This window comes from Centropristis striata, chromosome 5 (assembly GCF_030273125.1).
Source record: "Centropristis striata isolate RG_2023a ecotype Rhode Island chromosome 5, C.striata_1.0, whole genome shotgun sequence".
Taxonomy (NCBI): domain Eukaryota; kingdom Metazoa; phylum Chordata; class Actinopteri; order Perciformes; family Serranidae; genus Centropristis; species Centropristis striata.
In genome coordinates this window covers 20770488-21058845 of record NC_081521.1, presented here as the reverse complement: position 1 = coordinate 21058845, position 288358 = coordinate 20770488, and the positions used below count along the sequence as shown (strand labels likewise).

At 38.9% G+C, this 288358-nt stretch overlaps 5 protein-coding genes across 5 annotated transcripts; 2 read left to right on the top strand and 3 right to left on the bottom strand.

Annotated features, from left to right (window-relative positions):
- Positions 1 to 14921: 14921 nt before the first annotated feature.
- On the top strand, positions 14922 to 40037 carry LOC131972069 (neuronal acetylcholine receptor subunit alpha-2-like). The gene is made up of 6 exons (XM_059333822.1): positions 14922 to 15130; positions 23517 to 23668; positions 29019 to 29063; positions 29149 to 29258; positions 32018 to 33461; positions 37193 to 40037. The coding sequence occupies exons 1-6, from the start codon at positions 15079 to 15081 to the stop codon at positions 37316 to 37318; spliced, it is 1929 nt and encodes a 642-aa protein (XP_059189805.1). The 5' UTR covers positions 14922 to 15078; the 3' UTR covers positions 37319 to 40037.
- Positions 40038 to 50910: 10873 nt separating this feature from the next.
- On the bottom strand, positions 50911 to 60124 carry zgpat (zinc finger, CCCH-type with G patch domain). Its single transcript, XM_059332304.1, has 7 exons — positions 59979 to 60124; positions 58065 to 58711; positions 57044 to 57177; positions 56724 to 56888; positions 56392 to 56514; positions 54263 to 54677; positions 50911 to 51352 (listed from the first exon to the last, which is right to left on the bottom strand). Exons 2-7 carry the CDS (start codon positions 58670 to 58672, stop codon positions 51214 to 51216), a joined length of 1584 nt encoding a protein of 527 aa, XP_059188287.1. The 5' UTR covers positions 58673 to 58711; positions 59979 to 60124; the 3' UTR covers positions 50911 to 51213.
- A 1525-nt stretch (positions 60125 to 61649) lies between these two features.
- tti1 (TELO2 interacting protein 1) lies at positions 61650 to 94688 on the top strand. The gene is made up of 14 exons (XM_059334079.1): positions 61650 to 61790; positions 64098 to 64837; positions 66005 to 66342; positions 66444 to 66702; positions 67884 to 68058; positions 68215 to 68507; positions 72406 to 72828; positions 74351 to 74510; positions 75147 to 75314; positions 75444 to 75595; positions 78636 to 78776; positions 80031 to 80235; positions 90464 to 90551; positions 93942 to 94688. Exons 2-14 carry the CDS (start codon positions 64112 to 64114, stop codon positions 94168 to 94170), a joined length of 3357 nt encoding a protein of 1118 aa, XP_059190062.1. The 5' UTR covers positions 61650 to 61790; positions 64098 to 64111; the 3' UTR covers positions 94171 to 94688.
- Positions 94689 to 98843: 4155 nt separating this feature from the next.
- LOC131971881 (V-set and transmembrane domain-containing protein 2-like protein) lies at positions 98844 to 165510 on the bottom strand. The gene is made up of 4 exons (XM_059333540.1): positions 165172 to 165510; positions 105756 to 105925; positions 104439 to 104483; positions 98844 to 100665 (listed from the first exon to the last, which is right to left on the bottom strand). Exons 1-4 carry the CDS (start codon positions 165287 to 165289, stop codon positions 100213 to 100215), a joined length of 786 nt encoding a protein of 261 aa, XP_059189523.1. The 5' UTR covers positions 165290 to 165510; the 3' UTR covers positions 98844 to 100212.
- Positions 165511 to 173110: 7600 nt separating this feature from the next.
- ctnnbl1 (catenin, beta like 1) lies at positions 173111 to 262242 on the bottom strand. The gene is made up of 16 exons (XM_059333269.1): positions 262086 to 262242; positions 260681 to 260920; positions 257767 to 257873; positions 257483 to 257622; positions 255776 to 255873; positions 244415 to 244508; positions 237925 to 238016; positions 236636 to 236708; positions 234010 to 234068; positions 230221 to 230369; positions 223609 to 223790; positions 211804 to 211901; positions 206362 to 206442; positions 188583 to 188720; positions 186990 to 187062; positions 173111 to 174119 (listed from the first exon to the last, which is right to left on the bottom strand). The coding sequence occupies exons 1-16, from the start codon at positions 262113 to 262115 to the stop codon at positions 174031 to 174033; spliced, it is 1743 nt and encodes a 580-aa protein (XP_059189252.1). The 5' UTR covers positions 262116 to 262242; the 3' UTR covers positions 173111 to 174030.
- Between the last annotated feature and the right edge of the window lie 26116 nt (positions 262243 to 288358).

The following is a 288358-nucleotide window of genomic DNA, read 5'->3' as shown; positions in this document are numbered from 1 at the left end:
ATTAAAAAAGTCCCAGAGGTCTCTCCCCCCCTCGTTGGAAGATAGTCTGTCCTTTAAGGAGGACATCTTGTTTGTAGTAGAAGGTGGGAGGATGTTGGAAAATGCTCCTGAGGATGTCCTAATTAGGCACAGTGATCCGCTGAGTCTGTTTGCTGAAAGGTGATGAAACCAACACTAGAAGTGTGTTCTCTCTGTTCGTTTTTTGCACAAGGTGATGACGTTCTGTGGCAGCATTATTTGTCCGAGCTGTAGAGATGGTGGTCTTTGAAATTGACCATATGGGATGATATTTTCCAACATGCTCGGAATATGGATTTTTACCCTTTTTAATTATTCAAATGCATTTCCACTGTAGATTGCATACATAAACCAAATACAGTCAAATGAAAAAATAATAATAATGGAATTTCCACCTCAGAAATAAGGTGAATTTGTGCCCCTACAGTTTCCCAGAGGAGCCTCCTCAGCTGTTTCTACTGATATGTTGCTGACACACTAGGGACTTCACACCATACTCCCCCACATACAACACTATCCTCTAAACACATCCTCCAGATATATCACATTCTGCTGCCATATCATTGAGATGATGCATGGTGCAAATATGTATCATTGCTATTTACTGCGTTTGAATCATTGGAAGTTGATTTATGGCCATATTGTAATGCTAGTAGGTATTGCATTATAGAAGAAAGATGAGGAACATGTATGTATGTGGAACATAGTATTCTTCTCTTACGCTGGTAAATTATAGTTACAGCTCATGTTTTTTGCCTTTTTATAGAAGAAAAATTGTGTTGTTATGTAGGTTTAGCCCATTTTTAAATTTCCACAGACAAAGCTTTGAAAAGGGTGGACTGGTGTAAACTGCCTTGCACCATTATTATTATTATTATTATTGTACTTTTTCTGTGTGAGTATACTTCTCCTATGGTATTAAACAGAAGGAGGACCAGCAGTCGCTATGACTGAAAGCCTTGCAGAGGTTAGATCACAGTAGGTTGAATGCACGGTAATGGTCTGTTCATGCCAAAGTGAATTTTAGCCACATGTATTTTCGTGACTATATTGGGATCCTTTGTGTTACTTGCATGAGATACACTGATGTAAACAATGCTACCATTTCTTTACGTCATCAACCATGGCTGAAGTAACCACTATTCCTGCTTTGTACCTGTTGATGATAGAGATGGAAAACCAAAGGCCATTGTGTCTGGGTTTATGACTTAATCAGGAGGTGTACTCCTGCAATGGTATAAACTATAAATAAACAGATTTTTCTGTCATTTAATTAGAATTAATAGATAAAAGTATGCTGAAATAAGTACATTATGATGCTGATGTGTAAAAACTCTGAATTATGTGTTGACAAGTCTGTCTGCAAGTCAGCAAGCCAACAACTTTTTAAATGCTTGTTTTCTCAATGGAACAATTACTTTTCAGATGGGCTTTTATTCTGAAATTTAAAATAATCTAGTTGGCAGTAATTTTTGTTTTAGACTGTTTATAAATATGTATGTATGTATGTATGTATGTAGTCACTGTGATGTCAACCATTGGTTTGTGGACTGCTTGTTTGAAGCATCGAGTTCACTGTTACGTATGTCTCAATTTTTGTTTTTTTAAACCGAGAGAGAGCATATTTGGACTGGGGAGGCTTGAGTACAACTGAACACTGAAGAAAACATTTTTACGGGAAAAAAAGTTTAAAAAAAACTTAAGGTTTTGAAGGTAATCCAGTCAGCAGCAGAATTTGTGGCTCGAGCTTTGACCCATGAGGCATTTCTTTCTCTGATTTTAAGAGCCAATTCTTCAGAGAACCATAGATTATTTCTCCCCTTGATCCTAAATTTCTTTAGCGGGGCATGTTTATTGCAAATAGCTGTAAAAGCATTATTAAAATAGTCCCAGGCATTTTCAATGTCAGGTATCAGGCAAACATTTTCAAAACTGCATGCATATAAATCACGGTGGAAAGCCTGCATATCAAAATGTTTAAAACATCTTTTAAAAACATACCGAGGTTTGTGTTTTGGTAATTTTGTGTCTCTTATACAAGCTATAGCACAATGATCACTGATATTGCAAAATACAGCTGTTGATGAGTATTTATGAGCCGTATTTGTAAGAATAATGTCCAATAGTGTAGATGTACTATGATCTCTCATGTTAATTCTTGTTGGAGCATCAATAAGTTGCGTGAAATTTAGAGAATTACATAGATCTTTAAAATGAAAGGGTCAAAGTTCTGAGACGAAAACACGACAAACAAGTTCAATGCTGTTTAAAGTCCATGTTGCCATGGATACACATTTTTTAGCTTCACTTCTCTCCTGATTGACAGCTTGCCATGTTGGCGTCCTGTCAATCAAAGGTAGCCACGCCCCAAATTATACGCTTCTCTATCATCTATCTTCTTCTAAATGGGACCATTATTTACACAATTAACATCATATTGTATTGAAGAAGACTTAAACGTTAAGTTTAATGATTGAGACCATATTGTTGCCATGACAATTTTTTTTCTGAGGTAATACATCAAGGGAGAAGAAAGACATCATATTGTATTGAAGAAGACTTGAAACTAGCGATTGAGTCCATATTGTTGCCATGACAATTTTTTCTTAGGTAATAAAGCAAGTAAGAAGATAGATAGGACCGGAGTTTTTTGCAACCACCGTTGGCGCCCCCTGTTGGAGATTTGAAAGAATGCAGGTCTATGGCACTTGCAGGTTTGCTTCACTGCTCAGAGCGGGAGGTTGCCCCTCTGGTACAGACAGCACACTGCACACAGATACAGAGGAAGTTTACTGGTTTACTGAGTGATCCAGCTTGATGGCTCCATCACTCAAAGAGTTAAAGGGAAATCAACATTGTAGTTGGTGGCCCCATACCAAGGCGGATGAACATGTGCCTTTGGGATGTCAACAATAGTGGCACACTTACAGTTGCATATTATTTCCCATTTGCAATTATGCCATGCCCCAGGCGTGCGCATACTTTCTATGATGCAAACGGGTGTCATATAAAGCAATATTGCATTATTGACAGATTATCCCCCCTACAGGAACACGGAGATACCTGGGACCTCAGAGAGCGAGAGCAAGTAGATGGATATGAAACACATTTGACAACACAAGAAAAAAGCTAACCAACAGTGTCCCTGTAATCTCCAAATATCAACATTCTCTTTCACACATGGTGTCACTCTGTGTGTAGTTCAATAGCAATTAATAGCACATACATGCCCTTGCACAAAAAACCCTAAGTCAGCAGTGGCAGTAGAGGATTGTAGGGCTCAAATCATTTGTGTATAGTAATTAAACTGGAATTGAATTTTGCTGTGCCCACTGTGTACCAACAGATTTTACTGTATTAGCTTAAACCTCAGGTGGCTGTTGAGTTAATCAAGTCCAATATGGATATTGCATTCTTAAAAAAAACACCAAAAGCCTAATCCCAATTACAATGCTATCAGGAAACACAACAACTTTGTCAACAATTATGCTTATCATGATTTTGCTCCATTGGGCCTACACCATAAGCCTTCAGTAGATGTGCTCCACTGATTATTAGCTACAACACAGTGTAACTGCTATTATTAATTTTTTTTTACCTTGTATGTGTGTTTTTGTGTGGCCTTGGATTACTCATGTTGTGGGGACTTGCATCCGTTTACACAGTCATATTGTGGGGACTCGCCTTTTCTTATGAGGAAAAAATACCCCATAATGTAATAATAATGTAATTTCATGAAATGTGCAAATAAACAGGAAAGGTCTCTAGAAAATGAATGTAAGTCTATGTGATGTCCTCTAAAGTGATGGAAACAGGCTGTGGTCAGGTTTTGTCAATGCAATAGCGTCACAACCATGCAAGATTCAGTCACAAATATTTACAAGTGTATTTTAGGTCATAATGAAGCAGAAGGATGGAAAGTGGCTGTGATGTCATGTTTTTAATAACAATTAAGTTGTTTATACTTTAATATATAAAGGATCCATGCTTTTATTAGGGGTGTGAATCACCAGAGGACCCACGATACAATTTTATAAAATTTAATTCAATCAAGAATTGAAGAAATCAATTTTTTCCCCCTGCCTCTAATGCTTACATTGTGCTCAAGATTTGAAGTACTTTTCAGTTTTTCTTTTATTAATGGCACTTTATATTCTAACATCTTAAACACATTGAATTAATGCAGCAACATAAAAAAGGCTTCTTTCTCAGTCCGAACAAGTATACTTGAGACAGTTTGATTCTGAAGATGAATCATCGAATATTTGTGCAGTGAAACAGTTTCAAGGAAAACTTTTAAAGCACTATTGGAGAGGACATGTTATGCAAATGTTGAGGTGCATAACTGTATTTTGGCTTTCATAGAGAACATGCAGTAGTGGAAGAAGTAATCAGATCTCTTATTTTAGTAAAAGTACTAATACCCCACTGTAAAATTACTCTACAACAAGTAGTGCAGAAGTCCTGCATTCAAAACTAACTGAAGTAAAAGTACAAACGTATCAGCATCAAAATGTACTTAAAGTATCAAAAGTAAAAGTATTCATTATGCATAATGTTATCTTATATGTTGTAAATATATTATTAGATTATTATTATTTTTGATGCATTTATGTAAGCAGCGTTTTACTCCTGTCAATGTACTGGTTCATTTTAACGGCTTAATATACTTTTATGTTGTTTAATTTATAAACATGCATAGTCACTTTAAATTGATCATGTTTTTATGTTAAATCTCAACTTGAAAAGTAACTGAAGCTGTCAGCTAAATGTAGTGGAGTAAAAAGTACAATATTTGCCTCAAACATGTAGTGGAGTAGAAGTATAAAGTTACAAATGTGGAAATACTCAAGTAAAGTAAAAGTACTGCAAAACTGTACTTAAGTACAGTACTTCAGTAAATATACTTTGTTACATTTCACCACTGATAACATGGTTAAATGTTAAAAACAACAACAACATTTTTTTTTCTCATATGGTCCTTCCAAATATACCTGTATTCACCCTCTGTCTCCATTTTAGCACCTGTCCCTTTAAGCTTAAGCTCTTAAAGCTCTTTAAGCTCTCCTTGTTGTTCCCCCTAAGGGGGAACAACAAGGAGACCTTCCTTTTATTCTGCATGTTTGAATACGTACATAGAGAATAACTAACTATGTGCTGAATGGAAGCGCAAGGCCATTTGCTCAAGAAGTATTGTACATTACTTGGATTTTATTTGTTGCCATAAAGAAAAAACAGAATGGTAAGAACCAAGCCATTTGACAATTGGGTCATAGAAACTCGGATAATAAAAATAAAATGTAAGATTTTATAAAGAACTGTTACAATAATCATTCAGAACCAACAATCTGGTTTTCATAATGAACATTTAATTATTGCAGGACAGCTGCCTTCATAAATGAAAAACATTGTGTCAGAATCTTTTATTTTTATTGGCCTCAACCATGTAAGCGAGGTAAAACATGCAGACCAGACTGTGTATGAAAAGAAGTAATTGGAAAAAATAACTAAACATTTTTGCAAAAATGTCAAACATCCAAGGCAAAGAAACAAAATTCTAAAGTGTCAACATCTCCCTTTAGCCTTGGCCATAACCAGCTTTTACATTACATTATTCAGGTGTATTTCTTTGTAAATGGTGAAAATGGTGAAGACGGCGTTAAAAAACAAATGCTGTGTCAAGGTGATTTTTTGTTTCTGGGTTTTCTTCACTGTGTCCGTCACTGTTCAGCAGCTGACGGAACTGTTTTTATGTTTGTTTATATGCATTCTTACCCCAGTAATAATTTCTAATGTGTTTTGCCCCACCATTGACATCACAATGTCCATATCATATCATTACTTTTACTAACTTATGACAACAGTGAACAACATTAAAAGGGTCATTCTAATAGGTCTGTAATCCCACATCTATGATCAATCTATCAGTGGCCAACTGTCAATAAACACATAATGTTAGGGTTACTATTGCCCCTGAATAGTACAATTTGGTTTAATGGTGTGTGTCCCTATTGATTTTCACCATAATCAACAAAATATTGATCTTGACAGCATTAGGCATTAGCCAGTGTGAATGGGCGCCATTGAATCCTTACATCGTCTTAATGGTAAAAGAAGTCCTTGATGTGTAAAAGAAATAAGGGAATTACATTAATGTTACCCCTTTCAAGGAAACCAACATGGTGACACTCTGTGGTTGTGTGTGTATGTGTCAAACAGATGGCATTCACCTCACAGATGCCGCAGGTGCCCCATCTTGGCTGGTAGCTGTTCACTGGCCATCTTGGCTTACCCCTAGGCTGCTGCAGGTGGGTTCACAGTTGGCATCCAACTATGTCAATATTTGCCTTTGCCCAAAGCGTTCAGGATGGTTTTAACATTCATCCACTGCTCCGGGGTACTGGTTCCATCCAAGTTGACTCCATCCTAAAAGCAAAGTTTAAAAAAATAAGACTACATGACAGCAGTGTGTGAAGTTCGCCCACATTTGTAGTGATTATAACGACCTCTTGTGGTAGCTGTCCCCCTGGTGTGTTATTTGGGGCGGATGCATTTACCGGCTGGATCTTCTTTTGTATGAATGCTGTTGTTTTGATTGGTGAAGCTGAGCTGGTGAGTTCAGATATATGTATACAAAGTAATTACAACTTGTGTTAAATACCTTAAATATGTTCATGTATGCGAATTGTAAAGAGAATGATATGTCCGTGTCATTAATGTCGTTGTTTACATTTGTGTTGTTTCAGTTGATTACCTGGCAAACGGCACGGTTGCTATTCAGGTGCTAATCAGCATAGCATGTGTAATTGTAGAATGCTTATGCAAAATAAACACGTAAAAGACGGTAATCGGCTGTCCGAGCTTGAGTGAGACGCTGTTTTCATCAGTAGAGAACACCCTTTAAGGTGGGAGTTATTAGATTAATGTAGTTAGTTTAATAAAACCGTACAAGCAACAAGAACACTTTTATTGTTGAAGCCTAAAATATCTACATTTCAATAAGTCCTCCAAACCATACTGCCACATGCTGCTTGTTCTGGTGCCCTCCCATTGCTCTTAGATTGGTCCAATAGTCCAAAGAAGTGATCTTTCCCACACCATAAAGCATCAATATTGTTTAGAAACGCATCAGCAGTCCCTGTACTCCAGCATGTATTTCTGGACTATTGGCAGTGTTTCCCTTAAGATGAAGTTGTAGCAGCGGCGGTGAAGTGGAAAATCTCTTTGCTTGCGTGCGGGAAACACTTTTTTGTACGCTTGCAAAGCACCAGAAAGGCTCTTGGGGCCTAAATATACATGCACAGTATTGAGCAGGGAAAATGTCTGCCTCGCTTACATATGAGGTGTCTCGAGATTTAGGAAAATACACTTTTATTTAACATAAGCCTGTTGCCAGTAAAATGGTCAAACTTTAGATATACAAATATTAGAAAACTAATATTCAATGACCAATGTCAAATTATTCCACTGTCACTATTCTGTAGGTCTACCCAAACTTTATTTGACACTTGAGTGTTGTTGAGTTTGAACACAGTTGTTTAAGAGAGAGAAAGCCTTTGCTTTTAATGTATCAAAGAGGTGATGTTTTAACTGAATCCCAAACTGGTGACCTCTCTGAAGATGAATGAATGATGGAACATTTAGGTGTTGGTAGTATGAAAGAATTTGCAATTCCCCAGGTTGTCCAGTAAGAACATGAACGATTACGATAGGTTAGTCCATGTCCACTGATTTGCCACTTTTTATTTCTGGTGGTCTAATATCCCTTAGGTTATGTTGTGTTGCTACAATAATGGAGTAAACAGAAATAGACATTAATGATATGCTACTATAATAAATAAAAGTATGCATGAATTACACAGTAAGAGTTATACTATAAAGTGATAAACAATGCAAAGTTGAATAAATGAGAATCCTGTTCTCAATTAAGAACAAGCTATTCTTCTTCTTCTCTCTTCCTCTCGTCTCTTCTGTTGGATTATATATATTCGTATGAGCAATGAGCAGTCCCCCTTTGTTCCTACCCTCTAATACGACCCACAGGAGCATGGTCGCAATTAGCACACCTAACAGTTTCAGGAGATCGATACTTCCTCATAATCAAATGTAACAGTTGCAGTTTGGTCAACAATGTGAAACTGTTCAATTGGCTCATATAGTCTTTTTGTTTTGGCTAGGTTTAGGCAACAAAACTGCTTGGTTACATTTCAGAAACTAAACTGCATAGTTAGGCTTAGGAAAAGATAGTTTGGTGTAAAATTATTACAGCCAGAGGGTAAGTAGTTACTTAGGTGATGTAAATGTGTGTGTTGTAGCAATGCATGGAAGTTACTTACATCCGTTACTTAAAATAACAGTATTGACTTTTGGTGTCACTGGGTCATCATCTTCTTATTTGTGCATCCTTACTTCTACACAGTGTTTGGAAGGCTCATTTTAAAATACATTCCACCACAGACTACTGAAAACATGCCCTTAAATGAAATTTGTAACTTTTTCCATTAGATTACTAAAATGAAATCACATGTTCTAAATACTTCGGATTACTTTTAGAATACTTTAAAATCAAATATATTGCTAATTCGAGAAATACAACAAACTTGAAGGGCCCACTGGAAATGCAGACCTGTGCCAAGGCCATGCCACATCTCAAAATGTTAACAAAAGTGAAAAATAATCAGCATATTCACCAAATGATTTGAATCCACTCCAAAATTGAATGTGCTCTTTCTTGGCCCGTGCTACACCCTTCCACCAAGTTTCATGAAAATGGGGTCAATAGTTTGTTGCTTCAAGTAAACTGTTTTTAAACTGAATAAATTGTATTTCAAATACCATCACTCGTATTCCCTGCTTCCACCTTTACACAAGCTAACCAGCCACTGAAGAACACCACCTCACAATGCAAATAAATAGATAAACATAAATAGGGGTCGTAAATAGCTGCTGTACAAAGGTTTTTTGGGGAAAGACAACCTCATATGTTCACATTCCTAGGAGAAACATCTTTATTTTGCAGAGATAATCCTGGAAAAGTTTTGTCTCTTCTTTAAAGAAACAGGAGCCATGATTGACAGGGGATCTTGGCAACCCTAGTAGGCTAGGTGTTTATGCATGCATGGGATGAATCCCTGTGTGTCTGTGTGGGTTTTTATGTGTGGATGCATGTCAGTGTGAGTGTAACAAAGAGTGTGAATCACGAAGGCAAAACATGCGCTGTTGGGCGCTCGCTGACCTGATGATCTCAGATCCCGGGGCTGTTCCAGAGAGCTCTCCTCAGAGAGGCCAGCTTCAGAGGGAACGCTGTCTGTGATCTGATCAATACTACAGATGCTTCACTGGCTTTTGGGAACCCATCAATAATGCGACTATTCTCACGTATGATTCAATCCCCTCACGGCTACCGACAGCTGTGTGATTAACATTAAATCAGTAAAGCGCACCCGCCCACTATTCTTGCTGCCATATGCAGGTATGTATCCCTGCTAACAGGGCTGTGTCGGTGTAGAACATCTATCTTGTTATCGTTGTTAATGACCACAATGCAGCGTATAGTGTACTGAAGCGTCAAGTGGCAAGTCAGGGTTATTTAAGCCTGATTCTGAAGTAAAAGTTACTGTGGCCCTGAAGGTCAAAACATAACAGCAAAAGAAAAAACACAACATTTGATGCACTGTTTAACTTAAAGAAACCTCATCAGTAAAGCTCAGGTTGGACCATAGACTGTATAAATAATGAATGTAGTCACTGTGATGTCATCCGTTGGGTTGTGGCCTGTTTGAGGCATCGAGTTCAGCGTTACATTCATCCCCAACTTGTGTCACCATCTTGTTTTCGGAAAGGGGGAGCAGACCATATTTGGACTGTGGAGGAGCAAGAGGGATCTGTCGAAACTGACTACACGCCTCTCTACACCTCAACCCGACTGAGAGAAGTCGCTGCTAATTCATGCTAGCATTAACTGGGATGTTAGTTTTGGCTAGCAAAAAACAAAAACAAAATGTATGTTACTTGAACCTGAATAAATGAACAGCGACTCCTTGGAGTGTCTATTAGTCCAACCAATGCTGAACAAGACATTTTTTTAAGATTATTTTTTTGGCATTTTACTGCTTTATTAGATAGTGACAGATAGAAAGGGGGAGACAGAGGGGAAGACATGCAGCAAAGGGACCTCAGGCCAGATTCGAACCTGGATCCGCTGCAGCAAGCACAAGGCCTTCATGGTAAGCGCTCTACCAGTGTGAGCCACCGGGACGCCCCTGAACAAGACATTGTAATGAACAAATCATTAAAATAAACTGTCATTAAGTGAAAATACAGTGAAAGGGTCATAGTTATGAGACCAAACCGTTAAACGTTTTAAAAAAACAAAAAACTTTATTGGCTTTTCTTCTCTCCTGATGACGGCTTGCCTTGCAAGCTTTTGTCCTTAAAAAAATATTTCCGAGGTAATATATCAAGTGAGAAGTTGACTCATTTTGTATTGAGATAGATAGGACCCAAATGCTTCTGCAACCTTCGTCAGTGCCGCCAGTTGTAATTTTCAGTAGAATGCAGCTTAAGGCACTTCCTGGTTTGCCTCCGTGCTCAGACCCAGAGGTTGCTGCTTGGGTTGGACAATGTCTCTGTCAAGTCTCAAGTCTTGGCATTGAAGTGATGTTCAAGTCCCAAAACTTGATTGTTGAGTCTTCAATTATGCAAACATCATTATTGTACTCTCCAACAAATGCAATGCCCCTTTTCATTTTTAACCATAGATTAATATTAATAATAATATTGATAAATTATTGATGATAATAAAATTGGTTGAGTAATTCATTTTCCCTTTGTCCAGGCAGCCCGGCACAGGATCCAAACAGCCAGGCAGACCCTGCTCCAACTGTCCCATAGTCCTTTATCAGATATAACATGACACGCACAGACAGACTGATGCAGCATCAGCATTATATTCTGGAGCATAGTATTTCTTGTGTGGGTACATTGTGTTTTTTTTCCCCTTCTTGTCTCTTCTTGCAGCTCTGCACTTTCTCCCTATGAGTGTAACACGCTTGTGAGGGAATGACAAGCAGAAGCATATTCTAATGAGTATTAATTTAAGTTTGTCAGGGTTCATTTCAAGCCCAAAGGCTGGAGGAGTTTTCAGTCGTCTGTTTGAGTTGAAGTAGAGTTCCATGCTTTTATTTGTTTTCTATTGGGCAAGTCAAAATTGACTCAAGTCTGAATAACCTCTGAGACTCAAAGCTGAAGTCTACAGTTATATTATAGCCAGAAAACTAAACATATAGCAAGTGGTAGCTATATGAGTGTGGAATACTAATGAGATTGCTACAGGCAAACACATTTAAAATCACTATAAGTACACTTTGAAAATGCCCAGGTGGTAGCACCAAACCGCAACCATGGCCGAGAACAAGCTGCTACTTTCAAACATTCAGCTGTGTCCGTTTTTGAACATATCGGGAACAGTGTATCTGTTTACATAGTTACATGGAAATTAGTCACACGAAAGGGTAAAATCATCAGAGACTGTAATCACCCAGCCCACCACCTGTTTGCCCTCCTGTCTTCAGGAAAACGCTACAGGTCACACAAATCACAGACAAACAGACTTAAGAACAGTTTCTTTCCCACAGCAACACACCCCCTAAATGGACAAAAACACATAATTTGCATCCAACTTTATCTTTTTACCCTTAAACTATTTATTATGTTTTAGACTATTTATTACATGTGCGTAATATCTAATGTCTTTTTTAAGCACCTTTGAGAAGCACACGCAAATTTCATTGCATATTTTTTAATACAATGCCAATAAAGGAAATCTTGAATCTTGAAAATGTTGAAAGGACTGCACTTGTATAGCGCTTTTCTAGACTTAGCGACTACTCAAATCGCTTTAATACTAGAGACAACGCTCATTCTCACATTCACACTGGTGACCGGGGCTAACGTACATGGTGCCACCTGCCACCATCAGGAATTAATTCACACACCGATGAATGCAGAATCCGAAGCACTTTGGGGTTCAGTATCCTGCCCAAGGATACTTGAACATGTAGGCTGCCATGGTCGAACCACCAACCTTCTGATCATTGGGCGACCACTCTACCAACTGAGCCACAGCCACCCCTAACTTCAGATAATAAAACCAACAGAGCTGGGCTTAAAAACAACTACTCCAAATAACAATGTTCACTCTTGGTTTCACATGGGAGTTAAACACCAGCTTCCTGTGCCATAGTCTGGGGTTTGTTCAACCCAACCACCACTCCCACCCACCCTAAACGGACTTTTGCGCTCTTTATATTAAGTTTGTTACTCTGACTGTCTGATATTGCTGCAGATGTGTTTACATCAAGTTAGTTGAAAGCTGATGCGTCCTAAACAGACACTAAAAGGTGACTTGTGTGTCAAGTTCTCCCACATAAACGGCAGAAGAGGTTGTGTGCCAGCACCTCAAATTACGGCACGTAGGTATGTATCGCAGCTTACGTTTTACGGCACATATGTACGTATTGCGGCCCCCGGTACAATGTCGCGTTTTAAAAATAGCACACATGTATGGTCCATGGTTGTAAAAAAGGCTGCAGTTTCTTTGGATTTATGTTGTAAAACCACTCTCCTAGGTTTAGGGCAAAATGTCCTGGTAGGGCATTATAAAAAGTAAAGTAGTTACAAGGGTCACATGACTACCGCAAGTTACGTTCAAAAAACGTGACTCGCGTAACTTACGTAATTAACGTTAACAATGTAACTTAAGTTAAAAATGGTTTACTTTTGTTTTCACACAGGATGCAAACCCAACTCTCCTGGGTTAAAGTCCGCCGCTTGTTTTACCCATCCACTACCCAAATCTCTAACCGAACGCGTGAATCCGCCCTTTTAAACTTTGCTTGGCTGTCAATCACTACTACGTCAGCAAGATGGCGGCGGACGCATTACAGCGGACGGTGAAATATGGAGACATAGCTTGTTTTTCGCTGCCTGTACATACAACTAGACTGAAGTTTTTTTGATGGGAGAACAGACTGGCCGGTATCAGGCACTGAGGGCCAACAGTGGGCATTTGACAGGTCTGACAGAAGACTGGACTGGGAGGACTGATGTTACCATTCCTAGGCTAAATCCTATGCCAATAGTAACTTTAAAAGTATTTTTTTGTAGTTTTCAGTATTTGTATTTGCCACATTTTTCCACTATGGAAACACAGGCATTTGTATTTGCAGCCAGCCACCTCAGCTACTTACAGACATGTCCACGAGGGTCAGCGGGTCTGTTTGGTTCGTGGCGATCTGAAGCAGAGGTCAAAGTGCTTGCTTGGGGATCACCAAATCCTTTCTGATATCAGGATAAGCTGAATTATTAAGGAGGCTGCTGCGAGAGGTGAATATTGCCACTCCTTCTACTCCCCTAGCATTGGATGAGCGCACAGATGGTCCCTCTCATCAGCCGCGGTAGCTGCAGAGGGAGCTTATATGTGTCTATATGTGGGTGTGAGATAAACTAATGTATGTGTCGGCCACAAGGCTGTAAGTGGCCTATTTGTGCACCCTGCCCTTTAGTGAGAGTGAAATCTTCTTCCAGTGGCCCCATGCTGCTGCGTCGCCCCACTTACAAATTCCTGCTGGACTCCTGTCAGCAATCCAACTAAATAATCGGCTATCAAATCTCTGATGGGAAGAACGTACATCTGCGCTGTGGCGGCACACCGGTGAAAGGAATCTCTTCATCTGTCAAGTCACTGTTAGTCATCACCGGATCAAGAGAGCCGTGTCTTTGATTAGAAAAAATCAATGTGTATACTGCGGAGGCTTTTCTCTGTGGGCTCATAGTGTTTTGAAAAGAAGCATATCTGACAAAGACATCTACAGCAGCAAAATATATCTCCGCCTGGACCTCTTTTGTTGCACCCTGTCATGTAACACAGTCAAAAGCCGTCTTCTTCCTTAGCCAAACATGACTCTCGAGTCAAGGTTTTATTTAAGTAGTCTGCTTTTTCCTTTCCGTCATCAAAACATGACATGTTGGCATTGCTGGGGGAAAGTAAAAAAAAAAAGGTGTACGACAACAGTAAACACACCTCCAAGCAAGTGGAAGTGTCTCAATAGATGGCCAGCCTTGGCACTGAGCTCTGCTGACGTATTAAAAGCTGTTAAGCAGACTGGCAGGGAAGCACGGAGAGAGGTTGTGGAGAAAGAGAAATCTCTGTCCGTGTGTAAGACATTACGTAGGGAAAAGAAATTGACAGCAGGTGAGGGTCAGGGGTGTTTAAAAAGAGAAAGGAGGGGGGTAAGACAAAGGGAGAGGTGGAGATTATATGCTCCTGGGAAACGGGGCAGGGAGGAGATTGAAGAGTATCCAGAGGTCTTATGACTCACAGGTACTTCAACCAGACTGGACTTTGACAGGAAGCTACACACACACACACACACACACACACACACACACACAGCACTGCTTGTGTATATAGTGTATATACTGATAAGAAAATCAACAGTCTCTGTTTCCGTTAAGCACACAAAGACAAAAGTTTACTGTTTTTCCATGAGAAAAGTGAAGGAGAGGCTGAAAACTGGAACAGGGAGAAAAGCAAATAAGTGGGAGGGAAAGAGAGGATGCAAAGAGAGAAATGAGGTGTGTGTGAGTGAGAGAGAGAGAGAGAGGGAGAGAGAGATAGAGAGAGGGAGATGAGGTGAGGAGGCGGAGAGATGAGAGGCGAGGGAGGGAGTAATGTAGACAGGGAGGGTGGAGAAGAGGGATAAGCCACACTTGGATGAAGGATTCCAGTGGAGCGAGGAGGGACTTTTAAGTGTTGTGGATCAGGGAGACAGAACTGCAGGTCTGTGGTCCTTTCTTAGTGACACCGAGACTGGAAAGAGGAGCGTGTGAAGAGATGGACAGATGGAAGCAGGAGGAACATCAGGCCCGAGGCTGACACACACTGACATGACCTCTCCATCTGGCTGTTTAACCTAATGTGAACCTCCTGACGGCTGAGCCAGGACGGATGACCGACCGTCGGGACTGAGATCCAGCAGAAGTTGGAGGGAGTTCGCGATGGATATATACAAATGTTTGAGCGTACTTTTCTTCACTCTTCCTCCACAAGGTAAATATTTTTCCCCTTTCTGTCAGTTGCTGTTGTTTCACTTCTCATATGAGGGACTGCATGAAAATTATTAGTGGGGGAGAAAGATGGGGTATCAGAAACGGGGAGGCATTTTGTATTTTAAATATTTTCTCAAGGGTGACTGGTCTATGTTTGGGAGCAAAGGAAGGTGTTAAAACTTCTACTAAACACAAAATATATGTTTGTTTTCTTACAAAGATGGACTCCATCATAACATTATGACATTATTTGAATGTAGCACTAGATTTGCATGAACCGGCACTGCCCCGACCCCTTATATGTTTCGTTTTGGTTGAATTTGGTGTTTCATAGTTATTTTCTGTTATTTATTATTTTAACATGTAAGAAGTATTAAAATGTGCAAAAGACAAGTCCTACTCCTTCATCTCAAGCCCCCCATACTTAGCCCTGACTCCATTGTTATTTATTTTTGTTGTTTATTTGGGTGAATTTTACATCTAATTTTTATTTTCAATTATTTAATAATTGTTTTTAATAAAGTAAATATACAGATTCTGACACATTGACTGAAAAAATAGGAAATAAGCATTGCAATAAAAAATTTATGCTTTTTTAAATTATTTAATTAATTAATTAAATTTAATTAATTAATTAATTAAATTATTTTATTTTAATTCAATTCAGCTTGTAGAGTCTTACACATTTCATAGTTTTTGTTGGTTGTACCACAAAACAAAACAAAAAAATAGATAAATAAAAAACAAACAAAGAATACAATGCACAAGAAAACATATATACCATAGATAAATATACCAAACATTACAATCTATGAAATATATGTATATATTTTCAAAATTGTGTGATGCTCAAAAAAAGTTGATGTCCGGCTCCAGATCTGCTATTACTCTGATCAGCATTATTCAAAAGTAGAGTGGCTGTATTTTTTCTACTGTGTCATAATTAGTTTTGTTCATGCCTCAAATATAATATGTTTAGATACTGAAGGGAGGGTAGTAGGGAACAGAGCCTTTGTATAGATGATGCAAATGATTTGTTATAGAAAATAAAATATGATTCAGCCCCCCTTTTACAACCCAGTCATTTCTGTATAGTCCCTAAAGAAGCTTCAGAAACAAACAATAAATAACTTTTAATTTAAAAAAGGAAAAATGTAAGTTGTTTATTTAACTCTATCTGAGTGAAAATTTTGAAGTTGATGCGTGGGCCTGGATCTATCATCAGCTCTTCATTCCACGTTTTTTCTATTTTATGTTTCATTTTGTTTGTCAATATTGTTATTAAGATATCTAAGGGGAGGTACTGCAGTTTTTTCTGAGTGAGGGGAATGATCCAGAGGAAGTATTTTGAAAAGGCAGAGAGCTTTAAAAAAAAAAAAAAGAACATAAAAAAGGGAAATTCAGCCCCCCTTCCCACCCCAATCATTTTTCTACAGTCCCTAATGAAGCTGCAGCCTATATTGCATTAGAAAAGGACAGTTTTTTCTTGTCTTATTATTTTTCTTCTGAAGGCCAGTCTTACAAAATGACAAATATAATCACTGACAGAAAAATGTAACCTTCAACACACATAAACTTAGTTGTTTTTTATCAGTTTTCATTGGACATGGAGATGGAAACTGCCTCCGTTGCTTAGTGACCTGGTAACAAGCTTTGTGTGCCTGGTTCAGCAGCTGGACTCTTGTGTATATCTCGAGTGATATTTGCTGCTCATGCATTATTGGCCCTTTAGAGTACATTGATCAAATGAAGACAGAACTGGGTCCAGTAGCTCTGATCCATCTACATGGAGATAACTGAGCAGGATGAAAGTGTTTGGCTTGTGCTCCGCAACACTGAAAATATTTGCAAATAATCATCACGAGACATTATATTTGCTTCTTCTGCTACCAGATTTTATTTACTTTTCTGGATGATTTACATTATTCATTTTGTTTGATTTTATTTGTCTGCATGAATAAATATAATAGTCAGGCGGCTTAGCAAAATAAAGGGGACATGCTGTACAAAAGCACCAAATTTTTTCCACATGCTCTCCATCACCATAAATACCAATTTTTGATAGGAGCTACTTCATCAAGATTGCGGATCGGATATGGCAGCCATATAAAATCTATGAGAACCAATATATCTTCCAAGCCACTAAGAAGGTCAATCTTGGTGTCAAAATAAACATTTTCTGGGTCAAGGAATCATTTAAAGCTATTGAGAATATCACTAGATGATTATTTGATCAAATAGATATGTTCATTTTGGCCATGTATTTATGTTATTTCTAACTCAGTTCCCTAAGTGGTCAGACATATATTAATATAAGTCATATACAGTGCATTTACTCTGAAAAATGGATTACATACATACATTTAATTGAACTTTATTAGCTTCACTTTTAATATTTATTAAGATCTGTGTGATTACGTAAATACTTGGCTTGGAAGATGTATTGGTTCTCATAGACTCTATATGGCATCTCTGATCCGCCATGTTGATGAAGTGGCTCCCTGAACATATCTATTTGAACAAATAATCATGAAGTGGTATTCCTAGACCCAGAAAATGTATATTTTGACACCAAGATTGACCTTCTAAGTGGCTTCGAAAATATATTGGTTCTCATAGATTTTATATGGCCATGTATAGAATCTCCGATCCACCAATTTGAAGTGGCTCCCATCAAATATTAAAACCTATGGTAATGGTGAGCATGTGGGGAAAAATTGGTGCTTTTGTCAGACGTGTCCCCATTCTTCTAAAATCTGGTCCTAAGCCGCCTGACTATAAGAACAGATGGCAACAATGCAAAGCATCCATGGGAATGTGATGGTTTAAAGGAGAAGGAATGAGATATTCGCACAAAATGTGACAGCCAACGCGAATGAAAAGGTTCATGTTCCGGTATCATCACAGTCTGTACTGGTGCTATTCATAGTGTCCTGTAAAGCACGTTGTACAGAAGTAAACTCATCCTACTTCCTCCTGCACACATTACTGCATCTGACCCACACATTGTCAAAGTCATGACACCGTGCGAGCTTCCCCATCTAAACCCATTAGTCGTTAAGGCTGCTTTAGAATCTAGTGGTGCGTCCCTTTTTATTTAATATCAGCTAATGTGATGAAACAAACGTACCCCATGTCGGTTTCTTTTATCTTTGAATCGCAGAGACATTTCAAGGTTGTCGAGCGGCTTGGACATGTCAACACACATTCAGGAAAGAAAAGGAAGTAAAGACGTGGGAGGAGGAGGAGAAAAAGAAGAACCTATATCCATTTAATAAGATATTGATCCGCAAGCCTTTAAAAACTGAGGATGCCAGTTTTCAGGCAACTGAAGGACAGCCCATCAGCTTTGATTGAGTGGGCAGGAAAACCTGAGAGGGAGGCCGGCAGCATGACAACAACACCTGTGTTGCTGTTTTAAGAAACACAAGTTAGGACAGTGGAGTGTGTTTGTCACAGACAGACAGACGGACGGACGGACGGACGGCTAGATAGATAGATAGATAGATAGATAGATAGATAGATAGATAGATAGTCCTTCTGTGAATTCAAAGTTATAATGAGGTAATAAAAAACACCCCCAAAGCTCCAGTATAATTAATATTTTGTACAATAAGCAACATATACAATAGAATGCTCCACTTACAACAAAGGCACTGAAATATGCCACAGTGCCAGGCATAATGAAATATCAATGAGGCCGTTGAAACAGAATCCCAGCCTATGATGAATCACTGTGCCATTGAATTACCTGCACAGAGGCACAGTGTCCAGAATGGAAAAATGCCTAATTGAATATAGAAAAAAAAGGATCAGAATACAAAGGACATTGTTCCGTGCCAGTCTTGGGACGATCCCCCGTCTCTTTAATTGTTCCCAGACCTTGTTAGGTCATCGTCAGCGCGGGCGGGGGGTGGGAGAGGAGAGTTGGAGGGTTGAGTTGCTCCATTTGAGCGGCCATGCCAGAGAAACGGAGATGGTGAGGTGGGAGGGAGGGGTGAGACGTCTCGACAGATCGCCCCATCAGCACGTCTGTTCAGAGACACGACGGATGTCCTCAGACTCAGATTCACGCTTCCGCTTTTCCCTTCTCTCATCTCCTCCCCCCTCCCTCCCCTCTCCCCCCTCGTCTCTCCGATACAGTCCTGTGTAACCATACGCCACCTGTATAATAGAGGTCACCCTCCTTTTAGATTACACTCTGTACAGTTCTTCATGGTGGCATGGATCAGCAATCTATTATAGATGAAATATTGTAGATGGTAGCAGGTATATTTGGTATTAATGTTTTGCCTTAGAAATAAAAAAAGTAGCAGATTTATGAGAAATAAAAATCTGAAAAATAGGCAAGTGTTTTGTTTTTCAAGGAACTACATCACCGCAGGAGCTGCCACATGTCTGCAGTGAGTGACTTCCTCAAATTATACTTAAGATTTAGCAATAAGGAAATACTTGTGGTTTTAGCCCAGAATCACCATATTATCACAAGTATCCAGACTTTGAAGAGACATTGCCATGAATTGCCTATTCAGAAGAAAAAACCAGACTAATTTGGAAGAGGTGATAACTTTTCTGCATCAGGAACTACAATGCAATGGACAGATGCAAGGACATCGCCGGTTACATCTATGCCACTTGTCTCTCGTATATCTATATGTATAAATTTGCAACTTTTTTCTTGTAGATTTGCCACTTTAATAAATTTGCAACTTCTTTCTCATAGATTTGCCACTTTAATCTTAGAATTCTGCTACTTTTTTCTCGTAGATTTGACACTTTTTTTTTTTTTCAACAATATATTTATTAGAGTTTTTACATAGATATACAAAATACATAGACAAACATATTCAAACGCTATACAAACATTGGGTACATTCTATAAGAGCACTTGAGTCCATGAGAGTTCTTACAGATGATATAAAGCAATCTTCAGGATGCAGCATATGATTGTGGTCCTGTACAGGGAAAAATTATGCTGTCCCTGTTTCACACAGTACATCAGATAAATCTTTGTTCTTAATATACTGGATGTAGCACCCCCATATTTTCTGAAATATTTCTTGTTTATCTTTTAGAGTATATGTAATTTTTTCTAATGGTAAACATAAAGACATTTCTTTGAACCAATGCATAATACTTGGTTTGCCAATATTTTTCCACGTTAGAGCTATCACTCTCTTTGCTTGTAGTATTCCCATATTTATGAAAATTTTTTCAGAGCCATTTATGTTATGTCCTACAGGATATAAGCCCAGTAGGAAAAATTTGGGTTCCCTCACTAGTCTAATTGATAAAATCTCCTGTATTATTACTCTAACCTCTTCCCAAAATTCCTTTATTTTTGGACATGACCATATACAGTGGAACAATGTGCCCTTATCTTCTCCACATCTATTACAGAGGTCAGAAATCTGCATATTAAATTTGTTACGTTTTTCTGGTGTAATGTACACTCTCATTAGCCAATTAAATTGCAGCATTTTTAGACGTGTGTTACCCGTCTGTGTTTGGGCTAACTTACACGCTTTACTCCATTGTTCCATTGTCAATTCCTCCTGCAGGTCAGATCTCCATGCATTAAGCTTAGCAGCAGAGGAATCAGGAGAAGATGTCATCAGCAGTTCATACAATTCAGATATCATACCTCTACCATAAGAGTTTTTAGTTAGGATTTTCTCTAATGTGGACACCGGGGAAAATTTGTGTAAACTCACTTTGATAAGACCTGATAAAACTCCTAAGCTGCAAGTATTTGAAAAAATGTTTTCGAGGGATATTAAATTTAGAGATTAGTTGTTCAAAACTTAAAAGTCTTCCATCCCCCCCAAAAGTATCTTTCACCAGTCCCAACCCCAAATCTGCCCATATTTTAAAACCACCGTCTGCTCTACCTGGAGCAAAATAATTGTTGCCCCAAATTGGGCTAAAAATGGAGAGGGGAGATTTTTCTTTCAAATGTCTTCGGGTGACATGTAAGATACAAATCATGTTTTTAACTATAGGATTAAGCGTGATCTTTTTGAGTTTATTATATTTATCAGAGTAGATATACGTGGGAAGTGGAAGCCTGAGGGAGAGTGACTCAATACTTCTCCATATGGGGGGCTTTTCTGCAGCATAATAGAACATTATAGTTCTTAATTGGGTTGCCCAATAATACAAAAGCATATTAGGTCATTGCAGCCCTCCTGCATCAAAGGGCAAATATAGAAGGGATAAGCGGAGCCTGGGACGCTTGTTATTCCACAAAAATTGGTTAAACAGTTTTTTTATTTTACAGAAAAAGTCTGATGGAGGTGGCAAGGGGATATTCTGAAACAAATACAGAACCTTGGGGAGAACGTTCATTTTAAGTATATTTATTCTACCAATCAGTGAGATTTGGAGACTCGACCATCTCTCCACTGATTTGGATATGTCAGTCATAATTGGACTATAATTATAGTTCACCACATCTTCCAGTTTTGGAACAATCTGAATTCCTAGATAAGTAAAATGGTTCACATTTCTAAAATGGCAAGTGTAATTAGGTGGATTCACCCTTTCTTCTGAATTCAAAAGCATTATGGAGGATTTTGATTTATTAACTTTATAACCAGAAATATAGCCAAATTTTTCAATTAGGTCTAAAATAGCCGGAATAGAATTTTCCAGATTTTTAAGAAAGAGGATCACATCGTCAGCATAAAGAGCTATTCGATGGTCGAGCCCTCCAATTTCTATACCCGTGATCATAGCGTGGTCCCTTATAGCAATAGCGAGTGGTTCAATTGCAATTATAAATAAAAGGGGGGATAGGGGGCAACCTTGTCTACATCCTCTTCCAATCTCTATTGGTTTTGAGATAACATTATTGGTAATTATTTCTGCATATGGATTATTATATAGGAGCTTGACCCAGTTACAGAATCCCTCTCCCAAACCAAAGCGACCAAGAAGCTCAAACAAATAGGGCCATTCTACCCTATCGAAAGCCTTCTCGGCATCTAATGCCAGGAAAGCTGTATCAGATGACCCCCTTTGTTCATGTAAAATATTTAAAACTCGCCTAACATTATGGAATCCCTGACGCCCAACCATAAACCCGTTTTGATCTTCCTTGATGATAAAAGGCGCTCCAGTCTCTTTGCTAGAATTTTACAAAGTATCTTTAAATCTGAATTTAAAAGGCTAATTGGCCGCAAGTTTTCGCACTTATCGTTCGCTTTTCCGGGTTTGGGAAGAAGTGTGATTAGGGCCCCTCTTAGAGTGGGTGGGAGTATCCCCTTTTGAACAGATTCAGAAAACATTTCCAAAAGGGGTGCCTTTAATTTGGATGCAAACTTTTTATAAATATCGATAGGCAGACCATCTGGCCCTGCAGCCTTTCCAGATTTCATACTCATTATTGCCTCTGAGATTTCTTCCAGGGTCAAGTTAGCCCCCAGTCTCAAGGATTCCTCTTCTTCTATTTTGGGAATATTTATATTGTTAAGCAGGGAGAAAAAGTTTGGGTCTGGTTCGCCTGGGTTTAATTCAGAACTGTATAACCTTTCATAGTAGACCTTAAAAGAGTAATTTATTGCAGCAGGGTCAGAGATCGTTTCCCCTCTATCATTTTTTAAGGCAGTGATTGATCTTTCCAATTGGAATTGTTTTATAAAAAATTTTACCTGATTTCTCCCCTTGATCAAAAACGGATTGTTTAAGTTTCAATAAGTTAGCTGTAGCCTTTGAAGCTGAGATTTCATTGTATTGAGCTCTTAATAGCAGCAAACTTTGGTGTAACTTGGGACAGGGACTCTTAAAGTATAAATCCTCAGTGGCTTTAATTTTTGATTCCAGTAGTTTCAGCTTTTGTTTGGCCTTCTTAGACTTTGAGCTTGTGAATCCGATTATTTGACCTCTGATGAAGGCGATTTGACACTTTTAATCTCATAAATTTCCAACATTTTTTTCTTGTAGATGTGCCACTTTAATCTTATAAATTTGCGACTTTTTCCTCATAGATTTGCCACTTTTTTCCCTCATAAATCTGCTACTTTTTTCTAGTTGATTTGTGACTTTAATCTCATAAATTTGCATCTTTTTTCTCGCAATATTATCCCCTCCCCCGAGTCCGTATCTTTTTTTTTCTTCATGCTTGGCCCTAATACGCCGTCGTATTTTTCTAAATACAAATATGCAAAAAAGACAAACAATTCAAAGTGTTTATAGGTCGAGAGAAAGCCACTGTCATACATGAGCACAAAGGAGTAGCAATATTGATGCATTTATATGTAGTGTTAAGCAAATGTGTTGTTTTAAAGTACTAAAAAAGACATCAAATGACACATGTGGGCTAATAAAGACCATGTCATTAGTCGAATGTATCCTTATGTGTCTCATCTGCTCTTCTCTCCCCTCAGTTTGTTCCCAGGTTGGCCCTCGTGCCCACGCTGAGGAGAAGCTGCTTCAGGATCTGTTTGCAAATTACAATAAGCTTTCCCGGCCTGTGGAAAACACTTCAGACACAGTGCTGGTCCACTTTGGACTGTCTATTGCCCAGCTTATTGATGTGGTGAGTAAAACCTTAGAGCACTGTCACCAGTAGCCAACAATACCATTAAGAAAGCCCAGCTGAAATTTAAATTGTTTTTGTGTTTTTATTGCTTCAGCATGCATATCTGCTCAGTGAATCACTTGTCCCATTGTCTCAGAAACAAGAAGGGGAGTTTTTGTAACATCACCATTAGAACAGCCAAACAGCAACCTGCTAAACAACCATAGAAAATTAATTCTAAGAGCAGACAGAACAAACAGAACAGACAAAAATGTAATACAGCATAGTGTCGTGATATTTTGCATAGCAATATTATATCTATTCATGGCCACAAAGTATCGATATTTAGTGCCGGCTTGCCATCAGTACTTTCGCTGTTGTATCATATAAAACTAGAAGATCTAATGAATCTATAGGCACCAGTTGCGTCAGAAAGTTGTAGAAATAATGCTGCAAAGTTAGGCTTTTTTTATTTATGTTTCATTTAAAAGAAATAAAGTTTAAAGCTCAAAAAAAGCTTAAAGCCTAAAGTTGAGGAAAGTCTGATAAAATGCTGCAGTTGTTGTCGTCCATACATGTTTGATATCAGTTCAGTTCAGTTTGACTGAATACTTTGTTGGTCAGTCTGTGGGTTTGACTCATTGTGGAGAAATAAAGACTGAAGTGAGATGAATACACTGAGAATTTTCTCTTATTTGACAAAACAATTCTTAATTGAATTTAAATGTGTGGACACAAAATGCAGTTAAACAGTTAAATCACAATATATTGTATCTCAATACTCACCATATCGCAAAATGCTTAAAATCGCAATGATATTGTATCGTGACTCAAGTATTGGGAAAAATCGTATCGTGGGACCTCTGCTGATTCACACCTCTAATAATTTGCATAAAGCTCAGTAGTGGTTGTGTTTGCTGACTGCCTGCCTGCTCATCAAGATGAGATGAAGAGATGCCTGTTTGTCTGGCAGATGTCATGGACTGTCATTACTTTGAGCCACTTTCAGGGGAATTAATTACAATAATATATTTCTCGTATTTTCCTGATGGTCTGAATAAGCAGCCAAGTTGGCAACACCGGTCCACTCTCTTCCTGATAAAATAGTATCCTAATGATGGGAAGCCATTAGTGGGCTGCCGCTGGCCACCAGCCTGCTGATGGGCCCAGTTCTGGTCACCAGTATAGCATGAGAGCATATTAAAGCATGTGGGAATTAGCTAACTTGCAGATGGCTGGCTAGTTAGCTAGATAGCAGATAGCTAGCTGGCCACTGGACTTATTTCTCCCGTCAGCAGCCATGACCACATGATTCATTACTTTATAACTTTATTTATAATAATTATCTGTGCAATACGGAATTTCTATAGACATCATGTGCAAAAATTAAATCTATATTTCTATATTTCCATATTTCTGTTTTATTCTATTGTACATATCTCTATGTATGAAAAATACGGTTAGCCTTAGGAAGCTCTCACCCGTCTGAACGGTCGGCTATGATAGCCTCACAGTTTTAATGCACGCACAGCACTCTGAGAAACTTCTAGCACTCCTAATGTCTGTGAAGGGCCGTCTGTGATCAGTGATCAGAGTGAGAAAAACGGCTGCAGCAGTGGGCGGGGCCAGACGGCTAGAAGTGCAACGTGACTGACAGCTACATCAACAAATAGAACTACTAACCAGAAAAAATAGAGATTAATTAAAGTAGACTGGCCTTTTTAACAATGTAATTCAAATGTATTCTATATTTCTATTTCTACATATATTTATTTACTTAAGACTTGCATTTGTATTTATATTGTTGTATATAAGTGTCACATGCTGTATTTTTTAACCTTTATTTTTGATTGATTGAGAATTTATTTGAACACAAAATAAAAGATGAACGATTAAAAACAAACGAACAACAATAGATACAAGACAACAACACAAAATGAAACAACAACAAGACTCAACACTTATGTGTTCAAAAGGAGTGGGAAGAAGCCAAAGCTTATTAAATCCCACCCCTTCTCTCTCTCCTTATTTTATTAACAGAATTACTTTTTATTATTTTCTCATACAGCATCAACTGTAACAAAGCAATTTCCCCCTGGGGGATCAATCAAGTATTTCTGATTCTGGTGACAGAAAATAGATTGAACAAAGTTTTCACTCTTCTGGTGATAGTAATGTGCTTTCTACACCTGTAACAAGAGAGTTGGGAGAAGCTTTAAGTTGTTAATCATTTAGTGGCTCTCCATGCTCCATTCTACTCCACGGCACGTTTGGCCATTACCTAACCTCACCTCACTGATGCTGCGTTCAAACTTCTAGCAACAATTATACAGTTATGTATGTTATGAAACAGCCAGGTGTGGCCATCTACATTGTCCTAAAGAGTATCACATTTCAATGATCCCATGTGCATTACAATACAAAGAAAGCTAGCATAGTGTCAGCTGAATTTAGGTCTAGCCACGGATGTATGTTCATATCGGGTTACGTTACTCCAGTAATAGCCGGTGAGACAAAAACACATGATTCACTGTGTTATTTTGGCACTGAGCCCAGATCAACTTTGATTCATATCGCATAATGCACATCAGTTTGTCACCTCATGTCTCCGTTGCAAAATTACTTGTAGCCTGTTGTCACTGATAGTGTGAACGCAGCATAAGTTTATATAGAAATTATGTTATAATTACATACATATACATAGAGATGGCTGCTGCTCTGACCATCCTGCTATCTTTATTTGAATGGGAATATCAGCTCTAGTCTCATTCTATTTCTACACAACTCAAAAGCAAAAGGACACTTAGATTAGTTTTCCTGCTAAAGTCGTCTTCTTATCTAAATTACAAACACGAACACACATCTTGTCCTGTGCCTCAGCTTCTTGCTTGAGACACCAAACAAACATTTACCAGGGGAAAGTGAACTTTTAATGCTAGTTTGCAGACTGAATAGCTAATAAGCTGGTCAGCTGCAGCATGTTTAATGTTTAACCCTTGTGTTGTCTTTACTTTATGTATATGCACCACTTGTTCTAAGGGTAAAAAAATGACTCACCTTCCCTAAACCCCTTAGATAAAGCAGCTTGATTGAATTTCAAACCCCAAATCTATTTTGCATGAAAAAACAACCTGTAATTCATCACAAACTTTGTGGAAATTGAGGTTTTCCCTCTTTACAGTGCAGACAAAATGGATTTAATCAGTGGAATCCACTCGTTTTTATTAACACATCTGTCATAATTGGTTTACTGTTTTACTAAAGTAGGGGTTAATTAAAACCATGCATGCATGCATGGTTTTTCTGTTTTGTGGCATGAAAATGATTTTAAAGTCGTTAAAAATGACCCCTAAGACAAAGGTAATGTTGGATTTTTTGTCATTTAGGGGTCCTTCTAGGAAAAAAAAATCAAATTTCAAGTTGAGAAGAGATCATTAAGGGGCATACTATGCTGTTAAACATAGTGAAGGGTCATTTTTGACCCCTAAGACAACACAAGGGTTAACTTACTGGCAAATCAGCATCACTTTCGCCAGATCAGATGCTGTTGTGGCCCATTGTTGATTTATCATCATGAATATTATGTTATGATGGTGTTGACACAGTGCAGTTGTGAAAATTATATATTTTCACATTGTACTCTTTCAGTTTCATGCGTTATATTTATTACAATCATGCTTGCAACCAGCTCGAAGTTACACGAGGAAAGAGAGATAAATCTATATACAGATCACTTATCAGCGGAAATGAAACCACAACAAGAGATTGAATTATTTTTCCAAATTAAATTCAGTTGTCAAGTGTGCTAACAGTAGCAGTAAATATTCAAATGCAGACACAGCCGGTCTCAACAAAATAACATCTTTATTCTCTCTTGCCTCTTGTCTTATCTCCACAAATTATGTTGCAGGCTTTCTGTTGACTAAGGTGTTTTATAACCCCTCTCACTGCCTTTTTGGAACCATGCAAAGTTGCCTGGTGCAGCTTCAAGACTGAATATGTGCAGCCTGCATTGCTTTAGGGATGATTCTCCAGGTTTTTGACACACAATTAGGTGACAGTGCTTGCTTCACATGCCTGGTAGTGAGAGTCAGCTCTTGGTGAAGTTGTCTTCTCCTACAGTGTGTTTTCACTGTCTGCCGTGTCTTAGATGTTGCTGGGAAAGAGCTGGAGGTAGCAGCTTGCCAACAATGGCAGCAAAGCAACAGACACAGTGCAGTGAGGGTGTTTTTTGCATGAGGCACTGCCTAATTTTTTTTCCCCTGGTGTTACACAACTAATCTGTGTTATAAATAAATAGATGGTGCATGTTGATTTTTTTTCTTCATGAAAATGAGATGTTCTAGGACATTCAACCTATGTGATAATGAGAAGTGATGTATAATTTATTTGAACCAGTGGTTGAAAAAGTATTCAGATCCCTTACTTCAGTAAAAGTACTAACACCACACTGTGTAATTACTCCACTACTAGTAAAAGTCCTGCATTCAAAACTTACTGAAGTAGAAGTGCAAAAGTATCAGCATCAAAATATACTTAAAGTATCAAAAGTAAAAATACTCGTTATGCAGAATGGATGCACTCAGTGTGTTATTTATATCTTCCAAATATAAATTGAATTATTATTTTTCATGCAAAAGCAGCATTTTACTGTCATCAAGATAGGGCTTATTTTAACTACTTAATATACTTTAAAGTGGTTTAATTTATAAGCATGCAGGTGCATCTCAAAGAATTAGAATATCATAGAAAAGTTTATTTGTGTCGGTCATTCAATTTTAAAAAGTGGAAATAACACAATATATAGATCCTTTACACACAGAATGAAACATTTCATGTCTTAATTTATTTAATTTCTTCTAATTATAATGATTATGGCTTACATTTAATGGAGACCTAAAATTCAGTGTCTCAAAAAAAATTGAATATTACAAAAGACCAATTTTAAAAAGTATGTTTAGAATGGAAATGTTGGCCTCTGAAAAGTATGTCCATCTATATGCATTCAATACTTGGTTGGGGCTATTTGACTTGAGCTACTGGAAAAGGACTTTTCCATCATATTCTAATGTATTGAGATGCACCTGTATAATAATTTTAAATTCTTTGTATTTCATATTAAATCTTGACCTGAAAAGTAACTAAAGCTTGCAGCTAAATGTAGTGGATTAAAAAGTACAATATTTGGCTCTAAAATGTAGTGAAATAGAAGTATAAAGTTGCATAAAATAGAAATACTCAAGTAAAATACAAATAATTCAAAATTGTAAATAAGTAGAGTACTTGAGTAAATGTTACATTCCACCACTGATTTGAACACAGTATTCATCCAATACCATATTTTTCTCTTCTGTTTACATGAAATAAGGACGAGAAGAACCAGATGATGACCACGAACGTCTGGGTCAAGCAAGTATGTAATAATGAGACAGTAATGCTGGAGATACAGTCCAGTATGAAGCAACAGTGTATTAAATGTGGTCAATGTTCTCCTGCAGGAATGGAACGATTACAAACTCCGCTGGAACCCGGAGGATTATGAAAACGTCACCTCCATCCGGATTCCCTCAGAGCTCATCTGGAGACCCGACATTGTCCTCTACAACAAGTAAGGGATATACTGTATGTCAACAACCGGTTGATTGAGGGATTCTGGGATCTTAAATGTTGCCACTTTCAAGGCAAGAATAATCACATAGCAGCTAATTTCAGCATTTTTAGTAATTTAATTCCACCAGATGGTGTGACTGGAGGGGGAAACATGGAGATTGTGTTGTTGTGCCAAACATCTTGTCCTGTGCCAATGTCATAAAGTAATTTAGCTAAAATAAATGTGAACAAGGTCAGCCTTAATGGATGTGGTCACAAACAAAACGGGGAACATCTGACGAAGCAATACATTAGGCCAGGAATTAGAAGATGAAATGTAATTGGATGTGTTGGAATTAGTAATTGGATGGGCCGCAGATATAATGCAGCCAGTGTGCGTGCCTCAGGTAGACCTGTCTTTATTTCACTCAACATCAGGGCAAATTAGCTTTTATGAAAAGCTATATCAGAAACTGTCATGACAGAATCGGTTAAATAAATCTGTCAAATTCACAGTATTATATAAACATTATTGTGAAATATCTGAGGCGTCACAAGCGCAAGATGGCAGCGGCTGGATCAGGAATATCATTTTATTTTCTTTATATGTAATAAGAATGGATGAAATTGTTATATTGCGAAAGAGTGGACAGATGAGGAGGTCAGATGATGAGCTGAGGCAGTGATGGGAGGGGCTCAGGTGTGTGATGGCAGGACAGGAAAGACAGGAGGACTTCAACAAAGACTTATTGACATTTTATTATCGAGGCAGGCGATGAGAGAGGCTAAGATGGGGGAGCTGTTGTCATGACAGTTTTCAGAGATTAGATTTCAGATTCAATTCTTCTTCTTCGGCACCAAATTTCCCTTTTGTTCCATTGTGACAGCACCAAACATCCAGTTTTTTTATTTATAAATGTGAGTGTCGTTGGTATAAATACACTAGTGTTTAAAAGTTTGGGGTCACCCAGAAAATGTCTGTGTTGTTTACCATGAAAACAAACTGTTTTATTCATGAATTGAGTTACAAAATGAATCGAGGGTAGAAATAATGATTCTAACCTGTACAAATCTCCAACTTTATCTCTAGATACTCAACCAGCCTGAGGAAGGATCATTTTATTGCTCCTTAAATCAGCACAAAACAGTTTTCAGAGAGTTTTACAGAGCTGGTTTTCTTGATAATGATTTAAAAAAACATGGAAAATGGCTAGATATCAGCTCTTATGAGACATTTTTTGTTGTTATAATTTTTGTTCAACAAATGTACCTTTAGTTGAACCAGGCTCTGTTGGTAGACCGTCCGTCCAGTGATCAGAAGGTTGGTGGTTCAATCCCTGACCATGGCAGCTACATGTCGAAGTATCCTTGAGCAAGATACTGAACCCCAAATTGCTCCCGATGCTGTGTTCATCGGTGTGTGAATGAATTCCCAATGGTGGCAGCTGGCACCAGTGTGCCCTGGTGGCCTCGGCCACCAGTATGAATGTGTGTGTGAACGGGTGAATGAGCGTAGTGTGTAGTGTAAAGCGCTTTGGATAAAATCGCTATATAAGTACACTCCATTTACCATTAAAATTAACAAGAAATTGAAGAAAACAATGGTCTAATATTTTTTCCATGATTGTGTATATATACTATTGCATTACCTTGTGCCTTGGGTCCGTTCACACATACATTAGAAGGCGTCTAATGCATGTGTGAACATGTGTCTTGAGGGACCACTTGTGATGGATCTCACCTCTCTGCTCAGTATGCAAATAAACACATAGTAAACATATGTCTAATGCAGCACATGCTTGCTTTGGTCACATGAGAAATTACAACAACAGCAGGCAGCGATGCACTTCGCGGCATGTCAGTAGCAGTACTTCAATAGGTCCCAGGACACACTCCTGAAAGACCACCTCCACATGTACCCTGACACCTGAACTTAGAGTCTGATCACCTAAGACAAGTTAATGCCAGGTTATGACTGGGCCACTTATCAAGGTTATTATAGTTAACGAAAACTAACAAAATTATGATAACTAGAATTGAAAAAACATTTTCATTAACTGAAATAAAATGAAAAAAAAAACTAAAAAAAAAACGATAACTAACTGAAACTGAATTGTGTGGTTACTAAAACTAACTACAATTACAGTGAAAATGTCCTTCATTTTCGTCTTTGTCAACTTTTTTCATACATAAGCCTTTTTGGTTGTTAATTTTTTAGCTCCGACCAAACAGCTGCTGGTTAGTCAACACGCAGGAATACATTGATAAATCTATTATTGAGCCTGGGATGTTACACGACTGTGAGTTGATCACCTCCAAGTACAGCACTTCACTAGAACCAAAATTCCAAACATCCAGAGCTGCAAGAGTTAATAACCTTATTTGGGCTGAGATGGATAAGGCGAAGGAAATAAAGGCACAATTTATTGTGACCTTTTTGAATCTCGCACCCAACAAATACCCCATCACAAAAAAACTAAAACACTTAAACTAATAAAAGCTAAACTCAAACTCAGCATTTTTAAAGCAATAAGAACGAGCAAACGCACTCTAAAAAACTAATTAAAACCAACTGAATTTGAAATCAAAAATTCAAAACTAAATTAAAACTAAAACTAATGAAAAATCCAAAACTTGAGTTAAGACTTTTGTCATCCAAACAGTGTTGCTTGAAGACCTTTGCCAGGATTTAAATCTTGTAATGCAACTTTTGATGAAGATGTGAAGTTCGTTTTGAAATTTCATCCTTTTCTCCCCTCTTTTGTTCTTTATTTGCAGCGCTGATGGCGACTTTGCTGTAACTCACCTCACGAAGGCACATCTGTTCCATGACGGCAGGATAAAGTGGATGCCGCCGGCCATTTACAAGTCTTCGTGCAGCATAGACGTCACCTTTTTCCCTTTTGACCAGCAGAGCTGCAAGATGAAGTTCGGCTCGTGGACGTACGACCGCGCCAAGATCGACCTGATCAGCATGGCGGGTGACGTTGACCAGATGGACTACTGGGAGAGCGGCGAGTGGGTCATTGTCAATGCAGTGGGCAAGTACAACACCAAGAAGTACGAGTGCTGCACGGAGATCTACGCGGACATTACGTACTACTTCATCATCCGGAGGCTTCCGTTGTTCTACACCATCAACCTCATCATCCCCTGTCTTCTCATCTCCTGTTTGACAGTGCTGGTGTTTTATTTACCATCACAGTGTGGAGAAAAGATCACCTTGTGTATATCGGTGTTACTGTCCTTAACTGTGTTCCTCCTACTGATCACAGAGATTATACCGTCTACATCTCTGGTGATTCCGCTGATCGGTGAATATCTGCTGTTCACCATGGTCTTTGTCACGCTTTCCATTATAATCACCGTCTTTGTGTTGAACGTACACCACCGATCGCCACAAACCCACGGCATGCCTCACTGGGTGCGGAGAGTGTTCTTGGACATGGTGCCTCGAGTCCTCTTCATGAAGCGTCCGCCAGGCACGGCCAAGCAGCACTGCAAGAAGCTCATTGAGATGATGCACCGGCCTCCCACCATATCGGCAACGGGCAACTCGCAGGCCTTTTGGTCAGGGCTAGAGACGGGGTTGAGACAGATGAGCCAGATGGAGAATCCCAAACAGCTCCCAAAGACTCCATCCGACAGTCCAAACATTCTCGTCTGCTCGCCTTCTCCGCCTTCTTCCCCTCACGAGAAACGAAATGAGAACGATCACCCGCTGAAGGCCAACATTTTCTGCCGGTCTCCATCCGGTCAGTATTCAGTCCTCTCAGAGAAACAACCGCTGCGTGGACACAACTCCGCAGCCTCGTCTTCTTCTCAATTGTCCTTGCCCCCGTCTTTGCCCCTGGGCCCACTCCGCAGCCTGTCCATAGAAGAACCGAACGCACTCGCCCCAAACGGCCGCTCCCTCAGTGTGGAGCAAATGTGTGACCAACAGAAGGAACTTCCTCTGAGACCTGGGCATCGCTGTCGCTCGCACAGCTTCCAGTACTGCTGTCTGCATGACGAAGGGCCCGGGCTCATGGCGATTGCAGGGTGGATGAAGAAACAAGCCGCTGCTGATCACCAAGCAGAACCCCTCACAGTGGACTCTACTAAAGATGCGAGTACTCAACAGGACATAGTGGTTCCAACTATTTCCCCAGCTATGCAACGAGCCATAGAGGGAGTTCAGTACGTCGCTGATCATCTCAGGGCAGAGGACGCAGATTTTTCAGTAAGTTTAATTTATTTTCATTCAAGTAACCAGTAAAACCATGATAATGACATAATAGTTCCCAAATGTTTATGTTTATGCTCACATTTAATCCTGACTGAGTTTCTTATACAGTAACTTAGGAGTGCTTGAAGTTTCGATCCGACTTGAAATCATGGGAGCCAGCATATGATCGAGTGATGCACAAAAAATATGCTGTTGTCCACCGAAATCACAGCCAGTTCTCCTCTCAAAAACATGAATATAGGTTGTGTGAACAAATAGCCAAATACAAGCTATATTTACATATTTCACTGTCAGCTGCAATGCAACCACAATCTGTTAAAGGTTGGGGTGAACAGTTGAGGTGAACAGGGTGAACAAACGACGGACTCTCACTCAGGAGAGAGGGGTTTGTGTCTTGTGTGAAAACAAAAGCGAAGTTATGTGAATCACATATGAATGTAACTTACGTTTTTTTTTTTACCTAACTAGTAGTGACCCTCATAACTACTTCACTTCCAGCATTTACGTACATTTATTTACTGTTTAAACTGTCTTTTATAACGCCCTGCCGGGAAGTTGTTTGCCCCAACTCTAGGTCAGTGGTTTTAATACAAATCCACAGAAACGGCAGCTTTTTAAAAAATGACTTGTGCTATTTTTAGAAGGCTCCGCTCTGTACCTCGAGCCGCGATACGTATATACGTGTCGTAATGGGTGGCACCCTTTTGTTGCCCTTCTGTAGTTTAGGTTGGAGAACTTTTTTTTTTTTAAAGATTATTTTTTAGGCATTTTTATGCTTTATTGAAAGGACAGAGTGAAAGGGGGTGACAAAGGGGAAGACATGCGGCAAAGGGAGCTCAGGCCGGAATCGAACCCGGCTCCGCCGCAGCAAGGCCTCAGCCTACATGGCAAGCGCTCTACCAGTGTGAGCCACCGGGACGCCCCGGTTGGAGAACTTGATAAGGGGGGCAGTTTGACGCAGAAGTCAAGTAGTATGTTAAATGTAAGCTATTGAAAGTGATGACTGAGAGTGAAGTCAAGGGAAAGATTAATATATATTGCATGGATTTTATGTCATGTAAAATTGTTGTTTTCAAGCACAACAGGCTATGCCCTGTAAAATGCCTAAAAGTATTCAACCCTCTTGGATGTTTCACCCTTTTGTTGCTTTTACACATTAAATTATGGTCATTAAACTTTGGCTTTTTTTGACGAGAATTTGCACAAAAAAAAACAACCCTCTTTAATGTAAAAGTGAAAACAGATTTTTACAAAATAATGTCAATCAATTAAAAATATATAAGGTAAAATAAACGATTGCATAAATATTAACCCCCTTTAAAGTAACTGACCTAATTCAGTATTTATGCAATCATTTATTTTACCTTATATATTTTTAATTGATTGACATTTTTGTAAAAATCTGTTTTCACTTTTATATTAAAGAGTTTTTTGTTTTTTTTTCAAATTCCTGACCAAAAAAAAAAAAAAAGCATTGTAGTGACCATGATTTCATGTGTAAAAGCAACAAAAGGGTCAAACATCCAAGGGGGGTCAATACTTTAAATGGGCATTGTAATCCAACTGTGGTTGTTCCTATAGTATCTATTGGCCGAATTGTAATAAAACTAATATAACTATAAATTGAAAGTTGTTCAGAGCAAATGATCATCAGACAAAAAACAATTTCGTTAAGCAATAAGCCACAAGAGGCTGGGGTTTACAGAGCTTTTAGAATGGCTAATGGACGTTTTTTAGGCACTATAGCTCTGTAAACCACAGCCTTCAGTGGTTTATTGCTTTTATCTAATGGTTTCTATACTTGTGTTTCATTAAATAAACAGCAACAAAAAAATAAATAATCTATTGATAACAAATAATCATTGTTCTGCTAAGCAACTTAGTTCTTCAGTAACATTTAGCAAAAAAGATGCACAGATTCGGGGGTAAGTCTGCAATCAGTGCAGTGCCAGAAGGAAAGACATTGCTCAAACAGGGATGATTCACATTTATGTCCCATCAGTGACATGATTTCTCTTGCCTCCAGGCCATGAGGTTTTGTACAGAGATGCTTCACAAGCGGCGTTTTGGTGTAGACTGTCTCAGATCAGATTGCCAGCTGCTTTAAAAATCTGTTGCATTGAGGAAGGAAGTTGACCATTCTGACAAATGATTTAGGCCTCAGTTGGCACTGACCCTCTTTAGTTCTGCGCCCCATATGCAGCTGCAATGTGACTAATTGGCTGAGTTATACTGATGTAATGTGGTCACAGCTGTGTATTTATAGAGTCTTTTACAGTGGCTGAGGACTGGAACTATCTGTCTGTTTTAAAATGGGACTTTACCTCATGTTGCCTGTTCATATGCGCAGGGGCTTAGGTTCTGAAGTTACATAACTCGACCTTATTGGGGTGTTCCCGGTGGCACACCTGGAAGAGCGTGTACCATATCGGCATTGTCCATGTAAGCGGGCGGCCTGGCTTCGAATCTGACTCTGAGCCCTTTCCCGCATGTCTTCCCCTCTGTCTCCCCCTTCGCTCTGTCTCTATCAATAAAGCCCACAAATGGCCCAAAAAAAATCTTTAAAAAAACCCAACTCAGCTTTTTCACTTTGAAATACAGGGTTTCCAAATCTCCTCCAAATATCCTTAATCAGATATGTTGTATGTACTTAGTGGTTATCGAAGTTTTTAATCACAATGTATGTATGTATTTCAGGTACCCTGCTGATGAGATAGGTAGTGGTAAATGAAACCCTATAATATATATACTCCTCAAGAGAAGGCACTATGTGTATCGTGGTTTACTGAAACGAAAAAATCTTTCTGTGGGGTTATGTTTAAGATATCGTGTATTGAACAAAGATCAATGATGCCACTGCGACCATTGATGAGGCTCTGCTGCAGCAAACATGGCAAGAAATCGAGCACCGCCTTGTTGAGCTTCGTGCAACTAATGGTGCCCATGTAGAGGAGTATTAAATGAGGCAAAAAAACTTAAGTATCTGCTCCTCAATTTGTAATACTTTCCACATATTTGTCTGTTCATTTGCTTTTGTAATACATTTTTTAAGTTGTAAAGAGACTTTATGGACACCCTGTATATCAGTGAAAATGCATTTTAACCTCCTGTGACCCTGCATCCTCATATGTGGATATTACATTTCAGGTCTGCTGGAACATATACTTTAATCTGCTTAACTATGACCTGTTTTCCTCAGTTGTACACACTCTTTTTTGCCACCTAGATGTAGAAAAAGCACAATATGTGTAAAATGTATTGTAAAAATCAGATGGCAGCATCTTTGTAAAGTCAATCAACGGCTGTCTAGGTTGAATAGGAAAAGTTTTCTACAGTTTTTTTTCTACAGTGTTTAATGCCAAAGCTGTCTCTGTGGATTCAAAAATATGTACAATTATTCAAAAATCTCAACAATTCTAAAGAAATGTTCTGGCAGTCATTGACACCAGTAATTGTCAACATTACAATGCACTTTTCTTTTCTCTCTCTAGCCAGATGAGGCCTGTCTTTGAAACAATGGGACCTCTGTAATTTGACCTTGAATTTTTCATAAGCGAGATGTGCAAGAATTGACTGACATTTAGGAGATAGCTGCCTCATAATGAAAAAATCAGCCATTCGAGAGAAATCAATCAAGGGTGAAAACTGACAGCTGGTAAAAAGAGAGGTGGTGTGGTGTGAAATTTGAAATGTCCCTCTCTTCTTTCTGTTCTCTTCTCCACCAGGTGAAGGAGGACTGGAAGTATGTGGCCATGGTCATTGACAGGATATTCCTCTGGATGTTTGTACTGGTGTGCATACTGGGATCTGTGGGACTCTTTCTTCCTCCTTGGCTGGCTGGAATGATCTAGAATCTCACCACTAAAGGACAGGAAGTCCATGAACACTGACAGGAAGACACACTGTCTTATCTTGGAGAAAAAAAAGAAAGAATAGTTTGTCATTTCTCTTTTGATTTTCCATTTTTCAAATAAACTACAAGTCACGCTGCTTGGTCTTGCCCCAGGTTATCGAAAGGTTATTTACGGAGAACTAGGATGAAATATCTCTCATTGATTCCAGCGGGCATATAAATTCTTTATGAGGGCAAAAGGCCAACAGCGAAAATATCCTTCAACACCACTCCATCCTGACATTGAGCTGGATAGCTCATTCTGTACCCTTCATGAAAAAACAGAAGAGTTTGACTCACTTACAAGTGCAGAAAACAACACAAACAAAACAAACAAGACTCAGGAAAAGATTTTTTTCCCCTGACAGGGTCAGATGTTTATAAGACTGTATAAGGTTTGGTTTGAATCTCAATTCCAACATTCCCAGTGCAATGTCACTGTTATAGCATCCTGGCAATGTTCATACAATATTCAAGTTTCAGTGGAACCGGATTTGTCAGAATTCAGAAGGATTTTTGGGAAGGAGTTGTTTATGTGTGCTCAGGTGTGATGTTTTTTCTTTTCTTTTTCGCAATGGTCACTGCTTAGGTAAGTATGACAGTGTATTAGGGACAAGTATGAAAAAAATAAAATTCCGACCCGGGAGAGGGGGGTCATATTTCGAGAAAAAAGTCACAAATTTATGAGATTAAAGTGGTATATCTACGAGAAAAAAGTAGCAGATTTATGAGATTTAAAAGTGGAATATCTACGAGAATAAAGGAGCAGATTTATGAGATTATAAGTGACAAATCTATGAGAAAAAAGTTTCAGATTTATGAGATTGAGAAATGGCAAATCTCAGAGAAAAAAATCGTAGAATATCAGATTAAAAGCGGCAAATTTACAAGAAAAAAGTAGCAGATTTATGAGATAAAAAGTGGCAAATCTCTGAAAAGAAAGTGGCACATTTTTTTGGATTAAAAGTGGTAAATTTACAAGAAAAGGTTGCAGATTTATTAGGTTAAAGTGGCAAATGTACAAGAAAAAAAGTTGCAAATGTATTAGATTAAAGTGGCAAATCTAGAAGAAAAAAGGAGCAGATACATGATAAAAAAGTGCCATATATGTAACCAGCGATATCCTGATATCGGTCCGTTGCGTTGTAGTTCCTGATGCAGAAAAAAACAACACCTCATCCAAATTAGTACGGTGTTTTCTTCTGAATAGGCCCAATTCACGGCAATGTCTCTTCAAAGACATTGCCACTTATGATAATATGGAGATTCTGGGCTAAAACCACGAGAACCTCCTTATTGCTTAAATCCGATTGCAAAGTATATTTTGATTAAGTCACTCACTGCAGACATATACACAGCATGCGGCAGCGTCTGTGGCGATGTACACTAGCCGTGTTTTTCCTCTTTTTCCTCATATATCTGATACTGTTTCTCCTAGATTTGCCATGTTAAACCTTATAAATCTGCTACTTTTTTCTCTTCGATTTGCCACTTTTAATCTCATAAAACTGCTACCTTTCTCTCCTAGATTTGCCACTTAAAATCTCATAAATTTGCTACTTTTTTCTTGAAGATTTGCCACTTTTGATCTCATAAATCTGCAAATTTTTTCTTGTAGATTTGCCACTTCTACCTTGAAATATTACACCCCCCCACAGGTCTGTATTTTTCTAAAATTTCATACTTGACCCTAATACGCCGTTGTAGGTAAGCATACATAGAGCTCCGTGATTTTCTAATCCAAGCAGTTAAATAACACATCTATTCAATTTTTTCTTTTGTTCCTACCACAGCACATTGGTGTTAACACGGAGCGATAACTTACTCTCTCCAGTCATGCGTAACTCTCCCTCCCCTCAACCCCCGCCACCTAAAAAGGCAAGGGCACATTTATTCCTTCTTTTTCTATTGCTTGATAAATAGGAGTGGAATGATTAGCCTGTTTTTCTTTCCTTTTCTTTTTTTAAGCATGTTTTTTAAGCTCATAATCATTTATTTTAGGCATTGGTATTAAAGTTAAACATCAATAAATAAATGCCCCATTATTTTTGAAGACATTTGTATTATTATCTTGAATAAAGAAAACCCGCCTCTGCTTTGCATTTGAGACTGTATGCTGTGCATTCAGATCTGACAGGAATTGGAATTGGCTTTTATAGCTGAAGAAAAGAAAGCTGTTTCTCGATGCATACAATGAGCTGAAGGTTTCCGGCAGCGGCAGAGTGGTAGGAGTAAAAGGCTGCTGACGACGTGACTTTTGAATACTTAAACAAAAGAGAAAAACATTTTTATTTAGTGCAACGCCAGCGAGGAAATGTTTGTGGAAATGTTAAGAGCAGCATTAACGTAAGACACCAATCACCAAGGTAACACATCTTTTCAAAATTGTGGCATATCTAAAGACATGTATGATTATTGTTATACATAGAAGACTTTATTATTGAATAGATTCATAATGTTGTTAATAACATAACATTCTGTTAACTTGCACGTTAATGTGATGCTTTAATTAATGTAAAATGTAAAATCCTTTCAGTATTTACAACAGCTTACAAAGAGTGTAATTTAAACTTCTGTAAACAACTGTTACTATTCAAACTATGAAGCATAGTTTTGCATAGTGTGAAATACTGTATATGAGTGAAAGTAACTAATTACATTTAGTCTTGTTACCGTAGTTTTTTTGTGTACTTGTAAAATGAGTAATTTTACTCGGCTTCACTTTTCAGGAGCTGTTATGAAGGGTCATATGGGCCATTATTCATTCTTCCCTCTCACATTTACAATTTCACCTCTCACATTCACAAAAATTGTGAATTGTGAGAGGTAAAAGGTAAAATTGTGAATGTGAGGTATTTTTTGTGTATGTGAGAGGGAAGAATGAATTATGGCCCATACGGCCCCTCATAAGCTGTCACGTCGTCCATCTTTATATACAGTCGGCCAATAATTCGGCCATAGTAATTGTTTACACGCAACACGAGCACACACCAGAAAAAAACTGTTCACACACTTGGATGGTAAATCATGTTATTTAAATGAAAATCTTTGAGATTACGACTTTAAGTACCTTTGATCACAAGTATTATACTTGTGCTACATCTGAATTCCCACCTGTTACAAATTAAAAACAAAAGTCACATGTAGAAGTTGTGATAGACTGTGAGAAAGGAACAGAAGAAAGATGTCAAATCAGCAGCCAGAGGAAGCTGGTGTGTGAGCGGCTGCAGGAGGGCAGAGCTTCAGCCAGCTGACATGCTGGAAGAAGTATGTGTTGTAAATGTTTAGGTTCACTCACTTCAGGCTTATTCAGCTCAAAAGTTTTTGAGTTTGAGGAGCGCAGTGGGACAGAGAAGCTCAGTGGACTGGTTGTAATATGCTTTGAGAACCTGGAGCAGACTGCAGGACTTCATGGTGTTCAAGACTCAGAGTGATGTTCAGACAGGTCAGTAAAACAAATTCACTGAACTCACAGTCACAATGAGAATAGCAAGAATCTATCTGTGTCTATCTAACCACGTAACACTGTGCATGCAACCCAAAGGTCTTTTTAGACAGTAAAAAGTAAACTCCACTTGCTTGGGACTGTACCACAACTAAACAGATTTTACTGTGACTTATGTAATTGCAATAAATGGATCAGTATGCCAAAATAACTACAACATGATGCCAATGTGTTAGAAGTCTGAATTCATGCTTTGTCAGGTCTGCCTGCAAGATGAAAAGCAAACAACTTTAAAAATACTTGTTTTCTGAACAGAGTTCGGGACGATGGGAGCTCTGCTTCCTGTCTGAAAAGACCTTTATGTGTGTTTGTGGCTGTGAAGTTTAAATTGTATGATCTACCATAGAACAAGTCCGCCAGAGCAGATCTTTTCATTTTTACATGCTGTAGTGTCGTTTTTGGTGCATTTTAATATGCTATACATTAATACAATCCTTACATCCCAAATTTTATTAAATTGCTAAAAAAGTGCAAAAAAATACACACAAAAATGAAAATCGTTTTTTGGTTTCATTCCTATTTTTCTAAATACTTCGGACACCCTGAAAGGCAAGGTGTTTTTTTGTTTTTGTTTTTTTTAAGTTTATCTTGTACGTATGAGATAACACTTAGGTTTTGGGCAAAAAAAAAAAAAAATCACCTTGCCTTTCAGGGCTTCATGTACATAAACTTAGGTTTTGGCCCTTTAATTAGGCAGATTTAAGGGGAAGTGTCTGAAGAAAAGTGAAAATTCAGCAAAATGCAGCATAAACAAAATGTTTTACCTTATTAGTAATCTACAAATGTCTGTACAACATAATGGGACTGTGCATAGGTGCCAACTTGGGTTAGACAGTGTAGATATAAGGTCTGATGGAATCATATTGTGAAGGGACTGCGTGTTCCACATGGCTACTTAGTATTCAAATCAGATGGGTGGCAGCGTAAACCTACCTAATGTGTATATGATGCGCCTGGATGCAAGAAATGCTATATGTAAAATAAATGTAACAACAAATAGCAAGTTAAGTACACACCTGGGTATTGTTTGTACATTACATGGGGTGAATAATGAACTGTATGTCCGCGTTGCTCCAGACTACAAAAAATCTAAACAGCTATTAAATGATTGCCAGTAAATGTTATATACTGTAGATATTCATGGTTCTCAGGAGATACATCCTAATGGCTTTAGTGATCCCCTGACTTTTCCTCTAACACCTAAAACGGGTTCACATTTGTGGTATTGAGTGACATATCTTGATAACTTTGGGATGTTGAAGACATTGATGTATATATTTTAGGTGCTTTCCTTTTGTGTATGAACTTTGTTGCAGTTCATTTACACTAGTTGGTTCTTTATTGAAAATTTTACTCTATGCTTTGTGTGTTTAATTTTAACCTTTGCTTGGCTCACTTTATTAGTGATTGATTAGTGCATAGAGGAGTGAACAATACAACCCTAACAATGCTGCACAGATCAGGCATCTAATAATTTGTAGCTTCTCTTAATTGTTTATGTACCAACCAAAAAACGAAGAAATATTGAATTACTGTTGAGAAAAAGCAAGTCATCAACTCTTTTGCACTTTAATCCTGTTCCCATCTATCAGCATCCTGCTGCTCAAGCTCAGTAAAAACGATTTGATTAGATTTAAAAGCATGTAACGTTACACCTGAACGCCCAAAGTGATGACCTAAATTTTGACCTCAGCCAACAAACTATTGTATTTCCACTGGCTCAGCAGTGACCAACCATTGATCATTATGTGAAAACACTGACAGGAGAAAATTGCAATTAAGCACAATATGGAAAGACAGCACTTTAAACAAGGTGAAATACCGGCAGTGCCATGTATTTATTCATTGATTCCAGCACATTGTTTGCAGAGAAAAGGCCAGATGAAATGCAAAGTAGCACTTGGTTGCAACTCCATATGAGATTAAAGCACCTTTATAAAAAAAAGATTATCTTAAATTAGTGTTTTTGTTTGTATGCAAAGATTCATATATGAACGGATATTAAGTTCCATTTGTGCTTCCAGTTTTCTCTGGAAACACAATACTGTGGTATATTAAGCATGGTCTTTATTAAACTACAAGCTAATTTTCATTAAATGATAAGATGTGCCTTTTCAGCAGGGATTTCATATGCATAATTTCAATATTAAATACTTGTACAAAGGCAAATTACAAATGTGTACATCAGATGGTAGAGCTCCATAAAGGTCCTCTGTATTGGCTGCATTGCAAAACACCACATGAGAAGGCAACATCAATTATAATTAAATGTCATGTTATTACATTTACCTTGATGAGAAATTGACCTTCAATGCAAATTTCAATTATGTGATTGTCTTTGCAGATACATATGCCAGGGCTCCGATAATTAATCTAGACAAGGAGACATGCTTTAATTGCTCCGTACATGATGAACCTGATGGTAATGCTGCTAGCTTCTTCCTGATAAACTGTTCGGAGATATCTGCCTGTATGTATTCGGACATGTATGGTAGTGTATGCGCACTAACTACTCCCCAGCTGACTTAAACATTTCCAGTGGATTTATTTAAAAAAGAGAATCCTGTAAAATTATTTTGAATATGTAGGTTAAGCTAAACCAGGCAAAAAGTCATCTTATTTATGTAAAACACATGCTGTGGTGGAAAAAGTATTCAGATCATTTACTTCTGTAAAAGTATTAATACCACACTGAAATGTACCACCACAAGTAAAAGTCCTGCATTCAAAACTTACTAAAAGTATAAAAGCATCAAAATGTACTTAAAGTATCAAAAGTAAAAGTACTTGTTATGCAGAATGGACTCACTCGCATTGTTTTATTTCAATTTCCTCAAGGTAGGGCTCATTTTAACTACTTAATATAGTGTTATGAGGAAAACAACAACAACATCTAATCACTTTAAATGTATCATGATTTCCATGTCAAAAGTTACTGAAGCTGTCAGCTAAATGTAGTGGAGTAAAAAGTAAAAAGTAAAATATTTACCTTAAAATGTAGTGAAGTAGAAGTATAAAGTTACATAACATGGAAATACTCTAGTAAAGTACAAGTACCTCAAAATTGTACTTAAGTACAGTACTTAGTTACATTCCACCACTGAACTCATGAAAATAAAGTGGTGACATTGCAGGGTAGGAATAGTTAATCCTATAGTACAGTACTTGGAATAAAATTTAAATGAAAATGTTAGTGTCTTCAACATAGCATCTCTCTTGAGGATCTCTTGATGTGATACAGCCTGATGTGCTGAAAGCCCCAGATAAAGCTAATGTGTGGATCTTGAGGAGAGATTGTCTTGTCAAACCATTTCAAGGTCGAAGAATAAACTTTTGAACTAAACTTTTGTACTGCAAACAGTGGGGCTTTGAGCTAAATGCTAATGTTAGCATGCTTGCAGTAACTGTACTAACGTACTGATGTGAAGCAGGTATAATATTTACCATGTTCAGTTTATCATGGTAGCGAAAACCAACAAAGATGAAAAACATGCCAACATTTGCCAATTAGCAATCACAGATTGTGTAAAAATAATGGATGTAGTCACCAAGATGTCCCCCGTTGGTTTTGAAGTCTTGAGTTTAGCATTTTGGCCGTCGCCATATTGGTTTCTTTTTGCAACCAGCACATGTGCAAAACAGAACAACATGCGCAATAAAAAGACGTCATTGCAGCTAACGCTAGTACTAGTTTGTTAGCTTGGTTAGCAACCGTTGTTCAGAATTAACAGAAGATTACTGTGTCTTTTAGTCCAACGGAACACTGAACAAGACATTTTTAAAGTGAACAGATTGTTACACTGATGAAGTGAAAACACACTGTGAAAGGGTAGAAGTCCAAGTTTAACGTAATAGTGTAGGGTAATTTTTCTATTGACTTTTTTTTAAACTGACTTCTTTTTGCAACCATTGCTTTTTTGTTGAGGGAACCAGGGTGATGCTAACTTCCAGGGTGGCCTATAAAAAAGTAATCCCTGTAGCACTCTTTTTCAGCATAATTGAACATTTTGACCTGCTGGTGATACTAATATAAAGTCAGTCAATCATCAAAGTCATTAGGCTTCACCTTGTGGGGAACATGAATTGCACTTACTTATTTGGCTGTGTTAGCAAAGTTGTTGACTAGCTCACAGCTGTTAATATTTCCCACAGCAGCGTAGAAGTGAATTGCAATCTGAAACTGTAGGGTGCTAAACATTTTGGCTCTGTTAATTCATATTGCATACATTTTGGTAACTTTTGGGATAATTGAAAATTTTGACCTGCTGGTGATACTAATGGAAAAGTCAGGGAATCATCAGTTTTTAGGCTTCATCTTCTGGGGAAAATGAATGTGTCTAAAATTTCATGGCAATGAATTCAATAGTTTTTGATATTTCAGTGTGGACAGAAGTCTACTGACATTGTCTTGCAGCTAGTGTGGATGAAAATGGATGAAATCATAACTGAGTTACTGAGGTTGCATGTCAACTTATTCATCGCCATGACAACTGAGCAACATCCAACTGCTCCATCCAATAAAGACTAGGGCTCTGCATTTTCACTGGTCTCACGATTCGATTCGATTACAAATTATTTAGTCCACGATTCGAATTGATTCCCCGATGCATCACAATGCGTTATATCCTAAAAAAAAAAAATTACAACACATGGTTACTTTTTCATCAATAAATACTACTGATCTGAAAAATGTTGGTTCACTTTTTATTATTTAAAGTCTTTACAAAATGTATGGCCGACTTTTGAAGTTGTCACTTCTAACAACTTCCTACTTCTCTAAGGACATTCCCGATAACCAAAATTTCTGTAAACCAAAATAAATAGTATAGGCCTAGCCTACTACCCACATTATCTGTCTGATCATCGATTATGGACCGTCACTGCATCAATGCAGAAAGACTGTAATACGCTTTAAAAGCTTGACAAAAAACTTGTCAAACAATTTCATTTTGTCTGCAACAGAGCAAAACATTTAACAAACAAAGAGGTTTACAACTATCTGAAACCACTGCATAGCATATGGCTGTCATGGTGGTTGTAAAACAGGTAAAAAATGTTGAATAGTACAAATATATGCAACTTTCTTAGAAATTGGAAAATGTGATCGATGTCAGACTGCAAATTTGTGCCACAGAGAGTACAACAACAGAGCTCAACCTACTCTACACATTCATAGGTCACCCCCTGCAGCCTGTCAGCCCTCAGCTGGACAGCTTAACGTGAATTCCTAAGTAAAACATCTGTCAAGGTGGCCATCCAATCAATTTTCCCATCACACCTCCTTAATCACATAATCCAGGCTCTGATAAGTGCCGATTAGCTGCTAAAACTCCCCTAATAGGCCAGTCTGAATCCATACACGAGACAGACGTCTGCAGGAGTGTTCGGTGCATACTGACGGTGAGGGATGAGGACAACACACCTAGACCTGAATACACACACACAGTTAATCTGCTTTCGGCTGGGCAGCGATACCCTCAGAGACCCGAGGCTCATAAATGGGGTAAAGCATGAAGCACGGACCCTCGAGGGATCCCATTAAATCAACACACATGCTGCATTTTGCCATTTTTCCCCACCGATCAGCAATTTCAGTGTGATCCCTCCAGTCACCAGCAATCTAAAAGTGCTGTCACTCAACAGATCAGAGTGCGAGCGGGTCTTCCCTCAGGATACCGAGTGAAGGGTTCATGAGTTCTGCATGTGCTGCTGCCCTCTGCTCCGCCGGAGTCCATCCAGAGACTTCAGGGAGGGCTTACAAAGTGCACTGTATCTCCCTGCTGATTGCCTTAACATGAGGTATTTACTATCTCCTTCCCCTTAGGGACAACCCATCACTGTGACTTGCTGATGGTCACCACTTTTAGAGCTGTCTTTCATGGACTCAGGGTCATACTAAACTTTCAGTTGGATACTTCAGTTGGCCTGACTCTTTTGGAAAGCATTTATTTAACCCTTGTGCCTCATTAGGAATGCTTTTTAAAGCCTAAAAGGAACTGTTTCAAATTAATTTTGATGCTACACTGACTCATAATGGGGAGAATGGTACCTCTCCTACTCTGCACCGTCAATGCCTGTTTTCACACTACATAAATTTGGTGAGCGGGTACAGACAAATACAACTGCATCATATTTTATAGAGAAAATATTTTCTGGTTTTCTTTCCAATGTCCTCTGGCTGCTCAGCCTTGATTCTTTGTTATTTACGGCATTTGCTGACTGAGAGAGGGCTTTACAGTAGTGTTCAAAATAATAGCAGTCCAATGTGACTAACCAGATTAATCCAGGTTTTTAGTGTATTTTTTTATTGCTACATGGAAAACAAGGTACCAGTAGGTGCAGTAGATTCTCAGAAAACCAACAAGACCCAGCATTCATGATATGCACGCTCTTAAGGCTGTGCAATTGGGCAATTAGTTGAAAGGGGTGTGTTCAAAAATATAGCAGTGTCTGCTGTTGACTTTACAAACTCAACTCTATTTTGTACAAACTTTTTTGTTTCTAGGATTTAGCAATCCTGTGAATCACTAAACTAATATTTAGTTGTATGACCACAGTTTTTTTTATAACTGCTTCACATCTGTGTGGCATGGAGTCAACCAATTTGTGGCACCTTTCAGCTGTTATTCCACTCCAAGATTCTCTAACAGCATTCCACAATTCATTTACATTTCTTGGTTTTGCTTCAGAAAGGAGCATTTTTGATGTCACCCCACAAATTCTCAATTGGATTAAGGTCCGGGGATTGGGCTGGCCACTCCATAACATCAATGTTGTTGGTTTGGAACCAAGATTTTGCTGGTTTACTAGTGTGTTTGGGGTCATTGTCTTGTTGAAACACCCATTTCAAGGGCATGTCCTCTTCAGCATAAGGCAACATGACCTCTTCAAGTATTTTGACATATGCAAACTGATCCATGATCCCTGGTATGTGATAAATAGGCCCAACACCATAGTAGGAGAAACATGCCCATATCATGATGCTTCATTGTCTTCACTGTGTACTGTGGCTTGAATTCACAGTTTGGGGCTTGTCTCACAAACTGTCTGCGGCCCTTGGACCCAAAAAGAACAATTTGACTCTCATCAGTCCACAAAATGTTCCTCCATTTCTCTTTAGGCCAGTTGATGTGTTCTTTGGCAGATTGTAACCTCTTCTGCACATGCCTTTTTTTTAACAGAGGGACTTTGTGGGGGATTCTTGTAAATAGATTAGCTTCACACAGACGTCTTCTAACTGTCAAAGCACTTACAGGTGACTCCAGACTGTCTTTGATCATCCTGGAGCTGATCATTGGCTGAGCCTTTGCCATTCTGCTTATTCTTCCATCCATTTTGATGCTTGTCTTCCGTTTTCTGTCACGTGTCTCTGGTTTTGCTCTGTTTGCACCTCTTTATAAATTTTCCCCTCTCCAATCAACTTTTTAATCTGAACAATGTCTTGAACGACCCATTTTCCTCAGGCTTTCAAAGAGAAATGCATGTTCAACAAGTGCTGGCTTCATCCTTAAATAGAGGCCACCTGATTCACACCTGTTTTTTCACAAAATCGATGACCTCACTGATTGAATGCCACACTGCTATTTTTTTTAACACACCCCTTTCAACTAATTGCCCAATTGCACAGCCTTAAGAGCTGCATATCACGAATGCTGGGTCTTGTTGGTTTTCTGAAAATCTACTGCACCTACTGGTACCTTGTCTGCCATGTAGCAATAAAAAATATACTAAAAACCTGGATTAATCTGGTTAATCACATTGAACTGCTATTATTTTGAACACTACTGTACTTGTTACCAGAGGTGGAAAGTAACTAAGTACATTTTCTCAAGTACTGTACTTAAGTACAATTTTGAGGTACTTGTACTTTCCTCAAGGATTTCCATTTTATTTAACTTTATACTTCTATCCACTGCATTTTCAGGTAAATATTCTACTTTTTACTCTTCTACATTTAGCTTTAGTTACATTTGACAGGAAAATCATGATAAATTTAAAGTGATTGGATGTTTTTTTTAATTAAACCTCATAACAGTATATTAAGTCGTTAAAATGACCCCTAAATTTGAGGATATTTAAATGCTGCTTACATAAATGCATCAATACAAATAATCTAATAATATATTTATATATTCTACTCTGCATAATGAGTACTTTTACTTTCGATACTTTAAGTACATTCTGATGCTGATACTTTTGTACTTTTACTTTAGTGAGTTTTGAATGCAGGACTTTTACTTGTAGTGGAGTAATTGTGCAGTGTGGTATTGGTACTTTTACTGAAGTAAAGGATCTCAATACTTATTGCACCATTGCTTGTTAATAAAGTAATGGGGAGTGTGTCTATGTTCCCAGGTCCGTTGTTCCCCTCTTTGTATGAGACTGGGGAACATAGGACCCTTTTTGCCTGCTTTTCCCAAAAAGGGTCCTACGTTCCCCGGTCTGTTACTTTTTCCACCATTACTGCCAAATTCCATGGCAAATAGGCCTAACCCTAACCCTAACCCTATTTAAAAAGCTAAACTGCAAAGTAACCAGAAAGTAGCTGCTGTGCAAATTTAAGTTTTGGGCTAAATGAGCTAAGGTAGACGGTGCGACGCTAGGCCTGCTGGCCATGCTGAGAGTCTACGGAAAGATTGATAGATTGCGGGGAGCATTCTCCCCGACATGTATTGCTACAGGGAAACATAGGACCCTTTTTGGAAAAATGGGGAACATAGGTCCCAGGGAACACAGGGATGACCCCAAAGTACTCCTAATTGCTGCCAACTGTAGCTGTGGTGACTTAGGTCAGTTAGCCGAGCTGTCAGGACTGGGAGCTCGTAGCGCCGGAGGAGTTTTGGTGCTTACACCGCTAGCAGGAGCTTCGGAACGCTGGGAGGAGGAGGAGGTGGTTTTTTTAATGCTATGTCTTGTGTTGTTGCGCTTTGGCTGTGTTAGCAAACTTGTTGACTTGTGTACAGCTGTTAATATTTCTGACAGCTGCATAGAAGTAAATTGCAATCTGAAACTGTAGGGTGCTAAATTGCAAAAAATAGAAATTCTATGTAATGTTGGTTTCCTTTTTCAAACATTTTGGCTGTGTTAATTCATATTGCATACATTTTGGTAACTTTTGGTTTCATAACAACAGCATTATGTAGACCAATTCACATTTAAAGAGTTATAATCTGAAAAAATAAATCAGAAATTATAATCAGGAATAATGTTGGTCAGTGAAAGTGCACGCACGCACATACACACACACTTACCTTTAAGGACATCAGAACAACTTTTTAGTAGCTCATAATGTGCCTCAATAGTTCTATTAAAATTAAATAGACACCTAAACACCTTTTGCATAAGCCACATCATCTCCATCCCCAGAGTCGTCCAGGTCAGAGTCGGAGGAGAGCGGGTCATCTCAAAGGCGGGATGATGCAGTTGGCCTCGACCGCAACATCTTTGAAGTTAGGCACAAGGGTTGGAAAAAAGTTAAAACATTTTTCATTTTATTTTTCCCTATTATGTTTTATGAGATTCAGATTAGAAATTGCAGTAAATAAGACCTCATCTGCAGCTTCTGAACATCATGACTTTTTCAAAACTTTTATTCGAGTCTGGAAGGAAGCGAGGTAGACACAGTCCCTACCTGACGCCTACAGACAATGTGTCCAATCTATGAGCAGACAGACAGATTCATTATTTAATGGAGGGGGTTATGGTCGTAGCTTCAAAGATGCTGTGCATGAGCCCGTAAGAGGCGTGGGCGACTGAAGGGGCTTCACTTCAAAAACTGTGTAAAGGTCTCCCAACTCCTGAGGATGTAATATAAAAATCAGTCAGAAATTCAAGCCAGGGTATACACTGCACTAACCATCAGAGCGGCCTCTGGCCAGAATTATTGAAACGTCTTCCAGAAAAGTGTAACAAAAAGAATGCATTAAATATTCTTCTTTACACTGGAGTTTAGCTGTGTAAAGGAGTATGGTTAAAAAAAGAAAGAAAAATGAAAAACAGCAGTTCTCAAAACAGGGTTGATGAAGAAAAACACAGAGGCAAAAATGATAATCACAAATAAAATTTAGTTTGTGACATTATTGTGAATTGTATAATTTGAAACCAAACAACCATTCAAACAAAATAAACTGTTCAGTCCTTGGAAATAAAATGAGAAGCAGAAACTCTGCAGCAAATTCTGCATTAAATGAGCACCACCGCCAGCTCCAATCCATGACGCCAGTAAGAAATGCAAAAAGAATGCCTTAAAAAAAACAGTGTAGCAAATAACTGACAACAGGCACAGGACAAAAGTTCATTCAGGCAGGCAGTGCTTCCCTTCATCATTCAAGTCTTTGAGAGAACTAAGCTTAAAACTCAGTCATCTTCTTGTGTGTGTCAGCCTTCCTGTGCTCTCTCTGGATGGACAGCTCCTGGGCTTTCTGCTGGCCCAGCAGCCGTCGGGCCGCTGACAGCTTCTCTTCCAGCTGCTTCACTATGGAGGCGTCCCTTCGCACACACAAATAACAAATAGATTAGGAAGTGGGAAGGGACGGAGGGAGACAAGTTGATTTTTGGCTGCACTTTCCAGAATAAGTTGGCCGGGGAAACAAGCGCCTAACCTCAAAAACTTTACACCTTATTTACATTTTTTACACAACTCCCACAAGCCATCTTGACAGGAGCTTCACAGCAACTAGTGTGCTCATATTTTACAAATAAATTCTAGTTGTGCATTTTTGTACTTTATTATTCATGCACTATGGGACTGTTTATGCGACAACGCTCTCGGGTGAAAACTAGGTCCGTCACTGTAACACATTTTTTATGACGATATATTTTTCCAGAAGCTATCACGATGAACGATAGTATCGTTGTAACAATGTTATTTTAGTTTTATAACGGTATTAGAGCATAATAAGTACATCCTTTTCTACAAGAAAAGGATGTACTAAAGAATTTTTATTTCTCGAGAATATTAAACATTGGAATTGAAATATGGAAAAGAAATATTAAAATATCCTATATAAATAAAAGATAAATAAATGAACTACAACCAAAACATATAAAGTAGACTTTCATGCTCTGTTAACAAAACATTGCAATTAGATAATCATTATGTATTATATCATTTAATTATTAAAATAACATATAAACAGCTGGAATGGCTGCTTCAGAAATATAGGGTTGTTTTTTTGGTACACAAAAAAGCACAAAGAGTCAATATATTGAGTCCAGAAAAAAACTACCGCGTCCATTTTAATATATCGAACTATAAGTCGATAAAGTAATTATCGTGTTAGGCCTAATGAAAACCACATATTATTTGTTATCAGATGTGCCTTTCGTTTAGACGGAGACGCCGTTTTTGGGGCTTAAAAATGAAAAAAAAATAAAATAAATTAAACCACCCTCCAGAGTGGAAATCTTAAAAACGCTCCACTGTTGCATGTAGTCCAGGCAAACGACAACAAACATGTCAGACTATTTCCATCAGTCAGACATTCAAGTTGCCCTAGCAGCTTTGATAACTATCCATCATTTCAGCAGAAAAAACAGAGAAGGTGCATTAATTACCTCGGGCAATTTTTTCGATTTCTTTTCGATTTTGCGCTACAAGGAAGAGAAGTAGGAGAGAAGAGAAGTGTCTACGTATGCGCAAGCTCTTGGTGTTGTTGTGTGGCAGTGCTTCACAGTACCACCTAGCCTCCTGGCGTGCATACTGCATCGAATTTCACAGACTTTTGCGTCACCGTATGCATGCAGACCTCCCCTTAAAGACGCTTGTTAAAACTGGGAATAAAAAGTGAGAACCCAATGCCACTTTTGCACTTCCTGTCCAGATCATCTCCATCTAAACAGGGCCTAAGTCTGTATATATATGGGAGTACTAATGTGTCCGTACTCTGCATGGAGAAGGTTTCATTGGTTCATTTAGAATTAAGGGTTCATTAACCCTTAGAATATCAAGTAGTTTCTTCAGCTACCTATCTTGTCCCCTTGCTTTGCTCTGCAGCTGAATATTTGTCACATGACTGTTTATCTCAGAGAAATCACTCATGGCTTCCCAGTTTTGCTGAGGAGCGCAGAATTTAATTTTCTGTTCAGTTTTTTTTTACAAGATCTGGTTTGTGCAGATGGTTTATTTTTGGCAACATTTTTAATTAGACTTGTATAATGAATTGATTTTGATGAAAAATCACAATTTCAAGCTTTCTTACTGAAGAGTTTGTCACAAACGATTTGTTCAAGTTGGAAATCTGACAATAATGTCTGTGTTTACAGTTTCTGTCGCTCATGAATGTCATTTTTGCCGTTTTAAAAAAAGATAAAGAAGAGATGCTTTTCAAATCCATTTCAGAGAGTTAATAATGTCTCGGCTCATTTTAAAGAAGTGAGGTTAAACATACAGAAATGTACTGTTATATTTGGATAATTATAGTATTGTGCAGAGTAACTTGTAACTTTCCACTTCGCTAATGATTTCATAATCTTTTTCCGACAGATTTACAAGGGCACATTTTGGGTTCTCAGCTGTCATGTTTAGGCTTGGTAACTCATAGATACGTGGCTCTAAAAACAACACACACACACTCACACATTGTGTATAACAAACATCGTGAACAGCTGTTGTTATTAGTAACTGGCCAATAGAACTATGTGTCGGTACGTCCATTTGTTGTACGGGGGCAGGCCTAGCCCAAGAAGAATTAAATGTAAACTTTTATAGTGTTTGTGGCTCACTCTAACTGTTTTCCTGTGAGAATGATGTTATTCTGAGACAAGATCTGCAAAACTTTACCTGTGACTTGAGCTGGGCGATATATCGATATAAAAAATATATCAATATATTTTTAAATGTTATATGGAATTAGACCATATCGCATATATAAATATAGTGCAATTTTTTTCTTTCTTTATATATAAATGCTGCCCTTACGAGGGTTTGTCACATTTAGTTCTTTTTATAATGTTCGTTATTCTTTTTATATTTATTTCAGGAAAAGATTGGCCTATTTTATTTTGTAGGCTACTTTTCTTTAAGATATTTTTTATTTAAATGTGCACTTTATGGAGCTTTGATTAAAAAAAAAAAAAAAAAAAAAGGTACTCCTGTTATACAGTGTGTATAACTACTTGTGACATGTAATATTTGGCTTTGACTTTGACTGAACATTTGCTCTCACTTTGCCATAGAAATATCAGGATATATATCGTATATCCATATTCAGCCTAAATATATCAGGATATGACTTTTGGTCCATATCTCCCAGCCCTACCTGTGACCAAAAAAAAGGCCCGTATTGAGACCTTACTTTATCTCCAGTGTGTGTGTTTGCTCTTGGGCTTCCAACCTACAAACCTGAGAGACCTTTACAGTACAATAAATGAACAACATAATCAGGAGTCAGTACTGACCTGCCTGTCTGTCGGCTTAGTGACTCAGTCAGTTTCTGGATCTCCTTCTCAGTCTGGGAGACCCTCTCAGCAGCCTGGAACAGCTTCACATTTAGAGTCCTCTTGGTGCTTTTGCCTCCCCTGTAAGCCTCCACCCCCGTCGCTGCAGAAGACGCAGCAGCAGCTCCCCCCTCAGCAGGATCGCTGCTCTTTCCTCCCAGCTTGTGGTTGAGAAAGTCAAAGACGTTGTGGCGCCCTCCAGTGGCAGCCCGAGGCTTCCTGCGTCTCTTCGGGCGCCGTGGTTGTGAGCCGTCTTTAGCAGCTTTGCTGTGGGTGCGTCTCTGGGTGAGCTCGGCACACTCGTCCAGAGACTTCCCTTTGGGGAGCACCACTGCCAGGACCGGCTCTATTCGACCCTCCTGTAGCTTTCCTAAGCCTGACAAAACAAAAGTGGCTGAGTGAGGAAGAGGAACACATGGCAACACAATACAGATTTAACCCTTAACAGGGCACTCATTGAAATACTTGCAAATTCCAAATTTCATCCCTAGAGAATATTGGAGGATATTACATACAGAATGTGTAAAAAAAACATACGGACCCGGGGGAGGGGGGTAATATTTAGAGAAAAAAGTTTATGAGATTAAAGTGGTGAATCTGCGAGAAAAAAGTTGCTTTTTCCCCCCACTTTTTTCTTGTAAATCTGCGACTTTTTTCGTGCAGATTTGCCACTTTAAATCTCTTAAATCTGCAACTTTTTTTCTTGTAGATTTGCCACTTTAATCTAGTAAATTTGCAACTTTTTTCTCGAAATATTATTTTATTTATTACTCAGTTATTACTCATTTTAGATACCTGCTGAAGTTACCAAATATAGTTCTTCGCCTGATAAAGGGTTAAACAGATATTTAAAAAAGTTAGGTTGTACTTTCTCAACCTTTGAGATGTTATATTGGCTTTTCTTAATGACTCTTGTGGACTTCTAGCGTCACATTTCTCAAACACATTCTAACTTAAATGAAATGACTGATACCTTCATCAAAACCCGACTGACACTGATTTCAGGGGGGAAAACTTCACAGATTACTGAGATGGAAGAGATATCCTACACTTTGGTGCTGAAATGAAAATAGACCTTATCTATATGGATTGGACACACATTTTATATCAAGATGACATGAAAAGTGATTGAGAAGGCTTATTTCTGAAACACATTTTTTTTATTAAAGAACTTTTAGCAATATTGTTAATCATTATACCAATTCTAGAAAGGAAAATAAAGAATAAATTACGTAAATAGCTAAATAAACATCAATACTGTATGTTCAGTCAGTTATTCAAGCATTATTTCTATAAATCATCACCCTTACCCTTACTTTTGTATCCATCCATCCATTATTTGCCTTGTTATAACGATATTTTGCCATATGGATGTGAAATATGTTTTTTTCCTATATAACCCTCATTTCCTTTTGGTTGGTATTCATTTGCCTTAGGCAGACTGATGTCAATACAACAAAAAGTTGCCGTGATTACAGTGTGCAGCTTTTTCTTCATGCAGTACATATCCCACTGAGGTTTTGTGGTTTTTCAACATTATTTGTCTCTGTATCTGTACTGTAGTTAGAAGACTGGAAGTGGGCATGGTTTAAACTAAAGGTCGCTTTAGATTAGTCACATTATGTTTTTGTTGCCTAATATTGATTGTCATTGCAATTGTTGTGTATTCACAGGATTAAATATTATATACATTCTACACATTCTAATACTGTACATTTAATTTTTCTCTCTCCCAAAATTTTGGTGCAGCAAGGGCAGTGGCAGAAGGATTTTGTGCATCTAGCATGCATGTGTTTGGTGTAGGAGGAAGCTCTGGGTTAACAGAATGCTCCCGAGTTGGCTCTGGTGAGGTTATAACCTTCTTGCTCTGAAACTGAGACACTAACTTGTTTTTAAGCTGGACAAAGGGTTTCAAACTGATGTTCTGTGTGTTTGTTTCTGCCTCGATGGAATCCAGATGAAACATTTCTGAGGAGTGTAGTGCAGTGAAAAAAACAATAAACTTAAACAAAAGGCACTAACTACTGATTTTATCGCAGTAGAACATTATAACTTTAGATACTTAATTGTGGTTAATTACGTGCACTTACCTTTCCCATATTCATAGCCCATTTTGAGCATGAGCTTGGACCCTATGCCTCTGGTATGAGCCTCCCAGCCACCAAAATTCTCCCTGTTAGACGTTTCTGTGGATTCTACAGCAGAGTCCATAACTGTTGGGGAACAAGTTGAAATCAAAGAGGAAACGGTCAGTCAGTTACTCTGCCCAAACAACTTCAAACAAATACACATTTTTCCTGGCACACAGAAAAGAATACAAGCCCATTAACTCAAGGCACATTTGATCTTTTGCAGGATTTTTCTAATGCTTGCTCAAGTTTTTTTGACTGATTGGGGAATGGCAATGCATATTCACAGACACCTTTTGCATAAGCCACATCATCTCCATCCCCAGAGTCGTCCAGGTCAGAGTCAGAGGAGAGCGGGTCGTCCTCTCTGAGAGGCGGGATGATGCAGTCGGCCTCGACCACAGCATCTTTCATCAGCACTGAGTCAAACTTCACAGTGTAGAAACCACTGTCAATTTCTACATTTAGAGAAAACATTACAGTCAGCAAAACATTCATTGCATGCATTAATCCATGGTGTTGGTTGTTTTAGTTGACTTGTGCAATTTTATTCACATTACTTGCTGAAGATTTTCAGGGAAATGTACCTAAACTGTCCCTGTCAACGGAATACCTTTGATTTTGGCCGGGTACCAGATGCCGTCTTCGTGTCGAACCAAGCAGGATGAGCCTTCTTCAAGATTACTAAGGTCACTCTCGAGGAACTCTCTCAGCTCTGACACGTACACCACTTCACCGTGGGAAAACCTGCAATAAAAAGGAAAAGGGAAACAGACAGAACTGAAATCTAAGTAGATATTACAGTAAATAATTAAAGGGATTCACCTCATATGGCATATTGAAGGGGGAAAAAACACCAGTGGTGGAATGTAACTATAGATTTACTCAAGTACTGTACTTAAGTTCAATTTTAAGGTACTTGTACTTTACTTGAGTATTTCCATTTTATGTGACTTTATACTTCTACTTCACTACATTTTGAGGGGAATATTGTACTTTTTTACTCCACTACATTTAGCTGACAGCTTTAGTTACTTTTCTGGTCGAGATTTAACATAAAAAACATGATCGATTTAAAGTAATTAAGCTTTTTTTAAATGTTTTATTTAACCTCATAACAGTATATTAAGTACTCAAAATGAGCCCTACCTTTACAACAGTAAAACACTACTTACATAAATGCATCAATAATAATAACAACCCAGTAATATTATTGGAACATTTTGCATAATGAGTACTTTTGATACTTTATGTACATTTTGATGCTGTTACTTTCGTAATTTTACTGAAGTAAGTTTTGAATGCAGGACTTTTACTTGTAGTGAAGTAATTCTTAAGTCAGAGATCTGAATGCTTCTTCTACTACTGAAAAACACATCCATAGCTATTCTTGTCAGAGAGAAAATCCTCAGTAGGGTGAAAATACAATTATTAGATAAAAGGTGAAAAGAAAGCAACATTTTACAGCATGTTTTGTACTGTTTTCTGTAGCTGTGGTCAGGAATAAACCTGGATTGTGGACAATGGGCGACACTCACTGGATGATATCTGCTATTACAGGAAGGCAGATATGGTTACACAATATTTTTTGCAAATGAAGTGTAAAGAAACAACACAAAACAGTCATACTTTACCTGCAATTATCCAGGAAGCGACATTTGTCCTCCAGGTAGAATGGACAGGGTTTCATAGACTTCTGAGTTGGGTAGATGTACAGCACTCTTACTTGTGCCTCGTCTCCGTCTGATGGTTCTCCCCCCACCACCATGGCATTGTGATACTCCAGTGTCCCCCATGTTGTCCGGTAGGGTGCTCTTACTTTGGTGCCACTCAGTGCATCTTCTTCCTCTTCCTCCTCCTCCTCTTCTTCACCATATTCCTCCCCACCTCCCTCCTCATTTTCCCGCTCTCTAGTCTCAGAGCTGCTACCTGAAGACTCCCCAAGTTCAGAGTAGAAAGCAGCAAACTCATTGTCCAAACCTCCTCCGTTTGTGTCAGCAGCTGCAGCCTCTGGGGTGTTCGCCTGCAACCCATTGCTGTCCTCGAGGCTGGCCAGGAGCCGACTCTTTTTGACAGACACCAGGCTGGACTCTGTGAGCTCTATCAGCTGACAAAGGTCTTCTTTCAGTTTAAGCAGGTCTGACTGCTGGGATGGGTCCAGACCAGCTGCCAGGGCTGTCTCCACCTGCTGCAACTGGGCTCCATAGGTGCTGATGGCTGCCTCAAGAGTTTCTTCATCCATGCTGACACTTGGCAAAGGGCAAGGACTGCATAAGGACACCTGAAGATAAAGGAGGGGGGAATAAAAGAAGGGATCTCAGCAGAATGAGTAGATGGACTGATTGAGCTTTTTCTACACACTAGAATATGATCGAGATAGATAGATAGATAGATAGATAGATAGATAGATAGATAGATAGATATACTTTATTTATCCCAAGCTGGGAAATTACAGTGTAGCAGCAGCATTACACACAGAGACAATAGCAACACAATTAAATAAAAGGACAACCTAGGCATACTTCAAGCAATAAAATATAAAAATACAATAAAAATAAAGTGTCTAAAGAAGGAGTATGTATTAAGGAGTAGAATTCCAGTGCAGAATAAATATGAATATGCAGTATAAAAATGTTGGTGCTGTGAAACAAATTAGGGGCAATGAACAGTGTGCATAAAAAAACACATAAAGTGCATAACGACTGTATGTAATGAACCAGACTATTATTTGTTATTGTACAGTGTGATGGCATGTGGCTGGAAAGATTTTTTATATCTGTCCCTTTCTACTGTGTGATGGAGAAGGTGTTGATCATTGTCCATGATGGACAGCAGTTTATTCAGTGTTCTCTTCTCCACCACGGTCTCAAAAGTCTCCAGCCTGAGACCAAGTACAGAGCCAGCCTTCTTGATAAGAAGATCTGTCCTTTACTGTGTCGTTTTTAAGGCGTATTTAAGAGGATATAAATCTATTTATAACAAGGACTCAGTAAATACAGTCATGGAATTTTTTTCATTAATATAAGAGCTAATATCTAGCCATTTTCCATAGTTTTCTTAGATAATGATTTTGGTTATTATATAAAAAACTATGGAAAATTGCTAGATATCAGCTCTTATATTAAACTCTTATGGGCTACGTTTGTTGTTATTATATTCGTCCAAACAAACTTACCTTTAGTTGTACAAGGCATTAAAATGAACAAGGAAATTAAGAAAACAAATGTGGTCTAATATTTTTTTCTATGACTGTATACAGACTGAGTTAGTAAGTATACAGTAAAATAGAAGATAACTGTGATAAAAGATTTAGGAAATAACACCGAACCAAAGCTATTTGTTTCACTGTAAAACTAACGTTAGCGTTGCCTTGTACACTAACGGTGTGTTATGGAAAGACCCGTCAGATTCATAAAGCTCCCTATCTAAAACAAGATTTAACATAGCAACGAATCGCTAACCCAGCTTCATAACAGCGCTAGTTTTAGCTAAATATTAGCCTTGTTTAAGCTGACTTTTACGGCTGTTAAGAATAAAACTGGCATTACCTTTGTGATTAGGCCAACTGTATGGTATCCACTGCATCGATGGAAAACGTGACAGCCATGAAAATACGAACTAAGCCAAGATATTGAGTAATTGAAGTAGCTACATTCATGCAGTGGAACAACCAGTAACAACACAAACCGGTCGAGCATCAAGCTAGCAGCAGAGAAGTAATGGTAGGCTTCCGTTGTGAATGGCATTGTCTTTCAAAATAAAACAAATGTCTTCAGTTGTTTGTAACAACTGACAATACAAAGTTATTAATCGTCACACTGTTAAAATAATAAGTCATTTTTGTCTTTTTTTTTTTTGTTGTTGCCTAAATCATCTCCTCATGACGCCGGCCACCTATGGTAAAATTGCCTCCATCCTCAGTTGATCAGATCATGTGATTTTACCCTTTTAAGACCATTACTTCTTTGACAATTTGCCACATTCATAGGCATCAGATAAGAACCCAGCAAAGAAGAGCTAGAGGGAGATTGTTTATTTATCAGTTTAGTTTATCAGTGTTTTATTGTCGACACTAATATTGGTAACACTTTACTCTAAGGTGTCTACATAAGAGTGACATGAGCGTGTCATAAACATGACATGGGATGTGTCATGAACATTAATGACACTTTGAAGTAACATTAATGCTCATGATACTTGTCATGTCATGTTTCTGACAGGCTTGTGTGACTCTTATGTAGACACCTTCAAAATAAAGTGTTACCGTATCTTGCTTAAGTCACAAAGGCATGTTCAAAAAATTGCCAGTCATTTATTCCTCTTAAGTTACATAATTTACACACAGTGTTATTACTATGCCAATAGCCATCCTTTGTTACATCCTTTTTGAGTGAAATGATCAATAAATGTCATGTATTACACTTTTGGTGAAGTTTTTTGTGTTTCCTGCAAAACTTGAAAAAATGAGTTAGGCGATTATTTTAACAGGGTGACGTAATTCAGCTTGCTTGTGTTATACGAGTGTCTTAAAGGCTTTGGTCTTAGTGTGTGACATGAAATTATTTTTTTCTAAGACTATCATTCATACAGTAGCTTTCAATCGTCACTTTATTAAATAAAACAATTTAAAGATTGCCATTTCTGTTAAGTAATTGAGTATTAATAACCATGTACTTAAACACTCACATAACATTCGACCATGCTTCACTGATATGGCAATATTCACACATTTCTACGATGGGAGCATTGTTTACTTTATACTCCACTACATTTAGCTGCCAGCTTTAGTTACTTTAAACCGCATAACAGTATATTAAGTAGTTAAAATGAGCCCTACCTTGAGAAATTAAAATGCTGCTTACACAAATGCATCAATACAAATAATATTATAATACATTAAGAGTATATATAACAATCTGAGTGGGTCCATTCTGCATAACGAGTACCTTTCTTTTGATTTTTTAATTTTAAATTTAAGTTAATTTTTCATTTTGATGCGGATACTTTTGTATTTTTACTTAAGTTTTGAATGCAGGACTTTTACTTGTAGTGGAGTTATTTTACAGTGTGGTGTTAGTACTTTTACTAAAGTTGGGGATCTGAATACTTTGTGCACCATTGTTTATTATACAGTCTTAAAGGTTGTTGATACATAGTAAAATATTATGTTGTTTTATTTTGAAGCTTAATAGCAAAAACCGGAAGTTTACGTCAAACATGTGCTGTCGTCGCATAATGATGACGTTTCCTTGGAGTTCAGTAACTTGTGTGATGTGATGTTTTTATCTATTTAAAATAAAACCTTTTCTATGGACTTATTGCTCCACGCAGTGGGTCGACTTACAGCTGCTAACGTGAAGGTAGGCTACCTGTGTGCTGACGGTGTTAGCGCAGTGCAGCTTCAGCAGCAGCTGGATGCTGTTAGCTCACTGTTGGATTAACGTTACAGTCATGCTGTATGAGATGCTCTGCTGGACATAATGCTGCTGTTTATCTGTTTCTTAACCCTCTGGAGTCCATATTTATTGAAAAAACACATGTTTATTTACAGTCATATTATATATGATATGTAGACAGGCTGAGAAAGCCAGTTGAAAGTGCATCATAGGAGCTTTCACAGTGTGTCATTTGTTTCTAGACCATTTTTAAAATGGGAATTTTCTTTCTACAATGAAAACTATTACCATTTTTAATTTACATGCAAATAGACTGTTTTGTAGTTTTATTATTTTTTCTTCTGTTCCATAGACACTTGTGTCTTTTGTTTGTGTTTTCGGTTCCTTGCAGCTTTATACTTTGTTAATTAAAATTAAAATTAAAATCTGACTGGTAGCCAAGTTTGTGTGGAGAAAAAGGAGCCGTGCATGTGATGTAAGGACAGACTGAAAGATGCTAAACAGAGACAGAAATGAATGCATAGTAAGTTGACAAATTTGAACCAAAATCTCCTGGACTTCAGAGGTTTAACTTAAATACGGTTTAAACTTTGACATATTGGGCCATTGGTTAAGTCATTTAGTCCTCAAACAATATTGCAGTGGCTAACTTAATACTGGTTGGTAGAACAAACCTAGTCAAATCAAATCAAATAGCCTTTATTGTTATTATATAGTCATTTAAAAATATGGTAGAACACTGAGCTAAAACAGGGACTAAAACGAGGACGTGTGATAGCATAAATAAATATAAAAATAGATACATTACCACTGAAAATACTACAAATTATATAGATGAGTTAATTGTATTGTATATCAGTTTTCTTGCACAAATGGGCATTTAGAATGCAGTTCTTCTATCCTGCTTTTTTACTATCCTATGTGGGTGGATGGGCCCAGGGAAAGAAGCTGTTTTTCATCTTGCTAGTTCTGTATCTCAAGCTTCTGTAGCTCCTCCCAGAGGGCAGCAGGCTGAGCAGGTGGTGACCTGAGTGGAGGTGGTCATGGGCAATCTTTCTCTCTCTGGAAAGACATCTTGAGCTGGCAATGTCGTCCAGGGAGAGCAAGGGGCAGCTTTCTTTTCTTTTTTTCAACATTCAGAGAAGATAGACATTTTTTTCTTGACTGTCCAACCCTTTTAAAAAATACAATTATTTTTTCAGTTTACAGAGAATTAATAAGTTACCAGTCAAGAATATTTTCAGTGCCAGTGTTAGAAAATTCTAATACTGCTGTATCAGAAAATGACTCATTCTATTAGAGCCTATTAACTAATGTTTCAAAAATATTGTGGGCACAAGTTAACTAACTTGCATGAACAAGATAATATTTTCTTCCCAAAAGCTTGTTTGCACAAGATTAAAAAACATCACCTTTTGGGACTTTGTCATTTTTGAATTAAATTTAAAATTGTTAAATTAACTTGTGAACAAAAAGAAAGCAGGTGTTCGCATAGGTTAAACTAACCTATGTGAACACCTGCACAAGATAATAACTTGTTCCCAAAAGATGTTTTAACATTTGCACACAAGATTGAAAAAATAATCACTTAATTTATAGTAAATTAGCTTGTGCGCACAAAATAATAATTTGGTCCCAAAACATAATTGTCTTGAGCACACACTGCAAAAGATAAAAAACTTTGTGGGCTCTGTAAAATCAGCCAGTGGTAAATAAAATATGCGATTTGAAAATCTCAAAAAGTTACTGGTTAGCATGGCATGTGGCCTTTACAGATTTAATCTTAAAGTCAAAATGTAAATAATTTTAGCTCTAAGACTATATACATTTTGATAATGCTTTATAATAAGGTCCTTAATAACCATTAATTAACAAGTAATGAGGCATTGTTCTCGCTTTAGATCCGGTAGTTGCAAAAAGCATAGTTAACTTATAGTTAACTTATGATAGATGAGCAATAAAGTATATTTTAATATCAATAAGCAAACAAAATAAGATTAATAAAGGCATGGCAAAGACATAATGGGTGGGTCATGGGTGTTTGTAATGCCATTATTAACACTTATATAACCTTATAAACACACAATTATGTTAATAAGCATCTTGTAAGGACTTACAAGGGCCTTATTACTTGTTAATTAATGGTTATTACAAGGACCTTAATATAAAGCGTTACCTACATTTTTGCTGCTTGTATGACCTTAAACATTAATCAGTTTAATTTATCTAATTCTCACATCTCCCATTTCTCCTTCCTGCCCATCATTAAAGTAACCTCTGCTGTCATGCGTCCAATCATGACTCAGATCAGCGATCCAAAGATCGCCTTTGCCTACCTGCGGCCGGCCTGCGTCCTCCTCACCAAAGCGCCCACTGTGACCAATGTGGAGACGCTGAGCGGCCAGTTAAAAGAAGTCAACGATGCCACATTGCAGCAGCTCCAAGAGTACGTCCTCTTCCCTCTCCGATTCGTCCTTAAAGTCCCCGGGCCCAAGAAGGACAAGCTGGTGCAGGCCGTGGCCGAGGCCATGAGCCACCTCCTGGAGAACACTTGTGTCCAGAGCTGGGAGACCCTCCGTGACCTCCTCTCAGAGCTCTGCCTCTGCCTGTGCTCTCCAACCGATCCTGGGAAACCTGCAGAAACCTCAGAGGAGCTGAAACTGGCTGTGCTGAGGTGCCTGGACGCACTGCTTCATGCCGCTTATGGCGATATAGTCTTTAAACTCTTTGAAGCAACGATGCTGCCCGGACTGGGAGCTGCCGTATCTCTGCTGCTGGCTCTAGCAGAGAAGGAGAAATCTAGAGATGTACAGGCAGCAGCCTTGAAGTGCCTCCAGGCTTTGACTCTACAGTGTGACTGCAGCCAGGTGCATGTGGTCCCGTCCTCAGAGGAGAGATGTGCTGTTGGCAGCACCATGGCTTCATTCCTACCGGGGATCACTGTGGCGGTAGCCAGGATCATTACAGGAGATCTGAGACAAGGCCATGCAGTCACAGTCAGAGCCATCAAGGTACCACATCTCTGAATTCATTCATATTTCCTGGTGTGATTATGCAGTTATACACTCTACAGATATGGCCTTTGTGCTACCAAAACTTTAATGTGGTACAACCTCAATTCCAATAAAGTTGGGATGCCATGTACAACGTAAATGAAAACAGAATGCATCAAAAGTGTATATATTACCAAAAACCGCAAAATTTCCAGGTTAAGCATTCTGTTTTTTAGAGGTGTGGGGAAAAGTCGATACAGCATAGTATCTTGACATTTTTGGTGGCAATTTGATATCGTTTTATAGCTGCTAAGTATCGATATTTAGTGTTCAAGACTGTCAGTATTTTTGCAGTTGTTTTTTTTTCGCGCGGGCCGTATCGGCCTCCCTTTTAGAAATATACTGGAGATACTGGTATCATATGAAACTAGGAGATCTAAGGAATCTATAGGCAGGATATCCTGTCGGGAAGGGTTATGAATAATGAAATAATGAAATGACACTGAAAAGTTAGTCTTTTATGTTTCATTAAAAAAAAATCAGAGCAGAGAAGTAAAGTTTGATAAAATGCTGCAGTTATTGTCGTCCATACGTGTTTGATATCTGTTCAGTTCAGTTTGACTGAATACTTTGTTGGTCAGTCTGTGGGTTTGGGTGCACATCACCTCTCTGTCGCAGATTGTTTGTAGCTCATAGAATTGTGCAGTGTAGTCTCAGCCCACCTATTTATTTATGGTCTGATTAGGGACTGAAGCTGCTTATATTTTTTGGACTTTTTGTGATTTTGTTTGCACAGTGCAGATTGAGTCGTCACATATTGGGCTCCTGTTTTAAGTTACATTTGAATTTAAGCAGCAGTCTGTAAGGTACATGTAGTTTTATTCAATTTGGGTTTAATTGCTGAACAGTTGCACTTTTCACATGTTCCCAGTGAACACAGGTTATGTTTACTTATTATGTCAATTGGGAAATTGGCCAAATTTGCCCTGATAGTGGGTATTAGTTGTGCGGGAAAAAAAATATCGGTATTGGTAATCGGCTAAATGAGTTGTAAAAATTGGCATATTGGATATCGGCAAAAAATCGTGCATCCCTAAGAGAGAGTGATTATATCCTTGTACAGATATAAAGCAGTGGTTTCTTTATGCCACACAACCATCTCTTTTCACCCTTATTGTCATTCAGGTTTGGTCCAGGACTGTGGGACTTGTCATGGAAGACTCCCAGCTTCAGGCCAGTGGGACCTGGAAGACTCCGTCACCAGAGTTGGGGAGAATCGCGCAGCTGATGGTCCGTCGGGCATCAGACTGGGTGGAGAGCACGGCAGAGAAACTGTGTGTCCTCCTGAAGAAGATCATCTCCTGCACCTCGGCTCACAAGCACTGGAGGGTCAGACTAGAGATGGTGGAGCTGGGTGACCACCTGCTGGCCAGGTGCAGCCAGTCACTGGGAGAGTGTGTGGGGCTGCTACTGGAAGCACTGGTGGGAGCAGTCAATGATGAGGAGCCCAGAGTCAGAAAGAGGTTTGATTTGATTTACTTTTTTTGTGAGGACAAAAAATGATAGCCCAGAATACTTGATAACATGATGTTTCATGTGAATTCTCTCTTGTCTTCGCCTCCAGGTGTGAAGTGGTTCTGCAGGAGGTATCACAGAGGAATCAGAGCAGCAGCAGCAGTGCTCAGACCTTCACTGACGTGCTTTCAGAGAATCTCCACTCTTTGGCCACCTCTCTACCCAGACTCATGAGGACCTCTGATGACCAGAAGAAGCTGTTTGTCCTCAACGTGTTTCTTGGGTATTTAAAAGTCCTGGGACCGCTCGTCTCTGTGATACTGAATTCTGCTGCTCATCTTGAGAGGATTTCCAAAGCCTTGATGCAGGTAATGTTAGCCACAGTTGTGTTAGATTAAAGTTCATATTCTGTTTGAATGGGAATCAGGGTAAAGTATGGCTTCATGATTGTTGTTAATCAAATTAAGTTAATTATCCAAAAACAAGCAAAAAGTTAAAAAAAAATCTCAAGTTGTCCTTGCACCAGTTGTTAGTCATAGACTACTCACCGGCCACTTTATTATGTAGCAAGGTGTACCTTATAAAGTGGCACCCGGTGTGGTCTTCTGCAGTTGCAACCCATCTGCTTCAAGGTTGGAAGTGTTGTGTGTTCAGAGAGTCTTCTGCAGACTTTCATTATAACGAGTGGTTATTTGAGTTACTGTTGAACCAGTCTGGCATCAACAAGCATCAAGACTCTGGATATTTTCTCTTTTTCCGACCGTTCTCTGTAAACCCTAGAGACAGTTGTTAGATCAGCAGTTTGTGAAATACTCAGACCAACAACCATGCCACGTTCAAAGTCACGTAAATCACCTTTCCTCTCAATTCTAATGCTTAGTTTGAACTTCAGCAGCTCGTCTTCACCATGCCTACATGCCTAAATGCATTGAGTTGCTGCCATGTGATTGGCTGATTAGATAATTGCATTAACATGCAGTTGAACAGGTGTACCTTATAAAGTGGCCAGTGAGTGTATATATTAAAACAGGGCAGCTTCCCAAAAGTGAAGCCAAAACACCTGCATTGCCCCTTGTGGCTGGCTGCAGTATAAGTCAAAATCCCACCTCCTCCAGGTAAACAAAAAGATAAAATGTAAATAAAAGTACACATCAAATACATTTAAACTTATTTTAATTATTTATTATTATTATATATTTTTTATGAAATATTTTGATGAAATTATTTTTTTAGCCAAATCCAGCACACTGGACCTGTGAATCAGACATTATTATTATTATTATTATTATTATTATTATTATTATTATTATTATATGAATGTTGAGTGAATAGGGGGGTAGGACTTTAAAAGTATATACTCCTTACTCCTTTTTGAACATGTACAATGAGTGGAATCACACTGAAAAGATATTGTTCTATTCTTTTCAATTGTTTTTTTATTTTGTCATTTTATTTTATTTCTATTTCTTTTTTTACATGTTCAACATAAAAAATTCAAATCAAATCAAAAATGAAATTGTAAAAAAACACAACAAACACTCCTCTACAGGTACTGGAGCTGGATGTGATGGATGTTCGCATCGTGGAGGAGAGGAGTTACCCTGTTGCCATGGAGACGACCTCAGGCTGTGATTCCCATGCTGCTCACATAAAGAGGAAGCATTTTCTCTACTTCACAGATGAGAAGATCTTCTCTGTGCTCATGGAGATCTGTCGAACATTAGGTACATCAGAATGATCTGCAGGACAATATAGTGCTTTACATCCTTGTCAAATGTATTTAAAAGAAATATGAAGAACTTATACATAGAAAAGTTAGACTAATGTTAGTGACATTTTGTTTGACAACTCTCCTCCCAAGTAACTTTTTCTATCTCTAGGTTACTTCGGTAACATTTACCTGCTGACGGATCACTTTCTGGACCTGTACCAGCAGTCTTCAGCGTACAGAAAGCAGGCTGCCATGGTGCTCAATGAGATTGTCAGGGGTGCAGCAGGCATCGCCGTGGCAACAGAGGGGCAGGGTTTGGAGAGCCAAGTCCGGGGACACTCTGCCACCCTGGAAGACCTGAAAGTGGCAGTGGTGTCCATCATGGAGGAGTACACCAGTCTGAACAACTGGCACTTGATTACTGTCAGTGAGGAGACTGATAGAGACCGACAGGACCAGCAGGTGAGGAGAGTTTCAGCCCTGCAGCTTTGGTATTTTTTCAGGATTTTGCTTGGTCACAGTTTCAAAAAACAAATCAAAATCTGCACACTGATATAGGCTTTAGATTGATCTATTCTCAAATGTAGATTACAGTGTTTCCTCTAGGATTTTTTTCAGCAGTGGGGGTAAAGGGTTATTTGGCCCCTGGATGGTGTGTGTATGTAAATATCATTCAGCATTGGTGTATGTGTAAATATAATTTATAAAGTCTAAAAAATGACACTTGCCTGCAAAACAAGCTTCAGAAGCAGTGTTTCCCACAAGATTTTATGAGATTATGATGGTGGGAGTCGAACAAAGTAGGGGGGTCCGGGGGCATGAGCCAATCCAATGTTTGCCCTGAAAGCCTAAGTTTGGTGCCTCTAAAACATTCTAATGCCACTATTCCGTCTTAATCATTGCATATTTTAATGAATTATTGTAAAGCAGAACAATGGTTCTTCTATGTTTTATTTAAGGCATCATATTTTGACAGTCTTCTTGTAAATTCTGTGGCGGACTCTGTTAACACATCCATGCTCTTATTTTGAAAGCTAGATGTGTTTACTTTTATTTTGAAGGCAGGTCTTACACGGTCTTACCTGGGCGGCGACACTAAATGAATATAGCAGGAACACCTGTAAAGAGGAACCATTTTGATCTCCAGGATCTTGTTCGGGCAAACGTGACAAAGAAAGAAAACATATTTTTTATAGGCAGCAATTAGCCTGAATTGACATCAATTGCCAGTAGGGATGTAAAGATGCATTGCGAGACAGTTAAAAATCCAAACAAATGTGTGATGATGTCGCGATACCAACAGCAGAAGGTGTAATCTACTTTGATTTCACTTGTTCAACAGCTTACATCACTGTCAGTTACAGAGACAGAGCGCATTCCAGCCCGGCTCCATGAATCCAAGGTGGATATTTTTACATTTATACAGAGCCAGGCTATCTGTTTCCTCCTATTTCCATTCTTTATGCTAAGCTAAGCTAACTTCCTGCTTGCTCGAGCTTCGTATTTAGCATAGAGACATCAAGAGAGTGCTAATCAATCTTCTCATCTAACTTTTCTCAAGAAAGCAAATAAGAGAAATGATCAAAATGCCACACTGCTCCTTTAATGTTCGTTAACCCTTGTGTTGTCTTAAGGCTCAAAAATGACCCTATGTTTAACAGCAGGCGAAACCCCCTTAATGATCTTTTCTCAGCTTGAAATTTAATGACTTTTCCTAGAATGAGCCCAACATGTGAAAAAGTAAAACATTGCCTTTGTTCATATTTCCATGAAGGCTGTACACCAACAGGGTACAGATTTTGATTTAGGGGTCGTTTTTGGACCCAGTAGCTATAAAATCATTTTCATACTGGAGGCTCAACTGGTTTGGGGTGTGCAGCAAACTAATGGAAATGTTTTACCACTCTATAATTGAATCTGACCTGACCTTTGCCATTGTTCCTGATTTGGCAGCCTCACATTAGGTAATAACAAAATGTTAGAATATATTGTTAAAGTTTAGGTAAAATTGTTGGCGTCACTTTACCCAATCTCTCTACAACCTTTTGTAGGAGGGTAAACTCAGTGTCCTGACCATCCTCTCCATGCCGAGTTCAGCTCCTACCCTCAGGCAGGAGATTTAGTGCCAATGGCCAAATCAAACCGAATAAAAAATAATTAATAACTCAACTTAATTTGAATTTTAACAGTAAGGATACATCCAATGTATACAATGTAATGATAGTCCTGCCTGTGATTGTGCTTTCTATGTCTTTATGCTGTGTTTTTTTTATTTTTCACCTGCCTGCAGAACAAATTTCCCTCAAGGGACAAAAAAGTTGAAGTTGAAGAAGAAATGCATGCATGCACATACACATGCATACTAAAAAAATATGTTTACACCTTTAGCAATAGAAATAATAAAAATAAACCCCAACTTAAGTAAAACAGTAAACTGGATATGACAGGTGTGCTGTAATAAAACGAGTGGATTCCACTAATTAAATCCAGTTTTTCTGAGCTGTAAAGAGAGAAAACCTCAATATTAACAAAGTTTGTGATGAATGACAGGTTGTTTCTTCATGCAAGATAGATTTGGGGTTTAAAATTCAATCAAGCTGCTTTATTTAAGAGGTTTAGTTTAGGTTGGTCATTTTTGACCTTTATGTGGTGCATACATAAAGTTAAGACAACACAAGGGTTAAGGTTTGATGTGGCAATGGATTTTCTTATAGGCTATGAATATTTCATCATCATCAGCTACATTTGCTGGTCAGAAAACTCTTTGGGAATGATCATCGTGTGTAATAGATGCTCCCACTCTTCACAGAGTGATATGCTGAATGAATACTTTGCCATTTGATTTCAATATGTTACATCTCATTTTGTATTCTGTGAACATTTTCTAATCAAGTGTGATATTAGACTCCCAGGCTCAGCCCATATTACACAACTCTTTCTGCATTTTAATTTGATTACGGTCAGATCACTTCGCTCCAAACAAAAGAAAGACACTCACACAGTCTGGCCTTGGACTGACCGCTGTGTGCTCTTATGTCTGAGCACACTGAGCAGAGGGTTACAGGGTTTCAAGTAACGGCTCTAAACCCTCACGGCTGGATTATTGAGCTGACAGGCAGAGACTATATTTCAGGGCCTCCAACCAACAGAAGCCTGAAAACATTGCCAGCACTGTGTTAGTTTGGAGATAAACTTGCAGTTTTTCTCTGTCAGCTGAAATGCTGAGACCCAGAGGCACAGCAGAAAGGATTCTAGGGATAGAAATCTGCAGTAGTTAGGGATGGTTTGGCCACTGTAGAGACTGTTAGAGGTCATCCTCCAGGGCATATATTCATAAAAGGAATATAGAATAGATATGAACATGGTAGAAACTACAGGCAGGCAGCTGTATATGCTGACATAAGTGTTGGCAGATAGTTTTATGGGAAATTTTACTCATAAAGCAGGGTGACAGCTACTTACATTCATTGTATACTGTACAGGAAATTCAAACAAATAGTGTTTGATGCATTGCTTGATATTGCTCTGATTTATCTTTTTGTAAATACTTCATATTCATATTCATTCATATTTCTTGGTGTGATGATGTAGTTATACAGATCTGTAAGTAAATTTGTACTGACCCCTTTATGCCACCAAAACTTTAACCTGGTACAACCCAAATTCCAATAAAGTTGGGATGTTGGGTAAATTAAAACAGAATGCATCAAAAATGTATATTTTACCAGAAATTTTTTTCCAGGTTGAGCATTCTGTTTTTTTATTATGTTGTTTATTATGTAAAGTCGAATAAAGAGAAAGTGATTATATCCTTTTTTGATAAAACTCTGATTTATCTTTTTGTAAATATTTATACTCTATAAAATTTTATGGAAGAGGATTAGGGCCAGGTAGGGGAAAAAACTAATGAGAGGAGGACTTTGTTATTTCATTAAGCAGTTTGAGAAAGAAGTTGAAATGTCAAGGATAAAGTCAACTTTTTGAATTTGGTAAAGTAGACTGCATGCTACAAGCTGATTTTCCTCAGTACGTCTAATACATGTCTTAAAATATATGCATAAATTACATGCAAGCAGATTTTTCTACTACCAAGAATATCTCTGAGCGGTAGTGTATCTAGATGTTTTACTACCACCAAGAATTGTCACGGTGCTGTCCTCCAGTGCGTGCAGGAGACCCTTAAAGACATTGCTCCACAGCACTACTAGTGGCCAAAAACTCCACAGGGTACCTTTCAGATCTTTGGAATAAATAAACTTGCGTTGACCTTTTTATCTCTATATCATACAATATTATTGAATTGTACAGGACAAACTGTGTGATGCATGATAATGACTGTCTGTCTTTTGTCTCTCTGCAGCTGCTCAGTCCGTCCAGACTTCTCTCAATATCCAACAATGATTTCAACAACACTCAAACAAACTCTCTCCAAGTGACCTGTCCTTCACTCGGCAGCCCGTCCTCCTCCTCCTCCTCATCCACCTCCACAATCCACCAGCTCAACAGCAACATCTGGCAGCTGTGCATCCAACTGGAGGGCATCGCCTGCTTTGCTCAGGCGCTGGGGCTTGACTTTCGGCCCTTTTTGATGACATCACTGTACCCTGTACTGGAAAAAGCTGGAGAGGAGACACTGTTGGTGAGCCAGGCAGCTCTGGGCTCCATGTGGGACATCAGTCAGGCCTGTGGCTACCTCTCGCTGAAGGAGCTGATCAATGAGAACTCCGACTATCTGCTCAATGACATATCACTCAACCTGCAGAGGCTCAGCCAGCACCCACAGGTAACAAACACTAGAGGTGTGAATCAGCAGAGGCCCCACGATACGATTTTATCTCGATACTTGAGTCACGATACCATATTATTGCAATTTTAAGCATTTTGCGATTATGGTGAGTGTTGCGAACCCAGAGAGCCTATTTCAGCATGACGTCAGAGGTCACATGACCGGTTTGAAAATCACCATGAAACATAAAGAAAGCCTAACTTTGCAGCGTTCTTTTGACAACTTCCTGACATGATATACATGATGCCCATAGATTCCTTACATCTTCTACATTAATATGATACCATAATATCCACTAAATTCCTAAAAGTGAGCTGCGGAACAGTAAAAATTAACGCTAAATATCGATACTTGGTGGCCATGAATTGATATAATATTGCCATTGTTTTGTCCGACCAAAATAAAATAGTATATTTTCAGAATAGAGAATATATTGAATTGCTTGATAAATCAGAATAAGAATTCTTTGCAGTTAATTTCATTTTTTTTTTAAATGATAGTAATAGCAGTTTCATATTCATCATTCATGGGGTACTGGGTCACAAGTAAGTCTCAAGTTTTGACAATATGGTCCAGAGTCAAGTCCCAAGTTAAGAACAACAAGTCCTAAATCAATCAAGTTCAAGTCATGTACTTTGTGTTTTAGTCCTAAACTTGTCATTACCCTTCACTAAATGTAAGCCACACCTACACACCCACAACCTACATACAACAAACGGCTGTCCAGCGTCCTGAAACAACAGCTCAGGATGCATCTTGGCCAGTAATTTTGTAGTTTTTGTTATTTTTCTATAGATGCATGAAACTTAAACAGTGGGGTTAATGAACCAAAAAAAAGAAACATGAAAGACAAGACTTGACCAATCAGATTTAACTATGTACACTACTGCTCAAAAGTTTAGGGTCACTTAGAAATATCCTTATTTTTGAAAGAAAAGCACAATTTCAACAGACATTCAGTCTAGACATAGTTAATGTGGTAAGTGATTATTAAAGCTGGAAACAGCTGATTTTCTTATGGAATATCTATTATACATTGTCCTGTGTTCCAGCTGCACATTGTGTTAATCCACGTTTATAGTGTTGAAAGGCTGATTGATCATTAAAACCCCTGAGCATTATGTTAGCACAGCTGAAAACTGTTTTGTGCTGATTTGAGAAGCAATAAAATGATAGAAGTAAAGTTGGAGATTTTTCCAAGATAAAATTATTGTTTCTACCCTTGTCAATGTCTTTACTATATTTCCGATTCATTTTGTAACTAATTTCATGAATAAAACAGTTTGCTGTCATGGAAATCAACACAGGCATTTTCTGGTCACATGTCATTGGTATTAAAGTTAATTCTGATTTTGCACAAATCAAACCTAAAATGATCATTCATGACTCCAGTTTGCCTCTAGTCTAAGTCATGAGTTCACCCCTCTTGTTTCTCGCCCCGGTGAATACTGTGAATGAGTGTAGATGGCTTTGCTGGGCCCTGAACATGTATTTCATCATTTCCCGTCTTGTTGGCCAGGCTCCACGGGTGCTGACAGTGATGTTGACTCACTCTGACTGCAGCCTGCTGCCTCTGGTCGGGGACATAGTTCAGGATGTGCTGATGGCTCTGGATCTCAGCTACGACCACACAGCTGCTCTCTTCTGCTCCGTGTTGCACGCACTCATGAAGGCACTGGGTAGGTGATGTCATCTCGTTTATCACGTGGTGTGAGGGAAAAGGGACAAACTGAGTATATTAGTTTGACTCTGCCATACCGACATCATAAATATTTAGTAAAACGCATCAGTCTTGTTCACTTCGAAAGCTAAATGTGAGTAAACACCTTATATAACACTTTTCACAGTTGAAGATACTGTAACATAGCATATTTATTTTTATCCCTCTGTGAGGTGTTTAATCACATTTAACAGGGCTTTCCACTAGGACATAGAATAGCCAGCCAGTGGGAAAAGTAGCTGGCTAGGGGGGTACGGGGGCATGCCCACCGAGAATTTTTTGCTGTGAAAGCCCAAATTTGGTGACCTCTCGCACATTCTAATGCAGCTATTCCATCATATACAGTGAGCTTAATAATTGCATATTTTAATTAATTATTGGACAGATTAGACTATGTCAGTCTAGGTAATTAATGCATATATTACATTACCATCCCACATTTTGCAGAAGCATTCAATTCAGATAGAGTCTAAATATTTAAGGATAATTATCCCAGGATCTTTAAAGAGAAGTGCAAGACGAGATAAAGGAAAAAGATCTTTTGAGTCACATATCTCAGTTAATCTAACCTGTTCTTGTTCTTTTTTTCCTTTAGCAAGGTGGTTTCCCTCCAGTTATGGTAGGACCAGTGAGTCTGCCAGACCCAAACAGACGTCTCCTCACAAAGAAATCCTCAACATCCGCCAGTTCCTGCTGGATCACCGCAAAGAGAAAGAGCTGGCGGAGGGCATTGGAATAGAGGAGGACGACACGGAAGACCTCGGTAATACAGCGTGATGTCTTTATGAGGATAAAACAGGACATTTTATTTCATTGTAGTATAAGTTTCATATGAATAACAAGAAAGTATGAAGTATAATAGCCAACATTGGGTGTTTGTCTGTCTCTCCAGAGGTCCCTCCTCCCATGGAGTGTGAGGATGCTGAGGATATCAGTGGTCCTGATGTGAAAGCACAGCTTCCCTCCCACCTCAGCATCACTAAAGACGTTATGGAGCGCTGCATTCACCTGCTGTCCGACCCCAGTCTCAGGCTCCGACTCAAGGTACTGTCTGTGGCATGATGTGAAGGGCAACACTGGTTTTGTGTTGTTACACTCTACATGTATGTACAAAAAAATATAAACAAGGGCTCAAAAGTTTGGGGTTAGCCAGAAAATGTCTGTGTTGTTTTCCATGAAAACAAACTATTTTATTCATGAAATTAGTTATAAAGTGAATAAAAAATACAGTAAAGACATTGAAAAGGGTAGAAATAATAATTTTAACCTGTACAAATCTCCAACTTTACCTCTAGATACTCAACCAGCCTGAGGAAGGATCATTTTATTGCTTCTCAAATCAGCACAGAACAGTTTTCAGCTGTGCTAACATAATGCTCAGGTGTTTTAATGATCAATGAGCCTTTCAACACTATAAACGTGGATTAACACAATGTGCTACTGGAACACAGGAGTGATGGTTGCTGACCATATATAATATTAATTTACCACATTAACAATGTCTAGACTGAATGACTATTTTAATTTTAACCAATCAATCAATCAGTCAGACTTTATTTGTATAGCACTTTTCATACAAAATAAATGTAACACAAAGTGCTTCACATAAAAAAGGAAAAAAATAAAATGAAAAATAAAAATAATAAAACACAGACACATGCAAACACCCTCCGCCCATGCCCAACCCTCCATCCCACCCATCCCATTAAAAACAGTAAGATTAGGTAAGATAAAAAAAAGGAAATAATAATGACAATTAAAAAAAAAGCTAGGTAAAAAATATGAAAATAAAAAAGAAATCATTAAAAAGTAGAGCATGATAAATTATAGGAAATGAATAAATAAATATAAGAGAAGATGTTTTAACACTAAGATGCATGAGCAGAAAAATATTTAAAAATGGTTCAAGTAAAAGCCAAATTAAAACGACAAAAGTTTGCTCTTAAAAATATGAAGCGTCTCTGATGCCCTCAGGTCTTCAGGGAGGCAGTTCAACAAACTTGGACCACAGTGAGAACACGACGCCTCACCATGGGTTTTTGTTCTAACTTTTGGTATTATTAAAAGGCCGCTCCCAGAAGACCTGAGGGTCCTCGACGTTCATAGGATAAAAGTAAATCAGATAAATAGGCTGGACTAAGAACATTAAGAGATTTATAAACCAGTAGAAGAATCTTAAAATCGATTCTGAAGTGCACAGGCAGCCAATGCAGACACTTTAAAATAGGTGTAATATTGAACTACAAAAGGTTTTTACACTCAGCCACATCCAAGCTAAGAAAGAAAACATTCTCTAACAGGAAGATACTTAACGTCGGGCTTACATGAAAGAAGTACACCTGCCATTCTACTGGGCAGAGGTCGGTCTGCTCATAGTTGCCGACATCCCAAAAGCCATTGAGCCATGTCAGGTTATAATAGTTGGTGAGGGGAGATATCCAGTCAAATCTGCACTGAGATATGTGATAAATGGACCTTGAAAAGGAAATGGCCTTAAGGCAGCCAGCGGTAAACTGCAGTGCTACACCACTAATCGTATATTTAAGTGGTGGTAATCTAAAAAGAACTGCATCACTAATTTCCTGGTGAAGAGAAAGAAGAAATGTCTCAAGAGGATTGCCAATTCACGCACCTAGTTACAAGGTCAGCAAAGTTGGTTGATGGACATCACTGCAGGAGCTTGCCTCTATTGTGGACACAACTACAGGCTTGCAATGCTGCGTCAAAAATACCGGATCCCTTGAGCCTCCTCAGCTGTCACAAAAATCCTTTCACAGAAGATTCCACAGGCCTGCAAGAAGACACATTATAACCTGATCAGCCACTTTTTAGCAAAGTGGGAAATTACTTCTTTGTACCTTTTTGAAGTCAAGCGTGGGAGGAGCCTTGTAAATCACTCTGGTATAAGGTCCACTTGTCTCATTTTAAGAGCCGTTCATGTTAAAATAGCCCACAGTCTGGACACTGAGTCATGCATTAATGTCATGTTTCAGTTCACATGCAGAAGAAGGCAAGTGGCAATTATGTGCTCAGCCAATGGAACAAATCTCAGAGCTGGAGGAAGAGAACGATGCAAGGCAGTGGAAAGCCTGAATCACACAAAAATACAGAACATCATACAACACAGCATCAGGTGGTTATTCGGGGCGGAATATAGGGAAGACAATAGAGGTGGGGGGAAAAATGGATACAGAATTGAATCACAATATTTTGCGTGGCAATATTATATCGATTCATGGACACCAAGTATTGATAATTTGGGGTTCCGATGGCTGTCAGTATTTTGGCAGTTTTTCTTTTGGAGGCCATAGCAGGTTCACTTTTAGGAATATACAGGATATACTGGTATGAAACTAGGAGATCTAAGGAATCTATAGGCACCATGTGCATCAGGATATCGTGTCGGGAAGTTGTCAAACTACCGTAACACTGCAAATTTAGGCTTTTTTATGAGGCTTAAAGTTGAGGAAAGTTTGATAAAATGCTGCAGTTGTTGTCGTCCATACATGTTTGATATCAGTTCAGTTCAGTTTGACTGGATACTTTGTTGGTCAGTCTGTGGGTTTGACTCTCATTGTGGAGAAATAAAAAGACTGAAGTGAGATGAACAGACTGATAATTTTCTCTTATTTGACAAATCAATTCTTGATTGCAAAATGCAGTTTAACAGTTCAATTGTAATATATTGTATCGCAATACTCACCATATCGCAATTTTTTTTAAATCGCAATAATATTGTATCGGGATAAAATTGTATTGTGGGGCCTCTGCTGATTCACACTTCTAGAAGACAAACTGTAAGAAAGGTTCTGAACTCAACAAAAACTCAAACAACTATCAGGTCTCCAAACTATCATGTGTGAAGTCAAAGCCATCAGTGACTCTTGCAACTGTATTTGTTCTGAGTAAACTTTTTCAGAGGAGTTACGGCCTCTGAAGATTAATTTTGTCTCAAGCTCACTGTCATTGCAAAGGCTGTAACAGTCTGATGCTGATGTGGGCTACTGGATGGAGACAAGATTGACGTATATTAATGGGTATATCCATATTTATTGATGGCTGTGCTTCATGTCTTTGTCCTCAGGTCTTGGACGTGCTGGAGCTGTGTGTGTGTGTGCTGAATGAGAAGGAAAATGAGCTGCTCCCGATGGCCCATCGCTGCTGGCCTGCCCTCCTGCAGAGACTAACAGCTGACGACCCTTTGGCGGTCCTCAGAGCCTTCAGGGTACGTACAGTACCCGTTCACTTAGCTGTAGTAGTATTAAAATCACTTTTTCCTGAAAATCCTTGTATTACTATTGTAACAAGAATAGATGATGTATGTCATTATGTGTAGCAACTGAACACATCTGTCTGTTTCTACTTCATTAAAATCTATGTGCATGTGTGTGTTTCTATGTGCGTGTGTGTGTGTGCATGTGTGTGTGTGTGTGTGTGTCTGTGTTTCTATGTGCATGTGTTTTTCTATGTTTCTATGTTTGTGTGTATGTATATCTATGTGCGTGTGTGTGTGTTTCTATGTGCATGTGTCTACGTGTGTGTGTTCCTACGTGCATGTGTGGGTCTATGTGCGTGTGTGTTTTTCTATGTGCATGTGAGTATCTTTGTGTGTGTGTGTGTGTGTGTGTGTGTGTGTGTGTTTTTCTATGTGCATGTGAGTGTCTATGTGTGTGTGTGTGTGTGTGTGAGTGTGTGTGTCTGTCTATGTATGTGTGTGTGTGTGTGTGTGTGTGTGTGTGTGTGTGTGTGTGTGTGTGTGTGTGTGTGTGTGTTCCTACGTGTATGTGTGTGTATCTATGTGTGTGTGTGTGTGTCCATGTGCATGCGTGTGTATCTATGTGATGACTTAAATTTAAGTCATATCTTAAAGACTTCAGCCTATGTACAATATAATGACATGTGTTTATACTGAATGAATGAAACGTTGCAGTTTTAGGCACAAGACTCGTCTCACTTCATTATGAAATTGCTAAAATTATTACTTTTGGCAGGCTGTTTACTTGCTCCTTATTTTGTGTAACATTCTTTTCAGAACATTTTAAACTAACAAGACAAGGAAATCATTAAACTGTTTGTGGATTGACTTCCCAGAGATAGCTTTTAAAGCTATTTCAGAAGATGAAAATGGCCCTCTTAACTTGTTCCCTGATGAAGAAGATCACACTTGTTTGTGATCATTTCTCAAAGTACAGGTGTCAATTGATTCTACTGTCACTGTCAATTAGTTTGCTTGTCTTTAGTTGGACTATTTTTGTATCATTTTCCCAGATGGATGGACAAATCAGACACAACTACGTTTGTAAATTGTCATTTAGTCTGTTGACTGCTGCTGTGGGCATCAGCAGTGTGGCAGCTTTTGGGTTGTGTCCAGGTTTTGTAAATACTACGGTTAATCCAGGGGATAATACTTGTCAAGAAATGTTATTACATTTTGGCAACTTTCTGCGTGCGTACTTTACATGCTGAGTGTCTCTGCCAGGTGCTGTGTACGCTGGGTGAAACATGTGGTGACTTTCTGAGGAGGAGGGTATCCAAAGAGGTTCTGCCCAAGCTGAGCTCCTCGCTGGTGCGGCAGGCTCCAATCAGCGCCAAGGCAGGACCCGTCTACGCACACACCCTGGCCTACAAACTGCAGCTGGCTGTGCTGCAGGGGCTGGGATCGCTGTGCCGGAGGCTGGACCTGGGTAAGAGAACAGAAGCACAAAAAAACACAGGATTCCCGGCAAAGCACACGATCCATTTTCATTCTTTGTGATCCAAGGTTATTATAGTTAACGAAAACTAGCGAAACAATGAAAACTAGAATCTGAAAAACATTTTCGTTAACTGAAGTAAAAATAAAAACTAGAGTTTTGTATTTTTTTTTGTATGTGATTACAAAACTAACTAAAATTATAGTGCAAATGTCCTTCGTCTTCATCTTGTCTACTTTTTTCTTACAGTTAGCATTAGTAAATATGTTTATTGAGACTGGGATTGTCTACACAACTGTGTGAGTCGATTGCCTTCAAAAAGTTCAACACTTCACTCGAACCAAAATTCAAAACACCTGGAGCTGCAAGAGTTACTAACCTTATCGGGGCTGAGATGGATAAGGCAAAAGATATAAAGGCAAAATTTATTGTGACCTTTTTGAATCTCGCTTTCAACAAATACCCCATTACAAAAAAACTGAAATTAATAAAAACTAGCAAACTCACTCTAAAAACTCATTAAAACAACAAAATTAAATCTAAAACTAATGAAAAATCCCAAACTATAACTATTGGTATGATCTGACCTGGTATAACGATAATCAGACAAAGTAGAAAGTGGACGAAGAACATTATGATGATCTTAGCTGTGATAAGAAGGGCTGTAGTCAACTGAAAAGTCAACTAAAATTATACCTACTCTTCAACCAATCGATTGGTCGATGTAAATAATCTGCATGTTATCCCTAGAGGAAAAACATCAGCCACATTGTCCTGGGCGCACTCTACCTGTTAGTGTTGTGTGTCCACCAAACTCTTTTTCCTGAGGCCGTCCCAATTTTTAATCCTTTGCAATGGGAGCACCACATGTTAACCCTATGCTACAAACAGCAGGGTTATAAACTGAGAGTCTATTCTGTGCTGAACTCAGCTGGGAAATAAAAACACTTTGATGGACACACAGCCTTATGAAAGTAACACCAGCGATTGTCCGAACCATGAGAAATTGGTCAGACAGGAACATATCGCCCAACCAATCAACGACAGGTTTCTATTAAAAGTTGATACAACTAGGGGTGTGCCGTATCGTATCGTTCAAGTTAATACCGATATATTTTTTAGATGATTTTAAAAAATGCATTTCGCGATATTGGCAAAATTTCTACTTCTTGACGTAGTGACGTCATTGCATTCAAAACTTACTTAAGTTAAAGTACAAAAGTACCTGCAACAAAATGTACTTAAATTAAGTAAAGTAAAAGCACTCGTTATGCAGAATGGACCCACTCAGATGTTTTATATATTCTATATATATTGTTGGATAATTATTTTTGATGCATTCATGTGAGCAACATTTTCTGCCTCTAAGGTAGGGCTAATTTTAACTTTAACTTCCTATTATTCTTTTATGTGGTTTAATTTATAAAAATGTTTAATCGCATTTTGTATGTCAAATCTTGATGGGAAAAGCAGCTAAATCTAGTGGAGTAAAAATACAAAATTGCCTGTAAAATGTAGCAACATTTTGAGGATAGATTAGCTCTGTTATACAGAGGCAGTCTATTCTCAATAGTATGTAATATGTAATATTTACAAGAGTGTGCTAATGAGAGTTTTGGTGACTAACCAGAATATTGTGCTCCAAGTCAAGCCATCAACAAAAAACAGACAAACAACCAGTAATCTACATGCAAATCTTCTAAAAGTTTTGTCTAATTTATACTCAGATGGGTGGCCATTAGAGCTTTTCTACATCTAGCCAATAGGACCAGCTCATTTTCAAGACTTCAAAAATGAAAAACACAGGACTCAGTGACTTGTTTTACCACCAGATGGTAGTCTTGTACAACAGTGAAAACCAGGCAGAGGTACCCTAGCAGGAGCTAATGTATCTCAATTGTCCTCCTCTGTTTTACTATGAAGACCTGAACACATGAGCCAGTGATGCATTTTAAGCATTAATGCAGTCCATCTTTCTATCAGTACCATTATATGACATTTATTTTCGCTCTGTCACTCTTGTATTTGTGACGAGGCCTTTTGGATTTCTCATTCACTTGTTAAATGTGTATTGTTTTATTGACCTTTCTTTGTTGAAAACACAGCCCACATCAATTATACATGCTGTTTCCACTCGTACATAAAATCCCACAATTCTCACTGGAATTTCATGACTACAAAAGGCCTTCAAGCTGTGGCACGGCTAGAATTAAAGATGATTTTGAACATACAGACCATATCCATCTGAGCCAACAGGATGCTGCAGAATCCTTAGTTGCACTCACATCAACTGCTGCAAGAAACTGCTCCATCTTCCTGTAGCTCCATTTCACCGCAATCAAGCAAGAATCACTGTTAAATCTGCACTGCAATCAGCAAATCAAGAAGTGACATGAAATGAGGACATTAATTAATTAACTCAAAATGTAATGTTTTTTTTAACAGTTGTGTATTTTGTGCTTGGCATAGCTTCAGTATCACATCTGAATATCCAAAGTGGCCCGGGGGCTCAGTGCCAGTGTGTAACCAATGATATAATTATGAGCTGCTTGTCTAACTTTTCATCAATCATTATGTTCATTAAGCAGTGACGGCCCTGTCACAGTCACACTGGGTTAAGGTTGCTCCAATATTCCAGTAAACACAGTACTTACATGGGAACGGAGAGCATCGTAATGCACTGCGGGACCTCTTTTCATCTCTATTTTGGTGTCTTTACTTAAGTGTGCAGGTTTGAGTGGATAAGTTGTTTTTCAGACTATATATGGAAAATAACATGCTCACCACTCATGGTCAAAAGTGGTGCAATCGAGGATAAAAAGCACAGGGAAAATGGTCTTTCATTATCGAAGTGGTAATCCTAATAATTTCTACTTCCCAATGACGGCATGTATGCAAAAAGGGGTTGGTAGGGTTGTAAACTAAAGCATAGAAGTTTATCACAACTCGTTCACAACTTTTTTGTTATTATTATTTTTGTTTATGAAGTAAAAAAATTGATATTTTTACTAGTTATTATTACTACTTGACTTGGCAAATACAGCCAAACATCATAGTCAGGCAGCTTAGCAAAATAAAGGGGACACACCGGACAAAAGCACCACATTTTTTCCACATGCTCTCAATTTTGGAGTTTCAAGTTTTGATGGGAGGCACTTCATCAAGATTGATGAAGGATCAGATATGGCAGCCATATAAAATCTATGAGAACCAGTATATCTTCCAAGCCACTTAGAAGGTCAATTTTGGTGTCAAAATATACATTTTCTGGATCAAGGAATCCATTAAAGCTATTGAGAATATCACGAGATGATTATTTGATCAAATAGATATGTTAATTTTGACCATATGTATTTACGTAATTTCCAACTCAGTTTCTAAGCGTTCGGACAAATGTTAATATAGGTTATATATATATTAATATAGGTCATATATACAGTACATGTATTCTGAAAAATGAATAACATGCATACATTTAATTGAACTTTATAAGCTTCACTCTTATTATTTATTACAAAGATCTGTGCAGTTACATAAATACTTAGCTTGAAAGATACATTTGTTCATAGACTTTATATGGCTGTCATCTTCGATCCTTCGAAACCTATGGTGATGGAGAGCATGTGGAAAAAATGTGGTGCTTTTGTCCGACGTGTCCGATTCTTCTCAAATCTGGTTCTAAGCCACCTGACTATCAAGTAAGTGCAACAACATAAGAGATAGTAAGCCAGCTAATATTACTTACTGGTCCAACGGCAAGAAGACCAGGTTGACTTTTGTCATGCAGCTTTTATTTGTTGAAGCTCTAGCATATGATTAAAAGCCAGCCTAAGGTTGCTAACTGTTGTCTGGTGGCCTCACGCTCTGGCCCTCCCTTCTTTTCCCTTCTCCCTTCTTCCTCTTGATGACCGTAGTGGCTGCTGAAACAGGCCTGAAAACCTCCTCCTGCCAGCAGTCTAAAGCTCACATCAAAACTCCCTCAGTGCTCCATGTAGTCCTGGCAGTATGGCTAACTGAGTTAAATAGCATAAGCTGGCCACAGTTACAGTTAGTGTTTAGGTGTACTTTAGCAACAAGTAAAGATTCCTGTCAATCAGCACACTCTGAAATCACAGAGGTGAGGCAGAGTAACCTGAGGATAACCAATGGAAACCAGAAAACCCATAAAATATGACCTGGTTTCACCAAAATCTATGATATAGCTGGTGGTGTGTGAGCTCTAAAAAGTTGCATAGTGCTAGAACAGGTGTTTGAGGCACAGAGTGGTAATGAAAGCTGCATCATTGTTAGTTATGTATTTTTGCTTTTAAAAAAATTACAGACTGACATAACGTTTCTGTCCACCATCAAAATCACCTGGGATTTGATTTCAAGTTGTGCTACCTCTAGTCTGGTGACCTGCAACAGCAGGGTAAGGGACTTGGTGATAGCTTGAACCTCACATCTTACACCCTCCTGCTGAAGCTGATAGATGAAAAGTTAGCGGCTTGTGACACCATATGTCTCAGTGTTAGCAGGGCTGTCTGCAGCTCTCCCCAGGCCAACAGTACAGTTAGTAATGACACTCAAGTGCATATGGTATTTCCATACTGGACAAGAATGGGGAAAATGTTTAGATGTATAGATTTTGAAATAAATGTAATGTATAAAATACAATTTACAGTGCAAACAACAGCATGTGGATGTATGCTCTGTCTACTTGCTGTTATGTGAAGCATTATTTGAACTGTTCACAACAAGAGGACCTTATTTACTGTAAATTATGGAATTTCAGGCAGATTTAGGCACTGTGCATTCAAGCATTGTCCCCAAAACCTTTAGTATTATTTTAGTACAGGTAGCAATGTTGGATTGTCCTTGTGATGTAAAGTATAATTGAGGGTCTGCGGTTTGGGTTGACCCAGCAGCTGTGAAAAGGAGATGGCATTTAGTGTTACACACTGGTATTGGCGGCACAGGACTGCTAGACTACTACAGATCTCTAGAATAAAAGCTAACCTGGGCAGGCAAAATTGACGGCAGTAAGCTTTTGCACTGCAACCACTCACCTCGCACTGCTCTTCAGTCTTTGTCAGTGCTTTCACTTCTTGAGTTTCTGAGTGAGGTGCAAAGAGAAGGTGAGAAGAGCCATCAAGTGCACCAGCAGAGAAGCCATCTGTACCCATCTCTGAAAATAGAGAAAATGTGACATATGTTCTTTGACTTCAGATGGAGGCAGCTCGAGTGGCACTTTGCTCTCGGGTACCAGTACCAAACAGAAACAAATAAGGTTAGTTATTTTAAGTAGTTCAAGTTCAACCACTTATCTCAAAAACTGTGTAACTATGGCAACATGCCAGGCTTGCGATAGGTGTTTCAATTTAAGATGTATTCTACCAGATCAAAACATTTAACAAAAAATAATGAGAAATGTGTCATTAGGAGCATTATAGCCTCCTTTCGGCCATTGTTTTGGTTTTCCGACTAAAATTAAGTCCTCAACAACCTTGTTTTCAGCTGCAGCAGAAAGCTTTTTTAGTGGGGAAAAAATCTCCAATAAAGGCAAAGTTTGCTTCTTGCCCTGCACCAGCATTTAGCAGCTAAAGAGCAACATATTTCCCCCAGGTGTTACTGGACACCAAAGCTAAAGCTTAAAGGAGAGTGAATATTGGATTTACATTCAGTCAAGTGGCCAAAAACAAGAAAGGAATGAGAATGTTGGTTTGTGTCTGCTGGATGTGTAAAAAGGCATGGATTTGGTAATATGCCAGATATTGGGTTTTAAATTCCCTCCCTGACTCCTGAACAAGACGCCTTGATACTTGAACTCTTAGACTTGGGACAGAAGTTTACCTCCAACCTGGTAGGAGTAATTCACCTTCCTCCAGCTTAGAACCATGGTCTCAGACTTGGCCTTATTGACTCCCATTCCAACCACTTCACACTTCGCTGCAAACCAACCCCATGCATCCCAGCTGAAGTAAGTTGAAGGTCACATGAAGTATTGAAGCAGAATAGAAGCAAATCATCTGCAAAGAGCACAGTTGCAATACCAAGGTTCCCAAACTGGACAGTTTCAAGATCACAAATGCAACTGGTGACAACACCAGACATGTTTGACTTGGTGCTTGTTTATCAAGTGACCCCTCACTCTGGGTATATAAGGACTGGATGGTTGCAGCAACAGCCCTGGTGGGACGGCTACAGTGTAGACAGAAGAGCGGTTGGATCTGATCCATTGATCAGAAGGTCGTTGGCTCCCTAGCCGTGGCAGTCGACATGTCAAAGTATTCTTGGGCAAAACCCTAAATTTCCCAAAATTTCCCAACCCTAAATTTCTCAAATTGGTGAATGTTATGTTGTAATGTAAAAGAACTTTAAGTGGTCACTAGCCCAGTTTCAATGACATGCATTAGTCCCACAAGTCACCCTGCACACTTACTTCCCTCTCAGATGGCGTGTCTCCACCTACAACAATTCCCTTGCTGCTTTTTGCTGGTTACGTAAACATCATCAATCATCAATCACTTAGCAACCATTTTGATTGTGACGACACTCCCACGACCGGGCTAACTCAGGCGCAAAATCCTAAACAAAAACAAGAAGGCTTCGACATAGAAGATCAGTTGGTTGCCGGTTTCCTGGTCGTTGTTTTTGTGAGCATGGTAATGCCGATTGTTAGAAGGAAGCAAGCGCCGGGAAGAGGAGTAAGAGTGCGAGGTAGAATGCTCTTCTGCTGTTGTTGACCAGAGTGCATCGAGTCCTACTGACGTCAAGCCCAAAAAATAACTGCAAAAAATAATCCAGTCAGCGTGATGGCAATTTCTGGACGTTCCAAAAGACCTCAGACCAGTACTAAAATATCCCAGATAAATCGTCCATAGGGGCAATTTATTCTGGGCTGTTCTCTCTCCGTAACCACACCGAATCAGACGAATTACCCGGGTAATGCATGAAATGGAGACGGGGCTACTGTGACCATGAGTCAAAAAGCACAAATGCAGTCCATCTACCCACTTAAGTCCATGACCCCCCCCATCAACTCATCAACCCTGCAAGAGCTGGTCCACTATTCCATGACTAGGACATAATCTCTATTGCCCCTCCTCCAATGGCTGCATCCTTTCCAACACACCCTCCAGCGTACCCCTTTTTAGAAATGCGAACCAACACTAATCCATTCTGCAATATGTATTTAAACTCACCTTATGCTTTTAATAAGGTGCCTCTGTATTGTTGTTTCATAATGATAATGTAAAAATGGCAAAGTGTTTCCACAAGTCCACGAGCAATGTTCTGTCAGCTCTGGGTGTTGGTGTTGATATGCTCTTTTTCTTCCAGGTCCCACAAGAGAGAAAAGAATAAACCTAGCATCACAGCCACAGCTACAACATTAGGGGTGTAATGAAACATTCAGCTCCCAGTTTGGTTTGATATGCCATACTGGGTTCTCGCTTTGATATTAACACAGTACTGCAAACAAAAGCAGAATAAAAACAATCATGCCTGAAAAAATATTTTCTATATTTCTGAGAGGCAAAATGTATTTCACTTTACTTTTTTACCATTGTAATTCACATGTAGTAAGCCATATTACAGCACAAACTGTAAAATGAACAAAAAAAACTTTATGTTTCACTTAAGCTGTTAGTTTTAAAACTGTAAGATGGTTTTGATCACCTGTAAGTTTCAACCAACACGGAAAAATGGAAATTGTATCTGTTAAATTGGTTAATTGGTTGTGTCGTTAAGTCACATTAGGACAAATTACCATTGCAAATTACCTGAAAATGGTATCAGTTTGTGTAACAGTCCACATTTAACTTACTAATTGGTTCTAGGACCTTTTGAGAAATCCCTCAGCATCTTTATATTATTTGGTGCATTCTCTGTTTTTTATACTAGAATTTGTCATGAAAAATTTACATATTTTCTAAATGAAGTACAACACCTGCCATATGTAATGTCACAAAAAGTTGTGATACAGCAATAACCCTTCTGCAATAATTCTTATCTTATAAATGTTTTATTTTCCTGTTCTATTTGGGTTCTATTTTTATTTAAAGCAAGTGTGATTTAAAGGAGTGAAAATTAAATGTGCACCAGCCAAGGTCAGGCTTGGTTTTGGTCCCCTTTAACAGCTGATGTCTGCAACTAGTATTCCATATGATGTAATGCATTTAACATAGCAGAGTACTCAGACGAACTAGCACTGCTTTCCTCTACTTTTTCTCCTACTGAATACTGCAGTGTATAGGGGACTATATGTGTTGGGATGATAAGGTTTGGTTATTACTTACTGGTAGTTTGGTTAATATATTGGTGTAACCATGAAGAAACAAAAACCATGAACTGCCTTCGAGTGGAAAAATATTTTCCTGTTTTGTTTTTTTCTGAATTAATAAGATCATTATCTCATAAATCTGAGAAATGTTTTAATGAAAAACGAGATTACTGAGATTATTTTCTTATTAACTCAGAAAAATATGGCCTTTTTTTTAACATAAAAACTACAAATGTTTTCTTCTTCTTCTTCTTCTTCTTCTTTGCATCAAAACTTCTCTCAGAATCCTAAGATAATTATCTCATTGATTCAGATTTTTTTAAAATATATTTCCAATAATTTTTCCAATAAAACTTTTCAGAGAATCTAAGATAATTACCTTATGAATATAAATAACCAGGACAACTTTTCTGAGAATTCTGACATAATGATTTCATTAATTCCGAAAAAAAAACATGGAAATGTTTTTTTCTCAAACAAATTCATTATACTTTCTTAAGAATAAGAAGAACATTTTCCATGAAAAACAAAATTACTGATGTTATTTTCTTATTAACTCTAAACTAAAAGCATCATTCTCCTGTAAGAATGTAACCAAGTTAAACAAATGTTTTTTTTGTTGCCACATTAAAGCAAAGAGTCTAGCTGATGCTTTTAAGATCCTTGTGCATGATTCTCCTTACTGGCTCCTGACGCTGTCGTCTTTCATACAAGAAGGGTAGAGATTTAGAGTTTGAGCTGGAGAGAATGTGAAAGAGCAGGAGAGAAACAGTCAGCGGCTGCAGCCTTACTCATGTGAATACCGATTTGGCTACAGCTTACCTCTGGGACGCCTGCTGCAAGCCAATTACCAAGCTTCAGTCACAGAGAGAGAAAGACAGAAACACAGATTGACTGAAGCAAATAATACGTTTCAGCCGCAGCTCTAGCTTTAACTCCAATTCATTTACCACAGAATCTAACAGCACCTGGCCCTCTCCTCTTTAGTGTTTCTTACTTCTCTGCTTCCCTGCGAGCACCTTGATTCCACAAAAGACTACGGGCTATGAGTGCAGCGGCAGAAAGGGAAGAAGAAAAGGGATAAAAGCAGTTGCTAAATAATCCCATTTAACTCTGAAATGTGCACTGCTGCTTTTATTCTTGACACACAGCAAGCAGGCCTGGTTCAAGCCAAGTGTGGGTTGAATTGGCAAATAGAGTAAGCAGAGAGGGAGAGAGACTTGTTTTGAAATGAGGTTTGAAAGGCAGCCCAGTTTGCAGCTTAGGGAATCACTAAATGTCTGCTGGGAAAGGATGGAGGGAGAGGGAGAGGGAGAGATAGGAAGAGGAGATGAAAGAGTGGGAACAAGTCAAGTGGATGGAGGGAGCAAGAGCTGGCAAGGTTATGAAAGGTACAGATAAAGAGAATGAAGGCAGGTGGGTCGGTGTACATGAAACTGCAGGAAGTGAAGAAAAAAAAAGATGAAGGGAAGGAGAGAGGAAAACGTGGCCATTTCCACACACATCCACTCCTCAAAGGGGGAAGAGTGGATGTGTGAAATCCAGAGATGTGGAAACAGCCTGCTGTGAAATTTTTCCTCAGCTATCTCAGCAGTTTCTCTCGGCTCATTAAGAGTTAGAAAAGGTAAAGTCCAGGCATGATCTATATTTTTTCCTCTTTCATCTTCCTCTTCCTCGTCCTCCCTTTCCAATGTACGCTGGGAACTTTGATCATGTGGATTTTAGGAAACAGTCTAAGTAGTAGTTGTTGTTTTTTGTTATTGGTTTGTATTCTGATATATTTATATTTTTCTCCTGGTGACTAAAATATATTGTGACAACATGTTAATGTTGTGTAAAATACAACAACTCTTGTGTCTGCCGAGGCAAATTAGTATGCATGTGTTTTCTAATTGGGCTCAAAAAGACGATACAGAGCCTGAAATGCAGTAAAGGTCCTGTGTTTGGTTTTCTCAGGTGAAGCAGATCTGGATTCTGTCTGTGAGGCCTGTCTGCCCTACCTGAGCTGCCGTCAACCAATCAGACTGCAGGAGGCCAGCATAAGGTGAGCCCCCCAGTTTTTACTATACCGTATACCAGGCATGGGCATTAGGGGGCCCGTGGCCACATCCAGCCCGCTGGCTGTCTCTGGCCCGCGGGAAGTTACGTAGTTGCTGAAATGGCATCTCACTGTAAAAAATAAAAGTTGACACATAACATGGACTTTTTAACAAGACATTTAAAGACATTTTAAGAATTCTAAGATAACTTATTTCAGTGTGAGATAATTTTTCATGAAATAACCAAATTACTGAGATTATTTTCTTATTATATATATATATATATATATATATAAATATATATATATATATATATATGAGCAAATGATTTTTTTTAACATGAAAACTTCTCTCAGAATTCTAAAATAAATATCTCAATCTAATCCTAATCTCTTATTTCCGAAAAAGTTAAAAATATATTTTTCCATTAAAACTTGTGTTGAAAAAATGTGAAAATATTTTTTTTCTCAAGGGAATACATTATGATTCTGTAACAATATGTCTGAGATCATTCTTCCATGAAATGATTGTGACGATGTGATTTATTCTTGACATGATACAGTGCATATATTCTCCAAACTTAATTAATCTCAAAAGATGAATCCACAATTAACCCAGGATTGTGTCTGAAAACAAAATTAATCCAACTTTATGGGCGACTGTGTACTTGTGTGTAAAGAAGAGAGAGTCCTCACTGACACTGTCAAGTCTGTAAGGGTGCCTTTTGCAACTGATTATTAGTGTTATTATTGAATATCAAATCGGTCTGTAAAATAAATAGTGAAACATCAGTTTCCTAAAGCCTGAGGGGACACCTTTAAATTGCTTGTTTTGACAGTCTAGAATTCAATGATATTCAATTTACTTTTGCACAAGATTAGGAGGCAGGGAGAGAGAATTTGTGGCATTTTTTGCTTGAAATATTATTAAATGATTATCAACATTGTTGTCAATTAATTTTCTGGTGATTGACTATTCAATTAATCAGCTTATGCTGTCAGCTCTGCTTCAGATACAGCTGAGTTTTTTTTTTAGATAAGAAAGTGCCATAATTCATGCCATAATGAGCTCCTAAACACTGGCTGTCCATGGTGCTGAATATTAGGCTCAATACACTTTAGAGTATGTCTGTAAGCCGTGCTATACATTAAGAATGCACACATCACAAAGCATGAAAACAAAGCTTTATGTTCAGCAAACAATCTGCTTGAGGCAGCTAATATTAAACCAGCAATGACGCAGTGGCTCTTCCTGCATGTTTCCAATCTTCTGCCATTCTGTTATCATTTCTGTATTAGAAAACAACAGACAAAAAGAGAAGTAGGTGGTCATTTCTGAGATTGTCCTTGGTTGCAATGCTTTTGGATGGATTTTAAGATCATCTTAGCCTTGAGATGCTTTTGGGAGATGGAGTACTAGTTGATAAACATGAGCCTATCGACATCTAAAAAACAGTATTAAAGGGCCGGTTTACTCCATCAGAACTGCTTGATGGATAGTCAAAAACTATGACCCTCTCCCCTAACAAATTTCCAACGTCAAATTAGGGAGGACTGTACAACTGCGTATAAGGGCCAAGTATGAAAAATCAATAAATACGGACCCGGGGAGGGGGGTATTATTTTGGGGAAAAAGTCGCAAATTTATAAGATTAAAAGTGGCAAATCTAGGAGAAAAAAAGTTTAATATTTTGGCCCTTATACGCTGCGTAGGACTGTGTCTGATCAGGCGGCAATCTCCGTGTCTGAGCATGGAGGCAAACCAGGAAGTGCCTTTAGCTGCATTCTACCGAAAATACCAGTATGTGGTGCTTGCATTTCAGTGCAAAATGAGAAAACTTCTCACTTGATTTATTACCTCAGAAATTTTTTTTAGGACAACACTCAATCGCTAGTAAAAAATCGTATTCAAGACAATTTGATGTTAAAAGTTCAAATAAGGGCCCCATTTAGAAGAAAATGGAAGATAAAGAATCGTATGATTTGGGGCATGGCTACCTTTGATTGACAGGTCACGAACAAGGCGAGCTGTCATCAGGAGAGAAGCAGAGCAATGGGTATCCAGGGTTTAAACTTCTCTCTCTAGATCTCTTTTCGTACATACACGATTTCCGTCACTTTTTGTGTTAGTGCTACATTCAGGCCTTAAAACCTGCCACCTTCCAGCTTTTGGCGAAAATTATTGTTTTGAATACAAAATTGGTCATTTGTGTAGATATAATAATGACTGGAGGATGATGTAAAGTTTGGGTTTGTTTGATAAAGCGTTTTTGATTTGACTGATTTGATTATTCTCATAGAGTCCTACCATCAGCTAGTGTACGTGTTATCCCAAATTCCACTTGTACACATACCATTTCTAATATTACTGTTTCACAGACAGTTAGACATAAGTTCAGCCAAGTTCAGCCAAATTGCCAACTATTTAACTAACATTTACGCTTTCCCCTTCATTTAATAAGATAATATTGTCATTATTCATACTGTTTTAACCACAATGTAATCAAACAACTTGCTTTGAATTAGTTTTGGAACAAAAGACATCAACCGTTCGGAACAACAATAATGACTTTTTAAAAACTTTTTGAAAATGTAAGTTTTAAAAAGTAAATAAAAAAATTCTGAAGTGGCCAGATAACAGAGGTATCAATAATTTAGTGTTCCAGCTGTCAGTATTTACACTGTTTTGCTAACTTTTAGGAATATACAGGAGATACTGGTATCATATGAAACTAGAATATCTAAGAAAGTCTAAAGGCACGTCAGGATATCGTGTCGGGAAGCTGTCAAAATAACCCTGCAAAGTAAGGCTTTTTTATTCATGTTACAATCCAAAAAAAAATCAGAGCAGTGAAGCTTAAAGTTCGGTTCAGTTTGACTGAACATTTTGTTGGTCAGTCTGTGGGTTTAACTCTCATTGTGGAGGAATAAAAAGACTGAAATGAGATGAATTGACTGGGAAATCTGTTATTTGACAAAACAATTCTTGATAGAATTTAATTTTGTCGACACAAAATGCAGTTAAACAGTTAAATCACAATATATTGTATCACAATTTCGCCATGCTCACCACATCGCAAAATGCCTAAAGTCGCAATAATATCGTATCGTGACTCAAGTATCCGGATAAAATTGTATCGTGGGGCCTCTGCTGATTCACACCTCAATCAGATAACACATTTCAACTATACATTGGCCTGCTTTCCATGTTGGAGTTAATAAAAACAACCTGAAGTTCTAGTCATATTGCAGGACAGCTGAAGCCAGAGAACATGCTTAGTCTGTCAATTTGGATTACAGGAAGCAGTTTTTTCCATACCATAGATATTTTGCACCTGAGCAAAATTTAGCCCAGAGTTAATCCTTTTCCTATGTATCTTTCATTCCTCTCCACAGCGTTTTCCAACACTTAATCCAAGTGGATCCGGACGCCTTCTGGTTTACTCTAAATGAGCTGCACTGCCCGTGCTCCTACACGCCGCCGCACCCCGACCTCCAGCCCGTACAGCTGAACGGAGCGGGTCGACCGAGAGACGAGTACTCGGACAACGTGCTGAAACTGCTGAGAGAGGAGTTTGGCTCGGTCGCTGAGACCAGTCAACCGGACGGGCAGCTAATGAGCTAGTGATTGATGTGATTGACTCATCCCTCACACAGACGGCTTATTGAACCACGGACTCCCAACAAGTCAACTTACTGAAAGAAAATCTGACAGTCGTGCCAAAAAAACAGCCATCAGATACGGCTGTGATAACCTTCATGCTCTGCACAGCTCTGATAAGCAGCGAGGTACAAAGAGGAAAATATCAATGAAGCATCTCTCCTGCTGCAGGTGTAGAAACCAGGATCACTGTGACAGGTCGTCTGCATTAGGAGACATGCAGTCACAGGGCTCACGGTTTTTATTTCATGTCAAGGCACTGACATATACTGTATGCAAATGTTCCTGTTATTTCTTTATTTTCTTAAAAAAATACTTTATTCCTGCTTGGAACTGCCTTGCTCGGTTGAATTATTCAACCTGTGGTAGAGTAGTTCTGGGACTTTATACATATTAACTTGCCCGCCGGTGACCCAGATAAAGAGATTTTTGTGACCCTGAAACCTTGATTATTAAAATAATCATCAAACTATTCAAAATAATGGAATTATGTTTTATGTTCCAGTTGAGTCTAAAATGTTAGTGGTAACATGGAAAACACGATAATGTTTAAATGATTGATTGTACTCTTTTACAGATGTTGGAGTAAAGTTGTGTAAAGTGGTTCAGGTGGGAGCTGTGTGATGTCACATGAGTCAAGGTCAGTTTGGTCTGATGACTACAACTCAGGTAGCAGAAAAAATTATAATATATCATATAGTGTATTTTTAATTCATCAGTATTGAATTTTACAAAACTGATCCCAAAAAAAAAACTATACTTGCTGTCAGCTGAAATGTTCCTAGATTTATTCATTACGATGAGCACTCAGCATACACAGTGTATGTAGCCATGGCTACTCCTAAATCCAGGGCTGAAAATAGTCATTTTTATTATATATTCTTTCTGAATATACCTGAATTCACCCTCTGGCTGAAACACTCCGGTTTAGTGCCTGTCTCTTTGAGCCCCACCCCCCTTTTTAGCCTGCTCTGATTGGTCAGTGTTCCCTGGCCTTTCCTGTCTGCAGTGTTGCCAGCTTTGCGACATTGTTGCTCTGTTTAGCGATATTCAGACCCATCTAGCGACTGTTTTTCAAAAAATGCAATTAGCGACAAATCTAGCGACTTTTTCTGGTAATATTGGAGACTTTTGGATACTTGTTCTTATTCTTCTTAATGAGCAGCTCTTCCCAAAGCACTCACAGCTGTAGCAGTCCCTCCCAGCTGCAGTCAGAGCAGGAGATGCGTCCTCAGGGTCCAGTCTGCAAATGAATCACGCATGTGCCAAGTTGCTGCTGGCTGGCATACAGTCAGAGTGTCTCTTCTGGGTCACTTTTACCAGTCCCAAGTCCGGATAAAGTAGGGGGGTTAGAATTGTGACCAAAGACCGTACATTTGCATCATTTAACAACCTCAAGCAACTTTTAGGACAGTCAATAGCTACTTTCCTTTCTGACAAGTTGGCAACTCTGCACCATCATTGCAGCCAGGGAATGACTGTAACATAAAGTGTACTTGTGACATCCCAACTTTACAAAGTCCTGACAGCTCATTTAAAGGCACAGTTTCTGAATACGGGCTGTGTGCATATCTTTGTGGATTGACTGTTTTAAATACTCAACAGTATTTTTTAAAGCACCTACACCTGCTTTATAATAAACCACCTTTTAGAAAATGGTGGTGTAGCTGATGGAACTGCCTGCACTAACCTTATCCTAATTAACTAACCTAGAACTAAGCGATCCTGCTGCCCACATCACAAATGCTGCCCCAGGTTGTGCAGCTATAGGGGAATTGAACGCCTCATGACAGGGATAGTAACCAATCCATCATTGTACCTGTTATCAGTCAGAGCCCTACAGGGTGCTCAGGATGTTTGAATGAAGGAAACAGGAAGCCCTCTGCATTATCACATCACCTCACTGATGTTAGAACCCTCAGCCTCCCCACCCCGCCGCTCCATAATGAATGTATGAGCCTTCTAGTGTGAAACAAGATCGCCACGTGTTTTGTATTTAGCCGGTCTGGCTTAATGCTAGGCAGCGCAGCACAGTGCCTCTTTATCTCATACTGCGCTGTTGCTATTTATCCTGCTGCCAGTGCTGACAATAGCACCATTAGTCATCAGCAGGAATGGGAGTGGGGCTTTGGCAGCACCTATTACACACAGGCAACTGCCTAATATCGTTTCTCCTTAATGCACACGGACAGACACACACAGTGCAGGGGCCAGGAGCTAAACCACAGCGGATGTGGAAGTGAACAAACAGCCACAGTAACCCTTTAGATAGTAAATGTGACTGTTCAGATGGTCGAAATGAAAGCTAAGCTTGTGGTGGTTTTTACCTTTTTATTGTTTGTAAATCAATGAGAAAATGAGCATAGATTGTTTCATATACAATTTATTTCATTTGATAAAGCCATACACTTAGTGTGAGACCAAACATTCTAGAAGAAATGTACATTTCCCTCTTTTTTAACAGTGATCTCTTTACAAAACATCAAATCAAAGTTACTCGTTGGAGAAAAAAAAACACCCACTGATCACTCCTCCGTCCACTAACACACCCTCCCAGTCTACAGTGACTGCCAACAATAACAGGAGCGCTGTAGTTCCTTTGATGGATAATACAGCAGAGAAGTAAAGCCCCGCATGGCCTTGAGACAGACTATATTTTGAGGCAGTATGGACAGCCAATTTCAGTGTTTCACTAACAACATTTTCCTCTTATGTCTCGCCCTCACTGCTCAAGGCTTTATCCAGTATGTTGCCCACATTCACTTTGTCCCATTCGACGCCTTCAGAGTGAAGTATTGTCCCGCGCTTCTCACAAGCATTTAAGCAAAAGGGATTATCATTGAGTTATAAAATTGACAGAAGTCAAATCTTTTTGAGTCCCCAAACTGCACGAAATGAATTCCACGTTCAAGCTCATTTAAAACACGGCAACACTCATGTTTGCGGCTCCTGCACATACAGTACAGTAGTTTAAGAAACACTGCTTGAGTACTAAGATACATTAAGGGAAACCCCTTTCTGAGCAGCTATGAAGAGAATATGTCATTCATCTGTCTGTACAGCACTTCTGGAGAGCGGTAAAGCAACGGAAAACTGCTTTGAAAAAATTTGACAGGAAGTAGAAAAAAGATTCAGAACAGAATGGACTTTTTTTTAATCCGTTTTTTCTTTGTTTTTTTAAATGAACCAAACAAATAAATAAAATGACAAAATATCCGTAACTAGCACACTGTTGTTGTGTATGGTTGGTTGAAAAAGTTTTTAAGAAAATTACTGAACATGCACTCACTTTGTTTCATATTATACAGTCATATATACAGAGTGGATTAGAGGCTTGTAGTGGAGAGGATTGAGGCTTTTTAAATGATTCATGAGTGCTGGGCCAGAGCAGAGCATCACAATAAGGGCGAAGCTGTGATAGGAATACAGCACTGCTCTTTCCAGGAATTTACCTTGTACCAAGATCACATTCCTTCCATTATTTCTAGTCACACTGGGATTCAGAGGCACACCAAATCAAATTTTTAAAGCAATGTTTACTAAAGCGCACATATTTACCATTACCTAGTTGCTTATCAGAGAGCATATTAGCAGCTTATTGGCTCTTTAGAAAGCACCTATTAATGTCTTATTCTGCATGACCATATTCTACAACTACTAGGATTCAATAAGAGTTTTCCATCATTAATTGCATCATTACTGCTTAGTAATAATAGGTAAGGCAGTTGTTGTACATGAATAACGATCTTAATATGCTTTGCTCAGTATGACCCTGATTTGGGCTCAGAAAAATTCACAGATTACTTATATGACAGGTAATTGACAATTAATTCATTCTAAACTAGAATTAAAATAGACCTTGTAAAAATTTTTTTTTGAAAAATTAGAAAAATAAAAATTCAATAAAAATAAAACAAATAGTAAATTACCTTTTTTTATTAAATAAAGAATTTAAAAAATTGATAAATAACAGTTTCTATATCAACACAAGCAGCATTAGCAGCATTTTCAGCATTATATGTTCTGTGATTTTTTTATTTTGGATAACATTAGTGCCAATATGGATAGATACCAATATGTCTGTAATAAGCCAATAGGGTGCCACAGGACACAGGAGTCCTTAAACCTGGATGTAAGTTAGTATTTTAGCGCCATGGGGTCTAACTTCTCAAACTCAAAGAGGATTTTGAGGTCTGTGGTTAACACAAGCTTAAAAGATTTGCTTTTTGCTGGACGACTAATGTTAATACCCCCACTTGTGAATTTTGGAGTTTTTTACATCCCCCTAAAAAGGAGGTTGCCAACAAGTGGCTAAATGAGACTAAAGTGGTTGTCGGGGACATTAAACATCATTACGCGGGACACGGATGGGAACTCTCTCACTAGTACGCCTTACAGCTTCTAGTTGTGTTTTTCAGTGCTCTTGCAAGCTCTTATAGATTGTAAATTATATTAATAAGCAATTTATTAGGCTACGGATTCGCTAGCTTTTTAAAACCGCCGGTTAGCTTGTCGGAGTTAGCATAGCACTAGCTTTTTGCTTCTGTCAGCTGCATTAATGTTTAAAACATCATAAAAGTGGTGTTCATTCGTGAAGATTATTCTGCTTAACAAAACGCGTCAGCATCAGAAACGTGTTTGCCACAAAGCTTATTTTCTGCCATGATCCAAAATCCAATGCAAAAATCCCATAGACGAATTCTCAATAGACCCCAAGCCATTTCGTTTGCTCTCTATATCAGCTTTACTTACTATCAGAAAGCAGTAATTAGGAGGTTATTGTTAGGAGTAAATGGCCTAGTAGAATATTATGGTCATGGTGAAAAAAGGCATTAATAAGTGCTTCATGATGAATAATAAAGAGCCAATATGTACTAATATGCCTTATAATGGTTAAGCTGTGTACATTAATATAAAGTGTCAACTACTTTTTTTATTTTAGTGGCACATATTTTGATCTTTTCATGGCTTTTCAAACCGGTGGAGTCCACATGAGACAACACAATTGATTTCTCTCAGCCTGAACAGCCGTGAATGGATTGAAGCTGCAGCACAAGGGGTGAGCAAAGATTATATTTTCTGTTGGGCTGCAAATTCATAAGCTCAAAAGTGCTGTGGGAAAAAATAAAGCCTGTGATGTGATTTGTGTAAATTGTGCACAGATGTGGAAGAAGTTCCACACTGTCACTGCATGTAGTCCAACTTAAATGAATTGAGGCTGTATCTGTCCTTGATGAGCGCTGCTGCTCTGGGACCTTGATGAGTTTCTGCTGAAGAAAGTGTTTCTCGTGTTTTTTCTTTCCCCCTGCAAGTAAACAGAATAAATCACTGAAATCTGGGTGCATACAGATTTTGCATCATATTCATGGCCATTACTGGAATAAAAAGATGCAATGAAGCTAGTGCTCTAGATAAAAAGCTAAAGAATCAGACTCGACTAGATTTCCGGGGAGGAATTACGGACAGTTTAGTTTCATTCAGTGCACCCTCAGAATAAAAGGAACATTTTCTTTTACTGGGCACAGACCCAAAAGGTATAATAACATACTTTTTTCTGAGGGTGTATCAAATGAGAGAGTAAGGCAGTGGAAGAAGAATGAGCCTGAAAGCAGGGTTGTGTCATTTACAGTATCTAAAGTACAAGAGTGGAACAGAGCATGGGTTAATAGTAAGACAAGTCTGTTTTTTTTTTTGTGTCGGTGCTGAGACCAGAAACAGTGGAGCTGCTTAGATCTACACATCGGCCCCTCTTTGCTGAATGTCGTGAAGCCAGGCTTTACAGACAGTGAGCAGTCCAACCCAGACCCATGCACAGCAAGAAAAAGCTACATTCCCCAGGACAGTTTACAGCACTGTGCTCTGAACAAGCCACACTGTACAATTCTAGAGATTCTGGATTTGTGCACACGCTTGCACTGTGTGGGAAGAATAGCTTTTTATGCTGTGACACACATCATGTTATGCAATCCTTGTGTAATCTATCACTCAGGTGTAATAAGCCAACATCTACAGCGTACAGCTGGGCTCGTTGGTGCAGTCATTGTGGCTGTGGTTACTGTCCACGTCCCTCTTCCTCAGCTCTCTGCCCGCCTTGTGCTGCTGACTGCTGCCGCTGTGGCTGTGGCCGTGGTGGGCTGGCGACGAAGGCCGCTTGCCTTGCTCCTGGTGGTGGCCGTGGTTCTGGTGGTGGCCGTGAGCGTGCTCTTTGGTGCCACCGTGAGACTCCACATCATCCACTCCTCTCTTGGTATCATCTATGGCCTCAAAGTTGTCGTTGTGGTTGCCGTTGACGAAGTCGCTCTCCGGCACCACCTGCAGGTAGGCTCTGACGCGGTGGTGGCGGGCTCCCGCATCATCACTGAAGTCGATGACGCGGCACTCGTAGGTGCCCTCGTCGGTCGGCTTGACCCGGGAGAGGCGAAGTTTATGGGAGATGTTGCTTCCTACAACCTTCACAACCTGCAAAAATGGATGGGAAAAGAAGAGACATGGGAGAAATTATGATGGGACTGAAAAATAATTATTAACACAAGCACAACACAAGCATAGTATGTCATAAAAAGTCACTATAGTATTGTCATGAGAAAAATTATGTAAAAAAACTAATAGCATAGCATGTCATATAAAAAGGCCAAAAAAGTAAAATGTCACAGTGTATGTCCTAAAAAAATAATAGTATATTATGCCTTAAAAAATGAAAAAGTATGCCTTAAAAAATGTCATAGTATAGCAACCTATCACAAGTCACAGTATAGTATACCAGAAAAAAAGTAGTACTATAGCATGCCATAACAAATTTAAAAAAAAATACTAAAAATGGCCATGGTCGTCCTTGATTTATATTATAGCAATATACGTCCAAAAATGACGGAAAAACAACTTATTATAGGAAGTACAAAAATAAAAAAAAAACGCCAAACTATATGTATGTCAATTTTTGTCAAAAATGATCACTCTTTAAAATGTGTAAAATGCTAAAAATGGCCCTATTAGAGTCTGTTGATAGATATGATAGCTTTATACGTCCAAAGATGACAGAAAAAACAACATATTATTTTAAAATTTTGGACATCCTTTAATGTGGAGTTTTTTGGTCATTTTTGGAACAATTTTACCATGACATGCATCAAAAGACTCTAATAAGGCAATTTTATGAATTTGGGGCATTTTAAAATTTTATGACTTTTTTCTGGGGAAAAAAATCCCATAATATGGTCTTTTTTCACTAATTTGGACAAACTATACTACTACATTTGACTATGGCCCATTTTAAATATTTTAGGCATTTTAAAATTTGACCATTTTTGACAAAAAAAGATACTTTTTTGGTGGGCATCCACCAATCCACCTTATGGGACATCCCATAAGGTGTTTTTTTTTTTTTTTAATTGACGATTAAAAAAAACAAAAAACAACATGCCTTTTGCCGTATGACTTTTTCTTAAGGGGGCCATTTTTGGATATTTTATAATAGGGGTTTTTTTCTGTTATTTCTGGCCATATCATGCTCTTATATGTATCAACAGACTGTTATTGACCCCGTTTTATGCATTTTAAATTTGAGCTTTTGTTTTTGATACATGGAGTATCATAGGGAGAAGAACACGCTCCTAAGACAGAGATACTGGCTCTTCTTGCTCTGCAGGTTGAGGAGCTCTAATGTGGACTCCAGGATACTCTGTAATCTCTGCAGGAGCACCATTCAGAGCATGCATGATGCATCTGGTCCCACACCACCAGGCTCAGGGATGGCTTCTGAGCTCATCAATTTAACATTGTCGTCTGACATTTTATTTATTTGTTAGTTCTCATTATAAATGTGCTGTTGCTACATGTAAACAGACTTTAATTGATCCATTTTAAGCATTTTTAGGCATTTTAAAATTTGACAATTTTTGACCAAAAATGACATGCCAGCATTTCCCTCCTCTTTGCTGTCTTTATGCTAAACTAAGCTAACTGTCAAACAGACATATGAAGTGATACAAAGACAGAATATGAGAGCTGGAGTATAGTTGTCTGAAATCACTTCTGTATTGTAGCCTGGATACACTCTACATTTATATCTCCCCACAGTCAGTCACTCCCACTCTCACATAGTCAGACAAAGGTGCTGCTCAACAATTGCAATCTATTTGTGGCCTTGAAAGTATGACGACACTACATCTTGGAAGAAAAAGCTTTGCAAGTTCACAGAGAAGCGTTGTTGAGATGATGGGAGTCTTGGGACATCATGATATGTGACGCATCGGGATATAAATAAGACTTTGTTTATCTTCCACCTTCCTCCCTTTCATGGCAGTAGATGTGCCGGAGACGGTCCCTGCATGTGACTGCATGTAAAAGCTTAATGCTGTTTTGTAGCACTATCAACTTCATCATCGTTTGTTTCTTCGTGTTTTTGCTCCACTATATGAATGTGGGCCAACATTCATTATATACGGAAAGCTCATAATGATTTTCCAGCTGTACAGCCTGCAGTGTTCAGCTCACACACACACACACACACACACACACACACACACACACACGGTCACCCAAAACACAGCTGGTGCTTTCATTACAGCAAATCAGCAGCAGCGAGCCTCATGGGAGGAAGGAGAAAGCTTCATGTCACTTCATGTCGCTTCTCAGCACTATAATCTTTCCATATCTTATATTTTTTAACTTTACATAAAAGTTGATTTACTTCTGCATCAATGCATATATAATGATTTGTATATGAATTGCCAGTAGCATTTGCCCAGTTTTGTAATGGTAAAGTCAATGGAGAGATATTTTGTAAACCCAAATAAATAAGCACAAATATTTGGGTTTATTTACTTCATAAATTACATTTTTGGAAATTTAAGATGTTATGCATACACATTAGGGAATTCACAATAAAGATATTTTTGCTTTATCTGTAGAAAGTTTAAAAAGAATAATAATGCTATCAGTAAAAGTCATCTCTAACTGTGTTTCTTGTACTTTTTTGGTATTATTTGTCAAATTAATGCCAAATATTTAACAAAATTCTCTTTTTTTGGAAAATAAATGCCCCAAAAGTCTATTTTTTGTCAAATAAATGCCTAAAAGAAAGAAAGTGTATCCTTTCTTTTTTAAAGTATCCTTTTTTGGCAAATGTATCCTTTGACAAATAAATACCAAAAAAAAAAAAAACAGAAAAAAGAGGTATCTTTTTGGCAAATAACTCTTTAAAAAATAATTGTAAATACAGCATGATATAAAATACCAACAATACTTCAAATTCCACATCAATAAATAAAAACTAATAACAAAAGGATTGATGGTGAAACTATACAGTAAACAATTACACTGTAAAACCCAATGTTGTTTGTTACCATAACTAATTTTTCCCTTTCAATACTACAAAGATTTGTGCAAAAAGTCATTTTAACCTAAAATATTGAGTCAAATAGTCAAATTCATTTGAGTTAACATCATTGTCTTTGTTGTCTTAACATAAAATTATTTTGCAGCATTGACACTCAAATCTTTAAGTTGAGACAACAAGTTGGGTTTTACAATGTAGACATAAAAAAACCCATATAAAAATCCAATGAAAACATAGTCCCTGGTGGATTTTTATGAGAAATTTAGATATACAGGAATATGTTCCGTGGAGTAATGCAAAAGTTCCTATATTCTGCTCACTTCTGCAGTTAATTAGGAGGAAAAAGTCAGAATTCTGGCTGCCTACCTGAGTAAAAGGCCCTCCCTGCTTGTTGTGGGAAAGTGTTCGTCTGGGTGAATAACTTAAAGTACGGATACCGGAGGAGGTATAAAAACTTCTGCTGACTTCCCAACCTGTCCCCTTCACTGTGTATTATTGGATTTGGTGTTGCAGTCATAAAGATGCAGGGGCGTTTATGAGAATGTGGAGATGATGCACTGCGGGCCGTGCCCCCCTCGAGGAGGACTCTTCACCACCCACGGACGCAAGCGCCGCCTGCTCTCTCGCTGACACCGTGATTCTTACAAACTCATCAACGTCAACACGTTGATGGGTTTGTAAGAATCACGGTGTGTTGTCTGGAGTCTTTACTGCACGAGAGCCGAGAGAAAACCAGATCCTCGCGTGTAATACAGCATCAGTCCGACATCTGCAGATCAGTCGCAGCTAGACATTTAATGTAGTCATGAGGGTATAGTGCCTCATTTCAACATGTAACACTGAGGCAAACATCAGGATTTTCTCAGAGAATGACAGCAGAGAGTGATTAACTCACACTTATCTTTGTAGCATCCTTAGGCATCTCCTCCTCAGGAGCCACCTAGGGAAAAAATCATTCATTATTACAGTTAGATTGGGGTTATAAACATGTGTCACTAATTTTAGATACATCCATAATAATCCATGCAGGTAATATATCTCACAAGATAACTGTGTGCTGGAAGAACTGATTAAGGATTTTGTTCTTTGGAGCGTATAGTATTTTTCAGGATTATTGTATCTTTTCTATGTTTTAGCTGCATAAATATGGGGTTGCTATTGTGTCTTTATTATACAGTCAAATAGAATAGGTTTGAGAGTCAAACCTTCCACTCTGCAATCAAAAACTGTTCCATTGCAAGTAAAATACAATTGTGATTGGAAATGTATAATAGTGGATCCAAAGGTGAGCCTTGTAGGTAGGAGCTAACCTGAAAGTTCGAAGTATTTTTAACACATGAATTTGCAAACAAATCTTTTGGATTTGCATCAATGCATTTTAAATCACAAATATATTTGACTTGCAATAAAATATTTTTTTTTTATGCACTGTCCGTTTTGCTCTCAAATTCATTTTCTACATTGATGGAATGGCTGATAATTAGGTTTATTCACACTGGTCCAGTCTGAACTGCTCTTATCAACTCCTGTGTGCAGCCATCACCGAATGATAAATAGATAAGGTTAACAAGCAGCTGCTGAACACAGTCAAACAACCAGCGTATGTTTGACTGTTGACAAGAAACCTGAGTCCAAATAAATGGAAATACATATTCGATGAACACGGTGTTAGGGGATTGCTTGTTTGATGGTCTTCTGCCACCTAGTGGCCAGGCATTTATTATTGCAGCTTTAAGGTCAGAAATACAAGTTTGAATGTGAAATCACAGGAGAAACACCTTTTTAGGATAATTCCAGTTTATTGGAACTTAATGTTGGACATTTTTAAAAGTTATAACAACATTGTATTCACCGCAAAGCACAATCACGAGGAATACTTACTTGATTCCTGTGGTCTATGTCTAGTTCCATCAGGTTGAATGCACTTATTGTAAGTCGCTTTGGACAAAAGCGTCTGCTAAATGACATGTAATGTAATGTAATGTAATGTAATCATGAAGGTTGTAAACACACTGGAAATCCCTCATTGCACAGAAAAACGGTGACCTACAGTACTTTAGGTCAAAACTGAACCATGAAGTCTGTAGACTGTGACGGACATTAACATTTGACAATTTAAAGATCGATATTAGAGATACGTTTTGGTGCGATCAGAGCCTAAGAGTTCATTATTTCACATGAAAGCTGTAAAGAGTTCTAGTTATGGACCTACTTCATTGGTTGTCCAAGGCTGTCTGTCTGTCCAGTCCAGATGGTTCCTGATGTACCACCACTGGATCTCCAGTGAATACGAGGGCATTCCCGCCCCTCTGAAGGAGCACGCCATCTCCACGTCCTGACCTCTCTGAGCCGTCATATCATGGGGCACCTCTGTGAACATGGCTGGACAGACACAGAAGGAGAAATGGTTAATAAACGGGGCAGCCTCTGACAAAGTCTAAACATGATACCCTGTAGTGGGAAATTTGGGTTCAGTCTGCTAAAAGCCTCCAAAATCTATAACAACTTCTAAGGAAAAAAGAAAAATGAACACTGGTTCACATCAGAGAGAGAGGAGAGGATTTTCCACTCGAAACCATTAGAATTATTTGATCTGCTCCTTTACACTATAAAGGAGGACTCATAGCTTAGATATAACATTGGTCTACAGAATATCAAGATACCTGTTTGTGTTTGAACTACGTGGGTTGTTGAGGCTCAAAAATGCAGCAGCAAAAATTTAGTGATGAATCCCAGGTAATCTTTAAACAGTTCAATCTTTTTCAAACTAAAAACTATTTGCTTCAGCAATAGTTCTTAAGTATAGAGACTGTTTCGGAGTCTGCATTCACTAACAAAATATCACAGCAGCTCTATCACTTACTAAACTTAATCATGGAGAAAAAAAAAAGGTGAAATCTTCCCCGGTTGAAATTTCAAGATGCTAAGCCACTGAAGTGTTGGTAAAGGTGAGACTGATGAAAAGGAGAGGTGGAATTTTGTTAGAGAAAGTGAGGGAAAGTGGAAGATGAAGTTTGTTAAAGATATGTCGTTTTTTTCCTGATTATTAGAAGCATTATTTTATTAAGTCAAACTGAAGAGGTGGTTCAGGCTTCTGATTTGGAGGACTCAGAGACCCAGAACATTGGAGTTATTTTATATCGGATGGATGGACGGATGAATGGATGGATGGATGGATGGGTGGATGGATGGATGGATGGGTGGATGGGTGGGCGGGCGGAAATCACAAGCTTTTAGAGCCCGACTGATCTATCAGTTGACCGATTTTGTCATATATCGGTCTATCACCTGACATATCTATCTATTTTTAAATAAAGCTAATTGCTTAAGAAAACTCTGATATCAGCCACCCTATCAGTTCTTATTCCCCTCTAAAATGGTATCAGTCTTAAAAGTCCTATATCGGTGTGGCTCTACAAGCTTCCATTGATTATACTGTAGTTTGGCTTGAAAAGTGTCCAGTTCAGTGGCATTGTCCCCCAAAAGAATAACACAACAACCAATGATCCAGGGTCAGGGCAACAGTATTTTTATAGGATGCAATTTTGGCACAACACCTCAGCAAAAAAGACATCAACTTAATTTCAAAGCCATAAAAGACCAACAACAGAGCCTAGAAAACCAGAGGTAATAAAGGGGCAGCATTTCAAAAGGAATCCCAGGACTCATAACCTCAGTCGAGTCCTGGGCAGGACAACAGGGAAAGATGAAGTAATTTTAGCATTGGTGACCACATGTAGCAAATATTAACGTATTCACAAATCCTTTAAAAATCCTTTAACTTAAAGCTCACATTGTTAGTGCTAACACAATCATTTTACAAAGCTAATTTCCATACATCTGTAATTTCCTGCTGATACCCAAGCTGAACAGTGTGCAGTGTGACATTCAGGTGCAGCTAGAGCTGAAACCCACATTTTGAATGTTCCGACCGAGCTGCACACACCATTAAAACAAAACCCAACAGACCAGCTGTCATCCTCACAATGCATGAGGGGACTCTGGGTATGAGCAAGAAATCATCTTTGTATGAAAGATTTTGTTGAAACGGAGCCATAAATCTCCTTTACTCATGAATATTCAGAAGCATTTAAGACTCTCTGAGGCCCAGCATTGTGAAAATATCTATTAACTATCGAAGTACCTGTTCCTGACTGAAGGTCGACAAAGACTTCATATCTCAAGTATTCAGATCCCTTAGTTAAGTAAAAGTACTAATACCATACTGCAAAATTACTCAAAGTCCTGCATTCAAAACTTACTTCAGTAAAAATACTAAAGTATCAGCATCAAAATGGACTTAAAGTATCAAAAGTAAAAGTACTCGTTGTGTAGAATGGCTCCACTCAGATCGTTGTATAAGTAATAAATATATTATTGTATTATTATTTTTGATGCATTTATGTAAGCAGTGTTTTACTGCTGTAAATGTACAAATTGGCACTGTTCTGCTGCACTCTTGGGTTTCTTCGATTACTGGTAAATACATCTGAAGTTAACTACTAAAAAGCTGTAGCATAGATTGCATAGATCAACAAGTTCTCCAAACGTATCGAGGTTGTGTGTCAGCACCACTAATTACTACACGTATGTACGTATTGTGGCTCGCGTTTCACGGCTCACGGTACATCGGCACGTTCTAAAACTAGCACACATGTCATTATACATACACGTACAGTTCGTGGTTGTTTCTGTGGATTTTTGTTATAAAACCACTGACCTAGGTTTAGAGCAAAAAACTTCCTGATAAGGCATAATAAAAGACAGGTTAAACAGTAAATAAATGTACATAAATGCCGGAAGTGAAGAAGTTACAAGGGTCACATGACAACTGCAAGTTACGTAAAAAACGTAAGTTATGTTAAAAAGTGTTTACTTCTGATTTCACATGGGACATGAACTTGGCTCTCTTGGGTGAAAGTCAGCCGTTAGGGATTATATCTCTCTGCTGGCCTGGGAACACCTCGGGGTCCCCCAGGAGGAGCTGGACGTTGCAGCATGGGAGAGGGATGTCTGGAATACTTGGCTTGGAAAGCAGATGAAATGGATAGATGGAAACCATATTAACTATGAATAGTTTAGACAGGAATATGTTTAAAATCACAGCTAAATGATGTATACATGTATATATTTGCAACCAACCATTACCATAGTACACATTTTGTCAGTTGTCCAGTTAAAGCGAACTGTCACAGCTTGTATTGTTATATCATACATCATGACCCAAGTTAAAAAGTGCGTGGTTAATGTTGATATTTGTGAGACTATCCCTTTAGCTGCGACTTATCTGTTGTATTTCAGTGCCAGAAACTGGACTGACAGTGGAACAGTGATTAGACTCAAGCTGAATCATAAATGCCAGTTATCATTTTGTGGACATTTTTATCCAAATCGTCTTACAGTACCATGGGGGTATTCTCAATTTTTTGGAATCCCTAAATTTGGCAACGTGTGAATGGCCGTGATCAGTGAGCTGTGCAGGACAAGAGAAATCCTTTAACTTCTAAAACATGCATTCCTTTTTCCTTTTACATATTTTTGCAATATAGTTTTTTCATCATTCAACTAAAAACAGTGAGCTGAAAGTGAGTGAAGCTCAACAGGTCATAATTTCAGACTAGAAGACAACTTTTTAGGATTTTTTTCCTATGCTTAAATTGAGATGATGTAACCTTTGTTTAAAAAAAAAAAAGGTGCATTTGCAGGATAAATGTGCAGTGAATCTTTATTTATTTACATTTAAACTGTAGTTTCCAAAGGTCCATTGACAGGGTTTTTCCAGTATATAGCTTTTAAAATAACTTTTCCTCAGTCTGGAATGAAATAGTTGACAAGCGAGCAAATTTGTGATAAAAACATTTTTTTAATGTGGTTTCTATGTTAAGCTGGGCTTTTATTCCAACTCATACTGTACAAGTAAATCACCTGCGATGTAAAGCCAAAACTCTTTAGTCAACACGGAACTTGAGAAGTTACACGAAGAAACAGTTTGCACACATGGTTAAGCGTTATAAAAGACAGTTTTTACAGTGAATAAATGTACGTAAATGCATTCATGAGCATGAAGTTAAAGTTATTACGAGGGTGATGTGAGCCACATAACATTTTTTTAAAAACGTAAGATACGTAAAAAGTTATTTACTATTGTTTTCACACTGAACACGAACCCCGTTCTCCTGGGTGAAAGCCCGCCTTTGGTTTGACTCACTTAATCACTGTCAATCACTACTGTTATGTCAGCAAGTTGGCGCCAGAGGACCATCTGAGGGGGGACCAGTCTCATTTGTGTATGTTGTCTGTTATCCTTGTTAAAAAAAATAATGCATAAAAAAGCAATAAAAGCTTTGAATGTAAAAAAAAAACTATAAAAATGAAATCCAACCAAAACTACATGAAGGATGATTTACAAGGAACACTTTGGATATTTCAATTAATTATTATGCGTAGAATGAAAATCAAATACCCCGAGCCCGACTGAGCCTCTCTCATATAGGGTGGATGAAATTCACCAATATCTTTTTCATAATGAAAGGCAATTACTAGCTCCATACATTGCCATGGAAATAATAGTAACTGATTTTCTAGAAGTGTGACTGACACAACATTTCACACTTGAAACTAGCAGATCAGACGTGTTTACCCTCGGGGGAAATCCTGCTTCACAGATGAAGAGTTTTATCTCAAACTGAGATCAGCTCCATGTGGTTTAAGTAAATTCATGATTTAATGTTACTGAAGTGTATCTCCCATTCTGACAGAAGAGTGACACTTCAGAGGATTGTTTGCGTTTTTAATTATACCGCTATTCAAAAAGCGAGTCCTTCAGCAAACTTTAAAAAATGTCTCTCTGTATTTGCCCTTACTTCATAGATTTGTCTGGCTTATTCAGTCAATAGGCATGAGTCAAAGCTGCAGCAACTAAGTGCCGTTCATAGATTCAAACCTCACTATGGATCCGTCTTGTATTACCAGAGCAGTACAAGCCTCAAGTCATACATCCCTCTTGTACATTGATCAAATCTGCTTGTATTTTTCATTTGTGAAACCCGAAACGCACCAGGTATCGATTTGACATTACACAGCCGGAGCGGGCAACAATGCCCACAGCCCCTCTCCGGTTGATAATATTCAAAGCTCGGACATAAAAATTGCTGTGTAAGAGATAGAGCCTCTGAAGTTGCTCTCAGCAATGATAATCTGTCTTTTCCTACTTAGCTGCACAGCCCCACAATGCAAAAAATCCATTCACATTTCCGAACCCCTAATGCCTCACACATTTGGAGACCACAGGAAAATGTGATAGTCATCACCAGTCCATTATAATGTAAGGGAGATAATTCTCACCGAGCAATTTGGAAAATACACACAGCAAATGACTCTCTCTGATTTTACACTAAAACAGCTTTGCTTTTATAATTTAGATTGGGAAAAATTAAAAGAAAATCTCCCAGACGACCACTTTAAATGTAATTACTATCTTCTCCTGCTCTGCAAATCTCCATATTCCATAGATTGTGGTACAAAAATGTTGAGCCCAACTGATACTGGATTTTCAGGACTGATACTGAAAATGTTTTATTAGGAAGGAAAACATTCAATATCGATACATCGGCTGATACTTTTGTAAATATAAATGTAACTAGTAAGCTTTTTCGGCACTCAATTGGTGTTATAAACATTTTAACAATGCTTTTTATTGTGTATTAAACAACCAGGGCCAACCCAGCATGTCTCATACGTGATATTATGTACTGCTGTTGCAGGGTGTGAACAATGAACCAATAAATGACAGTAGCTCTTATAACATGTATCAGCACGACATAATAAGGCAATTTTTAGGCATTTAAAAAATGTACCCTTTTTTGACAAAAACAACATACTTTACTTTTTTTTTCTTAATATTTTTGACATCCTCTAATATGGTGGTTTTCTGTCATTTTTGGAAACAATTATACCATAACATGCAATTTTATGAATTTGGGGCATTCTAAAATTGTATTACTTTTTTTTATGAAAACAAAAGTAATATTAGTATATACTATACTAGTATGGCGTTGTTGTTTTTTTCAATTTTCAATTTTTTTTTCAATCTTATAATAAGGTGCTTTTCTGTCATTTTTGGACATATCGTGCTATAACATGTATTAACAGGCCATAATAAGGCCATTTTTAGCATCTTTAGCCAATTTAAAACTTTTCCTTTTTTTTTTTTCAATTTTTGGACATCCTATAATCCTATATGCTGTTTTTCTGTCGTTTTTGGAACGATTATACCATAACAATAGACTCTAATAAAGCAATTTTATGAATTTTGGGCATTTTTAAAATTGTACGAGGTTTTTTTTATCACAAAATAAGTCAGAAAAAAGTGACAATACTATAGTATGGCAGGTTTTTGTTTTTTCCCCCCAATTTTTGAACATCATTTAATATGGTGTTAGTTCTGTCATTTTTGGAAAGATTATACCATAACATGTATCAACAGACTCTAATAAGCATTCCAGTTCAAAAATTCATGATATTGGTCTCAAAAATCCCACATCAGTCTGGCCTTACTATCTCATGCTGTATCTCTTAATAACAGTCATCTCTAAGCTCCACACTGTCATTGTTGAGGCCATAAAAGGCTATGATGAGTTGAGTCTGCTCGCCCTCAAGCATTATCATTATCTCCAAGATAAACAGTGTAAGACTCTCGGGCCACTGCTGCAAATCAGTGCTCCAAGGCTACAGTACGGCAGCCATCTGCATCAACCCACTTACCACGGGAGGAAGGGGAGACGGACGGAGAAATTAATATGAGAGAAAATGTTCTCGAGACGGAGAAAGAGAGACTGTGCGTGTGTTTGTGCGATGAGAGAGAAAATAAATCATCAGCAGAGATTGAATTAATGAGCGAGTCTGTGTTTATGAGAGCCAGTCTCTGTGTGTGTTTGTGAGAGACTAATATATGGCAAGGATAAAGGGAGGAATTAATATGAGACTGAGCGTGTGACACAGAGAGAGAGAGAGAGAGAGAGTGGCAGAAGAAGAAGAAGAGGAAGGCGGAAGACAATGTGTGAGGTAGCAGATAGCTGTGGGCGGGAGCTGCGGGGACGACTGTTATTGTTTATTTCTATGACAAATGGAATGTGGTAATTACAGCCGTGATAAAAGAGGAGCGGGAGATGTTTCTTTGTGGCGTAGTATTACTCCTGCCTACCTAAACCTCCATCTAATAGCTTGTTTACTGCACTCTGAAAATGACAGTTTCACACAGAGAGGAAGGATCATAATTTCAAGTGAAATTCTGACGGATTGTACATAACGCGAGTTTAGTTTAATGCACAGGAGGGCAGTGTTTGTGCTAACAGACTGACAAATCAATGCACTATGGACTGAACCTTTTATCTTGTCAAACACTGGTGAAACTAATAACTTTAAAGCTCAGCTGATCAATATTTTTATAGTTACACTCAGATTATTCGGTGTCGGTCGTAGTGATGAAGCCACAGAGAATTATTACACAGCTCCACAGAGATTTGTAGCCTCTTTCGTTAGAGTTGTGTGTCTGCCAGATAGTTTTGTAGTTCAAGTTAATTCATCTTTAATATTGGTTCAATCCAATTTAGACATATAAACATATAAATGGAACAGAGCCATTCCACATAAATGGAACAGAGCCATCATTAATAGTAAATACTACTACTGCTACTTGTGGGTTCTGCAATGAAATGCGGATTCGGTGCTTTTACTTTTAAATGGCAGTTTACATCTGTGGTTCTCCTGTATTGAAGAAAAAGAACCTGTAACGCTAATTTGACAATGTGCTCAAACTTTAAAACATCAACAAAACATTTCTGATAATCAGTGTTGGGCAATTTTTTGATAAAAAAATCAACATATATGACTATTTTTCCTTAAAATTTTTGACGTCCCAAAATATGGTGTAAGTTTTTGATAGATTGTGCTATAACATGTATCAAGAGACCACATGGGGGCCATTAAAAAAAAAAAAAAAACATTTTTAGGCATAAAAAAAAGACACTTTTTTGACAAAAATCAACATTGTATAGTAAAACTTTTTTTTCCTTCTAATTTTTGACATCCTATAACAGAGGTGTTTTTCTGTAATTTCTGGACAAACTATACTACATCATGTATCAACAGAGTATAATGGGGTAATTTATACAATTTTTAGGTCTTTTAAAATGTGACCATTTTTGACAAAAAATTTTGAGGGGGTCATTTTTGGACAACCCTATGGTGTTTTTCTGTATTTCTGGACAAACTATACTATAGCATGTATCAACAAAGTATAATAAGACCATTCTGAGCATTTCGGGGCATTTTAAAATTTTATGACTTTTTCTTGAAAAGTTTTGACATGCCATTTTTGACATGCCATTTTTCCCATCAAATTTCTGACATCCGAAAATATGGTGTTTTTCTGTCGTTACTAAATACATCAACAGAGTATAATGAGGCAATTTTGAGCATTTTTAGAAAATTGTGTTTTCTGTCATCTTTGGATAGATTGTGCTATGACATTTATCAACAGAGTATAGTGGGGTCAATTTTAACATTTTTAGGCATTTTAAAGCAGGCTTTTTCCCCTTCAAATTTGTCAATCACTATGCAGCAAAAGTAATTTATCACATTACTTATTATTTTACTTTCATAACTCAAGCCAGCTCTGTCAAAGGTACCTAAAAACACATCCAAATCATCTACACATACCCTCTATTTGGTAAAATAATGTGTTATATTGATTTGACATACACAAACAGAAATTACAAACAGAAATTACAGCCCCAATTGCAAAAAAGTTGGGACGCTGAATAAAATGTAAATAATCACCACCTTGAGGGTTGTATAGCTTTGCCAACAATTTGATATTGCAAAATACTACAATTTGATGCTGATACTTTTGTACTTTTACTTCAGTAAGTTTTGAATGCAGGACTTTTACTTGTAGTGGATGAATTTCATCGTGTTGTATGAGTACTTTTACATTAGTAAAGGGTCTGAATACTTTCTCCACCACTGAACAGAGACAATGCTTCATATTCTCTATAATCACCCCTGTTTCAAGGTGAATTCAGCATCTGACCAAATGTCTCCCCTTCTGCCCTGAGTTATGACGTTGAATAATGGCCAGTTTAATCTCCATTATCTTGTTTTTAGAAGCGAAAATTGTAATTGAAAATGAAATGTGATTAATCGCCCAGCTCTAGAATGTTTCATTACATGATTAATCAATTGGAAACGTCCCACAGGAATAAAACACCTGCTAATTGTGGCTGGCAGTTCCATCCAGCATTTGATTTCTATCATTGTTGCTTGGTGATATGTACTGTTATTCTGTACTTTGATGCTGATAAATAACCAAACTTTGCAGGGTAAAAACACAAATACTGACACAATTAAACATTTATGACAAAAATCCAGTGCGCACATCAAACGGATATAATTTAAATGAAAATAGCAGCATAAAAGCCACATCTTACTCAAATGTTGGCTAAATCATGATCTTGTGCCTCTTTTTTTTAAAACTATCTGCCTCAGTGTTAGCAGCCAGATCACGTGACACAAGCTGAAAATTAACATATGCTCACTTCTTCTTGTTATTTGTTGCAAAATAGATGCCGCCTGCTGCATGATCGGGCAGCCAGCGGCGTCAGCCTCTGAATGCCAATGCTGTTCAGTGTGTGAGACGGCTGGTGGTGGTGCATCGGGGCCGCATACAGTACTCTCAAGAGCTTTTCCAGCGTCTTGAAATGGCTTCATAATAACAGCTGAGGAAGTGACAAGAGTGTGGTGTGACTCACTGGCTATTATAATGGTAATTAGGCAGATGTATGGGCATCCTCTGTTACACTCGGAGAAGGAGAAGGGTATATATCGCTGTGTTGTTCAATTACACTTGTGCTAAACAGCATCGTATTTTCATTACGGCGCTAATATGGCTAATATTCCCTAATGGATAGCCTCTATATATTTAAGTGTAAATACATTTGTGGTTACGGCTTCAATCAAACTGTAGAAGGTAAACTGTAGTGTCTTTGCATCTTTTCTAAGTCGACTAAATGGCTAAAAGGAGAACTGAACAGCCTCTGAATCTGAATGATGTTCATTATGGGATGCACAGTTATGTATATGAAGATATATATCAGAGGAAAATTGACTTGGAGTCCATTTAGACATATAGTCATAGAAAAAATTGTAAGATCACCCTTGTTTTCTTCAATTTCTTGTTCATTTTAATGCCTGGTACAACTAAAGGTACTTCGTTTTGGACAAATAATAAAAATCTTTTGCAGGTCATCATTAACTTTTTCTAAATTTGAATGCCAGTGATATTTAAAAAGACTTTTGTCTACTCTGATGGATCTGAAAAGACCTGGTCCTGGTCTAAATTATTAACTTTAATGCTGGTTTAATTGGTTACAAACCAGAACAACATGTGTAGAGATAACAACCTACAAGTACATCTCAATAAATTAGAATATCATAGAAAAGTTTATTTATGTCAGTAATTAAATTCAAAAGTGGAAATAACACATTATATAGATCCATTACACACATAATGAAACATTTCATGTCTTAGTTTATTTAATTTCTTCTAAGACCAATATTTAAAAGTATGTTTTTGTATTGAAATGTATGTCAATCTATATGCACTCAATACTTGGTTGGGGCTATTTGACTTGAACTCCTGGAAATGAACTTTTCCATCATATTCTAATTTATTAAGATGCACCTGTAAATAGCTCACAAGAGTTTAATTTAAGAGCTGATATGTAGCCATTTTCCATGGTTTTCTTGATAATAACCAAAATCATTAACAAGAAAACCATGGAAAATGTCTAGATATCAGCCCTTTAATTAAACTCCTGTGAGATATTTATGTTATTATCATTATATTTGTCCAAACAAATGTACCTTTAGTTGTACCAGGCATTAAAATGAACACAGAATTAAAGAAAACAAGGGTGGTCTTATGTTTTTTCCATGACTGTAACAGGAAATCAAGGGCATGATCAATGATCCAGCTATACAAGATATATTTTATATAAGAGGATTCACCCGCCTTCGTTTTCCTTCTCCACTGGGAGGTCAAAGGTCAGACTCAGCAAGAACAGCAGTCACAGAGCCGGTAGGATTTTTCATCTTTTCCAAGGTCTCTAGGATGCAAACAAATCTGCAGCTGCAAGACGCTTTTTCTCTGCTGTGAAGAAACACCATGCCATTCATTTCTTTAGATTTAAAAGCAAGTTTGAAATCCTTAGTGGATGTCAATAAGATGTTGTATGGCGTTATCTCAGATTAGCAGATGGGAACTTTGTGTACACTGGAGTTTTCAGAAATACAGGCTTTGCACCTACCATATGTTCAGCGTTTCAGAGATTTTCCCTTTGATACAAAACTAAACGGAACCTTGCTGTGTTTGCAGCTGATGCACCAGCAATTTACACAGCATCAACAGCAAATAAGTAATTAGCAGTATTATCTATTTAGTTATTTACCTCACTGAGACATAGAGCCAGGACTGGATTTGGAAAATTTTAACCTCTGCCAAGGAGCTTGTGTTTTCCATCCAGTTTGCCTGTTTTTCAGCAGGATTATGGAAAACCTACAGGCCTTATTTTCATGAAACTTGGTCAAAGGATGCAGACGAAGTCATTGTCAGCATTGCAGGATAGGGGATAATGATTGATTCTGAATTCACATAAAGGCTCCTTCAAGTTGGAACGTGCACTGGCGGAGGTCTGCCCTCTCTATAGGTATTTATTCCTCATTTCTTCCGTTTGCTAGTTAACACAAACTCAAACTCCATGTTTACCTGTTGTCGTGATACATCCAGTGTAATATAATAGCTACATTTCCACACCAGTACAGCGAGTCTTGCTGAGCCACCAAAAACTCAACACAGAATTTTCAAATTAATATCGTGCAGCCTTCCCTTTTTAAGTAGACTTTTAATATGATACAAATTTATTTATAAAACGCATTTAAAAACAACAGCATTGACCAAAGCGCTGCACAACAATAAGCATTGAAAGGTGAAGATTTAAGGTGAAATAGAAAGAAAGTGCAAAGTTTTGTTGACGGTAATTATTCAGAGTATTATTATTCTAGCGTTTCTTTAGCCAATATTTTTAATTTAAATTCAGATTTATGATAGGTTAATTTTTTATAGGTTAAGTTTAATTTTAATGTATGTATAGTGTATGTTCAATGTATATCTGTAAAATCTATCTATCTATCTATCTATCTATCTATCTATCTATCTATCTATCTATCTATCTATCTATCTATCTATCTATCTATCTATCTATCTATCTATCTATCTATCTATCTTCTTTTTTTAATTAATTAATTATTTTTTCTGTTTTATTAGCGATCAGTCAGTGTGTGGTCCTTTTAACAAACACTGATTTTATTGATTTATTTATTTAAAAGTGAAATCTCACTGCTCACAGTGCCTCTGGCAATTCTATTTATATTTTTTTATTTGATTTTACTTGCTTTTTTAAACAGTTGTTTTTACCTGTTGGAAGGCCGCATGGAGAAAAAAACAAGTAGATCAATCATAAAAAATATAGCAGCACGTTCCCTGTATTTTGGCTGTTGGTTTGCTTTGATGCCTGCCATTCTTTCACCAGGGAGGGCAGCACGTCTTAGGGAGAGGCAGCGTTTAGTTTTTATGCACCACACATCATAGTCTGCTGCAACTCTCAACTCTTTTAAATCAAGACTGAAGACTTTTGTTGTTTGCCACTGCCTTTCAGTAAACAATAATTGCTAATACTGCACTGTAACTGCTCATTTTCAATTTTAAAATTTTATATCTGAATGTCATTTTATATATTACTCTTTCCAATGCTTTTAATGTTTTGTGTAAAGCACTTTGGATTGTCTTGTTGTTGAAAGGTGCTATACAAATAAACTTGCCTTGCCCTATTTTACAAATCCACAATCCCCTCCTCTGTTTTTTTTTTCTTAGATGGGATTCTGTAGAGGCTTGTCGCCTCTTCAATTTGTGCATTCCATTGAACAACAACTGTCTAACATTTGGGCCATCAGTGTGAAAAATGCTTTGTTTTATCCTCAAGGTGGGCATTCCCATTAGGCAATAATGTAACATGAAAAGTGAATGAAAAAAGGATGATTTTGTGTTTATGTCCCTTTGTATGTTTCCATAATGTAATAATGTCCACAGGGGCAGTATCACGTGTATGTGTCCGCATGTGTCCATATATTTTTCTGCATACTTATGTTTCTGTGCTCTGTCCAGTTACACACACAAGGACATGCATACTTGCACGTATATATATATATATATATATATATATATGTGTGTGTGTGTGTGTGTGTGTGTGGACCTTCACCACCCTTGGCTTAGCCAGCTCCCCCACTTGAGCTCAGTTTCCTGCTGTTTTGGCCCAAATCCCAGCTGCCGGCCCGCCTCCCCACAGCGCAGGTCAAACACTGTTTTCCCTCTTAATCAAATGAAAAAGGTTAAAAGGAGAACATGGCTTCCTGAGCCAGAGGGTTCAGCCAGAACACCAAGGACGAGTCTGCTTTTTTTGTTTGTAATTCAACACAACAAAAGGTGCCACCTCTCCGCAGAAATTATTACCACATCAACACTCGGCGATTACTTCCTCACGAAAACACGTCGGGAGCAGAGAGTTCAGAATAACAATGATGCCTTTGTAGTACAAAGCTGTTTGAGGTGAAGGTGCTTTAAGTATCTCTTGTTTCAGCACACACATGAGAGAGACATCAGGTGGATGAAGAGGACCACTTGATCAGTCAATAGAGATTGAAAACAATAGCTGGATAATACAAAATAATAACAGTTATGCAAAACATAATGGGATTGGCTAATCATTTACATTTACATTGACTCATTTAGCAGACGCTTTTATCCAAAGCAACTTACAGAGAAAGGGAAATAATCAAGGTATACTGCGATAAAAGGCGTTAGTGCAGCAATAAGTGCTAGTGATGATTCTTTAGGGAGTAGAGTTCTCCTGTGGTGCTAGGAGAGAAGGTACTCTCTGAAGAGCTGGGTCTTCAGGAGTTTTTTAAAGGTAGAGAGGGACGCCTGGCTCTGGTAGGAACTGGTTCCACCAACGGGGAACAAGAAACGCCAAGAGTTTGGATTGCCTTGAATGAACGGGTGGCAGAGCCAGGCGCCGTTCATCGGAAGAGCGCAGCGGTCATGAGGTAGCATATGCCTGTATCAGGGCGTTCAGGTAGCTGGGTGCAGTACCGGAGACAACTTTGTAGGCCAGCATTAGAGATGTTAGAGATGTTATCTACTTTTGACTTCACTTCTTTGAAGTCCTACATCACTTACGTCAAGGTGCAAAAGAATGGTGGCCACAGAGGGAGATTTTGAAGATGCACCTGCCTGTTTACAATCAGAACTGAGGCAGCATTTTTGTTTCACAGTGAAGCTGAGCAGAGCTTTAAAGAGGGAATCAACATCACATTGTCGAGTGGTCATGATTGGTTCCAGCAGCCATAATCAGCTTTGGCCCAGTGCGCCCCAAGTACACAGCCGCCCATGAAGTTGGAATAATTTCAGACACAATCCTCTGTTAATTGTGATTTCATTTTCATTGTGATATGTTTGGAAGAGATCGATTAATACAGTTTTGAGTAGATATACACTTTATCTGTCAAGAATAAATCACATTGTCACAATCATGACATGGAAAGAGGTAAAAAAGAGGTAAAAAATATTTTATTCCAGCATGTGTACATGAATTCAAGGGTAAGTCAGAAAAAATAAAATAGGTGAGAAGATAAAAGACCAAAAAGAATTGGTGTCCTTTGTGTGAATGTGCAAATCTCCGCTTCTGTCTGAAAAGGTAGATATGCTAATATTTCTTTAAAAAACATGTTAATTCCGAGGTACATTGTAAAAAATGTTTGTCGAAATTACAAAACAATGTCAACTTGCAACATACTGGACTGTAAAATCTAAAATTGTATATCACCGTAGTAGATACAATTACCATAAACGATGAAACTGTATAAAACATTAATCTTAACTGTCATAAAATGTAGAAAACAGTTTACTGTAAAAAAAATAAAAAATAAATCACTATGTCATTTTGGTAAAATTAACAAAGAAATACCACATCAAAAGCACACCATTACCCTAAAAACAACAGCATTATTGTGTCTAGCTTATAGACATTGCTGATTGCTGACGTTTAAAGTTAAGGTAGAAAACCTTTGATTATCCAGCAAGAGCAGACCGTAATGTCCAATATATTTTCACAGAATTTTTCACGGTGAAGTCTGGCAACCACAGCTGCCGATATTTTACCGTATATTACCAGCATTTCTTTGACAGTGTGGATTTGGGATTTGTATTTTTTTTTTGTTTGTTATTTGCAGTTTCACAGATTTTTGATGGTGCAAAGTTACAAGGCTGCTTTTTTTTTTTTTTTTTTTTACAAAATAACAGAGAAACATGACACATGTCATGTGTCCGCTACTCTGCTGGGCAAACTACCTTTGTTGTTGCATTGTTTTCTAAATTATATGTTCTCTAAAACGTTTTGATATCAGTACATATCAGACAGCATATACACCAAAACTGATAGATACCAGTAGGGCTGGGTGATATATCAATATGAAAAATACAGTATATCAATATATTTTAAATGTGACGGATTTTGACCAAATCGGATATATCAATACAGTTACATTTTTGTTTCTTTCTTTATACATACATGCTGCCCTTACTAGGGTTTGTCATATTTAGTTCTTTTGTAATGTTCGTTATTCTTTTCTCATATAAATATATTAATTTCAGTAAAAGATTGGCCTATTTTATCTCATAGGCTATTTTTATTTAAGATTTTTTTTTATTTAAATGTGCCCTTTATGGAGCTTTGATTAAAAAAAAGGTACTCCCTGTTGTTATACAGTATTTATGTTCACTTAAATAAACGGTTTCAATAAAACTACTTGTGACATGTCATATTTAGCTTTGACTTTGACTGAACATTAAAAAATATCGGGATATATATCATATATCGATATTCAGCCTAAATATATATCGGGATATGACTTTTGGTCCACATCGCCCAGCCCTAGATACCCGTATATTTAATATCAGCTGACTGATACAGCTGTTTATACCCTTCCTCAGAAGATTTTAACTCATAATTTGTCCTCAATCTCTTCTTGTTAAAAAATAATTATGAGGAGATTTTCTTCCATTGTATTGATTGGTGAGTTGAGTGAATTGTTGCATCCCTACCACAGTATCTCTCTTTGCTGTCTGCTCCATCATGATCAGGAATAATACAGGCGCATAAACTTGGCCTCTCAACCAGCAGGGGACTTATTTTGCTCTGTAGGATCACATCAATTGTCTGCTTCAGAGCTCCCAGTTGTAAGTAATGCAGGAGTAGAGCCGCGCCTATTTCTGTTTTTTGAGCTACACATAAAAAAACATGCAGCCTGTTAGGTGCTGTGAAATTCCTCCTTTCTTCATTGGAAACACATGGCCGCCGTCCGTCTGATATAAATGACCAGTAGTACTAATGAGGTGAAAATCTCCATCAATAATTGATTGTGGTCGCGATGACACAGCAATGCAGACTTCCATATCCAACTACAGGTAAACAAAGATTGCTGGTTTATCTCTTTATCTGCCATGTTAACATCAATATGTTGTTCTGATTCACTTTATCTTCATTCTGGATTTGTTGTGTCTTTATTTCTTCCATATTTTCTGCTGTGACAACTCATATCCCCCCTGGGGTTCGTTTAAATGTCATCTCATCTGTTTGTTGCCACAGTCTATTTTATATGCGGAATGAACATACTGAACAGAAACAATACCAATAAACTATTCTAATGCCAATGCAGATACTAACTAATAGGCTAATATATAGACTGCAAACACACAGTCTCACTAACAGGCTGCTTGGACTGGATGAAAAGAAATCATAAGAAAGTAAGAAAAAAAAACTGAATATAAAGAAAAGATAAGAAAAGAAAACCATAGTATGTGTGAAATAAGGTAAGAGAAAAAGAGGAAGGACATTGAGTGAGTGGAGGAGCTGACATTTACAGAGCTAATATGTTGATGACGGCCAGGCGGTAGGAATAACAAACTGTTGGGACATTAACACACAGCTCACACAGCTTTCTTTAAGTGCAGCGACAGTGTGAGATACGTACAGATGGGAGAATTCAAGAATGGATTGGGGCCTGCTGATAGCGCCATGAATTACATCACTTGCAACTGATTTCTGTATGAGGTATTCCTCAAAACTTCAGGTTTGGAATTCAAACATTGTATTTGAGATTTAATATCCATCTATCAGTGCTGTTGGTATTTTCAAATGTGCACTTTCAGACTAGTAATTATTTTAATTACTCATTTAAAAAGGCACTTCAGTTACCACCAACCTTCTGGGTAAGCTAATAATTTCGAGACTGTATCCCCCCCAAAAAACACTCACATATGTTGTTTTAAATAGCAGCTTAGCAGATGGCATCCTCTTTGGCAGATATCATGACGGAAGCAAAGGCAGAAATGAGGATAAAACACGTAAAAAAAAAATGACAAGGTCCTGTTGCAGTGGGTGCATGTCTGGGCAATGTGTCATTAATTTATCTATATCGCAATATATCGTCTTAGATTTCGGATATTATTATATTGCAAAATGACCTGAGTATTATCTTTTGCTGGTTCTAAAGGCAGTATTACAGTTAAGTGATTCAATTCTGACTGTTCTATAATTTGCTTTTACCCACTATTTTATCCACATTACTTATTGTCTAAATATTTTGTGAAAGCACCAATAGTCAACACTCAAAAATGGTCACAATATCTATATTTAGGCATCTGGTCCAAAATTCTGTGATATCGCCCAGCCCGAGGTGTGTAGGGGGGATGGTGGATGGGTCAAACAAACATAGGACATTGACCCAGGAGACCAGTGTTTGTGTCCCCTAAAAAAACAAAAGGTTGTTATTTTAAGTTGCGTATGTAATGAACTTACATGCGTCGCTTCATCATTTTCAAGTCAAGTTTTATATATTCCTACGTAATTACAGTAACTACCTTATGTCTGTCAGTAGTTATTTTACGTCAAACTTTCTTTACCTAAACTTAACCAAGTACTGTTGTTTCCTAAACCTAACCAAGTATTTTTGTTTTCTAAACCTGATCAAGTACTGTTGTTTCCTAAACCTAACTGATCAGTTTTGTTTCTTAAACCTAACCAAGTAGTTGTTTTCTAAACCCAACCAAGTAGTGTTGTTTCGTAAAGCAACCAAGTAGTGTTGTTTCCTTAACCTAACCATGTACTGTTGTTTATCAAATATTACCAAGTTGTTCTGTTTTCGAATTCTAACCAAGTAGTATTGAATCCTAAACCTAACCAAGTAGTTGTGTTTCCTATATATTCCAATCTACAACAGTTTGACCACTTTAACCACATGCTTAAAATGGTAACCATTACATTAAGGTTTGACGACCATTAGGGCCTAATTTATGAAGCACTGTGGGTAGGAACAAACAAGGACTTGTTGTTAATTTTGCTATTAAAACAAAAACGCTTGTGATGTGCCATCACATCAAACACATATAGCTGAGAGCCAAGCTTATAAATATACTCCACCAAGAAGGAAGTCCCAGCAAGTTAAGACACACTTTGATTTGACCCCCGTCTCCGCAGCACCACATCCCTCTTCCTACTGTACTATAATGTACTGTCTCTTTGCTTCCTTCTGTACTCATTTCCATCCAGACTCGCCAGGCAGCTCCTCAGAAATAATTAGCGACTAACGAGTCTCTCACATGGCCTCATAACAAGCTTCACGCTCTAATAATGAGCCTCTACACAGTTCTGTGGTAAACAGCTGCCATCAGTTACACAGAGAACCTGCCGGAAGCCTTCAGCCCGAGCAAACCCAAAGACAAAACCTGCCTGAGCAAGCAGAATCTGCAAGATTGTTTTGTCTCTTTGGAACACGTTTGGCTTTTTTTTTTTTTTTAAGATTCACTAATGAGAAACCACAAATGAATTCAATGTAGGACGGCACAGTTGGAATTTGCTGTGCCTATTGCCTATTCATAGGTCTAAAATACTTCACGACTTTAATCAGCAGTCCAAACAACAGAATGAAATAATGTGTTTCCACAGCATAATAAATGTAAAATAGTTTCTGGGTAGGGGGATTTGAGAGATGCCGCTTCAAAAACATTATGAAAAACAGACCTTTCTGAAAAGAGGCCAGTTTTTTCTCTCCAAAGCCAACTTCCTAGTCCTTCTAACACTTATGGAAAGGCACTTAATCTTACCCATCCTGCTATTTGTCATGGACTTAACATGGTTTTCCAAGTGGTAAAGATAATCTGACCAGTTTGAGAGACAAATTTGAGAAGATTAAGGGAACTTTCCATGTAAATACACAAAATATATTCTCATTTTCTCAGGATGAACCTGTTTCTGTGTTGAAACAGTGATTGTACTTTTACCTGCCATCAATCATCATACATTTTATTATAATGTGTCACAATTCACACCAAGCAACAAGAGTATTTTGTCAAAAATCAGCTGAAAAGGCCGAGCTCACATGATGGCGAGGTGTGTAATGATCTTTACAAGCCTGGCTGGAAATGCCCTGCGGGGTGTGTATGGGCAGTACAGCAGGAGCTGAGCTAACTAGCCATAAAACAGTGATGGATGATATGAAGGTTTAAACAGCCATGTGTAAATGTCACCGTGTTTATGAGCCATTCCTTGGTGTTCATGGGGATTTGGAAAAGGCACACTGTTTGCATACTGAGTCTCTAACTCCATAAAAGGCATCAAGGTTATCAAGAACTGGTGTTTTTCACAATAAGCCTCTTTTATGTTAACCTTTATGTGACCTGTACCTTTCTTTACTCTCTTTGAAGCCCAATCAGAACAAAATGAGATGTCAAATGTTTCTTGTCAGGAGTCAGTGGTGTTTTTATGCACATTTTCAGTTAGCCAAGAAATGTAAAAATATCTTTAAATATTGCAATCGCTTTTTAGATTTGTCTGAGGTGGAAAAGGTTGCATTAATACACGACACAAACAGGAATGTCAGATTTTCATCCAGTTTTCTAATTGGTTTCCAATTGGCTTGTTGCATCCAATTCTGCTGCAACGGTTTAATGTGCCTGAAATGGTGCCAACTACAGCTTATCTCAATAAACCAACTCCTAATACTTGCATAACTGTATTGGATAGAAATAAGCATTAACTTGCATTTTTTTTTGCAGATTTTTAAGTAAGACTTGTGTCCTTATCACACCAAAATGTCTTTGGACACAAATGGGTTTCAAGTCAAACAATAGGTACGATTTATAATATGCTGCTCTTGGAACAATATCAATATTTTCTAATGGCAAAACTTGTATGATAATTGGAATGGAATTGGAAACTTGCACCGTATGGTAGAAATGAGGCTCTAGTGAAAGTTCAGTCAGGAGGCCTATCAGCTTGTTTCTGCCCCTTTTTAGGCATGATTCTCTCTCTCTCACCCCCTCCACCTCCCCATCTCTGTAGAGTCTTGCCATATTCATCAGCTCATGATTCTATCAGCCGCATCAGCCTTCAGCCAACCCATCACAGACAGTGTCTGGAGAGGTAGATCCCCCTTGATGAAAATCTCCCTGTAGAGTCTAAGCACCAAAGACTCTCTCTTCAGACCAAATTATCTCATATCATCTGTTACAATCATCACATATATCTGTTTTAATAAGCCAGTATTCATTTAAGCATCCCTGTAAATATCTGTAAAATCACACCATATGTCCTGATTGCAATGCTTACAGTACATCTCACAATTACCACTGTAGATGAGAGATACAGTCATGGAAAAAAATATTAGACCAGCCTTGTTTTCTTCATTGCATTAGTTCATTTCAATGCCTGGTAGAACTAAAGGTACATTTTTTGGACAAATATAATGATAAAAACAAAAATAGCTCATAAGAGTTTAATTTAAGAGCTGATATCTAGCCATTTTCTATGGTTTTCTTGATCATAACCAAAATCACTATCAAGAAACCCATGGAAAATGGCTAGATATCAGCTCTTAAATGAAACTCTTTTGTTGGTCTTATATTTTTTTCCATGACTGTATATCTGTTATAATAAGCCAGTATTCATCTAAGCATCCCTGTAAATATCATCAATCAGGACATCATATGTCCTGATTGAAATGCTTACAGTACACCTCACAATTACCACTGATGAAAGATATATCATTAATAAAGTCCAAGTCTGATTCATGTTCCACTACAAAAACATCGATGTGTGTGTACTAAATGTACCAAATTTCATGGTAATCCATCCAATAGTTGTTTTAAGGCTCTGCTGCTGTTGGTACCCTGCAGTATTTCCACATCTGCTTTTCCCAAATGTCTCCATTTCCCCGTTTCCAGAATTATAGTGTACGAGCACAACACAGCAATTAAACCACCTCACTGAACATTCAGTCAATGAATTTGAAGGTGTGTAGCCGCTCACCCCGAGAGACAGAGCGATCAATAAAGCCATCTCCAAGGTGAATCTATAGCAGCTCCCAGTAGATACAGAAAATCACTGCGCAAAGTGCAGGGATATAAACAGCCAATGGTACAATAAACAAAATAGCAGTACTTTTTATTCATACATTTCTGCTCCTTTGGTATTATTGCAGTATTTTCTACAGCAGCACAGCCTTGGGAGGAGGACTAGTTTCAGGGAAGAAAGCATTGGAGGAGATGATGAAGTGAGACGGAAGAAGAGGCAGAATGAAAGGAACAGGCCTGCAGAAATCACAACAGGGAGCATCCTTCTTCCTCTGCCTCTTTAAAAGCTGCCTCCACCAGCCTATTCTCCTGGGCCAGGCATCGGAGGCAGAGAGCAGACATAGCGGGAGAGAAGGCAGATATCAGCACTCAGTATCTAATCTCCCTACCCTCTCTAATGCACCCTGGAGTATCCTCTCCAGCACTGACACAGGCAGACAGATAGGAGTCGACAGCTGCACGGGCTCAGACCCAGCAGCCGAGCTTTACAGCTAAAGGTAAGCTTTCCCTGCTGGGCCTGACTGAGAACAGAAGGGGGGCAGGTTTGGGAGGATGGCTTGAAGAGACTTAGAAAAAGGCTGGATCAGCTGGGCTTGTTTAACGTCGTATTTATCAATCTCTTCTCTCCCTGGGGCTTTTAAGTCTACATTACAAAAACCAGCCTACCTCTGCAAAAACTTATAAATAACAAATAACTTTATATCTTATTTATTTAAAAAGGGTAATTGGGTGAGACAAGGGCATTTTCTTCTACTGTTCTTTTTTCACAAAGAAGGTGTCAGCATCTTCGAATAAGGAAACAACAAAAAAAAAAAAAACAAGTTCTTACACAAATAATGCTTCTTGCTTCTTGGAGATTGTTGAAATATGTAGATTTTTGCTACAAAAAATCCCATTGTTGGGGTTTGTTACACTTGTTAAAAACATTTTTGTCCAACTCTGCTGGATCCCTGCAGTAACGTGCATTTGCAGCAAAGGGCAGGGGTTAGATCCAGAAAATAAATGAGGAAAATTCATGTCACCTTGAAAACCACAACTGCGAACCACAGTGCACAGTGGTAGCAGCCTTTAATGCCCTCTCCTGTCCTTCCGGAGGAGACCTGAACACCTACACTGTGACAGGAGTTTTATAATTAGATGATGTAAGCAAGAAGAGGCTCACAGGTTTTTATCACTTTAACGAACAGAGTTTTATTACTTGAACTGGTTTTTCACAGCTGAGCCAATATGATGGTTTATTCTGGTGTGATGACGGGAGTGTTCATATAAACTAAACACATGGAGGATACAGATTACAATAATAAAATAAATAATGACTAATTATTTTGGTTTTAAAAAGCTGTTATTTCACTTTTTTTCACTTTTTAAAAAAAAATAATAATGAGGAAATAATGGAACCATACTGGATACATTCAAACCACAATGAAACAGCAGATCCACTGGCTAAATTGTGTGCAGGCAATTATGTTCACATCAATCTTCTCATTCTGATTAATAATTATATCATTTCAAATCAATAAAACGAAACCAGCAGGCGCGTTGAGACCGACACACAGAAAATATTTCATGTGGTGTAATGAAAAACATTTTCAATTACAACCCCACTCTTCACAAATAACTCTCTATCAAAATACAGGATAACTGGGACAACAGCTGCATACATCATCATCGTCTTCTTCTTCTTCTTAAGTCTGACCAATGTCACCTGGAGATAACAATATACATCCCGATTTAGCACGTTTTCTAGTGATCCAGTGATTAATAGTCTAATAGTGAATAGTTTAATGAAATAGCATGTTAAAGCCTATTTCTGTATACTCCATGTTGGCAAAACAGCACTTTTTTGTTTACAACATAGTGAAAGAAATGATATAGAAACATGTACAAATTGCAGACATTTTTATGTAGTTTTGACTATATGTCATATTTCTTGCTGCAAATGCACAGTGGCCCTTTGAGCTTAATACTAATATCAGCACACTCAACAAGTTCTTCAACCTAAACAACAGAAGACGTTCGTGGTTCAGGGGTGCATTTTTAAAAATAAGACACACATCATTATACACACACATAAGGTTCATGGTTGTAAAAAGGCTGCCGTTTCTGTGGATTTATGTTATAAAACCACTGACCAAGGTTTAGGGCAAAATAATTCCTGGTAAGGCATTATAAAAGACAGTTTAAACAGTAAATAAATGTACGTAAATGCCGGGAGTGAAGTTCGTTAGTAGTTGTCCCTCGTTTTGAGGACCAACCAACCTCAACGGAACTTTGTCAGTCATGAAAAACCATCAACAGTCTCTCAGGACCTGAAGACGAAGAGCAACATCAACTGAGTCCATCATGAAAATGGCCAAACAGAGAATATACGAGAGCTCGCCACATTAGCTGCTCATCCAGCTCCACACAGTAATCATCAAGTCTGTTCTCCAAACAGTCAGTTGTAGTTTGGTTTGTTAGGCCACCAGAAAGACTAAAATTAACCCATTTGCAGAGAAGATCATTGGTGCTGACCTGGCCATAATCAACCAAGGAAATCCAAAAGTTCTCCAAACTATACAACCCATTAAAAAAAAATAGCAGCCTTGCTACTGGCAACAACCAAAACTGGAAACAATTTCTTTCCACAGGTCATCATATTGCAAGTAACTGCAATATACAGTCATGGAAAATTTATTAGACCACCCTTTTTCTTCAATTTTTAGTTCATTTTAATGCCTGGTACAACTAAAGGTGCATTTGTTTGGATAAATATAATAACAACAAAATAGCTCATAAGAGTTTAATTTAAGAGCTGATATCTATACATTTTCAATGGTTTTCTTGAGATTGATTGGTTATTATCAGGAAAACCATGAAAATATTTTTGTTGTTATCATTATATTTGTCCAAACAAATGCACCTTTAGTTGTACCAGGCATTTAAAAAAATTAACCAGAAATGGAAGAAAACAATGGTCTAATCATTTTTTCCATGATTGTATATAATTTGAGAGTACACCAAAACATTTACTGTACTTACAAATTAAATAGGTGTATGCTGGCCAGTCTGTGGCCTAGGGGTTAGAATCAGGCTTGTAACCGGAGGATGGTCGGTTCGAATTCCAGGACTGACAGGTCAAGAACTGAAGTGCCCTTGAGTAAGGCACCTAACCCCCCACAAATGTGCTGCTCACTGCTCCTAAGCCTGGTGTGTTCACTGGTGTGTCAAAAAGGATGGGTTAAATGCGGAGGTTGAATTTCCCCATTGTGGGACTAATAATAGAATCTTTAATTAATCTTAATAACAGTTAAATGTAGAGGCAACATTGTGCAATAATATACAAATTGTCCTTATGGAAATCCAAGCAGGCTGTATAGTATACAATATTCAATACAAATACAATACATAAACCATCTACTCAATGTACAGAAGTATTACAATCCTACACATTTTTTTATCCCTGTTTACAGTGAGAGTTTGACTCATATGCAGACAATGTACATTTTGTTTATATAATCCTTGTAACAAACTTGTCTCCCAAAGTTTAGATAATAAAGGCTGAGAAAAGGTTAAGCATGGATTTTTTGTCAGGTCTGGGTACACCATGCGACTTGAGAATAGTGAATGTTTAAAGCAGCAAATATAAACAGAGTTACAGCTTGAATCACCATATTCAGCGCCGGTTGCAAAGAGGACATTTATGGTTATTGCAGTGTGATGAATTAGACGTCATGTCACGGACTGGCTTTACATCTTCCTCTGACACAGAGAGTGATTGATGCTCTGTTTGTTTTGAATCAGAACACAGCGTCGGTAGTTATGGAGCTGTTTGCAGAGAGCCAAAAAGAGTCTCCCATTATCTGCACACTGTTAAAAGCCAGAGCTGAGAAAGCCTTTGTGTCCAATGCTGGAGGCGTACAGGCAGCAACAGAGAGGGGGGGCAGGAGTCTTGTTGGTAGACAGCTGGAATCGAGCCTCCCTGTCTGGCAGGGAGCGGTGAAATTCCCCTCCACACAAATCACACCTCTTTCTCTTTTCCTGATTTCCTCCCGCTCTTCCTCCTCGTCTTCCTCCTCCCTGCAGGTTACTGTTGTGCGAACGAGGCTCTCATGGGGCGAGCTGACAGCACGGATAAACAAGTGAAGTGGCTTGTTGGATGCACGTACACACACCTTTCCACAGAGAAACACACTCGCACGCTATCTTTCTAACATTCACTAAATTGAAGTACATATTCCTACACACACATAACACAAAATGGGCTTTTTTGAGAGGGAGCATATAGTCAGAGGAGGTTAGAGCTGCACACACATATCAGCAGACGTATAGGCAGTCACAGGAGGTTTACCAACAGGGCTGCCTTGCACTCTTCCTTCTCTGCCTCTATTAAGACTGACGTTGATAAATGATGGAGATTACAGGACAGACTGCCGTTTAGCTTCATCACAGAATGAATGTAATCAAACACAGAGACAGGGAGAGCATCGAGGGAACTTAACACTCACAGACAGTGTGAGAGTCTGTGTACTTTGTGGAAAAAAGGCTGAAATACAAAGAGGAATTCTACATGTCACACCTCTAGACGTGTTGAATATCCTCTGCATTCACACATGATGATAATTGAGCCTGTGGGACTCCAGCAGTTCCATGACTGGCCACTCGAGCCTGGCGCCAAAAGTGAGTTAGTTTCCCATATACTGCCATGTTAAAATGCCCAACTTTACTGCAGAAATGAAAATATTATATACAGAAGGGCTGAACCATTTTAGGAAAAGATCTAACTGTGATATTTCTGGCAGATATTGCAATTTCAATTCGATTCACGATTTTCTTCAAATCCAGCTTCAGTGTAATATTCACAATGTGTACAATGTGCAGTGTTTCCTCTAGGATTTTTTCCAGCAGCGGGGGTAAAGGGTCATTTATTCCCTGGATGTTGCGCATGTGTAAATATCAATCAGCAATTTAGAGATAAAAACGACACTTGGCTGCAAAACAAACTTTAGAACCACAGAATTTTATGTGAGGCAGGGAACCGAACTAAGTAAGGAGGTCCAGGGGCATGCTCCCTGCAGAAATTTTTTGACGTAAAAGCCTAAATTTGGTGGCCTCTTGCACATTCTAATGCCACTCTTACGTCATATACAGGAGCCCGGGAAAAAATGCATCTTTGGCGATCACATTATTGCTTTGTCTGAAATAGCGATGTCGTTAAAAACAATAAATCGTTCAGCCCTAATATACAGCCCGGTACAAAACATTGTTTTGGTCTTTTTTGCTAATTTCTGCGATCATGACAACTGTACGGGGGTGGGGGCTTGGGCGGGCTCCACCCACCCTCCGTTTTTTGGATAAGTCTGGAGTTAGGAGGAGTCAAGCACTGCCAGAGCCACCACACTGATCTTCACAATGGCTCTTTAGAAACCTCTGGGGGACATCAATCAATCAATCAATCAATCAAATTTTCTTCAAGACTCAGGGTCCATAGGAGACAGATATTAAAAACAGGAACAATACAGAAAATAAATTACACAGCAGACAAAAACATGACAGAAACCAAAAATACATAACGATGATCTTCAGACCGACCAAAAAAAAACTTTTATGCCAGTGTCTCCAATATACTGAGGAGAGGCGGGTGGAGCTAACCTGTGGATTACTTAGAGCAACGATCACATCATTTTAGGACAGTAAAAGACGACTCATAAATTTATACATCAGATTACGTAAAATCGATTCACAAGCGGGCACACCCAGGCTAACAAACAGCTGGCTTGCACTGTGCCATCTTGGCTTATTTAACAGTAATCGCAGAGCATCATCATAAGCCACCTTCAGTTTGTGCATGCTGTTCACCTTGTAGTTGCACCCAGATGTGCAGCATACATGGGTGTGCAAAATGCTTTGAACAGTGTAACTTTGACTTTGTAAGAGCAGTGATGGAATGTACAAATCAAAGTATTAGCCTGTGCCTATAACTTGCGTCATTGTCTATAAATATCGTGATCATCAGTGAGATCCTCTGTAACAACATTACCAAGATATTTAATCTCACTGCTCACATTCAATGTGTTGTCACACAGTGTAAACTTGTGAAAAACTGACTTCCTGTCATCCTTGCTACGCACAATCATGATGGCACTCTTCTTGGCGTTATACTGAATATCAAATTCAACACCATATTGGGAGCAAATCATTAACAGCTCTTGCAGGCCAGCACTGTAAGGAGACAGGATGACTAAGTCATCTGCGTACATGAGGTGATTGACAAGAGAGTACACATCCAGTCTTACATTGGTTCAGTTGTCTGCTCAGATCATCCATATAAACATTAAATAAAAACGGGGATAAAATTCCACCTTGTTTCACTCCATTACTGGCGTGAAAATGAGCAGAAATACTGTTTCCCCACTTCACCTTCATTGTCTGTTCAGTGTACCAAAATAATAAAAATCCTCAGAATGTACCTAGGCACACCCCTTTGGCTTAATTTATTAAATAATTTACACTGATTTAAACGGTCGAAGGCTTTAGAGGCATCAATAAAACACAGTGGACCTAGCTTGACACCATTTCCTTTAAAGCAAATATGCACATATCTGTGCCATGCTTTTGCTTAAAGCCAAACTGGTTATCAGCAGATCGTATATACATTTCCAGTCCGTTCAACATGATCCTCTCTAGCAGCTTAGACAGCGTACTAGCCAGTGCTATGGGTCTATAATTGTCCTTGCTGCTGATTTTAACCCTAACCCTTTCATAACAGGTACTAAAAGGATAGACAGCATGGACGCAGGCAATATTCTGTGGGGAAAATACCCAGTAAGGCATAGAGAAAGAAGAGGAGTAATCCTAGGGCTATTATGACAGGAGCAAAGGAGGAAGTCAGATGTTGTAATATATAAAGAAACAGATTCTACATAGGGAGATCAGGGGGATTGATGAGTCAAAGACTGTTGGAGCCACTTCATCAAGATTGCGGATCGGAGATGGCAGCCATATAAAGTGTATGAGAACCAATATATGTAATATACCTTCTAAGTTCCAAGCCACTTAGAAGGTCAATGCTGGTGTCAAAATTATACTTTTATACATTTCAATCATACATTCATGTCTGGGTCAGGGAATCATTTAAAGCTATTGCAAATTTCACTAGATTATCATTTGATCAAATAGATAAGTTCATTTTGGCCATGTATTTACGTTATTTCCAACTCAGTTCCTAAACGTTCGGGCATATATTAATATTGGTCGTATATACAGTACATGCATTCTGAAAAATGAATAACATACATTTAATGTATATCACATGCTTAGTTAAAGAAACACTGGACTTTGACCTCGGAGGCCGCTGTTTGTGTCCAATTTGAAACCAAAAGTCAACATTGACTTATTCTAACAATTTTAACAAATGTACGTAGCATACTTAACCAACTTTTTGTGTGAAATGCAAATTAAATTACTACGTAACTTTAGTTATACAACAAATGGTTATTTTTTTAACCCAAGCCATGATCCTTTTCTTGACCTTAGTAAATCTGTCATTTGGGTATGAGAACGTGTTTTGCAGGAATTCTCAGACAGTCAAAGTTTTGGTCCAACTTTTTATGCTTAATAGCAGAACGTCTTTATCTATATATAAATGTACTTCTATCTCTGCTGAACTCCATAGGTGTCCTATGCCAGGAATTGGCAGTCAGGCAAATACATTTTGGAAACACTTCATGTCAATAAGCTTGAAATGTAATCGCTCTGTGAAGGAGGAGTTTACATGTTGTCTCTGTAGGTCTTTTTCAGCAACAAATGCAGCTTTGCAACACTGATTATTTGGGTCTGTCACAGCTGACAATTTTGGTAATAATTAATCAAACTATGTCGTGCAGAATAATTTAGCCCCCTCATTCAGAGTGAAAAACAAGCTGCTGTTGGAAGAACATAAAAGCGGTCTCAAGGCATGCATGGATTACTGAATGGGCCTATCAGGCACAGGCCCAGGGGCCGTAAGTGTCAGGGACCCCCTGGTCTTCCCCTACAAAATGTCATTTAAGGAGACAAATATAGACCATAAAGAGATACAAAATGATCTCAGAGAGACACAAAACAGGAACAAATAGTCACAAAACAAATAGAAAGCCATAAAATAAACAAAGAGACACAAAATGACTACAAAGAGACAAAAACAAAGAGACACAATGACAAAAAAAAATACACAAAATGAAAGAAAAGATTAATGGCGTCTACAAAGAGACAGAAACAACAACCAAAGAGAGGCAAAACCACCACAGAGTCTCAGTGTTTTGCTCCGATATAACTAGGACCTTTTGCATGTCTGAGCCCAGAAACCTCAGTATGTCTCATAATCAACCCATGTCTCAAAAGGACATTTCCAAATATTCTGGTGATGATTATACAGTACTTTTGATAATAATAATAATATGATAAAGCCACTTGGATGTCAAGATTAAAAACTGTTTGTATTCACAGAGCCAACCAAAAGAAAAACTGGAGCTGAAAAGATAGATCTATCTGCTGAAAGGATCACAGAGATTACTGACCTGCAGTGCATTAAAAACATTTCTTACCATTGTAAAATCAGAAAGAATTAACAGTAAATAAGCTTCTCTTGTTCCAATACGGTGGAGTAACATAAAACAGGGCTGTGGCCTGAGGCTGTCAGCTGCAAGATAAAAGAACAGAGATACTGCAGCTTAGACTTATCTGACTTTTCCTAAAACAAATTCTGATACTGCGGAGATTAATTTACTTGCAACGCAGCTGTAAGTATTTTAATGTCAACTTATTTTTCCCCAAAAAGAAAATCCTTGAGAAGAGCTGTTTTTACACATGAAACAGGCTGTTTCATCCTGTTTGTTGATTTCTTTTCACAGCATAGATAAAGTGTCTGAACCATATTTAAATATAGTTTTGGGTGATGTTACAACACAAACCCTTCAGCATAACGATGCTGGAGCTGTGAAGAGTCTGGGAAGAGTTAGGAGATCTTAAACATAAGCTCATTACATTTGTTCAAAAAGAAGTTAAGGCTAATTTGGACTCCTACAGTCCTCTAGCATGTACTCATTATACGCTGGCTTCAAATCAGCCCTTTGCTAAATGCCATCGCCCATTCTGTCCCGTCTTTGCTCTCCTTCTCAATGTTACAGCATCCAATAAACAAGAAATGCCATACATACTTTGGAGCGAGGCGGTGACTCTTAAGAAATGGCATTTGAGAAAGCCAAACAAATTATAGCTGCAAGCAGCAGGGAGGCGGCTGAGCTCCTGACTTGCAATTTAGTCTAAAGGGGGAAAAAACATTTAATGGTTAGAGTAGTTGCTCAGAGTTCTTTGTGAAAGACTTAAATATGAAACACTTTTCAACAAAATTACAGTTTTCAAATTCAGATCATCAGGAAAGTTTCCACTAAAAGTAATTTATCATTACTTCAGAGAAGGCCAATCTGTAAAGTTTGGTGCATTTTCATCACTGGGAGATCAGTTCACTGACCACACTCATCAGGCCAACCTATCAGACAACATATTGGATTGATTTGTCAATATGGTTTAAAGTATGTGGACTTGAAGTGTGTGTCCCATCCCGTCACCTCACTAAAAAGAAAACGTTTTCCAGTTTCTGCATTAGATATTTTATCTTGACACTGTATTTAACTGAATGTAGGTTGCAAAGGATTTGCAAATCATTGTAATCTGTTCAATGTTTAAACATTATGCTAATAATTTCCCCTGCTTCCAGATTTTGTGCTAAGCTATGCTAAACATGTCCCCAGCTTTCAGTCAATACTAGGCTATGCTAACAGTTCCCCCTGTTTTCAGTTTTTGTGCTAAGCTACAGTGACAGTTTTCCCCTGTTTTTAGTCTGTACTAGGCTAGGCTAACAGTTTCCCCTCCTTTCGAACAATGTGCTAAGGTTTGCTAACATTTTCCTCAGCTTTCAGTCTTTGTGCTAAGGTATGCTAACATCCCCCCCCCCCCCCCATTTTCAGTCTTTGTGCTAAGCTGTGCTAACATTTTCCTCTGCTTTCAGTCTTTGTGCTAAGGTATAGGCCTATGACAGTTTCGCCCTGCTTTCAGTCTTTGTGCTAAGCTATGCCAACATTTCCCCCCCCATTTTCAGTCTTTGTGCTAAGCTATGCTAACAGCTTATCCTGATTCCAGTCTCTATGCTAAGCTACGCTAACAGAACGCTTAGTATAAATGAGCTCAGGTACAGATCTGTGTAGTTTTGCTGTGTTCACTTACAGCAGTTCAATTAAGGAGAGGTGATTTGGTGGGTGCCTAGCAACAATCAACAAAGACGGCTTCTGTCTGATCCGGGAGTTTTCCAACAATAAAAGCGGTGCGGTCTGCTTTGAGTTTTGCAACCTGGGACTGGATTGTTGGTGTCTTTTTTCATTAGGCAGGTTTTAGTCTTTGTGTCTGGTCACCTAATAAAAAGTGATATACTGTTGGAGGTGGACAGGGGATAATAACTTTGTGTGCTGTGACTATGAATGCAACATGGCTTGTTAGCAGTCTGCAGAGCTGTAATTTATTGTTGCCCATAGAGGAAAATGCAAAACTGAACTTATTAAACATCCTGAAAGTAAAAAAAAAACTGAACACAAATTCATAGCTTGAACTGTTGATTCAGTATAAATACAACATAATACATTTAGCTTAACACACTTAACTACATTTGTGTGATAAACTAGTTGTACAAAGTGGGAAGAGAGGAGCATCATTTTCAAATAACTGCATTTTCAGTTGAGTACAGCTCATTACATTGAGAAAAAAATCTAACTAAAAAAGCACCTCAGGACTCCAGAAAGCAGCACAAGGAGCTGACAGGGGAGAAGAGGCACCTGGCCTACTTTCCAAAACTTAAATAGAATTTTTAAAGGAAATCACATTCGATTAATCAGAGGTGGAAAAAAGCGTTTGCCTGTGATAGGCACAGTGTCTGCACTGCCTGCATCAGCTCTGGATCTTTTCATCTTCCCGGCGGCTGCCACACCAGTGACACCTCGGCCACGTTAACACATGTAGAAAGAGAGGAAGAAGGAGAAAAAAGGAAGGGGAGAGAGAGCCGAAAAAGATTGAGGTAAAGGCGAGAAAACAAAGAGAGAGCACAACTTTGACACAGCAGATTAAAAAAGAATAACAGGCGCGAAAAAGTGTCACATCTAATAGGGACACGATACATCAAGTCTCCTCTGAGATGCCGAGCTGTCACACAGGAACAACTCTCTCTAAAAACAGAACGAGCGGCGTCTTTGCGGTTCTAATCAGAGCCGACGTTGGGAATACAACTCCTCAGTTGTAATCTATTTGCAACAATGACGCTAAGCTTCATTTGTAGGAGATTTCATTTGCGGCAAGAATGTGTTTGTCTTTCTCAAACTGCTATTTGGGTGAGCTAATGAGCTTGACATATCGTATCGGCTCAGGACAACAGCGAGACTTCAGGGCTTATCAGGGGCACACTGAATAACATTTAATCTAGAGGGGATGATGTGACAAATTAAGTGCTTACATCAGTGTTAAGAATCTAATGAGACATGCACCAAAGCTTGTAATCAGAATTAAAGTGTTATGACATGGGTAACAGTTTCCAATTATAAACTTGTTTTGATCCTGTCACTTTCCACTTTACTGGTAGCTAACACCTGTAGAAAGATACTAGTTATCAGAATAATCTTGACCTTGGAAACAGCAGTCTCAACTCAAAGTCTTCTTTTGTAGCTTTTGACCATATCACACAGTCTTCTCAAAGCCAACATCGACATAGAAGTTCTAGAGGTATTCAGGATATTGGATGTCACCTATGGCAGCTATCCAAAGACTCGGATATGGTAGAAAGCTCCGGAAAAAGCATTTAAGTGTTATGTAATGATACACAGTAATGTACATGAAATTGATCATTCTGATCTTTTTTATGGCTTCTGTGAGTTATAAGCCACAAGCAAAATGATTGCTAAAAGCTTGAAAGATGATGAGATCTCTAACAGTGAGTCCAACAAGTCCAAATAGACGTTTTCGGACCAGAGCATCTTTTTCATAGTTCTAAGAACTTAGTTCTATGAACACTCAATTTATTGCGTCCGCACCACAAGAACTGAGAACATCGATAGTTCTTGAAAGGCGTTTTTGAGGAATTTTTATAGCTCCTGTTTCAAAATAGAAACTCTCACAGCAGAAGAAGAGCAATGAGTAATGAAAAAATGTGATTTTTACTTGTCAACTGCTCCCCGGCTTACATCACTTTAGCGTTCCTGCTGTTGATGCAAATCCAAACAGAAAAGGGCCTTCGAAGGACTGCTCCTAAGTTGGCAGTTCCTCTTAGGGAATCCCCAGAACTAGTCCAAATACTACACCTATTGACTGGTGGGGGAATCTGAAGTTAATTTATCCATCCATCCATGCCTCCATCCATCCGTTTATCTTGAGCCGGGTTGCAGGGGCAGCAGGATGAGCAAGGTATTCCAGAAGTCCATCTCCCCAGCAATGCTTTCCAGCTCTATTTGGGGAACCCTGAGGCATTCCCAGGCCAGATGAGATACATCATCTCTCCAGTGTGCTCTGGGTCTACCCCAGGGCCTCCTACCAGTTGGATCTGCCTGGAAAACAGGAGGTGCTGAGGAGGCATCCTGATCAGATGCATGAACACCTCAACGGGCCCCTTTCAACACCAAAGAGCAACCGTTCTTCTCCACACCACAGCTGACCTGTTGGTAGAAGACCCTTTCTCCAAAGGAAAACTGTGCACAAACATCTTTAACAAGTAAATTAGGTCAACCAGAAAGGTGATCAATAAACTATGATAGGTGTTTACAATAATAATTTTAACGATGTTTTTAGATAGTTCGGCTTTGGTTAAAGGTCCCCTCATGACCTCTTTTTAGTCATGAGACATGATGACTTGTCATAGCAGGGAAAGCACAACTACAGACTTTGCACACCTACTTTTAGGAGCCAGCTGACAGTCGTGTGTCCAGACTTTTTGACTATGGTGGCCCAGGTGGGACACTGACTTGGGCAGGGGTGGCACAAAGTAAGAACATGCATTTCTGTTTCCACTACTCATATGTAATGAATGTTACAGACATTACAGCATCTTGCTTTCCTGTGTTTAATAATGTCATTTAGAATAAATAGATCAATCACAGCACAACAACGGCACCATACAAATGTGTAAAGTGTAAAGCTTAAAATATTACATTCTTCCTCCAAAACAACTTTAAAAAGTCAGCTTCTTGCAACAAAAAGTAAAACAGTATAAAATTCAAATAAATAAGCCTCATGTCCTGCTTCTCACCACGCAGATAGCCAATCATAGTTAGGAAAATGAGGTGGCACCTGGGGTGGCCAATCAGATATCAGGGGGGTCAATGCCAACCCAGGACACTCCTTGGACACGCCCCTGTCAGGTTTATCCATTTTCAAAACACTGTGGCAGCTTATTAAATCCAATTAATTTAATGGCAGACTTTATAGATATGCAAGTATGATTTACTGTACATTCCAGCACAGATACATATTAGTTAGGTTTATAAATTGGCACGGATTAATGTGGGCTGAAGGATTACAGTAAAGCAGTGGAGCTGTGTCTTTAGGGGATGTTACTGATGCAGCAACAGGAGAAATTTGATTTCCTGGCCTCTGATGCCGGTAAAGTTCAAACCAGTTCATTTATGCATGTTGATGTGCTCCTTCACCATTTTGAGACCCTGAAGACATTTAACTGAAAATGTACTGAAAAGAAGGCAAAATGGCCACTGCAGTAGATCTGCAGAGAAAACAGGCGAAGCCAGGAAAACCTGGGAGAGGAAATGTACTGCTGGGTAAATCACCCCTTCAGTCAAAAGGTGATTTGATATGCAACATATACTCATCACTAATCCCTTGTCTGGAGTTAGAGCTTCAGCACTGAGCGGTTTCATAGTTAAAACATCCCTCTAGTAGCAATTCAGCCGGATACGCAGCATGCTCTCATCACTGATACCATGTCATGTTTAGGGCCATGGAGCTCCAGTACTGAGCTGCATCCTCTCCGGCCAAACTGTTCCTCTCTAAGCAGCATAGCCAGCTGCAGACAGAAATCCACCCAGGGGACAGTTAAAGCTCTGTCGAATGTCCTCAGTATGTCTCCTCTATGAAATGTCTGGGACTCTCTCCTGCATTAAGGTGCTTTCCTGCTCCCTCTGTGGAGCCAACGGACAGTGTCCTGCAGAGGTCTGCTACGGAAGATATTGACTTTGCCATTCTTCAAAAGAATAGTTTTGGGCAATAGGATAATACACATATTGTCCTTAGTTGATAAGATCAACACCACTCCAGATTTTCCCCTTGGATTTTTTTTGACAGCAGTGATTCTTAAGTTTGTAAGTTTTATTATGTGCCGATGGAAGATATTTAGTGTGTTCACAACAGAAGTCAGTGTCAGTCAACAAATGGGTTCAGGGGAATAAGTCACAAGTCCATCTCCCTTAATGCTATACAGGAAAAGGACTTACTTACTTGGAGGAAAGTGGTGAAGAATATTAATGTTCCTAGCTGTTGCCACATTGCAAATATGTTTAGTTGTGTTCATCAAATGAAAACAGAAATAGCCCAGTAAAACCCATAATATCTGGGCAAAAAATAAGGCATAATTACATTGTTACATTATGAAGTAAGTTTGTTTGTGCTGGAGTTGTATAGAAATCAATTTATAGACAAAATGAATAAATGTAAAGAGACAAAAACGTTTATTTTCTTCATATTTTGGGGGGTTAAGAAGTTGATATATTTAAGAATTTGCTTCTGAGAAGTTTTCATTCCCCATTTCAGTGAACAAACCAACACTACCTCAATACAGTGATTAATGGGGAAATCATAATTCTATTGACATATAATGTATAAACAAATTTGAGCTTTCAGTGATTCCATTTTCTGAAATGTGGAGATTTACTATTTTATATTGTTAGAATTTGACCCTTCATACCAGATCTGGGGAACTGAACTCAACATATTTCCCCCCCATTTTATTATTATTGTTGTTTAATACTTTTTTTTCAGAAAACATTCACAGGTCCATCTTACATTTATCAGTCCACATTCATTCGCCCATTTATGCTCAGTGAAAAGGAAAAAGAACTAAATTACCAATAATAACTATTTTTTTAAACTAAATTAAAATAAATTACACATCCATCCCCCCCTCTGGCTTTATTCTGATCAATCATAAATACTCTGTGCATTATATTTATCTTTATACACGATCAGTGCTTTGACCACTGCCCATGAAGGGGAGGAGGTAAATAAATAACTAGTAATACCAAGAAAAAAGAAAATTTCTTTTTCCTCATTTTATGGACCAAACAATGAGCTGATTAATTAAGAAAAAAATATACTGAAAAAACACAAGCTGCAGCCTTAGTAAGGAGCAAAACTGTTGGACACTCATTCGATACAATTAAGTCCAAGCAGCAGGATCCAGTGTGTTTCTGGACTTCAGCTGTCATCTGCAGTGCAGTCGAGTGTTACAAACTGAACAGAGAAAACACCATTTACTTTGATGCTGTTCTATCGCAACAAGCTGAGTGTAAGGGTATTAGCGTGAATGTGTGTGTGTGTGTGTGAGTGTTTACATGTTTTATTCTACACTGCCCACAGGTATCAAGCTGTCCAACTCAGCAGACTTGTGTAAATACCATGCAGGGCCTCAAAGATGGCCAAGGGCCTATTAGTTGCACATGAAAGACAGAATATGCGAATCACTGGCAGACAACTAAAAGAAAGATTAAATTCAAGCAAATAGTGCCTGTTGGTGTGTGCGTGGACCCCGAACAATACTTTGAGCGACACCACATGTGTATGCCAGTTCGTTTGGCTCCAGTTTGGGTAATTGTCGAACCAACCAGGAGATGTAGAGTCATTCACGGGCTACAATCGCACACAAACACACACACTACGTCTGTGTCCGTGCACATACACACCCACTGTGCAGGAAAGAGGCTCTCCACAGCGGTGTAATTAGGCCCGGTCACTGCAGAGACGTTGTAATGGATAACCCTGTCTGAAAATGGCCGGGGGCAGCGCACATAATTGAGCGTGCTGTGTCTATGTGCATGCATGTGTGTGTGTGCTTCACAAAGGAGAGCTACAGAAATGGCAAACTCGCTGCTTGCTTTGTTTTGTCTCTACTGGCTGGATTATGTGTGCACCAGCACCTAATGAATGCAGAGTCTGAAGCCCTGCGCCTTCATAAGTGGGTACTGGGTGAAACCTGTGGCAGATATTTCAAATTAAAAGAGTAAAGTTTGAGATATTTAGCCTAACATGTATGTCTGGCAGCCTTTCAGAGCTATGTTGAAGGAAAGGTTGACACAAGAAGGCGTAAAGACAGCACCAATATATGATATAGGCTCATACAATGGAAAGGAATGGCCTTTTTATACGTTTGTGTGTTCATTCTGTAGTTGTCTGCATTGCTTGTGTAGGATTTGCTACAGTCACATTTTAAATTGAGCTCCAAAGAGAGTTGGGTCAACTTATTTCTGCTACAGCGGTGTGTGAGCCTCAACCAGTTGGATTTTACTGTTTTTGACATAATGAAACCTGTAATGGCACATTAAAAAGTAGCATTTTTAACCCTCTAAGAACCATGGCAGATGATGAATGAGCTGAAGGAAGCAAGTTTGAAAGTCTGCCTAAGGATGAACCTCAAGAACACAAAAGTCATGATAAATGAGTACATCGATAATGACGCCAAAATGAATGTAGGTGACAACGAAACCAAAGTGGTCAACCACAACATCTAACAAGTGCAATCTTCCAAAACGAAGACACCTCAAGCGTCCACAAACCATCGCCATCGCGGCGCTAAAGCCATCTTGTCTTGACTTGGGCAGGCCTCCAGGTTTAATGGCTGTCAAGTATATCTGCTGGCCCATATTGGTTTGATCAAACTGCATTTAAAAGAAAAGAAAAAAATGTTTTACACCGGCCCAGACCCAACCTCCAAGTTGAAAAATTATCCGACTTACCCTTTGCCAAAAATACGTTTTCAGACATCTGTTAAAGTAATTTTGTTGGGTCTTTTTGGTCATCCAGACAAAAGTGTCCAATATGTACATTTTTATTACGGCTTTATTCAGACATTGTGTTTATGCATAACTGAAATAAAATAAAAGTTCACAGAAATAATATGAAGGCCTGAGAAGTTTTTTTTTGTAGGTGAGTTATAGGGAATTGTTTTGGTTGTTGTTCATTGAAAGGTTAATACAGTGTTAAATGACTCAATTCCATAAATTAAAGTTTAAATGTGTTGTTTTTTTTTTTACATGTATGGGAGGAACAATGTGTAAGCATGTCCTGCTTATGATAATAAAATATATATCTGCATATGACATGTTAGAAAGAGCAAATAATCCCCACATTTCCATTATATTCCTGTCTTCAATAAATTCACCTTGAATATTTCAGGAATGTTGCAACCCTATTCAGACATGACATTAATTATAATGTTGCTCTAATATTAGGAACATAACATGCTGGAGGGAGCAGTGTTGGTGAACAGCAACGAGTTAAAAAGGTTGCATCAGTAATTTTGCTGTTTTACCTCCATTTGTTAATCCCTTAATATAATTTCTTATCAACTTCATAATTTATAACAAAGCGAATTCCCACAGGATAGAATCACACCACATTAAGTTGGATCACTGATGTAATTCCTATTTGCTCATATAAAGTATGTAAAGCATCATGGATATTCATAATTACTTCCATGCAGTTGGCATGGATTATTAATGACTCTTTTGCCCGGCACCACGAAGGGAAAAATATACAAACATGAGAAAAATCTCCTCAAGGTTTGGAGATTTATCAAACAAGATTTCATTTTCTTTGGGCATAAGAGACTATAGCAGACTGACACATGCTGTAAATAAGGCAGAATATGGCATCTATTTCATCTGTTTGTGTGCATTGTGACACTGGGCATTTAATATTAAAAAGAATTATGCTATAAACAGCTCATTTTGTAAGAATACTGAATGGTAAATGCTGGTTTAAGCAGCTCCGTAGCCAGAACAAATTTAGTGGAGGACATTCAGTCTTCACAGGGGGTCAGGACTTTAATCACGGCTGGAAACATGGTTAAAATACCATTTCCATATATGACGATTCCATATAAAATGATGCCTCAGAGCTAATCACAGTGCAGCATTTTCTATGGCAAACTTAATGAACAATAGCGAGGATATTGTTGAAGAAAAACTGATTAAATCCACCAAAATAAATCCACCCAAAAAATAACTCACAAGCCAGAGTTAGACCACCACTGTGACCTCTAAAAAAAAAAAACTTTCAGCCAGTATGTAAATGAAGTTGTGGTCCAATGGCAGCTAACCCAATCAACAAACTGATGGATGGGACTCCAGCCACAGAGCTCGGGTAAACTTGGCCTTCTATAGTGATTTCACTCCATCCTCCTAACACAACTTATCTTTCTTCTGATTCAAAGCATCGTTTCAATTACGCCACTTTTATATATCCATGATCACTAACCAAACACTATATGCTATAATAACAACTATAATGCTAGCTCCCAATATTCCTAGTGCAGAGCACCTTACCATAGACGTTAGAGGTACGATTTTATCCTGATACTTGCGTCACAATACAATATTACTGCCATTTTAAAGGCCCCCACACACCGCCCCGACGGGACCCGACGCTGACGAGCTATTGTCCGACGATTCTGTCGCCTCTCATCGAACACAGTCGAGTGGAAAAAAGCAGTGAAACACACCGCCACAACGACTGCCGGCTAAACAGCAGCCTGTACGTTCTGCGCTTGCGCAAGATGCAATAAGTCTCCCTAACAACGGGTGGCGCTAGTCTTGTGACTGTACTCCAAAACATGAAAACAGGAAATGGCGTAACGGAGAAACCATAGAAGAAGTAGATAGAAGTAACCATGGAGATTAAAAACAAAGTGCACACAGCATTAAGCTTGTTATTAGTTTTTTTTTTTTTTTTAAGATATTTTTTTGGCCATTTTCAAGGCTTTATTGATAGTGAGAAACAGTGAAAGGGGGAGACAGAGGGGAAGACATGCGGGAAAGGGCTCAGATTCGAACCCGGGCCGCCCGCTCACGAGGACAGTGCCTCTATGGTACGCGCTCTACCAGGTGTGCCAACGGGGCACCCCCTGTTATTAGTTTTGAGAAGACGTTTTGGACAACAAAGCTTCACTGCGAAATGGTCGCTCCGGCTGAGCTGATGGTCGCATTGTCTGCTCTCGGACTCGTTCTTGCCCGAAGATAGCAATTAATTAATAGTATCCGCCCCTCCCACACACCGCACTGATTCGCTAGAGCACCGCCAATCAGATTTGCCCATAGCTAGCAGACAGCCAATCAGAGGACCCGACGAGTCTACTGTCCTGACAGCCGTCGATCCCCGACTGAGCATGTCGAACCGGCCCGACCAGGCCCGAAGTCGTCCGACTAATCCCGACTGTCCCCGACTGTCCCCGACGCCCGACTGTCTGGCCAATGTATTCCTGCCTTTAAGCATTTTGCGATATGGTGAGTATTGCGATACGATATATTGCGATTTAACTGTTGAATTGCATTTTGTGTCCATAAAGTTAAATTTAATCAAGAATTGTTTTAAGAGAACATTCTCAGTCTCTTCATCTCACTTCAGTCTTTTTTTTTCTCCACAGTGAGAGTCAAACCCACAGACTGACCAACAAAGTATTCAGTCAAACTGATCTGCAGCATTTTATCAAACTTTCCTCAACTTTAAGCTTCACTGCTCTGAATTTTTTTTTTAAATGAAACATAAAAAAGTCTAACTTTGTAGCATTATTTCAAATTCACAATACAATATCCTGACGCACACAGTGCCTATAGATTCCTTAGATCTGGTTTCATATGATACCAGTATCTCCGGCAAAAATAGTGACGGACCGTCGGCCATATGAACAATAAATATTGATACTTGGTGGCCATGAATCAATATTATATTGCCTCGCAATACTTTGCTGTATCGATTTTTTCCACCACCTCTACCATTTGCCAATGCTAGCTCCCAATATTCCTAGTGCAGAGTGCCTTACCATTGACATCATGTGTCATCCAGAGTTGATGACTGACTGTCTTTCTTCCTAAATCCACTATTAGTGTATGCTCCAAACTATCTTCATAATCTCAAATATACACAAAAATGTTTCTTTATTTTTATAAGAACAGTTTGTGAGATGGCAGGGTGCACAGGTGTGTGAGTAAAGTTGTGTGGGGCCAGGTTTGTTGGTGGCCTGACTGTTTGCTTCCATATCAGCCACATGAAAGGCTGTGTGAGAAGCAAACACATTAAAGCAATCTTCAAAGTCAGTTTCCCCCATATGCTTGAAGTCATGGGATGCTGCCTGCTGATTATGTGATGGATTGATTTCAAAGGGCTGACACAGAGCCACGATATCACTGCATAGAATAACAGGGTTTCATCATCAGAGCATCAAGTCCATGAGAGATGACTGGGAGGTTAGAAGAGAGGGCGGGGTTACCAAACTAATGGAAGAGATGCAGGATCATTTGGAAATAGAAATGAATGAATCATGTATACAAAGGCAGATACAGCTACAATAACTGATTTTAAAATGCCACGTTTTTGTCTCACAAAATTACATCTTAAAACTAACAAAAGATCTAAAGATTTGAAATAGTCGGCACCATAAACCCAGCTCACAATAATGTATTCAACACAAAACTACAGCTTCAAAGAACTGTGCTCAAGATCAAAATGTACACATTAACATTTCCAAAATGATTGGCAACAATGCAGAAACAATTTGTATTATTAACAGAGTGTCATTCAATGTTTTTTTTGCGTGTTTTGTCTCTGTTTCTGTCCCATTTTGACTTTTGTTCCCATTTTAGCTATTCTTTAACAGCCTATAGGTAGCCTGGTAGAAACAGGGAAACATTACTTATAAGTAATTAGCCTAATTTTGCAGTATTATTTCAAAAACTTCACAACAAGATATCCTGGTACCTATAGATTCCTTAGATCTTCTCCAGTCTCCAGTATATTCCTAAAAGTGAGCCTGCTATGGCCTCCGCAAAAAACAAAAGCAACGGCGAAAATACCGAACACTAAATATCGATACTTGGCGGCCATGAATCGATATAATATTGCCATGCTAAATATTGCGATACTATGCTGTATTGATTTTCCCCTACCTCTAACAGAAAAAGACTATGTCGCTGTGTTTTAGTGTCATAATGTGCATGCTGGTTTGCTATTGTGCAAGTTTGGTTTCACGTCAGTTTCCTTCTGACAGAAAAAAACCAATCATGCAGCAAATAAAAATAAATAACCTATCTTTTATTAACCTTTTAATAATTATATCTCGTTGTAGTAATTTAAAAGCCATCTTACAAGTCAGTATTAGAACAAAGTTCAACAAAGACAAAATCACATACTATTCATACTAAGTGTGATGAAAAATGAGTATGTAGTGTGTCCACAATGCATAGTATGTATACTGTCCAGATGTATATATTCCGTTTACATTCCACATGTTCCTTAAGTACTGGTGTGTTTTCTAAGGGTTTGTTGATATCTACAACTTTCTAGAAACATGTGTCTGAAGCCGTTCTCGTCAGCGGACATGCTAAATATATTCCGGCGGCACATAGTAGAACTCACAAACACAGCACCACTGACGGGGAAACAGTGACGTGTTTGTTACTGTGCTCACGAGAGACTTTATTCATTATTTTCAGCAGTATGTGAATAATAAATGACCTGCAACGGACTGACGAGGGAGCCTTGCAATTGCATTGCTGCATTAAATGTGATTAAAAAGGCAGCTTTCTGCAGCGTGGGCTTTATTCTTTTTTAAAATGCAACAAATATGCACAAATATGCACAAGATTAATTTACATTTCTCTGACTCTCTGTGGAGCGCCGGCTGAGACGCTGAGTGATGTCACAGCAGGACTATATATAGCAGAATCCTGCAGACTGGAACAGTTTCTATTTTCTGAATATGAGTCAAATAAATGCAGATAACTGTAGCGGCAGAAGAACAGAAGAATAATCTTTGTCAGAGCAACAAACTTTAAGTTAAGATGCAGTGCACAGTCTGGAGAAGAGTCGACCGCAAATTAGAGAGAGACTCTCCACAGGAACAATGATACTTCACTAAATTATGTGGCGGCCTGCTGGAGGCTGAGGAGCTCTTTCAGGCTGCAAATGACTGATCCTGGACCACGGATACATCACGTTCCCCTCTTCGCCTGCCTTCCTCCTCCTCCTCTTTCCTCCCTCAGTGAGACTGCCAACAGATGAATCCTGCCAAGTGCCTCCCCAGGAGAAGTGTTTGTGTGTCTCTCTAAATCTGAGAGTCGTGTGTGTGCGTGCCTTTCCACTTTGATGGCAACGTTGGCAGTAATGTGTCTAATGGAAGATAAGCAACACTCTCTCAGACAAGTCTTCACAGCCAAGCACTTCCCCCCCAACACCACGCTGAGTGCAATAGAGGGAATACTCTCCATCTCTTCCTGCACACACACACACACACACACACACACACGAGAGAGAGTGACGGTTTGGATCATCTGTCTCAAAGCTGCGTTTATCATCTCGCACCCAAAGTCTGCAGAGCAACGTGCCAATACACACACACAGAGCCGTGGCGAGTTGGATGATGAGTCCCAGAGATGAGTTTTAGTCATGGAGGCACACCTCAGAGAAAGTGTAGCTTTGGATCGCCATGCTCAAAGCTGCCCGCAATCATTTCTCCTCCAGAGTACCTCCCCCCCCCCCCCCCACACACACACACACACACACTCAGGCAACAACAGTGAAGTGCTTTGCAAGAGACTGAAGGACGAGTGCAGCAGAAGGCACTTATAGAGAAAGACAGAGGGAGAGTCCTTGACTGCCGGCTGACCCCGCAGCTTGTTTGTGCCGATTTTGAACAGAGCGTTCTGATCGAAGGGGAAGAAAGAGGAGAGTTAATTTTACACACAACACAGTGACAGGTTGGGGAGGAGGTAAGAATGATAGAGGACACCGAAGGTCTGAGTCCACATCGTCAAGCAATGAGTAGCTGAACTGCAGCTGTTTCTTAAGGGTTAGATTGATAAATGGGCTGCTAGCATCAGATGCATCACATTCAGCCTCCACAGCTTCACTATACGACCGTAAACTAGAGTGAAGTTTATGCTCCAGGCTTCATATTCTATTCAAGCTTTACATTGTTCTGTTATTTCTCTATAAATTCATTATTCATTTACAGATCTATTGTACTGCAGAGTTGCTTTAATATTTAAAAGGATGTCTCATCTGAGCTGCAAACCCTGCAAGAATTTATCTTTTCCAGCCTAATGAAATATAAATTCTGGGGAGCTGCTGAATCGTGGCGTTTCTGTATGGAAATAAGACGTGCACGGTGTTAGCGTGACAACTAGAAGTGCATAAAATGCGATTTCAATTCAAAAATACAAAAGAAGGTTTGGTTGGTTGTTTTTTTTTTTTTTTTTTTACAGTGAATTGCAGGTTAATTGCAATATTTAAAAAAATACTGTGGTTGCATGTGACTGAATGAACCACCTGTCAATCAAACTTGCTGAAGGCGGTTGGAAGAAGAGTGAAAACATATTTTCCGTTGAGAAAAGCCCGCAGTGAAGAAATACTTTACTATTACTTAGGAGGCGTTCACCCCTGAGCTGTTTGGTTCGCTTGAAATTTACTACTGCTGCTATACTTCTGTGCAATATAAATATTCTATTTTTACAGTATTATATTTATATTTAAACTTTATTTATCTGACATTCCAGACTACAATCACTGTGAGCCAATGCAACAGAATTTGGTCCAATGTGCATATTTTTATGTATAACTGAATGGCAATAAAGTCTGTCTTAGTCTAAGTCTAAATGTCTCGTGGGCAGATGTGGTCTAATGATGAAGTAAAGGCCCTTATGGAAATAGGGTCAGACAATCACATGACAGTGTGTTGCGACACACACAAACAACGAAATCTTCAAATTATTTAGCGACAGAATGGTGGCTGATGGATTCAATCACTACAATGTTGCATACATGTATACATTGTATACATATACAAACAGGTGCATCTCAATACATTAGAATATGATGGAAAAGTCAATTTCCAGTAGTTCAAGTCAAATAGCCCATACCAAGTATTGAGTCATATAGATGGACATATTTCCATATTAAACATACTTTTCAAAATTGGTCTTTTGTGATATTAACATTTTTTAAAACAATGAATTTTAGGTCTTCATTAAATGTAAGCCATAATCATTATAATTAGAAAAATGAAGACATGAAATGTTTCATTCTGAGTGTAATGGATCAACACAATGTGTTATTTCCACTTTTTGAATGGAATTATACAAAAATAAACGTTTCTATGATATCTAATTTATTGAGATGCACCTGTATATATACCATCTGTGTAGATTACGTGTGTAGGTGTTCAAATCACACAGTGGATCAATGCTGCATATATATGTAAAAAAAACTCAGCCTACAATACATTACAGTCCACAAGTAGCTTCCAAAAGGTGTCCGCTCTTTCCCTCAATATATTCTCTCCAAGAGACGAAGCACATTTGTTTACAAAGCTTGGTGCGCTTGATAAAGTTCAGTGTGGAAGCAAACCATGTTGCAACTTCACGCAGCGAGTCCACCAGACTTTATATGTGAAAGTTACCTAATAATAGTAGTAATAGCAGAAATACTAATACTAGCTGATGTTCGTGAAGCATCTTCCGTGACCTCTTTAGGAGCACACCCCAAGCTGCCGGTAGCTTCTTACAGGACATTAATTGATCCAGTAGACTGGTTATGGATTTTCCTTTTAACTCGTGATTCCCGCAAGTCTTGCTTGATCTCATGATACTGCAAGATTCCAGCTGCTGTGCAAGGATAAAGGTTACTGTAATGTATCCATTACTCCCACTGTGGCTCCAACTGAAAGGCCTTTACCTCAAATAAACTGTGAATTCTTTGTAAAACATAGCATATTTATTACATCCAAACAATAAAGAACCACATGTAAACCACATGTATGAAAACAAAATAAGACTAGAGGAAAGAAGTATGAACTAGCAGATTACCCACAATCTATTATGTATTCGTCACCAGGCACCTTATTTATTTCAGAGTCCATATTGAGATGCTAGCCATGCAGTTTATTTGGATGAATTCACTTGGATGAGAGAGTGTGTGTCTGTCATGTTTGGCAGCCCTCTCTTGTCTCTCCTCCCCATCACAATGCTCCAGTTGCCTTGTATCAGGGCTGTCTGAAGTTTCTATCTCGCTCTCTTGAATGTGAATCCCTGTCTCCTTGAGAACAGGCGCCGTAGCGTCTGTCAGCGTGTTGACTGTTTTCATGCTTTACCCCAACAATAGTTTGAGCCGGGCAGAGTACGGAGACGGGCCTTGACATTCTTTCCCTTCAGCCTTTTAATTACATCCAACAACAGTTTCTATGTATGTGTAGACTTGAAGAACATTTTCTGCCCTCCGTAGATAATTCTTCCTTGTTTCCATTCTTGTCGCAGCACTACTCAATGAAGCGGCTCCTGGGCGGGTGCTGTTCTCCTCCACTTTAGCATTCAGTGAACCATGTGCTCTCACAATGTGCATATAAGTTATATTTTAAGTTTGAGCTGACCAGATGAGGACAGTCACAAATTCTAACATATAATTTCCACATCTAGTCCTTTAACTGCCACCAGTGAGTACCAAACATCCCTTTTTAAAAAAAAAATTCAGACTTCCTGGCGTATTTTTCTACCTGTGTTCTGTATTAAAATCCTAGTTTAATTTTAGTTTTTTTGTCAAAAACTGCAGTTCCTCAGCAAAAATGAGTCAGACCCCATACACCCCTTCTCAACCAACGCAAACCTAGTTCTTTTGCTGATGCTGGTTCGCAGTTGGTTCAACTTGCAAACCGTCTCAGAACCTGTTTGCTTTTCCACAGGCTCTAGAGCCACGTCAATATGTCACCGTATACGTCTGGAAATGTCTCCACTCTGCAACTACAATAAGAACAGCGGCAGACTAAATTGTCTCTTTACAAATGTTGCTCCTGGCTTTGTGAGCCTACACTGGCATCCAAACACGACATGTACAAGACATTTGTTCTTGTCTTGATCGCTATGGGCGGTGATTACGCTCTTATTAACATTGAATACGGGTGTGACGAGATTAAACTCGGCAACATTTCCGCTAAAAATCAGTCTCGCGAGATTTGTGAGTTATCCAAACTTCTATTTGTGATCTGTGGGGCCAGTGAAATGAAAAGAAGAAGAAGAGGAGAAGGAGGGGAAGCAGTAAGCAGCCATGGATGAAGTTACAGGGGCCGACGGCTCATTAAGAAGAGTAAGAAAGAATCGAAGCAGCACAGTCCTCCTGCAGCAGTCTCTCCCAGCTGCAGAGCCAGAGTCTGCAAATTGCTAATAGGCTAACAGTTAGCTCTGTAACAGTACAGTGTGTATGTGCTGCTGCTGCAGGAGGTGTTCACTAAGCGAGCTCTGTTCGTTTACAACAAGCACCGGACACTCTGTGCACAGTTAGTAATTCAAGATCCCTATGTTTATGATAATTAGCCATGCTGCTTTGTTTTGATCAGCTGCTGATGTTGTGCAGTTAGCAACGGCGGCCACAGTTGCATCTCCCATGTTTAATCTGTCGTGTATATGATCACGGATCACGGTCAAAACTGTCGCGAATCGATTACGCGCCGATCAAAACTTAACTTAACTTTTATAATTTTAGTTTTAGTTTCAATTTGTGGAAGAAGAAGTTTATTAAAAGCTCATGCTTACATCATGCATGTAAAGAGTTGTAATAAAACATTTCAAAATGCATATGCAACTCGGTTAAATAAAAGTCTGTTGGTCCAGTCATATATTGTGTCATTGTAGTTTTCTAAAGTCTCGTCTCGTCTCGTTCAATATCGTGTCTCGTCTCGTCAGCTGAGAGTATCATCACACCCCTAACACTGAACGTAAAAATGTTAATGTTAGACTGTTATAAGCTGATATACCTTTTAGTAGGTCTTGTTGGTCAGGATAATCCCACCTCCAGCCCCTGACGTAAGTGGTTCATGGTTCAAGACTAGCAAAGAGTTGGTGGCACTCTGTAAGTAGTTTCCCTGGCTAAGAGCCGGTTCTTTGGCAGCCAAAAAGCAAGGAACTGGTTCAAGATAAGGAAACGGCTCCGAACCAGCTCTGGAACTGGCTTGGTTTCAAAAGGGGTAATGGGATAACCATGTTAAAAAGCCCAACTATACAGCAGAAATTAAATGTTTACAGCCTGGTCCAAAAAAAAAGCTTTAGCTAATTTAAATGTCCATGACAACTGTGTTTTTTTGTAAATATAACTCTATAATCATACACTTTGGATCTTCAGAAACCTATTTGTGACGCCGCTGGAATTCCCTGGCCAAGGCCGAGGCTCTGTGCTGGAGCTCATTGCTCTTCCAGTATTTAACATTTGGGCATTACTGGATTTTAAGAAACAAAAATTAAAAAAAAAAACAAAAAAAAACCTGAAATGTATCTGTGTCTTCATTTGACCACCTACTTTAAATATTTTAAACACACATAACCTGCTCACAGTCCACCCACTTGGTTTTGAGCTTTTTTCCAGAGGCTGTGAGACAGTTGAACTCTGGTGTAGCCCTGCAACACTACCTGTCCTCCGTAAAAGGCGTTTGCTAAATGACATTGTAGATTGTAAAATATTATCACCCATCTCTCGGACAATAACAGACTGAGTCCAACGTTTGCATTATACATACATACACATATTAATTTGCATTTTTCAGGTTAGTTGCAATGCGACTTTGCTACTGTGTTGCATATATACAGTATGTCCTTTGCACATTTATGAATTGAACTCTTCATTTCATTTAAACATTTCATTTTTTTATGTTCATTGCTGCTTTAAGTGCTTGGTCCTCAGGTACCGTGTTTTCGTTTCCATCCCATTTGTGAACATGTGCCTGGTATGACAATAAAGTTCCCTGAATCCTTGAATCCTTGAACTAGACCCCTCACCAGGGCTCTGTGGGCGTGCCCGTACTGTGTTTGATTGACATCTACCCCATGCTCCGGCTGCACCTGTTAAGGCAGGACAACTTACACCTGCATCATTCCTAGTGGAACGTTTAGCTTGGTGACCTTGTGCTAAAGTTAACCTGAGCACAGGTCTTTTTTGGTAAGCTGTGTAAAGTTGTATGATTAGTAGTACACTATTGGGTTGCAAGAACACTGCTGTTTACAGCTTCTGAATTAAATCCTTTTCGGACTAATGTATTAAATATACATTTTCTTTCTTTCTGGAATCTCTTGACTCCAGGTCAATTTTTCTTTCAATATCCAAAACCTATTACCTGTTGTCATGTAGTTATCCTTAAAATATAGACACTACCATCAAGTAGATACAGCTACCTGACTCACTGCTAAACTGCATGAGTGAACAACGGAGAGCAGCTAAATCAACACCTACTAATATGAAAATGTCATGGATTATTACTTTGAGTACACTTTGCTGGTGAAAGGATATGCAGACAAAGCCAGGAGACGTGTACAAGATTGATTTTAAAGTCCTGAGACAACTGTGCGGAGGTATGCTGCAGCTACAGTAATAATTTCTCTCGTCTCTGTAGTTAATCCCAGGCTGCCCTGCAGCGCTTGTCTTCTCAGTGAGGAGTATATACCGAGGTCAGGACCTAAATACATCGGCTCTACCTACTGCTGAGCGCCAACAAGCTTTAAAACTGTCATTCTGTCGCCGTCTCCTCGGCTCCTGAGCCATCCCTCCTGTTTGTTCTGACACTTCACTCCTTCTACTACTGTATGTTTGTGTTTACAGACGGCAGCAGTTTGTTAAGACAATTTATGCCGTGTTTCCTCTGCTCAACGTGACTCTACTAACTTTTGGTACCACTTCTTATTTTCTATTTAGTTTTCCACTGCAGATAGTTCCCTCTTGTAGCTGATTGCCGTATGGCCTCCATATGTAACTGCTGTGACATCATCTTCAACACGACACTTCGTTCATCAGAAACCAAACAGAGGAGCATCTGCACTTTGTCAACTGTAAAGTGTAGTGTACGTAGTGTAGGTATTCTGAGGGCTTGCATTTTTTAAAATCTAGGACGGGTAAATTAAAAAATTCCCCTCAAAAGCGACAATATAGGGCGTTTATACAGGCAGCAAAATATGACTCATATTTACATTTTAGACTGTCCTCCACACCGCAGGGTTCACAGCATTTTATGTACATTTAGTTACTTTCTAAACTGTCTTTTATAACGCCTAACCAGAATGTTTTTTTGCCCTAAACGATTATCTCTGGAGTGTTCTAAGTCCACCTGCTAGTAACAGCTCAGCTTGCTTGGAACCTTGATACCAAAATAATTACCAGTTACCAGTTAGTATCACAATATTTTGCGTGGGAATATTATATTGATTCATGACCGCCAAGTATCGATATTTAGAGTTTTGACGGCTGTCAGTATTTTAACCTTTTTTTTTTTTTTCGGAGGCTGTGGTGGGCTCACTTTTAGGAATATACTGGAGATACTGGTATCATATGAAACTAAAAGATCTAAGGAATCTATAGGCACCATGTTCTAAAAAAAAAAAAAAAAAAATCAGAGCAGTGAAGCTTAAAGTTGAGGAAAATTTGAGAAAACGCTGCAGTTGTTGTCGTCCATACATGTTTGATATCAGTTCAGTTCAGTTTGACTGAATGCTTTGTTGGTCAGTCTGTGGGTTTGACTCTCATTGTGGAAAAATAAAAAGACTCTAGTGAGATGAATAGACTGAGAATTTTCTCTTATTGGACAAAACAATTCTTGATTGAATTTTAATTTTTGTGGACACAAAAACAATTAAAATCGCAATATATTGTATCGCAAAATACTTAAAATCGCAATAATATTGTATCGTGACTCAAGTGTCAGGATAAAAATCGTATCATGGGGCCTCTGCTGATTCACACCTCTACCACATACTTAATGAAAAAACTAATTATCAACTGATTTTGAGTAGACAGAATTCCTCTATAGCCACTGCTGTGACGATGTCTGGAGCCCAACTATCATGTCAATACAGCACCATCAGAAGTGAAGTGTGAGCGAGTGGGAGGAGAGGAGCAGACGGGCACATTTGGTGTCTAATTCTGCAGAAGACTCGAGTAAACCCCACAAGCTGCTGCTGAATGTTTGCCAGTGATACTGCATTGGCCACTGTTAAATCTTTAATAGTCTAACAGTAGTGTGATGTCATTGCCTCAGTGCTCCAGTTTGCTTTTAGTGGAAGACCTATTTTCCCCTCACTACATTTATTATACAACACACACATCATTAGAAAAGGCATTAGAGGTGGCAAAGCCCGGGTTGTAAAGGAGGCTTAACCATCGCAGGCTGTGATTGCATCTGTGCCAGACCTGGGTTTATACTCACACATCCATCCACTATATTCCGCTCAAATACTGTCATAGTGGAGGAGCAGTCATGCCTGAAGCCTTTCAGGGCGGTGCAGCAGCCATAAAGGACTTTGTCTGCGCTGAATGGTAAATGATTCACCTGTTGAATTGAAAAGAATGGTTCAAATCCAATCTAATAATGGATGTCAGAATGGGGCTGGTTTCTCTGGTGATGGAGGTCAGAACAGGGTGAAGATATAACGCTGGCCCCTAAGTGAAGGCTCACAGGCACGGTTATCTTCTGTAGTCCAGTCAGTGAAGCTGAAAAATACATTCTTAAAGTTGTGAGGTGGTGGTTTGGGGGGCTGGGATGGAAGCAGGGCTGGGCAGTAATTCAATGTGATAATTTATCGTATTTGATGGAATCGTATCATGATGAAATGTTATTGTGATATACAGGTGCATCTCAATACATTAGAACATCATGGAAAAGTTAGTTTTCAGTAGTTCAAGTCAAATAGCCCCAACCAAGTATTGAATGCATATAGATGTATATTAACATTTCCATATTAAACATACTTTTTAAAATTGATTTTTCGTAATATAATTGTTTTTGAGACACTGAATTTTAGGTCTTCATTAAATGTAAGCTATAATTATTATAATTAAAAGAAATTTAATAAATTAAGACATGAAATGTTTCATTCTGTGTGTAATGTATCTAATGTGATATTTCAACTTTTTGAATTGAATTACTGACATAAATACATTTTCTATGATTTTCTAATTTATTGAGATGCACCTGTGCAATTATGTTGTCTAAATTGACAAGAACAAGCACATGCTGACCATCACAATTTATAACCCAGATAACTCCAAAATTAAGCAAAATGGAATCATTCAATCATCAATGCTTTTGTAAATATACACTCTGAATCCTGAGTTTGAATGATTCTTTTTTTTATTTAGGATTTACACTTTTAAGGAATTGGGGTTGTACATTACCACTGAGGTCAATGTGATTAACAAACTGGACACCAATTGGCAACGTTCTAATCACAAGCTTCTCCAACCTTTAAACTCCATTACCCAGAACACAACAGTGCATATAGCTCAGGACATGGTTCTCAACCTCCGGGTGAGGCAAACCCTGAGGTGTCTTCATCCTGCATTTCAATAAAAAAATTCCAACAGGGGGCGCTGGCGGCGGTTGCAGGAGCATTTGGGTCCTATCTATCGCAATACAAAATGAGTCTCACCTGATTAATTACCTCAGAAAAATGATCATGACAACACTATGGTCTCAATCGCTGGTAAAAAAAAATCTTCTTCATGATAATATGATGGTAATTGTGTAAATAAAGGTTGAATTTAGAAGAAAAAGGTGATAAAGAGTCATGTGTTTTGGGGCGTGACTACTTTGGCTAACAAGGTGAGCGGTCATCAGAAGAGAAGCAGAACAATGCGTATCCATGGCAACGTTGACTTTAAACAGCCGTGAACTTGTTTGTCGTTGTCTGTGTTTTCGGTCAGTTTCGTCTCAGAACTATGACCCTTTTCACTTAATGAAATTTAGTTTATTTGAACATTTTGTTCATTTAAAATGTCTTTTTGGTCAGTTTGGTTGTATTAATAGACATTCCAAGGAGTTGCTGTTCCTTTTTTCAGGTAAAAAACGTACATTTTGTTTTTGGCTAACCATTATTTATATACAGACTTTGGTTGTAAATTACCACTGAGGTCAATGTGATCAACAAACTGGACTCCAATTGGCAACCTTCCAAAGACAAGCTTCTCCAGCCTTCAAACTCCATTACACAGAATGCAACAGTGCATATAGCTCAGGACATGGTTGGAACCCAAACGTTGTAAAACACTGCTCACAATTTTTATCCAACTATTTTATCCAACAGCAGTGTGCAGGATTAAATTCATCCAGCCATCTATTCATTGTTATTGTTCAACTCTAATTCTAGTAGTTAAATCAAATGATTGTCTCAATCTAATTACTCTGTATTTGTGTGCATGCATGTAAACAGCTGGAAATACAAATCTATTTTTTTCACTTTAACAGCATTGAATGTCTTAATTTCATGAGAAAACACTCAGGACACTCAGACCTGAGTGTACAAAACTGGGCCTTTCCATATAGACTATGTATCAGAATTATCAGAAAACATGTATCTTTATCCAGGTATGAAATTACCTATATCTGGATAGAAGATTTCGGCCATATTGCCCTAAAATATAAACATCTGGTGTTTTCAGTCAACAGGTTCTCCAAATGTCTGTTAGCATTTCTCCTGTTGTCTCATTACAATCGCTTTTCCTTTGTAAAGTTTAAGCATCTTATTGGCCCAACGGCTCATTTACCCTTCACTGATTCATTAAGGCAATTGATTGGCTGGAATAATCGCTTCGCTGGATAACCATGCCCTAATTAGGAGTTAATTGAAGAGTATCAATGACTGAAGCAGAGTCTAAGCAGATGTAGACCGGAACATTATGAAAATCGAGCAAAGATTTCCAAACTGTTTTTCTTTCTTTTCCCTTTTTCTTTTTCTTTCACCGTTCTCTGTTCCAGCTGGTGGAGAGCCAGTGAAGGAAAAGGAAGATAAATTATGACCCCCACAGGGCTCAGAAAGCACCAATACAAGCCAAACTTAGAGTATATTCTCAGAAAGCCAAATGAAAGCGCTCGCTCCGTTGACCCCGTCTCTCTTTCCTTTTTATTTGATATTACCTCATAACTATGGATGTCATTCGAAAAAAGTTTTTTTTGCAAATTTAAGAGATGTTAAAGTGAGTTCAGGTGGCTTTATCTTCATCTTCATCCCTTAACATCTCATCTCTCCCACCCTGCAAATCATCACACACACCTGCAATTTATCAGACAATCCTATTAGATACAACTCTGTACTGAATCTGTTCTGAATAATTTTTGTAATTACTACATTGCAGGGCCACTTCATATTTCAGCTCGGAATCACAGTACATGAATTTGCCCTCCTCTTTTCTTTCATTCCGCCCTTGGGACAAAACAAAAAAAAACAAGTGTATCTGCACTCATTTCCATAAAAATCCCACACACCCACTGTTAGAAAATATCTCTTCCCACAAGCACATTATTCAGATTGAGATGATTCTGATGTGTTGTGTTATGGATGCGCCAACCTGCCATAAGAAATTACTCATATTGTTCTGAAAGGCAAGAAAAGGAGAAGTAAAAAATATCCTTTATGCAGTACATGTCATGCTGATGTGTCCGAATCTGACCACTCTTAAGCAAAGAGACAAAAGATTTAAAGGATCGACAATGATATGATGGAATCCCAAGACCAGGAGAGACGCTGCCAGATCAACATTAACCACCAGAAATATCCCAGTGGGACATGACCCCCCCCCCCCCTCCGGAGAGAGCAGCTGTACTCATCACACAAGACAGCTGGGAGGAACACATCATGGATGAAAAACAGTGAAGAGACTGAATGAATGAACACTGGAAACATCACCGGACTAAAACTGGTCAGAGGATCAACTGGGAAGGACTCAGAGATCAATCAGCCGGGAGTCAGATGAGAGCAGGAGGAAGATCAAGGTAGAAACCATCGCCACGCAACAGCTGCAAGGACAATACTTAAACACTGGAAAACACCTGAACACACAGAGCTGAAAGAATGGGCCAACGGCATGATTAAAACCGTCTCGTATGAACTCATGCTCAACAGGATGAACAACAGAAACAAAAATAAGGCACCAATCTGGACTCATATTACACTGCCTGAGGAGCCTGTGGCATGAACACTGAACACCCTCCTTTGAATGTTTCCAATAATATAATATAATATCTGTTGTATGGACATTCTTCCTAGCTATGTCGTCATTGATGCACCCCTTCATACTAATGTTTCTGTTTACACTTGTATTACTATGCTACTGATGCTACAGGTAATGTGTACAAAAATGTCTCACAATGTCAAATGTACTGTTGTACTGACCAAGGATAAAAGAAATAAAAACTTGAATTACAAAAAAAGAAACCATCACCAACACCATATATGACCAGCTGAGACCAAGATGACACACAAGATCTCACTTGGGGATCGGACTTTATACGATTTGAAAGCAATGACATTATAGATTCTGTTAATTGGACCAATTCCTATTAATTCCCTTGTTAATTTCTGATCGATTTCCTGTGTGGAAAAAAACAAAGGCTCACCGTCAACACAATAATCTCTGAGTCTGAAGACAGTGGTGGAGATGAAATGTGAGAATATTTGCAGCATGTGTTCTGATCTAGGTTTTTTTTAATGATGTAAGTACACTGATAAGTTTGGAGTCATAAAATTGGAACTGGTTTGTTCTCCACTGCGATTCCTAGTTATGTAATCACAATGGAGCCATCTCCAGGGCAACTTGCAATAAACTCTATCTACCACTGAAGACTGTTAAACACTGTTTAAAGCCCAGGGGAAGCAAGAGCAAGAAATACCCCTTTTCGACCAACTTGAAGCTAGTTCATTGACACATCATTATGTCACTGTTTACATCTCTATAGGTCTCCACTTTCCAAGACAATGTCAAAGCATAACAATAACAATGGAAATGTAAATTTTTTGGTGTGCGGTTGGTACCAAAGACTCCTGTGCAAGAGCAATCGGAAATAAAACAGTGATAAGCAGTAAAAAAAAATGTATGACGTGCATTTTTTTTTACAGCTTTGATCAGCCTGACATGGCACCGTGCTTTGAACCCTGTAAGTGTGCTGAAACTTCATTTCCCCTCATCAAGGTAAGGGAAAAGTTTTTGTCTACATCGTCACAGATCAACACTGCTTTGATCTCACTTCGGTCCAAGGTGAAGCTCTGTTTTTAAAAATGGTGGTCACAACATTTTCGTTGGTCTTGTTGGTCACAATAATCCCGCCGCCAACCCCTAATGTAAGAGGTTCGTGGTTCGAGACCAAAGCAAAGCGTTGGTGCCGCTGTTGAACCAGAGTCGGTTCTTTGACTGTTGAAACGCAAAGAACTGGTTCAACATTATGATGGTTCGGCCCTCAAACTGCCTTGGTCGAAGAGGGGTTTAAGTGGAGCTTGACTTAAAGGAAGAATTTTATTTAAAGACCTTTTGGAGAATACACTTTTTCGCTTTCTTGCCAAGAGTAGAGAAGGTCAGTGTCATTCAAATTTGTCAATTAAATCTGAAGCTAGCGAGGCTTTGACTGGGAGCTAAAGATGTCCCAAGCTGATTCAGAAATATCTGCGTCAGTTCTGTCCTGGGCAGGAGTTGCATTCTCACAGTTTTTAACTTTTATTCACATCATATCAATAAATTAAGCTTCATGGTTTTGGATCAAGACCTTCAGTATTTGGACACGGTAGCATGTGAAAAACAAGGTTTGGCAGATTCAGCTGACTACACTGTTATTTCAATGTGTCAGAGACATATAATGGTTGCCGATGGCAGACTGTCATCGACCACTGAGCCCAACACAGTGATTTAAAAGCCTCCCTGTCCACATCCAACACCAGGTGTGTGTGTGTGTGTGTGTGTGTGTGTGTGTGTGTGTGTGGTGACTTTCATTGATTAAATTTTGCTTTATCAGCGTGGCACGGACTCATTTTGCAAGATGGACACTAGGGCTTTCACTTTCCCCCAAAATCAGGTTCATACAAAACCAAAGTAAAATAAAATTCTAATTAAGTAAACAGACAGTTTATTGAATGGACTAATTCTTTTTGCCATGACGGACATCCTTTATATTGATAATGGTGAATTTCATATTCATAAGCTCAATCACTGTCCCATCTTTGGAAAATACTGCAAAAGTTTCAACATCTTGGATTGAAATCATACTGACACGTTTTATTTTAATTAATAGACCTGTATTACCATTACCCACACATTAATCAAAAACAGATTTAATTAATGAATGAACCATACAACATAAAATTGTTCTTGGCAGTGATTATTCCCATGCTGACACTGTTGCAGACAGCCAACAGGCCATCACAAATAGTTGAAATGACAATAAAGGTTTTGACCAGCAGGGGGGTTTGTGAGCACATGAAGCCTCAGAAATTAACCTTTTTTTGAACCAATTGGATGGAAAGCTTCAAGGCTTGATGAGGCTTCATCTGGCCATCACTAGTTTTGTGCCCATCTGATTTGATCAGTTTGGATGCAGACGATACCAACGTCTATAATAATGATTTACTGTAGATGTCGTCATACGCCAAACCCTCATACATATTTAAACACTTATGGTATTGGACTCTATATATCCTACGGAAACCAATTATTAAAGTTATCTGTGTGAAAAAGCTTGATCGTATCTTGCCCACTGGTAACATTTAAGATAAAATGCAACTTGTCGTTTCTAAAAAAAGCAAAAGAGTGTATTTTCCAGTTTTTTTCCTTCTTTTCAACAGATTTCTGCTTTTTCTGGATGATAAACTTCGTAAGAACTCGACTCTCTCTCAAGTTTCAACTAACCACTTTCCGTGGGTGCAGACATGATTGTAAGCGATGAGATAATGTTATTTGTGCAAATCAGTATCTCAATTAAAAGGGAACACAAAAAATGTCTTCTCAGTCTTCTACATGGTGCAGCTTAGTGTGCGGGATGAACTGAGTCATGGCTGTTTGAGGTTGCCTGGGTCGTATAGGTTAAGCTGCTGGGTAGCATCTCGATAATAGAGCACATTTTGCAGAAGTAAGAAAAGTTTGAAATGGATTGACTCCAAGACTCAGCGCCTCAAGGGCATTGAGGCATTCAGACCTGCTGGCCATCACATCCACCCACTCTCCCCCTCACTTCATTTTTCAACCCACACGGACATCGTGCAGCAGGCAAACCCACACCTGTGGTCACCGATGTACCGGGCCAAAGTTAATAAAAAAACAACAAAACCGTGACACTATGCGTGTCAGTATGCATGACGTAACAAAGTGTAAACACTGGAGGCCATTTAGGGAAGCTCCTGGTGAAAGAGTGAGAGAGAATAAGGCAGATCTGAGGGGAGGGTTGTTGGGTATAGATTTAATGGGTACACTAAAAAGAGAATATTAACTTCCATCTATCAGCTTACATCACCTCTGCTCTGTCTGGATGAATCACCCACTGATAAGGAGAGAGGGGGATGAGAAGCTGCAGCTCTCACTGAAAACAAAATCCTGACAGTCATGAGCGCAGGCAGGCAGGCTCACCATACATCACACCACCAATTATACCAGAGAGCCTCACACTCATTAGAAAGGGCTTCAACCGAATGCTCTGCACATCCACATTTGTAATAAAACTACAAACCTTGTTAATAGGATGGATTGGCGTGCACTGGCTGCATGACAGGTATTGCATTTTTTTTAATTTGAATGCATGAGATGAAGAAGACACAAGCTCTTTGCACACACAATCAAAGACACATTTGCAATAGTTGGCACAGAATCAGCATCTCTCTCAGCCTGCCTCTTTGTTTAATTGCTGCTCTGCATGTGAGCAGATGGCATCACCTATGCCGTCCTCTCCTCTCCACAGCCCCTTTTGATGTCCCCTCATAAAAATGAAAATGCATGTGGCACCTACCGTTCCCAGAGATGTGGTTCTCCACCTCGCCGTGTCCAGCTTGCCTCGTGGAGACACTAAGTTGCATGTAGAGTCCCATGTAATGTAAACTCCCCAGCAGCACTCTGAACGCTCCCATTTCTCTTTCTGTTTTATCTTGCTCTCCTTTTTCCTCTCTCTGTCCTTTTCACATCGGGTGGAGTGCACGTCGAAAAAGATGTTTTCTCTCTCTCTCTTCTCTTCTCTTTGTTTGTTTGTTTATTTATTTATTTGTTTTTAATCCAGGTGACTTATTCTGGTTGTGAGTGAGGGAGTGAGGAGAACTGTGAGGAATAAAGAAACGGAGCCGCTGCAGCCTGTGTATATGCCAGCAGACTGACTGAAGCTCTGCTGCTTCCGTTCAGTAACGGCTCTACATGCGGCGGAAGGACTTCTCCCAAATGGGTAGTGCTGCGGCTTGCAGTGGGGGAATATCAGTTATGAGCGGAGGGATATTAGAAAACACGTTCAGCGACCTTAAACTTTACCACGTTTTATTTTTCGCCAAAAGAAACGCGTTTTTATAAAAGCGAGAGACACCAGTAAAAGACTCGCAGGTGAAACATGTTGTCATTATTATTATTTTATTTTTATTTTAACAAAATAACAAACGCAAAAACGTGCTTTAGCGTACAAGAGCTCATAATAGTTTAATTTAAGAGCTGATATGTAGGCATTTTCCATGGTTTTCTTGATTTATTTATGTTGTTAGCATTATTTTAGTCCAAACAAATGTACCTTTAGTTATACCAGTCATTAAAATTAACTATTTATTAATTTATTTTTGCTTAAAGAGCCTAAAAAACCTCTTTTCGTTAATCAGTTGGTTGTTTTTTTGTTATTTTACATGAGCACTGGGATCTTGAATAAGCAGACTATCTTCTGTAAAATTAGATAATAGATTAGTTCTACGTTGTCTTTCAAGATTTTTCTTTTGTGAAAGACCAGACTCGGCCATAAAAACATTATGCACCAATCACGAATTAGCAATATTTTAATCTAAATCTGAAGAGAAATGGTGGGTTGCTGCTGTCACTGGGTGCTAAACTTTTAATGATTTTCATGGTTAAACTTTTAAGAAAAAATAGCCTTCTCATCATGCCCTTTATCTACTTTAGCTCTGCTTTTGTATCACATCATGATTTTCCACTCGTAGCTTTTGTTAGGATGTTTATTTGTCACTACCCACATTTAGAATCAGTGTAACAGAGCTGCAGCTGTCCACAACCAAATGTAGCCTACATTCTAGTTTGCAGTTACTTCTTTATAGCCTGAAATCCTAGATTATAGCTGCAGCTTTGCTGTGTTGCTGTCCATGGTGCTGAACTGCAGCCTCAGTGCTGGTCTCTTATTGAACAGGAGGAGATAACATTTCCAGTGACAAGCTGCATTATGATATGGGCTATTGGACTTTATGGAACAGTATGAAAGTGCTTGTATAATCTTCATTGATCTTAAGCAATTTTTCCACAACAGGACAGCATAACCAGAGGGGATATTGTCCACCTTGTTAGGCATAATAATATATATTATTATATAATATTATTATTATATATATATTATATACCCATTTATTTCACCAAAACAACTCAGAGAAAGCCTTCTTGTTACCTTTACTAACAGGATTTCTGTATTTAATGCTTCAGACTATGTTTAATAAAGAAACAATTTGATGGGGGTTTGTGCAATATGTTGGTTGTACTTTAGTTTGAAGCTTAAAAAATGTATTCAGGATCTTTTATATTATATTGTTACAGATATTATATGAAAGGCGCGGGACACCCTGGACAGGTTCCCGGACTATCTAGACTACTAGACCAAAATAAGGATGTGTTGTGTAATATGTATTTGTTTGTGTCCCACACAGTTACATTTGAATCAAGGTTTGAGGACAGGAACAGGAAATTCTAAATTAAAAAGACAGTTTGCAGAATCAAACCATTAAATTATACCCATTTGGCTACTAGACCAAAATAAGGATGTGTTGTGTAATATGTATTTGTTTGTGTCCCACACAGTTACATTTGAATCAAGGTTTGAGATCTGATATGACTTTTTATTATTTGTATTTTTTTGTAATCATTTAAATTCTTCAAACGACTATGTGGATCTCCCTCCGGGTTTAGATCTTAGTGTTTTGTTTCCTTCCAAACTGAGCTGCAACTGCAGGTTGCTTAAAAATTGAGTTCAAAAACTGCAGTTCCTCTTTAGGCTGGAATCAATCCCCATAGACTCCCATGTTAAAATGCTTAACTCTGCAACAGAAAAAAACTGTTTACATATTGGTACAAAAAACATTTTAGTTCTTATAGCTCATTTCTAGAGTGGGAAGAGAATCGATACAGAATAATATCACAATATTCTGCATGGCAATATTATATCAATTCATCGCCACCAACTATCGATATTTATATCGATATTATTTTCGCCGTTTTTGTTTTTTCTGGGGGCCATAGCAGGCTCGCTTTAAGGAATATACTGGATATACTGGTATCATATGAAACGAGAAGATCTAAGGAATCTATGGGCACCATGTGTTGGGAAAGTGTTGAGGTGACGCTGCAAAGTTAGGGTATTTTTTGAGGTTTCATGGTGATTTTCATTGAGATAGCATGATATCAGATGTCATGCTATCCCAATAAAATTAGGGTTCCCAAAAGTCTCCTCTTTAGAAATAAAAACACTGAAGTAAGATGAATAGACTAATATTATTCTCTCATTTGACAAAACAATTATTGATTGAATTTAACTTTGTGGACACGAAATGCAGTTAAACAGTTAAATCACAATGTACAGGTGCATCTCAATAAATTAGAATACCATAGAAAAGTTTATTAATGTTAGTAATTCAATTCAAAAAGTGGAAATAACACATTGTTCTTTCTAATTATAATGATATTGGCTTACATTTAATGAAGCCCTTAAATTCAGTGTCTCAAAAAGAAAGTAATATTACAATAGACCAATTTTAAAAAGTATGTTTAATATGGAAATGTTTGCCTCTGTAAAGTATGTCCATCTATATGACCCAATACTTGGTTGGGGCTATTTGGCTTGAACTACTGGAAATGGACTTTTTCATCATATTATAATGTATTGAGATGCATCTGTAATGTATCGAATACTCACCATATGGCAAAATGCTTATAATCGCAATATTGTATTGTGACTCAAGTATGGGGATAAAATCGTATTGTATCTTCACCACCACAGCCTGATCTCCTGAAATCTTTTGACAGAAGCATCTTTGACCTCACTAGGCCTCTGCTTTGAAGAGGAAACCAAACATTGTGTATTTTAACAGAGACATGAACCTAGCTTTAACCCATATCTGAATGTCAACACACTGATTGGATTACCTGACTCCAATTACCCTCTTTAATCAAAACCATTATTTCACATGTTCATGTGCTTTTTGCAGCCTAAGACACAGCCTTGCACAAACCTACAATCTTACATAACAGTGAACAAGTACACAGAAACAACACAGAGGCTGGAAAAATGGACTTGATATTTTGTTTCTATTAGGGGCTGTGATGCCTTCATGATGATCACCAACTGGTGGTCAGTTTACCTCCAGGGTGTCATTAGGCCCCATTTACCGGGGAGTGTGCCTTAGTAATATTTTGCTATGCCCCAATAAAACCATCATGGGAAATGAATGTGTTTTTGCAGTGTCCAGTAATGTGCAGGGAGTGAGAGTGGGCAGTTTGGTGGAAATAACTTCTCCAGCAGCTGAGCTTTGGCCTGACAGTTGGACTACAGCAGTTAGAAGCTTAGTTTTGAGCCCATGAGTTTGAGTGATGATATCTTGATTTGTGTGAACTTGTATAATTGTATGCCTGCAAGGCAGAGTTGAGAAATAAAGGATAATTCTCATTCAGTTTCAGTTCTAAACATTGCTACTATCTGTATCAGCATGTAAAAGTCACAGTGATCACTTGATGGTAGATTTCTGAAAGAATTGCATATTTCGGCGTTTGGATGGCAAGCACTTCTGGAAAACCGTTAGTGTCAGTATATCTATGAAAAAAAACTCAGAATGCTCTAGGTCTCCAGTTTAAAGTTTCATGAGGCTGTGATTATCCTAGAGGTCACAACAGCTCATTTTATACAGTTTCAAGAACTTTTGCTACTATGAGGACTAACATCATCACGCATTAATAAAACTGGGCTCATTGAATCCAGCTTTCCAGTCATACCCAATTCATGTAATTCCAAGACTGTTTAGGGACCCCAGTGTGCAAAAATATTCAAATAAAATAGCTGAAAATAACACATTGTGTACTGTATGAGAAAAACTGCATCAGATTAGTGTAAATCTTTAGGTGAGAGGTCAAGGGACCCCTTTGAAAATAGCCCTGCCAACTTATGAGCGTTATTTAATAACCAATAAGATGTCATGACATGGTTTGCACCAAGGTTATTATAGTTTTGGATTTTCAATTGTTTTAGTTTTAATTTTTATTGTGAATTTACGTTTTCAAATTCAGCTAGTTTTAATTAGTTTTTAGAGTGAGTTTACTAGTTTTTATTCTTTTTTTTGTTTGTTTTTTGAAAATGCTTAGTTTTAGTTCAGTTTTTATTCATTTTGTTTTTTTTTGTAATGGGGTATTTGTTGAGATTCAAAAAGGTCACAATACATTTTGCCTTTATTTCCTCTGCCATATCCATCTTAGCACCAACAGGGTTATTAACTCTTGCAGCTCCGGGTGTTTTTGAATTTTGGTTCAACTGAAGTGCTGAACCTTTTGAAGATAATCGATTCACATAGTCGTTTAACATCCCAGTCTCAATAAACAGATTTACCAATATGTTCCTGAATTTAAAAAGTTGACAAAGACAAAAACGAAGAACATTTTACTATACTACAACTAACTATAATTTTAGTTTGTTTTAGTTAGTTTGTAACCATACAATACAGTCTTAGTTAGTTATCGTTTTAAAAAACAACTCATATTTATTTTTATTTCAGGTAAAGAAAATGGGTAACGCTTTATATTAAGGTCCTTGTAATAACCATTAATTAACAATTAATAAGGCATTGTTCTCGCTTTAGATCCCTTTAGCTGCAAAAAGCATAGTTAACTGTTAACAAGTGCATAGTTAACTTATAATAGATGAGCAATAAAGTATATTTTAATATCGATAAGCAAACAAAGGATGAATAAAGGCATGGCAAAGACATAATGGGTGGGTTATGGGTGTTTGTAATGCTATTATGAAGAATTATAAGATACTCATGAGGCTTTGATTAATGTTCTTATTATACATCTCTTATAGCCTGCTATAACCTGTATTATAATGCCATTATTAACACTTATATAGGCTTATAAACACACGGTAATGTTAATAAGCATCTTGTAAGGACTTAAAAGGGCCTTATTACTTGTTAATTAATGGTTATTACAAGGACCTTAATATAAAGCGTTACCAGAAAATGTTTTTTCAATTTCAGTTTGTGTAATTTCATTAGGTTTCGTTAACTATAATAACCTTGGTTGGCACCAATGGATTTTTTAGGTCTCATAGTTTCATATGATACCAGCATCTTCTCAAACTGAGCCCACTAGCCTTTGAAAGATTGCTGGGAGGATCCAAGCTTTTACTGGGGCTCTGGCCCTCCTTTAGATCTGCCACTGGTCTCCAGACTAATGTAGGGCAACAATCAACAATCAGCATTGACAAATTGCAGATCTCTATGAGGTCAACACAGTTCAGACAATCCACAGAGTGTAGAATATAGGAAGCTCAACAGTGACTGATATGCAGAGCTTCAGGTCCTGGAGGCCTAAATACACCAAAGCTTTAAGTTGCATTTCCCCGTCTCACACCCATTATCAATCCCTGCGCTCACTCTCAATAGCAGAATACCTTTTCCTCTCAGTCCCGACTAAAAAAGAGGAGCCCAAAAGCACAGCGGCGCACACTGTTTGCACTCAGTCATTCGGAAAATACAATTATTCTCCTTCCCCTCGGCTGTGAAATTGCTGTACAACCGCTGTTAAACACGCCGCAGTCATAATCACTGATAAGAGATGCATGGGGCCGGGCCTCCTCTGCCAATACAATATGCAAACGACGCCCTGCCGCTCTACCCATCTTGTTACTGAGCGATATTAGAGTTCGTAAAGACACTTAGGTACAGGCAATAGATACGGCAGCTGTCTGAACGGCCCCGCGGTTCCCTCCCCACACTGCTGCTTCCTGCCAGGATTACAGTCAGGGATCCAGAGAGGGCGTGGTACAGTGAGTGATTAATAACACAGAGATATACTATAGACATGACACGAATGCGAATAGATGCTGCATCTGGTTTCATATGAGAGACAGTTAATTGTTTATACTTTGTATACAATTTGTATATTTATTTTAGCTCTTTATTCTTATTTTATTTTATTTCATAAATTAGACTTTCGCACTGGAGCACTGTCTCTGTAACAAATGCAATTTCCCCCTGGGGATTATTAAAGTAATTCTGATTCTACCTGTTAAAAAAAACGGTGTTCATGTTAGTTTTTAGATGTAAAAAATGGAAAATAAACTCATCTCCACAAGACAAACTGCAAGTCGTTGTTAAATTACAATGTATGGTTTGTTGTAAAACATCAACTCAAAAGTCTTATTGTTAGGAGCAACCAAATAGTCTGAAAAACAAAAATCAGTCATTTTGACACTTATATTTGACTTGAAAACGGCAAATAGTAGACTATATCTGAGTCTATTGGCAAGAAAGAAAGCATCCATCACCCATGACTCCATGGCTCAACCTCGATCTCAAACTCAGACTTTAAAGGCATACTATGCAGGAATTGTCGTTTAATGTTTGTAAACTTGGCCCCCCTCCCCGGCTCAAAGTGAAAGCAAACCCCACATTCACTTTTGTTTTGAAGCAAGCTTGTTCTGCTTGTTGTTCTACTTTGCTATTTCTGCGTTTATTCACCATTGTGTCTGCTATTATTGTAGCTTTGTGCCCAAAGACTGAAAATCATGTGCAACAAAATAAAGAAAATATCCACCTAAAAAGTGCCAGAAAAAGCGTAAAATAAGAAGAAAATGAACACAAAGCATAAAGAACAAAAATAAATCAATAAAAATAATGATAAAAATAGTTGCCAATGGCCATTCCATAAATAGAGACTTTTACTGGCCATGCTGCAAACAGAAACTAAGCACTCAGCTTTAATTTAGTGCAGGATAAATTATTGTATTATTCTCATACTGCCTTAACAGAAAGCCCTGTCCGCTCCCTCTTAGGTTAAATTGGATGAATGGTGCGACACAGGGGGCCTTATAGAGCTGCACTCTAATAAAAACAAATAATGTAATGTATATTTATTAGAAAGATGTTTCCCACACATTTTTCTAAACTACTTGATGCTACGGACAAGACGAAGATTCATATCAGACTAAAAATAGTGTGTCAGTGAGTTTAAGTGGGTCAGACCTTCACTACAAGTCTCCCTCGTGAACACACACTCTCTCTAAATGCAGAAGAAATTTGGAATATGTATTTGCTGCTCAGCTTAAAGTCAGTGGTGATACAGTGCAGTGCAGTGTACAGACAGGGAGAATAATACAGTAGGTTTGTTTGTGTATACAGCTCTATCATAATACACCTCCACACTGATGTGTGTGAGCAGCGTCACAAAGAGAAACAGCAGTGGGCTGAGAGCTCCAGGAGGCTTCTGAGATCCAGCAGTGGGCGGGTTCAGACAAATAAAGAAGAAGAAGCAGGATTCTCTCTCTTTCTGTGTTGAAAGGAAGCTGCAGATATAGGTTTGTTGTCTCCATCTGTGCCTCCGTGCTACAGTAACCATGCGAAGGCATAATGAGATTCAAAGACGGTTATCAACAAGCTGCACCAGTCTCACTCACTAAACCGTGACATTAATCAAATAAACCAAACATGCAATCAGGATTTTTATTACCAAATGTTTTATTAGAAAATATTTTACACGGAAATCCAAAAACAAACAAAGCAGGTTAAGTGGGACAGATATTAAGTTTGCAGATCCGTCTGTCCGTAATCATTCTGCAGTGTTTAACACCGCGGGACAGAAAGTAAACAGCTACTGTAGCTGTAATCTCATGTTTGCTGTGTGTTTCAGTTCAGCAACAGCAGATTTACATGCACAGCAACCACTTCATTTTAAACAATTAGATTTAGTTAATTAAATATACAAATCATTACAAATAATGTATTTTTTTCTCCTACATCAGATGGCAAAGATGCAGGCAAGATAAACCAGATTAAAACAATTATATTTCTTTCAACCAAGAAAATAAATGTACAAACCCGATTCCAAAAAAGATGGGACACTGTGTAAATAAAAACAGAATACATCAAATATCAGTTTGAACATAAAATATACTGTGTTTGTGCAGTTTTTATTATTGATAAACAATGATTAGCAAATTATTGTTATTTTATTTACATTTAAGACAATGTCCCATTTTTTTTGGAATCGGGGTCTAGCTCCTAGCAGTATTGCTGTGCATGTAAACAGACCAAAAAGACTTCAGTTTGTTAGAGAAGACCACTTTAGTTCTTAGACCGGCTCAAGGTCACCATCAGTCCCAGATCAGACCAGCTGGGTTCAACTGTTTCCAAGTGTAAGAATATATTGTTTGTGTGTGTGTGTGTGTGTGTGTGTGTGTGTGTGTGTGTGTGTGTGTGTGTGTGTGTGAGAGAGAAAGAGAGAGAGAGAGAGAGAAAGAGAGAGAAAGAGAGAGAGAGCGCAAGAGAGAATGAGAAAGAGAATGAGAAAGAGAGAACGAGAGAGACAGAGCGAGAGAGAGAACGCGCGAGTGAGAAAGAGAGAGAGAAAGAGAGTGAGATTAGAAGTTGTCAACAAGGTCCATGATCCTCTTGCGCTCGGCCTCTTTGAACTCGTCACTCTTCCCGTCTCCGATGCTCTCTGCGTACTCTGCAGAAGACAAACAGAATCAGAGGATTATTTGACGTGACAGCACGGACGTGTGGTCCTTTGACTCAAAGGTTAGAGACAACATGCTTGGAGCCAGAAATTTGGAAAAATGCTAAATGATGGAAAATGACAGTTAAAATTAATAAACAACAAAAGAAAATATGCACCTAAAAAGTACCAGAAAGTGTATTTTTTTTAAAAGAAAATAAACAAGTAAAAAAGGATAGAGAACAAAAATAAATGAAAAGCAATAATAATAGAAATAGCAATTCTGAGATCAATCAAAAACTAAAAGAGACAGGGCTCTGGAACAACCTGCCACAACTGATTTCTCTTGAATGGCTTTACTCATTCCACTGTACTTCTTTTTATTGTGCTTTAGTTAATCGCACCTTACTTGTAATTATTATTGCCTCAATTCTACTTTGAATTATTATCTTCTTGTTTGCTTTTCTTTTTGTTTTTATGCCTTTGAAAATCACTTTGGAAATGTTTTTGGAAAGTGATATATAGTTTTTTTTTTTATTATTATCATGTTGTACAGATGTCTTTTTAAACCTTTTGTTTTCAATCAAATGGAAAAAAGTTGATTAAATATTAAAACCAAATGATTTTTTTAAAATTTCCTTTCATTCCACAGATGTAAACAGATGCACACTAGTGTGTAGTCACAATACAAGTGGCTACAACACAGTTTTGCATCGAAAACGACTCTTTGTGCTTGTGCATATTGTCGCAGAATGTTGAAAAAGACTCTTTTCTTTCTCTTCTGCAGTTTTGGCAGCACCTTTCCCGCTGCCATGTGTTGATTATGATACAGCACTAACACATCAACACCAAGTGCAATGCTTGTTAGAAAATAGCATTTACCATGAAGACACCTGCCGGACTTTTGTCCAGAGCTGGAGGCAAAACCAAATTTGTCAGAAGCAGCCGCCTTATAATGCTCTATGCAGGAAAAACCTGTAGACACAGTGTCTCAGACATATCCCTATTCAACCAATGCAAACCTAGTAATAGTGCTGGGCTGGTTCTGGTTCGCAGTTGGTTCAACTTGTGAACTTTCTCAGAACCTGTTTGCTTTTCAACAGCTAGAGAGCCACGTCATTACATCACTATATACGTCTCCACTTTCCCAGAAACACCAGTGCCAACTTCAAGCATAACAACAACAATAGTGGACTACTTCGTCTCTCGACAAATGTTGCTCCTGGCTTTGCGAGCCTACATTGTCATCCAAACACAACTGGTACAACACATATGTCACTGAACGTAAGATGTTAATGTTAGCCTTTGTTGCAAGCTTTTAATCAAATAAAACTAATGATACATGTTTTAGTTGGTCTTGTTGGTCACAATAATCTCGCCTCCAGCCCCTGAAGTAAGTGGTTTGTGGTTCGGGACCAGCAAAGAGTTGGTGCCACTCTGGAACCAGATTTCCTGGCAGAGAGCCGTTTTGTTTGTTGTTGAAACGTGAGGAACTGGTTCAAGATTAGGCTCTGGCTCCGAGCTTGCCCTTAGCTGCTTTGTTTGAAAAAGGGTTACAGAGGCTGAAAAGATGTGAAAACGTTCTACCAGAAACCCAAAAATACAAGAATGACCATGAAAATGCGCATTATATGTCCCCTTGAACTAACTCATTTAAAATTAAATGACCAAAATTAAAGAGTCGCACAGTGTAGGACGACTCTGTTCCCAGTTCTCTTGTTCCTCACTTGTAAAATTCATCTCTCCTCCCCTCATTAAAAATACTAAATACTGTGAAAGAAGAAGTCAAGAGATGTTGGAACCTCAGGAAGGACTGAACCATTTTCAGTATATCTCTTGTACTCAGTTATGAAAAAACAGCTAAATTAAGCTGTTCTTTGTATTTCAATGACAAAGCTGAGAGCCACAATGCATTAAAGAGCCTCTCACTGCAGTCTAGATGGTCTCCAGTCTGTCCATCACTTTGTAACAAAAAGCCCGAATACAAGATCTCTCCTTTGGAAACATGTCAATAGATGTCCTGAGAGGTCCCAGGACTCAAACTGTCCTGAATTCTCTGCTGTGTCCCCTGGCTGGAGACAGAAACCAGTCTAGGTGTGCTGTGCAGCGCTCGTACTTCATTGTGTGTTTCTGAGCATTTGACTGTTTTTCTTCATTTTGTGCGTCTGCCTCCCACACAAGGCCTTCGAGACCGTCCGACAGTCGATTTGTGAGTCTAATGTGCAGAGAGAGAAAGCTGCAGCTGCCGCAGCCCCGGTGGAGCCCGGGCATTCGCTCTGTCTCTCAGCCAGCCTCTGAGGCAGGGATTACACGTTAAACCCAGGGATGTCGAGACGGAAAGATGAAAAAGACGAGTTTTCTCTGGGAGACACTGCGGAGAGGAGAGAATGAAGGGGGCTTTCCTGACAAGAGCCCGCAGGGTTTAGGAGGACGGAACATAACTGTCAAAGACACCACAGAGATTTTGTTTTTAGAGGAGGGAGGGATGTTTTTATTATTATTAGATAGTGCATAAAGGATAGTGACAGACATAATGGGCCTGATGAGAGTCTTCAGAGGTTTGTAGAAGGGTATTATTTGTCTTTATTGGTGCCTGAAGAACACACAAACATATATTAAGATCTTATCCTTTTATTAATACCACAATGGGGAAATTCAACCTCTGCATTCAACCCCTTCTATTTTTTTCCTTTTTTTTTTTTTTTTTTTTTTTTACACACAAGTGAACACACCATGCACTGCGCCCGGGGAGCTGTGTGTGTGGCACTTCAGTCATTGACCTGTCAGTCCTGGGATTCAAACCGGCGACCCTCCTGTTACAAGCCCGATTCCTCTACACTATAGCAGAGATATTATCTGAAACATGAACTGTTTTAGATAATATCTCTGCTATAGATTTGAATGTGAGCCGCCCCAGCAGCCGTTTGACCGGCTGTTTTTTGGCCCTTTCAAAGAGCAGAGCCATCTTTCTCCCCTGAAAAAGGGACGGTTGCTGATTGGATAGAATGCTAATCAGGATGTAACGTAGTACTCAACGCCACAACAACACGCGCCATTTTTAAAAGCCGCCAAAGTAGTGAGTAGTCATCGATAATCGTAGTCACAACAATAATAATCACCGCCATGTGCATGAACACAGTGTCAAGAAACACAGCAAGCTCTGCTCCTTCCATCTCGGCGTCTCCTTCCTTATTGTTTACGTTTGGCCCCTGTGTTAAATCCGTTGTATGTGTGACGTCACAAAACTGTCGCTAAATGATGACGTGACGATCGAAAACCATACGTCACTTCCGGAGTCTTGTAAATCCCTCTGGGTTACCCAGAGGGGAAGGCTCCCTCTGCCTTTTTTTGTAATGGAGACACGCCGAGTGAGCGGCTATTTGAGAGGGCATGGCCTGAAACTGTGGCCACTTTTTACCCTTATGTAAACGTGCCTTATACCATAATTTTGCCTGATAGCAATGGTGAATGAAGCACCCAGACCTTTTCCTTAAAGGGATACTTCGGGATTTTGGACATTAAGTTGTTGCCAGTAGTGTAGTGGATGCAAAGCTATTAGCTCACTTTCCGAGCTCCCGTGTCGGAGTTCTGGATGATTCTGATCGTAGAACAGATAGTTCCAGCAAGCTGGCAGGGTCACGAAACTACAAGGTTTTACTCAACAAAACACAGTATGACAGCCATTCAGTGACACTCGATAAGAGCATAATGATGGTAACATTAACACACCATGGGATCATGTATGCCAGCTGGATAGGACCAGTTTGACTGGTATAAGAGCGTTTTGAAGGAGTCTTGGTGTCCCGGCTGCAGCTGTAATCACACTATAAGTCCTCCAGTGTGTCCCTATCCTCGGCTGCTGCTGCAGAGAGTGCTCCTGGAAATGATTCTCCTTGCACTCATGGCAGATCAGTCCCAGTCACTGACCTGAGTAATGGCGATGCTCACTACTGTATTGTCCTCTGCCGCGTTGCCGTGGTGACAGAAGGAGAGAGTACCAGCATGCCAAAGAAAAGGTTCTGCAGAGAGTTGAAGAGTCACCCAATCTCTGACCTTTCTGTCTGTGTGGCTGACTGCACCGCCATTTATAGACACGGAGACACGAACTCCGCGCTCGACACGGACACAATGACAGGCTGACAATGAAAGAAGCTGTAGGTTTTCATGTTTTTGTTGAGTCGCTCTCTCCGTGTCCCCTTACCTGCTTTTCTCAGTCAACCTTAAAATTCTGCCATTTTTTACTTCAGTTACATCCCACACCTCTGTGGATCAAATGCAAATCGCTGTTGCTGCCATTCTAGGCTCCTGCAGAAGCTGCATAACTCCCACACTCCCACAGGTCCAGGCTTTCATAACTTTACTCCCAACTTTATGGTCTTTCTTCACCCAGCTCTCCTCAGAATACCCAATGATGGAGTGACCTCTGTACTCCGACGTGGACGACTGTCACACTGTGTGTCTTCTCACCTCAACTGAAAACTTACAGCTTAAGAAACTGTTCACGTACTGACTGCTCTGCCTGCCTTCTGACTCTGCTGTGTGCTGCTGCTCTCCACTTCAATCCATACCACATTTATTTCTTTACTCCTCTATCATGCAGGAAAGTAACTAAGTGCATTTACTTAAGTACTGTTCTTTCATGCAGTTTCTGAGTACTTTATTTGAGTTTTTCTATTTTATGGTACCTATACTTCTAATCAAATGAACTAAACAATGGTCAAAAGCTGATGTGTGGTAGAATGCACTAACAAGAATCCAGAATTAAGTTTTTAAAATCTGATTAATTGAAAAACTGAACTTTTAAGGGGACAAAAGTGGACATTAGCTCAAGAGGGTACCAGTTCCTCCAGAGGATGCTGGCGTTAGCAGTCCAGCAGCACAAAACCGTTCAGGTGATGAGCCTGACGTGACGTAACGTCACAGCAGGATCTGATCATATGGCAACTGGCAGAACAGCATGCAACTGCTGATTTAAGGCCTGAACACCAACATCCATTTTCAGTGTTTTAAAAAGATCTGTCCTTTGTACAAAGTGAATTGCTATATCTCAAGTTAGCTTGATTATGAATGGGAGGAGAAAATCCTTGATGGTCAGGTGTGTTCTCGACGGCATGTAAAGGCATGTAGGTATGTTAGCGGCTGTTCGTGCGGCTGTTCCATTCAAGTAACTATCTTATATTTGAAATCCCCAGACAATTTGTGAGCGGAGTTCTCTGATCGTCTGGCACTGTGAGACTACAGGCAGATATGAAGGAAATAATGCATTGCCGCTGAACCAAATGCTCCCAAGCTTCAATTTTTTCCAAGATAAATGATGTCCAAATCCGTATTTGCATGCTTGGAACGACACAGATAGAGAAACATCCAAAGGAGAACTCACAGCAAGGAAGAAACTGGAGGACTTTTTTGAAAGAGACAGGTGAAAACCTGATCCTGGTGACTCCTTAGTGGTGGAGATGAAATGTGGAGTTTGGATTCTGCACAGCTTCATACCACACTTCATAGATTTTGTTCATCTGGTAATTTTTCTTTGATATTTGTGCTTCTATCATAAGTAAGTAGGCAGTGATCAGCTCCAGAGACGGCCAGAACGTGTAGCAGCTGCGCTTGGTGGAATCCATCTGCATCTGACAACTGTAGTTTAATGCTTTTGTACTGTTTTCAAATGAATGTGGGTACACACAGGATTAACTGATTGACTGCAATGATTAAATCCTTGCATTCTATTTTTATTACATTACGGGTCCCAACTTTTTTTGGAATGTGGATTGTATCTGTAAAATATGACCATCTTAAGGACGCTCCATCTTAAAGACACAACAGCTACTGATATTAAGACTTGCTGTCACATTGGGTAATGTAGGGCTGGGCGATTAGGCAACATACAAAAAAAAGATCACAATATATTTTTTCATATCATCCGATCTCGATTATTATCAAGATTTGATTTTTGTTTTGTTTTTAAACTGCCAGTTTTAAAGCATCTGTACTGAAAACTAAATAAACTAGAGATTAGTTCAATATATTATTAACATACAAAATAAATAAAGCAAATTAAATAAGATAAACATAGAAGAATATAAAACATTTTTTTACTCATATGTCTCCCTCTCTCATGAACGCACCATAGCTGTTCCGATGCTATTGAATGCACCATACCTGTATGTGAATTGCAGTGCTGTGAATGTTCGTTTTCTCTCGATACAACGATGGATAGATTTCCTTTGCTCTTTCCCAGTATTCACCTGTTCCTCCCTGGTTAATTGCACAAGTCATTGCTGTCATCTATTTCGCTGACCTCAGCTCCACATTTAGCTCCATGTTTGGTCTTTGTTTACTTCTCTGGCAACTTACAAACAGCAGGAAAAGGATGACTCTGATTGGCTGTTGTCACGCACATTTCCGACATGTTTGATCCAGTAAATATGCTCACAGCTGATTACAGAAATCAACCTGAAATTTCTCGTGATCACTAATCACGATCATATAATCGCCCAGGCCTGGGGTAACATGTAACTGTAACTACATTATTATCTGCAGATCTTTGGAGAGTAGTTCCATGTTGTGCAGTAGCATACTGCACATGCTCAGACCATGACCTGTGTAATATGACTTTGCAAATTTTGTCAAATTACATTCCCCATGTAAACAGGCATTTTATAGTGTCTTGACAACATTAGAGTTCTTTGCCACAAAATCTATTTGTTGTCTTTTGTCCTTTATCTTAAGTCACTTCACTGGTTATAAAAAAAAAATTAAAAAAAATTTGACCTTTATGATGTAACATCAGTGTCAGAAATGCCACTGGTACAGTGTCTGAAGGATAAATCCAGTAACTCCAGTGCAGGTTCATTGCCACCACATTATGGATCCCACCAGGGTACAAGGGCCAGTATGCTTCCCCAGAAGAGCTCGTTGGATAGTTGAAAAGCTTCAGGAGCCCCCTCCCCCTCACACCCTTCTGATGTTGGAACTAGGAGGGGGAGACTGTGTCCAACAATTTCTCTAACTTTCCAAAAACCGACATTCAAACCCACTTCACGCACTGCTTGGACAGCTGCACGGAGGTGAGAAAGGAGCCAGGCTTTGAACTTCTCTCTCAAGCTTTCTTTTCATGTGCACAACTGAGTGCAACACTGTGAATGTATTCCAGGAGAGAGGGCCTGAAAATGTGAGCCTTTATATGTGATATTTAAATAATATCACATCTCACTTTCTCTCCATGACTGCTGGATTTTAACATTGCCTTCCAGTGAGGCTGCTCGGAAAAGCTATGAACACTATTTTCCTTCAGACAAGGTCAGGTAACACACTGTACAAACTAGTTCTGATGGAGCATAACCTGACCCTACAGCAAAGGAGAAAACTAGCTTATCACCGGGGTAGATCCCCATACTTGTTCGAGAGTTTTGCCCAGAGCTCTGGACTGCAACAAGTCCACCAGAACATAGATTTTATATCACCTGAATGTCCTGTATTTCCATTAGAATGATCTAAAAGGCCAGAGAGTCATTTACAATCAGCCCCAGAAACTTCAACGGATGAAACAAAAGTAATATAATCTACCTAAACTTTCTAAAGTGGAAGACCTGACAGCAGGATTTCACAACATTAGTGAAATCGATGTTCTTCCTTCCAGTGTGCTCAGCCTCTTTCCTGCATAGCTGCTTCTCATTCAGCCAGCTAAAAGACACAAAGGTCAAGACGGCAGAGCTGGCGACACACTCTGCATGTGCTTAAACTATTTCTGCAGTTTCACATTGACTGGACGGGGCACTTGGAATAGGAGAGGGCTCCACAGTATGTTGAGGGCGTACGCTACGGGCCACATAAAGATGTACAGATACAGTGACGTAAGGGCACACAGAGCTTGTAAAAAAAACCCCTTAAACTGTAAGGCATGGACGTGACCAAAAAGAAACTCAAAGTCAGGGGCTCCCGCTGCCAGTTGCATACACTTACTCAAGGTGGATATGCCCTTAATTATACATAACTTTAAGCTTCAATATAAATTTAACGGGTGTGTTGCAGAAAAATTGACCCTCTTAAACTTCTCATTAACGGAGGAAATTAGCTACTGGGACAAAAATCATTTTTGTACCAGCCTGTAAACATGTTTAAATGTGCTGAAAAGTTGGCCTTTTGACATGGGGGCTCTTTGGGAATTGACTCATTTTTATTTTTTTTAGCCGCACCCTAATGGCAAGTGGGGGAACTGCAGTTTTGTACCAGCCTGTAAACATGTTTATATGTCCTGAAAAGTGTGGCTTTTTAACATGGGGGTCTATGGGGATTGACTCACATTTGGAGCCAGCCTAAAGTGGCCAGTTGAGGAATTGCAGTTTTGGGCACTTCTGCATTGGCTTCACATTTCACCCTTGTGAAAAAAACACTCATGCATACATAAACTAGGGCTGTACTTTTTTCATTAAAGCTTCTTTTGTTTTTTTAAAGAAGCTGAAAATCTATCATCATATCTTATGATTTTTTTAGATTAGATTAGATTTAACTTTATTGTCATTGCACAGAGTACATGCACTTATACAACGAAATGCAGTTTAGCATCTAACCAGACATGCAAAAAGGCAGTAAAGTGCATATGTACAGTAATTTATGTGAATGTCGTATAAATGAATACAATAGGGTTTGGGGTTTTGTTATGTCATCAGCATGGAAGAAAGCAAAAAAATCTGATGGAAAGACGAGCACCAAGGAAATGTAAATACATAATATGATCCTGTATTTATGTAATGACTTAGGTAATTTAAATATTTTTTAAATAAATCAAATTTATAGTGCTGTTATATTGTTAAAAGACTGCCCCATTAAATCGTTTTTTTACTGCGTTGAAAATGTTGTTTTTTAAAGGCTACAAAAAGCAACAAACAAACTGAAGCAGAATGTTACATGTACATTTTGGAAATGATTACATAAATCTTTTCTTGATGAATTTTGGACGCTACAAGGCTCTGGAGTTATTGAAAATGTTTGGATCAAACATCTATTCTGTTCAGCCACCACCAGAAACTTATTCTACATATCTTAAAATGCTAATATTAGCGCCCAGTCCATCAGAATATATAGAAAGAATAGACATGCAAAAAAAACACCAAAAACTGCGAAGCATTCAGTGTCACTGTTACGAAAGAAGCTTCAAACTATTCAGTAAAACAATAAAATAAACATATGACAAATAAATCAACTAATCACATGAAGATCATGCAAGGACAAGTACACACAACATGCAAATTAGTGTTTTGTGCATTTAAATATGCACATGCAAGGGCAAACACCAATCAAATATGCAACATGAACCTCAAAGGAAATCTGAACATGCATACTATCTGTCAAAAGGTATGTTAAGATGTAAAACATATGCATAGAAGCAAGCAAGAACATGTATGTAAATGATGATATACAGACATGCTCTGGGCAAACATGATGTGCACACTCAAACAAAATAATGATGCAAAGTAAGCAAAACTACTTGACTCCTGTGCAAGCGACCCGGACAAGCCTGGCACACGTGCATGCAAATATACAGATGAAACAAAACTAACACACCAGCACATCTTACATTCCCACACACACACGCACACAGACACACATTGAGGACTGGAGCATTGCCATGCTGGCTGGCACCAGCATGCGTGACGAATGGCTCCATCTACAGAGCTACATGCCACCGAGAGCCAGAGGGTGTGTGAACGGAGACACGTCCTCAAGCTTTATCCGACAATGATACAGGAAGGATGGATGTCGCAACAGAGAAGAAAAAAACACACCTGCTAGCTCTTTGAACACCAAACAGAAAACAAATACGACAGGACAGGAAATCTTTTGGATGGGGAAATAAAGAGTGAATGACAGGCGGTATCTGCTCTACTCACAACGACAATATGTGTAGATTACAATGATTAGCACTTGTTTATTAGCCTGTACCTGGATATTTTAGTTACTCTGCATGTATATATCACTACCATTACTTGAAAATGTATTTTTGTTTTACCTTCAGGAGTGTCATATTATTAACTAAAAACTATATAACTATATTAACTACTATATTAACTACTTCTCACATAAAGAGGGATGTACCGGACAGAAGCATACACAGAACTGCGTCTTGAACAATGTGGGAAAACAAAACATGCTGCAACCTCTGGCGCTTAAAAATGAAGCCAACAAGGAAGTGCAAGAAACTGCAGTTCCTCCACTGTCCACTTGGGGCCGGCTCAAAAAACGAGTAAATTCCCATAGAGCACCCATGTTAAAAATACCCAAATTTACAGCAGAAATAAATACGTTTACGGGATGTTAAAAAAATAGATTTTGGTCTCTATAGCTAATTTCCCTGTTCATGACAAATGGCTCAATTTTTAAAACCAACACATTTATATTATATAGAAGCCTAAAGTTACATACAGTCATGGAGAAAATATTAGACCACAATTGTTTTCTTCATTTTCTTGTTCATTTTGATATCTGGTACAACTAAAGGTACATTTGTTTGGACAAATAGAATGATTTTGTTTTTATTTCCATGGTTTTCTAGATAACGATTTTGGTTATCATCAAGAAAACCATGGAAAATGGCTAGATATCAGCTCTTAAATTAAACTCTTATGAGCTATTTTTGTTGTTTTCATCATATTTGTCCAAACAAATGTACTTTTAGCTGTACCAGGCATTACAATGAACAACAAACTGAAGATAACAAGGGTGGTCTAATCATTTTTTCCATGGTTGTATAATTAAGGGTGTGGCCACTAGGGGAGGGCAATACGGCCCTTAAAGAATATCACAATATTTCAGGGTATTTTGACAATAATGATATTCTTGGCAATATGACAAAATAATAAAAAAAATATAGAAAAATGTGTCTCGAGTCTGTATGAATAAAAAATGTACAACAAAATAAAAATCAACCATAAATCTAAATTGTACAGTGCAAATCTCAACAGCTGCCAAATACATTTTTTTTTTCTCAAGACTCTTTGGTGCAGAATGGTAGGAGAGGGTAATAAAAGTACTGTACTCAAGTACAATTTTGAGGTATGTCTATTTAGCTTGAGTATTTTCATTTATGTTACTTTTTACTTCTACTTCACTACATTTTAAAGGCAACTATTGTATTTTTTACACCACTACATTTAGCTGCCAGCTTTAGTTACTTTTCACATCAATATTTTAACATAAAACATGTGATTAAACAATTTTATAAATTAAACCACATAAAAGTATATTAGGTAGTTACAATTAGCACTTACATGATGACAGTAAAATACTGCTTACATAAATGCATCAAAAATAGTTAATCAAACAATATGTAGAGAATATATAACAATCTAAGTGGGGTCAGTCTGCATGACGAGTACTTTTACTTTTGAAACTTTAAGTACATTTTGTTGCAGGTACTTTTGTACTTTAATTCAGTAAGTTTTGAATGCAATGATTTGATGTCACTATGTCAAGAGGTAGAAATGTTACCATGTAGGTGCTTTTTTCAATCAAGCTCCACCTTTTTTTGGATTATATGGGAATCAGTTGGAGTCAGGCACTGCCAGGATCAACCCACTGAACTTTACTATGGCTATTCAGAAACCTATGGGTGACATCGCGGAGACTGCAGCCATGCATTTTTCACTTTGACACCACGGTTTTAATGTATGCCTGCGACTTTTTTGTTTCTGTTTAAAAGAATAAGGAGGAATGATATCATTCATACAAGCACTTTGGCATGCAAACAGTGTTGGCTCACTATAAAATAACAGCCACAGCCAAAGAGCAGTTATTATTCCAACAGTTCCCCTTAAATGTTGCTTCCTTGCCAGGGACGAGCAGCACTCGTAAACTGGATGTAAAAACAACTGTCAATAAAACGCTCCCTGAAAGTAATGTGAATTGCTTAAGGAACAGCAACCATAAGCAATGTGTCTGTCATGTGCCAGAATGCACATTATTATTCTTATTTTCATCCTCTTGTTTCAGTACCAGGCCACCTGAGGTCTGATAGGGATTCGTGGTTTTACTCAGACACTACCACTTGTGTTTGTTATTGGGGTCAAACTTAGTTGGCAAATTCCATTCATTCATTTAACATAAATGGAAAAATGTATTTTGACAATAACTACATATAAGGTGATTTATGTGTGCAAGTATGTGAACTGAGTAAAGGTCTTTATTTGGCTGTCATGTGCCTTTATTTCTAATTATGTTAAAGAAGTATATTTTATCATATTTTAGTATGAAATCATGTTCATTTCCTCATAATGTTTCACATTAAACCCCCCAGAGCAGTGTGGAGAGGCATTATCACTTGCTGTGAAATATCTGCAGTGCTGCAATAACAGCAGATGATAATTTAAAGGGGACCTTTTATGCTATTTTCAGGTTCATATTTGTATTTTGGGTTTCTATTAGAACATCTTTACATGCTTTAATGTTACAAAAACACAATATGTTTCTCATACTGTCTGAATATACCTGCATTCACCCTCTGTGTGAAACACGTCTCTGCTGCATCTGCACTCTGCACCATCATTGCAGCCAGGGAATGACTGTAACGGCACTTTCTACCTATATATAGTCTAGTTGTGACATCACAACTTTGCAGAAGTCCTGACAGCTTGATTAAAGGCACAGTTTCGGAATACAGACAGCATTTCTCTGTTGACTCTCACAGTATCTAAGTAGCATCAAAACCTTATTCATAATCAAAAAAGACATGTTAATCTCACTCTACACAATGGGACCTTTAAATTATTAATCAGTGAGAAGAATGTTTCCTCTTAAAATAAGATACTCAAAGCAATTTTACAATAACTTTGTTTCATATTAAAACTTGATTATATTTGAGAAATGGACATATTAAAGAAAACTTACCTCTCATGATGTGTCGCACTACTTTGACAGAGCCTCCTCTCAGGTTGAGAATCTGATGGACCCTCTGCTGCAGCTAAAAGCAGAGAAAAAGGAGATGAGGAACATACATAAGAAATATATTTGGCGTTTGTTTATGTAATTAATACAGAATAAAATAATAAATATACACAAACATGTTGGGTCCTCCCAAAGGGACAGATTGCTAGCAGTTTATGCGTTTTGTGGGCTAATTAAAAAGAAAGAGACAGACATACTCTATCATCGTTTATAATACACACATGTATATATATATATATATATATATATATATATATATATATAGGGCTGTGATGTGTACCAGTCAGCTGCACAGCCCAGAAGTTGACAGCATGTAAACTAATACCGCCGGCTGTCAATCAACTCTTGCTTTTAAAGGAATTAAAAGGGCCACTCAAGTGAAGTAAGCAGGCACATACTGCAGATTGTTAAGAAACACGTACAAAGTGTTCACCCTGAGCCAACAAAAGCAGTAAAGAAGAGTTGATTTAAACCCAGAACCCTGAAGTGAGCAACTTGCATGCAAACCATAAGCCTCCTGTCTGCTTTTACAACTCATCTGAAAAGATGCCCGAACATTAATTAATCTGTTGTAGACCGCCTTCATTTATGTATTAAAGGTCGTGGAAAAATCAATACAGCATAGTATTGTGAAATTTTGCATGCCGATATTATAGTGATTCATGGCCGCCAAGTATCGATATTAAGCACTCCGACTGCCGCCGTTTTTGCCGTTCCTTAGGCTGTAGCAGGCTCACTTTTAGGAATATACTGGTAGAGATACTGGTATCATATGAAACTAGAAGATCTAAGGAATTTATAGGCACCATGTGTTGGGAAAGTTTCGAAATAACGTTGCAAAGCTATTTTTTGAGGTTTCATGTTGATTTTCAAAGCGGTCATGTGACCTCTGAAGTCATTCTATCTCAATGAAAATAGGCTCTCTGGGTTCCCACATACATGGCTAGCTCCCACTTCAGAACTGAGAATTCTCTCTTATTTGATGAAACAATTCTTGATTGAATTAAATTTTGTGGACACAATGCAGTTCAACAGTTAAATCTATATTGATTGGTTTTCAATATAATGGAGATTCTGGTATCATATAAAACTAGAAGATCTAAGGAATCAATGCTGCAAGGTTAGGCTTATTTTCATTCAAAAAAATTCAGAGCAGCGAAGCGTTAAGTTTTTGAAAGTTTGATAAAATGCTGCAGTTGTTGTCGTCCATACATATTTTATATCAGTTCAGTTCAGTTTGACTGAATACTTTGTTGGTCAGTCTGTGGGTTTGCCTCATTGTGGAGAAACAAAAAGACTGAAGTGAGATTAATAGAACTTTCTCTTATTTGACAAAATAATTCTTGGTTGCATTTAATTTTGAGGACACAAAATGCAGTTAAACAGTTAAATCACAATATATTGTATTGCAATACTCACCATATCGCGAAATGCTTAAAATCGCAGTAATATTGTATCGTGACTCAAGTATCGGGATAAAATCGTATCATGGGGCCTCTGCTGACTCACACCTCTATTATGTATGCATATGTGTACCTGTGATATCCCTGAGTTGCTGATCTCCACCATAATATAACAGATCAACTGAAGGACAAACAGTCCGGCGTCCAGGCGACGGAGGTAGAACTCGTCCTCCATGCTGTCATCGAGGATCTCTCCCCGGCGAACCATCTCCTGCACACACACAAAGGCAAAACACTCACTGTTTATATGCATGACCGAGTGAATAAATCACAATTTACTTTCTATTGTTCTCCGCACCCTTGAAACAGATTCAACAAACACAGAAAACCAGAGACTAAGTTTAATTTAGGTGTTGTTTTTCAGCTTCTTCCACAAATCCATTTTCTCCATCGACCAGACACGCAAATCAATTGATTTCACGGCTAAGCTGCAAAGAGTGGGGGCTCCGCTGCTGGGGCTCACACACTCACACACATACATACACACTCTTGCATAGTTATCCATCTTAACAACCCTGTCAGTATGCCAATAACACGGTGCTGCCAATAAGCACACAGCCCACATTAATCATCATTAGAGATTAAGAAGCAGACCTGAGGGGGAGAGGGGAGTCTGGAGTTGAAACCACTGAAGTGCTACCCAAACACAGACAGTGTGTTCAAATGTTTGCTTTATGCATGGACAATGGGAAGAAAGTTGAGGCCATATATAATGTTAAACTGGTACAGGGAGAAAAATCGAAGCATGCAAATGTACTCCTTTTTCTCTAGATATTTACAAAATCTGAGTAGTTTTTTTCCACACTGATTTGCTTTATTAAAGAGACAGGCTAAAATACACTTAGCATTAGTAGAGCTGTAGCTTGGGATTCTGTGTACAATTTAAATAATTCAGATTACATTTACAAAAAACAAAACAAGTCTGGACATTAAATATGCTGCATTTGTACAGTTCTTAATGCATTTATGTCAAAAAGGATTAATAACTCATTGCATTCTCTTTTATTCACATTTTAGACAACATCCCAACTTTTTTGGAATCAGGTTGGTGCATTATAAATGTTTTTTAACCAAATAATCAGTTTGAACCTTAGAAATATACTGACTTTGTACAGTTTTAAATTGAATACATGTCCAATAGGAATAGCAAATGATTGCATTCTGTTTTATTAGGGTTGCAAAGGGGTGGAAAGTGTCTGGTAAATTTCCAGAAACATTCCAATCGGAAGTTAAGCTGGGGAATTTTGGAAATATTGAAAATAAAATAAACATGACATTTCAACAGGTGTTATTTGTAAATAGATTATTCATCAAGTTTTAATTATTAAATTAAACAATCAATTATTTCCTTGAACAACAAAAACATGAATGTTGAGTTAAATATTACTCATCCCCCCCGACCGGTTTATTCTCCTTTATTCCCTCAAATTCCCATTAATTCCCATAAATTCCTGTTTATCCCAATAAATTACTGTTTATTCCCATAAATTACTGTTTATTCCAATTAATTCCCATTAATTCCTGTTTATTCCTATAAATTCCTGTTTATTCCCATTAATTCCCATAATTTCCAGGTAATTCCCATAAATTCCCGTTAATTCCCATAAAATCCAACTTTGAAAATTCCCGGAATCTTGCAACCCTACACTTTTTACATCCGGCAAACTTTTTGGAATCAAGGTTGTCAATGTTAATTCAACCAGATGATGTAGAAAAATCAAGCACAAGAAAATTATTCAAAATAAAGCATCTTTCTAACCATGAGAACATAATGGTTAAAATAAAGCATTTTTTAAACCTTCGTTGTGAACTACAGTGGGCTGAAAATGGACCTGCACCTATATAACGCTTTTGTAGTTGCTTTGCGACCACTCAAATCGCTTTACACTACAGACTGCAGTCATTCACCCGTTCACACACACATTCATACTGGTGGCAGAGACTACCCTAAACGGTGCCACCTGCCACCATTGGGAATTCATTCACACACCGATGAACGCAGCATCGGGAGCAATTTATCTTGCTCAAGGATACTTCGACATGTAGGCTGCCATAGTCAGGAATCGAACCACAACCCTTTGATCAGTGGGCGACCACTCTACCAGCTGGGCCACAGCTGCCCCGAATGAATCTCAGTCCGGCCCTGCGTGCACTTACGTATCTGTATTTGTTTTACTCTCAGAGAGAATCGCCCAACACAAAAAAGCAGAAAACGTGCTTCAGTATGTGACACAGTAAATCAAGAAAAAGGGCAACTTTTGAAACCGTTCCTAATGAAAACAAATAGCTTCCAGCATGGAAGCTAAAGGGTACAGCATGTGACATTTACATCCCAATGATTTAATCTCAGAGAAAATTAAAGCTTTCAAAAGGACTTGTCCTTAAAGATCAATTACACTGTAAAACCCAATTATAGCTGTTAAGTTCAGCTCATCAACACGCCTCAATCTAAGGACAACTCCTGAGGACTACAGTAAGAGAACATTCTGGGGGAAAAAACGGAGCTGCAGGTTGCTGGGACACAAAACAAACAGATCCATTTTTGTGAGATGGCATTCTGAAAGCAGGATGTCACCGTGCTTTAATGATTTCCCTCCTGAGAGAAGAAAAGATACAACTTCACAACAAAGCTCTACTGTACAATGTCAACTGGAGCTTATTAAAGATGCAAAACAATGCAGATAATTAAAACAAGAAGCTTTATTAAGAAATTGAATGTAGGGCATTCTCTCCTGTGTCCTCTGGGTGAAACACAATTCTATTTTATTACAAAGAAGAGTTATCGCATTGTAAAATAGTCCCAAAGCTCGGCCTTGTTGCTGTCAACTAGTGCACATCATAGATGCAAATAAAACTTAAAACAAAGCTATTTGAATGTAAACTGTGTTTTCTCTTGTTTTCTGTATCTCAGTTTCCAGGACAACTCTGTTCATTATTCAGAGCTGATACAGTAGCTTGCGGCAAAGTTACACAAATCTCATAAGCCAACTTCAGATAGATACAACACACAGGATGTAGGCCTTGATGTCTAATAGATAGCACACAAAACATACATATGGCCCGTGAGGGAGCATTAAAAACAGCATGCATAAACACGTTTTCTCTCATTGTTTCACACAGTAAGCAAGTCTATTTCACCACTCAAGGCCAAACCACTGCAAAGTAGAGCTGGAGGCTTTTTCTGAGAAGGCCTTGGATAACTCAATTACTGTATGTTTCAATTACAGCTGCAGAGGGATGGGACTTTATCCCAGCCACATGAAACAGTGTGGCTGCAGCATGATGTGTCTACTGTAAAGATTAGTGGAAAAAAACAGTATGATGGACTGCAATGTGTGTCAGTATTCAGAAATTAAGGTACAAAGCACCAAGGCAACACAGCAAAAAGACTGGAGAAGAAATAATTAATGAGACTTTTTGTAGCAATTACTCCCACAGCACGATCTATGATTGTGATTACCAAGCAGGAGTAAACTGGTCTCAGGGATACTTACTGCAGGGTTCAATGTAAATGTTTTTTCTTTCACTTGTCTAGCTCGGCAAGAGGGTCAGAAATCTACTTGCCCAAAGTCAATTCTTACTTGACCCTATACAAACTAGTAGAGTGAATCAGCAGAGGCCCCACGATACGATTTTAAGCATTTTGCTATATGGTGAGTATTGCGATACAATATATTGCAATTTAACTTTTTAACTGCATTTTGTGTCCACAAAAGTTCAATCAAGAATTTTGTCAAATAAGAGAAAATGCTCAGTACTGAATTGGGAGGCAGCCATGTATGTAAAGAGGAGACTTGTGGGAACCCAGAGAGCCTATTTTCAGCATGATGTCAGAGGTCACATGACCACTTTGAAAATCACCATGAAACATGGAAAAAAGCCTAACTTTGCAGAGTTATTTTGACAAGTTCCCAACATGATATCCTGACATACTTGGGGCCTATGGATTCCTTAGATCTTAGTATCTCCAGTATGTTCCTAAGTAAGACCGCTACAGCCACCGGAACGGCGAAAAGGGCCGGCCGTCAGAACGCTAAATATCTATACATGAATCGATATAATATTGCTACGCAAAATATCGCAATACTATGCTGTATCGATTTTCCCCCCACTTCTAATACAAACCATTATTTATTAGCGGCTATAAAACAGCAACAATGCAACCACACAAGTGAGATGTTGTAGGCTCTTGTTATGGTATAACTCCAATAATTTTGGGAAACTCGAAAATGAAAATGAAAAACTTGAAACTTGAAAAAACACTGCCATTGTAACTACATTGCTCTCAAAGCAATAGATTTGTTTTCTCTCCATCGGGCAAGTAAGTTATTTTACTAGCCCGGTGTGGCATTTTACTTGGCACGGACAATCCTTTTATAATATTTTCTGTATATACTACACTATTTATATACCAAATACTAACTTGGAAAAAAATAGAAATTACCATTTAGCCATCCAAATACAACCATTCAAGTGAGGGTGATGCTGGACGAGATTTACAGTCAGAGTAACCAGTAATATCAACATATTATCATGTGTTTCTATTGAAAATGCATATACAGTAGATCACTGAAATAGATAGCTAAGAGATGAAAACCATTTGAAATATTTAGGCAAAAGTAACATAAAAAGGGGAAACCGTTAAAAAGCTAAAAGGGCTTTGCACAATGTACAATAGAAGATGACTATTATGAGGGGCCGTATAGGCCATAATTCATTCCTCCCTCTCACACAAAAAGTACCTCTCACATTCACAATTTTACCTCTCAAGAAAGGTTGGGAGCCAGAGATCTTGTTACTAAAAAAAACTTTTTTTTAAAAATCAGTCTGCCACATTTCAGCAACACATATGCAGAATGAGCGAAACCCTAAGCAACTTACAGCTTCCACCTGGTTTACAGTCGGTGATCTGGTAAGAAAGTCATGTTCCTTATGTCTTATATGCTCCCTCTAATAAAGTCTGAGTAAATCCTACTGCGGTTAGCTCATACCACTGAATGCAAAATGGGTTTTATGTGTCAAGATTTTGGATGTACCAAAATTGGCATGATTTTTTTTCTTGTGACCCTGCAGTCAGAGGATCTGTTTAGTTTATTTAGTGCACAAAGAATGTGCCCGGGAGGAGGAAGAGCTTGTCAAAATAATAGAGGAGGAAGACGAGAGAGCTCGGGATGGAGACACTCCTCCCCAGTCTCAGCTTGGCAGCGACTAATATAGTCTTAAGTGATTCATCAGCTCCAACTCATAAGGAGAATACAGATCCAAAACATATTCAATTTTAATGTCAGTCTGTGAGTGTGGCTTAAGCAATGTAAGATCTAAAAATGAAATAAATTTACAGTTCAGCTTAAATGTGTGAGTCAATATCAATGAAAGGCATGATAAAATAGATACAAAGTTTTTTCTTGCAGATACGATACAGGTGCTGGGGTGGTCCTAAAAAACATTTCCTCCCGTCAACCAAATCTGTCAAAAAATTTGAGCGAGCTAAGGTTGAATTGAGGCAAACAGTCTACATGAAGAGCAAAAGAGGCAGAGCCCAATGGCCGAAATGCACCTCAGCAGCTGTGAATCAGCAGAGACCCCATGATGCAATTTTATCCCTATACTTGAGTCACGATACGATATTATTAGCCTGGCTAACACCAGACTATATCACAAATGAGATATAGTCTGGGTACCAGCAATTCCGTAGATGAGGCGTGGTTTACGATCATCCAGAGCTGTATATTGGGCGATACAAATGTCTATCTTTTAGTTTCATATGAAACCAGTATCTCCAGTATATTCCTTTAAAGTTAGCCAGCTACGGCCTCCGGAAAAACACGAAGACTGCGAAAATACTGACGGAACACTAAATAACGATACTTGGCGGCCATGAATGGATATAATATTCCCACGCATAATATCACAATACTATGCTGTATCGATTTTTTCCCCCACCTCTACTATCGGCTGGTGATGATTTTGCTTTTTGTTAGCTTTTTCTTTTTTTTCATCTTAATTCATGCAAAGAGGACTTGAAAGAAATAGAAATAATTGTGAAACAATCTGATCATAGACGTCCTATAATTTCAACTCTCGCTTTTCAAGGTGCGAAATAATGCAAACGCAAACAATGGCAAAGTCTTGGTCATGATATCGGCTAACGACAAAATATTGGTTGTTGCCCGAAAGGGTAAATCTTCGTCACACTGATAGCTGATGGGTTTCTAGATATTTCCATTGATTCCCCCCAGTGTACTTTGACCCTCACCTTACACTGTCTCTGCGGGACATCTTCCTCTAACCCAATAACTCCTCCCGTTAGCTACTATATAGCAATAAGTGGATTCATCAAAGAGAAAAAGAAAGAAAAACATTTTCAAATAAGGTCTTGGACAAGTCAATTGCTGCACCCTCCAGGGAGCTTCACCATAATGGAAGTGAGAAAAGATGTTCAACACACATGATGAATCAAGCCGGACCTTTGAATGTGCAGGGGGAGAGGACGGCTTTGAACAATGACAGGTGCATTAAATATTCATTATTGTGAACAGTGGAGCTGGACATTTGGGATATTAAAACCCGAGCCGGAGCGGGCAGTGTGGCAGTATTCATTACAGCGGCGGAGTTTTGTCCACTCGTGAGTTTTGACATTGTGGCCAATATCTTTTGTGTGGCAGCTCGGTCCCTCTGGCAAACACCGGACAGAAGAAGAAGCCGAGAAAGAATAACGTGTTGAAAGGAGGGATTGGACAAGTCAATTACTGCAACCTCAGGGGAGCCTGGCAGCCTGGCTACAGTACAGACAAAGTAATAAGCAGTGATTTTCAGTCTCAGTCCCTTTACTGTAACTCGGTCGCATTGTGTGTTTGTGCGGTGGGGTGTGTATGATTTATGGAAGACTGTGCGTGCGGTGCCAGTGTTGTTGTACATATTAGAAGTCATGTATGTGTGTTTCTGCCTCTGTATGACATGCGTATAATAAATGTGTCTTTGAATAACTTTTATCTCGGTTTGCCTTCATTAATGTTTGTGTATCGAGTTTTGGAAGATTGTGTGTATGAGAAAATGTGTTTGCGTTCCTGTGCATGAGATAGTTGTGTGTGTGTGTGTGTGTGTGTGTGTGTGTGGCTGGTTGTTATTCCTGTGCTTTCTTTTCCGCTGGGATGCTTAGATGCAGAATTAAAGTGATTTCTTTGTCAGCACTTTGCAAAAACCCACTGTGACCGCGTGTGTATCTGTGTGTGTGTGTGTGTGTGTGTGGGGGGGGGGGGGGGGACGTAATGCTCTTTATGAGGCTTAAGCAAATACCAGAAAGAGAGAGGTTACATATCCTCATTAAAAAACAGAGATACAGAGGTTGATAATGAAGTAAACTTTTGGGGGGGAAAAAAAGGAACTTTGTGAGAGTGCGAGCAAGGCAACATGCTGATTTTCAAGTTATGATAATCTCACAGAAAAAAAGAACAGCCCTGTGCTCTGGGCTCACATCAATTTAGAGTTTGTTCTCAAAGTGGGGCAAAGCAAAACAGCAGTGGTACCAGGAGAGAGAAGGTACTGAGAACGCAGCGTCATGCAGTGTGTGCTGAACTCAGCTGGACAGCGGGAGACAGTTCATCTGCGTTAAATCCCAAGCAGCTTCCTATTTCTGATCTTGGACAGCTACATTCAAACTGCCAACATATGACAAAAAAAGTTTACAACATACAGACTACATACACTACCGCTCAAAAGTTTGGGGTCACTTAGAAATGTCCTTATTAACCCTAAAGAAAAGCACAATTTGTTAAAAATTATTAATATCTATTAAATATTGTCCTGTGTTCTAGTGGCACATTGTATTAATCCACGTTTATGGTGTTGAAACGCTCATTGATCATAAAAACACCTGAGCATTATGTTAGCACAGCTGAAAACTGTTCTGTGCTGATTTGAGAAGCAATAAAATGATCCTTCCTCAGGCTGGTTGAGTATCTAGAGGTAAAGTTGGAGATTTGTACAGGTTAAAATGATTATTTCTACCCTTGTCAATGTCCTCACTTTATTTTCGATATATTTTGTAACTCATTTCATGAATAAAACAATTTGTTTTCATGGAAAACAACACAGACATTGAGAGAGAGAGAGAGAGCGAGAGAGAGAGCGAGAGAGAGAGAGAGAGCGAGAGAGAGAGAGAGAGAGAGAGAGAGAGAGAGAGAGAGAGAGAGAGCATTTATTCTTGGAGGACGTTAAAGAAAACCAAATTTATCACATCCAGGTGCAAAACCAATTCCAACAGACTGGTGTTAAAATGTCTACTGTCAGCAATGCTAAACCAGCCCGTTTCTGCTGTACACTCTCGCTACAGCTCAGAAGAGCAAACACACATTCTAACACACATACACCCTAAAACACAGCGAGCAACTGGGTTCTTAGGTGCTAGGAAAGTGCACTCAGGCATTTTACAGTATTGAGGTCGGCCTCGGCCATGTTTTGCTGAGCTTCATCAATCTCCAAGAGCTGTTACCAACAAGCTGAGGGCAGGGGGAAGGTTTGGAACGGAGAGGGGAGGAGAAAAAGACAGGTGAGAGCGGTTGCATTAGAGGGGGAGAAGGAGAGAAGAAAAAAGGATAAGGAGAGGGTGTGACGGAGGGAAGGAGGAGACGATGGGAAAGACGGGGACTAAGGGAAATGGAGGATGAGGAGAGAAGGAAAAGAGTGGATCGCAAAAATAAAAAGAGGATATAAAAATTAAGGAGAGCACATAAGAAGAGAAAACGTCACTCCAGAAAGGAGGGAGGAGAAGTAAAAGATGTTCAGGGATGAGTAAAAGCCAAGAAAACAGGCATGAAGGAGACAAAAATAAAAAATTGATGCGGAAAAGCGGCTTTAAGGTAGAGCAGGAGAGAATCAGAAGGATAGAAAGAGAGGACAGATACCAAGGTGGGAGGAAAATAAGCAGCTTATTAAAAGGGACTGGGCTGGAGACAGGGAGAAAAAGCAGCAGCAGCTTTTTCTTTGCTATCCTCCTGAGAAATCTGTGGATAATATGTTGCAGAGGAAAAAACATTTTGCTTACCGCCCCTTAAAAACAGGCTTAACTAGAGGAAACCAAAAAGGCACGGCAGAGAGAGATAAAACGACGCTGCTGACGGCAGCCGATTCAGCCGAGGCGCCGGACAGAACTGGGTTGGCGTCTTTATCAACTTATTTAACATTACATGTGACATTTGGTGGAAGCTGTGATGCACAGAGACTCTAAATATCAGTATAAATTTTTAACTGTATGAACCAAACTGCAGCCTGTGTTACAGCTCTAAACATAACCATTACACTGTAAAATATACCCAAGAGCAACATAAAAAATTCAACATAAAAAGGTGCTTTATGAGATGATGTGATCCGACCTATTACTACTTTTTATTATTATTATTATTATTATTACTACTGCTAATTATCATTATTATTATTATTATTAATTTCAGTTCAGTTTGAAGTAAAATCTTTTTGTTTCTCCGTCAATTTTTTTTCCTATTTTTTCTTTGCTGATCCTGCCCCACACTGCAAAAAAAGAAAAGATGGGTGAACTCAAAATTTCAAGGCAACAAACTTCTATAAAATTTTAAGTTGGATAATTAAACTAAATATTTTAAGTTTTGTTTTTGAGTTTGCTCAACTCTGAATTTCTCTGGCACTATTGTAACACCGCTATGAAATGTCAGCTAATGTTGTGACCACAATTTTGAGTTAGCATTGATACGCTAATGGCTACTCTTGTAGCTGTAACAAGCAGTGCCACTAGCATCAGTTAGCCGCTAGCATCAGTTAGTCGCTAGCATCAGTTAGACGCTAGCTTTCGCTAATGACCAAATTTCACAACAAAGAAATAAGAGTTAGCAGAACTATTGTCCCTTTTTGTGAACCCCAACTTAAAGATATAAGTAACAACAACTCACAAACTTGTTTTTGAGCAGACAACTGGCTTCCTTTGTTGTGCTAACACATTATTGCCCTAAATGTCAGTAATTTATATTTCCACGTTTTACCAAATTAAATCACTGCTTTAGGCCAAAAAATACAAGTTGGCTTTTTTGCAGTGCAGCATCATCCATGAGTACAAAATAAAATGTCAAAGATTATTTGACAAAAAAAAAAAAATCTTCCTTTAAACTGGCTAATGTTTTACTGGTTGCGTTTCCATTAATTCATTTCGGCAAATAAAAGTTTTTATGCTCACTTCAGTTGGTTTTCACATCCATACTGGCAAAAAGTACAAAAGACATGAAGGAAAATCCTAGGCCTGGAATAACTTACCAAGTATATGAATTTATTCACACCTCTGCCACATTGAAATAAAATGTAAATTGCTTAACCTTACTAAAAGCACCAGAAGCCTCTCTATTGTGAACTAATATTTGTATAGAACTCTGAATAAAAACATATTGGCAAACATAATAAAAAATAAATTAAAGATTAATTCTGACCGGGCTGCATAGGTACTTGGTTCCGTTTTGTAGTTTTGTTACAGCATCCTCAAACTCGTATTTAAGACATTTTATGAGATTTTAATAGAATATTAGACATTTTATGTCCTTAAATTCAAATTATTGGATTTTAGGCTGTTTACGACCCCGCGGATACCCTCAATTTGCAAATCCTTTTTTTCTTACATTTTTCACAGTATGAAAACTTTATTGGGGGGGGGGGGGGTTGTATGACGACAGGATTGTTTCATTAGAAATATAAAATTTAAAATGACTTTAAATGAGATCATCAACACCAAATTATGTTGACAACCAAGCATTGTTCAAAGTGGATATTCAAATGTAAGCATATTCATTGTATGTTTGTATTCATTGTATATTTTTATGTTTCCACGTTTGTTTCTGATGTTGGAAAAAAAGGAACATATTCAGAAATGAATCCCTAACCTTGAAAACGTAGAATTTTAAATTAAGCATCTTCATAAACTCTCAAGGCTAGAATATGATCGTAGTGGCCCTGCAGGCTTGTTATCCGCGGTGATAAAAAATGATGATTCTTAGCAGAGAAGAGTTGAATCTATTGATACATTCACTCAATATAACATGTTCATATTCATTGTATAGCGCTTGCCGTCTGACAGAGTTCAACATATGGCAAAAGGATAAGATATTCCAGCTTTTATTGAATAGCTATAATAAACACAATATTGTTGTTGTGCCACAAACGTAAAGGTATTTTATCACTTTCCGCCTCGTGTGTGTCTCATTCACTGTGAGGCTGTGAACCGGGGAAGGCCAGCAGTGTGGCTTCAAAGATAGTGACAAGGTTTCTTATCACCGGGATATCACAAAGTCATACTTTCTCCATCTCCATCCTGGAGGAAGGGACGGAGAGCGACAGAAGAAGAAGACAGGGAGAAGAGAAAGAGAGAAAGAGAGGGAGGGAGGGGGAGAAAATGTCAAACTGTCTGGCCTTTTCTTGGCAATCCCACCCCGATGTCTGTCTGAGAAATTAATCTTCTGTCATCTTTAGATAGGAATCTCACACTTATCTGTCTCCACCCACACACCCTGCCCCCTCATCATTACCTCTTTCACTCAACTCCTTTTTTTTATTCCTGCTTTCCCTGTATTTCTCCTTTTTAACCATTCACTCCCTTTCTTTAAAACTGTCTCATCCTATATGTTCAGTATCTCTGTGTGCCTTTCTGTCTTGTCTTCCTTCCTTTTCTTTCTCTCTCTGTTGAAGCCATTATATCCCCTGCCTGGCCACTTATCTTCTATCTGTATCCCTCCATCGGTCCGTCTGGCTCAGCTCAACGTGCGCACACAGACACAGACCCAGACACAGACACACACACAGACACACACACACACACACAGACACACAGACACACACAGCTGAAAAGGGCCCTCACACACAGCTAGCAAGCTTTCCATTCCTCTGTAAACTGTCATATTGTTATCAGCAGGATTGTGATGGTTTTTCTTGGTCTCTTTCCTCATGGCTTTAGATGTGACACTATGTGGAACTGTACATCTTATCTACCATAAAAGAGACAACCTTTTGATCACACATCCCGACCCTTTATAACAGGCACTGCGTTTGATATCTCAACATCTATAATGCAATCTGAGCCTTTTTTGCAAATCTAGCTGGCTTTAAAGTAAATTATGACTATGCAGCCTGTTCTCCCCTCAAAAATGTCAGTATAAGTCGTGTGTACAGGCGGCAAAAAACAAGCTATGTTTATGTATTTCACCGTCTGCTGTAATACGTCCTCTGCCATCTTGCTGACGTAGTAGTGATTGACAGCCAAGCGAAGTTAAAAAAGCAGATTCCCACATTCGGTAGGGGGTTGGAGTGGTGGATGGGTCGTACAAATGGTGGACTTTCAACCCAGGAGAGTGGGGTTCACGTCCCATGTGAAAACAAAAATGAAAAGGATTTTTAACTGAAGTTACGTGAATCACGTTTTTTTTTTTTTTTTTTTTTTACTTTTTTTCTTATTTTAGTGTATTATAGAGTTTATGTGTCAGGGATGATTCACTCATTTGGATGTTTCTCGGTGAGGAAACGAATAACAAAGAGTACTTATGTATGTTTTATAATATGAATCCACAGAAACTGCAGCATTTTTACAACAGCGAGTTTGTGTCATGAAACAGGAGCCTTGATACGTACATACATGTCGTCATTTGTGGTACTGACACAAAATTACCGAAATAACGAAAAACTACAATTGAATAAACATTTTTGTTAACTGAAATAAAAAATAAAAACGAGAGTTCTTAAAAAAATGATAACTAACTGAAACGGTATTGTGTGGTTACAAAACTAACTAAAACTAACTAAAATTATAGTTAAAATGTCCTTCGTTTTCGTCTTTGTCAACATTTTTCATACATAACCCAATGTTTCTATTTCTTCGCCACTGAGTGTGTGTATTCCTGCTTTGCGGGCTTATGGGAGAAACGCGAGTTAAATTACCATAATGACACCATATTGGCTGTAAAGAGCAACTTCTCAGCTTTCAGAAAACATTAGAATTTTCCCGACAGTGCAAACCGTTTAGTTATTTTGGTTAAAAGTGTCGCCGGCGCAACATTCTGTAAACTTTGGATGTTGTGTTTTCACTGTGTGCAAGTGAAAGTCTTCAGTTCAACCGTGATATTACAAATCACATTTTTTTTCCAGCAGCGGCAAAATACATGTAGGGGAAACACTGCATAATTCTTTTTGGTTAATGTGAAATGTATTTATTTAGCTCCAACTAAATAGCTACTGCTTAGTGAACATGCAGGAACACATAAATATGTTTACTGAGACTGGGATGTCTACAACTGAACCAAAATTCAAAACACCCAGAACTGTAACAGTTAATAAACTTATTGGGGCTAAGATGGATAAACCAAAGGAAATAAAGGCAACATTTATTATGACCTCTTTGAATCTCCCACCCAAGACATAGCCCATTACAAAAAAACTAAAACTAACACAAAAACTAATAAAAACTAAACTAAAACTAAGCATTTTCAAAAAATAAAAACTAAACTAAAAATAGCAAACTCAACTTAAAAAAACAAATTAAAACTAACTTAATTTGAAAACAAAAAATCACAACAAAATTAAAACTAAAACGAAAGAAAAATCCAAAACTATGATAACCTTGGATGGGACTGTATTGGAGTCTGTGTTTTTCTGCCAGTAAATGATTGTAATGGAAGGTTAGGGTTCCTGCTAAATTTTTTCTCAGCAGGTTTTAAATGAACTGGTTTGTGGAAAGATTAGACCCATAACAAGCTCCTAAAACTTGTTTTCCTACAAATAACAATAATTAGTCTGCCATTATCTGTGTGAATGTCATAACACTAGTGACCATCAATTAGAGTTTGTTACGCTGTTTATGCTGCTGTTTGTAAGCCTGCTTGCAGGACTGTATGACTTTATTACTGGACTAGATGACTTAAGTTGATATTTATAACCCACTGACAGAGTGAGGACGAGAACCACTCATTAAAAAAAAAAAAACAACTACCGGTACATCACCACTCTTACTTGTATTACTCTGCCATCCAATTCCAAAAAAGTCAATTCCACCACACACTTATCACCTCTGCAACAATTTATTTCAAAAGTGCCAAGGACCTTTTCAAAGACACATCCTCTGCTGCAGTTTACATCCATGTCTGTCCATATGTAGCAAAGATAGGAGACAATGTTTAAAATTTGGATGTTGTTGCAAAGATGCTACAAATACATCTGAAAATATTGGCTTTTTTGCCAACATTGAGATGTCACATTCAAGTTCACCTTAGAGGTTTGTATGATTTCATTATTTTATCCTATTAGACATTTCAACAAGAAATGACATACACCTGTTTGACCTTTTATTTCTTTTCTTTTTTTCTGTAATTCATATTCACACCTTTTTCTTTTTTTTTTGCAGCTGTGACGAGTGAATTTCCCGGTTGTGGGGTCAATAAAGTATGATCTAATCCAATTGTAAAAAGCTGCAGTTTCTGTGAATTAAGGCTACAAAACCCTTGACCTAGGTTAAGGGAAAGAAAACTTCCTGGATAGGCATTATAAAAGACAGTTTAAACAGTAAATAAATGTAAGTAAATGCAGAAAGTGAAGTAGTCACGTGAGCCACGGAAGTTATGTAAAAAAATAAAGTTATGGGAAAAAAACTTGAGTCACAAACCGTGAGAAGTAATTATCGTCTACTTTAGATAAGTTGATACGAGTGTACACCTTCAACTTTTAAAACTTATGCAATATGATGTCATCCTGCAACACAGTGTTGGCCAATCAAGTACATGCAAACACATTCCGCAGATTACTTTGTCACACAAATAACCTAATTCTGTTGTTTACCTCCCTTTTAACAAAAGTTCAACACATGAATTATTTAACACAGCGCTGTGTTTGGTGTGAACACCCGGTAATGCAGCAGTCAGGCTTGTTGGGAGATATTTACAAAGCCTGACAGTTACTCTCATTTGCATAAAATGACGCTAGATAAGATCTGTTGCCAAAATGCTGCGACGCATTGGGGAAGAGAATAAAGTGTTTTCTTCTGCTGTATTTGGAATATTGGTTAAAGAAAAGACACCTTTGGAACTACAAGTGTGCAGACGTCCCATGAGACATACGTTATGTGTGAGGAAATAACAGTAATGTGACCTAGAGCTTAAAAGTCAGGAGAAACAGAGAGACTGGTCCTAAACGGACAACTCTGGTAAATTTATACTTTATACACCTGCTTTTAATTTCAGACACACTCAACCTCTGCAAGCTGCAGTGGTTAGTCAGCAGTAAAACATCGACTGCAGCTGGCAATTCTATACATTTTTATTCCCTCCTCCCATATTTATCACCTCCAAACATCCTAAAATACATATTGCAAAAGACCAAATGTGGCATTTTCAATCAAGCTCAAAACCTCTGCACAGTAAAGCAGCTAAAGGAGCCACAAAGCCTGCTGTAAGTAAATATCCTCAGTCTATGTAGCTGTAGACACAATCACAGTAAAGACCCTCTGCCACACTAAATCATATACTGTAACTGTGTACTAACCTCAGCAGAATATAAAGGCAACATTGTTTCACTGGAGGCTTTTGGTCACAACGACTGCTCCGGATTTACTTGATTGTAAAGGTATAATGTTTAATGATGCACGTTAGTGTTTAAGAAAGGAACTGGAGCAAAGCAACACATTAATATGGAACTTTTATCAAGATTCAAAGCTGGTGTAATGTTGTCTGTCACTGACTTATGCTGGGATTCACTTCAGTGGATGTTAAACTTAATGTTGGGGACTCTTTGGAAGAACTGGTGATGCTGCTGCTGATTGTCAGTCAATAGGTTTGCAGTTTAAAATACTATACCATTAAAGAAGCACGGCTGGTTTGCTCTCTGGTTTTGAAGAGGGCATATTCAGATCAGGTCCCTGGACTACGAAGCAAGTTCAACATACCCAGGGTATCTTTTCCTAACTGGCTTCACTTAACCGCACAACCACAATCAGGCTAAGTCGTCCTACAAAAAAACACTTTGTAAAGCACTTTGAGTTGCATTTATATGTATGAAAAGCGCTATATAAATAAAGTTTGATTGATTGACAGAACGCTGGTTAAAACTCAGTAAGTCAACCCAGGATTTCCCAATCTAATTATGAGTGCATTCACATGACGTGGGCACATAACCAACTGACTATCAGAACTATTCATGCCTTCATCACATCACAACTGGACTACTGTGACGCCCTCTACACTGGTATGGATCAATTGCAGCTTCGCCGCCTGCAGTTGGTCCAAAACTCAGCCGCCAGACTCCTCACCTGCACTAAAAAACACGATCACATCACCCCGGTCCTCGCATCGCTCCACTGGCTCCCCATCCGTCACCGCATCAACTATAAACTTCTTCTAACGGTCTACAAATCCCTCCATGGTCTGGCCCCTACATACCTGTCTGATCTTCTGAACCACCACACCCCCTCCAGAGCTCTACGGTCAGCTGACCAGCTGCTGTTGGAGGTGCCCAGGTCCAGACTAAAAACAAGGGGTGACAGGGCCTTCTCAGTAGCAGCCCCCAGACTCTGGAACTGCCTCCCCCTCCACATCCGTGCAGCGCAGTCACTAAATGTTTTTAAATCCCACTTAAAAACCCACCTCTTTTCTCTTGCCTGCAACTAAAGTTTTTTTGTTTTTTTATGGTTTGTTTTGTTTCTTTTTACCTTTGTCAATTCTATATTTTATTGTACTTTTTGCACTTTTATGTGAAGCACTTTGGTGCGGCTCAGCCGTCTGTAAATGCGCTATATAAATAAATTTGACTTTGACTTTGACCAATCAAACATTAACATTTATAGTTTTTATGTCAAATCATGGGCAGAAATCAAAAACTTACACTAGCACTCAAAAGTTTGGGCTCACATAGAAATGTCCTTATTTTTGAAAGGAAAACACATTAAAAATGAAAATAACATTAAATTGATCAGACATACAGTGTAGACATTGTTAATGTGGTAAATGACTATTAAAGCTGGAAATGGCTGATTTTCTTATGAAATATCTATTACATATTGTCCTGTGTTCCAGTGGCACATTGTGTTAATCCACGTTCATAGTGTTGAAAGACTCATTGATCATTAAAACAACATCAACAGTATCTAGAAGTAGTTGAAGATTTAAATAAAAATTATTATTTCTACCCATCATCTTTTGTCAATGTCTTTACTATATTTCGATTCATTTTGTGACCCATTTCATGAATAAAACTATTTGTTTTCAAGGAAAACAACACAGACATTTTCTGGGTGACCCCAAACTTTTGAGCGCTATATATTTTGTGTGATTTTATTTCTAAAAGATGACATAACTTGGACATGACCCGTAAAAAAACGTGGGGTGTCTACGTGAGATGAGTGTCTCATGCTTCCGATGGGCACTGACACAATGATTAGAATGGAATCCTTTGATCCATGAGATGTTCGAGTGACGCACGTAAAAAAACGCATCCATTGAGGATTGGACTTAACGTTAAGATCGTATAAGTAAAACAACATAAAGGCTTCAGCGCTTTAATCTTTCTCTGGATAAAATTGGAATGAAAACACAATGAATTACTTTGACATGTATGAAGTCTGATGGAGTGGGTCCAGTTTTGAGTGGGTCCGGTTGGGTTGAGTTCATACACTAATGATAAACATGCTGTATAACTTCACTACTGCATGATGGCACTTCATTGGAAGTCAACAAAGCAAAGCTGAGAATTTGAAGGAATACATGTAAACACATATTCATCCAACAAGCTGCCGGATATAAAGCCAGTGTAAATGAGACAGCACAGAGTGGGTGAGAGGGAAGGAGGGAAGGAAAAGGAGAGATGCTTACGTGTTTCTCTCCTTCGATCCTCTTGTCAGCCTGTTGAACAGCCTCCAGGTACTTAAAATGCAACTCCATCAGTCGATCAACCTGGAGAGAGAAGGAAACAGAGAGAAAGTGAGAGCACTAGATGAGACTCAGAGGGCAAATATTTATGTATTATCATAAATGCGATACATGTGCATTGTTCACTCCTGATATGCTCACATCGATCATTCACTGCCAACCTCTCAAATTGTTGTGACGAGCTTTTATCAAGGGGAAAAACAAAAACAAGCCAATATCTAATCTTAAAGATTCTTATTTGCTGTATTAGCATAAAGTCAAGGACATTAAACATCTTTGTAAAATGAACAAATGATGATGGAAATGAGACTCTGGGTTCGTGGTGAAGAAGACATCCACGTCTGATTTGCACGGCAAGCAGTTTTCTACATCAAAAGTCATGCGTCCTATTAAAATGGCCTTGAGCAACACGCTGATGTGAGACGTTTTTTGCATATGTGAGGGGAATTGTGGCAGTAACAGAAAGAAAATTGCAGCTGAGGTGTCAAGCTTGATGTTTCAATCACTTTCTCAGGTTGTGGAACATGGCAGAACTCGACACTACACACACACACAAAGCAATGCAGTCACTGAGTGAATGACCCGAGCGTGAACCTGAAGGTATTTAACATGCCTCTTCCCTCTGGTAGAGCCTGACGGATACGGGACTTTTGAGACTGACGAGATACTGATGTTAGAAGGGAAAATGTTCACATATAACCCGTTTGACAGCAGATATAGTGAATTTTTTGAGCTGAATGGAAAAATATAACTTTTCTATGTGGATTGTGCACTGATATATCTTATTAAAGATACTCAGAAGGTCACATTAGTAAACAATATTTAACTGTTTTGTTAATGACAACATTGACAACCAATTATAGAAATTATAACTGAGAAAATAAAAATAAAATTAAGTAGCTTTATAACTTCAGTACTGTGTGTTCAGTTTAAATTTTAGAAATACAGAATAAATGAAAATAAAATAAATACAATTACAAAAGTTGTAAAAACAGAATGCACCAAAATTCACAATAAGTTTGAATAAAAAAAGTTTAAAAAATTTATCAGTTTGAACGATAAATATATTGTTTTTGTACAGTTTTTAAATGAATATATGTCACAAAGACTTAGTAAATGACCATATTCTGTTTTATTTACATTAGATTTACATATATATGTATGTATATATATATGTGTGTGTATATGTATATATGTGTGTATATGTATACATATATATGTGTATATGTATATATATGTGTATATGTATGTGTATATATATGTGTATATGTATATATATATATATGTGTGTATATTTATATATATATATGTATATATATAGATATGTATGTGTGTGTATATATATAAATATATTTGTGTATATATACACATATATATACATATACAATGTATATTATACATATATATATACATATACATATATATAAATATATATATATATATATATATATATATATAAATCTTTATATACATATACACACACACACACACACAAGAATCCTCCAAGAATTGTGTTGTCGGGAGCAATAGCTCATGGTAGGGTCTCCCATGGCAAAGTGGTCCCAGGGGAGGGGCCAGACTAAGAGCGATTCAAAGACCCTTATGAAGCGGGACCATTTAAAACAGTGTACCCTGCCCGGCACGGGTAAACCGGTGCCCCCTCCTGGAGCCAGACCCGGGAGGGGAGCACGCAGGCGAGCGTCTGGTGGCCGGGCCTTTGTCCACGGGGCCCGGCCGGGCTCAGCCCGAAAAGACTACGTGGACCCGCCAACCTGTGGGCCCACCACCCGCAGACTCAGGCATAAGGGTCGGGTGCACAGAGAGTCGGGCGGCAGGCAAAGGCGGGGACCTGGGCGTGCTGACCCCCGGCTCCAGCGGCTAGCTCTGGGCCCGTGGAACGTCACCTCGCTGGCGGGGAAGGAGCCCGAGCTTGTGCGGGAGGTGGAGCGTTACCAGCTAGAAATAGTTGGGCTCACCTCCACGCATAGCTTGGGCTCTGGAACCAAACTCCTGGAGAGGGGCTGGACTCTCTCCTTTTCCGGAGTTGCCCAGGGTGAGGCGCCGGGCGGGTGTGGAGATACTCACAAGCCCCCAGCTGAGCGCCGCTGTGTTGGAGTTCTCCCCGAGGAACGAGAGGGTCGCCTCCTTGCGGCTGCAAGTCGCAGGGAGAAGGTCTCTGACTGTTGTTTGTGCCTATGCACCAAACAGCAGTTCGGAGTACCCGGCCTTCTTGGAGTCTCTGGGTGGTGTCCTGGAAGGGGTACCATCTGGGGACTCTATTGTTCTTCTGGGAGACTTCAACGCTCACGTGGGTAACGATGATGGTACCTGGAGGGGGGTGATTGGGAGGAACGGCCTGCCCGATCTAAACCCGAGTGGTGTTCTGTTATTGGACTTCTGTGCTAGTCACGGATTGTCCATAACGAACACCATGTTCGAGCATAGAGTTGTTCATAAGTGTACCTGGTACCAGAGCACTCTAGGCCAAAGATCGATGATCGATTTTATTATCGTATCGTCTGATCTGCGGCCGCATGTTTTGGACACTCGGGTGGAGAGAGGAGCAGAGCTGTCAACTGATCACCACCTGGTGGTGTGTTGGATCAGGTGGCGGGGGAGGATGCTAGACAGACCTGGCAAACCCAAACGCGTAGTGAGGGTGAACTGGGAACGTCTGGCAGAGGCCCCTGTCCGCAGGGTCTTCAACTGACGCCTCCGGAAGAATTTCTCCAACATCCCGGGTGAGGCTGGGGACATGGAGTCCGAATGGGCCATGTTCAAAGCCTCAATTGTTGACGCGGCTGGTAGGAGCTGTGGCCTGAAGGCCGTCAGTGCCTGTCGTGGCGGCAACCCAAGAACCCGCTGGTGGACACCAGCGGTGAGGGAGGCCGTCAAGCTGAAGAAGGAGGCCTTTCGGTCTTGGCTGGCCGAGGGGTCTCTGGAATCAGCAGACAGGTACCGTTCGGCCAGAAGGGCTGCAGCTGCGGCAGTCGCTGAAGCAAAAACTCGGGTATGGGAGGAATTCGGGGAGGCCATGGAGGAGGACTTCCGGTCGGCCTCAAAGAGGTTCTGGAAAACCGTCAGGCGACTCAGGAAGGGAAAGCAGGGCTTGGCCCAAGCTGTGTTCAGCGGGGGAGGAGACCTGCTGGCCCGACCTGGGGATGTCCTTAGACGGTGGAAAGAACACTTTGAGGAACTCCTTAATCCAGCCAAAACGTCCTCCGTAGAGGAGGCAGAGTCTGAAGACTCAGGGGAAGACTCATCAATATCCCTGGCGGAGGTCGCCGAGGTAGTTAAAAAGCTGGCCGGCGGCAAGGCGCCAGGGTTGGATGAGATTCGCCCTGAGATGCTGAAGGCTCTGGACATTGTTGGGTTGTCATGGTTGACACGCCTCTTCAGTGTCGCGTGGAGGTCTGGGACAGTGCCTGTGGATTGGCAGACCGGGGTGGTGGTTCCCATTTTCAAAAAGGGGGACCGGAGGGTGTGTTCCAATTACCGTGGAATTACACTTCTCAGCCTCCCCGGGAAAGTCTACTCCAGGGTGCTGGAAAGGAGGCTCCGGCCGATTGTCGAACCGCAGATTCAGGAGGAACAATGCGGCTTTCGTCCTGGCCGTGGAACAGCGGACCAGCTCTTTACCCTTGCGAGACTTCTGGAGGGGGCATGGGAGTTTGCCCATCCAGTCTACATGTGTTTTGTGGATTTGGAGAAGGCTTATGACCGTGTCCCTCTGGGAGTCTTGTGGGGGGTACTGCGGGAGTATGGGGTACCGGGCTCGTTGCTACAAGCTATCCGGTCCCTATATAACCAAAGTGAGAGCAGTGTCCGCATACTCAGCACAACGTCAAACACGTTCCCGGTGGGTGTTGGCCTCCGCCAGGGTTGCCCCTTGTCTCCGATTCTGTTCGTGGTCTTCATGGACAGGATCTCAAGACGCAGCCGGGGGGAGGAAGGGATCCGGTTTGGTGACCTCAGAATTGCATCTCTGCTTTTTGCAGATGATGTGGTTCTTTTGGCTTCATCAAGCCGAGACCTCCAGCACTCACTGGGGTGGTTTGCAGCCGAGTGTGAAGCGGTTGGGATGAGAGTCAGCACCTCCAAGTCTGAGGCCATGGTTCTCTGCCGGAAAACGGTGGACTGCCCCCTCTGGGTGGGGAGAGAGGTACTGCCTCAAGCGAAGGAGTTCAAGTATCTTGGGGTCTTGTTCACGAGTGAGGCTAGAATGGAGCGTGAGATGGACAGGCGGTTTGGTGCGGCATCAGCAGTGATGCGGGCGTTGTACCGGACCGTTGTGGTGAAGAAGGAGCTGAGCCTGAAGGCAAAGCTCTCGATTTACCGGTCCATCTACGCTCCAACCCTCACCTATGGTCATGAGCTTTGGGTAGTGACCGAAAGAATGAGATCGCGGGTACAAGCGGCCGAAATGAGCTTCCTCCGTAGGGTGGCTGGGCTCAGCCTTAGAGATAGGGTGAGGAGCTCAGACATCCGGAGGGAGCTCGGAGTAGAGCCGCTGCTCCTTCGCGTCGAAAGGAGCCAGTTGAGGTGGTTTGGGCATCTGGTAAGGATTCCTCCCGGGCGCCTCCCGTTAGAGGTGTTCCGGGCACGTCCAACTGGTAGGAGGCCCCGGGGAAGACCCAGAACACGGTGGAGGGATTATATCTCTCGCCTGGCCTGGGAACGCCTCGGGGTCCCCCAGGAGGAGCTGGACGTTGTGGCTGGGGAGAGGGGCGCCTGGAATGCCCTGCTTAGCCTGCTGCCCCCGCGACCCGGCCCCGGATAAGCGGACGAGAATGGATGGATGGATGGATGGACACACACACACACACACAACAAAACGGGTAGGAATAAATACGTTTGTGTTTCTTCCTACCTCTTTTCGAACATGAAATATTTAGGTGCAAGTGCCTGGAGAATTTGTTTATTGAGACCGACATCAAGGTTTCATACAGGCATTCCTTTTTATGTTCTTTATCATTGCACTTAGCTGTAATGCTGTATGCTTTTATCTGTTTGTTTTGTTTTTAAGCATGTTCGAAATAAAGATCCTTGTGTTAGACAGATTGTCATTTCGGCTCCTGATCTGTTCCTGCTGTCACGGTGACTACATCCATTATTTTTTTACAGTCTATGGTTCTAGACCCCACCACCCACAGTAAGCAGCTAATACAGAAAGTTTGTTTTCAAGGCCTTTAAATGTAGAAAAAGTAGGCCCTGTACTGCAGAGACCCTGTAACCAAAGCATTGGATGTTCGATGAAGAAAAACCTCAGCTCTGGCATCTTGATGAAGCAATCTGCTGGCAATCAAAAGCAGGAGATACAAAAAAAAAAGTGGAGGAAGAGGGAAGGATAAGAGGAAAAAGAGCCAGAAGATGATGAAAACTAACCTTCTCACAGTCGTTCTCTGTAAACTTGTTGAGGAGTCTGCTTCTCTGTTGGGACTTAAGATTTCTCAGCAGGGAGGCGATGATGGAGCCGATGTGTTCTAAGGAAAGAGAAGTGAGAATTAAAGATGAAATGTTAATTCAAATGATATCTTTACACACACCATTTCTTCTTTCTGGAATTACTGACTCTCTTAAACAAACACACAGTATGTAAGCAGTCTTCAAAGTGCTCATTGTGTTTCTCAGTAAACCCAACAGATAGAAAGTTACTATTATACTACCCAGCTTGAATAGTAAATTCAGAATAACTGATCACTGCAAAGCTCATTCACACCCACACACATCCCCCAGAAAGAACAAATCGATTAGTACGTGATAATCACAGCATGCAGCTCGCTAAGCATGGACACGGGGAGTGCACAGAACAAGGAGGAGAAAATGTTAATGAAATTTAGAAATCAATTTTCATTTTAGGGCATGCTGGAACATGCGTAACAGTTTTTTTGCTGCAGCTGAATTACATTTGTCACGATGATAGAAATTTGTCTGCGGCAGCTCTGGGGCCATTTAGCGAGGAGGGAGGTCTAAAAACAGGGTAATTGACTAAATTAGCAGCAAGAACTAGTTAGTCCCATTGAGTGCCCTTGTTAACCCAATTCATTGTATGCAAGATGTGTTATCCCACTCACAGACCTACAGCAGTAGGTGACAATCATAGTGTAATATTTCTCTGTGATACTGCGTGAACAATACACTGTACACACAGGGGGGACCACATATGGCATTGTAAAACCTCTGGGTATACAGAGTGTGTGTGTGTGTGTGTGTGTGTGTTTGGGGGGGGGGGGGGGGTGTAATTGGACTTTATCAACAAGAGGTCAATATCCTCTCTCATCGAGGCTTTGCAGTTGCTAAGCAACAAGAGTACAGGAATCAATCCCTTTTCTGCGTTTTAAAAGGGGTTGTGTTAGCTGTCAGCTCCCTTTGTGCGATCCCCTACGACCCGCAGCGCCCTCTCTCACGAGAGTAGAAGGCTGAGAAAAAATAAAGGCTGACACATCTACCTGTGTCAAATACTTCAGAATATACAGATATATAGTTTATAGATATGGCAGCCAATGTGGTGCAATTTTCAGCTGGAATGAAAAAGAGCTTTTCTATGTGGATTTTCCACTGATTTGACTTTACAAAGCCACCCAGAAGGCTACTTTCTTAAACCAAAGCATTTATTAAAGAAAATTTTGCATTATTATTCACATAATTATACATTACAAATACATTCTAAATGTTTAATTTCCCAGTAAAGTCAAATTTCTCTGCAATGTTTAAAATCCAGATTTATCATAGCTTGATTATCTATAGATCTATAATCCATTACATTGTCAACCATTTGTAGAAATGTGAACTGACAAAACAAAGATTAATAAAAAAAATGGCAAACAACAATTAAGTTAACTTTTTGCTAATTATTGCCGACTCATTAAGGCAGAATCCTTCACCTGAATGAACAAACTGTGTGATCTTCACGTTGTTCACCAAAACCTTGGTGATCCCTCAGCTTTTCCCGTTGTACCAGCATCAGGTCAAAGTGGCTTATACCAGTAAAACAATGACAATCCCTATGGCCTTAGCTTTACTTTGTGTTCAGTGCTGATAGGCAAATATAAACACAGTTTAGTTAGTTTGCATCTTTTCCAATTAATGGTCAATTAAGGGGCTTTAAGCTGTAATTCAAGCAACTTCATTTGCAGCAAGGTGTTTGGTGAGCTTGCAGGGGTAAATAAATGGTGAAGGTGGGTTTTTTTAGCCTAGTAGTTACAGTAAAATCTTATCTACACATGTATGTAAACATCATGAATGTTATGGCACATCAGATGAGCAGGCAAGCTGAAAATGTCAGTTTTCACAGTTTTTCTGGCTGACCAAGGGTTTGACTGATATGACAAGTATTACATGCAGTTAAAACTGTGTGCTCCGGTTGTACAACAAGTTATTTCAGCTCAAGGTCCCCTTATTTTAATGCAGACAACCCTATTTCCTGTACACAATGACAAGGAGGCTAACTGCCATTTCCGAAAGGACGCTACTTTATCAACTTGATCCGAGTGGTAATTGATGTCGCCACCTCCACGCCCTGCCGGGGAGGCTATTGATCGCTGGCTGTGGAATGTTCTCTCCAAAGAGTTTAAAACTAAAGAGCGACTGCTCGGCTGAGATTCGTGAAGGGTTGGAGGCAGGATTACATCTGGGGTACAAGATGGAGGGCAAGGCTGAGTAAAAGAGCCTTTAGAAAGGTGTCCGATCAATACTTCATTTACATGCATGCTTGAATCTTGAGTTTAAAACAAGAGAACAAACAAGAGTAAAGGAACATTTTCACCATCTTCCTTCCAGTCATGACAGACCTGTGATAATCAAATCAATATTATAAATTTTACATTCAAAATGCACAAGCAGGACAACTTTGTTGCACAGTGCTGTCAGACATGTTCCCTGGTGTTTTAAATACAGATTGATCATCATTAATGGATTCTACAGCCAGTTGTCAGATAATAAATGTATTTAATGTAAAGGTGGGTCAATTTCAGCAGCTCACCATATGTGCTGGCTGGTCCTGTTGCTGCATTGGCTGTATTTAAACAGCTTTCTTCCAATATTCCATATTCCATATGCCCGTACTGAATTGGGTGAAAGGGTTTTTGTCCACTCGGCACCTTTAGCATGGAGTAAGTTACAGAATGACTGGAAAAGTTAATATCAATGAGAGCTTTTAAATCTAAACTGAGAGTGCTTGAGGACGACTCTATAACATGTATGTGTTTTTTATAATCCGTTTATAAATGTAATCATTTTTGCTTTTGTGTTTGTCCTTGGTTTGCATTTTAACTGTGTAATTTTGTAACTGTTTTGTATTTGCTGCAGCCTATCTTGGCCATGTCTCCCTTGAAAAATAGGTTCTAAATCTCAATGAGAAAACTACAATAGTTTGTAGTTCTTGCAGCAGTGATGAAATAAAAATGCTCTCTTCTTAGACTTAACTAAGTTCTTATAACTATGACAAACTTCCTCTGGTCCAAAAAAGCCTTTGGTGTTACTACCCATCACCTGCAACTACTTCAGCCAACTTTTGCTAGAGAGATATTTGCATTCATTAACAACTGGATGTCCAAATGCTAGCACTCACTAATCATTAATCAATTGCCTTATCTTTGACCCAGGGGATCCATAGCACTAGGTTAACATGCAAATAACCCCTAAGTGGCCTGGATTCGTGTATTGATTGACAGCTGAAGGAAGAGCTGTGTAGTTCTGAATGACGGATGAGAACAGATAGATGGTACTTCACCGAGAGACTGGACTAACTGTGCCCTGGGGAGAGCAATCAGCCTCCCAGCCCCAGAGGCTTACCTGTCAGGGGTTATAGAGACTGCATGAAGGAGCAGGACTGAATGCAAGCTATGAACTCTCAAAGAGAAGGAAAGAAGAGGGAAGCCAGGACACATAATATGCAGTACATGGTGTACATGCTGCTGTTACTGTCTGTTAAAGTGTTGATCATAATGTATCATTTAGCCCAGTTGTGCAAAGACTGTAAGTGTTTGCTAGAGAACATGTAAACTCTGTGCAGGAAAGTCGCAAGCCTAATTCGGACAGAATCTCCTGCTGCTTTGAGGCGTCAGTGCTACTCTCTACACCACTTGAATAACATATTTCTTCTAAATGTTGAGCACATACCTTCCTCAACAGAATATCAAGTGTAACTAACCGAACTAAATATACCCGAGTATATTTCGTCACAGTTTACAGAGATGGAGCATGATCAATCCCTAGCAGAGGAAAGACCAAACATGAAGATGTTAATTAGAAGCGTCTTTGCACAGGGATCTAACAGCAAATCTCTCCCTCTGAAATACACTAATAATAGGATTACACAGCATGACTCTGACAACACAGATTACAATCAAACTTGAATCATGTAAAATGTTACTGATCTGAATCTGAGCCAAAGGCGCCCACTGCGAGGAGGGAAGATGATCAAATGAGGGCTCCATTTGATTTTCTGCTTTTCACTGAAATACGTGACGCGAGTTTCATCATTAAATCCAGATAACCAAGTTTCTCTATTACAGGCACTTATCTACTAGTCTCATATATATACTGCAATGTAGTCATGCTCTCTAAATCCTCATTTGTTCATATCAGAGGATGGATACTGGTGATAAAGTAATGGGCTGATAAAATTCCATTTTTTTATCTCTGTAATGAAACTGACATCATTTTTTTAAAGGGGCTGGGGGGGAGTGGGGTTCTTTTAATAAAAGCATCTTATTTCCATCTTTTTTTCCCTCCCTACACAACTACAGAGGCACACAACTTGACAATTTCTCCAATGCAGGTTTCTTTCTGCAAGCATACCTCACTCATTAGCTATTTTAGTGCATTCATTAGAAAATGAGGGTCACGACAAGGGCACTCGCTACACTTGCAGGTGTTCGTGTGGCATTCAAAACATATCAACTACAAAGGCCCCCGTTCCCTCCCAGAGCCTCTCCCTTGTGCGCTCTCTCGCTCTCTCTCTCTCAGCCAAACAAACACCCACACAAAAGAAAACGCTCTTTAGAGTTGGAGCCGGAGACGGAGCTATGACTATTGTGCCTTGCCATGTAAATTAGTTGTTTACTTGTGCTCCCTCTCACACTCGCTCGCATCATTAGCCGCCTAAATATAACAACCGGCTGCCACCAATTTCCATCATACAACCTCATTTCGCTGGTAATGACAGAGTACATACACCAATAAAGTGACACCCTAAAAACAGGGTGAACGGCAGTGTCGCGGCAGGAATATTCATGAGCGCAGAAATCTAATTTGTTGTTTGGATTTTTCTTTTTCTATTTACTTCCAGTGTCTCTATTAATTAAGCCGTTCTGTGTGCTAAAATGGCCTAGCAATCCCCAGTCATTTGGGCTGTGTCAATTTCAGAAAGGATTTCACGGGGATCAATCTATGCACCAATGTTTCTGATAGAGAGAGCCACAGAGTGAATGAGAGAGAGAGAGCACTAAGAATAGAAGGACGGAGAGGTCCCTACCTCCTAATTACTTTTGTTTGAAGCGCCTGATAGTTAATTAATCTACAGTGTCATTGTGTTATTCTGGAGAACCACTTGATTCACGGCAGTTTCAATTAGTAGTCTGTGAAAGTGGGTTCACTCAATAGTTACATTATGACAGGCATCTCATTACGCCTATAGCTGCTATACAAATCAATGCAGACATGATGGGAAATCCTATACAGGCAGCATTAACTCTGTAAATCTCAATAGAAAATTACGTTTGCATGTGCATATTTAATTGTAGAAACTGTTCATTTGTGAACATATTGTGGTTGAATACAGGCTAGTCTGCTCAATGACGTACAGTAGTGTAATGTGACTAACCAGATTAATCCAGGTTTTTAGTATATTTTTTATTGCTACATGGAAAACAAGTTACCAGTAGGTGCAGTAGATTCTCAGAAAACCAACAAGACCCAGCATTCATGATGGGTATTCATGATAAGCACGCTCTTAAGGCTGTGCAATTGGGCAATTAGTTGAAAGGGATGTGTTCAAAAAAATAGCAGTGTCTGCCGTTGACTTTACAAACTCCAACTGAGAGCAGGGCATTGGACGCACTGATGCGCCACCAACGCGCACCAACAGCCTCATTGACAGCCATTTTAAAAACGCAGGAAGATTTCTGTAGAAAAGCATGTTTAACAGTTTTTCAGATCGCTCTTACAAAGCCATTTCTTCATTTTTCTTCACAAAAAACATATGTAGCTGTTCAGGAAGAACTCGGGACGCTCAAAGTGAAGTCGGATCAATGATAGGTATTATGGTTTTGCCAAGAATGCTTTCTGTTCGAGGCCAGAAATTCCAGTCTGTCCACCTCTGGCTGCTGTCACTGTTCCGGGACATTCAGGTGGCAGTTAATTCTGTTGATTGCTATGCTCTGATTGCCTTTGATCTTTGCTCTGATTGCCTTTGATGTGATTACAGTTGCATGCACGTACTAATGCAATCTCTGAAGAATCTCATCATAGTGTACACACACTGGCAGTAGCCCCTGTGGCCCTTTCAGAATTTCCCCAGAGGAAATTTTCTAGTATTTTTATTACTGTGCATGCCCATAAGCAGTGTTGGGAAGTCATGAACTGCATGTAAGTAAGCTATTCATTTAGCTACATGTTGCAATAGTTTGCCTTACTACATGCATATTCACATGGTTATCCATTTGTTAGTACTTTACAAAAGTACTTTAAAAAAAATAAAAAAATAAAAAGTTTTGTACACAGAAGTGGAGAAAAACTGTTTTATGGTCTACCTCCAAAATTCAGTCAAATATATCAAGTTGGTTTTTTTGTTTTGTTTTGTTTGTTTGTTTTTTTACATGTTTTCAACTGTTGTTTTGTAAGTTGTTTCATATATTTTCATATAAATCTCTGGTTTTACTATACCCGGACTTTACCAAACTACAAACAATTTTAGACCAAAAAAAAAATTATTTCTTATTTGTATTTTGCCATTGCTTCACAAATGTAATTAAACCCTATTTCTGTTTGTAGTGTGTGGACTGTTCAGCACAACAAGTGATTGGCTGGAGTTAAGCTGGCACTTGACATTTGCAAAGCTATTTTCTCCAATAACTTAAGATCCAGTCATCCATTGACTAAAATCCTTCAAACTGTTAAAATAAATAGTTAAAACTACCAATATATAATAGGTCCATCATGAAAATGTGGCTTAAAACTATTGATGAGAGCTTTTGGGAGTCAACCACGACACTGACTAAATTCTGATTAAAAAGAACAAATCTAGACAATTTATAACATAGGTCTAATGCCAAAGAGTCTTGTCTTTTACACAATTTGATATTATGAAGTCAATGGAAGTTACCGCCGAGTATACAGTGCTTAACAAATTTATTAGACCACCAGATTGTGCCACAGCTGTCCTAAAATAACATTAGTTATTACCAAAATCAATTTTTATGTTTCTGGTTGGTTAATACACCAGTATGTAGAAGCTCCTTAACTAAAATTATAGTTTTAATGCTAAAATATAATTATTGTTATCCATGAATTTTCAAATTTACTGTTTTACAAAAAACATTATTGTAAAAATAGTAAAGCACATTATTATTTCTTGATTAAGATGTCAAAGTATAGATATTTACTTGCATTCCTGAACAGAAAAAGAGTTTTAGTGGTTGAATGTTCTGCCTGATTAATTTTTGAATTCTCAGAGAAGCCCAGTGAGCCGGCTCAAATTTGGGTATAAAAAGGTCAATGTAGTTTGATATTTGCCAAATAAATAACAACATTTTAGTTTTAAACAAACTTTTGAAAGATTTCTAAAATATTTATGTTTTCTCATTTTTATTTTTAACGGCATCTTAGGGCCAAGGATGAAAAGAGAAAAAAAAAGAACCGGGGGAGGGGGGTAATATTTCAAGAAAAAAGTCACAAATTTATGAGATTAAAGTGGCAGTTATTTTGTTTTTTTTTCATACTTGGCCCTAATATGCCATTGTATTTTTATGACAGGTGGTCCAATAAATTTGTTAAGTACTGTATATAGTTGGCTTTGAAGTATCCTCACCTCCTTTTACCATTTAGCTTGTAAGCAGAAGGTGTCAACAAACAGGAGGCCAGCATCATACCAATCTTCTCCTCTCCAAAAAATACATCATCATACTGTGGCTCTCGAGATACAGGTTTGGTTAAAAAATACACTCAAATAGAGACCACACCTGGCAAACCTCCCAGGCAGAAAGAGCCTTCAGGGTGGATTTCCACATCTCTTTTTCAAGGTTGTCTTTTAAGTGTGTGTCTGCGTGCCAGGGGCTTCAACCCACAGGGGGAGAAGGTTTAACTGGAGGACGGGTTATCTTCCCTACTCTTCCTCCTGCTGCTCCAGGAGGTCAAAGGTTAATTTGTCCAGTCTCTGTGTGAGACGGGACACAATGGAAGACAATTTGTTCTCCTCCTGCAGGGATGTGAAGCCCCACCGGATGAATCAAACTTAATTAATACAGACAGACTGAGAGGAAGGGTTCCTGCATTTTGAACGTAGGTGATCAAACAAAGAGCAGAGAGATGGACGGGTGGCTCTTCTCTGTTTTATTTTCCCACTCTGCATCACACGGACATCCTCTCTTCTTCTCTCTCTCTCTGGCTCTTGTTTGCGTTTCCCATCTCTCACTCAGAGACAAGAGAGGTTTGAGAGCGCGGGCAGGAAAATCAATCAAGATTGGATTGATAGTGTAAACTGACAGGCCGAAGAGGCAGCAAACCGTGATACATGAGCAGATTAGGATCGAGTGTGTCTGCAGGAAGCGGGTGTGACTGCACACTGCAGGAAACTAGAAGCAGGAGGAATTAACTCATTGTAATTAGTATGATCACTTAAAGTCAGAAAGATTTCTTTACATGACATAATAACAAAATTATAAGATTTGACGGACGTTAGAGAAGTAGCCCCAACACTACACCGTTAATACCTCAGGAAATATCATATTCACACTACTAGTAAAATGCCTGTCAATATTTGGCCTGTGGTATTGTTGCTTGCACCTTCCTCAAGAATCCCTTATACAAACAACTCCAAACTCGACCATGACATTGTTATCCAAGTTGCTGCCGCCCCTGGTCAGAAACACTGGCAATATACACTGGTTTAGAAAATTACCTATGAATAGGTTGCCACTGGCAATTCTTGTCCTTAGACTTTTGAACATATAAAGGCCTTTGTACTTTTTCTATATTATCAAATACCACTTAAATATTTGAATATATTTATTCATTGATGTTCATACTACCACATGCAACAACCTATTTAACCTATTTAACATGCTAAAATATATTTTCTCCAATGTGCAATATCTGTACTTTCAGGAAAACAAACACAAAAATATATATATTAATAATAAATGCCAAATAGCATAAATGCATGTGCAGAATGTGTATAGAATGTATGTATATATCTTATTTTTTATATTCTTTATTCTGTCTTCTCTATCTATGTGTCTGTATCTTAAGCTGCTGTGACAACTACATTTCCCCACTGTGGGATAAATGAAAAAAGTCCACTTAACAGCATATACATTATGTTAAATCTTACTCTCAATCTCTGTTTATGTGTGTTTCCTATATTAACTTATTGCTGGCTAATTTAAAGCACTTTTGAGATTAATGTCTGTTTTTTCAGGATCACTATGATTCATGGTATGAGTGCCCAGTGGTCAACCGCTGCAAAATCATTGCCAACACTACTTCAGAACTCTGTAAAATGTCTTGACGCGACAAAACGCGACTCAACCACAGACTGTATAGGACTCTGTTCCCTCTCTCCACATTGAGGACGAACAGCTGGAGCCATGACGTCTATCACTCACAAAGTTGTGAAAACCAAACAACAACTATTTGTGTGAATCCTCATTAAACAATAGTATTGGAGCAATCCATTGGAAGAATGTCAAAATATTAAAATATCAGACATATAGCAGTTAAAACTGCATCACATATAACTTCACCAGCATGAAAAAACTAAAGGTTGGAATCCCCAGATGCCCCGCGATACGATTTTATCACAATACAATATTATTGCAATTTTAAGCATTTTACGATATGGTGAGTATTGTGGTACAATATATTGCTATTTAACTGTTTAAACGGCATTCTGTATCAACAAAATTAAATTCAATCAAGAATCGTTTTATTATATGAGAGAAAATTCTCAGTCTATTTATCTCACTTCGGTCTTTTTATTTCTCCAAAATGAGACTCAAACCCACAGACTGACCAATCTTTTTGAATGAAACATAAAAAAAACCTAACTTTGCAGCGTTATTTGACAACTTCCCCACACAATTTCCTGACACACCAATAGATGTCTATAGATTTCTTAGATCTTCTGGTTTCATATGACACCAGTATCTCGACTATATTAATAAAAGTGAACCCGCTAGGGAATCCAAAAAAACCCCCAAAAAATGTGAAAATACTGACAGTAAATATCAGTACTTGGCAGCAAAGAATCAATATAATATTGACACGCAAAATATCGGTATGTCAGCATAGCATATCGATACTATGCTGTACTGATTTTTCCCCCCACCTCTTACAGAAACTCTGGCTCTCTCTCTCTCTCTCTCTCTCTCTCAGGAAAGTTAATGAGCCCGGCCAACTTCTGTACTTCCTGTTCTGATGTGCTGGTGGATTGAGATAAGATGGTGACTGATTAAGAAGTTCCCAATACACCAGATTGGGATAAACACAAAATCATGAGTCAGTCCTCACATAAGTGAAGTACGCACAAACCTAAGGTATAAAGAACCGAGAATAGAAATGAACTCACTCGCTGTTTGGACCAAGTACCTGTTTTGTATCTCCACTATTGTATCTGAATTTTGATACCTTTTCAATAAATCCGCACGAGGCTGTTTTTCTAAGAACTCTTGTCGTCCAGTATTTGTCAAAGATTTTCCTCAACAGTAGGTGAGGTTACGAGCCCAGTCCACTGGCTTTGCAGTAGAATTAACAGACAAAGAGAGCATGCCACACAGTTCAGCTGCTAAGGAAAAAGTATGAGCAGGTTTTGGCATCTACTTGCTTCTGTACTTCTTAGTTACTTTCTTTTAATTTTGGGTGAACTGTATTTTTATCCTCAGTTTTATTATTGCGGTCATCACAACCTGCCCAGCATTAAAAACATTTGTTTTTCATGTGCTGAGAGCTACAACTTGGTCACTAACAGAACATTCAGGTGAAACTCGCAAATCGAGAAGAATACCTTCTTGAAAGCGATACAGAACACCATCGGGATGCCTAGCAAGAGTCTGCAGAGGCTTCAATACATCCAAAACTCTGCACTCCACTTGCTTCATTGGCTCCCTGTTTCCACCAGGATTGAACATAAGGTTTCCCTACTAACTCATCAATGCATCTACGGAAATGCCCCCTCACATCTCAAAGAACTACTCACCCCACAAAACACAACATGCTCCTTCCGCTCCACCCACTTAAACCGCCTCCACACACCCAGAACCAGACTCAGCACCATGGGAGACTTTCTGTGCTGCTGCACCACGGCTGTAGAACGCCCTTCCTGACACCCTGAGGGCACCACAGTCCATAGACACTTTTAAAGGACTAAAAACTTTCCTTTTTAGCAAAACTTTTGGTTCCCCCCATCCAGATGGTTTTTAGATTGTGTGTATATATGTATGGATATATATGTATACCTTTTCTTCTGTTTTTAGCTGTATTATCCTTTTTCCTTTATCCTTATCCTAAAGGATCCTTATTTAATCCTTTTTATAATTAGACTGTCATGCTTTTAACTTGTAGCACTTTAATATTTCCTTTAATGTAAAGTGCATTATAAATAAAATGTATTATTATCATTATTGTTATTATTGTTATTATTATTATTATGACTGCATTAGACTGCATTTCATTTCACTTTTATGCCGGTCAGCTGGTGCATTCACCGGAGCTTTCCTTTACTGAAGTCTGGACATTTACACTATAAACTGATGCAGATATCCTTTTACCCCAGTGTTTGTTTCCATCCGTTATGACATGCCATTTGCTGCTGATGACATTTCTTTGAAAAATAGTGCAATATTGACACTGGCCCTGTTTTCACTGCTTGGCCCAGTGTATCACAGGTCAAAGCAGAGTGACATATCTACAGCTGATGGCAGCCTTAATGAAGAAACTGTGTCTGCTGCTGCCTTGTACTAATTAGTGACTGACCTTCGTGCTCCTTCTCTGAAGCACCAGTTTTCTTCATCTTCTTTGGGGTTTTCATGAAAAGTGGAAAGATGGTCCGCAAGCCCAAGATGTCCACAAACTTATGACAGTTATCTCCTCCCTCTGGTCCAATCATGCCATGGTCCAGGACCTTCAGAGCACTGGTCCGAGACATTTTCTTTTCTCTGCAGCAAAGAGAGAAAGAGAGCAATGCTAGAGTGAGAGATGCTTCAATAGATGCAGGGTTTGCAAGAATACAATTCAAGCACTTTTCAAGGTACCTGAAACCCAAAATGTCCAGACTCTCAAAGCCTTTATCATAACATCTAATCTTGTTAAGTTGTTACTGTAACTGTTACAGCGATGTTTGGTTTCAGATCATGTTAAAGATCAAGCATTTTTTTTCAAGAAGTACATTCAAATTCAAACATATTCTTAACTTTAAAAACATAACAGTTGCATACATTGTATGAGCCCTGCAGAAATAAAGACCTTTCACTATGAAGTGCCCTGCCAAAGGTACGCCAGTTAAGATAGCAATACAACATTATTGTTGTGCATTAATTCAGTCTTGAATTATACTCTCTTATGACAGAAATAACATCGATTTTTGTTCACTGGAATGACTGAAGCAGCTAAAGCATGAATAAAAATGGACCCCAGACTTATACATTTAACTCTAGTATTTACAATAGAGACAGTATACTACAGCAATGCTGCTACAAAATCAAAATTTTTGATTTCTTTCTCTGGTATGCCCGTTGCCTCAGGGGGAAAAATACAGTATACGTTGGACTTTAAATATAAAAAAATCAAGAACTCCAACAGCAGCCTCAGGGTCGTTACGCAGGTTGTGGTTAGGAAAAAAAAGGTCCTAAGTCATGTTGGCAACATCGCTGCAAAAAGAAATCAAATATCACAAGCATGCACCTCCTCATGAACAGGTTTACAACAGATTTTGTGAAGCTAAGAGAGTTTGGTGAATCTAATATGGACCACACGTACCAACAAACCTCACAGGAGAACGTCAGAGAAGTTTAGGATAAGAACGTGAATTTTGTTTTATGGAGATTTGATACCCACCTCACGGAAAATTTAATGAAACTATGATGGCTACATACATCTCCACTCACAACACAGAATTGTCACAATACTGTTTGCAAACACAACAACCAAACTTGGCCCCTTCTCCCCGCCTCAGATTCACTTTCGTTTTTAATCAAGCTTTGGTACCGGTTGGTCTTTCACTATATGTGAGGTTTTTTCTGCAATGTGTCGGCTATATACGTAGCTCTGTGCCCAAAGGGTGACATCTAAAAACACAGCAAAATGGGTCACCACACACTTATAGTGGGTCACAAGTAATTATTCAAAGGAACTATTTTTATAACATTTAGGTTTTTTTGTCTAAACATTTTTTTAGGAAATCCTGCATACCTTTAAAAGTGGAATGTGTAAGATATGGCCAGATTTTTAGTTTAAAACGTTCTAGTAATGTTCTATTATCAACAGTAAAGAAGAAGTTTCAGTGTTGAGGTTATGTCAAAGACCATATTGCCGGTTGACAAATGACAAAAATTAGAGTGTTCCTTCAACTAAACTACTTATTATTAATTATTAGATGTGGGAGGGATCAATAGAGCATAGTATCGCGATATTTAGCGTGGCAATATTATATTGAGTCATGGCCGCCAAGTATCGATATTAAGCATTCCCGGCAGCTGGCGGGATGCAAAATATCAGAGGCTGTAGCGATTCCCTCTTAGGAATATACTAAAAGCTCTAAGGAATCTATCGGCACCATGTGTGTCAGGAAATCGTGTCAGGAAGTTGTTGGAGTAATGCTGCAAAGTTGGCTTTTTTTATGTTTCACTTAAAAAAAATTCAGAGCAGTGAAGCTTAAAGTTTGAGAAAATGCTGCAGTTGTTGTCGTCCATACATGTTTGATATCAGTTCAGTTCAGTTTGACTGAATACTTTGTTGGTCAGTCTGTGGGTTTGACTCTCATTGTGGAGAAATAAAAAGACTGAAGTGAGATGAACAGACTGAGAATTTTCTCTTATTTGACAAAACAATTCTTGATTGTATTTAATTTTGTGGACACAAAATGCAGTTAAATCGCAATATATTGTATCGCAATACTCACCATATCGCAAAATTCTTAAAATCGCAATATCGTATCGTGACTCAAGTATTGGGATAAAATTGTATCTTGGGGCCTCTGCTGATTCAAGACTAATAATTATTCTCATCATGTGCCACATATTTTAAACAAAATCATGGAAACCTCATGAAAAAAAGAAGCTATTTAAATCAGATAAAAAAGCAATTGTTTCCATGTTAATTCTAAAAACTTGTTTCAAGGTAGCAGACAAATTGGTAAAACAATAAACTGCCACAACAGAAGATGGAAAATGTCAAACAAATAAATTATAGTTACATTCATCTGTTTTTCCATCATCAAAGCAGTGACACGATAAGAGGGGCCGACTGTTTCATGCTCCGTCTACACCCCCCCTCTCCTCCACCTCGCCTCCTCTCGGGAAATGTAGCTGTCTGTCACGGTGTCACTTCCTCCATTCCCACCAATGACAGATGACAGTGTTTATCTCAGAGGAGGGACACATATTTCAGGCAGTTGAGTCTGGTTCTCCAGACAGACACATTATATATGACGGACGGCTGGAGAGGCCGGGGGGAGCGATACACAGTGTACTTTCCGAAGGGAAACTAGGCAATTCAGTTGGGAGACAGGTGACTTAACTCAACACCCTGGAGTCGTGATCTATGCCATCGTCGATGTGTAGCGGGCACTGGTACGACAGCAGCAGTCGGTTTGTGATTAGACTCGAATTCTACATGAAGCTGAATCACTCAAAGATGTTTATTAACCTGTGCTGACTGGCGTGATCGAGCCATATATATACCAAAGTCTGACCAAAACATTCTCAGACGAGATCAGAAAAGAGAAAAGTAAAAAGATAGTGCAGCAGTACATAAGAGAAATATGAAATTATGGAACACTGGAGCTATACTCACCATAAACTGAATATATATATATATGGTGCTGAGACATGTCTGAAAAAATGGCTGTGGTACATCACAGTTTGAGGAGGAGGTGTCTAGTCTGACAAACATTTAGCTGTGCTGGGAATTCATCAAGACACCAGGTGTGAAATCTGGATGTAGCACAAGACTGAAGAGGCCTGGTCAGAATTGAAATGGAGTTTTTGATGGAAAGCCAATAAATGTGTCTCAGTGAGTGGAGATGATTTTTTGTTGTTGTCTGGTTTATTTGTCTTCTCTTGCTCTCCCATTTTTACTGTTTTTTTTTTTTTATTTTGCATCTGCATTGTTTCTTGGTTAGAAAACAAGAGCAGAACTTTTGAAAACCACAATGAAACTAAACTGGTAAAACTCTGAAAAAATAAAAGGATATGATAAAAAAAACTTTGGTGAGTTGAAGGGGCATTCCAAAGACTTGGTGTTCCATAAAGTCCAGTTGTCTTAGGGACAATAAAAATACCACACGAGGGCCCTTTCATAGTGTGTTCCCGCAAATGTCCGTTATATTGTCGGAAAGATCTGTGCCGGGTTTTTCATCTTAGGGTGTTCATCATGATCCTTTAAAGGCGTGATTTTTGTGCCCTTTCATAGTGCAGTCCGGCGTCACGTTACGAGGTGGGAGGGGACGATAGTGACGCGAAACAGAGCAGCAGCAGTGCTGCCCAGTAGCAAAGTGCTAATAGGCTTCACAGTTAGCTCTATAGCAGTACAGTATGTACAGTTATTGAAAAAAATTATTAGACCATTGTTTTTTTTTCAATTTCTTCTTCATTTTAATGCCTGGTACCTTTAGTTGTACCAGAAATTAAAATGAACAAATGTAATGAAGAAAACAAGGGTGGTCTAATATTTTTTTCCATGACTGTATGTGCTGCAGCAGTATGTGTTCAGTTCAGCAGTTCTGCAGCAGTATGTGTTCAGACCTCCATTTGTTTACAACAAGCACTGGACACTCACAGTTAGCGATGCCAGTTTGTTTACAATAAGCGGCGGACACTGTGCACAGTTAGTGACGGTGGCCGCAGCTGTTATGCAGCTGCTGAACAGTGATTCGATGACTGTCGGACCAAGTGGGAGGTGTGTGTTAGACTTCACACGCAATGTCAAATATTCCGCCTTGCCCGTTCATAGTGGTCCCGCTTCCAAAAGTCCCAGCAATTTCCGCCTCTGTGACTACCTCTGGATGCGGAAAATTGGTGGGATCATTTGATCCCTGCATCCCGCTTCTGCTGCTTTCATTGTGCAGACGAGATGTTACAGAGCCGTAAATGTGATTCATGAGCATGAAACAGCACTATCCAAGGGCCTAAAGATGCAGTTTCTGGGACTATTTTGGGATAAGACTAAACTTATCTTTACAGAGAAAATGATTACGTTTATTATGCGTCGTGGTTGTAACCCACAGTCAGTCAGAGTAAAAGCTGATTATGTCCATTACCCTATTGAATGCAAAGTTTCACCAATGGGTAACAGACAAATTGCAACCCAAGTGTGGGGCAATACAGCAGTAACAACACGTAATAATTCAAAATCACTCTTTAGATTGTCTTTCTCTGACTGGTAAATGTTTACATCCGTCTGAAGCCCAATCTGCGCATACAAAACATTATGTTCTCAGACATCACAAAGCTCAATTTGCATTTCTGGAGGATAACTGTTTAACATGAAGCATAAACCCGTCTGTGTTTACCAATGTTCATCTTGTTCAAACTAAGCTCATGTTCTGTACTCCGCACTGTGAGTATTAAACAGAATGAAACGATTTTACGTTCTTTCAAATCCACAATTAGTTTCTAAAAAGTCACGTTGCGTCTTGCTCTTTCTCCTCCTCCTCCCCTGTCTGTCTTCCTCTGTCTCCCCGCTGGATGATTTAACAGAAAAGGGTTTTTGCATCCAATAATGAGATATTGATCTGAGCCTTAAATCTACGTGTCCAATGATGTGATGATCAGGGCCGGGGTGCAGAGGCTGTGAAGGTTTCATAAATACGTGTAATGCGTCTTTATGACTCTTTAAGGTCACATCTCTGCCTTGCTGCGCTCCACCAGCTGTTGATTGATTGGACTGGCAGTCTCGACGTGCCGTTCTGTGCAGCGCTGCAAACTGTTATGCTATGAGTGTTCAAACTTTTATAGTACAGAAAACACTTGGGGGGTAAATGGCTCAAACTGAAGCCAGACTGTATATAAAGAGATGTTCTGTGCTGGGCTCGACTCACTTTATTTTCCTATTACAGGTTTTTTTATAGCACTGAAGCACCTATTGCCCTTTTATTTATAGTTATTTTACATTACTGTAGCACTACAGTATATAAAAGGAGGTTAATATTAAAGCGGGAACATACTTTATACATAATGCACTTGCGTTTCTATTCAGGGACACTGATTATATCTAGTTATTAAGTGCAGTGGGGCAACCAATAATCTCTTGCATCTCGACTAAACTTTGTCAAAGCGATGGCTTTTTAAACATTACCAGTTTGCAATTCTCTGTACATTTGTTTTCACCTAGGCATTGTTGGTAGTGTTTACAAAGTAGCCCATTTTTGCATTAATATTTGCTGAGCAGTGATTCATTAACTGTAACAATAGCCTGCAATAATTTGTCCACAAAGGGTAGTGGTAAAGCAAAAACTGTTCTGAACAAAGAATCAAGACATAATGAGTGATTTTCAACATCATGCACTTAGCTGTGCATCAAACATATTCCCCCTACATATTTAAAACAATGCAAACAAGTTCTGACATGTTTTGAATGAGTGGATGCCAGTTATTTTAGTGAATTAACTGCAAGTTTGTTTAATCATGAGCTGCATAAACTGATGTGTTGTTGATGGTGTGTAGAACAAAACAGCCCCACCTTTACATAGGCAACCTTAAAGATACCATCACTTATTGTAAGTCGCTTTGGACAAAAGCGTCATGACATGACGCATGACATGAAAAAAAAAAAAAAAATACCATGTGTAGTTTTTGATCACTATTTGTGCTATGGAGCAACGTTCTTACAAGTTTTCCTGTACGGTTTGTATCATGCTTGGTGATACTAATGAGTAGAACTTGATCCTATTGGTTTACTGATATTATCAGCCAATATGGGCTATCCAGGGTCGCTGCAGGTTTCAACAAGTCAAATGGATTGGGATTTCGTTAAGTTTTCTCCGCTGCTATGCTAGCCCGTAACACACCAGCTGGTTGTGCTCGATAAACTCTGACCGGGTTGCACAGGTACTTTGTCTCGTTTTGTAGATCGTTCAGTTCTGCGACCGTACATCAATAAGCCAATGAGCTGAGAATTAAGTTTGATAAATCTGCAGTTTGCAAATTGAAAGTTGACATAACAATTACAAAACACACAGAAATTAATTTGAGCAAAACTAGCTAACTGTATCAAACCTTGCTAGCATAAATTACAAGGTTTACGACGTTCTGTTAATGTATAAAAACATAGCCATTAATCAATTAATTGATCGTTAACGTTATAGATGCTCGAGTTTCAGGTTTCTTCCAAATGCCCATCCCTACTCCATATAGTGCCCTGCAGCCTCACCTCAGCATGAGATTCATCAGCTGAAGGCCTTCCCCTCTGAGAAAGCGGTCCCGATTGGCTGGAAGCATGAGGCAGGAACACAGAGCGTCGAAGAGGTTCTCCATCATCTCCTGCTCCTCGGCTGTGGCCGGGTTGTGACGTTTGAACACCTGAGAGGGAAGGAAGGAGGGACGAGAGCATTAGAATTTAGAGAAAAAACATTTACATTTACATTTAGTCATTTAGCAGATGCTTTTATCCAAAGCGACTTACAGGAAGAGTAAAAAGCAAACAATCAAGGTATAGTGCAATAAGAGCTATTAGTGCTAGTGACAATTCTTTGAGGAGTAGACTTATCATGTGGTCTAGGAGAGAAGATGCTCTCTGAAGAGCTGGGTCTTCAGGACTTTTTTTTAAAGGTAGAGAGGGACACCCCTGCTCTGGTAGGAACTGGTAGTGTGTTCCACCAGCGGGGAACAAGAAGTGCAAAGAGTCTGGATTGCCTTGGAGCCAGGTGCCGTTCATTGGAAGAGCGCAACGGTCATGAGGTAGCATATGTCTGAATCAGGGCGTTCAGGTAGGTAGGAGCGGTACCGGAGACAACTTTGTAGGCCAGCATTAGAGATTTGAATTTGATGCGGGCTGCAACAGGTAGCCAGTGGAACTCAATGAGCAGCGGAGTGACATGTGACCTTTTTGGCTGGTTGTAGACCAGGCACGCCGCCGCGTTCTGGATCATCTGAAGCGGTTTTACTGAGCAGGCTGGCAGGCCTGTCAGGAGGGCATTACAGTAGTCAAGTTTAGAGATGACAACAGCCTGTGTCAGGAGTTGAGTGGCATGTTGAGTTAGGTAAGGTCTGATTTTTCTGATGTTATAAAGTGCAAAGCGGCATGACCGGGTAACTGAGGCGACATGACTGGAAAAGGTGAGTTGGTCATCAATCATCACCCCTAAGTTTCGCACCACCTTGGTGGGTGAAAGACGCAGGGAGTCAATCTTGATGTTGTTGTTGTGGTGTATTGTGGGTTTAGCAGGGAGGACCAGCAGTTCAGTTTTCGAGAGGTTCAGCTGGAGGTGATGTGCCTTCATCCAAGTGGCTATGTCAGAGAGGCAGTCAGAGACCCGTGCAGAGACCGATGGGTCATCAGGAGGAAATGACAGATAGAGCTGAGTGTCATCTGCATAGCTGTGATAGGAAAAGCCATGTGAGCGGATAACCTCACCCAGAGAGGTGGTGTAGATAGCGAATAGCAGGGGTCCCAGCACTGAGCCCTGGGGAACCCCTGTGGTGAGGCAAGACAAAGTAGACAACTGTCCCTGCCAGGATACACTGAATGAGCGTCCTTTGAGGTAGGAATCAAACCAGGACAGAGCCAAGCCAGAGATGCCCATTTTAGAGAGAGTAGAGAGGAGGATGCGATGGTTAACTGTGTCAAATGCAGCTGACAAGTCAAGCAGAATGAGAACTGAGGACTTTGCTGCTGTTCTTGCTTCTTTTAAGGCTTCTGTCACAGACAACAGAGCAGTTTCAGTTGAGTGACCACTTTTGAAACCAGATTGATTTGCATCAAGAAGATTGTTCTGTAGGAGGAATTCTGAAAGAAGTGAAGAAGTGAAAATGGAAGAAGTGAGACAGGACGATAGTTCTCGACTTCAGCAGGGTTGAGAGAGGGTTTCTTGAGAAGATGTGTTACCCGAGCTGCTTTGAATGCGGTGGGAAAAGTGCCGGAGGACAGTGAGGCGTTAATCACATGTGTGACAGCTGGCGTGATGGTTGGGCTAATGGACTGAAGAAGGTTTGTTGGTATAGGGTCCAACGAGCATGTAGTAGGACGGCTACATGTCAACAGTTTGGATACCTCACTCTCAGAGAGGGGTGTAAAGCCAGAAAATGAGGTGCTAGCAACTGATTCAGTGCCGCCCAGCTGAGATACAGAAAGACAAGTAGTAGGACTTCTACATGTCACAGTATTAGGAGTCGGGTGGGGGTCAGAGAATTGGCTGCTAATTGCTGCAACTTTGCTTGTAAAGAAGGATGCAAATGTGTCTGCGGTGAGGCAGGTAGGAGGAGGAGGAGGCGGAGGGTTGAGTAGTGATTTGAGGGTGGAAAAGAGTTTCCGGGTGTCAGTGACACTGTTGACTTTGTCGTTGTAAAAAGCAGTCTTTGCATCGGTGATGCTGCCTGAGAATGAGGACAATAGTGTCTGATAGTTTATGAGATCGTCGGGAAGTTTGGATTTGAGCCATTTTCTTTCAGCAGCTCTGAGCTTGGTACGCTGTGATCGAAGGGTATCAGTCAACCATGGGTGGGATTGGTTGGGTCGAGCAGGCCTTGTAGATAAAGGACATAGCCTGTTCAGACATGAGTTCAGAGTAGAGCAGAGTGAGTCAGTGGCATCATTAGCCTTCAGAGAGGAGAATGTGCTGAGTGGAGGTAGGGCAGAGGCAACAATAGAGGAGAAATGGGCTGGGGATAAGTTCCGGAGGTTACGGCGGAACGTAACCATTGGTGCAGGAGCAGAGGGTTGCTCTGGTAGAGTGACATTAAACTGGATAAAAAAGTGATCTGACAGGTGGAGAGGCGTTACCACCAGTGCATCTGTGGCACAGTTACGGATGAGAATTAACCAGAGGAAGTTGATTAACGCAACCAGAGGACTTTCGTCCGAATTGGATGGAGAAAACTCTGATATTTAAAGGGAGCAGCCCTGTCTTTGGATCCCGCCCTCTGCCAGAGCTGTGAATGGTTGGAATTTCCAATTGAAGTGCAAAATTGCTCACACCTGGGGGTTGTTACTAACCCTAGATGGCCACTTAATTGCTCACCTGCCCTCACAGAGATGAATTCTCAGAATTCAGAAAGGAATGCAGATTTTAGGCTGATCACAGCAAATATTCAGAGATTCAGACCGCCCCAGCTGAAAAACTCTTACTGCCCCAGTCAGTATAGGTTTTTTAGTGAATTTCTGTATGTTTTGCCAGGATATACTTTCACTTCTCTCAGTGCAACGCAACCAGAGGACTTTCGTCCGAATTGGATGGAGAAAACTCTGATATTTAAAGGGAGCAGCCCTGTCTTTGGATCCCGCCCTCTGCCAGAGCTGTGAATGGTTGGAATTTCCAATTGAAGTGCAAAATTGCTCACACCTGGGAGTTGTTACCAACCTTAGATGGCCACTTAATTGCTCACTTGCCCTCACAGAGATGAATTCTCAGAATTCAGAAAGGAATGCAGATTTTAGGCTGATCACAGCAAATATTCAGAGAGATTCAGACCGCCCCAGCTGAAAAACTCTTACTGCCCCAGTCAGTATAGGTTTTTTAGTGAATTTCTGTATATTTTGCCAGGATATACTTTCACTTCTCTCAGTGCAACGCAACCAGAGGACTTTCGTCCCAAACACAGGCAGGCATGCTGCTTTAAGCATAAAAAGGAAATTCTTTGAAACATAGCTGCAGTTTATTAAAAATGGTTTATTAGAGTAGTTTGAGAATGTGGGCGAAATGAGCTCCTTTAATGATGAGATGGAATACGCTAAGAGCCAGGGACAAAGTAAAACTTTAATAGCTAATATGGTGGGTAACAGTAATTTGTATTTCTGCTTAGAGTACATATGAGTGGAGTTAAAAATTGTCTCGGGGTTTAGAGCATTGAAAGTAGTTTACTGCTGATGTTAAATCTTGGGTTTGCAGATGCTTATGTTTGGGAAATGACTGAGCTTTAGCCCTGGCAGGCTCAAATACATGACAGGTAAATAAGAGTAGTGGTAAAGCAAACTAAAAATAGAGAGTATATAGAGGAATCTTACAGATAGTTGCTGCAGTAACACATCAATGCCATCCATCTCTCCCAATAGCTCTCTGGTATCTGCGGAGAAGAGAAAAGTACAGAGTGAGAAAGACTAAGAGATAAACACAGAGTAACAGGACAACGGGGAGATTAAATTGAGATAGCTGCAAAAAACAGACATTTAGGAAGCCGAAGGAAGGAGAAAACAGTCTGAGTAAAAGAAGTTTAACTGGATAAATGAAGGAAAGCAAAAGAGAGAAGAAAGTGCCACTACAATGAGGATAAAAGCTGACTATCACATTTGTTACGAGAGAGTTCCTGAGAGGGAAAATAAGGGCACTGAAAAATATATATCCACACACAAGTTATTCCATCTAGGTCTGACTATTAAGATGTTTTTAACTCAGTTCAATTTAACTTTGTGGCCCAAAGTGGCAGGGAGGCCCAGATGTCTTCAATTTAAGGATTTCGCCAGAAAAGTCAAGAAGTGGCACCCAGAACAGCCATGTATATCGAGTCTAGGTCACCAAAGAGTCGAGTCATAAATAGTTGAGTCCGAGTCACTAAAGAAGAGCCAGAGTAAAGTCAGAGTTAAGAGATCAATAGCTGAGTCCCAGTCCCCATTGTTCAAGCCTGAGTCAAACTCCAAGTTGCCAAGAAGAGTCAGAGTAGAGTCATCTTTTCGAGTTTTGTGATGTGAGTTCGAGTCACAAAAGTCGGACCAGGATTCTAGTACTCCATCCCTGAAATATCGTACCAACAGCCAGCTTACTTAATATGCAGAAAGACTCCATTCTGCATATTAAGCCATGTACATCATGCAGGAGGAAATGCTGAGAACTGTAAGCTACTAATCATCCTCATCTCATCCGCACCATCAACAAGGACGTGTGTAGCATTCTAACAGTAGTTATTTATATTTAGCAGACACTTTTATCGAAAGTGACTTACGGAAAAAGGGACACAATCAAGGTATAGTGCAATAAGAGCCATTAGTGCAGCATAAGTGCTAGTGACATTTCTTTAAGGAGTAGAGTCGTCACGTGGTACTAGGAGAGAAGGTTCTCTCTGAAGAGCTGGGTCTTCAGGAGCTTTTTAAAGGTAGAGAGGAACGCCCCTGCTCTGGTAGGAACTGGTAGTCCGTTCTACCAACGGGGAACAACAAACGCTAAGAGTTTGGATTGCCTTGGACCAACGGGGGGCAGAGCCAGGCGCCGTTCATCAGAAGAGCGCAACGGTCGTGAGGTGGCATATGTCTGTATCAGGGCGTTCAGGTAGGTAGGAGCAGTACCGGAGACAACTTTGTAGGCCAGCATTAGAGAAGATTTTAATGCGGTCCGCAACAGGTAGTCAGTGGAGCTGGATGAGCAGCGGTGTGACATGTGACCTTTTTGGCTGGTTGTAGACCAGATGCGCCGCCGCGTTCTGGACCATCTGAAGCGATTTTACTGTGCAGTCTGGCAGGCCCGTCAGGAGGGCGTTACAGTGGTGAAGTTTTGAGGTGACGACAGCTTGTGTCAGGAATTGTGTAGCATCTTGAGTTAGGTAATTTTTCTGATGTTGTAAAGTGCAAAGCAGCATGACCGGGCAACAGAGGCGACATTACTAGAAAAGGTGAGTTGGTCATCAATCATCACCCCTAATTTTCTCACCAGCCTGGTCGGGGCAAGACACATCGAGTCAAGGATTTACCTTGTATCGCCTTTAAACCTGTACCTGGTCTCTAATGATATGATGTGATATCCTTCCTTACTACAGCCTAACACAACATCTTTGACCCGTAGTTGAGTCCCATTTGAGGCTAATGTCTTCGGTTAACTTACTTTTACGAGTGCAACTGTGACAGGTGTCGATTGAAATTCGACATTGACCAGTTTCCTTTATTGCCATTGTATCAAAAAATATAAAACGAAATGTACGTGTGCTTCTCATATACAGTCATGGAAAAAATGATTAGACCACCCTTTTTTTCCCTCAATTTCTTGTTAATTATAATGTCTGGTACAACTAAAGGTACATTTGTTATGAGAAATATAATGATAGCAACAAAAATAGCTCATAAGAGTTTAATTTAAGAGCTGATACCTAGACATTTTTCCATGTTTTTCTTGACAGTGATTTTGGTTATTATCAAGGAAACCATGGCTAGATATCAGCTCTTAAAGCCATTCATTGTCTAAAACTCTAAATAGGTAAAAGATAAAGTGGTGATGGATGCAAATTATATGTTAGTATAAATTTATGGTATGTGTTCCTGTGGAAAAGAAACTGTTCTTTAGTCTGTTTGTCTGTGATTTGTGTGACCATTAGCCTTTTCCTGAAGGCAGGAGGGCAAACAGGTGGTGGTGTTTTAAGCACCATATATATGAGAAGCAGACGTACATTTCGTTGCATATTTTTAATACAATGACAATAAAGGAAATCCTCAAATCTTGGAAGAAACTACGGCAGCGAAAGAATAAGAATATTCCAAGATGGGAAGGAAAAAGGAAAGAAGGAGTGAGATAAGATGAGCAGAATAGAGGAAATTAAGAAATTAAGAAAATGTAGAGAGGGAAAAGAACAAGCTGAGGGGGTGACAGAAGAGTGGAAAATAAACCTAACATCATTTGGAAGCCACAAAGCATTTAGTGCGACACACTTACTGTCGTTGTTCTGCAGTAAGATAGCCAGGATCTCACTGCAGTACAGCTTGTTAGCATCAAACGGCATCTTGGCCTGAGAGGGAAACACACCAAACTCCAATTACCACTCATCTTAAGAAACTCCACACAGACTGCAGTATTAGAAAATCACAGTAGATTCTAAAACTGAATATTTATGTCTTTTTTTATCATTATTGTAAATAGGATTTGGCCGTGGCATACAGCAGCTTTAAATCTAAATCTCTAAATCTGCTGGTTCAAATCGTTGACAAGAAAAGCCCATCATAGTGAAAATACTTAAGCACAAAAGTTTTAATTTACTTGTTTTATAAAAACCTGACTAATACTACAACCTCGATTCGAAAAAGTTATCTAAATGTTGAATAAAGCAGAATGTGATCATTCTTTCTGACATATTTTGATTTGAAAACTGCAAGTCAAAGGTTTGGACATACTTTCTCACTCAATGATTTTTATTTATTTTTTTATTATACCAAAATATTTTTTATATTTTAGATTCTCTTTACTAGGCGCATCTGTTAACTGAAAACCATCCAGATGATCAGCTCATAAATCTGACTGAGAGAATAACAGAAGTGTGCAAAGCTGGCATCAAAACAAAAGGTTAAAGGCTACTTTGAAGAATCGTAAATATAAAACATATCCTGGTTTGTTTAACACTTTGTTTGCTACATAATTCCGTATGTGTTCTTTCATAGTCTTCACTATTAATATACAATGTTGAAAATAATACAAAAATAACAAAAAACCATTGAATGAGAATGGTGTCCGAACTTTTCACTGGTACTGTATAAAAACATGTATTTACTGTTTAAACTGATAAACTTGTGTTTTTTGTAGTCCTGAACTTTGAATTTGATGCATTATGGTTTTATTTATGTGTCACACAGTGTCCCAACTTTTTTTTTTAGAATCAGGGTTGTGCATGCAATTAATATAATAGTGGAACAGGTGGCTTTGCAGTGAAGATGAAGAAAATAACCAGGAATGTAACTGGGGTTTATTTTCTCAATTGATTAATCTCTCAGAAATATTTCCACATCAGAAAACAGTTAAAAAGGCACAATTTCTTCCAGCCTGTGAAGTCTCATGTGGTCCAATCAATTAAAAATATTTAATTTAATACAATTTTAAGAAAATGAAAAGCAGCAAAATTTCACATTTGAATAACTGAACTGAAATAATGACTTAAAACAATTAAACGATTATAAATAGTAGCAGATTAATTGTATTCAACAGCTGTTAAAACAACTTTATCCGATCCTTACCTTGATCCTCTTGAGCAGCCACTGCATGAGTCCCTGCTGAGCTGCCTCGGTGCACAGGCCCGGTCTGAACTCGGCCATATTTTCTATGATAGCTGAGGAAGACACAATATCAAAAAATCTAAATTAAACCATCAAGTTTGGTGCCGGTCCTGCTCCAGTGTCCTCAAGCAAGTCCCTATAAAGTTAACAGCTCCAGGGCCAGCACTGCTGCTGACGCCTACAATTTCCTGAGGGAGATCAAATAAATTGGGATGCACCAATCTGAAACTGGGGATCGATATCTGTACCATTATGTAGACAGGCTATCAGCGAGACATGACTAATCCCAATTAAAGTTCCTTTCTCAGTGTCATTAGAGAATTCAGTGTTTCCACTATATGGGAAAAAGCAAGAAACATATTTGTGCATTTGTACAAAGTATCACCCACTACTGACTAGTCATAGAAGGACTGTACATTATGATTCATTTCCAATGCATGACACTCACTCTTGGTGCCATTAAATATCCTTTAGTTTGTTTTCCACTGCAGATACTATCCCTCAATGTAGGTGGGGTTCTTAGATGCAAGGCTCAAAATAAACTTTTTTTTCCCTAGTTTTCTCATAAACTACTCAAGTTAACCAACATCACTTTGACTCACTCTGGTCTGCCATGGAAGTTCTGCTAGTTGTCCCCTGCACTTGTATCTTAATAAAACATTTAAATCACCACTTTAGTAATCAGTTTGATCAATATGGATCAGTGCAATCTGTAGTGAGAAAAAGCATATAAACCCCCCAAAAGTTGAGATGATCAAAACTGAATGCATCAGGATTGAACATAAACAATTGAATATATGCCAAAAACAACTCTTTTATTTATATTTGACATTTATTTTGGATTTATGGTTATAATTGTATTATTGCAGATCCGTCTGGTGTTTAATGATGATGACTGAGGTATCACCTGAATAATGGTTTACATTTTTAAGTGATGAAATAACGGTACAGGAGCTATAAATTCACAGTCATGTATAATTACAGCTGTTCTACTCTGCTATAGAGTCTAAACATATTAGCATCACAAATAACATCAGCTGCAACTACACTGAAATAGGTGAAATAGGCGAGCACATCAGCGCACTATGCACAGTTAGCATCTCACTTGAACATCTTGATGCAGCAGAAGAAAAAATACAGACACGTAGTGAAGGGTTGGGTTTATGGACAATGTCTTCATCGACCACTGAGCCCAGTATCTTGATTTAAAAGCCACCACCAGTCCAGACCTACACCTGGGCGTGTGTTTGCAGAGGCATTTATTAAGAGCTTAAAAAGTAACCATTCTGATTTATTTAATTGTGCACAGACTGTTTTCATGAGTGCAACTGAAGGTGCTCGGGCTGTCACATCAACGGATCTAAAGCTGAAGAGAATTAATTTAAACTAATTCAAACGTTGAAAAAACACACTTATTTTTACCTATACCTATCTATGTGATGCACTCATTTCTGGTGAAATAATTAATGACATGATGACGATTCTTCATGGTGGATATTGCCCCTGTAGTGGGTTTTGTGTCTTTATGATTTGATCAGTTTGGCTGACTTGGACTGACAATATCATCGTCCACCATGATGTTTCACTGCGGAAATCGTCATATGCCAATTTTGGGGATACTGCCCAACCCTAACTTATTGTCACCTCACGTCAAATTTATTTTGTAATGATGTTTCTCTACTGCACCAGAATTGTCTAAGACCCTGTATCTTTGTGTCCCAGGTGCTATTTTCATTGTCTCTGGGACAACTGGAGGTACTTAATTGTTGCTTTTAAAGCACATAATGAATGCCCATGCACACTTGTGCCCTGGTGTTGGAGTGGACAGGGTGTGGGGGCTTTAAATCCGGATGTTGGGCTCAGTGGTCGATGACTGTCAGCCGTAGGCTATGGATGATGGTATCATCCATCGGCCCGGCCCGAGTGGGAATGCAGCAATAGTCTCAGGCTGTCCAATATGTCATGCTCAGCTCAAACACAGGTGGTGGGATGTAAGGGAATTTTCAGCATGAATGGCACACTGATTGATCCAGAGGGGGAAGTCAAATGACAGGCTGAAGTGACATTTGTAAATTATCCAAAAGCAAGAAAAATACATGCATAGGCCCATGTCTGCTCTATGCTGGTGTGTGTACCTCAGTATAGTCTCTAATCAAACTCCTCCATCAGTCACAAAGGCTTGTTTCCACTGAGTATTTTTTGGAAAGTGGCTGAGTGTTTGGCTCCGCCCACTAGTTAGTCCGCCTCGGCCTCTGTTCCCATACAGGTACTTTTGTAGCTGTAGCTAACCAACAGAGTTCAAATGTGACAACAGACCAACGCGGCAAGCAGTGTTGCCAACTTAGCGACTTTGTTGCTATATTTAGCGACTATTCAGACCCCTCTAGCGACTCTTTTTTTTTTTAAGTGACTAGCAACAAATCTAGTGACTTTTTCTGGTGTTATTGGAGACTTTTGGACACTCGTTCCTACTCTTTTTAACAAGTAGCAGGCGCCATCCCAAAGCACTCACAAGCGGCCCAGTCCTCCCACAGCAATCTCCCCCAGCTGCAGTCAGAGCAGGACATGTTAACCCCTCAGTGTCCAGTTTGCACCACTGTAAATTAATTATGCTTGCACAAAATCGCTGCCTCAACTAATCTTGGGCGGATCCTCTCTCCCAAGCCACACCCATAGCGGCTCACTAGAGTGAAAAGTACCCAATGGAAACGCGCCTATACTATGCTATCCAAACACACTTTGAAGGAGAAGAACTGTGGAATACAATCTCTTTATGCAGGGGTTGTCTGGATTCTGTCCTAGCTTCTTCTAATATTATCTATCCATATTAGATAGCTGTCTCTGCCACATGATATCTCTATCAGAGCAGACTGCAGCAGGAGGGGACAGAGGGAGAAAGAGATTGTGTGGTGGTGATGAAAGCACGGAGGAGAGGAAAACTGAGGAGGAAAATAAAGGGAGAGGAAAAAGGAGTGGAGAGACCAGTCAAAGACGAGTGATGAAAAGCTGACAGAACGAGGGACACGAGGAGTTGGGGAAATTGACGAACATGGTGGGGAGAGTTGGGAGGGAATAAAAAGGAAATAAAGACAAAAAAACAAAATACAAAAAGAGCAAACATCTGGAGAGAGGGCTGCAGATGATAGAGAAATGTTGAGAGAAAGAAACAAGAGGAGAGGATGGAGAGACGGGGGGTGCTGAGGGAGAGAGAGGAAGGGCCTTTATCAGTGATTCAAACAGAGCAGACAGACAGCATCCTGGTGGACAGCAGGCTCAGAGCAGAGAGCAGCCAAGGCAGACAAAAGGCTTATTCAAGCTTGGAGAGCTCCCTTGATAACACACACACACAGACACACACACACACACACAAAGTTGAATAGATAATGCACAAGCACTGCTCCCCAGATCTAACCCACACTCGCACACAAAGCCAAATAAACGCACCTAAACAGCCCTCCTGACACTCGACCTCAATCTGGCAACAAAGAAAAAAAAATCATCTCGGAAGACTCATTCGACACAAAAAGAGCTGAGAGGCAGAAAAGTCTGACTCGTGTGAGGCTAAATACGGACACCATGACTTCTCAAACTCTCTGCTGGACCGTCCCCCTCTCCCAGCCCTTGTGTCTGCATTTAATGCTGTCAAATCAAAGGATTCTCACAGTCAAAAAAGTTGTTCTAAAAGTGCTAAACATTCAAATGAGGTGCTGACTGCTTCCTTTCTGTCACTGAAAAAGTCTAGGACACTTAGCAGCAGGGAGACACACTGTTATCTATCTATATAATGTGTTATTTCCACTTTTTGAATTGAATTACTGACATAAATAAACTTTTTTATGATATTCTAATTTATTGAGATGTACCCGTAGGTCCAGGGGCATATTCCATAAAGGGAGTTCAGTGGGTTTTTTTCAGCAGCGGTGCTGCTGTGTCCGTGGCCATGAGCAGTGTTGCCAACTCCTCAGTAAGGAAAGTAGCTATTGGCTGTCGAAAAAGTCACTAGAAGTCGCTAAATGATGTCATCGTTGTGCATGTACTTGTAATGGACGCTGTAGGAGAGAGGAATAACGTTGTGGGGAAGACAAAAAGTGAGTAAAAAACACTGTCTTCTGTCACAATTTCAACCCTCAACCCTTAATCCGGCCTTGGGACCGGCTAAAGTGACTAAGAAGAGACACCGACTATAAACCAGCCAGCTGCAGGAGAACTGTTCCGCTTCGACTCGTTCTTACTCCTCTTAACGAGCAGCAGGTGCCGGCGGCTCGTTAAGAGGAGTAAGAACGAGCCTCCGAAAGTCTCCAGTAACACCAGAAAAAGTTTTTTATTTGTCGCTAGTCGCTTTTTTGAAAAATAGTCGCTAGGGGGTCTGAAAAGTCGCTAACTCTAGCAACAAAGTCGCTATGTTGGCAACACTGCTGCTCACTGCCCTAAGGAGCTAAGTAGGTACGGTGACGTTACGTTACGTTACCTGCGCTACTCGCTATATAGACCGTGTATAAGCTTGAATGTTACCTTTTACGTTGATGTCCTAAGAGGGTCCGACTCAAAACAAGTCGAAAATAACGTTGTGTGTTGTTGTGCTCACACAGTGCGAGTAGAAGTCATTAGTGGTGCATTGATGTTAATGATCATGTGAAATTTCAGCAGTGGCGCACATAATTCAGCAGCGGCCCACCGCCACTGCTGAATGAATGTAGGGGAAACACTGTAGTTTATCACACGTGTCCAATTCTAGTCGGACATTCGCTTGCTGTTAAGACACGGAATAAAATTCTGAAATCAGAAGGTTTATTTACAAATCAAATTTAGTTTAGTTTACAACATGCCAACTTTTTTGGAATTTGCAACTAAGCATTATTTTCATTACTGATTAAGTTTGTCTGTCTGCTGTGTCACTCCAAAACCCAAAAATATTCAGTTTAATGTGAAAATAAATATAAAAAAGCACTTATTTTTGCATGAAAAATTACGATTATCCGATTACCAAAGTAGTGGATAAATACTTCTCTGTCAACTAATAGCTGCTGCTCAATTTTGTTGGAACAGAGCTTTTCAAATCTTACAACTTCTAACTTATTCCACTGTGTTGGAATCTGTCAACTGAATCCTTATCTTTATATTTTGCAACATAATGTAAAGAAAACTGACAGGCTCATTTCACAAGAAAATAACGCAAAGGTTGGGAAGAAGAAACTTGGTTCCTGTCTGAGCTTCTCCGAACACGTCCAAGTGTTATCAGTCAAGTCAAGATTGGAGACTCGTCAGATTTATGAGCCCTCATGTCTGCATTTAATGCTGTCAAATCAAAGGATTCTCACACTCAAAAAAAGTTGTTTTAAAAGTGCTAAACATTTAAATGAGGGGTTGACGACTTCCTTTCTGTCACGGAAAAAGTCTAGGACACTTGGCAGCAGGGGGATGCACTGTTAGAGCTAAAAGAATACAAATAAAGTTAGTCTACGCCCTCTGTGTAATGTCAAATGAGAGTCCAGGAGGACTTCCTGTCACTGCACTGCCCAAAGCTCTAACACTGCCTCATACGCACCTTAAAGGCATACCTCCCTCCGGAAGGGCTTGTCACCGTTTCGGCACCAAATAAGACAAGGCTGATCAATTATTCTTACTGTGAATATTCAAACAGTCTCCGTAGCACCTACAGTGTGCCGTGAAATTTGTCCCAGATTTCTCCTAGATTTGTCACACATGTTTTGAATATAAATGAACACACAACACTGTGTGCAGTTGGTTCTTTTGTCGTTATATTGCTCAAAGGAACACAGCCTGCTTGTTTTGCTGTTGAGATACATATACAAGCCCCAAGTGCTTTTGTTTGTTTCTTTTTTTTGCTCCTGTCACATTTTACTCACTGTGGCCTTGTTTTATCAAAGCAATATAAAAGTTGTGCACCTCTATGGGAACAGCACAATTATGGCTAGAAGTAAGGAGAAGTCAAAAATGTCTTTGTGCAGTATAGCAATTAAAATGCCATAAAACATTTTTTTTTTTAAAGAAATAATAATAAAAGTAAAATTTTCATAAATTGGGGTCTATAACATTATTCCAAGTGCTAACAGGTGTTACCAACACTGGGGGAAAACAGGGGCTCCACATGCTATAGATATTAAACTATTTATATTTTCCAACCTGACTTGTCCTCTCCTCTCTGCTCTGTGTAACCAGCCTACAATTCAGTGCAAGTTTCACTGATCTTTTGTTAAATGACTGTTGGTCCCAGCCAAGTCGTTCATGGCTTCCCAGTTGCACTGAGGAGCGCAAAATTAAATGTTTTTTACAGAATTTCGTCATTGCGAACCATTTATTTTTGGCAAAACATTTAAATGAGACATAGAATAAGGCAAATAAGGCCTTTATACATATGATTTTCAGTGTAGTGACACTATTAAACCAGGCAGGATTTTCATATGGATGTGGTACAGCTGTGTCTCCTTACCCAGTGTGTTATAGATGCCATCAGCCTCCTCCTTCACCTGTTCATCCAGCCGCTCCATATTCTGCACCAGCAAGGCCACCACCTGACCCTCCAACTGCAGACACAGGAAGATCAAGTTCAAGTCACAGTTTAACCAAATCTAGAGGCTAATCCTTATTCATTAAGGATGAAACTCTATCATCTTGTGCCATAATATTTTGCCAGAGTTTTCCTGACATCATTTTCATTTGCGCTTACACAACCATTCTTGTATTAAACTGAAATGTACATGACATCACTCAACCCAAAAACATGTTTCCTTGTCTCATCATTACTACCGTGTAATGTGGGAAATGGGATGCTTAGGGGGAGCTTGAAAATGCCAGAGACACCTAGCCAGGAGGGAGAGATTACAGATCCCCAAAAAGTGTTCCTGCCTTCTGCTGTGTCCAGTGTCCACTTGGACTTTGCGGTTAGTTCATGGTCTGGGAGCTTTAATAAAGCCTTGAGACAGAAACTTCAAGCAGCAAGTGGTGAGAGAAGTACTAACTTTGAATTGGAGAGTTATGTGGGTATGTTATTTCTCTCTTCTTGTTGGCATGTCTATCAGTAGGTGGATTGTTGTGTTGGAATGTGGTATGTTGTGGTTAGGGATGACGGCGATCGATCGGCAACTGATCGGATCGGCCCGATATGATAAAAAAACACGATCGATCGAAAAATCAGATCAAAGGTTAAAATCACCGATCCGATCGCATTATACGTACATGTGATTTTCACGTCACTCAAGGTCACCTTACAAACACAGCAAAAAACACTATATAAAAACAAGAACACAATAAGCTACTTAAAAACATACAACTACATAAAAACAACAAACGAGCAGAAGTGAGAATAGCAAGGTCAAACAGAAAAGACTAATCTAAACAAGTGAGTTTTGAGCTGTGATTTGAAGGTGGAGAGGCTGCACAGCTAAAAGCTCTGGACCCCATTGAGGAGAGGCGAACAGGAGGAGTAGTGAGGAGCATGGAGGAGGAGGACCTGAGGGTCTCGGAGGTTGTGTAGATGTGGAGGACATCAGAAAGGTACGGAGGTGCGAGGTTATGAATTGCAGCTCAATTTTGTAGGGAACAGCTTTTACAAATCTTACAACTTCTAACTTTTTCCACTGTGTTGGAATCTGTCAACTGAATCCTTATTTTATATTTGGAACATAATGTGAAGAAAATGACGGGCTCATTTCACACAAAAAAAATAATGTAGAGGTTGGGAAGAACAAACTTGGTTCCTGTCTGCGCTTCTCCGAACACGTCCAAGTGTTATCAGTCAAGTCAAGATTGGAGACTTGTAGCCAAACAGAGCTCGCGGGGTGCTGACTGGCTGGATAAAAGTACTATTACAGATGAAAGAAGACGGACAGTTGAGTCAGATTTATGAGCCACCGGAGACCGCCGTGGATCATTTTGATTCATCTTATCAAGGATACCACCTGGCCTTCTGGCAACAAGGACAGAGGAGCCTGAGCTCACAGCAAAAGAAGAGAGAGAAATGGATTCAACTGAGCCGTGCTGCCCTGAAAGCGTTTCCCTTGGAAGCAGCTGTAAAGAACAGTGTGCTTTATGGGCGCTCCATTGCATGGTAAATGGACTGCATTTATATAATGCCGTTATCCTGAGAGCGCTGCCGAGCCACCTGAGCTACTGTCTCGCCCACTATCACATCACAATCCAATTCACACACACACACATACACACTCTGCAGTATTTCTGTCAAGGGTCTTTGACATTCATCCAATTGTCCCTACAATTGTTCCTGTCAGAGGCTAACCAGCCAGCAAGGAGGAAACCTCACAATGCACTCAGAGAGATATGTTCTTAAGACTTTATTCCACCTTCTTAGTAGATAATGTAATTATTTCAACAAACAACATACAGTCATGGGAAAATTTATTAGACTACCTTTGTTTTCTCCTTGCTTTCTTGTTCATTTGTATGCCTGGTACAACTGGAGGTACATTTGTTCGGACAAATATAATGATAACAACAAAAAACTCATAAGAGTTTAATTTAAGAGCTGATATCTAGACATTTTCCATAGTTTTCTTGATAATAACCAAAATCATTATCAAGAAAACTATGGAAAATGGCTAGATATCAGCTCTTAAATTAAACTCTTATGAGCAGTTTTGTTGTTATCATTATATTTGTCCGAACAAATACCCTTAGTTGCACCAGGCATTAAAATGAAGAAGATTGAAGAAAATTGAAGAAAACAATGGTCTGATCATTTTTTCCAGGACTGTATTTACTGTCTTATGAGCACATGTTGGCCAGAGTTAATAATGAAAATGAGAACTTTAAAAAGTCTTGGGACCATTTTTTTCCCTATGATAATGTGAATGTATCGTGATGAGGCAAATATGCTGCTGTGGTGCCTGAAATGTTATTCTATTTGGTGGGCGATATGGTCCTAAAAGATTATCACAATATTTCAGAGTATTTTTGTGATAATGATATTCTTGACGATATTAAAAAATACTGGAAAATGTATAGAAAATTATTTTTTAGTCTGTATAAATAAATAAAAATCGTACAACAAAATACAAATCAATCATAAATCTAAATGTAATGTAAATTGCAAATCTCAACAGTTGCCAAATACAAAAAATTACTCTTGACTCTTGAGTATTAGCAAATAATAAAAAATAACCATCTAGGGGGTAGTGGGGCCCCCTGGGACAACATTTTGCACATTTTATAGTACAATGTGATCAATCTCGTCCACTTTGAGTGCTAAATGTGAGCAAACACCTCGCATAACATTTTTCACAGTCAACAGGGCTTTCCATTAGGACATGGAGCAGCCAGACCAGGACATTTCCCCCTGGTGAATTCTTTTTCATAAAAAGCCCACATTTGGTGCCTCTCACACATTCTAATGCCACTATTCCATCATATACACTGATCTTAATCATTGCCTATTTTAGTTAATTATTGTAAAGGAGAATAAGGGTTCTTGTATGTTTTATTTAAGGCATCTTATTTTGACAGTCTTCCTGTAATTTCTGTGGTGGATTCTGTGCTCTTATTTTGAAAGCTGCATTTGTTTAGTGACAGGAAGTAATAGTAGCTTTTTGTGATTAAAACAACTTTAATTGCTAGTTAATGTTAGCTCGCAGCTAACGGACGGCATAATGCAACAGTGTGTTTGGATCGTTTGGACCTCTGACAGGCCCGGACAGGTTGATAGGATTTAGTTTGACTCCTGCGCACACAGGCGCACACAGAGAGATGAGATGAGATTCAACGTTATTGTCATTGAACAGAGTAACAAGTACTAGGACAACAAAATGGGGGACGGGACTGATACAGACAGGTAGGTTCTTGTGCGCAGTGGGAAGGGCAGCTCGGTATATTCAATGCGTGCGTGCGTGCGCATGTCCATTGCTTTTTTTTTTAAAAACAATTTAAAAAACAATAAATAAAAGCAAACCATAAAACACTAAAAACAAGAGCAGCGTCTCATGCGTGGTTGAAAGCCAAGGAATAAAAATAGGTTTTAATTACGTCAAGAAGTAGGGAATGTTGCCAATATCATGATGTGCATTTTTTTACTCATAAAAATTATATAAATAAGTAAGTAAGTGAGTAAATTTTATATATCAAGCGCTTTTCACAGGAAAAAAAAAGTTGTTTTACAAGGGTATAAAACAACATACAGGCAAACACTAAAACACAATACATCAAGAAAACATAATTAAAGCCTGAACGTCTAGTTGACCACGTACATATAGTCAACTAAATGCCTGTCAAAACAGATATGTCTTAAGTTGACATTTAAAAGAATCCACAGATACTGCAGGCAGAGCGGTCCACAGTTTGGGAGCTTATTGATTCAAAGGTTCGATCACCCAGAGTCTTAAGGCGGGTAACTTTAAGGAGGGAGCGAGCAGTTCAGTTACATAGGCCGGGGCGAGATCACTGTAGGTCAGAGTGAGAATCTTAACCTGGATCCTGTATGCAACGGTATATACTATGGGCTTAAATTTGTCTCATTAATACTTGTAAACACACAGGGGGTGATCTACAAATATTTTTGATTTGCACACGTGTTTTGCTATCCACAAATACAAATTTCTAATTTGTAACTTGTATTTTGGTTTTTACAAATACGAGTGTACTTGTAAATATATTGTGTTTTTGTAAATACACAATTTTCCATTTGTAAAAACAAAAAAGCCATTTGTAAAACTGAAAATTCTGCTTGTGAAGTGTGACTCAGCATTTGTGGATCATTAATCACGCACACGCATCTCTTTCCTCACTTACGCATTTTTGAGACGTTCCTGTCGCAGATCCACACAGATCCACAAGCAAATCGCTTGTGATTCACAAATGACCTGCCCTCCTCACCAGTAGGTGGCAGTGTTGTTGTATGCATACAAATATTCCTTCCACAAACACAGATTTAGGATTTGTAACTTGTGTGTTGATTTTTACAAATAAATGTCTATTCGTAAAAAAAAACCATTTGTAAAACTGAAAATTCTGCTTGTGAAGTGTGATTCAGCATTTGTGGATCACCAATCACACACACGCATCTCTTTCCTCACTTGCGTATTTTTGAGACGTTCTTGTCGCAGATCCACACAGATCCACAAGCAAATAGCTCGTGATTCCAAGTAACCCTGGCTGCAGCCTGCAGATCGGGGCGGAGCTCAACGGACGTTGAGGTGGGTGGAGTCAAACGTTGAGCTGGGTGGAGTCAAACGTTGAGCTGGGTGGAGTCAAATGTAGAGCTGGAGGAGTATGTTAGATTTACTCAACGGCACCACTCATTGATGACAGCCGCGAAGCACCGTTCAGTTGTTATTACTGGCCGCATATAAACAAATAAGGAGCATATATATATTTATATTTTTGTTTGTAATGACTCAAGTAAAGAAATGAGGACTATTAGTTTTATATGGAATGACTATTCAGCATTCACAAGTATAGTTAATTTTGACTGACATGACATAAGCAATGATAATGTTATAAAACAGCAGAGAGTTGTATGAAAGCAATTAATGCATGTCCAAAAGCATTTGCAATTTGTTGTAAGGAGAAACTGCTAATATGATGAGCACAAATGACTAAATGTTGAGGAGGTTGAACTAACTGTTGTGCAAATGTTAATATTGATGTGAGAAATGCACCAAATGACAAATAAGGGAGTTTGAAGCGCCATTAAAACTTTAAAAAGCTGTTGTCATTCCCATTTTCATCATGCTAAAATAGTTTGCATCCTTTTGAAGTCTAATGTTGAGGTTTTTTTTGCCTTTAGTGAATTCTAGTAAAATATGGGTCATCGTTTATTTTGATAAATGTTAAAACTTTATCTATCCTTATTTATAATGCTATTATGATGTGTCATTTGTAACATTTTACTTGTACTAGAAAAATTCTGTCAGACACACTGACAAGGTGAATGTGCTTTGTACATAAGGTTATACCACTTATGTAAGAGATCAAAGACTGAGGTGACTTTAACATCATCTTTATTGAACTGAACACAATTAAAAATCAAAGATAACATATTTAAAAAATAACATAAATAACTGAATTAAAAATCACAGCAAAAACCCCTCTATTAAACAACATAACACACTACTAAATTCAAAAATCAAAGCAAAAAACCCCTCTATTAAACAACATATCACACCAATAAATTCAAAAATCAAAGCAATACACAACACAGCACAGGCCTAGAAGCCCATGTAGATAAGTATCCAAAACATATGGAATACAATAATGACAAAGTATGAAAAAATATACTGTACATATGATGTAATACAGAATTATCGAGCCACATGCACACATCTACTTACAGTTACTTACAAGTGCATATCCATACAATTAAAAATATATATACAGACAATGGCCCTTTTAATATAATAATACAGAATATATTTTATATTATCTCATATTTGTTTATTATTATTTCATAATTAAACTGTCACATGCATCAAGGAAGCAGGCAGTCCTCTGGTGTTGCTGCTTCTCAAACTGTATCCTCTGACAGAGTCGTATGGAGCTTCACAAGATGGACCAAATGTTTTCATCTACAAAATAAGATAGCATAAATGAAAAATCCAGTCATCACAAACCTTTTGGGCTGGCTAAATCATATTGAATCATTGTTGAATGAGGCCTGATCATTTCTGTATTATTGCTTCAATATGTGTATTCACTGATAGACAGACTGTAGCACAGGATTCAATACAGCCCCATATTCAGAAACATAACATATTCACCATACAGGTTATGATTCACCATATCAGATCTTTTAAACAATACTTTTACTATACTTTTACCATACTTTAGGCTGTTTATTTTGTTATAGCCTTAATATCTCCTCATCTTTGTGTCTCACAGCAAACCTGTCTCCTACAAATTATGTTTGTATATTACTGTTTAATAATTAGCCTCAGTTGTGTGGTGATAAGGTCATCACTGCCTGGATTATGTTCAGAAACAACACTTTTTTGAGTGAATGAAACTGTAATTTATAGGAGACAGTAGACACCTGAGTACACACACCTGGGCTAACGTTACACACACTATAGTTATCACACAGCATTATTAGCTGCTTTCTTAGCCTGCTCTAGTGATTTTATTAGCCCTTACTAACAGAGAAAAAGAGGATCGTGTAGATAAAGTATAAGCACGTACCATCAGTCATCTCTTTAACTAGGTGGCGTCTTCTCACGTCTCCGGTGAACAGCAGCTAGCAGGCGCCGCTGTTGTGAAGTTTGCGGGTCTACTTGTACTCCCGAGCTATCGCAGTCTCTTTAACATTGTCCTTGTTTAGATAACTACAATCAGAGACATTGTATGCTACCATCGGCTCATCCATGAGCGCAATATCTTCCTCCTCATCTTCCCCCAACTCACTCTCTCCGTCATTATCTTGGCTAACGTTAGCCGGACCGTCCGCGTCCTAGTCGGAGGTCCCGCTGTCTCTCTCTCCTCTCGTCTCCTCACCTACCGGTGCGGTGAAATAGTCCATAATTAACTCTGTCCAGTTATCATCACATGTAGCACATCTATCTCTGATTAAATTGAAAAGTTTTGCAATGTTCTCCTCACATTAATCCACCGGAGCTAAACGACTGAAGTTCCACTGCTTTTGACTCCACCCAGCTCAACGTTTGACTCCACCCAGCTCAACGTTTGACTCCACCCACCTCAACGTCCGTTGAGCTCCGCCCCGATCTGCAGGCTGCAGCCAGGGTTACTTGGAATCACGAGCTATTTGCTTGTGGATCTGTGTGGATCTGCGACAAGAACGTCTCAAAAATACGCAAGTGAGGAAAGAGATGCGTGTGTGTGATTGGTGATCCACAAATGCTGAATCACACTTCACAAGCAGAATTTTCAGTTTTACAAATGGCTTTTTTTTTACGAATAGACATTTATTTGTAAAAACCAACACACAAGTTACAAATCCTAAATTTGTGTTTGTGGAAGGAATATTTGTATGCATACAACAACACTGCCACCTACTGGTGAGGAGGGCAGGTCATTTGTGAATCACGAGCTATTTGCTTGTGGATCTGTGTGGATCTGCGACAGGAACGTCTCAAAAATGCGTAAGTGAGGAAAGAGATGCGTGTGCGTGATTAATGATCCACAAATGCTGAGTCACACTTCACAAGCAGAATTTTCAGTTTTACAAATGGCTTTTTTGTTTTTACAAATGGAAAATTGTGTATTTACAAAAACACAATATATTTACAAGTACACTCGTATTTGTAAAAACCAAAATACAAGTTACAAATAAGAAATTTGTATTTGTGGATAGCAAAACACGTGTGCAAATCAAAAATATTTGTAGATCACCCCCTGTGTGTTTACAAGTATTAATGAGACAAATTTAAGCCCATAATATACCAGTATAATTGTGAACGATACGATATGGCACACCCCCTATGGTCCGATATTTCTGTGGACTCTTTAAAAATCACCTAAAGACCTATCTTTTTAGACAGGCATTTGGATGACCAGCCTGCATTGTACATATTTTATAATTTTATGTTTCATTGCGTTTTAATTGTCTTATGTTCGCTTTTTTTCTGTAAAGGACTTTGTGATTTTATTTGTGAAAAGTGCTCTATAAATAAACTTTAGTTACTTACTTTACTCATATTTCCTTGTTTTCTTTGCTTTTTTTAAAGCTATTTTTTTTGTTGGAAACTCACTTGTGGGACATATTACTGGACTGTATAATACCAATGCGGTCTATGCTATTGTTGCGGTTTTGTTTTTACATAAAAACTAAATAAAAAAAAATAAAAAACCTATGATGACATTTGTCAATTATTAGCAATGTTGCTGCCATTAAAATGTCAGATAGTTTATTAAGATAGTGAGTTTTGAATCCTTCGTAACAATACTTTGTGGGACAGTTAATTCGCCACAAAAATATGTGACAATCAAGATTTTAATTTTGTTAGACGATATATTGTCCCAGAAAATACAACGCTAATCGATATTATTGTCATTTTAAGACCAATTTACGCCACTGATATGATAATATAATAGGATTATAACGCAAGAACGCCCTTTCAAAGAGCAATGACCTTTTAATTGAAAAAAAGGGAAATGTGCATTGTATTACATAGACTATTCCCTACATCGTTTAAGGATAATTTAAAAAGAGAAACATATTTAGATTTTTGTCTGAGCTCCGAAAACTCTCTGCCCTAAAGGTATACTGTGCAGCATTTTCCATGTTAAAATGATTAAATATCTTATGTATTTTGACTTGTATACTTACATCCTAACAAATACAGGTAAAGGTATTTTATGTAAGGAACAGGTGGGTTTCATTCGGTCCCGTCAGTGGTGTCACATCACCCTTATCCCCCCCAAGCGGGGAAAGACCAGATGCGTCAGACAGTAACTGTAAATCCCAAAGCGTCACAGAATAATACTCAGTAACAGAAATACAGCATTTTTTTTTGCCACACACCATCATTTTTCCATTAATTGCAGCCATTTTGCAACACAGTAAGGCAATAACCCTAATTTATAGGTATGATATTTCAATATTGATCAGATAGATTTTGATTGGCATTGGTGGTTGTTTAACAGTGAAGACAAAAACTCCCATGATCCCACGCTGCCTCATCAAAGTCCGTCTTTTGTTATTGTTTTGACTGAGGGACCCCCAGCTGCAGAAACGCCATCCTGTGTGTTTTAAAGGAAGCCAACCATTGCCTCTGACACTGAAAAGTAAAATATGTAGCTGGACAGCTCAAAAACCCTTGAAACACCAGACAAAACAGGTAATTCATTGTGTCCAGAAACAACACCTCTGATGAATGCCAGTGGGATGCAGCCTGGCACAAACCTGGCACGTTCCGGCCAACAGATTCTTTGATGGAGTGTCACAGTGACGGCCGTGGAGGAGCCGGGGCGCTCCGTTCTTCCCTCCATTATAAGAATATCAGCACATTATTGTAGTTTGACCTTTGTCTGTGTCGCTCTAAATGTCAGGACCCATAATGGGATATCAAAAATCTTTCCCGGTTCATAGGCGGCGCGAGAAGCTCATTGACAAAAAGAAAGAGAAGGAGAGAAGGCTAAATGTACAGAGAGGAGAGACGGAGAGGGGAGATGATGCCAACAGACGCAGCTGGAGGGTAACTAAGAAGACCTTTAGATATCGCAAAAGGTGTGAAAGGAGAAGCTATAATTATATGGTTGCCATTACACTTCTTCTTCCTCTGACCATATTCTGGTCACGCATCACGGAATGAATGAATTAATTATCTTTATTTTCTGCTATATAATGTACATCTTGAAAATCTAATTTCACCTTCTTTTTTTCCATGATTACAAACTGAAAAAGGAATAGATTGAAAGCTTATTTTTGCCCAGAACCCCAGAATATCAGCATTGGAAAAAATATCTACATTAATATCTACAAATATCTAAAATCTACATTTTAGTCTAACTCATAATCCTTGATTGTCTTACATGAAAATCAATTTACATTATAATAATTCATTAATTTACATTTTAAAGTTCCACAGTTGGACCCCCAAAACTGAAACACATCTGCATTTTACATTCGTTCTCACTTAACTTCACTTTTCAAATATAAAAAAGCCTCTAAAATTATAATTTATTATTTTTATTAATTTAAATTATTGCTATTGTTCACTGGACAAAAGAGTATTTTTAATGTGACTGGATCCTATACAAAATTGATTAGTAGATTTACGGCAATATCACAACAATTCGTGTCGGATTATATAACAAAGTAAATTAATAACAATTTAAGCATGGTAAGTAGAGGTGGTGGAAAAAAATCGATACAGCATAGTATTTCGTTATTTTGCATGACAATATTATATCGATTCATGGCCGCCAAGTATTGATATTTAGCGTTCCGACTGCCCGTCAGTATTTTCGCCATTTTTGTTTTTTTCCAGAGGCCATAGCCAGAATATCGTGTTGGGAAGTTGTCGAAATATCTCTGCAAAGTTGGGCTATTTTTTTATGTTTCATGGTGATTTTCAAAGCACTCCTGCGACCTCTGAAGTCATGCTATCTCAATTAAAATAGGCATCTGGGTTTTTTTTCACAGACACACCCGTATCAAAGCTATTCAGAGCAGTGAAGCTTAAAGTTGAGGAAAATTTGATAAAATGATGCAGTTGTTGTCGTCCATACATGTTTGATATCAGTTCAGTTCAGTTTGACTGAATACTTTGTTGGTCAGTCTGTGGGTTTGACTCTCATTGTGGAGAAATAAAAAGACTGAAGTGAGATGAATAGACTGAGAGTTTTCTCTTATTTGACAAAACAATTCTTGATTGAATTTAACTTTGCAGACACAAAATGCAGTTAAACGGTTAAATCGCAATATATTGTATCACAATACTCACCATGTCGCAAAATGATTAAAATTGCAATAATATTCTTTCGTGACTCAAGTATCAGGATGAAATCGTATCGTGGGGCCGATGCGCTGATTCACACCTCTAATGGTAGACATATTTTTGCCCAAGTTAAATTGCATGTTTAAAAAAGTTTCATAACAAAAACAGTAAAAAAAAATTTAAAAAAAGTGGATTAAATTATTTTATACTAATTCACTGTCTAATAATATGTTAATTATCACTTCTACAGATGGATTATATAGTGTCAATAAATATATCACAAGTAGACGGGCACTGGTCTGAAGCATTAAACACACCAATCATTAACACTCTTCATCAGTCCCCTCTGCCTGTTTTGGATCGAGCCCGAGCCCAGAAACTTCCGTATTGACTCCACAAAGTGCTGCTTTATCAATACAATCAAAGAATTATGTAAATGTTGAACTCACCAGAGCATCTATGAGAACCTCTGCTCCCTCCTCGCTCTCGTGGAGTGTGTCGATATCCGTCAGCTCCTGCAGCAGGTCCACCACTGCGATGGCAACATGTGGTTCAGGCTAAGGTCCAAAGTCACACAATGACACAAACAAACGGCGGACCAACAACTATTGTGTTCTGCAGGGTAAAATTACTGTTCTTGAACTGAGTGAAAATATTCTAAATACAGCATACTCTGAAATTGATATTGATTTCTTTAGGTGTTGGCTTTTTTAGATGGCAAAAATATATCTTGCTGCTGCCCCCATCCTCAGCAGTACATTGCTCAGTTTCAGAGCGAGGCTTTAAAGCCAATTTGACAAAGAGGCCAACTAATGGAATTACAACTTCCTGCACTGTCACATGATGTCATGGGGCTAAAAAAGACATTTCCCATAGATTTACAGAGAGATGTCACAACCCCCATGAAATGACTCGCTTTTTTCTATTAGAATTTGATCCATTCAGTACAGTAACATTTGGAACGTCTAGAAGTCTAGAATTAATAAATTATTCAATTTAGTGGACAGCTAGAAGTTAGCTGTCTCAACTGGCAAAGTTTCTGGCTTGGAAGCTCCATAGAAAATCTAATTTTATACATGGAAGTCGAACATTTTTGGCTTCATGTGCTCTCTCTTTTATTGTTATAATAAGGCTGGCAGTATTCTATACTGTTAGCATTAAAAACAGAAAAGACAAAAACCAACATGTGTTAATGTCAACCTCTCATAACTTTCTGACTCCTTATCCCTTCTGTGGCTCTAAATTCTGAAGATTAGGTCTAAACCATATATGGCTGACAGCGTTTGGTCAGTGCGATTTTTATGTGCAATGTGTAACAGGAATAGTTAATAGAAGTACCTTATGATGTGAATATTTTTGGATTGTAGTAGTTAGTATGCTTTTGTACCGGTTATACAAACAAGTAATAATATGCTTAATGATATAAGAAACCCCTCGTACATCACTCGTACATCTCATGGATTAAACAGGATTCCAATCTAATAAATGTGTCGATCCACACAGAGGGCGGGTGTTAGACCGGAATAAATGAATCAGTTAATAAATTCTAAGCATACAGTGGAATATTTCTGTGATTTAAACAATTGGCTGAGCATACTACACTTCACTTAACGCAACGAAAAACGGAGTCAGCGTGAATTGTACGATGGAACTCATACATTCCGCTAGTGCTTTTGCACCACTCAGGGCTGGGACGCCTATAATAACCTTTGAAATGCAATGAGTGAAGTAAAAGCACTGTCCTTTGGAGGCCAATGACATCGTCTTTAAAGACAGATGCACGCTGCAGATCACTCATCAGGGAACGAGCAGCCCTGCACACTGAACAAAGTAGGTAACTCGCTCACTCATATACACACCCGTGTGTAGGGCTTACCTCCAGCAGTCAGCCATAAATATTTCAAGGAGGTAAAAAAAATCTACAAAGCTTAAATGAAATAAAGGTTAATTACATAAGACATTCAAACTTTGTACTTTTCAAAATAACAGGCTATACATTGTATTCATATTTGTCTTGTCATGGGGTTTATGTGCAAATAAAAAACACAGACTATCACCAGGCTTATCATTCAAAGACCTGTGTTAAATACCAAACTCTATATAGTGGATGAATGGATCAAAACCAACTGACAGTCTATATATAGGTGAAAGGATATCAGTGTTTTCATGACTGAGGAGGCCCAGCAGTGAGTGGACGGCATTAAGCTCCACCAGCAGGTGGTACAGGTCTGGCATGGTGGCAATCACATGCATCTCCTGGATGATGTCATTGAGATCCAGCTCGGACTCCATGAACCTGGTTTAAGGAACAAGACACACACACTATAAATCTACCAAAAATGTGTTGAAACGTTGAAGAAAAACTGTAATAAGTGTGGGAGTAAATACTGTTATAAGACCAAGACAGCAACACATTGTGAAGTGTCAGTAATGGGCTTACTTCTCTGGGTTGTCCGGAAACTTAATCCTCAGCTCCTGATTTTTGTACGACCTTTTCTCAAAGGTCAGGATCATTTTCTTCACTGAACTCTCATCTACCGGCTCGGCCTGTTTGATTCGTACATAAGGGAAGAGAAGGAGAGGAAAATATTTAAAAAGGAAGACAGAGAGAAAGAAAAAACAGCCTTTTATTGGAGGCAGCTGGTGCCATAACAACAAAGAGACATCGGGGTCACTCTAATAATGTGGATGGAACAGAATAGCCAGAAGTTTTCTACGGTCGGAGGGAGTGTGAGAGCATTTAACTGGAAAAGAGAATGTGTTTGACCTGCTGATGGCTTAAAAGCCTGTAAAGTGTTGGACAGATAATGACAGGTTAGGGAATTACAACTGTCTGACATTATGGAACCGTGCAGCACTTTGCTCTGAGTAGCTCTTGACAGAGTGAATACTTGAAAAAGCTGCAGTGTCGAATAATAAGAACAGGGTAATAGATGTGCAGTTTTCTTCCATTTTAAATATTAAAGTCTTAACAATGGGTTCTTTCTTGGTCCAAAGCGTTCTCTACGTCCTTTCCGCTGTGCTGTTATTGCAGTATTTGAGAGGGGTGTACCACAAAGCAAGTTCAACCAAGCCAGGGTTTCTTTGTGTTAGCTGGCTCAACAAAGACTGAAACACCGATCACAGATAACAAGTACCACTTATCAACTCACTTTCCTCTTTATGCTCTGTGCATGCTTTGACTCTGCTACCGGAAAAGCAATCCGGTTCCATTTCCTTTCATGAAGAATATGAAACATGTGTTTTTTTTTCGTCTGTGGTTTTCCTCTTTCCCACAGGCCTGAGAGAGCAGAGTTTGTGTTCTCACAGAAGTAAAATGTGGCTACAGGCTGCATTTTATCTTGTTTAGGCTTTGTAGCTCATAGAAACTGGCCTGTTAGAACAACACAAACACACATTGCGTATAACAAACTTCGTACGGCAAGAACAGCTGTTGTCATATGTAACTGGCCAATAGAACTTGGTTGCGTGCAAGTCCAGTTTCTGTCTTTGTCCAGCCCAAAGAAGATGAAATGTGAATTATTATAGAAATCGGGGCTCATTCTGACTGGGATCCTGCAAGAGTTATGTCAGTCTAAGTCCACCACTGCATAACCTTACCTGTGACCTAAGTAAAGCCTGCATTGAGACCAGACTTTTTTCTACGGTTTCGTTTACCCTTGGGCTTCCAATCTAAGAACCTGAATCTTTACAGGAAATATCAAAGATAATAAATAAATAAATAAATAAACCTACCCTCATATCCTTGAAGTGGCAACTTGTCCAATCAGAGTCAAGTAATCTGGAATTCTCAATCACGAAAAGTTTTTCTGGGAGGCTGAGCCGGAGGTCAGATAAGTTGTTGCTGCATGCAGCCGAGGAGAACCAGAGGGCTGATTAATAACTTGGTTTTGAAGATCTTTACAACTCAGCTCTAATAACATGTCATTAAGTCTCAAAAACAAACAAAATTGGACTCATTGTTGGCTAGTAAGTTAGTAGTAAATTTTGCAGGTTAACTAGCAAGCTAGCTAGCTCATCTGAGACAAGTTTATACGACGCATACAGCAGAAAATATTAGGTAATGTTAGGTTGGCTGATTTGTTAACTTCTTGCAAGGTTGTAACTCTGTCCCTAATGATGATGCAAATGATGTGTCTAACGTTACGGTTGATTTGTCTGGCATACTCTCTGTAGACTGTGTAATCATATTGCCATATTTCGTTAGAACGCTGATTTAACTTCATTCAGTTTTGAGCCACTCAATGCTCTCTCATTGCTTCCTGTTTAATTGTAATGGACGGAGGCGCGCGCACTCACGCACACACACACACACACAGAGAAAAGACTAAGACTGCACTTGACAGTACTTGAGGAAATTCTGTGAGGAAAGGTAAGGAGGCAAGGTAAGGAGGCAAGGTTTCCCTGCACATCTATATGTGAGGCAGCCTCTGTTAAGCTTCTGGTTTTAAGTGCAGCACAGAACAAAGCTTTGCAGACAAACAAGAAAAACAGAAACATGACTGCAATGTTGCAACACATTCTGTTTTTTCACTGAGCTATGGAAACTTAGGCTTTCCATGAAACTTACACCTCCACAGAAAATTGAGATAAGCCATGCAACGCCTACCCTGCAAATAAAATGATCCTATTCTGACTTTTGCTACTTAAGGAGTGGAGCTGAAGAGCTCACATTTGTTCCTATAATGCTTAGTTCACACTACATGACTTAAGCCCTGATTTTTTTAACTTGCAGACTAGTGGCAAATTGTGAACTGGTGCCTGAGCACTTTGTGTGAACTGTTCAAAGACATGAGGTCACCAATGCATCATTGAGCCAGCATTGACTGTTATGAACATGTGTGCCAACTACAACATCAACCAGAATGACAACAAGGAAATTCTGCAGATTGCTTAAACACATGCCATTTCTCGCATGTTTTTGTGACAAAACAAAGTTTGAGGAGCTGATACAGTCATCAGTGATGAAAGACCATGTGATGTGTAACCCCCTATGAAAACCACAACGTCTTCAAGACCAGCTGTTAAAACACAGCAAGTCGCGTAGTGTGAATTATACATACAGTGAGAAGAATGGTATGATGTGGAAGATGGGTTGTAAGTCTCTAAGTGCTGACAGTCCAACCTTAATGCTGACATATTCTTTCACCATAGTGTGAACAAGTAGCCCAGTGTTGCATGACAGCTAGAGACAAGGTGATATTTGCTTGATAATGATAATTATAATGATCATTTTTGATTGTTCTGTCTACAACAATCAATGTAAACATAATACATGAAGTTATAATAATATAACTGCTATTTATAGGAGACAGCAGATACAAAAAAATTCAAAAACATGATACTAAGCCTACCTCAGGTTCTTCTTCATCCTGGTCCATCAGTTTCTCCAAGATCTTCTTCTTGTCCCCGGTCAGCTCCTCAGTGTCCCTCATTTCAATCCCTCCTTCAAGTCCAACTCCGGCTGCTGCTTCCCGGTACCTGGCCAACTCCCTGGCGCTCAGCCCTTTCTGCTGCTTCCCTCCTCTGGAGTCCTCGTCTCCTCCCGCTGCTCCTCCATCCTCCTCCCTGGGACGCTTTGCTCCTCTGTCAGGCTGCAAGATAAAAGGAGATGGTGGGATGTAACGATGTACACAGGTATTTGGTCTGAGGGATGCTGTGAGGTCCAAACATGTCTGAAGTGCAGCTCACATAGAAATGACATTAGAATTTAAAAGTAGACATATATTCTGCCTTACATTTCATGCATAAGAACTGATCAAATGCATCATTATATACCAAATAAGTGACAAGACCAAACTTGGCAAGTCCAGTCACAAAAACTCAATAAAGAAACACAGCATCAAGACCTTTCTTGAAATATTACAGTAGTACATTTTAGTACATTTTCCACACAGCAGCAGAAGCTCCAACTTTAGAAGCTACTCTGAGAAAATAACAACAAGCTGCAACAGGCATTTTTGATCTCACAAAAAAATATAACTGAATATAACTTGTGATAAATACCAATGAACATTTTCTAATTGGTGTTCCAGAAGTGTGCAGTAAGGTGGCCGTTACCTCAGCTGGTAATCTGCTTCAATCAGAATGAATATCTACTACAGAGTGACACTATAGTAGTGATACTACAAATAACAACAAGCTACAACAGGCATTTTTGATCTCACATAAAAAGATGATTTTACTGAAAAAACATGTAATTAGTGGGGTCACTCGTGTGCCGAATTTGCATATGCAGATTAACGATTAGTAAAATGCATTTCTTCATATGATGTTAAGAGTTTACGTCTAGTTTTATGAACAAACTTGCAATAATTGCGAGAATTGTTACTGGGCATTGGCATGCAAGAAAGAGACGTGATTAAACGGTCTTAGACAAAACAATGCCACCCGAGCCAGTTTAGGTGTTTGTCTAAATTATTCAGTGTGTAAAAGTAGCTCAGGAAATTACAGCTAAGATGAGTGTGAAAGTGTCGTAGCTTCTTTATTTATTCAAACCGGCTAGAAAGCTAGCAACCTGCTCAGCTAGCACGCTAACTGCTAACGTTATTCACCCATTAAATAGGAGTCAAGTTGAGCAGCGTAACGCAATACATTTCACGCAAACCGTGCACCACAAACAGAGCAAAGTTAAGCTAAAATAAAGCCCGCTAACGACCAGCATTAACTACTAGCAATGCTGTTGCAATCAAGCAAATGAATGAGAAAGTTCATGCTAGCTGAGTTCACCAATATTGGTGAGCAGAATAAGACGTTTACCTGATAGTTGAGGAGCTCTCCGACATCCATGTCTCCGGGTTAAAAAGCTGAACGTAAGAATGTGTTGTTTAAGCTTCGGGAATAAAGAAGAGCGTAAATTTAGCAGTTAGATACACAGCTAACAACAACAAGCTCAACACGTACACATGCTTGCCGTAAATCGGTTGTGTTTGCTGTCGTGGGCAGGGTACTGCCACAAACTGCCGTAAAGTCTATGTTACCATAGATATATATAAACACAGCCTTTCTTATAGATATCTATGTATGTTACAACCACAACATGAACATTTGATTTATTTTTGTAAACCTGTATAGCCTACATGTATCTGGGGTTTTCTTTTAATTACAGCATATTAGGCCTATATTAGGCTATCTGTATTTTTTCTATTTATTATATATGTGATATACGACTTATACTATGCTGTGTATATCTCTACATATATCTAAATATATGTATTCATTATGTTCATACTACTACATGCAACAACCGATTTAACATGCTAAAATATATTTTCTCCAATGTGCAATATCTGTACAATGCAAAGTACTTTCAGGAAAACAAACAAACACAAATAGCAGAAACGTATGTATAGAATGTGTATAGAATGTATGTATATGTCTTATTTATATACTCTTTATTCTGTTTTATTCTATATCTATGCGTCTGTATCCTGAGCTGCTGTGACAACCAAATTCCCCCACTGCGGGATAAATAAAGTCATATCTTATCTTAACTTTTCTTAGTTTATTGTAGAACATAAAGAATCTTGCAGAGGATGCATGCATATAGAATAATAATATAAAATTATGGGGATTTATAGAGTAGTATAGTTATAAACAAATAAGCAGTCATTTCATAATTACTCTGTATAAATAAGAACAAAGAAACTTAAAAAAAAAAATAAGGTGCAACAATTAAAAAAATAAACAAGACATTTCCAAACAAATCTCTCTTGCTGTTTAGTGTAAGTTTTTATGGTAATGACAAAAATGATTTTAAATAATTTATAAACAAAACAAAGGGGGGCTTTATATACAAAAATGTGCTTTAACTACAATTAAAAATTAGGTTTACTTTTCCTGACATTTTTTAGAACAAATAATGTACTGGCAGTTAATTTAGGCTTTCTGGTGAAGCAAACTGAATTCTGATTTTCCATTTGTCAGCTGTCATAAGGTCTCAGTCTGTGACACAAGGAGACACACAAGTATGAACCACAACAAATCAAACATTTATTTACAGCAGTAATTCCATGTTACACAAACCACGAGTCAGTGGGTCAAGTCACCAGAGCAGGCAGAGCAGATGTGCCCAGATGTGTCTAGTGTCTCTAATGATCCCTGACAAACAAAGAGCGGGACACCAGCAGGCAGAGCCAGAAGGTCCTCATGCTTTTGGAGGAATTTAATACTTTTTTTTTTTTTTTTTATGTAGCAGGTAAAATGAACATTACATTTTTTTTCTCATCTTGAGTCTAACCTAGCTTAACAAACCCTTTTCTGACTTGTTGAGTCAACTCAGTCCCACCCCCAAGTTCAATTTCCATAGTTATCAGAACGCAGCATATTCCACCTTTCAAGGTCCAATTTAAGATGGTCAATTATGAGTTGGATATTATTGAGTAAAGGTCTGACAATTTGGGGACAGATTCATATCTTAATTCATGAAATTGGTTCGAGAAGTCTTAAAAAGGAAGTACTTATCAGGGAACTGAAAGGCTAAATTGTTCACAGGAAAGCAATCACTCTTTTAAAAGTTACATTTATAATCCTACATACCCGTGAGATTGTCTGGGGATGGGAGACATCAGACCTTTTATTCATACATTTGTGACTCCTGTTTATATATTCACATGTGTATTGCAAATATATTGAAATGAAAATGTACTACAAATTAAAAATACAGCTGTGTATTTAAAATCACTTTTTTTGTCCAATCCCTGCATTGGTTAACACCAAGCGGCAAACTCCAGGCCCAAAAAGTAAAGCCAATGCAGAAGTGCCTTAAACCTGTATTATTTCTAATGGCCAGCAGGGGGAGACTCCACAAATTCTAAAAGAAATCCAATTATATAGAAGTCTAGGAGAAAATCACACTACTTCTCACGGATTTATAACCTCAGTAAACATTTTCTCATTATGAGTTTGTGGTGTCAATTGCTAGTTTCAAGTTTTCTTTAATACAGCTTGATGCTCATTTTTTGTAAATTATGATCACATTTAGAGAAAAATACATGATGAAGCAGGGCATGCTTGGCTACCTTATGATCACACTCTGTTTTCATCTTAGAATTTTGACACTTTCGCAGTGTGTTTTATCCTCATCAGAGATAACTGTGACATTTTGGTCGCTTAAAAATGTTTTCGGTTGGATACCGGATAGCCCTTGGTAATCAAGTTGGCTAGCGAGTACTAGCATTAGCTGATGACATATCACCTCTTCTGGCTTCCGATCCATTCTGCACAACAACAAAAAAAGGATGGCAAGAACAAAAAACCAAGATGGTGACAGTCAAAATGCCAGTCTCTGGGCTTAAAAAATGGATTCCTCAAACCAGTGGGTGATGTTACATTAAGAAGTCCAATATTGTCATAAAGGTTAGGGTTATCACTTACAGCTCAACAACAACACGTTTCAGAAATGATGCTATCACACTGGTTCCATACATGGACCTATACAAACAAATGTCTTTCTACTGTCATACTTTATCATGTGTCTGCAGTTTAAATACATTCAACCATACAGCATGTGCAACTTATTCATAAACATATTGTCCCAGGTTGTAATGCTTTGAGTGCCAAAATAGAATATGTTTTTCCCGCAACAAAATCCTTTCAGCTCATTCACCGATCCTGAATTAAAGCCCCCTTAATGATACAAGCAAAATTCGTCATGACAATTTCCTCATCAGACCTTGCACATAAAATCCTGGTCTTAAGGGCTCAATTTTGCTGTATTCATTCCAGGAGAGCTTTATATGCCAAGCTGTCTTATTGTTCCAGACAGGCAGAAAATCACCTTTTCAATGAGCATGATTGGGAAATGTATGAGTGGTGCACGGTGTCGAAGCCTCCATTGCCACTCCAGTCTCTGGCCAGTGATCTGTGACAGTAGAGCAATAGAAACAACATTTAAAAGGAAGGCCACTGCCAAGCAGTCAAGCTTGACGTCCCAGAAAACACGAGGGAAAAAGCACTTGATCAAAGGAAAGAGAGAGAAACAGAGTGAAGGGGAATAAGGGGGAGCAAGGGGGGTGAAAAGGAGAAATTTATATGGAAATCCCAAGGCTGGAGACAGGGAGACAGCTTCACATGAATACAAAGCCTTGATTGGGCAAAATGGAGAGAACTCTTTTTATGAGGGTGACAACTGAATTTGAATTAAAAATCTTTAACTATTTGGCCAATACCCACAGCACAAGTATTGGAATCGGTAGGCTACCGAGAGGGAAAAAATGGTATCGGAACATCTCTACTTGCGTTGTGAGTAAAAGGTTACCAAGGCAAGAAAAGAACAATGACAGACTGGAGATTGGCATAAGTACTTGAGTACTTTTTTTTAATACCACAGATAACAGTTCTGGGTTACCCCGTGTTGTGGTTTCACTTACTGTACACTATTGTAGTGCTTCTATTTGTGGGTTACTAACTTAATCTCCTGTACTATATCTGAAGGGTAGCAATAAGGAAATATTCATGGTTTTAGCCCAGAATTACCATATCATCACGAGTATCCATTCACATTGCTGTGAATTGGGCCTATTCAGAAGAAAACTCCGTACTAATTTAGATGAGATGATAGCTTTTCTGCATCAGGAACTACAACGCAATGGACAGATGAAGGATATCACTGGTTACATCTATGCCACTTTTTTCTCATAAATCTGTTTTTTTTCCCTCTTAGATTTGCCACTTTTAGTATCATAAATCTGCATATTTTTTTCTTATAGATTTTTCACTTTAATTTTCCACTTTTTCCCCGAACTATTACCCCCCTCCCCTGGGTCCGTATTCTTGGCCCTAATACGCCATCGTACATAACTCTAGATGACACAAAATTAACTTATCTGTGAACATTATTTTGATGGCAATGGTCACTGTTTAACAATAAAGAAAACAACTTTCATATCCGATGCTACTAACATTATCAAAAAATAATTTCGGAGCACATTTTTTTGCGAGTACTTTGCAAGAATTTAATGTGAGGACTTGAATATAGTAAAACACACCTGCAATTACCATTTTCTCCCATAGGTACAACAAAAGAACACAAAACAGATATCTTTGAGATTGTAACTTTAAAGACAGGCAACAAAGAATCAATTACCAAACTGATAAAGAAAATGTTGTATATATATTTATATATAAACATGTCAAATACAGTTATCTAGCAACCTTGGCGTCAACTCTGATTTTCCTCCGCTGCTGCAGCTTCCTTGAAGCCTCCATTATTACAAATCCTTTTTGTTCTACACAATGATTAACACATTCCACAATCCCTGAAGGAGCCAAAAGCTTTTCATACACAACAGTCTGCTAAATGACATCGCCTCATCATTTCCCTGCTGAATTATTCCAGGGCGACGCTGTAGGATCATTTCCACAGAATCATACCCCATTTCCTTTGAAACAGAACAAAACAATTTCACACAAGCTGTGAGGGCTGATTGCATTAAATCACATGAGGTCAGTGTGATTGTATCATGCTGCGGAGGCCAACATAAGTGTGCTCAAAATTCAGAGTGGCAATGTTATTATTAACAGAGAAAGAAAGAGAGAGATGATGAGGGCCGATTGCCCTTATCATTTCCATTCGCTGAGTCAAGTGGTGCAATCAAATCATTTTCTCTCCTCTTAGATATTGTTTGAGTTACGAATCACACCAGCAGCCATCTCTCCAGCCAACACACGGAGATAAAGTACTTATCTTGATTTCCACAACAGTGAAGCGTTAACAAGTTGTTTGGGTCATGAAGTATAATGGTTTTCTATGGATGGACAACCAACAAGCCCCTCTATCAACTCTGTATCATCATGGAAAAAATAGTCTAAAGTAAAAAAAAGAAAACCATCTAAAATAAAAAATGGTGCTTGACTATTTTGGTTGTTGAGTGTGGAGGGACTTCTGCACAGACATGCTTTGTAATGCCTTCATACCATCATACCTGATGCAAGGTTTGCATTAATTCCTTACAATGGACACCTATGAAGTTCTTCTTGTGACACTGTCTGTTCTCCATCCAAAGTGAATGTGCCTATTTACTATTATCCCGATACTTGAGTCATGATACGATATTTCTGCGATTTTAAGCATTATGCGATATAGTGAGTATTTAGATACAATATATTGTGATTTAACTGTTTAACTGCATTTTGTGTCTACAAATTAAATTCAGTGAAGAATTGTTTTGTCAAGTAAGAGAAAATTCTCAGTCTATTCATCTCACTGCAGTCTTTTTATTTCTCCACAATGAGAGTCAAACCCACAGACTGACCAACAAAGTATTCAGTCAAACTGAACTGAACTGATATCAAACATGTATGGACGACAACAACTGCAGCATTTTCGCAAACTTTAAGCTTCACTGCTTTGTACAGCTTCGATACGACTGTGTTCGTGAAATAACGTGCCAAAAGAATCACATACCTGGGTTTCAGTGTCTTTAGCATGTAGCTAAAACACTTGTAACTTTGCAGGGTAATTTCTTCCCGACACGATAACCTTACGCACATGGTGCCTACAGATTCCTTAGGTCTTCTGGTATCTCCAGTATATTCCAAAAAATGAGCCCCGATGGCCTTCATAAAAAAACAAAAACAGCAAAAATACTGACGGTCGCCTGAATGCTAAATATCGATACTTGGTGGCCATGAATCGATATAATGTTGCCACGCAAAATATGGCGATACAATGCTGTATTGATTTTTTTCCACCACCTCTAATGGAAACATAACACTAACATTTTAAAATCTCCACCCCACAATTTAGCATTCAAATTTCTTAAGCTTACTAAATGGAGGGACCTCTTGTCTGCAAATGCAGGTTCAAAACAATTCCATATTGCAAACAAATGTAAATATGTAGGAAGTGATAGGAAGACAGTAGATTCATACACACCGAATCAGTGGATGCTACCATTAGTTTTGAGGGAGACAAACTTTGTCAAACTTCTCTCGACTTTGCTGTGTAAAGAAAACTCAACACTGAGAACACAAACCAGTAGTTCTACTTTGACAAGTTCATTTTTAGTTCATTTTACGTATGTCAGGTTTGATGGTGGTTCACATTTGTGTTTGCAATATTTCCCTGAACCCATTCACTGAGTGTGTTTAGTGTGGTAAAAGCAGATTTGAGCATAAGCACTTCCAAGATGTCACTTTAATTTGTCAAGTCATTCTGAGGGCAACTCCTGTATGACGCCAAGGCAGCATTACATTTTCAACTAATGTGCATTATCCCTGCTGCAGCTAAGGTCCCAGTTTTTCATTGACCCTCCTGCTGTGAAAAAAGCAGGGGAAGTTGAGTTTACTCAGGCTAATTTAAAGACCTGAAGGACTATTTGGCAAGCCTAATATATTTTGTCACTCTTATTCTGATCTTTTTGTAACGTAAATGTTAACAACAGCTTAGCAGGCACTCATATGCATAAGGAAAATTCACTTTTTTGCAATGTGCTAATACAATGTAAAAACTTTTGAATGGATGGATGCATGGTGCTTTCCTGATAAGACAAAACACTGACAAACTCAAGCCTATTTTCTGTAAATGCTTTCAAGGAAGCCAGCAAGTGTCTAATAGCTTTCCTCCCTATTGTCTGGTACACAAACCTGACACAGATAGAGGCTGGAGGCTGCTGCCTGGCCTGCTCGAACATGGTATAGACAAAGAGAGGGAGAGAGAGAGAGAGAGGGAGAGAGAGAGAGAGAGAGAGAGAGAGAGGAGGTGGCAAGACACACACTAGACTTCAGAGATAAATGTATGTAGGAACAGTGTAGGAGGAGAGCGAAGGAGGGAGGAAGAACAAGAGATGGAGGAGGTGGAGAGTGGCAGGCAGAGATAGAGGAGAGGAAAGCAAATTAATTTTATCTCCATTATGAGTATGATGGCTGTGGTGTGCTGTGGTGGCCCACGCCTTTGGGCGATAGTAGAGCATGGGTAGCTAATAGGAGCAGCCTGCACACACACACACACACACACACACACACACACACACACACACACACTGCTCTTTGCTGGGTGTAAAATCCTCTGAAACACAATTTAGAACAAGATGTGATACAAAAGCTCTCCAATGAAACTGATACCGATGAAAATGTTTTAGGTGGATTAGCGGCTCCTTAAAGGCATGGAATTAATTTAATTAATTAATCTGCTCACCCTCGTGTATAGTAAGTGGAAACCCGATTTAAAGTCACACAGCCTCTAAATGCAGGGAGCTTCTCCTTCAGTTGCATGTGAAGAGTTGTTATGGTTTTATGTGCTTGTTTAATTGCAATTTGATTATTAGATATGCTTTTAGCTGCAGACAATACAGCATTGTCATGTTGACATGGAACAATATTGGGTAACTGGAGGAAGACAACATTTTATTGTTGTTTAGCCACTTTTTGTTGTTGTTTGTGTTCGTTGTGTTTGCTACACATCTCTCTGTGGTTTTGTGACTTTCTGGTAATTTTTGTAGTTGTTTTGTGTCACTTTGTAATTGTTTTTGCTCTTGTTCTAGTTATTTTTGTCCTGTTTCACTATTTTTGAGTCTCTTTGTAGTTGTTTTGTGTCTTTCTTGTGGTTGGTTTCACCACTTTTGTGTGTCTCAGTGCAGCTGTTTGCATCTATTTGCAGTTGTTTCTTTCTATTATTTCAGTGTCTTTTGGTAGTTTTGTATCTCTTTTTTATCATTTTGATTATCCATGTAGTCATTTTATGTGTATTTTAGTCCTATGTATTTTTTTAGGCATTTTGTATCTCTTTGTAGTTGTTTTATGCATCCTTCCTGGTTGGTGTGAGTTACATCTTGTAAGTGAAGGTCAGGGGGGCCCTGACACTTTGGGCCCCTGGGTCCGTTCCTGGTAGGTCCGTTCAGTAATCCATCCATGCATGATGATAGACACAGATGTCATAATATAACTAGGAACAAATAGCTAAAAGCACTGTTTGTTTGCTTGCTTGCTTGCTCGCACTAAGAAAGGCTTTCTGTAATCTTCAATCAATATAGGAACAACATGAACACAACAGTTTTCTCTTTTGAACTGAATAAAGTCCAAGGGGATGTACTTATTTGTTGTTAGACACACACAAAAAATACATTCAGTGACTCATGGTCTGTATCCTTGAGGTCTAATAAATATATTAAGTGCAACTCTTTATTTTAAGTCCAGTATTATTTACATCCTTTTTTTGCTAGCTTTTGGTCTTCTTTTGCCCTGCATTTACTGGCTGCATTAAGAGGAAGGCTTGAGTCACACAAGTGATGCCTGAAAATCAAATGTGTCATTTTCTCACATTTTTAATGAATTATTCACAACACTGGAGAAATCTCTTTGGATTAATCCATGCATCACTCCTTCTTAGCACTCACACAGGATCAAGTCCCTGAGGCTTTGCTTGTCTTGAATGACATTTGGACACGCACGCACACACACAGACACACACGTAAGTTCACATTCATATAGAATCCAATTATAGTTAAGCACACATTTGTTCCCATTCACATTCTCTTTATCTTTTTGCTAAAATGCTTCCACACACATAATCAAATTCCCACAATACAGAGATCTGATAACGGGATTAGCTGTTGAGAAAATTTTGCATTACACATTTGTGCCCCTACAACATTAAATCCGAGCTGTGGGTCCAACGATTAATTTCTGACAATTAGAAAGAGGAAAGCAGACTTTTGAGGGTGCGTGAAGAGAAACACGTTTCTCTCCGGCTGAACCAAGGGACAATCTGTCCCGGGTCCTTGTGTAAATGTGTTCAAATCATCTGGGAAATCCCCATTGCCAATGCAGGTTATATACAAGATAAAGGATGAGACAATTTCAATAGTATCGGAGCAGAGTCAAGTGCTACAGCAACTTAGAATTAACACAACACGACACATGAAAAATTGTTGGCTTTGAACTAATTAAAAGCAAACAGTGTAGTCATATTTAGCTGAACTCAATGAGTAGCAGCATGTGTCTATTTTAAAAGAAGTGAGAAAAAGAGATCAAAGGAGAACTGACGGTTAATGACTGCAAGACTACAAGAACATCACTGTGCTCAGTCGTAAACTGTTGCATGCATTGATTTTTATCAGTTAGGACAGGCCGTTTCCATTCACTGTTCACACTTACACCTACGAAAAGTTCTGCTTCATAACTCTTATAATCACTGTAATATTGAGTCAGGAGGTGCAGCCTGTTATGACCCATATTGATGTTTATTGTCCAGCAGTGACCTCTAGTGACTGTAGTTACTATGACAGGAACAAAAGAGGAAGTCAGGCCACAAAGTATAAAGAGCAACAAAGTCTGCAAAGGGAGGAGTTTGGGGTTGATGAGTCAAAATGAAAGGATTTTAATGTTAATTTCCATTTGTTCCACTTCCATATGTAACCATGTCATATTCAACATTACCTACACAATAATGGCATGTACAGAAGCAGTTATTCCAACCCAAACCACGATAGTTCTGTTTCACAACAATGATTATGTGATAAGAACTTATAATGATGTGACAAATGGTGACTCTGTGATTGTTTCACATTTTTATATAGAATATTTACACAAAACATTGTTTCAATGTTTTGTTTCAATTGTTTCACATGGGACAGGTAAACCCCCACCCCCGTGAGGAATAGTTGTACAGTTTGGGAAATATTCTATATTGCTACACTGTCGCCCACAAAGCTGGAATAATTTTGTTTTCAGACACAATTCTCACAATTTGTTAAACCTATATAGGGCAGCATGTGATTAGCTTAGCACATAGTTGCTCAAAGCAGTCCATGGGCCTTAGAATCATTTTGTGTGGCCCCCAAACGTGACATAAAGTGTGTACATTATATTTTAATCTTCTGTTGTCCATTTCACTATTTTCATTTTCAATAAATGACATTTAATACAGTACTTAGTAGTAAAACTGCGCCCTTCAAACCAGACCAGTATTTGTCATTTTGGGAATGATTACTTATTGAAAGCTTGCATGGCAACTCTGTCATCAAGGCTAGTAATGTTATGTAAAGTTAACGATTTCAATGGACAAAACTGTGTGTCCCTCACACTCATTGATACACTAACTGTGTAAATTGGCACGTGTCAAACTTTGAGCACCCCTGGCTTAGCATAAAGACTGGAAGCAGCTAGCTTGGCCTGACAATATCTTTACAATTAATATGTACTGTTTGTATAACTGTTAAACAAATATAAAGATATAAAGCGTTAATTAGTCATACGCAGGTTTTTTTCAACTTTTGACGGAGTAAGCTTGCGGTTTCCCTCTGCTCCCAGTTTGTATGCTAAGCTGAGCTAATCTTCTTGCTATTATATTATATATTATAATACTGAGATAACAGCTGGAAGCTTGCACTATAGTGGGAAAAACACAATGTTTAGGTATTTCTAATCCACCTCAATCAATCCATTCAGGCCTTCTCACTGTTTACTAGAGGTTTAAGCCATTTGTCAACATGTAGCATTTAAGCATGTAAAGATATTCAGCATTCTACTATTTATCAGCTTTAGTACTATCAGGATACGACTGCACCGGTATGTTTAAATTTATTCCTCTGAGCAATGACTCAGTGTGCACGTGCAAGATGTCACCTCCTCTTCCCACACAGCCTGAGGTGGCCTAAATAGTTAATGTAAAGCAACTCCAATCCACATAAAGCCAACTACAGACAGAAATAAAACAAATCAAACTGCCAACAGGAGACTGATTGTAAAATACTTGTAAAAAGAAAAAAAAGAGACACTTGTGGGTGAACAACAAGCAAGATGAGATGTTTACTGTCAGTTTTGAAGGACATAAGGACACAATCTGCATTTGGGCGAGGGAAAGAGAAATCCAATTTCGCTGTGTATACCGCAGTCGCATTTTAATGTCAGGCGTAAATGTACTCCAGCTGAATCATATCCAGAAGCAAACTGGATGTGAGATGAATGTTAAAGGGGCTAAAAGTAACTGTTACTGCCTAGTAGCACAAAATGACCATAATATATCTTCAGGGTTTTGAGAAAGGCCTCTGCTGTAATTAGCAAGCTTATTTGTCTTTTTTGTGACAATCTGACTTTAATGTTTTGGGACAGTCACAGGCCACCATAGCCTGAAGGCGACAGGTCATGGGGTCAGAAACTTTGTGCTAACTGATTTCTTCAGGCAGCTACTTTTGTATCTGACAATACAGAACATTTAAGGTCAAAGATTACGTAACTCCAGGTGTAAGGAGAGTCAGCGTCTGTCTGTATGTCATTCTGTCAGTCCGTCTCTCTGTCAGTGTAATCCTTACCTACAGTCCTCTGCAGTGGCGAGCCTCAGGAGGTTGGCCTCTCTCTGTATGAGTCTGATCCCCACCGCCTGTGAAGTCAAATGTTGACAGAGAATCACGAACCACATCAGAATACTAAAAAGCCTTAGAGTGCCTTTATGTGAAAGAGCGAGGGAGATAAAGAGAGCAGGAGAGTGTGTGTCTGCGTGTGTGTATTTGTGAGTGTCCTCATATTACTGCACTGTAAAAATTACAAGCTTGGCAAGGGCTTGTATACTGTAGCAAGAATTTTCCACCCTCACTTCAGGCAGAGATGTGGACTTGAGTTATAAGATGCATTTCCATCCACTTATTTTTGTTGTGCCCATTTTTCAATTCGTACATAAATAAACCGGAGGTGAAACACTGTTCAGAGTATTTAGGTAGTTCTTGTTTTTTTGTTGTTGTTGTTTTTCCCTATAAAACAGGGCTTTAACATCATGATTTTGACAGCTGTAATTGACTTGCGATTGGTCGGGTAGGTCTTTGGGCAAAAAAAATCGATAACGTGGCCCTTCTCTTTATCACTACAAATGCAGCTATGGTAAGGCCTATAGACTTGGCCAAGCTGTAACCTGAAAAGTGAAGTCAATGCAGAAGTGCCTTAAACCTGCATTCTTTCTAATGGTCAGCAGGGGGCAACTCCACTGGCTACAAAAAAGTCTGGCGCTTAAAAGTATCTTGTTTAGTGTTGGGTTTGATTTAATGACACTCTAAGGAGGCCCTGGCAGCACATCACCCCCACTCTCATCCACCTCCACTGGCTCCAGGTAAAATCACACATTGCTTACAAACTCCGCCTCCTGACCTACAAATCTCTCCACGCCCTTCCTCATCCATACCGCAATGATCTCCTCCACCCCTAGACACCATCCCAAAACCTGAGGTCCTCTGATCAGGTCTGCTCAACACCACCCCCCCCTCCAAACGAAAAACTTTTGGGGCTCGTGCCTTCAGCGTTGCAGCCCCCACCCTCTTGAACTCTCTCCTGGCCAAAATTCGTAATGCTACCTCCCTGGACATTTTAATAAACTCCTCAAGCACCACCTGTTCACAAAGGCTTTTGGACTCAGTTAACCCCCTCAACCCGTCATCAATGGCCAATTTTTAAGTCATGTCTATCGTATTGTATTGAAAAGCGTCCTTGGGTTTCTTGAAAGGCGCTATATAAATTTAAGTTATAATAATAATAATAATAATAAAAATAATAATAATTATTATTATTATTATTATTTATTATTAAGGAGTTGGCTATTCATTTTGAACAATAATTGCCCCTTGTTGACTAAGCCAGTTTGTTAGCACTGGTGTTAACTAACAATGAAGTGTAATTCTGGCTCCCCATCCATTCAGCGCGTGTGCTGGTTGCAAGAAACAAGTAGGACAATGGCCATAAACCGATGGCCAAAATGCTGGAGTCAACAAACCAATAGGTGACACGATGACTCATTATAATGAGCATACTGCTCATTATTTTTATACAGTCTATGGACTTGTTTGGAGCAAGTGACTTGAGTCGCATGTTTGATTTAGGATATTTTTTATGAAACAATACTGGTGCTCAATCTCTTGATTATCCCTAGTTTCACTTCAAATGACCTCTTTCAGGAAAAAATATTAAAGTCTCCAAACAAAACCCTGTGAGTCAGTTTCTCTCTTTTGAAGCAAATGTCCTGAAACAACTCACATTATGCTGGGAGTCTGCAGCAGAGTGACTTGACTGGAACTATCTTAAAATGAAGCTGATAAGCTTTGATAGCAAGTAAAAACTCTTGCCAACCTTGTCATTTTTTGCAGTGTGTGCCTATTATTCTTTTGTGTCAGGCAGTGTGAGTGTGTGAAGAAAGAGAATAGGAGAGTAAAGGAGATCAAGATCAAGATGAAAGGCCAGTGTTGACTGTAGTGGCTGGCCTGCACGGCTCTGTGCTTTCTGAAGGGTGTCTTGGCCTCTCATGCAAATGAGTTTGCATCTTATCAGCTCTTCACGACACCCGAGTCCAAATAATGAATACTGGCCATAGTGGTCGGGTGCGCTTGGTTTGGTCTGTCAAGCACATTGAAACGTCCAGAATAAAAAGCACTAAGCTGTAGTCACAATGAGAGTCAGGCTTAATGAAGTGTGTGTAACCTCGACTGAAGAGATGTAATCTTTGTGTAAAAGGAGTCAGCATTTCAACAGTGTTTTTCAGTAATGTCACAGAGTTTCATTTTTTAGTCTGGTGTAAATTTAATGAACCATTAGTTGAAAGCCGCAATAAGATCATGTGAAAAACGAACAGTGCAGGATTGGGCCAACTGTATGTATGTCTAAGTTGTTCAATCTGTAAATCTGGTAATGATGAAGAGCTAATTATGCACACATACACATCTGTTCTGCTGTAATTGCTGCTGTCATTATTGTCTATTTTGTATATAAAAAATTGCAGATAATCATATTTTAAAGCTGCAGTTGTCAGCACTTTGCAGTTTAATCGTGTATATGTTTTATCATTACTCAGAGTGACTCTTGTGTACAATATAATCAGCAGCTCATTTACATTTTCCTGTTTACATTCTATAGAGGATTTTGAACTGTTCTTGTCACAAGAGGATCTAGTTTACTGCAAACTGCAGCAATCAGCATGTCTTTGAAGCAGAAAATACAACATAGCTGAGCCTGGATACATTAAATCTGAGGAAACCTTATTTGAACTCTCAAAGAAAAAAAAGGATTAACTTTATTCATATTTGTGCTTAAACCACGGTTTCAGTAGTGGTGGATACAGACTTGGGGGCAGGGGCAGAAAAAGTTTGAAGAGTTCATTTTAAGGCTAATACCAACAAATGAACCGTTAAAGACTCTAATTAAAAACAAAAGGCACTATAAATGTAAGTAAGGATATGTAATAAATAGAGCCATGGCTACAAACTTTACTGGAGTCTGCCTCCTCCTTGCACTTAGCTTGAAAGCGGCATCATTTTTTTTCTTTTCTTTTTGGCCACTCGGGGGCATTGGCGCCAACTGTACACACAACGCCCGACATATTATCATCTATAAAATTATCATGGAAAATGTATCAGCAAAAAAAAGCCCATTATTACACATCCAACATTAGTATTTATCGAGAGTCATGTTACTAGCCACCTGACAAATTTCAACAATTTTACATTTCTTCAAAACACAGATACACTGAATTTCAATGTTTTTGAACCACAGATATGTTGAATCTGAACTGTGTTTTAACGACTTTCAAACACGTAACAACCCAATGCAAAAATATTAATTCCAGACACAACTTTCAGCAATGGGACACAAAAACATTCCTTCTGGACAGAACTTCCAACACCGTGAAACAAACAACATTTTTGCAGCGCTGCGGATGTCCGACAAACTAGTTCCAAAACTTAGTTCTGTTTTGGTCTCAATTAAATCAGGCTATTTAGTTGCTAAATACTCCATTTTTTCCCTATAGGTTTATCTCATCATAGTGTTTTGCTGAAAACAGTTTGCTGCAGCTAGAGGTTGTTGAGATCAGTGAGACTGAGCAACACAGCAGTAAAACGCAGTAAAGTTGCGGCTTGTAAAACCAAAACAATGAGCTGAAAGAGACTTCGCACTTTAATGACAACTTTCACTATGCACCAAGCCATTGATCCACTTTTAATACAAGAATATTGATTAGAGCAGCTTGAAGTTGCCTGTTTTTGTTGTTGCTGAAGAATCAGCTGTGGCTTTAATTGGTCTCTTTTTTGTAATTGCAAATCTTTCAATTTTTCACTCAGAAACACTCAGAAAAACCCCTTGTAATTTAGTTTGAATGTAAGCATCTCCCCAAATACTAATTATAGCCGTGAGCTTGCTGTCTATCTGCTGGCTAATTGACTTGTTGTCCTACTTGCTTTTCTTACTAAATGGAGTTTTAATAACAGTTGTCTGCCTGATGCAGAGTGAAATCAGAAAACACTAAAGCAGTAAAAAAGACATCAGATGTGTCATGTAGGATTGAATATATATCTCAATAAGGACATTTAATCTGCAGTGTGAACGTAGTGTAGAAGTTCCACTCTAACTTGGTCTGATGAAGACACTTGTGTTTTATTCTTGCCGTTTAATCTTTAGCACCATCTTCTGCATTAACTTACATTACGCGTCCTCTTTGTTGTGCTTTCTATTCAACTGTCCTCCTGCTGCAGTCATCCTTTATCGTCATGGCAATCATTTAACCTTAACCTTATCTGCAGATCACATTGATTTTCTTGCCAGTGTTATTGCTATTAAAACACCTACGTGAGGACACTAAGTCAATGTCAGTGTCATTTTTGGTGTGAGAGGATGTTGTGCATTTCCCCTCCCGGGCGACTCTTTTCCTGTGACATTATCCAAATTCAGGAGTTTGTTTACCGACAGATAAAGCGTGGGTTTGAAAATGACTGAGTCATTGCTCTGCCCTGCTGATGAAGTGAGCAGATTGGAAATGGGAAGGTTAATGAGATTTTTACAAAGTGTCCGTCTAGCGGTTTGAACTCAGATTAAATTGACACACTCTGATTAAAATTAATTGACCTGTGAAATGAGTGTGTCCCTCAACAGTTAAGGATTGATGGGTATCGCAGAGGGGTCGAGAGGGAAGAAGACAGTGATGGAAAAAAAGGAAAATTAACTTAGTTTGGATGGAAGTCAAGGAGAGATATGGTAAGAGACAGCTCATGTGCCTTGGTAATGATGAAACAGTTGAGTACTCGGGCATACAGTACTGTGCATGCTTTAGGCTAAACGTTAACATCAGCATGCTAAACTGCTCGCAGTGTCAATGTTAACAGGCTTTAGTTGAGCAGGCTTCACTGGACTGAGTGGGGAGGGGGGGGGGGGGGGTGGGCCACAGCATTTTTTCATGCATGAAAAAATGCTGTGCCATCTTGGAAGCCTTTATGGAGGATAAAACATGATAAAGTACCCCTTTTGGTGACCATTCAGTGTAGAAAACGTGATAAAGTACCCTCGATGGTGGCAATACATGGAGAAAACATGACAAAGTACGTCTTCTGGTGGCCTTAAATGGAGAAAACATGATAAATTTCCTTTTATGGTGGCATTAAATGGAGAAAACATGGTTAAGTACCCCTTATGATAGCCTCAAATAGAAAATGTGATAAAGTACCCCTTCTGGTGATCTTTCAGGGAGAAAATGTGATAAAGAACCCTCTAGTGGCCTTCCAATGGAGAAAACTAGCCTCTATGCTGGCCTCCAAGTGGAGAAAACGTGATAAAGTACCTTCTATTGTCCGCTCAGTTGGAGTTAACATTATAAAGTATCCTCTAAAGTGCACAACCACTGTAGGAAATGTGATAAAGTAACCTCTAGAGAACAATTGTCGAACTGATCCATGAAAGGGCAAGTGTAGCGACAAGGAGGAGCACACCTGACTCAACTAATCACCTGAACTGTTGATTCAGGTGTGCTTTTGCCTAGTTTGACCACGGTGCACTGAGCAGGCTTCAGAGCAAGACCGTGCCACTGTGGTAGTTTACAGCCTGTTCTGTACAACCTGACAACCCATTGATTCACACAACAAGGAACATGATACACAGAAACATCCATTGTAAAAGACATCCATTCATATATCATTCTAACTATAAAGAGTTATTTTCACTCTATAGTCTACGATGGATGAGACAAATGTTTTTCTCATTATGGTAGTGTAGTTTTTAGGGTTCATCTGTGTGGACATGTTCTGCCTGTGTCAACGTGGGTTCTCTTCGGGTCCTCCGGCTTCCTCCCAGAGTCCAAAGACATGCAACTAAGGTTTATTTGATGTCTCTTGATTGTCCGTAGGTGTGAATAAGAGCGTCTCTATGTGTCAGCCCTGTGATAGTCTTATGACCTGTCCAGGGTGCCTCTATTAGATGATCTTTTACATTTAATAATTTGAAAGATTTTTACTACTACTACTTATTTTTACCGACTAAAAAGGTGACTACTCATCAAGGGTCACCTTTTTTTCTACTATTCCAGTAACTGATATTAGATCCTGTAAATCCTCAGCTGGTAGTATAAAGCCTCTTGCAGTCCATATATACATTATTCCCTCATCATTCAGTATATGTGAGGTCGAAACTGTCTAGTGTGTCATTATTGTAACAGCCCTATGATTTCATCCCTGAGGTGAAACCCATTTACACATCCTGAATGGCCCCTTTGTGCAAAGAGTTGACTGCAGTTTATAGACTGCAGCGTTTGGCTAATTCACTTTCAATTCAAAGTGATGGAAACTCTAATTGAACAGCCATTAAGGCAGTAATGAAAAAGCCACTTCAGGAATTAACTGAACAAAAACAGAGTTGGGTATTTATTCTATGAAGGGGAAACAGTTTATCATACTGCTGATCAAATGTTTATCAGAAAGAGCTTAACTGCTTAATTACCATATTCACTCAAAAATATTGTCCCTGTTAAGATGCAGGGCCTGATAGGAAGACTAAAGATGCTGCAAACGTTGCTGGGAGCAAGGATATAAAAATCAATGTTCCTCTCATTTGGCAAGGCCATGCCTCACAAACATAACAAGGATGCTGATGGTAATAGCAGCAGCGCAATGAGTGGGCATTATAGCTGCAAGGCCATAAGTGGGGTGTGGTAGATGGATGGCATTGCAGAGAGAATGTCATGCTTGGAAAGACTTTATTGTGTGTTTTGTGAAAAAGGATGTACTGCTTGACTGGCAAAAGGTCGGAGAGGTTGCTACAGCAGTGAGATGTGACTGAAATGGCCCCATAGAATACCTCCAATAAAAAAATTTCTTGTTCAGCATTCGGTACTAAAAGACACTCCAATGAGTCATCTGTTCAATTTTTCTGGTAAGTAACGTATATTTTGTTTTAGCATTAAGAGTTTATTTTTAGATACACCTGTCCTCATGCCGCCCCAGTCCAAATATGGTCTCTCTCTCTGGTCTTGTTCAAAAAACAAAGAATTCAACAGACTTAAAGCAAGATGTTGACAGCCGTAACGCTGAACTTGATGCTTCAAACGGGCAGTCCACAAACCAATGGGTGATGTCACGGTAACGACGTCCGTTATTCATATACAGTCTATGGTCGCCATCCAACTGTATAAAGAAAAAAATGGATCAACATTCTATAGAGGGTTTTCACGATCAGATCAGCAGTCGCCATATTGGAAGTACTCCACACAGGCACTGAAGTTAGATCCCAAATTTCGTCAAGGAAAAATTCTTAATTATTGCCGTGTTTTAGGTTGCACCAATATGTCAGACGGAGAAAAACATTAGAGGAAAGAAGGCAAAGCTCACTTCCTTTTGTCAGGTACAAAAGACTCAAAACATCTGAATACAGTTTACCATTTATTAAAAGAATAATAGCCAAATGCAATGAGCAGCACTGGACTCTGCTGTGTCTACGCCAGGATCACCAGTCAGAGTGCCAACAAGTTCCTCAATTCACAGTTATCTTCTGGGTGTGGGCCCCACCCCGACAATAGGTAGGACTTAAAGTAGTTAAAATGAGCCCTATCTTGAGGAAATTAAAATGCTGCTTACATAAATGCATTAATACAAATAATCTAATAATATATTTGGAATATATATATATATATATATATATATATATGTATATATATATTCAAAACAAGAATACACTTTAAAAAAAAAACTTGTTTAGGCTGCAGTTACATTTTATTTGATTTCTCCAGATGTGTTTTTATGCCATGATCCAAACAAACATGGCAACCATTGGTAGGTACTTATGGTGGTCATCATTGTTTGTTACGTTGTGCTTCACCTCTACAGTAGAAAACACTTTTTGGACTGCTTCGGGAGCTGACTATGTCCCAGATTACTTGTCAGATAGAGAAAGAAAGTATCAGCAACTGCAAGTATTCAATTTTTTAGGGTTACATTAACTTAAGCACACCTCTTTAACCACATTTACCCCTCCTGTTTAAGTAAACAACCTTAAATTCTCCTTCAAACAAAGCTACACCACAGGGACAATAATCCAGGAACAGTTAGATTATATACTTATTCTATTATCCAACATCATGGCACCATTACCCACCATGTAACTTGTTAATATGCAGATCACCTTCCTCCTCCTGCTCGGTGGTGACACTGCATAAAGTGAAACGTAGCATGAAAATACAATTACCATGCAAATAAGTCATGTAAATGACACCACTGTAGGAACCTGGAGTCTCCATCACTGCTGTGTAATCTCTGCTATCTATTCAGGGGTGTTTAATAAATTCAAGTAACTGTTTTAAACTCTGTCCGAACCTACATTTGCTTACCTAAAGTGTAAGGATATTATTTTTATGTGAAAAATGAAGACGTTATTTGTAAATGTCTTCATTTTCCTCCCTTTTCCTGCTCGCTTATCAGTTCCAACTTTCCTCCTCATTGCTGTCGTCGCTTCCTACCTCCCTTACTCCTTCTCAATCTCCTTCACCTCCTGTTATCAGCCCCTTTCATCCCTCCTTTACTTTATCCTTCATCCCTGCTCCCTCCCTTCCTTCTTTGCCCTTTTTCCTTCTTTCCTACCCCTTCCCTTACTCCACTTCTTCATCCCCTTTCCTTCATCCTTTTTCCTTCTTTCTCCATCTTTCCCTCACTCTCTCCTGGGCCTGACTGATGGTGTGTTGAGGTGAGGCAGACGGACGGTGGGTGAGGGATTGCCCCTGCCAGCCACTGACACTGGGCCCCGTTCAGGCCGGGGAAATGATCGATGTTAAATCTAATTTTAAACACCCCCAGTTTAACTCCGGCAGACAGACGGGTAGTGGAGGCCAGCGTCTGGCAACACAGCTGGGGCAACCCGATAAGACCTACGGTTCAAGTCTACCTGCAGGTGTGTTTTTTTGTGCATGTATGTGTTTGTGTGCATTGCCTTCTTTCTTGCAACAGCTTACTTGACACATGAGCCGCCTGCCCTGTACTTAAAAGGGAGTTGGAGGGCGCTACTTTATAGACAGAGGGGAGGATTTTTGTATGCCCGATCCTAAATCCACCAATATGAACCAATCAAACAGCACACAAATCAATTATTGCTGATTTAAAGCAAGTAAAAAGTTTGTGTAGATTTACTAATATATTTCTCAAAAAAATAACAACATATCCTATGAATCATGAATAACTAGTTTGTTAGCAGTTAATTAATCCTTTCATATATTCACAAATCTGTACGGTGTGTTATAAAGCATTTATTAATTATTAATTATTAGTTATACTAGTTATGAATCCTTCATAGAATAAATTATTACTGCCAAAAAGGCATTGGTAACCACAAACCATTTATGTTTGCTTTAAATTAGCATGTACCCAGGGGGCAAAGTAAAAAAACCGACACGGAATGTTGTAAAAGGTTTCACACCAGAAATGATATCTAGGACCTTCAAGGATCACAACCTGGGTGGACAACCCGGTCAACTAGCTACTGGAAAGCTACAGGGGGCCAAAATCCCCCTTTTGGGGACATTTTCCTGGCGAAATTTTGTAAATGCAAATATTTAGGTACTACAAAGGCATAAATAGTCCTACAACTTTAAAATTTGGCAGAGAGTATCCTGACACATAGGGGAAAGCAGGAAAAAAAGATGCTGGGGTTTACTGCAACTCTAGTTTAAGATATCACCCTCAACATGCCAAAAAAGACAAAAAAAAGTACTGTTCGCCTGACAAATGCTCATGAAAATTCATATTTTTCAACACTTTATGTTGAGTATCTATACCTAACATATATATAGAAAACTTCCCTAATTCATAAGCTTCCATTTGAGTCCAAGATGGCCTTTCTACTAGCTACTTGAAAGCCATAGGGGGGGTCCAAACAATGCAACCCCTATTGTGAAAAAAGAGTCAATTATGCGGATCAGACTCCATTCTATTTCTGAGTGGTTATTTGGAGATAGATTTGGAGAGATCATTCTATAAAAACTGAGCCAACCTATCGAAAGAGCACAAAATACACTTTCAGATGATGCCTTGGTTAAGCAGCTTGGTTCCCACTAAAGCTACATGAGGGAACTGTGCATTTTGTGCTCTCCCCAAAATGAACAAGCAGTGCACTTGTGGTCTTCTGGATTGCTTGCTGTTCAAAATAGGTAAATATGCTTAAAAAAATTATTTCTTTATAAAATACTGAAGGATTTACATTAATATTATATACAGAAGGACAGTATGTATGTTTGCCACCTATGCTCATTTTAGATTTTTTGATGTTTCAGAAACAGAACTGTTTCAGCTTGCTAGCAAGCTAGCAAGCTATTAAGCTAGCAGCTAACATTCAGCTAACATTCTGAAAGAAACTGTAAGTCCCTTGTACTGTATTTTTCATTTTATCAATATATATTTTATATATATATATATATATATATATATATGTTTATCACTGATTGAGAGTATTCCATGTGATGTACCAACCATTTGTTGCAGTGCTGTATGGGATTGATGCCACACCATGATGTACACGATGAAACATCTATACTGTATTTAGCACAAGTAAAGAATAGAGTGAGTATATTGAGACAGGCTGCACTATATATGCTTCAATATATTTTTATAGAACATTATATTCAGTGGTGGCTAGTGGTGAAATTGATTGGGTGGGTTAACAAATAAATTATAAAGTAAAAGTAACTCTCTCTCTCTCTCCCTCTCTCTCTCACACACACACACGCGCGCGCCGTGATCCACCTCATTCATGTTAGCGCCTGCCATTTTTCTTCTTCTTCTTCTTCTTTTTCTCTCCCATCTTGTCATTGGTCTGAAAACAGCAGTATTGGGCTAAATGAAATCAGCCCAAATGACAAGTAAATCACGGGGGAGTGAAACGACACCTGTCAATAAGTTACCGGCCACCAGCCTGCTTCTAATTGGTCAGAACCGATCGGCCTGTGGGCTGAATGAAAGTAGCCCAAATGGACAGCAAATGGAGAGGGCGGGACATGGACGGGCCTGTCAATCATTTACACCCGGAAAATAAATTAGAGCACCCATTTAGAGATATCCATGTTTTCCTTTTAACTATTTGGTGCTTTTGCCACTTTAGATTTGACTAAAACTACATTACATTACATTACATTACATGTCATTTAGCAGACGCTTTTGTCCAAAGCGACTTACAATAAGTGCATTCAACCTGATGGTACTAGACATAGACCACAGGAATCAAGTAAGTACATAACTTTAAGAGCTAACTGTCATTGCTACAGGATACCAAAGAGGTTGGCTCCTTTCCTCGCAGCCACTGCTTATTGCAAATTATACACCTCTTCTTGGATTTAAATTTTTCAGTGTTTCGCCTGGTGAACCTGACATCATGGTGTGAGGAGCTGAATCCTGGATCAGCTAAATCTGATGCTTGTGCACTCACATCAGCTGAACGTCTCTTCTCAGCATATTGGTAGCTCCTCTCATTTATGTACCAATTCCGACATTTTGGGTGCCACTTTGGTGCACTGTCTTCCAACCATTTTTCTGACACAGAATCATGGTGCAGTCTTTGGAAGACTTCATCTTGACGCGCATTAATGGCTTTTTTAAACTTGGATTTCGTTATGGGAGTAATAAAGTGTAGGTATGTATCAGACTGTCCTTGACATATGATACACTTTGTGTAGTCAGTGCTTTTGTCTTCACAACCCTTGCCACCAGACCATGTTTCAGCGGCATGGCAATATCTCCCACGTTTCTTTGGCTGGCTTGTCATCTTGCTACAAGAAGGAACATACAAAGAAATTACTCAAATTATATAATTGTAAATTTAAAGTAGTGGATTAAATTGTGAAAAATTACAATATAATCAGTGATGGCTGGTATAAATGGGCTAGCAGGGCTAAGCCTTCCCTATATTATGCAATAAAGATGAGAAAGTTATAGTTGTCTAAATAACATACAAAAGATTGTTGTTTAAAGTTTAGTTTTAGTTTGTCTGAAACACAGGCAGCAGCACGTATCTCTGCATGTCTGGCCGACATCTCCCAGTGGATGTCCTCGCACCACCTCAAACTCAACCTGGGCAAGACTGAGCTACTCTACCTCCCAGGGAAGGGCTCTGACCTCTGACCTCCACATCACTGTCCAGAACACAGTGGTTGTCTCCACAGAAACCGCCCAAAACCTTGGCGTGACTCTTGACAACCAACTGTCCCTCTCCACAAACATCACCGCCACCACCAGATCCTGCAGATTCTTGCTGCATAACATCAGGAGAATCCGTCCGTTTCTCACCCAGAAGGCAGCTCAGGTCCTGGTCCAGGCACTGGTCATCTCACGCCTGGACTACTGCAACTCCCTCATGGCAGGTCTGCCTGCCAAAGCCATCCGACCTCTACAACTCATCCAGAATGCAGCTGCTCGATTGGTCTTCAATCTTCCCAAATTTTTCATACACAACACCCCTCCTCCGCTCCCTCCACTGGCTACCAGTGGCTGCGTGGATACGCGTCAAGACTCTAGCTCTGGCGTACTCTGCTGCTAACGGTTCAGGTCCTACTTACATCCAGGACCTTGTCAAACTCTACACCCCTGCCCGTCCTGTCCGCTCTGCATCAGCCAAACAGCTGGCGACTCCCACCTTGCGTGGGTCAACTCGCCTCAAAACCTCCTCCAGACTTTTCTCTGTCTTGGCTCCCAAATGGTGGAACGAGCTCCCCACCGACATCAGGAACTCAGACAGCCTGGACATCTTCCGCCAGGCTGAAGACCTTCCTCTTCCAACAATACCTCGGTTAAGTCATGGTCACCTAACACATATATATATTTAAAAAAAAAAAAAAATTGCTCTTCTTCTTCTTCTTCTTTTCTATTCTTTTCTTCTTTAACATATAGCACTCCTGTAGCAATGACAGTTAGCTCTTAAAGTTATGTACTTACTTGATTCCTGTGGTCTATGTCTAGTACCATCAGGTTGAATGCACTTATTGTAAGTCGCTTTGGACAAAAGCGTCTGCTAAATGACATGTAATGTAATGTAATGTAATGTAATGTAGTTTTAGTCAAATCTAAAGTGGCAAAAGCACCAAATAGTTAAAAGGAAAACATGGATATCTCTAAATGGGTGCTCTAATTTATTTTCCGGGTGTAAATGACTGACAGGCCCGTCCATGTCCCGCCCTCTCCATTTGCTGTCCATTTGGGCTACTTTCATTCAGCCCACAGGCCGATCGGTTCTGACCAATTAGAAGCAGGCTGATGGCCGGTAACTTATTGACAGGTGTCGTTTCACTCCCCCGTGATTTACTTGTCATTTGGGCTGATTTCATTTAGCCCAATACTGCTGTTTTCAGACCAATGACAAGATGGGAGAGAAAAAGAAGAAGAAGAAGAAGAAAAAATGGCAGGCGCTAACATGAATGAGGTGGATCACGGCGCGCGCGTGTGTGTGTGTGAGAGAGAGAGGGAGAGAGAGAGAGTTACTTTTACTTTATAATTCATTTGTTAACCCACCCAATCAATTTCACCACTAGCCACCACTGAATATAATGTTCTATAAAAATATATTGAAGCATATATAGTGCAGCCTGTCTCAATATACTCACTCTATTCTTTACTTGTGCTAAATACAGTATAGATGTTTCATCGTGTACATCATGGTGTGGCATCAATCCCATACAGCACTGCAACAAATGGTTGGTACATCACATGGAATACTCTCAATCAGTGATAAACATATATATATATATATATATATATATATATATATATATATATATATAAAATATATATTGATAAAATGAAAAATACAGTACAAGGGACTTACAGTTTCTTTCAGAATGTTAGCTGCTAGCTTAATAGCTTGCTAGCAAGCTGAAACAGTTCTGTTTCTGAAACATCAAAAAATCTAAAATTAGCATAGGTGGCAAACATACATACTGTCCTTCTGTATGTAATATTAATGTAAATCCTTCAGTATTTTATAAAGAAATTATTTTTTTAAGCATATTTACCTATTTTGAACAGCAAGCAATCCAGAAGACCACAAGTGCACTGCTTGTTCATTTTGGGGAGAGCACAAAATGCACAGTTCCCTCATGTAGCTTTAGTGGGAACCAAGCTGCTTAACCAAGGCATCATCTGAAAGTGTATTTTGTGCTCTTTCGATAGGTTGGCTCAGTTTTTTATAGAATGATCTCTCCAAATCTATCTCCAAATAACCACTCAGAAATAGAATGGAGTCTGATCCGCATAATTGACTCTTTTTTCACAATAGGGGTTGCATTGTTTGGACCCCCCCTATGGCTTTCAAGTAGCTAGTAGAAAGGCCATCTTGGACTCAAATGGAAGCTTATGAATTAGGGAAGTTTTCTATATATATGTTAGGTATAGATACTCAACATAAAGTGTTGAAAAATATGAATTTTCATGAGCATTTGTCAGGCGAACAGTACTTTTTTTTGTCTTTTTTGGCATGTTGAGGGTGATATCTTAAACTAGAGTTGCAGTAAACCCCAGCATCTTTTTTTCCTGCTTTCCCCTATGTGTCAGGATACTCTCTGCCAAATTTTAAAGTTGTAGGACTATTTATGCCTTTGTAGTACCTAAATATTTGCATTTACAAAATTTCGCCAGGAAAATGTCCCCAAAAGGGGGATTTTGGCCCCCTGTAGCTTTCCAGTAGCTAGTTGACCGGGTTGTCCACCCAGGTTGTGATCCTTGAAGGTCCTAGATATCATTTCTGGTGTGAAACCTTTTACAACATTCCGTGTCAGTTTTCCAAAAAATATGGGTTTTGCCCCCTGGGTAATGGATATAATCTTCGTTAAAAACTGC

Bases quoted from the DNA above. Each gene is read 5' to 3' on its own strand.
- ctnnbl1 (XM_059333269.1), bottom strand. From the start codon at position 262,115: ATGGATGTCGGAGAGCTCCTCAACTATCAG. The intron at 238,017-244,414 runs GTAAGGAGACAC...TGTCTTCCTCAG, and splicing joins TGGCATCTATAACACACTGG to CTATCATAGAAAATATGGCC. The intron at 206,443-211,803 runs GTTAGTTTTCAT...TTCTCTCTCCAG, and splicing joins CAGAGAACGACTGTGAGAAG to GTTGATCGACTGATGGAGTT.
- zgpat (XM_059332304.1), bottom strand. From the start codon at position 58,672: ATGGATGAAGAAACTCTTGAGGCAGCCATCAGCACCTATGGAGCCCAG. The intron at 57,178-58,064 runs GTAAAGTATGAC...TTTTTATTGCAG, and splicing joins CGCTTCCTGGATAATTGCAG to GTTTTCCCACGGTGAAGTGG. The intron at 56,889-57,043 runs GTATTCCGTTGA...CTCTAAATGTAG, and splicing joins GTACCCGGCCAAAATCAAAG to AAATTGACAGTGGTTTCTAC.
- LOC131972069 (XM_059333822.1), top strand. From the start codon at position 15,079: ATGGATATATACAAATGTTTGAGCGTACTTTTCTTCACTCTTCCTCCA. The intron at 29,064-29,148 runs GTATGTAATAAT...GTTCTCCTGCAG, and splicing joins CGAACGTCTGGGTCAAGCAA to GAATGGAACGATTACAAACT. The intron at 33,462-37,192 runs GTAAGTTTAATT...CTTCTCCACCAG, and splicing joins CAGAGGACGCAGATTTTTCA to GTGAAGGAGGACTGGAAGTA.
- tti1 (XM_059334079.1), top strand. From the start codon at position 64,112: ATGCGTCCAATCATGACTCAGATCAGCGATCCAAAGATCGCCTTTGCC. The intron at 64,838-66,004 runs GTACCACATCTC...ATTGTCATTCAG, and splicing joins TCACAGTCAGAGCCATCAAG to GTTTGGTCCAGGACTGTGGG. The intron at 68,508-72,405 runs GTGAGGAGAGTT...GTCTCTCTGCAG, and splicing joins GAGACCGACAGGACCAGCAG to CTGCTCAGTCCGTCCAGACT.
- LOC131971881 (XM_059333540.1), bottom strand. From the start codon at position 165,289: ATGGGAGCGTTCAGAGTGCTGCTGGGGAGTTTACATTACATGGGACTC. The intron at 104,484-105,755 runs GTAGGTCCATAA...TTTTTTCCCTAG, and splicing joins AGCCTTGGACAACCAATGAA to GTGGCTCCTGAGGAGGAGAT. The intron at 100,666-104,438 runs GTGAGTTAATCA...CCATTTTTGCAG, and splicing joins AGGATGCTACAAAGATAAGT to GTTGTGAAGGTTGTAGGAAG.